Raw genomic sequence first — 283,464 nt, 5'->3', positions numbered from 1 at the left:
GGCAAGGGTTAACAGAGAACTATCGATAAGAAAGTAAGCCATTTAAAAAATACTGGATATTCATCAGCGCTGCCACAAAGAATCTGTGCTGCCAGACCTGATAGACACAGTTCGAAATTCGAACACTCGAAACAAGCCATTATCGAAGTAACAACGGTTTTGTCAAAATGACATATTGACCCATATAGCAACACTTTCTTCGAACACGCACCCTTGGAGACCAAAAAAAACAATAGTTTTGCCAAAACCAAGGCGAATAAACGAATCCAAAAATGTTTCTAGACACTCCAAAAAGGGTAAAATAAGTCAAATCTCCCCTCACACTCTTGTTTCATAACTATATCCTTAAAAGCCACCTCGAACCCGGCGCTATGTGGAAAAAGCATTCGATGAAGTCAAATCAAAGAAAAATGTTCGAGATGTAGTGATTCTCAACGATTCGGGGCATCCGGTTATGAGTACAATGGACCAAGCCGAGGCTGTGCAGTTTTCAGGACAATTCCAGGCCATTCGAGGAAGATTGGAACGTGGGATGAGCAAAATTGATCCCACAGATGAACTGGTCATGCTGAGAGTGCGCACAAAAACTAATGAGGTTCTATTAGTCCCAGACTCCAAAATAACAGTACTCGTAGTGCAGAATGCGCATGATAGCTTTGAAAAATAAAATAACAAAAGTGATTCAATAAAACTTATTAAAATGTAGATATGCACAGTAAAAAACGTCGTAGAAAAATCACTTTACTTGGGAATCTTACATTTAAATATAAGACCACGTGTTATGCAGTCATATACTATAGTATCACCAAAGACATTAGAATATTAAGATGCGTAACGTCATACGAATTTTTTGTGCTAACTCTAGAACTGGCTCCAGGCTCTCTTGAAATTTTGCTCAAAAGCCAGAGAGAGAGCCTTCTTTAAGCCCACTGGAAAGTGGCCAAGTAAAGGATTTTTCGTCAAACAAGTTTTCACAATTTTTAAACCCGCTTAAAGATACCGTCTTGGCTTCTTATGCTGATGATACATTGCCAACTCAGAGTGCGTAAAGTTTTTCCTTTTTTTAAATGTTCTCCAGATGTAACCAAAATTTGTGTGCTCATTAAAATCCCTCAATGGATGCCAATCCGCCGAAGTAAAAAAAACACTCCTTAACTTGCGTTTATCGTAAATAAAATAGTATTTCTGTTCACGAATAAAGTGGACCGTATTATTGTTTTATAGTTTTTTGAGGTTTTATTGAATATTAAGCGGTTTTACAATAGGTTTTAAGCGGGTTGCGATTAGCGAGCGGTTGCGGGTGAAAGTCAACTATGACTGCCGAAAAACGTGCAGCAAAAAATGAATGCAAAAAGAACGCGTGATGTTTCAATACTAATGCATTTTCGGCTACGCTTGTGAGCTTAAAGCTTTAGCGTTCTGTAGCGATCACTATCTGATAGGCACTGTAGCGATCTCTGTGGACTGTGCTGAAAATTTTGGCAGTAAAAGTCACTATCTTAGTTCTTATGATTCAGTCGCAAAACAAGCTCGAACGAATTCGTGTCTACCCTGATCTGTGAGTGGTTTCGCTTTCTATATAAAGTACATAAGTATTAAATTTGAATCAGTCTTATACAAGCTTTTACTCTGGTTACGCCCATTTAATTTGTTTCCAAAAGACTCAACTATAGCGTGGATTGAAGAGAGCATTTGCTTCAGATGCCGGTTGATCTCCTTAAGCATTCCGATTGTTTGTGTATATATACATATTTATGCATGTGTACGTGACCACAATCTTGTTGTACCTGTTACTCGTAGAGTAAAAGGGTATACTAGACTGTTCAGAATGTATGTATCAGGTAGAAGGAAGCGTTTCCGACCCCTTAAAGTGTATATATTCTTGATCAGGATCACTAGCCGAGTCCATCTAGCCATGTCCGTCTGTCTGTCCGTCCGTATGAACGCTGTGATCTCGGTAACTATTAAAGCTAGAAATTTGGGATTTGGCGAGTAGAGTCGTGAAACCGCACAAACCGTCCGAACCCGTAACGCCCACAATTTTCATGATAGAAAAAATAAAAAAAATTTTTTTTTTAATTGAAAAGATTTTCTTATTAGTTTTGTCAATACCTATCGATTAAAACAAAAAAGTTGCCATCTCCCTTTGGCCCCTTCAGCTGAGTAACGGGTATCTGATAGTCGAGGCACTCGACTATAGCGTTCTTCCTTGTTTTTCTCCGTGCGTCTGGTAAAACAAGCTGCTGTATACCCTTTAAGAGTAGATGTTATTCTAGCTAAGATCAACAGGGGCGAGATAGATCGCCGATAAAGATGGCTTCCAGCGGTATACAAATGCAATGCTGCTCTTGCTCGGTATTGTCGGTTACTTTGGCTGTCCTATCTTATCTTGAATATAACTTTTTTGTTTAAGTTCAACTTTTCACCAAAATGTTAAAGATAAAAGACTTAAAAAACAAAAAAGAATGTCAAGAGTATTTTTTTATGATTTTTGATTATTAGTCAGTTTTTTGTTGTTATAAGGTTTTTAAATTTTCATCTTATATATTTATTATGTTTTATTGTTTTTTTTTTTATATATGATAATGTTATAAAAAAAAAAGTTTGGTTTAAAATAATAAACTTAACATTTTTTGCAGTTATAACAATTGTGAAATTGACAAATTAACTCATGACTTTTAGTCTCCCTTTAAGCTAAAAGTAATGCCTTTTTTTTAATTGTATAAGCTAATAAAATGTTTTTATAAAAGGGAATATATAGTATGTACACGATTTTGTTCCCATTTTCGTTAAATAATTTTGGTTTTTTTAACATTCTGATAAGAAAATAAAAATGAATATTTATCAAAAAATGCTGATAAAAATCGTTCTTGCGTGAAACAGATGTCAGTTGACCTTGAAAAGTTGTATACCCTTGGCAATCCTATAAACATGAAGCGGCTTGCCAATTCTTGGAAATTTCATTATGCACAATACCGAGAATTCTAATTTAGACAGTTCTGCGAATTGAAATAAAAACAACTCATTCGTGTTTTGAATCGCACATACACATACAATGAGATCGATATGGATCGATACGTCAGTAGACGGCGAACAGTGACTTTTATACAATCCCATTTTCGCGTTCCATTATCCACTGTCCAAATATGCATGCATATAAAAAGCTGAAAATGTATTGGCCAAACAGACTAAGAAAACAAAAGACAGAAGTATACATTGTATACATATTCATACTCGCCATAAATGTGGGAAAAGATTGTTCCCCAAATGATCTTAATTTCCAGAGAATTTAATAATTAAAAATGTTTCCCCCAATTTAACTTTATATACGCTGAATTTTATATAGACATATGTATGTTTATGCTCGTAAAAAAATCGTAAACGCAGATTAAAAGTTCTGCCCACTCCTCAACAATATAAATGGCCTTATACTCTTTAACTAATTCAACATAACATTTTTTTTATTATACCCGTTACTCGTAGAGTAAAAGGGTATACTAGATTCGTCGGAAAGTATGTAACAGGCAGAAGGAAGCGTTTCCGACCCCATAAAGTATATATATTCTTGATCAGGATCACTAGCCGAGTCGATCTAGCCATGTCCGTCTGTCCGTCTGTCCGTCTGTCCGTCTGTCCGTCTGTCTGTCCGGATGAACGCTGAGATCTCGGAAACTATAAGAGCTAGGCTATTGAGATTAGGCGTGCAGATTCCTGAGCTTCTTACGCAGCGCAAGTTTGTTTCAGCAGAGTGCCACGCCCACTCTAACGCCCAAAACGGTGGCTCCTACAGTTTTCATGCTAGAATAAAAATTTTAACTGAAATGTCTTGTTCTCATCAATACCTATCGATTGACCCAAAAAAAAGTTTGCCACGCCCACTTGAACGCCCACAAACCGCCCACAAACTTCAAAAAATCGTAAATATGAACGCGGATATCTTGGAAAATATCAAAGATTGAGAAATGGGATTTCAGATTTAGATTCCTTAGGCGAATATGCCACGCCCACTAGAACGCCTACAAACCGCCCAAACCTGTGGCGCCCACAATTTTTACGCTAGATCAAAAATTTTAACTGAAATGTATTGGTCTTGTCAATACCTATCGATTAATCCAAAAAAAACTTTGCCACGCCCACTCTAACGCCCACAACGCTTAAATCTGTCTACCGCCGGTAGGTGGCGCATTTCAATCTCGCTTCGCTGCTTGCATATCTCCATTTTCCTTTGGTCCCTTTAGCTGAGTAACGGGTATCTGATAGTCGAGGTACTCGACTATAGCGTTCTTCCTTGTTTTTTTTTTTATTTATCGTTAATCGTTGATCAACCAACTTAATGGCTATAAAACGTTGTATACGACAACAACAATGATGTATTTTCTAATACCTTCTCTGATCAGAATTTGATCATGAATGACCTAACATCTCTAGTTTTTCTTTTACAGAAAATGCGGTTACTCATAGGATTACTTGCCACCGTTCTACTGACGTTGGTTGAAAAATCAACTGCTGATATTCCCGATTGCGATTTCTATGATACTGTAGATATTTCAGATGCTGAAAAGTTTTCTAACGGATCGTACCTGTATGACAGCTTACTGATTCCCGCCAATTTGGTGGGTGAATATGACTTCGAGATTTTGCCTGATGGAACAAAAAAATTCGGTTCGAGGCACATGAGAGGATGTGCCTGCAAACTAAGGCCCTGCATTAGATTTTGCTGCCCTCACAATCACAAAATGAAGAGCAGCAAATGCGTTGGAGAAATGTCATTAGACGAACTGGAGAGCCACAATCGCTACGTGAACGTGACCCTCAACAACGGAACGGTGGCCAAAAGACACTTTAAAGAGGATCTAGTCGTCCAATCGGATCTGCCCTTGCCCTGTGGTGACGAAAGCATGCATTACGCAGATCACACAAGGCCTGGAAACGGCTTCACACTGTTCGAGGTTCATTTTGCTGGTATATCTACCAAATGCCGAGCTTAATCGTTATTAATCTTCCCTAGAATGGAACCTTTTTTCGGGCTTGGGACAGTGCGTACTTGAATAAGGCGCAATACTGCGTTCAGCACATTGAATTTCAGGGTGATAGTATTCGCATTGCTCCCCACTTTTGCCATCTTGATACTGAACCCTCGAAAACCGGGCAGAGCGTCGGTAAGCTATAATTTTTATTTTACTTTAGGCTCTTTTTGACATCCACCGCCTTTCTCTTCCCATAGTGATGATAATATCATTGATATGTATGGTTCTCACGATCAGCGTGTACCTCTACGTGAAGAAGCTACAGAACTTGCACGGAAAGTGCTTTATGTGCTACATGGTCGCCCTGTTCATGGTTTACCTACTCCTGCTCCTCGACTTGTGGCACGTGTTTAAACTACCCTCCACCATATGCACCACATCAGGTTAGCTTATAGCGATTACGGGGCCTTGAAGCAGATAAATAGTAACACCACCTTTTGTTATATCAATTGTAGGATTTCTGGGCTACTTTTTCGTCATGGCCGCGTTCTTTTGGCTTTCTGTCATTAGTCTGCATCTCTGGAACACGTTTAGCGGCACCGCCCATTCGCTGAATCGATTCCTGCCTGAACATCGATTTCTGGCCTACAACAGTTACGCTTGGGGCATGGCACTGGCTATGACCGGTGTCACCTTCCTGGCTGACAAGGTTATAGAGGACAGGGACTGGGCACCTCGTATGGGCACCACTCAGTGTTGGATCTACAGTGGGTTCTGATATCCGTTTGAAATGTGGTGGTAGGACCTTCATGCAACTTCCTTTTTCATCCTCAGCTGGCGACAACGTTGTCTTGCTGTACTTCTATGGGCCGATGTTACTGCTGATTGTTTTCAACATAACCATGTTCATCCTGACTGCTATTCGCATTGTAAAAGTAAGGAAGGAAGCCCAGAACTTTTCCCAACAGCAAAGAAGAACCAACAAGCTGAACTCGGACAAACGAACGTAACGTTAACATGGCACTCATATCTTAGCGTTTCAAGTACCTCTCATGATCCCACAACAGTTACACCTTCTTCCTGCGTCTCTTCATCATCATGGGTTTGTCGTGGAGCTTGGAGATTGTGTCCTTCCTTGTGAGCCGTGACTCTTTCTGGCCTAAGGTTTTGGTGGTGGCCGACTACTTAAACTGGTCCCAGGGCACCATCATATTCGTGCTGTTTATCTTGAAGCCTAGCACTCTAAAACTCTTAAAGGATCGGTAAGTAATCTGTGGTTCTGAAAATAGATCGAGTAACCAGGTACCATCATTATCTTTGAATGAGCAGCATTAAGGGAAAGAAAGAGGAAGATCGTGACAGCGAGGAAGAGATCTCGCTTGATAATACGAAATTTGACCCAAGTATCCTGTAATAGGTAATCCAAAGAGAATTGGTTTTCTGTGTTATGTTGGTGCTGGATACCCTCTTTTTACTACCACTAACTACCCTCGATCTTGAATGTCTTGTCGAAAATCGAATTATGCTAATCCAACGGGCTTTCCCCATATATGTCTTGACTCACGTGTATTTCTTGGCTTTAACATTTCGCTTAGCATGGTGTTTGCCTCAGTCGTTACATAACCTTAATTTTGCATGATGTGTGGGCTTATTAGGTCCTTATTTTATGTCACACTTATAATGCCTTTTTCATCCTAGGGGACAACCAAAATACACCTGGAGTGCCATCAATACGAAATCGAGAGAAAGTTGAAGTGCGCCTTCTGCAAGTGGGGGTCTGTATTTGAGTATTTATTGGTAGGAAGTCTCATTTCTTCCTAGCCTACAACTGGAAGATTTTCGAAGTTTTAAGGATGGAGCAGCACACGTACTCACTCGGAACCTTAACTACCTCAAATTTTACACGGCTTAAGAATAAGAAACATTTTATTACGACCAGCTGTACGCATTTTCTAAAATTTACATAAATTTCTTATAAACTTTTTAAATGTTTTGTGTTTACTTTCCTTGTGCTGAACCAGTAGTTAGGAAGTTTTAAGGTTATAGTACGACTACCAGAAGAGAGGGTGTGATTCGATAAGGAATATACCTTTATTTAGAGCTCCTAGATATAAAGTCTCCATTCTACTTAACATACAACTGAAAGTTTATCAGAGGGCAACCTTTTCGGCTTAGCCCAGTCACTCGCAACTTTAACTACCTCACATTTTACCGAAGAACTAAACGTTTAGTTTAAAATGAAGAAATACATTTGTCTTTGGAAAAGCAACGTATTTTTCTCGTGACTAACAAGAATTTTTCGTATGAATAAATATCAAATAACAATAATCACATAATTATGAAAAATTTATGACTAGTCCTTTTTATACCCTTGCAGAGGGTATTATGATTTCAGTCAGAAGTTTGCAACGCTGTGAAGGAGACGTTTCCGTATATATATTCTTGATCAGCATCACTAGACGAGTCGATCTAGCCATGTCTGTCTGTCCGTCTGTCCGTCCGTTTCTTCGCAAACTAGTCTCTCATTTTTAAAGCCATCGGGCTGAAACTTTTTCAAAGGTCTTATTTATTTTGCATGTAGTATATAAGTCGGAATTAGCCGGATCGGACAACTATATCTTATAGCTCCCATAGGAATAATCGGAAAAAATTTGTTTGTTAAATTTTTTCTTTGGTGTTTTTTAACATATAAACTCCTATGCTTGGAAATATCATATTTTAATTAGTTCTGAATTTTGAATTTAATTTCATCAAAATCGGACGACTATATCATATAGCTGCCATAGGAACGATCGGAAAATTGGTGAGAAAATAATATGAGACAAATTACAGCTTCGGTGTTTTTTAACATATAACCTCATACGCTTGGAAATAACGTTTTTTAGTTAGTTCTAAATTTCGATATTAGTTTTATCAAAATCGGACGACTATATCATATAGCTGCCATAGGAACGATCGAAAAATTGGTGAGAAAGTAATATGAAACATATTATATTATATTATATTATATTATTACGCTTGGAAATAACATTTTTTTATTAGTTCTGAATTGCGAATTTCATTTTATTAAAATCGGACGACTATATCATTTATCTGCCATATGAACTATCGGAAAATTGGTTGGAAAATACTATGAAACAAATTATAGCTTCGGTGTGTTTTGACATATTATCTTATCAGGAGTATCATTTTTTGCATTTTTAAATTTAATAATTATAACTGCAGGGATATACAAACTTCGGCTTGTCGAAGTAAACATCCTTTCTTGCTTAAATATTAAAATAAACTATTTAACCTTTGTTTTATTTGTTCGTATCGTGTTGTTTGTAAAAATTAGTGAAGCGTTTAAAAAAAAAAAATATTTATGACTTATTTTTTTCCATGCCCAACTTTTAATGGGCAATTCGGAATTTTTTTGTGATTAGTATATATATTTTCTTAGAATTCATTGTTTGTTTTGCAGTATTATACATTGTTTCATACCATTTGATTTTGAGTTTATTTAAAATGGTCAAATCACTTTCTTATATTATCTTGTATTATATATATATATATTAAAAGTGTATGAGTGGAATGAAATTTTATACACTCCTGCCCATATTTATACGACACCTCGACAATTTTAGTTTTTTTGGGAAAGCAAAAGAAAGCCAAAATGAGTATGCAGAACGAAAGCTGTATTAATTCTGCTTTAATTCTGATCTTCTTATCTCTGGTTGCATCTTGCGTTTTCAAGTAGCGGTAACAAAAGCTCAAAAACTCCATTTTTGCTATACCTGCAATTGTAACAAAATTATACGACACTTATCAATTTTGTTTGATTTAAGTAATGTTTTAATGTTTAAACTGTTATTTAATAATTAATTTGGCCACCATGAGCCTTTCCTACCTCAAAAAGCCTTTTAGGCATTGAATTTATCAAATTTTTTAATAAATTTATATCTAAAAGACCCCATTGAGCCAAAATTTCTTCCTTAAGGCTTTCAACGCTCTCAAACTGGGTGTTATTGGCGTACACTCGCCTGGCTAAGAGTCCCCTTATGTTTTCAATGGGGTTTAGATCCGGAGAGCACGTTGGCCATTCCAAAAAACTTACATTGTGAACATTTAGGAAGCCCAGCGTCTCTCTGCTCCTGTGAATTGATGCGTTATCCTGCATGAAAACAAGGTTTCTGTCCATATTTGTTTCCAAATATCTCTAATCAAACAAAATTAAAAAGTGTCGTATAACTTTGTTACAATTGCAGGCATAGCAAAAATGGAGTTTTTGAGCTTTTGTTACCGCTACTTGAAAACGCAAGATGCAACCAGAGATAAGAAGATCAGAATTAAAGCAGAATTAATACAGCTTTCGTTCTGCATACTCATTTTGGCTTTCTTTTGCTTTCCCATTCTCCTACGAGGGTCGAAACTAAAATTGTCGAGGTGTCGTATAAATATGGGCAGGAGTGTAGTTCACATAAACACTTCACATAATCATCATGCAACCCCAGCTTAATTTAATTTAATTAATTTAGAGCTTATCAAACAAAAATATGACGAAACAAAATCACTGTGAACGGCAAACCAAGTAGTGACGAATAGCATAGGGAGTGCGCTTTTATTTATATTAAAAGTCATATGTTTTTTTTTTGAGAAAGATACAATATATGTTAAATTGTACCGAACTGATTCTGCGCTGTTTCCTTTCTTGCCGCTGGGCTTCTCCAGGACAACGCCTCTTGAATGCCTCAACGGGTCGTTCGCTCGCCTTTCCTGATTAGTAGCTTAGCGTTCTGGCACTCGGGGTTTTGGGCAGTTGCTGTTCGGGAACTTCGCCGGTAATCGCAGGGCTCTCCAGGCCAACGCCCCTTGAAACCACAAATCGATTCACCGCTCGTCCTTCACTCCAGGTCCTGCTTGGTCGGGCAAGGTACGCTGGGTCTTAGACAACTTTCCTCCCCGAGCTCGCGGTAGATTACTTGGTTGACTGACTGTTCACTTTGGTATTTTGACTGATCTTGATGGTTTGACTCCTCGTGATCGTGCTTCAAGCGCTGGGCCCACTTATACAGGGCTCCTGGTACCGTTAATTCTTGGCATCTGCGCATGGCACCACTTCAAAGTCCAAAGTCCGCGGTTTAACCGTTCGACCTTTCGCCCTCTGCAAAGGACCCCACACTAAGGTGCTAAGCGCGGCGATCTACCGTTAACCCTCCGCTCTTTCTCTCCAAGCTCTCTTTCCTCGTACTCTCCAAACTCTCTGGAGCCGAATTCTCCAAGCTCTCTTGTACTAAATTCTCCAAATTCTCTCTTGATTTGAATTCTCCAAACTCTATTGAACTGAATTCTCCAAATTCTCTTGAACTGAATTCTCCAAACTCTCTAGAACTGAATTCTCGAAACTCTCTTGAACTTAATTCTCCAAACTCTCTCTTCCCGCAGTGCCGTTACTACCCGTATTCGCCGCGTATTCGTAAGCGGCCGGCCATCTGTTGCTGCTGCTGCTGAGATTTGTGGGGAGTTATTCAACTCCTCACAAAGTCGAATTAAATTAAATTTTGCAGATGACGGCAGGGAATGGGAAGAGCTATCCCAGCTACCCAAGAACAATTTTTTCAGATTTAACGATGGTCTATTAAGAACTTATTTGTGTAAGAGTTTTTTGCAGGGACCGAAAATAATCATTTTTTGTGAGTGTTATATTGAAAAGAGTTCTGTGATTCTAACTTATACATGCCACCATTTTTACTCTCGTCCACGAAGGCTGTATAAATTACTCAATTTGAAGAGAAAATAACAGTCTAATTACTCTTGCCGGCAAAGTATCTAAAAATCATCCAAATTAGTAGGTCATTATACCCGTCTGTCCGTATGAACGCTGAGATCTTGGAAACTATAGGTGCTACAATACTGGGATTAGGCATGCAGATTCCTAAGATTCCTGCGCAGCGCAAGTTTGTTTCAGTAGAGTGCCACGCCCACTCTAACGCCCACAAACCGCCCAAAACTGTGGCTCCTACGGTTTTGATGCTAGAATAAAAATTTTAACTGAAATGTATTGTTCTCATCAATACCTATCGATTGACCAAAAAAAATTTCCCACGCCCACCCTAACGCACATAACGCTTAAATCTGTCTACCGCCGGTAGGTGGCGCATTTCAGTTTTGCCTTGCTGCTTGCTTTTTTCCATTTCCCTTTGGTCCCTTTAGCTGAGTAACGGGTATCTGATAGTCGAGGCACTCGACTATAGCGTTCTTCCTTGTTATACCCGTTACTCGTAGAGTAAAAGGGTATACTAGATTCGTCGGAAAGTATGTAACAGGCAGAAGGAAGCGTTTCCGACCCCATAAAGTATATATATTCTTGATCAGGATCACTAGCCGAGTCGATCTAGCCATGTCCGTCTGTCCGTCTGTCTGTCTGTCCGGATGAACGCTGAGATCTTGGAAACTATGAAAGCTAGGCTACTGAGATTTGGCGTGCCGATTCCTGAGCTTCTTACGCAGCGCAAGTTTGTTTCAGTAGAGTGCCACGCCCACTCTAACGCCCACAAACCGCCCAAAACTGTGGCTCCTACAGTTTTCATGCTAGAATAAAAATTTAAGCTGAAATGTATTGTTCTCATCAATACCTATCGATTGACCCAAAAAAAAGTTTGCCACGCCCACTTTTACGCCCACAAACCGCCCACAAACTTCAAAAAATCGTTAATATGAACGTGGATATCTCGGAAACTATCCAAGATAGAGAATTGGGATCTCAGATTTAGATTCCGTAGCCTTGTGCGCAGCGCATGTTTGTCACGCAAATACGCCACGCCCACTCTAACGCCCACAAACCGCCCAAGCCTGTGACGCCCACAATTTTCGTGCTAGATAAAAAATTTTAACTGAAATGTATTGGTCTCGTCAATACCTATCGATTGATTTAAAAAAAACTTTGCCACACCTACTCTAACGCCCTCAACGTTTAAATCTGTCTACCGCCGGTAGGTGGCGCATTTGCTGCTTGCATATCTCCATTTTCCTTTGGTCCCTTTAGCTGAGTAACGGGTATCTGATAGTCGAGGTACTCGACTATAGCGTTCTTCCTTGTTTTAAATTAAAATCACCAATAATGATTATTCATGGTCCCTGGTTTTTTGTGCGTTTCGTTACTTTTTTGATTGCGTAGTGAGTAATATTTTTATCCCGCAGTCTGAAACATTCTGTAGAGTGCATCAGTCAGGACTGAACCTTTGCAAGACCCTCATGGTTAAGGCGCTTGCTTTTGTAGGTTTTCATTTATGTAAGTTTTTTTTTGTACGATCCATTGAAGTTCTGTGTGTGTATTCCAAATAAATCAAATTTTCAAAGGTTTTAAGGCACAGGTGCAAGCGACCCGGAAGCCTTTTGGGAATTAGCGTATCTGTAGGATTCTGTACAATACAATTTTACTTATAAAAGTGTCTGTCGGCAAATTTAAGAAAATTTTTGAAAATGCGGCTAATTTTTGGATCGTTTGCCGCTGTAATTTTGCTGTTAACGATTAAAACAACAAGAGCGGAGATAATTAATTGTGACTTTTACGACACTGTGGATATTTCAAGTGGTGAAAAGTATCCGAACGGTTCGTACTTATATGACGGCTTACTGATTCCCGCCGACTTGGTGGCTGAGTATAACTTTACGCTTTCGCCCAATGGCTCCAAAGAATTTGTGCCGAGCTACATGAGGGGGTGTGCCTGCAAACTAAGGCCCTGCATTAGATTTTGCTGCCCTCACAATCACAAAATGAGGAGCAGCAAATGCGTTGGTGAAATGTCAATAGACGAACTGGAGAGCCACAATCGCTACGTGAACGTGACCCTCAACAACGGAACGGTGGCCAAAAGACACTTTAAAGAGGATCTAGTCGTCCAATCGGATCTGCCCTTGCCCTGTGGTGACGAAAGCATGCATTACGCAGATCACACAAGGCCTGGAAACGGCTTCACACTGTTCGAGGTTCCTTTTGCTGGTATATCTGCCAACTGCCGAGCTTAATCGCTTTTGATCTTCCCTAGAATGGAACCTTTTTTCGGGCCTGGCGCAGTGCGTACTTGAATAAGACGCAATACTGCGTGCAGCACATTGAATTTCAGGGTGATAGTATTCGCATTGCTCCCCACTTTTGCCATCTTGATACTGAACCCTCGAAAACCGGGCAGAGCGTCGGTAAGTTGAAATTTTTTTATACCCGTTACTCGTAGAGTAAAAGGGTATACTAGATTCGTCGGAAAGTATGTAACAGGCAGAAGGAAGCGTTTCCGAACCCATAAAGTACAGATATTCTTGATCAGGATCACTAGCCGAGTCGATCTAGCCATGTCCGTCCTTCCGTCTGTCTGTCCGTCCGGATGATCGCTGAGATCTCGGAAACTATAAGAGCTAGGCTATTGAGATTAGGCGTGCAGATTCCTGAGCTTCTTACGTAGCGCAAGTTTGTTTCAGTAGAGTGCCACGCCCACTCTAACGCCCACAAACCACCCAAAACTGTGGCTCCTACAGTTTTCATGCTAGAATAAAAATTTTAACTGAAATGTATTGTTCTCATTAATACCTATCGATTGACCCAAAAAAAGTTTGCCACGTCCACTTGAACGCCCACAAACCGCCCACAAACTTAAAAAAATCGTTAATATGAACGCAGATATATTGGAAAATATCAAAGATAGAGAAATGGGATTTCAGATTTAGATTCCGTAGGCTTGAGCGCAGCGCAAATTTGTTACGCGAATATGCCACGCCCACTCTAACGCCCACAAACCGCCCAAGCCTGTGGCGCCCACAATTTTAGGTGGCGCATTTCAATCTCGCTTTGCTGCTTGCATATCTCCATTTTCCTTTGGTCCCTTTAGCTGAGTAACGGGTATCTGATAGTCGAGGTACTCGACTATAGTGTTCTTCCTTGTTTTTATTTTATGTTGACTCTTTTTGACATCCACCGCCTTTCTCTTCCCACAGTGATGATAATATCATTGATTTGTATGGTTCTTACGATCAGCGTGTACCTCTACGTGAAGAAGCTAAGGAATTTGCACGGAAAGTGCTTTATGTGCTACATGGTCGCCCTGTTCATGGTTTTCCTACTCCTGCTCCTCGACTTGTGGCACTTGTTTAAACTACCCTCGACCATATGCACCACATCAGGTTAGCTTATAGCGATTATGGGGCCTTGAAGCAGAAAAGTAGTAACACCACCTTTTGTTATATCATCTGTAGGATATCTGGGCTACTTTTTCGTCCTGGCAGCGTTCTGTTGGCTTTCTGTCATTAGTCTGCATCTCTGGAACACGTTTAGCGGCCCTGCCCATTCGCTGAACCGCTTTCTGCCTGAACATCGATTTCTGGCCTACAACAGTTACGCTTGGGGCATGGCACTGGCTATGACCGGTGTCACCTTCCTGGCTGACAAGGTTATAGAGGACAGGGACTGGGCACCTCGTATGGGCACCACTCAGTGTTGGATCTACAGTGGGTTCTGATATCCGTTTGAAATGTGGTAGTAGGACCTTCATGCAACTTCCTATTTCATCCTCAGCTGGCGACAACGTTGTCTTGCTGTACTTCTATGGGCCGATGTTACTGCTGATTGTTTTCAACATAACCATGTTCATCCTGACTGCTATTCGCATAGTAGAAGTAAAGAAGGAAGTCGAGAACTTTTCCCAACAGCAAAGAAGAACCAACAAGCTGAACTCGGACAAACGAACGTAAGGTTAACATGGCACTCATATCTTAGCGTTTCAAGTACCTCTCATGATCCCACAACAGTTACAGCTTCTTCCTGCGTCTCTTCATCATCATGGGTTTGTCGTGGAGCTTGGAGATTGTGTCCTTTCTTGTGAGCCGTGACTCTTTCTGGCCTAAGGTTTTGGTGGTGGCCGACTACTTAAACTGGTCCCAGGGCACCATCATATTCGTGCTGTTTATCTTGAAGCCTAGCACTCTAAAACTCTTAAAGGATCGGTAAGTAATCTGTGGTTCTGAATATAGATCGAATAACCAGGTACCTTCCTTATCTCTGAATGAGCAGCATTAAGGGAAAGAAAGACGAAGAACGTGACAGCGAAGAAGATATCTCGCTTGATAACACGAACTTTGACACAAGAATCCTGTAAGAGAGAATTGTTTTCTGTGTTATGTTGGTGCTGGATACCCTCTTTATACTATCACTACCAACGGGCTTGCCCCATATATGTCTTGACTCAGGTGTATTTCTTGCCTTTAAAGTTTCGCTTAGCATGGTGCTTGCCTCAGTCGTTACGTAACCTTAATTTTGCATTATGTGTGGGTTTATTAGGTCCTCATTTTATGTCACACTTATAATGCCTTTTCCATCCTAGGGGACAACCAAAATACACCTGGAGTGCCATCACTACGAAATTGAGAGAAGGTTGAAGTGCGCCTTCTGCAAGTTGGGGTCTGTATTTGAGTATTTATTGGTTGGTAATTTTACACGGGAGCTTAACGTGTAAATTAAGAATAAGAAACATTTTATTACGACCAGCTGTACGCATTTTCTAAAATTTAAATAAATTTCTTATAAACTTTTCTAATGTTTTGTGTTTACTTTCCTTGTGCTGAACCAGTAGTTAGGAAGTTCCAGGTTATAGTACGACTACCAGAAGAGAGGGTGTGATTCGATAAGGAACATACCTTTATTTAGAGCTCCTAGATATAAAGTCTCCATTCTACTTAACATACAACTGAAAGTTTATATAGTATATCAGAGGGCAACCTTTTCGGCTTAGCCCAGTCACTCGCAACTTTAACTACCTCACATTTTACCGAAGAACTAAACGTTTAGTTTAAAATGAAGAAATACATTTGTCTTTGGAAAAGCAACGTATTTTTCTCGTGACTAACAAGAATTTTTCGTATGAATAAATATCAAATAACAATAATCACATAATTATGAAAAATTTGTGACTAGTCCTTTTTATACCCTTGCAGAGGGTATTATGATTTCAGTCAGAAGCTTGCAACGCAGCGAAGGAGACGTTTCCGTATATATATTCTTGATCAGCATCACTGACGAGTCGATCTAGCCATGTCTGTCTGTCCGTCCGTTTTTACGCAAACTAGTCTCTCACTTTTAAAGCTATCGGGCTGAAACTTTTTCAAAGGTCTTATTTCTGTTGCATGTAGTATATAAGTCGGAATCAGCCGGATCGGACAACTATATCGTATAGCATAGGAATAATCAAAAAAAAATTTTTTTTTAATTTTTTCTTTGGTGTTTTTTAACATATAATCTCCTATGCTTGGAAATAACATTTCTTAACTAGTTCTGAATTTCTAATTTAATTTCATCAAAATCGGACGACTATATTAGCAGGTCGATCTAAGCGAGTCGATCTAGTCATGAGTCCGTCCGGATGAACGCTGAGATCTCAGAAACTATAATTTCGGAAACTATAAGAGCTAGGCTATTGAGATTTCGCATTCAGATTCCTGAGCTTTTTACGAAGCGCAAGTTTGTTTCAGCAGCGTGCCACGCCTACTTTAACGCCCATAACCATAAATTTAATAATTATAACCGCAAGGGTATACAAGCTTCGGTTTGTCGAAATAAACTTCCTTCTTGTTTAAATATTAAACCTTTAAACCTTTAAATATTAACCTTTGTTGTGTTTGTTCTCATCGTGATGTTTGTGAATATTAATGAAGCTTTATCACATGTTTTCGCGAAGCAATTTATAATGTTATGTTTTTTACTAGCCCCCAGGTCCAAATATTCTAGTGCAACATAAAAATATAATGACTATGACGAATTTTTTTTCCTTGCCCAACTTTTAATGGGGAATTTGGAATTTTTTTGTGATTAATATATATATTTTCTTAGAATTCATTGTTTGTTTTGCAGTATTATACATTGTTTCATACCATTTGATTTTGAGTTTATTTAAATTGGTCTTGCATTCTAAAATTAAGACTGTAAGTGATTTCTTATATTATCTTGTATAATATATATATATATTATATATAGATTAAAAGTGTATGAGTGGAATGAAATTTTATAGTTCACATAAACACTTCACATAATCATCATGCAACTCCAGCTTAATTTAATTTAATTAATTTAGAGCTTATCAAACAAAAATATGACGAAACAAAATCACTGTGAACGGCAAACAAAGTAGTGACGAATAGCATAGGGAGTGCGCTTTTATTTATATTAAAGGTCATATGTTTTTTTTTTGAGAAAGATACAATATATGTTAAGTCGTGCGGCTAGCTCAGAAGATTGTGTGTTCGTCCCACCAAATGTATATGACGTGACTGCCCCGTAGATCAGTGAGAAAACACAGGGTTTGAGTAATGACAGTGGGTTTTATTCTCGTGTTATTAATACAGCGGGTGTGTGGCTGGGCTGGCCCCGGTATCTCCTCGCTCTGGTTCCACAGGCTGCTGATGTTCCTCGTCCTGGCCTGTCGACGCGTTGACTTGACGACCGCTGGCTCCTGTGTCTCGGGATGGTGGTAGTGGCCGCCTCTGCTCGCTTGCCGACGCGCTGCCTCGGGGTCGCTTGTCGCGCCTTGGACTCGCAGAGAGATCGGCCTTGTGGGCTTAGGGAAGCGTCAACAAAGGCCAACGCCTTTCGAGGCAATACCTGACCCTTGCTCTGTCCCGGACGGACCCGCTAGGTTCTTGCTCAGATCGCGCTGACAGTCAAGGCTAATGCCAGGATGCTGCCTAGCAGTTCACTTCGCTTTACGCCTAGCGCAGACGAACGCTCCACCCGGCTTCACCCTAATGCTTGACGTCCGCGACGCTCCTTCACTCCAGGTCCTGCTTGGTCGGGCAAGGTACGCTGGGTCTTATCTCGCGGTTCCTCGTCACCGGCCTTTTTCGCTTGACTCTGACAGACCCGCCGGGCGATTCGCCAGTCTTGTGTTTCAATTCGGATTCAATTCAATTCCACTTGTGTCTCAATTCGGAGATTCCTGATGTCCCAATCCCGAACGTCTCGACGTGGCGATCTTGCTCCTTGTATGCTTCCCACGGCGCTGCTTCCAACGACTCGCCTTGTTGTGTCTCCCTCGTAGATTATTTGGTTGACTGACTGTTCACTTTGGTATTTTGACTGATCTTGATGGTTTGACTCCTCGTGATCGTGCTTCAAGCGCTGGGCCCACTTATACAGGGCTCCTGGTACCGTTAATTCTTGGCATCTGCGCATGGCACCACTTCAAAGTCCAAAGTCCGCGGTTTAACCGTTCGACCTTTCGCCCTCTGCAAACGGCCCCACACTAGGGTGCTAAGCGCGGCGATCTACCGTTAACCCTCCGCTCTTTCTCTCCAAGCTCTCTTTCCTCGTACTCTCCAAACTCTCTTGAGCCGAATTCTCCAAGCTCTCTCATCCTAAATTCTCCAAATTCTCTCTTGAACTGAATTCTCCAAACTTTCTTGAACTGAATTCTCCAAACTCTCTTGAACTGAATTCTCCAAACTCTCTAGAACTGAATTGCCCAAACAATCTTGAACTTAATTCTCCAAACTCTCTCTTCCCGCAGAGCCGTTACTACGCGTATTCGCCGCGTATCTGGTAAGCGGCCGGCCATCTGTTGCTGCTACTGCTGAGATTTGTGGGGAGTTATTCAACTCCCCACAAAGTCGAATTAAATTAAATTTTGCAGATGACGGCAGAGAATGGAAGAGCTATCCCAGCTACCCAAGAACAATTTTTTTTACAGGGACCGAAAATAATTATTTTTTGTGAGTTTTATTTTGAAAAGATTTCTTATACATGCCACTATTCTTACTCTCGTCCACGAAGGCTGTATAAATTACTCAATTTGAAGATAGATAACAGTCTAATTACTCTTGCCGGCAAAGTATCTAAAAATCATCAGAATTGGAAAAAGAAATACCAGAATATCTTAGTAGGTCATTTAAAATTAAAATCACCAATATTTATTGTTTATAGTCCCTGGTTTTTTGTGCGTTTCGTTACTTTTTTGATTGCGTAGTGAGTAATATTTTTATCGCGGACTGTGAAACATTCTGTAGAGTGCATCAGTCAAGACTGAACCTTTGCAAGACCCTCATGGTTAAGGCGCTTGCTTTTGTAGGTTTTCATTTCTGTAATTTTTTTTTGCTGCGATCCATTAAGTTCTGTGTGTGTATTCCGAATAAATCAAATTCTCTTAAGTTTTAAGGCGTAGGTGCAAGCGACCCGGAAGCCTTTTGGGAATTAGCGTATCTGTTGGATTCTGTACAATACAATTTTACTTATAAAAGTGTCTGTCAACAAATTTAAGAAAATATTTGAAAATGGGTCTAATTTTTGGATCGTTTGCCGCTGTAATTTTGCTGTTAACGATTAAAACAACAAGAGCGGAGATAATTAATTGTGACTTTTACGACACTGTGGATATTTCAAGTGGTGAAAAGTATCCGAATGGTTCGTACTTATATGACGGCTTACTGATTCCCGCCGACTTGGTGGCTGAGTATAACTTCACGCTTTCGCCCAATGGCTCCAAAGAATTTGTGCCGAGCTACATGAGAGGGTGTGCCTGCAAACTAAGGCCCTGCATTCGATTTTGCTGCCCTCACAATCACAAAATGAAGAGCAGCAAATGCGTTGGAGAAATGTCAATAGACGAACTGGAGAGCCACAATCGCTACGTGAACGTGACCCTCAACAACGGAACGGTGGCCAAAAGACACTTTAAAAAGGATCTAGTCGTCCAATCGGATCTGCCCTTGCCCTGTGGTGACAAAAGCATGCATTTCGCAGATCACACAAGGCCTGGAAACGGCTTCACACTGTTCGAGGTTCATTTTGCTGGTATATCTACCAAATGCCGAGCTTAATCGCATTGATCTTCCCTAGAATGGAACCTTTTTTCGGGACTGGGACAGTGCGTACTTGAATAAGACGCAATACTGCGTGCAGCACATTGAATTTCAGGGTGATAGTATTCGCATTGCTCCCCACTTTTGCCATCTTGATAATGAAACCTCGAAAACCGGGCAGAGCGTCGGTAAGCTATAATTTTTATTTTACTTTAGGCTCTTTTTGACATCCACCGCCTTTCTCTTCCTACAGTGATGATAATATCATTGATATGTATGGTTCTCACGATCAGCGTGTACCTCTACGTGAAGAAGCTACAGAACTTGCACGGAAAGTGCTTTATGTGCTACATGGTCGCCCTGTTCATGGTTTACCTACTCCTGCTCCTCGACTTGTGGCACGTGTTTAAACTACCCTCGACCATATGCACCACATCAGGTTAGCTTATAGCGATTACGGGGCCATGAAGCAGTTAAATAGTAACACCACCTTTTGTTATATCATCTGTAGGATTTCTGGGCTACTTTTTCGTCATGGCCGCGTTCCTTTGGCTTTCTGTCATCAGTCTTCATCTCTGGATAACGCTTACCAGCCCCCCCTGGATAGAGCGTTTCTTGCCAGAGCACCGTTTTCTGGCCTACAACAGATACGCATGGGGCTTGGCTCTAGCTCTGACCGGTGTCACCTTCCTGGCTGATAATGTCATAGAGAACAAGGATTGGGCTCCTCGCATCGCCACCACACAATGTTGGATCTATAGTGGGTTTCAATATCATTTGCAGTTACCTTGACGGGGATTTATGCAGCTTCTTTCTTCACCCACAGCTGCAGACAATGTTTCCTTTCTCTACTTTTACGGACCAATGGTGTTGCTAATTGTGTTCAACACAGCCATGTTCATCCTGACGGCTCTAAGTATAATGGGAGTAAAAAAGAAAGTCAGGAAGAATAAGGTCAACTCGGACAAGCAGATGTGAGTCCGATGATATATAAAAGGATTTTTAAAATATCTTCTGTGATCTATTATCCCATTTCAGTTACACTCTTTATCTGCGGCTTTTCATTCTCATGGGTTTGACGTGGAGCTTCGAGATAATCACCTTTTCTGTGCGAAAGAATATGTTTTGGGCTAGAATGTTTCAGGTGGCTGACTATTTAAACTGGTCCCAGGGTATCATTATATTTGTGCTGTTCGTTTTGAAGCCTGACACTCTAAAACTCTTAAAGAACATGTAAGTATTCTATGGTTTCGTAGAACAACCAGGTCCTCTGCCTGGCCAGCATTGAGGGTGGGAATAAGGAAGGCCGTGACATCGAAGAACAGATCTCGGTTAGAAATTCGAATTTACACCCAAATATCCGAAATGTCTAAAAAGTTTTGCTTCGTTGTTAATTTGGTGTTGGAGACCCTCATTTTACTACTACTAAAACACCGTTCAATGATTCATCGTGTTTGTCTCAGTCCTTACTAAGCTATAAGTTTAGTTTACATTTTAAAAAGTCCTTATTTTCATGTTGTACTTATTATACATATTTCTTTCTAGAATTTATCCAAACAACACGATCAAAGCCCACAATACGAGATCGAATGAATGTCGAAGTACGACTTGCGGAAGTGAGGATAAAAGCGGAGCTTAGATCAATTTGAGGCTGTGAACAAGGAACCTCGCCACTCTTTAACTGGATGAATCTCTTTTGTTTCGAGCGATGAATCAGTATTTCTTTCTGCTTTATCAGTTGTTTGTCAACGTTTTAAAATGGAAAAATCAGAGTAATAACACTTTATTTGTAATCAGAACGGAAAGATGTATGACACATCAGCATAGAAATAAAAAGACCCAAGCCAGTAACATTTTTAATTTAAAAACACCTTCTATTGAGGCACAAATGTAATGAAATAAGTATTTTTGAGATAAGTAAGAAGAAACTATAGAACTATAGTCAAGTGCCTAGACTATCCTTTACTCTAATAAACAATTTGAAAATAAATATGCCTTCAGATAGCACCAGATGACCATGTAAAGCCTCCTCTAACCTTAATATGTATCATCGGTAAATTGGGGTGTCAGAAAAGTCCTTGCTTTTGCTGCCCATCCGTTAGATGCTCGTCACCTTCCGGGATCGGGTTCCCTGGCCCAGCTGCACAATCTGGCTCACCAGCCATTGATGGCCACGAGAGCCGCTTAGATGCAGACCAGAATCACAAACGAGCTTTGGGGAGCTGTACAACTGTCACTACACAAGTCTGCGGAAATGATCCTCTGGGATCCACTGCCTTCCGCCGCTGTTGCGAAGATCTGCTGGAATCCGGAGACAACTTGTATCTGAAGTTCTTGTCCCCGCTTATGGAGCGCGAAGGGTGAGTTAATAGTTATCATTTTTATCATTATACGCATTATACGCATGAGGACTTGCTTTTGCAGCCCGAGGACCCAAGTCTAGCTCTCGAGTAGTGCATCCGCGCACTGCATCCTTGTGTTGGGACCTTCGTTGGAGGTATTCCAGCCCGCCCACGAGTGGATGAGCAAAATGAAGGTGCCGATATAAAGGCTGTGCAGAGGCCATGGACTTGTGGGGCTATCGCGCACTTTTCTCCGGAATCTTTGAAAAAGCAATTTTAATAAATATATAAAACTTTGAAAATGAAAACGTTTTTTAGTTATATTTTTTGATAAAAACAATACAAGAGAATTTACAAAATTTTATTTTTAATTTTAAAATTAAATTTTATTCCATTTTGCATTTAATTTTAATGCACAGTTAATTTATAAAAATAACTATTTGTAATATATTCTTATTTATAATAAATTATTTATAAGCAAAATATATGCAAAAATTATAAAATTAATAAACTTTACAAGTAAGATTTAATAAAATTCAAAAACTCACAGTGGCTCTGAAACGATGTTGTCTTTATATCGGTTTTCCTAAGCTAAGCTTTAGCTTCAACTCAAAAAATGCAATATTTTTGAATCAAGGCGCCAAGTGTTCTTCCTCTTCATGAACATGAGTCATGATTTTCCTGAGCTGGTAACACCAACATCTTCTTTCTCTTTGACCCCTTTCCCATTAAGATGAGACAGCATTTTTTCGGTCTGGCAACGCTTGATTCTTTTAATTTGCCAGTGGCAACGCTTGATTCTTTTAAATTCTGAGAAATTTTAAAATATGGTTTGGGTCCAGGCTTAATGTAATTCGTTTGTTTTTTACGTGTAAAGTAAAGATATATCTTAGTTTGGTATTTAATACTTACCGTTTATAAAGGCAGCCGAGGTCCCAATACAAAGGCCCCCGGAATATTTATTTGGAGTTCTACTGACATCTGCGCGACTTCGCCATACCTACCAGCCCGACTTGGCTGCCCAGCAACCGGTGTCCGTTTGACCCGTACTAACGACCAGCCAGAAAAGCCTTTCACAGTCGACTCCGACGACATCAAGCATTTCCCGGGGAATCCGTATCGCTGCTGGCCTCCGGCGAGAAGTCTTCCGCCCGGGCTATCATTGCCTCCAGGCCCGGCCCAATAGTGGCTGAAATTTAGAAAAATTAAATACACGTGTACCTTGATTATATATATTGAAATTTACTTCCCTGTTTTGTGAATTTATCCGGAGTTAGACCCGAGAGCCTTGTTTGTCCTCGTTGTTTGCCTAAAATTTAGAAGGTCGCGAGCATTAGTTTTAAATGGTATAGCTTACAGTGCAGTTACGTACCTCTTGGCCTGTCCCTTCTTTTCCCTTGGAGCTCCTCAGGATTAGGTGACCATACACATACGCATCGCGTATGTTCCTTTGAGGGCCGCGTTTCCATGCGAGCTCTACCAATACATGACTGGTAGAGCATAGTTTCCGCGGCGCCTCTACCCTTTTCCAGCAAAACCAGTCCTCTGCTTTGACCGCGTAAATATTGAAGACGGCGGCCAGGTTTCGGTCTTAAAAGCTGAGGAAGGATAGATCTGTTAAGAGGAGCATGTATATAAACGATTGTACTTACGATATTTATTAAACCTTTGTAATCCCCACAATGTGTGAGTAAACTTTCCCAGTGGGGGAGATGGAACCGCCGTAGTCGCGAGGAGGGGGCTCCTGCCGACTGAGAATGGGTTGTGCCCTGCAGCACCTCGAGGGCATCCATGGTTGGGTGGGAGCGATTGGCTAGGTCACCGATAGCCACCAAATGTAATCCATTTTTCCGTCATTATTTGTAGTTTTGTTGGTTTGTTTACGTTTTTGTCATTAGTGATGACCGATAGTTTAGTAATGTGAGACCGTGAAGTTATCGATATTTATGTTGCGAGCTGTGGCATTAGGGGTACTCTGCCCTGAGAAAAGACTGAGCTAGCGGCACTGCCACCGAAAAAAACAGTTCGTAACATATACAAGTAAAATACAAATAAATGTAAGCATTACAATAAATAGCTTAAGTTCCAGCTAGCGCTTATCGGAGCTCTGCACCAAGGGTTGGGACTGCAATACCTATCGATAGTCATCAGGAATATCCGATATAACTAGTATTAAAATACAAAAAAACAAAAATATCAAAAATATTTCAGAGACGGGCACGCTGCGTTATATACATGGGTCTTAGGACGTTACGTTTTGCCGACACTTACGTACTACGTAACACACACTTACGTACTACGTAACACGCGCACAGCAGTTCGGAATTAGCAGTCACGCAAAACGCAACGATCACGGAATATTATATTTGTGCCCAGGACCAAAATAATGCTGTGCTAAACTATTATTATTTATTTACTCCGAATAATTCGGAACCGAAATATATTTGTGATCAAAAAATCGGATTATATTATCGCTGTTTGCCGTTTGAGGCTCTCTTCCGTTGCGAATGATACTACAAGGCACACGTTGTTACAAACGGAATTACGGGCGCGACAACAACAACAACAATTGGAATCGAGTGGCGGAGGGACAACAACAAATTGTATTGCGTTTGCGGCCGCGAATTTTTGATGACGTCGCCGTCTTCTAGGGCGTAAAAAGCAAAGCAAAGCAAACAATCGCGAAAAGCAAAGCGAAACGTGTAAACGGCGTAGAAGCGATAAAAGCGACTCAAATACGCAGCAGATAAAATACAATAAGAGAAAAAGTCACGAGAACTGCTGTTCAAATTCGGCATCTTTTTGCGAGTGTAGCAGTGGAGTGAGCGTGTGTGTGTGCGTGTGATTGGGAGAATAAAAAGGAATCGAACGGTAAATGCAGCGCCGCCGAAATGTCCAGCCTGACGCTAAACAACATGGTCAACGTGACGCAGCAGGACCTACACGATCTATTGGAAACTTTCGAAAAAAAGTCCTTCGAGGCGGCGGCCTTTGAGGAAGGAACGGCGGTAAGTTGAGCAATTGCGCTTCCGTGTGGGTGTGACATACATTTAGGCGCACGTGCACGTGCTGTCGCCGCAAAAACATACGAACTCACGCACACACACAGGCTGGCGGAAAGCTTGGCGTGCTAGTGTGCGTGGCGCCTACGTCGAGGCCACGTCATAATGTCCTGTCCTCCCATTGCTCTTATTCTTCTTTCCTTTCCTTTCTCTCCTCCTCTTCCTCTTCGTCTTCTTTTTGCCGCGCCCCAAAATACTCAGCCACTCAAAATGGCCGCCATTAAGCTTCCTGCGGGGAAATCGCATTTTCATGGAAATCAATAGGCGCTCAAACATGTCATTTGCTTAATGGTCTGCACCCGTGCAGGAGCAGGATTAGCTTTTCCATTTGGTGGTCAAGACCATTGGCAGGCCTCTATAAAAGATCACAACCCCTTATCTATCTTAGTTATAGAAGGTTACTTAACTGATCAGTTTCCATTTGGAATACATACATTTAGTAAAAAAAAACGTTTCTGGAATTTCACATCTTTTACGGTTGTTTGTGAGAGATTTGTAAAATTGTTGTCCGTCTAAGTTAAAGACTTTTCAATACTTTTTATATTTTGGAATCCAACTTGGTATCCCTACGTAATTTATGGATCGAAAAAATAAGTTATTCAAAAAGGCGTTTTTAAATAGATTCACTATATTTGCTTTGTCTAATTTCATTAACAAAAAATTAAACAGTCTTCAATACTTTTTATATTTTGTAATCCAACTTGGTATTCCTAACTAATTTATGGATCGAAAAAATAAATTATTCAAAAAGGCGTTTTTAAATAGTTTCACTATATTTGCTTTATCTAATTTCATTAACAAAAAATTAAACAGTCTTCAATACTTTTTATATTTTGTAATCCAACTTTGTATTCCACTAATTTATGGATCGAAAAAACAAATGATTCAAAAATATGTTTTTGAATAGTTTCACTATAAAGGATTGTCTTATTTCATTAAAAAACAATTTATTTGTTTTAAGCTCCAACAGAAATCACATTTAACTATTTAATTCATTGTTTATTAAGTTTCTTGATCTAGTTTATGAACGATACACTCTCTATAGTTAAAATGTAAAGTTCTGGACAGATTCTTGTCAAGTTAGGATTAAAAACCAAGCAAGTCGCATTATTTCTGGTTACTAAATCAGCCTTTAATAAATTAAGAAATCCCAACCAAGCAGGTTTTCCGAAACCGGAAAACTTTCCTTTATGGCTTTTGTTCTCGAATTGTTGCTGAAAGTCAATAGCAATGCGGTAATTAAAAGCGTAATGGCTTTTTTAAGGCCTGCTCCCGATTCACGCATTAATGTGCATTATTTTACCGGCACGCACTAGTGTTTAGCTTTTGTCTCTAGCTTTTCAGCACATCCTATCCAGCCCCTACCCGCCCTACTTTACCCCCTTGAATGTCACGCACGCCTCTTAATAGTCTAGTATGTAATGCCGTGTTATCGCCCGCTTAACCGGCAATAACACAGAATAACAATTGCGACGGCAACTTGGCAACAGCCGACTGGAATCGGAATCGGAATGGCTGTTCCGCTGCTCATTTGCATGCCAGTGAATATGGTGAATATCTAAGCCAAAAACCAGGCACCTGGAAACAGAGCGGGGAAAGCCAAGTGAAAACTTGGCACGTAACTCACGTTTCCGCGGCGATCTTGCATGGTGTTTGTTCAGTTGCAATCGGCACATATAGTTGATACACCTTTATCAAAGGGTTAATACTTTGTTGCAGTAGTTCAACGGTTGCGAAAGTGTGTTTTTATCTCACAATAGCAGCAGTCTTATCGCCCAGTTCGCTCCAAACAACCGGGCGCCAACCTTCGATTTGATTTTCCTTATCTGCCAGCGATTTGAAGGCACAAACAAAAAGCTACTGCCCCTTGATACAAAGCATTGCATTTTCGCTGGGGTACAAAGGGTGAATTATGTGTGCAGTTGTCTGTCTCTCTCAGTTTATTTCCCCGTCTCCCCAGGGTTCAGGGTTAGGTTTAGCCACACCGATTAGATTAGGCGCCCAGCCAACGGCACAGTATTTAAGCCAATGACGTAGGACGGCGATAACTTTTAAAGCTCCCAGGAGTATGAGAGGTCGTATCGGAACGTGTGCAAAAGTTCATTTTTCCAGTTAAAAGTATTCTGTAGAATCCAAAGGCCCTATTGACACTTGCTTGCCTTTGACTATCTGACTAAGTGTAAAGAACCCTGGTAAAAAAGGGTAAACCTTGCATGCCCCTTAAAAAAAATATATTTCGGAAAAAATTAAGCAAGTGTTATAATACAGAAAGAATCAAGAACTCGGAGAATTGTACATACCATTTGATACCCAATACAAACTATGTATATTTAATGTAACTGATTCATACGAATGTAAAAAGTATGCAAAATTACCCTATAAAGTCTTTTGTTAGTCATACGTTTTCATTTAAATGGATTTGATATGTTTTAAGAACTCACGTACTTCAGAAATGACTGAATCTTTCAAATTTTTCATGAAATGTTTGCAGTACTTAAATTGGAATAGGGAAATGTTTTAACCAACTTTTGCATTTCAAATAAGTTTTTATATAAATCTCCACAACCTTTTGTTAACTCTCCCTTAAATGAATTGAAAATATTTCCAAATCCAAAGTTCCATACTTGTTGTGCTCGTTCTCTTATCGGTACAAACAAAAACAAACCATTATAAATAGCTCGACTGGCACGTGACAGAAAAATATGCGCTTTAGATTACCAAGGGAACTGGCCTTATCAAGAACATTTTGAACGGTTTCCCAACCACAACCCAAATAAAAGACGAATGCAAGGTGGCAACTTACATCAAGATATGGAAATATTTAATATTCAACATCCATTCAAAAAAAATGACATTTATATTTGTAGGTTCAAAAAAAATACTTTCGTGTGTGTAGATTTGCTAAAAAAAAAAAATACATTTATATAGTCTCGCAGTAGACGCCGACCGATCGTTGGACAATTATTGTTTGTTTATCGCCTTAGAAGCCCTGGAAGCTCCGGCGAAACTCCTCCTCGAAATCGCCGTGGCCGAGATCGATCTTTTGGAAGTCGGTACAGCCCTCGCGATCCAGCTTGGCCTGGGCCCAAAGGATCAGCTTGATGAGGAACATCATCCTCGGCTCCATGGGCTCGTCCTTGTCCTTACCGTCCTCCATCTCCTGGCAGCGCAACATGGCTACATTTATTTCGCTAGCGACCTTCTGACGATAGGAATAGTACATCAACTCCCCATAGGGACTGTATTCCGGGCGATCGAAGGCCAGGAGTCCCATGGTGCGTTCCACCTCGTGGAAGTGTCTTGGGTCGACCTTCGAGAATCCCGCAGCCTTGCTTTGGGCGAACTTTAGGGCCTTCTCCATCTTCTGGTCCCTGATCATCTCGATCAGACGCAACTGTTGCATGTGGAAAAACACATAGTTGTCGGTCTCGAAGAGGCGCGGATAGATCCGTGTGGCCAGGTCCATGGCGTACTTGACCTGACCCACCCTCACCGCATCCTGGATCCTCAGTCGGTCCCCAATGGTGTTCATGTGAGGTCCCGGCGCCACGGACGCCTCGGTCATGAACCGCTTGGCGGCCTCTTGATAGCCCTCTAAATCAGGAATTAACATTAGTGCAGAAGAGAGCTGATTGGGTGGACCTCACCTGTCACCAGGTAGTTCATCACCAGGCGGTTCAGATCCGCCTGCCGGCACTGGAAGCTCATCATCCGGTGCGGCCACGAAGTCGATGGCTTATACTCGGCCATTCTGAATTGATCTAGTTTGATTAGGTACTGCAAATCGACGATGGTTTTGTTATTATAGTATATTGTTTATAGTACGCTTTCCTAAAACTGCAAGGAAAAGTATTTGACGTGATTTGAAACCATTTTTTAAAGTTTCTTAAAGAAAATACTGTGTTTGTGTTGCATTTTTGGTATCAAAGATCATTTTTACTCTTTATCTTCCTCCTAAATTATCGGTAAAATCATATTTAAAAATAAAAAGCTTTTGAATGTAGTTGTGTCTCATCTCATTTCTTTTGGTTCCCCGCTTGTGAGAGCTCTGCTCATCGCAAATGGGTCTACCGATTCAAATCTATCAACAATGTGCTGATCATTATATCACTTTTGTTTTCAGCTCGGTATATATAAGTTGTGCGCATTTGTTGTATTTATCGCAGGGTGATTTATTTTCATGACATGGCATTGAAAACTGTTGCAGATGCACAATGCATTGGTGTGTGTACTGGGCATTTGCATTTGTATTTAGTATCTGTGTGGGTGGGTGGGCCATCTGTCTGCTCGTGTGGGCGCCAAAAAGTGGATCCCCAGCCAAGCGAAAATGCCAAAAATAGCAGGAAGGCTTTTTCATTATAAATATCTCACTTTCGTAAACATTTTGGCAGAGCATCTTGTGTGTTTGCCGCTTTTGTTTTTATATTTATTTGCACAGTATGTGAAAAAAAACCCACCTGTTGTTATTTTTGTTGCTGCTGTCGTTGTCAATTGAAGATATTTGCAAAAATTTCACCTGCTAAAAAAAGGGAAAAGAAAAAGAGGTGGGTTAATTTGCGTTGCAGCAAAAGGGGCTCTGGAAAACCTACTATTTTTTGAATCGTGTTGGGGTACTGCAAGCTGATTCCTGGTGCTTTTGGCTTTGGCTTTATCCAACCAATTGGACCAAAAATCAGCCGCGAAGCGAGCGCTGCCTTCGGCGCCTGCTGGAACACTATTCTGGGCCCAGGAGCTGCAGGACCTGGACGCCAGCTACTCCTCCGCATTAATGTGTATCCGTATCCCGCTTGGCCCTTTCCAGTCTGCAGCTCGTCTTCCAGTCCCCGAGATTGCACTCGTTTTTGGGGGTTGCAACCCGTTCCAGGAACAGTGGAGCCGCTCTATAACATACCAAGGGGCAATAGGTATATTATGTACAGCACACGACCTTCTCACCTTTCCTGGTCGCCTGTTTTTGTTGGCAGCAGTCTGTGCCGTGGCCACGCCCCCACCAGTGCCCGCTTTCCACCGCCGCCCCCCGGAAAACGGATGCAGCTGCGCTGCAAGCCGAGCGGCGTCATTTGTGTGGGCGCTTTGGAAAACGCGGCACAGGCGCGCAGGAATCCCCGGAAGGGCGGAAGTGCGACGCCTTCCAGCGCAACAATTGCAACCCGAATGCGGCACAGTGGGACAAAACCACGAGGAATTGAATACATTTGAAGGGTAGTATCATTAATTAATAATTTTCGATCAGGAGTTTTGAGAAGATGATCTTTAGCAGTATAATTTCGGTTTTTAAAAACGTGGAACTTTTGGGAACATTTTAAGTAACTACATAATTTACCTTGAGTTTTATTATAATCTGTACAGTTCTAGAAATATATAATGACTTCATATAAATTGACAAGGTTCATGAGTTTGTTTTGATTGATTTTTAGTGTATGTACATATTATGGTATCATGTCAAGCATGCCAAAAACCATTATCCGATGACCTCAGTGTAGAAAGCTTTGAAAATAGAATTGCCATGATAGCAGGGTCAATTTATATTGTTTTTGTGTATATTAAATGAGGCAAAATATAAAAATAAATCGCTCAAATATCAATAAACCATTATATTTTCATATTGTATGAGAATAATATATTTATAAATCAGTTACTATGATTTTATTCAATATTTAAATATTAAACCATGCAGTCCATTTGTTTTTATCAGTTAATTGTAAGAAATAGTAACACTAACCAGAAATTTGAATCTAACTGAAGCCTCTTCGAATCTTTCCCACTGTGCTGTGGCGACTTTGGAAGCCTGCACCCTTTTATGGTGGCCTGTTGCACGTTGAACTTTGCGCCCACGCGTTTAGTGGCGCCTCCCCGCGCCGCCCCCTTTTCCCTGGGGGTGTGTGTGCGATGGCCAGCTGTTGCTGCAAGGTGCGTGGGTCGCACCACAGACACTTGTGCCAGGAACGCAGGACTGGAAGCAGGGCTTCTCTACGGACGTGGCTGTGGACGAAGGGCGGGAGGGTTGGCGGCCCGGAGGGGAAGTGCATCAGCATATCCGAAGTAATAGAAGAGCAGCTGCGCTTCCAGCTCTTATCGGGGATGCAGCAGCTTTCCGGGCGCATGTCCGGAACAGAGAGAGTCGCCGGCGAGTTCGATTTGATTAAGGGCCACTCCGATAAAAAGGGGTTCCAATGCTTCCAGTTCTGTATGGATGTTGCACCACTCGAACTGCAGTGGTGTGAAGCACCCTGCTGCTGGGAAACTTCTTGCGCATTCCGGACTAACTGCCTAGCATCCGGGGCCACCATGCCAGCATGATTAGAAGAAGGGCACGGGCACAGCCACATCGCAACTCACAACTCACAGCTACTTCTCCGATTTTCCACCAATGTGTGGTTTTCGGATGCTGCGGATTTGAGCCACCAACTTGGCATTCATGGGCGCCTGCTCGCTGACAGATAAAATCGATAATGTGCGAACTGGCAATGCCGCCTTAGTCAACTATTTGCAGGGAGTATTCGGGTTCGTCGGAATCGGTATCTCTGGGATGGGGATCGGCATTTGTTTGGTCTCATGCCCCGGGCAAAAAACGAGGGAAATATTAAGTTGTGTGTTTGAATGCAAAGGGACCACCAGGACCGCAGAAAATTTGTTCTGCTCGAAAATATATTTATATTATTGTATGGTATTTATTGATTTTAATTTGTGTACTTGTTGTATTGAGGCACTGGTAAAAAATTATAGGGACTATGTTGTTATTATAATGCGTTTTTTGATGATTACATCATTTTGAGTAACTCTACACTTATAGAGCTGTTGTAATCGGAAATTCTTTCTTAAAAACTCATATCCCTTCTCTGCTATCCCATGCTGATTTGGCCAAACTGAATCGATTATTCGAATGACCTTCTTTTCACATTACACTGAACTGTCTGATGGGAAATCAGAAAGCGAGAAAAGCGATCGGCGCCTCGAGGAAATCAATTCTGGTTGTGGGAACGACGATGTGCGTGTGTGTGGGCGAGGGAAATCTCTTCCTGACTGTCTGGCGAATAAATTAAGCAAATGATGAATAGATTTCTGAAATACCCCCTCATATGTATAATCCATTGTTCGTAACGCCCACTTGGCTGGATGTCACTTATTGCGCTCAATTATTGCCATTGCGATGTGTTTTATGTGCTTTATGTGGGGGTAGTAAGCAAACATCTTTGGGCTCTTCGACACGGCGAAAAACTTCCGGCTCAAACGTGTTTTTTAGACCCCTGGCTCCATCTGCACACGACATATCACCCACAAAGCGGTTTCAATGTCTTTCGAAAGTTGTTCCACACTGTCTCGAGTGTTTTTCACCCATGTGGTATTTATGCACTCTAGAGGAATAAAGCAAATCAACTGCACCGGCGATTTGCATATTAAAATGTCATTAATATCTCCTATTGATGTGGATGATATTGCATAAATTAAGAGAAATGCTGGTGGGTATCGCAAAGATTAGCTGAAATAATGGGTAAGAAAGAAAAGATGAAGAAAGAGGTTTTTATAAAAAAGAAACAAAAGAAAGAGACGAGTTTTATAAATCTTCTTTCCTAACCTATAAATACGGATTATATCTCTGGAACTAAGTATCTGAAAGTATTTCTCAAAGTCTTTAAGACGCGATATGCCCTAACTCAAAGAATCAAAGAAAACTGCTTGGTGATTTAAAACAAAGCTTTATTAGTTAACATATATGACAGGAAGTACAAATTTTTTTAACGGTAAACAAAAAATGGAACTCCTGGAATATTAAAAAAACTTTGCAGAACTGTACTGCCTTCGTATCCACCGCCTTGATTTGGAACCTGATCCCAATCCCGATTCAGAGTTTGAAACGTGGGCGCAACTTGTTTTCATATCTGGGGGTCTTTGAACGCCGACGAAAACAACAGCAAAGCGGCTCTGGAACAACACGCTGCACATTTTAAAGCGCAAGCATAAATCATGTAAACAAGAACAACGAGAATTAAACGCGGAACACCCCGTCATTTGGGTGTGGTCAGTGGCCCCAGTTTCGAGCCTTAGTTCGAGCACTGAATAATTCATTTTCATTCAAGAAAAGCCATTTCCCTGTCGCCGGCGGTTTGATGAATATGCAACGTGTGGGTTGCACAGGGGCCTCCTGCAGTTTTTCAGGTTGTTCATTTGCCGAAAAAAGCCTGGAGTCGAAGCAGCAGCTCGAGCTAATACAGTCGAAATAATGTAAGACGAACAAGTCTAGGCTCTTCAAAGCACTATTAATAGTAGGCAAAACAATGAAGAAATCAAAATTACATAGAGATTGGTGTGATCTCTTAAAGTTCAAGGTATAAAGTTACACTTACTAATTGATTCTTTGGTTCTGTTAGTCTAAAAGGTAAAACAAACTTGGATTAGCCCGTTTTTACGCTCATTTGTTAAATTAAAAGAAGATGTTAAGCGTAGAAAACGTATGGAAATTCGGAGGAAAAAGTATACTTTTAGTTTACAATGAAAGAGAAGTGGACTCTTAAAATATACTTTATATGTACCTATATGCAAATATGTATACCTATTTATAAATCAACCTTCAAAAAAAGAGTTATAAGTAAAGTATATAAATAGTATATTAATAGTATAGTACATATTATATTATAGTTTAATAGTGTAGTTATATAGTAATACAGTAAACTAGGATACAAATTGGTTACTACATTCATAACAAGTTATCCCTGATGAATGGTAATACAGTAAACTGGGATTCAAATTGGTTACACTTATAACAAGTTAACACCGATACCTGGTGAGAATGGAACTCTCTATAAGTCGGCGCTAAAGAAGGCGGACTGTACTCAGTGGGCGACCTCTCCACTCTTTTCTTTTGCTGGTTCCCTGTGCTTGGTCGAGTTGGTTCGGTTCGGTTGGTGGTTTTCTCGGTTCGATTGCACGAGTACGATGCGATTATTTTCAGCTGTGCGGTTGGTTTCTTGTCGCTGTCGCCGTTGTGCTGTGTGTTTTGTGTTTTTGTTCAGCTTTTTCAGCCTTTCTGTTTTATTTTCCGTTTATTTCTTGTTATTATTTTCCTTCTTTTTTGTGAGAGAAGAAAAGTGTGTCGCACTTTGCAGCTTCTGCTGGATTTCTGGTGGCCCAGCATCGGCAGAGTCTTTAAAATCCGGGTTTGTGAGGCAAGCTCGGCTTGCGAGCCAGCCTTCGGTTAAATTTCACTATTTGGGTCAACGATGATGCAAAGCGATAATGATAATGCTGATGATGATGGCCGCTTAATGATCACAACGCTCGCCAACTATTTCCACGCTGTAACTATTTCAGCGCGCGTCTGTTTGTTGTTTTTAAGTTTTACAGCGCCTTTGGAACAGGCGCTCAGTTTTTCAAGCAGCGCGGCTGCAGTTACAGTTGCAGTCGCTTACAAAGAAAACGCGGCAGCAACAACGAAACAACGGCAACAGAAGCAGTGAGCAAGCAGTTCGATGCACACACGGCAACAACAACAGTAACCGCTTTGTGCTCTTTGTGCTTGTGCTTTGTAACGGCAGCGTCTCCAACTTGGAGCTCACTCACACTCGCGCAGCATCGATGGGTTTTTTTTGTGTTTCGGCTCCCCATCTCTGTCGCTCGGCTCCCACTCTCATCTGACAAGCAGTGCTGGCAAAAGTAGCATACAAAAAAGCTATTACTTTTTTAAAACTAGCTAACAATAGTGGTAAAATAATAAACTTTAACAAGCTTTTAATTTATTAAAGGAAATTGTTATGCTTTCGTCTTTAAAATCGCAGTTCTAGTCTTCATTGTAAGCTACCTTCTAAACTAAACGCTTAGAAAGCGTATGGACCTATTGAGTTTGCATGCTACCTTGGTCGCCCAAAAAATATAATCTTATGCTCACCCCAAATTTGGTAAATTTTGCTGTGCAAGAAACGTATCTAAAAACTTAACAATTTTATTTTAAGATTAGGAGACGTGCAAACGATCTTAATTTACAAAAAAAAATTACTCATCCGACACGTACATATGACAGTTGGAACATTTAAAAAAAAACTGTTTCCCATTTGAAACCTTGTTAACTTTTTGATAACGTTGGAATAATTGTTTAAATAAACATATGTTTATTAAAAATGTATGCCACCTGCATATACATATGGTACATATATATTAAAATATCCCCTTTGAATAGTCAACAGTTCGTATGAGTGATACACTTTGAAGCCATGCCTTAGGAGTGTTACCTCTAAAATAGCGAAGTTTAGTTTTAGAAAATAGTCGAGTAGACAACACAGCTGGTCGAACCCTCGATATAACTGAGAGCAATAGTCAAATATACAGTAAATAAAACAAAAAGAGAGATTGGCGACTATTGCGATTTTGTTTTCAAAGAGAGTCTATACTTAACATTTTATATAATTTTAGATGGTTTGCTTATGCAATTTAAAGTGGGCAAAAAATACAAACAAATGCCATAAACAGTGGTTTGTTTTTGCGTCTTCCCGTCGGCATTTTGTTGGTAATTGTAATTGCGTTTTAGTTGTTTTGCTCGTTTGCTTCGCACTGAGCACTTGTGTGTGTTTAGTAGTTTTTCGCACGAACACACATACGCCCCACTAAGTTTTCATCGGGTTTGTTTTGCTCGCTGCTTCGCTTTTGTTGTTGCTGATTTTTGCGCAGCTTTGGTCTTTGTCTTTTTATAGTTTTCTTTTTTTCTATTTTGTTATTTGCACATTTCTCTTCGTGAGCTAAAAACCTGTTTCCTCAAGGTGTTTTTGCTTGTGCGATATGGATGTGGTTGTATTTTGTAGTTGTTATTATTTTTATGCTCTTATCTGGTTGTAGTTGTTTGTCTGGGACAGCTGGCTGGGGGCCACGCCCACCATCCGCCGCCACCGCCCCCTTTGCTGGCCTCTTTTTATTTTTAGCCGTCTAAACAACAACCTTTAGATAATTTGTCGATTATCACACAAAGAGGTTTAAGTTTGTATACGATTTTGACAAAATGTTTGATTAAAGTGAGTAGTAGAAAGGGGAAAGAATAGGCTCAAAGACCTAGTGATCCAATAAATTATAATATGTTTCAACTTCAAAGTAATTCTATAATATATTATACACACATATATCTGTTCCAAAGTTATGAGCTTAACGTTAATAGCCAATGAAATATAATCATTTTTCAAATATGAATCTCTTTAGCAGCCACAAGTTATGAATATTAAACAATTATCTAGATGCCTAATTGGTATTGTAACTTGGTCATTACTTCCCCCTCGCTTATCTCGTTTAACCCTTGAGTGGCAGATAGCCAGTCGAAGCCGTCCGATTCCAGATTCCAGTTCTCCTTCCCGGGAACGTTCAAGTTCCATTGAACTCGGGGTAGGAATGTCTATATACACACATTGAGAATGCATGAAAACCAGTTGCAGTCCGCGTTCTAATCTCGCTGCCCATTAAGACGCCGCGCCGGCATCGCTGATTTATGCAAACAATTGACTTTACACACCGCCCCGTCAAATACCTTAAATGTAGAAGTCTGATCGAAGTCACTGGGAACTGGGTACAGCCAGTTTAGGGTCACTGGTAAGGGGATAAGATCACAGACGACCTGGCAAATAAAACCCCTCGGTCCCCGTAATTAGTTAACCCTGGAATGACAGCCTAGAGTAGTAGGAAAACATCCAAAAGTTCCCATAGGTAATGATCTATAATATAGATAGTTTTTGGTGACTGATTAGGAGGTTTGTACCAAGTCCACCATACATATATGTATGCATCTTTGTATGAGACTAAAATGAATTTGATCCGGGGACTAAAATCTTGAGGTTTCGCTTGCCGTTGGACTCAATTACTCAGTCCAGTCGAGATAAACACTTCATTTAATTCTTTCTAAATATAGAAAATCATGAATTATTAAAAAAAGCTTTTAAGGCTGAAGCATATCTCTGGTTTAACTTGACTAACAACTCAAAAGGCTTGCGTTGCTCATTATACGAAATCCTTACTTTTTATTTTTTATAAATATAACTTAATGTAGCACTAAAAATCCCGATCCAAAATTCAACAGTTCTTTGACTCCTACAAAAATAAATTATTTCATGTTATCCCCATTGAAATACCATAAAATATACGCATCTACCTTGTTTAACTCTATGATAACTACTAAATAAAAGAGTTTTCATTAAGAGGGAGAATCAACCAGTAGCAATATATTATATAACTACAAATGATATACACTTTTTAAAAAAAGTCAGAAACTTAGATATAATTGGAATATTAGTACTATTCCTTAATGGATACAATTTTTCCAGCTCTGTTATTTCCAAAAAATAATAACTCCTTATTAATGTTATCGCGAACTTTGCTCTTCTTCCAGGAGTTTGACATCTCCAAGAAATGCGAATACCTGTTTAAGCTCGACTACAGCCTCATCGAGCTGGATAACACGAACGGACTGCTCAGTCCGCGCTATCCTGGCCGAATACTCATCCCAGAATGCGAGCACGGACACATGGCCAAGACGCTGGTGCCAGGGAACGGTCTGTTTGGGCCAGTTGGCGGCGGCCTACCAGGCGGAGGAGGTGGAGGAGGCTCCTCCGGAACCACCGCTACGGCCACGCCCCTGAACAGCAGTGCAGGAAGCACCGGAAGCGAGGGTGTGGGCATCCAGGCCTTTGTGACCTTTGCCAATCCCCTGCAGACGCAACAGCAGCAGCATCCCCTCCAGCAGCAATATCCCTCTCAGCAGCCACATCCCCTTCACCCGCAGTACCCCTCCCAGCAGCCACATCCTCTCCAGCAGCAGCAACAGCAGCCACCGCAACAGCAACCCCAGAACACGATCTACGAGGACCAGTACGATATCCAACGGATGCGGGAACTGGTGACGATGGCCAAGTACGCGCGATGCCGGCAAAGATTCGCCGTGCCCGTGATAATGTACCGCGGGAAGTACATCTGCCGGTCGGCCACCCTGTCCGTGATGCCGGAGACCTACGGCCGGAAGGTGGTGGACTATGCCTACGACTGTCTGAGTGGCGGCAACTACACGGCGCCAAACGGAGAGGAGAACGACGCCGACTCCACGGACGAGTCTCTGATCACCCACATGCACGACCAGGCGCAGTCACAGTTCAGCTACGACGAGGTCATCAAGAGTGACATCCAGCTACTCCACACGCTCAACGTCTCCACCATCGTGGACCTCATGGTCGAGAACCGCAAGATCAAATACTTTATGGCGTGAGTACATCTTGGGATAGTGAGTTCTAAGTACAAGAGTAATCCCACGATTTCATCTTACAGCGTTTCCTCATCTGAAAAGGCGGATCCGAACAAGCACTACAAGAGCTTTAATCTTCTATCCCTCCCGTATCCCGGCTGTGAGTTCTTCAAAAAGTTCCGGGACAACAATTACATGGCGCGGAACCTGCACTACAACTGGAAGCAGTCGTTCAACGATGCGAATATAAACATTCCCAACATGGGACCCGCTGCGGATATCGATGTGGTGTGGCCGGAGTACCGGGACTGGGATCTGGTGGCCATCACCCAGAACTACCTGAGGGCCACCCTCAAGTACGTGCAGGAGGAGAGCTCCGGCCTGCTGATCCACTGCATCAGCGGTTGGGATCGCACTCCGCTGTTCGTCTCCCTGGTCAGACTGTCGTTGTGGGCAGACGGACTCATCCATCAATCGCTGAACGCCATGCAAATGGCGTACTTCACACTGGCCTACGACTGGTACCTGTTTGGCCATCAACTGCCCGACCGCCTGAAACGGGGCGAGGACATCATGTTCTTCTGCTTCCATGTGCTCAAGTTCATCACGGACGAGGAGTACAGCATTGTGGAGCATCGGAAGCGCACCAAGACATCCAGCAGCAGCGGCAGCAGTGTCATAGTGATCAAATCCGACTGCTGCGACGATGAACCGCTCAAGGAGTGAGTATTGCCGGCTATTGCATTTGAATGGGTGTTTTATGAGTTGATTTGCCTTGCAGAGACTACATCCTGGCCTTCGATCAAGATAGCAACGACAGCTACTCAAACTGTTCCAACTGTGATATGTCCATAACAGATAACTTCTATGCCACCACGCCAGCGCAAGTCAATCCGCTGACCAGCAGGTCGCCCAACCCGAAGAGGTAAAAGGACATTTGCTGAAAGAAGAACCAAGCTAAAGTTCAATCCTCTCTTTCAGATCCAGAACCAGCCCCATTTCAGTGCCCGGATCAAATGCGCGGCAGAGACAGGAGTCCACATCCTCGAATGGCAGCTGGCAGGTGGTCACCGACACGGGCTCCATTGACTCCATGATGAACGGCAGCTACATGATGCGGTTTGTGGCCCAACAGGCGGCCGACGTTGGCGGCTCCTCGAACATTCCTCTGTACAATGGCGGCAATGGCTACCACTGCAGCACCAACACGGCATCGAGCGGCAGCGGGAGCGGAAGTGGGAGCAGCATCAGCAATGGCAGCTCAACGCACGGTTTTGCAAACGGTTCCTCCAAAGACCTGGGCGGCAGCACGATGGCCAGCAAGCAATGCATAAACTTGTGAGTTTAACGAAACCACCTTACTAACCCTAGTCGATCATAACTAATGTGACGAATTCATCCAACTTTTACAGACGAAAGCAACGCCTGAACGCAGTGCGCGCCATCTTCATACAAGCCTACGGCAAGACGATTGGACTGAAATTCAAGGAGGGCTCCTCCATGAACCTGGCCACGTTTATTGGCAACCTGGCGGACCAACTGTTCTGAGGAAGCAGCAGCAGCAGCTTTGACCGATTGTTAGTTTTTGTCGCCCACATTGTTTGTTTCTTGTTAAGTGCTGCGCTTTCCACCAACGACTGTATTTCGTATAGACCTGTTGAATTGCGTTCTTTAGTGACTGTTGACGATTGTGTAATGATAACTGATAACTGATAAGCATCGAACGAACCCGGCGGCTCCCGGACAACGTGCATAGTACAACTCCTGTCGCCCTCCTGTTGTCCTGTCCTGGCTAACCCGCTCTCCAGTTCTCTAGACTCTCCCGCGCCCAGCTCCTTGTTTGTTTAGTTGTTAGTTCTTCGAGGATGCAAAGCAAGCGAATTAATAATGCGATTCGGATTATACAATAGCCTTAAGTTGTAATTTATAGTAATGTATTTTTTAATAAACTTATGTGCATTTGATACGAAACCAAGTCAGATTTTCGGCGTAGAACGATTGGATCGTCGGATGGAAGCCAGTGGCAGGTGGTCGTCAAGGTCCAGTCGCTTCACCCGAACGCGACACTTTTTAATGTAGTATTTAGCGCTTTTAAGTGGCACGAAGCGGGGTTTGCCGGGCGATTTGGCGGCCGCACTAGCAGCGGCATCCGTGGGCTCTGTCTTGATTGCGACGTCCTTTGATCCATTGCTGACACCCTGGCCACCGCGCACATTGCTAATCACCATGTCCGACTTACTGGCATTTACGATCTTGGGAGTCGTGTGCGGCGTAATGCAGAATCCGTCCATCGCCAGGCGCATCAAAGTGTCGGCCGGGAGCTCCTTGACCCGTATTGCCTTAAGGAACTCGTCGTACTCGCTCTGGGCCGCCGCCTGCTCCTTGGGGCCCATGGTGTGGGTTGCCTTCTCCACGCGCTCCTGCTGCAGGATGAGGTCCAGCACCTCCACCTCCAAGCGCCGGCGTTCCAACACCGAAAGAGATTCTAGGAAGGGCAGCTGGCCGAGGAAGAAGTCCTGGCACTTGGTCCGCGGCACAACCGGTTGTTTCTCCGCATGCATCCGACAGTGCACATCGACCACCACCCGCCACAAGGGATCGGGGATCTGACCTTTGGCCTTGGCCAGGGCTTCGGTGAGCGAGATCAGTTTCCTCCACCGACACTGCAGTTCACTCACGGAGAACGGAGCTTTCAGCTCGACGCCCTCGTAGCTCTGATTAAAGGTCTTGGCCACCTGCCCCCATCCCCAGGAGTCGTAGTCCTCGTCCTTTTGGGCTCCTTCCCATCTGAAGAGGAAGGGGTACTTGCAGAGCAGCTCCATGAGCACCAGATCGTTCAGAACGACCTGGCCCTTGGAGTTCGTGTTGGATATGTTGATCTCCATTTGGGGAATGTTGGTGTGGCTCCCCGTCTCCTCAGCGCTGTCAGTGCTCATGTTGAAACTACAGGGTAAGAAGGAATATCATTATTTTTAGATAGCTTTATGTTTTTCAGCGGTTCTCACGCCTTAAGTAATGCTGTTCCTCTGATGTACAGTATAATCTTTTTCTTGTCCCCCAATTCACCACATTGTCCGCAACAGAAGTGGATTTATTAGATATAGTAGGCTTAATTAAATTTATTTACAATTTTTTTTGGGAAATGCAAGCCAAACTAGCAGAGATGGCAGTTGTTTGAAAAACAGCAATCGATATTCGACAGACAGAAGCGATAGACAGCCGCGCTGAAATAATCGATAGCTTATCGGCCATCACCAGCGTGGAAGAAGCGTCGTGAAAAAAGCCGCAAAATATACACAGAACAGACGATTTTCCGGAAAATCTCGAACAAATCGCCAGGAAAAGTATTTGTAACGCGCCAAGATGAGTGGCGGCACCATGCTGTATGGCGGCGACGAGATCGGCGCCCTGGTCTTCGACCCCGGACACCACTCCTTGCGAGTGGGCTACGCACAGGAGGATTCGCCCAAGGCGGAGATTCCCTCGGTTGTGGGGATTGGAGCAGCTCCCGAGTCCAACCTGGATCCAGAGACCAAGACGGACAACAATGCCACGCCAAATAGTGAGTTTACACAGAGTTCGGGCCCTTCAACCCTAAACCACCCCTAACCTTCCTCTAATCCGCCCCAGACGCTGACCAGCGCAAGTTCTATGTGGACACAAACTACGTGAATGTGCCCCGCTCCCAGATGGAAGTGCAGACCTACATGAAGGACGGCATGATCGACAACTGGGACCTGTTCGAGAAGGTGATCGACTACGCCTACGCCAATGTCATCCAATCGGAGCCGGAATACCATCCCGTGCTGTTCTCCGAGGCCTCGTGGAACGTGCGCAACAACCGCGAGAAGCTGACCGAGCTGATGTTTGAGAAGTACAACGTTCCGGCCTTCTTCCTGGTGAAAAACGCTGTCCTGGCCGCCTTCTCCAGCGGACGGGCGACCGCTTTGGTTGTGGACAGCGGAGCCACCCACACTTCGGCCGTTCCCGTCCATGAGGGCTATGTGCTGTCGCAGGCGGTGGTCAAGTCACCGCTGGGTGGCGACTTTCTTTCCCGGCAGTGCCGCCAGCACCTAGAGAAGCACGGCATCGATCTGTCGCCGGTATACAAGATCGCCTCCAAGGATGTCGTTAAGGAGCGCGACAACGGACGTTTTACACTGCGCAAGCTGCCCGAGAACCTAACGCAGTCGTGGCAGAACTACATGCTGCAGCTGATGATGCAGGACTTCCAGATGAACGTGCTGCAGGTCCTGGAGAACCCCTTCGACGAAAGGGTGGCCGCCCAGATCCCGACCGTGCACTATGAGTTTCCCAATGGCTATCACCAGGACTTTGGCTCCGAGCGGTTCAAGATAGCAGAGAGTCTCTTCGACAACGCCATGCTGGGAGCTGGCCAACTGGCGTCCACCAGCGTGGGCATGTGCGATGCGGATGTGCGTCTGTCGCTTTTTGGCTCTGTTGTGGTTACAGGTAGGAAAGGATTCGAGCTCTCTAAAGACCTTTTCCTCAACTATACACCCAATGTCTGTTCTTAGGTGGCAATACCCTTCTCCAAGGCTTTCCGGAACGCCTGAATCGCGATCTGCAGCTGCGTGCTCCTTCCAACACGCGCCTGAAAATGATTTCCGCCAACGGCAGCGTGGAGCGAAGATTTGGAGCCTGGATTGGTGGCTCCATCCTGGCCAGTATAGGCACCTTCCAGCAGATGTGGATATCGTCGCAGGAGTACGAGGAGGCCGGCAAGAGCCAGGTGGAGCGCAAGTGTCCGTAAAGGCAGCGCAATCGAATTCCAATTTTAATTTAAATAAGACGAAATTCTATGTAATTATATAAATGTGAACTTTTAAGTGTCCCAATTTGCACGGTGTGTTTATGAATTAGTTTGCATTTGATTAAGGAAATATCTGTAGTTACATATGTATATCGTTTACTGCGACGCTGAGGCAGACGTCACAGTTTCACATTTGAATGGAGTTTTAACCACCGGCGGCTGTCTGGAATCCTCCGGGTCCAATTCGTACGTTATGGATATGGAGTGGACTTTGGGTCCCCGCTTTTTGTGGAACTGTTGATAGAACGGTGGAACATATATCTTGCGGCGAATCAGCGTTTCTTCGGTTATATCATGGCACAGTTTAATAAAACGTCACATGGCTCCAGACATGGTGTTGTCGCAAACACATTGCTATAAAAAGTTGTAATCATGTACTACATTTTTGAATAAGTATATCAGCTCTCTTACCTTGGCATTCAGTATGTCCTCTGACCAGTCCTCCTTGGCAATCCTACCCACGGCATTCACAAGGATCTTCTTCACCTTGATCACGTTCTCGGCAAAAGTGCGGAGCACATCCTGCACGTTGACCCCCTCACAGCCCATGCGCCAGCAGTCGTAGTCCGTGGCGATGGCCACCGATCCGTAGAGTAGTCCAGCCTCCTTGGCCAGCACCACCTCGGGGCACGTGGTCATGTTTATGAGGTCCCCGCCCCACTGGCGGAACATGTGGCTCTCGGAGCGGGAGGAGAAGCGCGGACCCTCAATTGTCACAATAGTGGCCTTCTGGTGGGTGGGAATCTCCAGCTCCTTGGCCGCCTCGAGCAGAATGTTGCGGGTGCGTTCGCTGAATGCCGGAAACATGGGCAGATGGCAAACACCACGTGGACTTTGTGCCTTGCCGTCGTAGAAGGTCTGCAGGCGTTTGGTGGTCCTGTCGATGAAATCATGTGGCACAACCAGGTTGCCCGGCTTGATTTCCTCGCGCAGGGAGCCACAGGCCGTGGACACAATCAGGTGGGTGCAGCCCACGTCGCGCAGAGCCCAGATGTTGGCGCGGTAGTTGACATTGGAGGGCATAATGTCGTGCTTGCGGCCATGTCTTGCAAGGAGCACGCACTGGACTCCATTGATCTCGCCCTCGATCAGGGCATCAGACGGTTCTCCGTAGGGCGTCTCCACCACACGCTCCTGGCGATGCTCCAGGATATCGGGATCGTCGAGTCCTGATCCGCCAATGATCCCAATCTGTGGAATGATTTTGTAAAATTTGGCATTGAAAAGCGATTGCTCATTTTTGGAAAGCCGTGAACTACACTCACCTTGATCGGAAGGGGATCCAGATTGGTGTCTTTACACTTAATCGTAATCATGGCTAGCGACGGAGCGGATTGTGCTTTTGCAGGCTGCTGTGGCGGCGGTCTGGAGCAGAGTAGAATGTTCCCGCTGATAGCGACTGATAACTGTGTGTCTACACGGTAGGGTGCACAAGCCGCAAAAGCTCGGGCATGTTGGAAATGGCACTTGCTTGGGCACTGTGGGTGTGCAATTAAGCTGATCCAACTCTATCAAGTTATTTGTGAGTATGAAATAGTTTTAATAAATTAGAAACTTTTCTGGGAAGAGTTACCATATTTAAATTTCCGTTATATGTTAATAAAATATATGTTTCCTCAAACATAAGGTTCAATAACATTTATTTTTCATAGGCTCATTTCTTTAGTAAAAAGATATGAAGTACAAACAAAATTGATAATTTTAACGGATTTTTAAAAAATATTAAAATATTCTGTACATTTTTTGTTTTGTTTATCAAAAATTTACATTGAGATGTAACGGCCTATATTTTATTTCAAAGAAGTAGCCAAATACTAAAACGGTAGGGAAACAATACTTAAATATATCTTATTGAATTGCACGTACTAGCATTAATTAAAAAAAAAACAGATTTCGACGCATGCATTAATGAAAGTCTTGTTGACAAGCAATTATAAAATAAATGAGCCAAGCGTTGAGCACCCCTACTGTAGGGTGTCTTGATAGACGCAACCGAACTTGTTATCGATTTCATCTATCAAATAGCCCACCCTCGCGCACTTTGCAACACTATTGAACTAAAGAAGAGGAAGCACGAATGTAAACAGCTGGGGGTGGTGCACATGTTTCTTGGAATCGGCGACTCCAAAGGATTCGACTCAACCATGTACCACCTTGGACAGGATCTGCCGGGCAACGACGTGGACGACATCGAGGATCTGATATCCGCCGACGATGTAAAACCACGGGAGCGCTACGAAAACAAAAAGAGTGTGACAGTGCGCGCCAAGAAACGCATCCAAGTCCGGCCAGAAACCGAGGAGGAGGAGAAGGCCAAGCCCACGATCCACGAGAGTGTGATACCCGGCACGCAGAAGGTCTTTGTGAAGACATGGGGCTGCGCCCACAACAACTCCGACTCGGAGTACATGGCAGGACAGCTGGCTGCCTACGGATACAGGTTGAGCGGCAAGGAGGAGGCGGATCTGTGGCTGCTCAATAGCTGCACGGTGAAGAATCCCTCGGAGGACACGTTTCGCAACGAGATCGAGTCAGGCATGCGGAATGGCAAGCACGTCGTGGTCGCCGGTTGCGTCCCCCAGGGAGCTCCCAAATCTGAATACTTAAACGGTCTTTCCATCATCGGTGTCCAGCAGATCGATCGGGTGGTGGAGGTCGTTGAGGAGACCCTTAAGGGCCACAGCGTCCAGCTGCTGCAAAACAAGAAAAAGGTTCACGGTCGCCGGGTGGCTGGAGCTGCTCTCTCGCTGCCCAAGGTGCGCAAGAATCCGCTGATCGAGATCATATCCATCAACTCTGGATGCCTGAATCAGTGCACCTACTGCAAGACCAAGCATGCCCGCGGCGATCTAGCCAGCTACCCGCCAGAGGAGGTTGTGGAGCGCGCCCGTCAATCCTTCGCCGAGGGATGCTGTGAGATCTGGCTAACGTCCGAGGATACTGGAGCCTATGGTCGGGATATAGGAAGCTCTCTGCCGGAGTTGCTCTGGCAGCTGGTGGAAGTGATTCCCGAGCACTGCATGCTGCGTGTGGGCATGACCAATCCACCCTATATCTTGGAGCACCTCGAGGAGGTGGCTAAGGTGCTGCAGCACCCTCGAGTCTACTCCTTTTTGCATGTTCCCGTGCAGGTTAGGATCCAGTTACACGTCTACAGTTTTAATTGCCTAATCAAAGATTTTTTGTTATAGAGTGGCAGCGACTCCGTGCTGGGAGAGATGAAACGAGAGTACTGTCGGCAAGAGTTCGAGCATGTCGTGGATTTCCTGAGAGAGCGTGTACCCGGCGTCACCATTGCCACTGACATCATCTGTGGATTCCCCACCGAGACCGAGGCGGATTTCGAGGAGACGATGACGCTGTGCGCCAAGTACCGGTTTCCCAGCCTGTTCATCAATCAGTTCTTCCCGCGTCCGGGCACGCCAGCTGCTAAAATGGAGCGCATACCCGCCAACCTGGTAAAGAAGCGAACCAAACGACTCACAGATCTCTTCTACAGCTATGAACCATATGCGGAAAGAGTGGGTGAAATATACACTGTTCTGGTCACAGAAGTTTCCCACGACAAGCTCCACTATGTGGGCCACAACAAGAGCTACGAGCAGGTACTGCTACCTATGCGGGAAAATCTTTTGGGCACTCGTGTCCATGTGCGAATCACCAGCGTCAGCAAGTTCAGCATGGTAGGAGAGATTTTGGACGATGAACGGGACTGGACGAGATGTGCAAAAAAGCAGGAGGTACCAGAGCTCCACGTCCAAACCAGGAGCCGGGAACAGCTGATCCAGCGTTATATGGGCATTGCCCTAGTAGTGGGAGGTCTGGCTTTCCTGATTCAGCTGCTCATACGGTTCCTTTAGCTACTTCAATAAAACAAACTTTCGTTCCGAATTCATAATTTAAGTAACGCTTTGAACTTAACCTAGGATACATTAGAAACATGATGGTTTCATAGTGGTGTGGATGCGGCTTGGTACGGATCTCCTCAGTACTCATCGGAGGGCTCCGTGCCAAAGTAGCGATCGCCAAAGTTTCCAATGCCGGGTATAACATAAAACTTACTATTAATCTCCGGATCAAGAGCGGAAGTAACAATTTTCACCTGCAAAAATTAGGAATATCAGGGTTATGTTATGCCTTGAGAAGGGGATTCCAATCTTACCTTAGGAAAGGCATAGGCAATGGAGTGCACACCGATCTCGGCCATAAGCAGCGAGGCCAGGATGATGTTGTCCTCGGGCACGTCGTGATCCAGCAGCACCCGAATCGCCATCATCGCCGCCGCTCCGGTGGCCACGGTGGCGTCCATTAGTATAACCTTGTAGTCTTTTATGTCTTTGGGCAGCCTCAGGTAGTAAAGCTCCGGCTCGCCGGTCTTCAGATTGGTCTGGATAAGGATTTTTCCTATGCGAATGTCCTTGCACACATCGCACACGGCCTGCTCCATAGTTTCACCAGCGCGGAGAATGGAGACGCCGCAGATTTTGCGCGATTCCATGCGTTTGCCTTCATAAAGAACACCCTGAGGCGTCTCTACGGTGGTTTTCTTAAAAGGAAACAGGCTAAGGGCATACTCGATGACTAGCCGAATGAGGCGCTTCGAGTAGAAGATGAACTCATCGCGGGACGTATTTCGGCAGCGGATGAACGTGTGCAGCCCCTTAATTTGGGGCGTGGGATGCAGCAGGTGCAGAGAATGGGGCATAGGCTGGTCCTTGTAGGAGTTGGCCAGCGTTTCGCGCAGCTTGAATCCACGCTGGAATACGGAGGGAGAGATTAACTAGGTTTACAGCCAGCCACTTATAATCCTCACCAGCTGGAGTTGTGTATGAACGTGCTGGACGATGAGATGGATGGCCACCTTGTTCTCGCCTCCACGAGGCACAATGATGTCCGCATGAGCCATTGTTGGAGCTATGTAGTTGCAATACGAGGGCTTCACCATATTCAGGTATTGCTTCAGCACGCCCTTTAGGTCGCGACCGCGCTGTGAGATGTCCCTGGAATTTAAAGTATATGTTATAGTTAAGTTGGGAAAGTACGGAACCATCACACACCTTTTTAACCGCCTGGCCAGGCGAATATCCGGATCTGTGTCCACAAAGATCTTCATATCCAGCAGCTTAAGTACCTCAGGACTGTGGAAGGTAAGGATGCCCTCGAAGATGATCACATTGGCTCCGTACATGGTTTTCGTTTGGCTCTCCCGACCATGTGTCACAAAATTGTATACAGGAACCTCCACCTTGCGGCCTTCCTTCAGTTTGGTAAGCACATCCAGCAGCAGTTCGATGTCAAAGGCATCCGGGTGATCAAAGTTGTATTCGTTGATCAAGGCCTGTTCATGCTGCTTCTCATTCAGGATCTACAGGACAAAATAGGACCATTACTTAAGGTTCCATTTTAATTAGGTCAAATATTCCCTCACCTTGTAGAAGCAGTCCATGGATAAGAGCGTCACCCAGGGAACGTCCAGGCTCTCGATGATTTTCTCAGCCACTGTGGTCTTGCCAGAGGCACTTCCTCCGCAGATTCCTATGGGATATAAACGATTTTAGGGACTGGAAAGACTTTTGTAGTCGAGATTTTCACCTATGACAAAGGGCTCAACCTGCTGCCCGGCACAATTGTACCACGGCGGACGTCCGGCCGTGTAGATCGTGCGATTGTTGGCGCGTATGATGCATTCGGACGGATTCGCTGTGGTGGTCTGGTTGCCAATAGATGTGGTTCGCTGCCTCCTTCCGGAACGTTTCAGCGGGGACTCCAGCGACGCTTTTGCAGGCACTGTAGTGGGCGAGGCCGGGCAGCAGTTGAGCTCCCCGGGAAGGCCATTGCTCTGGTCGGCATATGGATCCACGTAGAGGGGCTCAGTGGCATCCGAACGTTCATCGCTGCAAGTAGTATGTATACACAGATTAGTTGCCGTTTACCAATTCTACACTCCCACCATACAACGATGACGTTTAAGTACGACTAAAATATGTGGAAATCAGTGATTAGTCACGATAACGTCTTTATCACCACCGATTAAATTCACAATAATTGTAACTATTTTTATAGGTACATACTATAGATTACTGTTCGTTAGTGAAATCGCTAAAGGGTAGGTATGGGAGTGCAAGCTGAAAGCAGAGAGTTCAAGGATGCAGTATACTCACTGACCTACTCTACTTTAAAAGCCCCCCTCTATCTACACTTATTTACTCCCACACACAAGCGCATGGGACCAGACATATCGCCTACGCCAAATTAATCTACTGTTCAATATGTTCTATAAATAGAAGAGTTACTTAAGACCTTAATTGACGGTGATGGAAGATAACATAGCTAATATAAAAAGGTTAATTCTTTTATAACGCGGAATGAGGACAGATAATGTAGTAATTTTATGGTATTTTAATCTGGAGAAAGTATTGCATGAAGATCCAGTGATTTTATATGGCAAATTTATATGAAATACTATACGGGCATTAGGGTGATGTTTATTTTGTATGGTTAAAAAAGTTAACAAAAATGTCAAGTGGTTTTTAGATGAGTTACTTATCCGCTTTTCTCTCAAGGTCAAAAACAGGTATGCAAAATATTAAAATCAGAAATGAATAAAATTTGGTTTCAGATGACTGACACACCCCACTTTCAATAATGTGCCATATCATTTCCATATGCATACAGCAATATTTTGGTTGGGGGTTTCCGCCATGTGCACTGGAAAATGATGACGTGACCCAACGATTCGGGAGAACCGAAAAGACTTTCCGGCCGTTTCTGGTCATTAAAATAATGCAGACTACTCTTTGTGCCAACTACATGCAAAAACACTCAGTATACATTTCTGGGAAGCAGCACAAGTAAAATATGGGTACACAGGGAGGCAGACAAAGCCTTGCTAGACGGTCAGTCCATCTTTTGGATGCTGCGTAGGCGCGTTCGTTGCACTCTCTTTCTCTCTCTACCTTTCTCTGTATCTTCTGCTCTTCGATTACTGTGCCCAAAAAGATAGCACACAGGAAAAAAAAAATGGACGCGACACGTGATTACTGAGGATTTAATAATATATGATTATAAAGGTAGAAAAAATGCAAATTGAATAAAAACTGTTGTATAATCAAATCAAAAATGTGTAAAAGCTTAGGGGTCATCGGCAGGCTTTTAACCTGTTTTAAGACCCTGAATTTATTAAAGATTAAAAAATGCCAACATACCATTTTAAAAATTTAGTGTTATTAACTTGCGCTACTTTAAGGAGTTGGTTCTTGCTGAGACATTTTTTTTGCAATGGAATGTTTTGTTATTGTAAACAACATTTGTATGCAAGCAGGATTTTCTCTCTGTGTAGGGCCAATAATCTGGTGACGCCAGAGGCGAGATTCCTCAGCATATTTATAGTTTCTGCAGCGCAAGGAGAGAGGGGAGAGGAAAGGAGGAGAGCGCAGCAGTTGCCACGTGAGCTGTGCTGCCTTCTTCCCGCTCCGAAAAAGGCAACCAACAGGTTACGGCTCCCCAAGGCGGGTGGGAGAGGGACGACAGCAGGATGCCAGGTGAGAGCGGATGCAGGATGTGTGGGGAAAGGAGCGAAAGGGAGCGGAGAGCTCCCAAACAGGCGAAAACCGATAGACGTGGCTTCTGTGTGTGCGGATCGCAGCCATGTTGGAGAATCGAGAGCGCACTTGCTGACGCTATCGTCTTTTCGTCATTTGTTGTTATTTGCCGCACCGCAGACTCGATAAACAATGTTAAACACAAAAGCGCTGGCGTTAATTAAACACTGGAAACGACAGACAGAGACGGGGCGAAACGAGAGTACTGGACAAACAAGCGCAGCACCAAAACAATTAGAATGGCGGTAAATGAGACAACAAAAACAACAAAGGGCACTCAAATACACACACAAACACACATACACACATACAAGTCATGCACAAATGAATGTATGCACATATTTAATGAGATTTCGATTGGTTTTTTACGTTTAAAATGAGGAAAATGCAATGAATTACATGTGACCATTGGTTTTGGCTGCTATAGCCTTAACCTTTGACTGCTGATGGTGTGGTGGTTGTGGCTGCAGCTGCTGGTGGGTGGCGATGGTTAGTAAACCGGCGGATGCGGCTGCAAAGGCTGAGGTCGCTTTTGGCACATCGCTGCTGCTGCTATTGCTGTTGTTGTTGTTGTTGTGGGCCGACTTGCTGCACAAAAACGTGATGCTGCTCATTTTTGGCCCGGTCTGGCAGTGATTTCGGTGGGATCTCTCGCTGTCGGGCGGCGTGGGCGTGGGAACGGGGAACGAAGAACCAAGAACACAGCGAGAACCGGCGGGCGAGGCGATGGCCAAAATGGGTCAGGTCACTCCCTCACTAACGCTCACGCGAATCGCCGGCGGCGTGGATGGATCACATGTGATTTAGAGCTTTTATTTCCTTCGCAGCGGTTCACCTTTTGCGTTGCGGCCAACACTCATTCGATAACTAATAAAAACAAAATAAGCGGCGGAGGTGGAAAGGTGTAAGTGTGAGGTGAGCGGCGTTTGACGATTGAATGGCAAAAAAAGTGTTAAGGCAGCTAAGGTTAAAAAGCTGCGCTGCCGTAGCCTCTGCCGGCGTCGTCTCCGCTTTGTTGTTGTCGCCTGCCTTCAGTTAGAGGTGGGCGCGTGAGGCGAGTTTGGGCGTGACACGAACGGCTCAGAGATGATTTTTAAAATGCATGCGGAACTTGACTAAATTAATTCATTTTACTTTCGAGGAGTATAAAAAAGACTTTTTTTAAGTCGTCTTTTCACAATAGAAATTTAAGTTTCCGTAGATATTATGAACGAAAATGCCAAATTAAAAAGCACGTTATTCGTATAGTAAATCTTAGGACATTTCATAAAATAAAGTTAGCAAAATGTTACGATTCTGAGAAATGTCTTATGTTATAATTAATGTTCATTGAATAGTGGGCCGTCGACGAAAACTCGCTCACGCGCCCATCTCTAGCTTGTAACTGTTCTCGCAGGGGGTTCAGTTCGCTATCTCGCTCGCTCGCCTGTCTATCTTTCTCGCTCCCTCCCCCGATCCGATGCAACCGGCGACTATATCGAAATTGAATTTATCACATGTTGTGCGTATGTATGAGCGTTGGTATTCGCGAACGCAGGCCCTATGCCATTTTCCCAGCATTTATTTATACTGCGTGTTTAGGCCCCACAACTTACATACATACATACATATGTACGCACATATGATGAATGGCTTGGAGCACATGCCTCTGCACGTACATACGTACATACATACATATGTGTATATCACATTCTAATGACTTTTTTTTTCGGATTTTCACACATTACTTTCGGCCGTGCGTGAATTAATGCGGCATTAAAAACTCGTTCGTTACCTGTCGGAGCTGGCGGAACTCGATGGGTTGTAGAACTTGATTTGCTTCGTCTGCGTCACAGACATTTCGGCCAGCGAATTAGGATTGCAGTAGCAGCAGCCAGTTGCAGCGATTAGAAAAAAACACGCGGTGATTTACTTCGTCGTGCCTCTCCCTCTCCCAGCAAGTGACTGATTCGGTTCTAAAAGCATTGCGTTGAAAAACGTGCGCGTTCGCATACACATATATGTATGTGGGAATACTTTTCTCCGATTGCAAAGCTTAATAAGCGCCTAATTGTCGGCTGGGGGACTAGCATTGGAGCAGAGAAGCGCTAATTGGTTGTTTATCTCCATTTGATGCTGTCATTGAGGCATTTATTCGTTTGTTTTGGGGCCAATTCATTTCGATTCGCAAGGCGCTCAGCTGTTCGATAGGGGCCGGGCCAGTGTTGCGAAACGCAGTTTCCTTGACTTATCGATATCGCGCTGAATGTCAAGTCATTTCAACGTGAATGCCTTAAAATTGGGCGCCTTTTTAAAAAATCGTCTGTTAAAACATTTGAAATAATTGTTCTATCATCTCCGGCAGTGATTTCTTTATTTTATTTTTTTATTTATTATATAATGTTTTAAATAAAAGATGAAGCGGCATTGTTAAACTTCTATAGACTAATTAGATCAATAAAATATTATTTCTGCTGTTCTTATATTTTTTATGCACAAAAAGTTTCAAGAAATCAAACAAAATGCAATAATGCAACAAAAGAATGAGCCAAATTAAAAATATTTATATTCACCGCAAAAGCTTTGAAATGGCTTTTTCTTCAGATAAATAATGTTTTGGTGCAATAGGTCTCAGGTCTTGCTAAGAAGGACATAAGCTGAAGGTAAGTCATTTTCTTAAAAAAGAGCATAGCAATATTTATTTTCAAGAGATTAATTTCTCGGTTCCGAGCCATCCGAATGCTCCTGGTCCTGCACCAATCAAAATAGATTTTCTTTTCAAAAAAACCCCGAAACACCATATACAGAAAATACCGAAACTCGTAACTACCTAAAACCCATTTTCCGCTGAAGAGTGTTGAAACGACTTTTTCCGTCTCCTTCTAGCATGTGCATTTCTTATGGAAGATAAATTCGCTGAAGCGAAATATGGAAACCCCCTCTGTGTGAAGAGGTATCACGTTCGTGATGTGACAAAAACATCGATAGTCACCATGGAAAATCTTAAAAACATCGGTGCGTCGACTTCCATCGAACTTCCTCCACCTCTAGAAATTTAAAGCAACAATATCAACTTTTTCTCAGCTAGGATTGATAATATGCCGTAGGTGCGGTCCAGCGCGGATCATCAGGAGCAGCAGCGCGATGGCCTACATCAACATCGCCGAGTGGACGCCCGACCAGGTCACCGACTGGATCAAAGGTAATGTTCGAGGTCAAGGGAAACGCAGCTGAGAGAAAAAAGTGCATCTCGCAGCCACTGCCCCAAAAGGCAGCAACAACAACGCAGCACCAACTGCAGATAGCGCAACTAGAATTTCCGCTTTGTTCGGGATTTCACCAGGCTTGTGATTACGATACCCCGACTTTTGCAGGTCTGGACGAGTCTATGAAGGGGTATTTGTACGAGTTCTCCAAGCAGGAGATCGGTGGACGGGCCCTGCTCAACATACGTCCCTATGAGCTGGAGAATCTGGGCATGCTGCGCATTGGCCATCAGGAGATCGTACTGGAGGCGGTGGAGAACCTGAGGAACTTTGTGAGTCCCCCATGCCAAATAGTAGCCCCATTACGATCTCATGCCTCACCCTTATATTCCAGCATTATCACCTGAAGAACGACAATCTGCAGTTCATGGCCCTGCATGTGGCCACCGCAGCGGGGAATCTGCATCGCGAGCTGGCCAGGAACCATGCCGAGAGCACCAAGATCGATACCCGGATACTGCACGACATAACGCGGACGATAGCCACCCTGAAACCTCTGGTGGGCAGTCTGGAGCGAACGCCTTTCCGCAAACAGGAGATGTACCGCGAGTACTGCGGCAATGTGCTCAAATGCGGCCTGGAGCTGGCCACCATTGCGCACCGGGACCGCTTTGCCCTGCAGCCGGTGCCGGCGATTCGAGTGTCGGCGGAGCGGCTGGAGAATCTGGCCAATTTCGTCATCCAGGACATATCCGACCCCATGGTGCTGCAGCCCGCCTCCCTCAACCTTGTCACCCTAAAGAAGCGCGAATCCGAGTTGGGCTTCAACATAGAGTCCAGCTACAATGGCATCCACCGCGTCACGGACATCAAGTACAACTCACCGGCCCACAATTCCGGAAAGATCGAGGACGGCGATGAGATTGTGCAGATCAACTACCAGACTGTGGTGGGCTGGCAGCACCGCACGGTGCTGGAGCACCTGAGGGAGGCGCTGCCCGATGTGGTGCTCACGGTGAAGAAGCGACCGAAGCACACCAAGATGTTTGGCCAGATCTACATGCAGCCGTACCGGTTGCCCAGCAAGAAGAGGAACATGGCCACTCGCTGGGCGGAGCAGATGCCGAGTCCCCGGACGGCCTTCTTAACCCTGGACACGGATCCATCGGCAACAGGCGCCATGGGAAGTGTGCCGCCGAATCCAATTAAGTCCCTGAGCAGCGAGAAGAGAGAGGTGCTGCCCAAGGCCAATCCAGTGTCCTCTGCCTCCGACTCTGATTCCAGCTGCAGTGATATTCCCACGCCCACGGATCCCAAGCTAACTGCTCGCGAGATTCGTTTGTACTATCCAAAGCCACGCGCTTTGCTCCAGCGGAGAAACACCATTTGTGGCGACGAGTTTCTGAGTCTGAAGCATTCGGAACTGGTGGTTCCGTCGTGGCACGAAAGGAAGCCAGGCGGGGGCTCGCCTGCCGCCCGCGACTCCAGCTCGCCCAGCATTCGCGACAAGTCGCAATCCTTCGGCTATGGGTTGGAGCTTACGCCGAGGCCCACCACTTGTATCGGCATTGCGGGCGACACCTCCACGGACAAGGCCAAGCGGATGTTTCATGAGGTGAGAAAGCTAAAGCAGCTGACGGAGGACTCGCAGCGCGAATTCCTCGTTGATCGCTACAAGCCGGGAGTCAGCAAAGTAGTTCGATTCGACGCCAAGGAGGACTACGTGATGAAGAACGAGAAGTTCACATGCAACGTTGAGAACACCATACTGGAGACCTTCGAGCCGATTCCGTTTGCGGATGAGGGCGACGAGGACGCCTTGGAAACACTGCGCAACTGCAAAACGGAAAAAGCCGAGGAACTGCTGGAGGCGATCAATTTGGCCACAAGTGGTCAGGACTTGCCCCTGGCGGAGGCCATTAATATGCCTCTCCTGCAGCAGGGTCGAAGGGGCCGATTGGACAAGAGTCACAGTACTCCGGCCTACGACAATTCAGGAGAGGAGTCTGATACGCCGCCAGCGATTGAGCCAAGAAAGGAGTTTCTGCTTGTCACACCGCCGGCTCCGCCACCGCGGCCCCGCAAGCAGAAGGAAATGACGCCACCGGCGGTGCCTCCACCTCCGCCGAAACCCGCCAGCATGCAGCCAGCTTCTAGTGTCACTAGTATTTCCGTTCCCGTGCTGCCGCCAGCCGATACTTCGGAGATTAGTGAGCTGCACACGCCCAGCAAATCGCGCACTCTGACCCTGAAGAAGAAGCACAGCTTGATGGCCAAGCGGCGGAATACGAACCTCAAGCTGCTGCCCACTGGCGACATCCAGGGTCACCTGTACAGGCGCAAGAAGAATCATCGCGGTGTGACCTACTGGGCAAAGATCTATTTTGTTATGCTGGACACCATTCTGTACGGATTTCGCAGTAAGCAGAGCACCAGCGCCAGCTTGGTGATCTTCTTGCCCGGCTTCACGGTTTCGCTGGCCAAGGAGGTGCACTCCAAGCCGCATGCCTTCAAGGTTTACCACACGGCCAAGAGCTTCTACTTTGCGGCCGAGTCGCTGAACGCACTCAACCAGTGGGTGGACTTCTTGCGCCAGGCCTCGCTCAAGGTGCCACCTAGCTCGGGATCCAAAGGCGGAGGCGATGCCAAGGATCTGTACTCCGAGAACGACAGCTCCGGGGAGGAAAACGATGCCCTGGTGACCCAGAACCTGAGTACTCCCTCGCCGCAGGGCAACAAGGAGGCGATGTCCATGTCAATGGTTTTATCTGGCGGAACACCTCCTTCGTCTGCTCCCATTAAGCACGAGCGCGGCTACCTGGACTCGATCCGCAAGTTTACGAACACATTCAAGAGCAGTGCAGCGAAGCCGTCGAGCGACATTCCTGTGCCCACGGAGCAGTATCGCAGTTACCGGAAGGTGCCCGGCGGAAGTTTTGGCATTCAGATTGGCGCCAATACCCCGGGCTACCATGATCCGGCCATGCCGCCCACACAGATTCCGCCCATGGTGGCGCCCAAGCTGTCACGCAGCTCCAGCAGAAGTTCGGTGGTCAGTGGAACAGAGTCGGCCGTATCTTTCTCCGCTTCGATTCTGGGTCCGCCCGCCTCTCCGGCGCCCACGCCCACGCCCACGGCAACGCCGACATCGCTGCAGCACCAGAGCTCCGATGAGAGTCCCAGTCAGAGCCAAAGTCAGAGTCCCAGCAGCAAGTCGAGCTTGAAGAAGGCGCCCTTTAACTTTCTGCACGCCTCAAATCCGAATTTGGTGGAATTCGATTTCCACACCTCGAAAACCCTTCTGCCCAAGATGAGTGTGGGCAATACCCTGGATCATGGCCACAATACCCAGGGCTTTGTGACACTCAAGGATCTGATGCTGCGCAAGCAGGAGGAGGAGGCCCAGGAGATGTACAACAATCGGGTGCACTTGGGTGTGGAGAAACACAAGCATGCACGCACGGAATCCACGGCCAGTCAGCAGAGCACCATAAGCAGCAGCGTGGCCAAGCCGCTGGAGAAGCTGCCCAAGATCCAGAGCGTTAGTCTGCCCAAGACACCTGACTACGAGATTAGCTTCAAGCCGGACGACGAGAGTATCAAGAGGACCAGGACCAAGGAGGGTCAGAAGCTGCGCGACTTTGGCTACGAGTTGATATGCGGGGATGAGCCGAGCACCAGTTCCAGCAGCCGGCAGGAGCACCATCATCATCACCATCAACAGCACATCCCGCAGCATATGCAGCAGCAACATCAGCAGTCGCAGCCGCAACACAGCAAGACCAAGCAATTCCTGCGCTCCCAGCAGCTACAGCTCTCCAGTTTCCTGCACAAGAGTTCCGGATCCTCGACGGATCAGAAAAAGTCCAAGGGCAAGTCGAGCAGCGATCGGCGGTTTCCGTTCTCGAAGCACTCGACCGGCTCCTCGGGCAGTGGCTGTGCCCCGGGTCACGCGATGACCATGACGCTGCCGCTCAACAAGAAATCCAAATCGAATCACGCTTTGGATGGAGCCGGAGGCAACGGGATGGCCATCATCGGCAGCGGCAGCAGCATCAAGAAGAGCCAGACGTACAATCAGGACTTGCGCGACAAGATTGTGGGTACCAAGTACGATGCGCATCGCAAGAACTCGGCGCCGATTCCAATCTTCTCGAAGCTCTCCATTTCGGGAGGGACGCCGGCGAAGCCCTCCAAGGAGAACCGTTTCCTGGGCTCCCCCTTGCTGCATCGCACGCTGTTCGGTCACCATCATCACCAGCAGCAGCAGCAGATAGTTACGCCGCCGAGCAGCGCGGATCCGGACTGCGATCAAGAGATCTTTAGCCAGATCACCTTGCCCACGCACAATCAGGCCGGCTATCGGAGTTACCGGGGTCCCGGCATTATGACCACCTCGACCACTAACTTGTGCTCGTCGGAGGGTCTGCAGCCGCCGCTGCCTCCGGCTCCTCCGCCCCCGGTCATGGCCAGCAGGCAGAGGGAGGAGGAGCCGGCGGAGGCGACGATGTCGGAGGGTGCGGCCACCCCGAAGGTGTCCAGCTCGGGATCTGTGGAGTCCAAGGCGGCCACGCCGGACTACCCCAACATGAAGTGTCCGCCCGTTTTTGAGCCCGAGATCTACTCGCTCAGCGACACCAGCTTGTCCCGTCTCATGATGCGGACGCCCAGCAGCAGTGGTGGCGCCTCCAACACCAATACCAATACCAACACCAACGCCACCACCGGCAACAACAACAACAATAACACCAACAACAACACCAACAGCAGTCCCAGTGGCAGCGAACACCATCAGACCTAGATGATGAGTGATGAAAACTATTGTGAATGCTCGCGGGGATTAGCCCCCGTTTACTTATGTATTTATACACATGCATATAGAGATATATATATTATATATAGCGATATTCTCGTACGATATAGGTATACAACTTGTTCATTTTGATCGTCTTCCCTGTCTGTTCACCAGCAACATAAACGCATGATACACACACGCATTACCTGCAATCCCTTCGATTCGAAACACCCAATCCCACTTAGATGTAAATGTTAATCTGCCTTATTTGCATTGTATTTCGGTTCTAGGCAAAATGTTTTACACATGTACTCACGCAAACAAAACATAGAATTATATGGCAAAACGAGAAGAAAACTTTGAAAGTCTGTGCATCGAACGAAGTGAGTTCTTTATGATTTGCCTTTGTACGCGATTAACCAAGTTAATCCGAGCTGTTTGATTTGCTCAACTGTTTGTGTCTAGATTGCATGTACTATACATATATTGTGCGAAACGAGATATTATTGTAGCGGTTTCCAGCGACGCCAATGGAGCCACAAATGTTGTAGCGAATAATAAAATATATATACATATACACAATTACACGAAATATACATGCATACGAATAAAGTCAACTGTATATAATGAAAAGGATGTCTTTTGGTTGGAACCTATCTCATGTACCACTAAATTTTGTAACTTTTCTAAGCCATTACAGATTTTATTTAAGCCAGCAATTAAACTATAGAAAACAAAGCTCTAACAGAACGATGGAAATGGATGCTTTAAAATCGCGTTGATAATTACAATATAACTTTGAAAAATCTGATTTATAATTTTATATGGTACATAATCAAAATGTAGCTTTCTGTTAATTAATTTTTAACTTAGTTCTATTTAGAAGCAACAAGTTTCGCCAGGGAAAGACCAGTATTACCCTCTATCAGATCGATTTAGAATCCATTTATTCACATTACATTTGAAGTTAAACCAATTAAAATCCGCAGACGCTTACGCAATGTTGGCGATGTGCTGCTCCACCTCCTGCTTGGTGAACATGTAGAACTCCTTCTCCTTGGTCATGGTCATGACCTCCACATTGGTGGAGTTCAGCTTCTCCTCCATGACCTGCTTGAGGGTGTTCAGCGAGAGGTCGATGGCTTCGTTGAGGGTCATCTGGTTGGTGAAGTTGTCCTGCAGGTTCTGCTGGGCGCCCTCGCTGCCCGATCCAATGGCCTTGGCCTCGTGGCGCACAAAGGTGCCGGAGGGATCCATGTGCCAGAGCTGCGGCTTGCCAGCCTCGATGCCGGCGAACAGGATGGCCACACCGAAGGGTCGGCTCATGGCGGAGGCGCCATCGCTGTCGCCACTGTCGCCGAACTGGATGGCCAGGGTGGAGACGGCCTGGGCGCAGGACTCGATGGACATGCGCTCGTTGTAGACGAACCAGTGGTTCTGGCACTCCACGCGGGCCCGCTCGATCAGGGTCCTGGCATCGGCCATCAGGCCGGAGGTGGCGCATCCAATGTGCTTGTCCACCTCCACGATCTTCTCCACCGTGCTGGAGACCATCAGCGGCGATGTGATGCGCTTCTCCACGGCCAGGACGACGCCTGGAAGGGGATTACACACCTTTACAATGTTCACTAGTTGGCCAGTCCCTCAACTCACCCTCTGGCGTGCAGATTCCAATCGCAGTGGAGCCCAATTTGATGGCCTCAATGGCATACTCCACCTGGAAGAGGCGGCCCTCCGGCGAGAAGGTGTTCACGCCTCTGTCGTACTCGGATCGGGTGAGAAACATGCTGGGCTGTAATTTGGTGCGGTACTATACAAGTCTGTTTTGAAATAAAACTCTAGATAGCGCTTACTTTTCCTTAATTTCCTTTAAAAAATCGCAAACAAATGCCGGATGACTTGACGCTGAAATGACTTGCGGATAAAGTGCCATCCCTAGGCTTATCGATAAGTAGGGCTGCCACATTGTTTTCGACAAAAGCTACTAATAACTAACGCCATTCTACTAAGCTTAAGTTGGCAGCGCCTTTTAAGCGCAAGCTAAACCAGCTGATCTGGCAACCCTCTTGCTGTTACTTTTCACTTTATTTAAATTTTAAAATAAATTTGGTATACAAAACATCAATAAAATGAACAAATTTTCAGAAAATATTAATGGAAATACTAATATTAATAAAATTAAATGAAATTAATGATGGCCTTACCCCTTTTTGATCTATTTTTAGGTACTTGGCTTTGTTTTTAGCTTTCAATCAAGTTTCTTGCACTTCCCGCTTTAAAGTCCAAATTGACATGATTGCCATTAAGCCTTTAAATGGTTATATAAGTCAAACAACCAGTCCACCATTTGGACTACTTCAAGGACCCGGTTTATTTACCGATATTCGAGCAATTGGCGGCTTACTTTTAGTACTTGTTTTACGCCACTAACTACATTGTTAAGTGTTTTAACGCGATTTTAATTATATTTAACTTAGACTTAAGTCTCCAATAAAGGGGCCTTTTATGAGCTATTAAATATCATTGCTATATCGCCAGTGTAATTGGGTTAAAGGAAGCGGTTGCATAACAATCGAATTGGGAGATTTACTTTCACATTGGCGGCTTGCGCGACTGTGCAATTATGGCCATTTAAAATCTAATCATACCCCACACGCACAGTCTCCAACGGTCAGGAAATCCCCGACCTAGCCGTCGAGATAACAAGAGAAACAATGATTGAATGGAAATGGAATAGCGATTAGGTCAAGGTTGCCGTTACATGTTACCCTTCTTTTGAAGATAAAGCGAAAGCGCGCTCTGCAAGACGCGAAGATTTCTGAAGATTTGGGAGTGGCGAGAAGAGCGAAGAGGCGAAGACACCGCTTCGAAAGCAAATGAAGGTCGATGACCAAATGCAGTGCGCGGGAAAGAGAGAGGTGGCTGCGAGCAAGAGGGACACTGCGGACACGTTAATCAGACAGAAAGAGCCGTTAATCACTCCGAAGAATTGCAATAGCCAAGTGGGCCAAAAGCTGCGGGGTGGAAAATGGGGGAAAACTGGACAATGGGCAATTAGCGGCCCAAAAAATCGGAGCCTAAATTTGATTATGAAATAGAATGGGCATGTATGTAAATGCTATGGCCTGTCTTCCGCGTATGTCGCTTTTTTCTTTTTTTGGGCTTAAGCTGGGGATTTGCAAAAAATCAAAGAAAATCGTACCTGGCTTTTGTTTTAGTCGCTGTGTTTAGTCGAATTGTTGGTATTGCCACACGATGGATTTTAAAATAGCCGACTCGAAGCTAAGTATGTTTTCAATTTAATGACTGCCACTGATTGCACAAAATTCCAGGCAACCAGGCAGCTAGTCAGTCATACATCACATAATGCGCACTCGCGAATACGGCTCACATGCATCCAAGAGATACATGATGGCATATCCACCATGCATATATGCAGACATATAGCCACATCTATGTATCCAGTCACGCCGTGGGCTCCCGCAGGCGGCAATCACGATCCGCCAGGGAGCCACCAAATTGCCAGTTGTGGCAGCCGTGTGTCAGGGGTTTCGGTTTCGTTTCGGACCAGCCTATCATGTATCTCCTCGCCTCGTCCATAAAGTCCAAAAACCCAATGACCCAATGCTAGTCCAATGATGCCAAAAAAGTGTTGCAGCACTGGAAGAAACGATGCGATATAGTGTTCTATGTAATTGTAAAACATGCCTAAAGATTATCTCCAATCAATACATAAATTAATACTAAGTATAATAATAATTATATGACTATATAGCAAAAGCTCAAAGACTTTTTTTCGTTAGGATACCTCCCTCTCTAATGATCACTAATAATATACTTATAGAGTAATTTTTTTAAAGATTCAACAAATTCTCTGTATCTCAACGTTCTATCAAACGTTCTTGAAATTAAGACGAAAGTGCCCTCAATTTTTTTCAAAACAAAGTGATGTTTAGAAATGAAAGTATTCCTCTTTTTTTTCAAGGTTCATAGTTAGTATTGAGACTGTGGCTTTAAGAAAGCTCTTGTTATTCTGAGTTCATTGTAGGTATATTATTATATTTAATGAGTGTCTAAATGCGCTCAATTAATCTAATCACTAGCTATTACTCGTATTTCTTAAGTTAAATTGAACCTCTGACATACTTCAATATTTTGGTCATCTGAAAAACTATGCTACATTCAAAGACCCTAGAATAAATTCAGCTGGAAGACTCCAAAGATCAGGGGAGTTGCCTTTTTCGGTGTACGTATGCAGATCTTTTGTGGTCCCACTCACTTCAGATGACCCCATTAAGCTCTATAAGCCGATACGAAATACGCATTTGTAAAATATGTATATCGAATATCTAAACGCATTGTGCTTAGTTTAACCTTCTTATTGTCTCCGCCCCTTACCACACTGGGATTATGTTTTGGCTATTGGGTTTCGGCCTGCGGGGTTTGCAACGAGTGTTGAAGTTAATAGCCGCGGGCATTTGCATAATCCCAGCCTCTCGAATCGTGTATCATATGTCCAGGTGTGGGTCCAATAAAATCGGAAGCCTCGGCCTGCAGTTCTATGTAGTCTTAAGCCAATATACCCATATACCGAGCCACAAATCAAAGCTACCGACAGTTTTTGTTTGTGGGTCTGTGTACCAAAGATTTCCACTTCCTAGCTATTGTCTGTAGGATAACGACCCGGTTACCTTGTTGTAATATCTCGAGTGCAGGAGTCGTGCCTCCGGTACCATCCATCCCCCTTCCCTGAGATTTGGTGGAAACCGAAATCGAAACGAGTTTTCATATAACACCGTTCCCCCGACTGACTTTTCATTACTAAGCCAAAATCCCCAACAACAAAAACGGGCAGCAAAAGAGTTGCGAATGCGCCGCGCCGTCGACTTTGCGTTGCGAGATATAGAAAGACAAGACAGTCCAATTTTTCGGTGTATATAAGCTGAGTGCAGGGGCTCAGCAAGTCAGTCCCAGCTTGGATCTCGTTACCCGTGCAGCACAGCGAATTGTGGAGTAATTGTTCCCCGTGAGACGTCGAATCAGCAGCTCAACAATGCGAATGGTAAAGCCATCGATACAGATTGAAAGTGCAGCGGATCCCCAGGATCCAGCCGAAGTGCCTAGACTCAGAGTGATCAGAACCAGAGAGTGAATCGTGCCTGTTGTATCCTATATTGCAGTTCGTACTTCCTTGTCTCGCCGTGTGCGTGGCATTGGCCCACTGTGGCACCGTGGCAGTCGAGGATAAGAAGGCCGAGGGCGACGGCAAGACCGTGGAGAAGAGGGGCCTCCACCTGGGCGACTACCACCACTACCAGCCCCACCACGAGCACCACCACGAGCACATCAAGACGGTGACCATCGAGAAGAAGGTTCCGGTCCACTACACGGTCACCAAGCACGTTCCCTACACCGTCGAAAAGAAGGTGAGTCCTTAGCCTTCCAGTTCCATTCTATCTGCATTCAGAAAGTCTTTAACAAGTTTGTTCCAAATCAAATTGATATAAAAAGTCTGATAGTTCACTTCCTTGCGTGTAAAAATCCTTTAGATTAATATTTTTAGCTTCATCTTAGACTCAAAATTATACTTCCATGAGTAATCTGTTTTGTCGTTTAAAGAATTAGAAAAATAGGTATATAGTAAATATCCTTCAGATAACTATTTTATATCAAAATAAATCTGAAGAATTAAATATCAACGAAGGTCACTCAAATGATCATTCAATTTTAATGATACTAAGAATGCTTAAGAACGTGCCATAGGCCGAACTAATAACAATCCTTTAATAATAATCCAAAACAGATCCCCTATGAGGTGAAAGTGGATGTGCCCCAGCCCTACATCGTGGAGAAGAAGGTGCCTGTCCATGTCAAGGAGTACGTCAAAGTACCCGTCCATGTGCCCAAGCCCTATGAGGTAATCAAGAAGATCCCCTATGAGGTTAAGATCCCCGTTGACAAGCCCTACGAGGTGAAGGTTCATGTGCCCCAGCCCTACGAAGTGATCAAGAAGATCCCCTATGAGGTCAAGGTCCCAGTGCCCCAGCCCTACGAGGTGATCAAGAAGGTTCCCCATGAGGTTAAGGTTGAGGTTCCCGTTCCCAAGCCATACGAGGTGATCAAGAAGGTGCCCTACGAGGTCAAGTACGAGGTGGAGAAGCCATACGATGTGGAAGTGCCCAAACCCTACGATGTCGAGGTCGAGAAGCCATACACCGTCGTTGTGGAGAAGAAGGTGCCCTATGAGGTCAAGGTTCCCGTCGACAAGCCCTACAAGGTTGAGGTGAGTGAAGTTTCCAGAAACAAAGTTTTCCAAAAGCTATTAGTCAAAACGAGTAGGGTCCCATGAGCCAACTTACCAGCCTCCGCAGAGTTTTGAAAGATTTAACTAGAAGTCTAAAAGAGTAAGCCCCGAATTAAACCATTACCTTCCCTCGTTTCCATACCAGGTGGAGAAACCCTACCCAGTCCATGTGAAGGTGCCCGTCCCTCAGCCTTACACCGTGGAGAAGAAGGTTCCCTACACCGTCGAGAAGCCCGTGCCCTATGAGGTCAAGGTGCCCATCGAGAAGCCCATTCCCGTCTACTCGGAGGTGAAGGTGCCCATCCACAAGGAGATCCCCGTGCCGGAGAAGTACCACGTCGAGGTGCCGATCTTCAAGCACCACGAGCACCACCACGAGGACCACCACGACCACCACGACTACCACAGCCACAGCCACGGCCACCATGGACACTACTAGGGATTCCCGGGAAAGCCCAGAGCCAGACGCACAGAAAGCGAGCACAAGAAGGAGAAGGACGAACAGGGAGGAGAACGAGGAAAACGAGGACTAGGAAGAGCAGCAGGCGAGACACTAACAGCGAGTCCATCTGTATCCCCCAGATGCAGATGCATCCGCGCAGCAACGTTGAGCTGGACGTTGAACGGGTGACACGAGCGGGAGGAATTGAAGATGAAGGGCCTGAAGAATTCGCGCAATTCTTTCGGCCAGAAGGAGGAGAAGAAGAAGAGGAGCCAGAGCAGAAGAGGGAGAGCCAGCGGGGAGTAGCAGTCAGAGGACAAACTAACTAGCTACTCCCATCGAGATCTGGCGGAAAGCCACGAAAACGGTTTCCGCATCAGTTTTAAGCCAAATGTGTTAGTACTTTTATCATTGTGTTAGACCCCTACGATTTCTATTTAAATTATAAGCTAAAGAAACACTGACAAGCAGGCGTAAATTAATGGGGTTTTCGGGCGCAATAACAGGGGGAAGTGAAAGTGAAAATTGACCAGCGAGCCATGGCCATTGGAAAAGACACGTAACGCTGGCGGCGGAAAAGGAAAATGAAAATGAAAGAAAACCAGTTACCACTTACTGTCAGTCAGTGCAGTGTGTGTATTCTGGCGGCCAGTTCATTATGCAAGGAGTGATCCGTTGCGTCATCGGACTGCCAAATTAATTGCAGGAAGCTCTGGCCAACACTTGTTAAAACTTGGCAACATTTTCGCAATTATGGCGGGCTGTCATAATGGCAGAAAAGATTAAGAGGGAAAACAAATGCATAGATTGCCAACAAATTGATGGCTACACGGGAAGAAAAGCCTTAAAGACTTAATAAACATTAATTACAATCCAATCCATTTTGTTTCATAAAACACCTTTTGCAATCATGGAAGATGTGACTTCGCTTATAATAACCCTCTGTCTGTTTGATCTGTGAGTATTTTTTCTGTGGAGTTTAATTTGAATTTATTTGAAAGATATTTGAAGTAAAATGTTTATTTCTCTTATTAAAAAGACATACATTTTTCTCCGTGCACATTTATCGGCTCTATTTGCAATTGAATCGCAATAGCCACGAAAGACAGTTAAAAACATAAACAACGGCACTTCAAGTGCGCAATGACCTCATTTTCGGGGGCAGTAAACGTAGCGCGTAGCCAAATTGCTCTGCATTTCGAAATATCAAACAGTGCAATTACCCACTAATTGCACTACAATGGTGTAAGCTTTGGCGCTCGAACTTTCAAATTTGGCGCCGACTCAGACAGCCACTGTTAGCAAGCCTCTGTTAAGTCTGCCAGCGGTCTGGCAGCCCAGTCTCAGATTTATTTTAGTCAACGGTGAAGTGGCCGCTTTCACTCTCGGTGAAAAAATCGCATAAAAGTCGCTTGGATGGCGCTGACAATTGCAAAATTTCGAAATTCGAACGGCGTATTGGTGCCCGCCCCGCCCACTGTGGTTATACGCCCGAAAACTTTGGATCCTCAGCAAACTTCCAAGGTAAATCGGAAGCACTGCAAAAATATACACATAAACAACTGCACCTTTTTGTTGTCATTCGGCGTTGCCATATTGTCCGTGAATGCGCAAACAGCTGTTTAGTAACATGTGTGAAGTGCCGAGCACAACAGAGAAATGTAAATCGCAATAAGTGAAGTAATTTAATTTTATTGCCGCAGAAACCATTTGCGAAATTGGAGCCGGGAAATGCCACAGTGAGGATCACTTCGGGGGGCATAGTTCTGAACAAGATACCAGCTCTTATAAGGCCAAGTATGAAGAGAACAGCACCCCCCACGACAACTGGAGCGGCGACCGCTGGAGCAACAACAACAGCACCAGCTGGCACAGTGGGATGTAAGTAACAAAATGCGAATAAATATTGTATACAAAACAAATTGTTTGAATATAATTTGTATTAATAATAACATTAATTGTCTTAAAAACCATATAAAAATAAATAAAAAATATTACTTTGATTAATATGGTTTCATTATTTTAGATCCCGCCCTCAAGACGCCCAAGTATGTAATTCAGCCCAGTCCAAGTGGACCTACCGGCAGCCAGATGCAGATGCTGGGAAGAAAGGACTCACAAAGCCTGGGCATGGCCATCAGTTCACTGCCGCCCAACACAATCATCAAGGCCACCACCAGGCCAGCACAAAGTACGCCTCTGGCCCCGGTCTCAGCCTTAGGCACCTCGTCACCATCTACATCGAGTAGTAGCAGGAATTCTATCCAATCCACACCAACTGTGGCAGCTGATTCCAGAGTTTCCTCCGCCGTGCGACAAGCAGTATTCATCAAGAGGGAGCTTCCCCAGCCGCAGAGGAGCGTGCGAAGTCTGACACTAAGTCTGGTGGAGCAAGCACCACTCCTTCATTTGGGTGTGGCTCCCGAGCACCTGTTACTGCTGAAACGACACATCTGCCGCAGTGCCAATGCGACCCACCTGGACTGTTGTATAACTCTAAGAAAACTCCGGCAGAACGAACCTTTTGCTCTGCTGGCCGAGCACTTCGAACTGAGTGAATCGGATGCCGAGGACTCATTCAAGCGCACGCTCATTAAGCTGGCCCGCTACCTCCGACCTCTGATCCGCTGGCCAGATGCCCGGCACCACAACGAGAGATTCAAGCACACACCACTGGACTACCGGGCCAATCTGCTGCACGTTCGCTCGCTGATCGAGTGCGTGGAAACGGATGTGGCTATGGACCTAGGACTTGGCAGCGACAGCTATAAGTTCATATTCTGCATCAATACGAATGGTAAGCTTTGGCTCTGATAACGAACTTTAAGTGACTGTCCCCGCTTCACAGGCATTATCAGCTATGTGTCCAGTGCCTTCCCTGGCAATTGTGATGATATTCAGTTGTTCGAGGCCAGCCGATTTCGGGATGTCATACCGAAGTATTTGACACTGTGCGCGGAACCAGGCAAAGCAGTGCCTCGTGCTCGCAGATCGGAAATGGAGGATTCCCGCGACTCAGCGGATGAGGATGATTACCAGGCCGCCGAGGAACCAAAGCGATCGCTTAGCAAATTCGAGGCCCAACGTATGGGCGGGCAGCTGGCCAACCAGCAATCCCTAAATGTCGTAGACGGAGTACTTACTTCAAAGCGAGCTCCTGCCATTCAATTGCCCACGTTCAAGGCCCAAGAACCCGCCTGCAGAGCCCAAATGCGCGATATGATCGATGGCCTTAGGGAGTTCCGGATTCTCGGTCATTCGGCTATTCAACAAAAGTCGCTACTGGGGTATCTTGATGAAATAATCATAGTGGCTGCTGCACTTTGTAACCTTAAGCGACAGGAGCTGCAATCCTAATTATTTATAAATCTCTGCAGAGGCCTGTTTTAAGGCCAACTAGGTGATAATTTCGTTAGAAGTAAAAAACTTTTGATAGGTTTTGCTATAGAAACTCGGTGGTTTCTTTTTGAATCATTTGAACACCTGTTCTACAACATTAAAGAAACCTTGTTAGTACAGTAATTTGTAATAACAATTAAAATTATAACGATGTGAGAAAGAAACTATAATTTTATACTTATCCATTCTAAAGGTTTTCGCTAGTCTCACGACTTCCAAGTCAGACTCCCCTCTTGTTTGATCAGCTGCCCCATTGAAAAACACTTGCAGTAGTAATTCTTTATATTTTTGCTTTATTTACTTTACAAAAATACAAGCAAAACTAAGTACATATTCAACGAAAGATGTTCAATGAACCAGGGCAACATTGCCAATTGGAGTTTGCCATATTTGAATTTAAAGAATACATGTTTGTCGTATGTAAATAGATATTCCAAGGGTAGGTGTACTCCATCTTCTCGGCCTTCCCTACCATCGTTGGTCGCTCTTTCTTAGAGGGTAATAAAATTAAAACTTGCTTAGTTAATAAGTGACTCTGCGTACTAATAGCTAAACATATTGTATATTGTGTGGTGTATGCCTGACAAAACCATCTCTAGCTCCTCATCCTGACATTATAACAAGTATGGTGTTGGGGTAATCCTTTCCTATTGGTTTCATCTCAGAGCTTCTGGATGATGTCGAACTTTTTCTTGAGGTCCACGCTCTCGTTCTTGGGATCGTACTTCTTCTTGGAGGCCAACTTGGCTCGCATTTCGGCGGCTGTCAGTGGCAAGTTCAGACTGCCCGCCCGATTGCCGCCGCTCGCTGGGGGCGGCGTGATGGGCGTGGTCATGCCATTTGTGCCGTTGCCGTTGGAGCTAGTGTTGTAGACACTGCCGTTATTATTGAGGCCGGCCTTGGTGGCCGAGGGCGGTGGGGGCGTGCTCATCAGCGTGTTGTTATTAATCGGCGAAGAGGGTTTACTGCCATTTTGAACGGCACTCGGAGGAGGAGGAGTAGCTACTGCGGCTGGGGCTGCCGGAAGTCCCCTATCGACCACGTCCAAATCGGAGGCATTCATGGTGCTGCCACTCTGAATGCTGCTGGCGTTTGAGGATCGCTTGGTGCTCACCATGCTGATGCTGCTGATATTGGCACTGGCTCCGGGCATCTCCTGCTTGGTGCCCTCGTAACCATTCTGGCTGGCACTTCCGTTTCCGTTTCCATTGCAGGCTGCTGCTGGCGGAGTCGAGGGCTTGACCTCTATGGCCTTGCCATCCACGTCGATGAGGAGCAAACGCACTTCATTGGCAATGGCCTTGATCCTGGCCACCACCTGCTTGTGGGTCTCGCTGCCAATGGACACCCCGTTGACCTCCAGGATGCGATCGCCCTCCTTTAGGCCAGCCGCCTCTGCCGGGGAATCAGCATCCACCTTGCCAATAAACTGGCCTGGCTTCACCTTCTCCGAGTGCAAGTTGAAGCCATAGCCATCGAAATCGGGCCTTTTTACTATGTGACATGTTTTGGTCACGCCCGGCGGCAAAGTGGGCGGTGTGGGCGTCTTCGGGGAAGTGGGCGTGGACATCTTGATTTCTGGAAAGATAATGAGTATGTGTATAAGTATTATATTGAAAAGTTATTTTATTAGTGAAAAGATATTTTTTATAGAGCTTTACATAAAAATGTAGCCATGATTGAGAATACTTTCGTCTTGATTTTAATAACGTTTCTTCTCGAATAAGTGAGAAGTTGAATTCTTCAGTTTTCTGGGTGTAGTGAAGAGTAATACTAACTGGGTGTAGCGAAGAGGAAATACGAACTTTATTTTAAAGCGTAGTATTCAATGTTGTAACGTATACCTTGAAAGCTGAGTAATGAATAAAATGCTTTTTATTCAGATCCCTTTATTCTCTAATTTGAAAGTTTAACTTGAAGCACAAAAGATACTACAAAAATCAATCCAATTCGCTTCTCTAATCAGCCTAAACGAACTCATTTGCCGCAGAAACATTTGCTGATAAAGGCAAGATTTCATAATGAGCTATTGTTCTTTGGCAAGCGGATACATGAGTCTGGAGAATGGAAATGTCCCACTATCGTGCTGAGTTCGTCATTACGTTTGTGTTTTTTATTGTTTGGTGGTGTAGCAATCAACCAAGTCCAGTAGATACACATATAAATGTGTATTTCTGGCGAACAGCGACTACCGAAAGATAACGGTACCTCTCGTTCATTCAGTTTTTGGCCACCTTATCGCGAACTCGTACTCCCTTTACGACCGACATTGACAATATGCTGGCCCACATTAACTGACCCCAAATTTCGACCATGGCCAAGAGGTCCAGACCGCCGATCCGCAGTACGTGGTTTTGGGCTCTAATTTTGGTCAATTGCCCTGGCGATAGTTTCGATGGGCATATCTGGCAAGTACTTGCCATAAGTGTAATTGCTCACAAAATAGCATTTATGGTCGTGCTTAAGTTCGGGTTTTGTTTTCGTCGCTGTTCCACTTTGGCTCTGGAAACTGGCAAACGGGCAAATAGAAATTCCACATGCATGTGCTCATAGGTCAAAATTGATTTAGTACGCCCCGCTTATCGCACCCACACACATTCACCGGAAAGGAACGTGATTTTCCTGAAAACTTGGCAACAGGGCATTAGGAAAAATATTATTCTAAATACAGCCCATATATTGTTAACAATAAGCGTAAATAACTCTAGTTCGGAAATGGTTTAAAGCTCACGGAGAGGATCATTGAAAAAAAATGTACATTGGGGGTCTATACAATAAAACAATTTTCTTTCTCCTTTTTTATGGTAGGTTTCGTTGTGCAATAAATATGTTCGAAAGACAATCAATTATATTTTAAGAACTAGACACTGAGCAATCATCTCAACGTTTCTTTAAAAATACTCATACCACACATATGCAAATTACGTTTTTGTTTACAAAAATCATTCTCCCATTTCTAACCTTATTAATTTAAAAACCTTTTGTGAATAAGATTTAAAATATAAAGAAAAGTAAAAAAAATTTTAGTTGTAGTCTACGCTATTTAAATTGAAATACTTTTTTCATATTACACAATCAGAACATTATTTTAGCCCAAGTTTAAGAGTTTTGTGTGAATAATAGGTTTATTACTTGCTGGGTTGGAAGAGATTTCTATATCACCCTAAATATTTGCATACACTAAAAAAGTCATGTAATTTTTAAAAACAATGCTTCATATCATTAAAATATTGAATATATATTTTACATTTTCAAGACAAGAGTCCTTGTTTTTAGAAAAATACCTAAACAATTAATTATCCCTTTTGTTTTTTGTTAAAAAAAACATTTTTGAAAAATTCCTAACGACTTGTTGCGCTCGATTTGCTAATTTGTTAATTAGTGATGGGACACACATCGTTTTTCGTCATCGCAGTACTAACAATTGAAATCACCGCTCCGGTATTAATTGCCCGTAATTTCAGGCAATGAATGCAGCAGCCCACTCCGAAAAGCCCTGAACTTTGGATAATTAAATAAAAAAAACTCCAGTCGCAGTCTCAGGCATTGCAAATTACAAAAGTATTTGAGTTCCGCCTCGACTTGAATTTCGTTTGCCTCTTGTTTGTATACTTAAATATGTTTTTCGTTTTTTTAAGGTTTGTTTTGGATTTTTTGTTGGTTGAAAGTTGAATCATCGCTGTTGGCCGTAAGATTTATGAGTGTTGGCATTAGCGCTGGACAATCAACCCCCACCCCCCCTTTGGGGCCTAATTTATTGGAACAAGATGAGCTCGTGTTTTGGGCTGTGGGCGGGGGGATGACCTTGACTTTCCCACCGCCAATTGCCAGTTGCCAGCTTCCATTGTAAGCGATTTTTAATTCAATACAAAGGTAAACAATGAGGCGCAAAAAAATTCAATTCAGAACCAACAATAAGACAATTTGTGGGCTTTCGGGGGAGGCAGGGGTGTTCTGGGATGGGGTTGCATGGGATGAGATCGAAATAATAATAAAAATAATAATAATTGTCTGTACTCGCATGAATGTAGGTTTGTGGCTCTCAGCCAGTCGATTAATATTTATATTAGGAAGCGGAACTGACAGCTGAAAAAAACGTCACAAAACATCATAGACAGACAACAAACAAAGAAATCGTTAAATTGATAGACGGAAATTAAACGAAACATATATTAATTGTGTGTGTGGATTATGAGCTACTCAATTATTATTAAAATTGCAATTAAATGTAATTGAAGATGGGTGCTATAAAATAATAGAATCTAATCAGGGGGTTCTTTGCCGTAGCAAATTTGTACTAATCATGAAAACAATTTTTTGTCCATTGATCACGTAGAAAATGTTTTATGGGGAGGCACAAAATAGTGTATTACGAATTCATAGATACCACGAAGCTATAAATCTTTTCTAAATTATTGTCTTTTAGTCTATTATAGTAGCCATGCTCAAATTAAACAACCTTGATTTCAAGAAAGTTTCTCCTCGAATAAGTGAGAAGTCCTATATTATTTTTTTTTGGGTGGCAATATATATTTTAACATGTATATTTTTCAGTACTACACCTGAACCTCAAATTTTTTTACAAATATCAAATCGATCCGTTTTTTATAATTTAATAATGGAAGACCTTGACAGATTGTGTAATTTGTAAACTTTCGTAAGTTCATAAATCGGTTTTTTGCTCTGCTAAGCGATTTCCCGTTGTCAGTCGAAGCCCCCTTCCCCGTCACTTCAGTTTCTCTATCTATTCTCCAGTTCTCTAGCTTAGAGAACTGCGCAAACTTTAATTGAATTTGCAATCAAGCATGAAGTACACACATATACTCGCAGGTTTTATCATTCACAATGCTGGGGGAATAGCCCGTTGGCCAAAGCCCCCCTTTTCCACACCCCTGACAGCCCGCATGGGGACAACAGACAGCCTCCATTGTTGTTGGCTGTTTGTTTACTTAAGCGGTTTCTCATCATTAAAGCAAATTAGCCGTTAGGCACTTACAGGTAGTTGATTTCGATTCGGTTAGGTCCCTCCCCGCCTCCCCAATATCCGTTATAAAGTAATCTCCAAAACTATAGAACATTTCGAAAATTTTCTCAACGGGAACTTTCGGTATGGTCGGCATTCTTCCAAGTGAATTCTAATTAAATTCAGTGTATTGTTTAATTTTCGCACATTCGAATCGAATTTAATTATATCTTGGGTAAATATGCAAACTCAGGATCCGATAAGCTAGGAAGTAGAAGGGAAAACAACCGACTATATATGAGATAAAATAAATTTACCATCATTCAGGGGGTTTATTTTGGGATTATCACAATAAAAATGAAATGCAAATTCATCTGTACTTGGGTGAGAAATTCATATAGCGAGTGATAAGTGAATGAGTCATACGAGATGGTTGGAATTGCGGGGAGTGGGTATTTTAAGATATCAATTCATGGGAACGGATTTGTAATCAGATATTATAGGGTTGGTCGAGTCACTCGTCGGCGATTTCCTTCCGATGTCTTGAAATTATCTTCAAAGACTTCAGGAAACGACAGATACTAATAGATTACTGTTCTACAATTTTGTTTTAAGGCGTAATTCCAATGTACACCCTCTGGGGGTAATACGCTATAAAACATTTAAATGAAGCTGTTATGAACGCCCAAAATCCCCTTAAATCTCAATTAGCCAAGCCGTAAATAGCTAAGCAAGTAGAAAAGGTTGGCGTTTCAGTTATACCTATTACATAAGGCCTTCACATTGCTCAAGTGATGCATCACAAGCCATTTAAAGCTGGCTAAAATAACTTATAACAATAATAAATTCCCTGGCAGACAATAAGCAAACACAGCAACGTTGATAATTCCGCTGTTTATTATAAAAGTGACTAAAAGTTAAAGGCTACGTAATAAATTAAACAAAGGCTGACGACATTCGCCGGTTCACTTGGAGTGCTCAAACTGAGATTGCACGCAAGTAATAAAACATTTGGAAAAGTGAAACCCAAGAGCAGGAAGAACTTTCACTATCTGGGGATCGGGATCGTGATCGACGATTTATGAAAAATAACGAATCCATTTCAATGTTGAGCCATTCGGACTTCAACGAGGGACACCTATAATTGATTTTCATTCGGTTCTTTTTGCCGCACTGCCATTATCTCAACAACTTAAGACACATTTTAATTTTCATGTTTGACTTTATCAAATATTGCTCTTCTTCTACGGATTCGAGACGGCTATCTTATCGCAACTTGATTTTAATTAAAGAATTTCTGGCCCATTGCCCTTGTCCACTTTTGCTGATATGAATGGCTAATTATGGGACTCTTTTTTCGGAAGATGACGACAAAGCGATTAGAGCCCAGCCGTTTTAGGGTGCGTTTAGCACCTAGTGGTTATGTGACAGATGTGGTGACAGTTTCACAGCCACCCATGAATCACTTGCACACATCTCCATAAAAAATCATTAGCAGTCTCTCACAAAAGACTGGAGATTTCAGCTTACAGATGCGAGAGATGCGTCTTCTGAGTGACTGGCGGTTGTTGTCGCCGCGGGCGTCTGAGAATGGTTAGCAAATACCTTGAGTACAGCTGGGAAACTCTGCAAAACTGGTTATGATTATTTATTCTTAGCATACCGCTGGCTAATGCTCAAGGTACCCAGGGAGTATTAGGCGAAATTGGAGGGTTGTCACAGTTCAAGAGATAAGGGAAAACTGGTTACAAAAAGCCCCTTAAATCATACTTCTTTAGTTCTTTTTATAAAGGTTGTCATATAGTACATTTTTATAATGGTATTTCTCACATAAAAAGCACATTTAAAAACAAATTTCGAAAAATGACACCGAACAAATTATGAAAATCAGAGATCTCGAATTTTAACGCACTTCTGGCGTCGGCTATCGTACCATTTCAATCTTAGTACAAAATATTGAATTATTTTTTTTCGAATTTCAGTTTTTCTATTGTTTTTGTTTCCGGTTGATCTTGCCGTTCAAAAATATCTTAAATTTTTTTGTAGTACATAGATAATTTCATAATTAATAATATACAAGGTACCCTATGTTCGAGTTGTCTTCACCCCAACATTCTTACTGCAGTTTTTCTGTTATTCAATGACAATGGCGAATGCTGTAATGTGAATGTAAATCTGGCTCTGAATGTGACCTGCCTGGCCCCTGAGCTTAGGAACTCAAACTTGAGACGAGGCTTAGTATCCAACTCTGAGATTGAGACACCTGCAGACTGCGACAGGTGAGAAGGAGGTGGGAGAAGAAGACACTTGACTATAAACACTTGTCTTGCTAATCAAACCGCGCCCATAACAAGTAAAGTCCATTAAAATATTTGATTGTGCTGAGCCCATCATCGTTTGTACAATATTTTTAGATTTTCACGACCTATTTACACTAGTCACATGGAAATGGGGTCAGGAACAATCCTCTTAGTAAACAGGTTTGTTTGTTTAGAAATTAGAAATGCAGTTTGAAGAACCGCTCACTCTGAAGGTATACCACCTAACTATTAATTGCCTTCATAAGACAGTTATAAAGTATTTCTTTGTTACTATAAAAATGCCTTGTGTCTCCCGATCTCTCGTACTCTTTACCATATAATAACCCTACTCGGTAATAAATTAAAACTGTTTTGCAAAAAGTGAATCTTGCAACTACACTTCGCACATTTCATTAGCGAGAAAAAAGCGATGAGAAAAGAGAAACCCCAAGAGGAGACGAACCCAGGGCGTACATATATCATGTCTTGGCGTTTCAGGTTTTGTACAACGGATCTCAGGGCGTACTCAGCAATCAATCAAAACTTTAATAAGCAATTTGCAGAGTCGCCAAAAACAAGAAAACAGCCAAAAGAGACAGCTGGGGAAATTACGTGTAAAATTATAGAATTCGCCCTGACAAGAGGAAATGTCAATAAAAAAGAATTAAAACGCTGCCCAAGCAGTCTCGTTGCAGATGCAACGCAAATTGTTTTTGGATGTAAGCCGTGTAGCCGACTTGTTTCTTTCGCCTGGCCCCACGAAAAAAGCTCATAAAACTTCGCTGAAAAATTCTAGGCGCAATGTATCTGACAGAACGTGTGCATGTGGTATCGCACACCAGCGAACTCACGAGATACCCGCACACGGATATACAGATACAAAATTCAACGCTGACGACACTGCGGGCCGAGTACAGAAACTTTTGAGCAACCAGAAAAATAATACAAAAATCAGAAAAAGGTACAAAGATCGCCCTGGGTGAGGAACAGGGGGGGAAAGAGGGAGAGCCACTTAGAAGCTGTATCTCTGTATCTGTAGAAACCTGGTCCTAACCAAATTCATTTTGATGCTGCGGCTGCCTCAAATATTTTTCGTGCGTTCAGCCGGCGAATATTTTCGAGATACCCTCTTAAAGAGTTATATAAACATATACGGGATGATAGGAAGCTGGGACGTCTTGACCTTAGTAGGCAATGAAGTTTTTTGTTGGGAATATTATATAATATACAAGATATCATATAAAACCCTAGCACTGACAATAATATATCTGTAATTGGAGTGGTATTATTTGTAACTCTAGTATATTTATTTAAACTCTAAGCAGTAAAATTGGTTTAACAATTCTTAAAACGAAGAGGTTTCTTTAAAAACCTATAGTTTTACCTCCTTAGTTGGAACCCTTTCCCTTAAGAGCATTTAGTTTTCGGTCTAACGAAATCCCAACTCCTTTCCTGTCGCGTCTTGGATTTCGTTTTATTCTGTTTCTGTAGTTATTTTTTGGTTGAGCTTGAGAAAATAAAAATTGATTCTAGAACCTGTTTTTGGCTTCGCTCGGTCTGGTCTCCTCTCTTGGTGGCTGCTTTGTGCTGGCCTTTTGAAATATCTTTGGCTTTGTACTTGTTTCGTTGCTGCTGCTGTTTTTAGGCGTTTCTTCGGCTCTTGAATCTCGTTTGGGTCTTTTGTCCGAGCAGTCAAACAAAAAAAGGGAGTAGAGTGGGTAGAGTAAAACCCTTCTGTGAGAGATCCCAGACCCAGACCGAAACTACGACCGGGATTGGGGCTTTCATTTTCGTTTGTTAGCCCCATCCATTTAATAAGGCGCATATTTTGTATAATTTATACCATTTCATCTCGTCTTCTTTTTTTCGAAAGTTTATCAAAGGCGAAAAGTAAAATTTCTTAGCTTCGATTTGATATATTAACTTGTAGCTTTCGGGAGGGTCTAGCTTTTGCTTTTTATATAATAATCTTGAATCGACTGCGTCGAATGTTTTCTCAATAAGGCAAAGACCTTGAGAATATTATAAATTAACGTTTAGAAAAAATGATGATCGCCAGCTTAAGTATAAATAATAATAATGCAAAAACAATAAGCGAGCCAAGTGTGCAAATTTTTTGCCTTGCCAACACAGTCTCATTAAAGTTGTAAGAGCCTGAAATTTATACTGTATATTCAGGTAGCATCCATTGTGCATAGACACTGCAACAGCGAAGATTTTCGCATGCCTCTTGAAATGCAAATGAATGGATGTGGGAACCTCATGAGTCACGACTTGATTTTCGCCAAAATATGATAAATAGGTTTGGGCTAGGGCTTGCGAATTCTATAGAAGCTCAACGTTGTTTGTTTTTGCTTAAAATTTCATTCAGAACTCAAGGCTACGAGTTCGAAAATACGATCAAAGCGATCACGATCACTTTTGGCCTTCACAATCAGCTGTTTGCTGGGAGAAACACAAATGATGTATTGAAACTCAGCCCCTTGGGAATCTACGCTGATATTTTTTGCTAATCACCTAATTAATCAAAACGCCTTCTTGGGGGAATTCTGGATAAAAAGGTGTTTAGTTTTTATCGACTACGATCATGCTTTTCTGTTCGCACCTAATTTGCGATTTAATAAGTTCTAGGAAGGTCTTTTGTATAAATAACCAATCCTTTAATGGGGAAACTTTTTTTAGAAGTAGGAACCGATTTATTTTTGACTGTCATTCCCATCCCACGTATCCCATCTCCGCTTGAAGAATTCCACAAATTCTAGGCCAATCCCCTATTCAAGAACAGGTTGTGATTAAGACGTTTTCAATGATCTTGCCCAGATCTTTCCGACCAATCCCGTGAAATGTGTCAAAAACAGTCGATCCGTGGCCGCAGTAAATGCAAAACCCGATCGCTAAATACCGGAGCCGCAGACATTAATCGAATTAGCATAGGTAGTGACAAGCGCGGAACGCAGAAGATTGGATCTAAGTCGTGGCAAGTGCCACAGAAAAACCCACAAAAACACTCTGAAAAAACCAGAAATACACGCGACAAAAATGCACAACCAGCAAGTCAGGTGAAGTAAACCGGTGAATTAAGAGCAACAACAACCAGCGACTCGAAACTAAAAACTAAAATAAAAGCAAAGTCTAAACAAAAACAGAGAAAAAGACTAAAAACGATCAGAGAAACCTGCTCTGGGACATAGCTGGAATACCAGAGTTGTCACTTGGCCGAAACCCCCGAGGGGAATGGGGATTTCGGGGGTTTTAGAGGGTGTTTTGCTGTGGGGAGTGCCTGGGCAGAAGAAGAAGACGAAGAAGTAGGAGTAAAACCCGCCGAACTGAAAGCGAATTATGAATAAAGCTAAAAAGAGAGGCCCCACCGATAAGCAACAAGAAAGAGACAACGCCAAAATCGCATGCATGTCGCATTTGAAAACGGCCTTATGCAATGCGATCCAAAGAGGGGGGTTAAGAGGGGGCAATAAATCAAAACAATTATTATGTAAGACGGTGTTGGCTGTTAGTGCACCAAAAACAGTTAACAGGGCAACACATTTAGCGGTACGCAATAAAAGCGTATTTTAATTTGGTTTATTCAGTTTATTGATTCAGCTTGGCGGCACAGGGAGAAATATTTTCAAACATTTCATATGCAAAGAGATTCTTATCAGTGTTTTTTTACTGTGGTATCTTAAAAATGCTTATATTTGTACACTTGTTCCTACGTTCCGAAACATTTTGCTAGAATTTGATATAATATTCAAAATGTGCAGATAACGGCTTTCTAAATGTACTAACTGAAAAACTTGTTAAATAAAAGCTTTTGTGGGTTCTTTAAAATCATAAGTAGAGTAGTTCTTTCTAAATAATTGCTGACCTAAGAAAGTTTTGCGGTTTTTGAAAAAGCCAAGAGTGTTCTTCATAATACTATACTAAGAATACTATATAATACTATAATAATAGTATAGTAAGAAGATTTTTTGCATTGTAATGCAAATGGTGATTACAATTTGAATAGCAGTAATGGGCAGATGATACTTGCTAAGATTTATTTTAATTGGTTTAAAATAATAATTTAACAGGGTATTGAAATATCCAAAATTTGTTATTTTTGTTTTTAATAAATAAATAGATAACATTATGTTAGTTTTTTTAATTAATTCAGTCAGTTAATCGATGCTTATATAAGTTAGTTTCATATGACCATTAGTGACATACAATTTTTTCCCCGTGTAAGCGCTAAGGCTGATTGCAGCCCCCCCTCCCCCCGCTTCCGACAACTAATCGCCCCCTCTTTCCCACCCCAAACCGCTTTGCGTGTGTAAATTGTTTATTTAATTTCAGTTATTGAAAATGCTATTTTTATGGCTTTCAATTGGGATGGCTAGCAAATGAAATGGACTTTTATTAACTTGGTTAAATCATGGCAAAATGATTCAATGCTACGTATTTTTTGCACATTTATGTTTAGCACGTTGTTTGGCAGGTTTTGTATTCCAGTGGAGCCAATTGATATTCCGCTTGCATTTCGCTCAAGTTCAGTGGCTCTAAAACTGTCTCAAGGCTGCAAAATTCCATTTCTCGACTTACCGCTAACACAAATAGAAAAAATTCCCTTTCAAATGTTGATTGTTTGTTTTGTTGCTGTTGCTAAAGTTGTGGCTGCAGTTTTTGTTATTGTTGCACTTGTTTTTTAGTATGCAAACGCTGTCACTAACACACACGCGCTGTTGTTTTTAAGGCCTTAATTTTTTAATGAAGGAGCTCCCAAACAACGAAACGAAAGCGAAATACACGAAAAAGTCACACAAAAATCTCTCGGCTAAAATAACTGTTGACAGGCGAATGGAATGGGGGGAGCGAAAGAGAGGGCTGCACGAGGTGTTGTTGCTGCCTTCCTGATATTATTTCCATACAATATTATCGCACGCTGGGATCCGCTGGAACGTTGTTAACGCTTTCGCGGGTAAATCGTAACTGATTTCGGGAGCTGAAGCGTCCACAGGTAAGCGCCGACAGGTAAGCCCGATCGTTGTCTACTCAGTTCTATTGCATACTTTTGGGATGGCGTGAGGAATAAGTATCTGAAAGTGGTGCGATCACTGTGGTGAGTTTCTTCCACTGGAAAGGAGTTCGTAGGCGACACTTTCGTCGGCTGCACAATCTAAAATTTTAGTATTGTCAGCTACTTTCTAAAGTAGCTTAAGTCATTTTCAAAATTGCGTCAGGAAAAGTAAAATCGAAAATAGTAAGGTTCATAAATTAAATATAAGAGTGTTTCTTTGTGAAACGTATCGAGATTTTCTTTATGGTCTCAAAACGTTTTCATATTTTTATCACGATATTATATCATTTATACAGGATTTTGACATTTGACAGAATCAAAGATATGGCGGTGCCTTTGTTTTGTTAAGATTGTGTATAACTTTAAATTACGTGGTGTAAAAGTAGCGCGTTAAACGGTCGAAAACAGTTCGTTACAACATAATTTAATAGTAATAACAAGAAAAGACTGCTTTGATTTTGATTTAATATAAACTGTTTTAATTAATTCTGGGGAAACCCATGGGGGTCCCACGTCAAAATTTGTAGGGCTCAACAAGGATTATGTTTAGAACATTATACAAATTTTTTATAAAAATTAAAAGTGCCGATTTGCAGAAAAGCGCGATTGAATTTTTTTTTTTTAAGTTTGGACTATAATTTGCTTGGAAACTGTTATGGGAGTTATTTTTATCTGAAAGGTTGGCAAAAATAATAATTAAGGAGAATTTTTTTTCTTTTTTACACCATGTAATTTAAAGTTATACACAATCTTAACAAAAAAAGGCATCGCCATATCTTTGCCTCTGACAAATGGATAAATTTTTTTAACTTTTTTAAAATCCTGCATAAATGGTATAATATCGTGATAAAAATATGAAACCGTTTTGAGACCATAATGAAAATCTCGATACGTTTCACAAAGAATCACTCATAAATGTTTACAAGTTCTTTTCAAAATATGATTATTAACAATTCTTTCTTTTCCAAAATATAAAATACATACATATATTAAAATATTTAGTGCTCTTTTATGGTGGTGTCAAAAAATTATTAACAATATTTTGAAAGATCTCTATAATTGATGTAGGTCTCAAGTTAAAGTTTATGAATCAATCTATATTATTAGTGGTAGTTTTTTGGTAAAACTTTTTAAAAGTAGAAAACGGCTCTATGTAGTGACTTTAATTAGTAACGATTTCCAAAAATTAAGGTCATTTTGATGTTAGCAAAAAGCATTTGTTTTTTAATTTACCCCCCGAACATTTATTTTACCCCGTCTTGTACTCGATTCGCTTTTAAGCACTTTATTTCCGTGAAACCCTTTATGCCATTGTCTTCACTTTCGTGCCGCTTTAATACCCATTGTCCGTCCCCTTATCAGCAGTGTCCAACAAAGTTTCCAAGCCAGTGCCTTACCTGTATGGAAATCAATCACGAGCATGAGTCCCATCTCGGATTCTTGGGCACTGCATTCCCTTCTTTTTTAGCCCCCAGTGCAAGTGAAACCCGCTGTCAGTTCTTAACGAACTCCCTGACACCGTAATGAAACCCTGCTAAATACCAAGCTAGGCGAATCTCAGCTATTGATCTAATAATCGGAATGTGTGGGTGGCGGTGGGTGATAGTACTGCAACAGCTGTGGCTTATGGACATGTGGTCAACTGTACTTTTGTCCCTGATTTGACAGCTGACAACTGTCATTTTCGGCCTGGCTCACCTGACGTGTGCTCATGGAATTTATTTAATTTCCGCCTGGCCATTCAAGTAAATTGACTTTCGCCGCCCCTCGGCCCTCTCTTTCGCTCCATGTGTGGGAGACAAACAAAAGCCGTGTGCTAATGCAAATTTGGCCCGATCTTTAGATAAACATCGCCATGGAATAGTCAAAGTTGCAGTGGTAACTTCTACAGGTGAAAAAATGGTGTCAAAAATCAATGTTCCATAAAATGAGTTTTCAATTCGGACATATATTATTGTTTTAAAGAATAAACTCTGCTCTTGATATATGCAGAAAATATTATAGGTACTTTATTCTTTACTTCTTCTTTTATACCATTGTTATAAGTTAGTAGATAATATGAAGAGTTATTGACTTCCAATAAATAGTATGAAATAATATATCGAAAAACCAGATTAAATTATTTTTTATAGGTAACGGCTAAACTTTAGTTGTCATAATTTCCCCCAGTGTTATGTTCCGTTTTTGGGGACTCCGTGGCGACATTTCGCTGCGCTACTCGGTCGCCCTTATCGTTTTAATTAGTTTTTGAAAAAGTTGGACCAACAAACCTTGGGAATGGTAGGGGGACGGCAGACAGAACTACGAGTAGTACTGGCAATTATGAAATTGCTAATAAGTTCCCACTCAGAGCAGGGCAATTGCACTTAAAGCGCAACTCCTTTACATTTAATTAAGGCCGAGCGAAGGGCGCCACCTGCTAGTTTTTCGATTTCCCTGTTTATCTCCAAGGGGCGGTCGCCTCCTTCGCCTCCCCGTCGATTTGCATGAATATTTATAGCAAATGGTGCGGCATTAAATGCAACTCCCGAGAAAACGTCGTCGGATTAGGCAACAAATTTATATGCACGAAAAGCGAAATCAACAAAAACAAGGAAAGAAGGTGCAAATGCAGGCTGGGCCGCCGTGAGATTTTGCCAAAAGTTTTCGGGCACCTGCAATAAAAAGTTTTCTTTAATCCTACAGGGGGTTTTCGTAATAAATGATTTAAATTGCATTCGCAATGAGGGGTGAACTAGTGAAAGAGAGCTGCTCAGATATGTAAGAGTAAATCTATTGAAACCCCTCTGAAGATATCCAAGGCTTTTTAAGAACCCTTCTGATAATCCAGTGAAAAATTCCCCGCTTATCTTTCGTTGAAATCGACCGAACAGAAAACTCGAATGAACTTTTGAAAACCCCAAACCGTGCAAAAATCGTTCAATCTTCTTAAGCAACCGACCAGGCGCCAAGAAAAACTCAGAAGGCCAACGGAACCGATTCAATTCAACTCTCTCGAACGAAACACGCATGGCGATATACAAATATATGTACAGTGCACAATATACACATGCGGGCTCTCTCGGTAAATCGTAATATATATATATGTATGTACCCACCCCACTGTGCCGTGATCATGCGGGCGTGTAGAAAACGAGCAAGCGGTACGCCGCTTTCTGCTCACTTCTGATCGCCTGGTAGACACATGGATCACTTTATCGATTTTACGAAGAAGCGAATCGATTTTTTTTTGGTTTTCTGATCTCAGAATCGGAATCATTCCGCCAGATGATCGTGATCGTGTGTGATCGCGTGGCGTATGGCGTTTTTCAGAGCGACGCGAAAAAAACGGGCGAGTCTACGGAGGCAAATTACCGCAAAAGAGCGCGATCGCTATATAGTGGTGGTTGAATAATGTCAGGTGAGTACTCAACTGATCGCTCAGAAAAAAAAAGAAAAAAAATGTACTTGGAGATGCCGGGGATTGAACCCGGGGCCTCTCACATGCAAAGCGAGCGCTCTACCACTGAGCTACATCCCCCATGTGAAACTCGCGGGCCAAATGCTTATTTGAAACAAACGGCTGGTGGATGAAAGGCAACTGAAATGAAATGGCGACTCAGCGTTAGTAAAATGTATGTTTGCTTTTGTTAAAGACGAAAAGGTTAAAAAGTAGCTGTAGTTGTTTTTGCATTACAAATAAATAATATATATATATATATATAAGTAAATGCGGGAATAAGAGAAAGCAAAGTTTGTAAGCAGACCTGCAGCTAATGGTGAACTGAAAAACATTGACATAAATGTAATAGTTAGTTTATGGTATTAGTAAAGTACAATTAAAAACTTAAATTAAACTCTTAAAAATATTTATTAACCTGCTAAAAAACATAAAATATGTGCCAAGAGAGTTCAATAACTAATATTACACAGGAAACATGTTCATATTCTTTAGCTATGCCTCAAACATTTCCTAATTCCACCTGGTGTACAATTTCCAAGGATTGAAACCACCCCATTATCCTTTTCGTCCTGTTACCTGGTCTATTAATCCTTCTCCCCTTTCGCCAGTGCAAAATGCATTTTGGTCAGGCATTTTCACATCGGGGATGTAGCTCAGTGGTAGAGCGCTCGCTTTGCATGTGAGAGGCCCCGGGTTCAATCCCCGGCATCTCCAAGTACATTTTTTTTTCTTTTTTTTTTCCATGTGTTTTATATTTTTCGGCTCTCCAAATGCGTTTAGAGCTGCTATTGCAAAGCTGATGCCTGTTTGTGTGTGGGCCTTGGCCAGAGTCTTGATTTATGCGCAACGAGGCGGCAATAATGAATTATTTATGCCGATTTACGGCTGCCAGGCAGGTCTGCATGTCAATTGGCAGAAACTCACTACATGGTAGTGCGATATTTTGGAAGACTAGTGGAAGAAAACCGAGGAGGAGGCCCAAAACTTGGCCAGTGTTTGACTTTTGGCAGCATTTAAGCCCGATTCGTAGCCGCAGTGCAGCCAAGTGGTTAAAATGTGTATACCCAGAATGCTGTGAAGGGAAATTGGCTTGTTCTCACTTTTGCAACATTTGCTCACTGGAAATTAAAATTAAATTTTGCATGAGCCCGAACGCAGCAGCTCAAATATTGGCCAGGTCCCCGGACAGGCAATTGATTTTGTTGCGGTCGAGCAAGGGAAAAGATTCTCAAGATTTGGACAGGTTCCTTGGACCCACACATCCAGCCTGGCCCATCAATTAGCCAGCAGCGTAGGGGGAAAATTAAAAGTATTGAATCCGAAGTGGCAAATGCTAAATGCTAAATCAGAAATGCCAAGTCCCAGTGCCCAGGCACAAGTCGCATAAATAAGATTATGCCAGGTCTCGTGTTGGATTGAAATTAATTACCATAACGACGTCTGCTCGTGTCAGTGTGTGGGATTTATTTGCCGGCAATAAATATTTTATAACCGAGCTCAAGTGTGCTGGGCCCTGATGGACTTGAAGGCATAATTTGAATTTGAATAAAAGAAAATTCAAATCGAAATTGTCACACAGAATTTATGTAATTGCATAAACACCGCAAGGACACTCGCACACACGTGTTTTCCTATGGAGTGTCCTGTCTCGAAGGCCTCGATTCGGTTGCTTTCGGACCTGCCTTCCTGCTAAATAATTGAGGCAACAAACTAAACAAATGACATAGCCTCAATTTCGTGACGGGTTCGAAGGGCAGGGAAGGGGTGTGGTGTGCAATCTATTTAGGTTTTCCTCCGGAAAAGCAGTGTCTGGTTGTACTTGTGCGGTGTGTTCAACTTATCGATTTCAAGGATTTCGAATACGGACGTCTCACCCTTAGTACGAGTGAATTTTAAAGAATCGAATGGTCTAACTATTTAAAGGGCGATTTTCCCGTCCGCTTGTTAAACTAAATATGAGGCTTAAACTCCAAATCAACTTTTAGTTTAACCTGCGGATGCGAAAGGCCCTTAATCTTTAAACAAATCTTTTATTTTGAAAACTATTTTATTTAAACTAAACCATATCTGATGTTTTCTAGCAGTTATGCAGAATATATCCCCTAACACTTTATCTTGTTGCCTAATATTATTTTAGAGCATACTTTTAGGCATGTAAACAATTTTTTTTTAAAAATGTGGTCATAATTTGAGTTCCATTAAAGTTATTTCTGAACTTCTTCGAAATGGTCTTCTTCTTTATGTACTGTGCATACTGTAACGAAACATTCAATCTGCCACATTAAAGCCCAACCACACCTGAGGTAAATACGTTAATGCGCCCAATTCTATTATGGTTTCTTCCCGCACTTCTCTGCTACTTAAGATAATCGCATGACCCGAACCCTTTCCCAGGCAGATTCGTAATTAGGGAACCACAAATGCCAGGCGCCGATATGAAATTGAAAATGCAGTAGCAGGCCTTGGACGCCAGAGACCTAAGGCCCTAAGACCCCGGCTTAATCACATTAAATGCTCATTTGAAATTCTCTTTCTGGCATATATCGCCGGTATCCTGAATGCCAGTATCATCATCATCATCATTATCAGCAGGGCGAGTATCAATGTCCTGGCTTTTTGCGAAAGTGAAAAACCAATGAATATTTCCGGTGTAAGGGGTGGGGGGTGTGGGGGTTTCGGCCAAGGATGGCGACTAAAGGACATCTGCTTTTGTCTCCGTCCGTCTGCTGTGTGCGTGTGTGTATGCGGTAAATTAATAATGCATTCGGTATCGAAGCCACTTTGCATTCAGATTCAATTGTGCATGCGTGCAAATTCAATTCCCCAAAGCCCAAAAGCATAAACTAAATTATATTGCTGCAAATTTAAATGCGAAACTATTTTCGTTGTCGGGGACTGGGGCACATGACAATTGCAATTGCAAGTGTCAAAAAAGGAAGCGGCAGGCCTAAGCCAAAAGCCCCTTTCCCACTTTCCCCCTTTCCCCGACCCGCCCATAAATACGGCCGACACAACCCAAACCCACGACACAATCACGTTTCAATTAACAGCCATGGCCCGCACTGTACCCGGTACCGTACTGTACTGGCCATTCGGTGCTGGCCATATTCGTATGTAAAACACGCACGCAACGGCTGCTCATCGGGCAGGGCTTAATGGCCAGAGTCCTGGACATCATAATTCCGGCCACAATTCCCAAACACCGCAAACACATAAGGGAAAAGGGAGGGGGTCGGTGCAGGGGTGGCTCAGGGTGGAGAGTGGTCTGCAAGGCGGCTCGGAGGGGGGTGGCTGGTGGTTTGGGGCCTGGACAGCCAGGGTCAGCAGTTGCAGTCGACCGGGCCAAAGTTCTATGGGGCGCATGAACTAATTACGTTAATATGCGACAACGTTTTCATAGGCGAAAAACGTCGGCTGCGCTGCGGGCGCTCTACACTCAACGAATGTTACTACCTAAATTGGCAATTAGTCTTTATGCAATTTTACAAATCGGGAATTAAGAGCCAAAGTTTATAAAGGCAACGTTGATTAACATACAGTTAAGTGGGAAAAAGTTAAAAGTTACTTGGTGGGTAAATTAAAAAAGGTTATTTTAGGAAAAGAATATAATGAATACTTAAAATTAAATTATACACTCGAAGCTTTTTGGTAGCTGTTTGGTTAAATTTTAGTTTTTAGTAGTACCTACATTTACTTTAGGTTTTATCAGGTTTAAAAATAACTAAATATTGAACTTTTTGGTTAAAATGATTTAAATCTGAAAAAGGAATGCCTTTACTATATGTTCTACCTGTCTAAGAAATAGATCATACCTCGCAGATCATACATATAATAGCTTTTCTTTTCAAAAATTAAATACATTTTGCATTAGTTTCCTAACAAATTGGCCAAGTGCATAATTAGGGGGCAGAGGTTAGGTGGTGGTGCGTGTGCGATTGGATAACCGAGGGTGGTGCAAATGAGCGAGGAACAAACTGGAGGCACTCGAGGTATGCTCGATTGGTTTTCGAAGGCAGCATTTGCCAGAACATGCCGAGTTATCCAAGGCGAGCGAAAGTCTAGGACTGGTATTCCCCGACAACAGAACCATTACGAGGCTAACAAGTGACTGCTGTGCATCAACTGTCAGAGGGGAACCCGACCGCCACAGAGCCCCCATCCGCTGGAGAAACTGCAACTGTTTGGATGCCGGGCTATTAAGAATGCCAACACAACGGACCCGGATGAGCGGACGTGGACCAGTTGCGTACGTGTTGAACGTCGGTTATCATACCTGCTGTAGAACACACTAAGCCCGGCAGCATTACCCAGCTCCGATCCCAGCCCCACGGCTATAAGGCTGTATAGCCATATAGCCAAACCCGTCCCAACAGCCACCACCCCCCGCGTGTGTGCATTCATAAATAAGACATCCAACGAGGCAGCCTCAGCAGGGAGCACAACTCCAGCCTGACCTGTCCATCCAGGTTAACAGGGGGGCTTATATATGTAGCATCCCCTCAGACACTGTGAAAAATGTGATTATAATTATCTACGGGCTATATAGGATTACTTATTATAGGATTTTTAGGAACTTTACTGAACGAAGTTTACTATAGCAGACCACTAAAATATGGTCTACTAAATCTGTTTTAATTGTTTTTGTGTATGTTAGTTGATCAGTGACCGATCTTAAAGTACCATATTGCCTTCTACTCAAAATCTCAATCCTAATCAATGCTAATTTGGTAATAAGCAAATATAAATACCCTTCTGCAGTACCAGAACTTCTTTCAGTGGAACTTCTCCCTTGGCGCACACACATTCGATCACTCGCTCACGTACGCTCCGAAAGTCCTGCGGCCCCCTCTCATGTGCAAAAAGGACGACTGGCAGGACGGGAAGTGGACAGATGGATGCTGCTCCTGCTGTTGACAGTGCCTGCTGTCATTCATTCATTAATGCATTTTCCTGATTTTCACTCATTTAACTCTATAGATTTTTCATTTTGCCTATTACGAGCCAGGACATCAGGACACCAGGGTCAGGTCCTGGGCGGGAAATAGAAAAGGGGATGTGACGGGGACGGGGCTCTCGCATGTCCTGACCTCTTTGGCCTGCCCTGTTGGTTTTGTCCTGGCCCCGGGAGCCATGCTTCATTTACTTTGTTGTCGGTGGCCATTAGTTTTGACGCACTTTGGACCAGGTCTCCACCTGATGGCCACTGGGATGGCTATGGTGATGTGGAAATGGGTAATAGGGGAATGGCAATGGGAATGGGAGTGGAGGAACGGGCATGGCTCCCCGCCCGGAGGCACAATCCCGGCCGGCATTGTGGGGTTAAGTGGGCTGTGCAGGGGATGAGCATAATGGATTGACAGGCTTCGTTAGCAGGACCCAAGCTGAGGTCAATCAAATCGCAGGCAAACTTTCGAATATATCAATGTAAATCAGCAAGCGATTGCGGATGCACATCGTAATCGATAGAAAGTAAACGTATTTCCTGGAAAAGTTTGTATAATATTTCCAAAGCGGAAAAGGGTCAGAAATTAATTCGAGGCTTAGAGTTCCTAGTTTTATTTTCTATTTTATCTAAAGATGTAAAGGGTGGTATTTTGTAGATACATTGTAAGTGTCTTTTGTTTAATAAGGGTTACTGGACTTAATTCTAAACATATATTTCAAGATCTGTAGACAGAATATCTTCCTTATGTTAAGATGTAAAATCTATGACTTAAGATTTGTTTGTGGGACTTTGAAGATACATTTTTAGATACTTTTCTATCTGTTACTTTTGTTGGTAAAAGAAGCGGATGGTTTTAACATCCTGTACTTAAATATAGTAGTTTTTTGGATTTCTGGTTATTGTATCTTTTACGAAATATTTACCAAATACAAATTAAATCTATCAATCCAAAGGTAAGCAAATCCAAGCTGAAGTTCCAGCACCGCAGTATTTTCGCTCTCCGTTCTTCAACACCCATTTTATCCCTGGCCCACTCCCGAGGTCCTTTGCCTGATGTCCACCTGGCTCAAGTGTCGCTTTTTTTGTAGCTTTCCTTGGGCAAACACAGACGATACTTCTTCAGCTTCAGCTGCGTTTTATCTGCTTCCCGATTTTCCGAGCGTTTAGGCAACAATAACAGCAATGGCAGCAAGAGCAGGTCGAGCAAACTGAAGTCCGCTTTGGGGACCAGGGTTCCAGAGAGATGACAGACAGTAATTAAAATACAATCCAAATGAGGTATTAAAAAAATGTTAAATAGTTAACATAAATAATATTCAATAATAAATGTGGTATAACCGTTTTTTTTAATTTAGATATTTGAAAATGTTTTAGAACTTGTTATTGTAGGATCTGAAAATATTGATAATACTAACTACAAGGTTGGAAGTATCTCCTACTTTACTATAATTATAATTATAATATTTATTATAGCTTAGTTTTATTATATCTCTCATAAATAATAAGTTTAAAAAAAATATTACAGTACTGATTTTGCTTATAATCAAATTTGTTGACTTCTAAAATAAAACTCTAAGTAATAACGGCTCCTGCTTAATCCTACTTAAATGGAGAACTATCCAATTCGAATGATTTAAATATCTCTGCATGTTGTGTTAAACTATATTATGGTTAGCTAAATATCTCGGAAATGATTCAGATTTGTCTGGAAAATAGCTCCGTTGTCCAGCTCTGCCCCCCACCTCCCACTTTCACCTTTCTCCAGCCGCTGTCCGCACTAAATGACGCTCGAGGGCAACGACAAGGACTCGGCGTTGGCGACTCTGCCGGCGTCGAAAAGTCAAAAGGCCACGACTTGGTCTAAACTGACTTTGGCTTTTCAGGTATAATTAATCTTGTTTAGCTCTTGTTGTTGCCCGACTGCTCGACTGTCTGTCCGACTCGCTGTCTCTCTGCCCTTCAGTCTGTCACCCAGGGCTCCTGTTTGTTTGTCTTTTCATTCGGCCAGCTCCTTGAACAGGACGTCCCCCCGGCCCCCGAAAAACAGACCCGCCGTAACCCTCGTAATGTATTTAGAACGAGTTTAATTTGCTCGCCAGCACATTTTTCTCCTTCACAAGAGAGTCCTGGGCCAGGTTAACTATTAATTTTCGGCCCCTGAGCAAGATTAACGAGTGCATGATTGCCTCAAATTGTCTAGGAAAAGGGGCGGATTGGAATCGGGGTGGTGAAAGTGGGTGGGAAAGTGCCGGTGGGTGGTGGCTTAATGCCCAAATTCATGGCATACTTCAAGGAGCTGCCGGCGACCCTAGACCAAAATTTATTTTCGTCCACTGCAATTTTGTCGCCATTTTCGAGTTGATTTTTATTTTGTTTTTCGCTCTGCCCTCGACTTGGGTTCAGGGTGCGGGTTAAAGGTCCTTTCGCCTCCTTATTTCGCCACTGCAACTTCTTCAGCTTCTTGTTTTTCATTTTCATTTTCAGTTTCTTTTCTTCGACCCGCTGGGCGGCGGTAATTAATTTTGTTGCATGTCACAGCTGCTCGGTGAATTTATTTTGTTTACAGTTTAGCCAGATAATTGCAATCAGTTTGCCTTGCGCAGTTTGGAAATCGCTTTATCAAATAATTATAATAGCTTAAATTCGGTGCGATTTAATTTATAACATTCTATAATTAATTTAGATGAGAAGTTTATAAATAAATCAAAAAACATACATAAATGTATATGTTTTTCGCAAATTGGAATAGTTTGAATATTGTTATTTTTAATTTTATTTAGATTACTTTGCAACTAGCAAGAATTTGACATAATATTTAGTTCCCATATGAAATTAGCCTTAAATAAATCTAATAACCTAACAAAATAATAGTTACACACATAAGAATTTTAATATACTGGTATCTTGCTTTTTTTCCATAAGTAAAAAAATTGACTCATTCAGTAAAATTAGTGTTAACTTTAGATTTAATAATGATTTGTCTAACGGATTAAATGTTAGTACAGTTCGAAATGATTTGTTCCTATCATTCGAGAATACTTCATCTGTTTCTGGCTTTCATTTCCATCATGGCCTTGCGCCCAAGGAAGATGTATTCAGCAGAATTTCGAATCAAAATGGAAAATTGTAAAACTGTAGAAACATCTCGCATTGATTTTGCAAATCCGTAAACCCATCCAGAAGACCTCTCTCAACCTCTCGAAAGGGAAGCCCGACAAAAATTGCTTTCCTCTCGTTGGCTTTGTTTTCTGTCCAGAAATTTTGCTCGTTTTCGCATTTCTTGTTGGCTGTTAAGTAAAATGTTTTCATTGTATTTGAAATGCTGCCAGGAGCAAAGGAGCCGGGGAGCCGGGGAGCCGAGGAGCAGGGGCAGTGGAAGGATTGGCTACACTATGTTGTTTGTTATTGCAACAAAGCTGAATGTGTTTTTGCAGTTGACACCTGAAATGCAAACACATTTGCCACAGCCGCTGAACAGGATCAGCATCGGAATAATTCTGGGGACCCAGGATGGAAAGGGATTGGATGGGGTGGCATGGGGTGCCATAGGGACGGGTGGAGGGATGCAGATTACTGAAATGCAGATGCACCAGCTGCTGCTTATGGATGCCACTCGATGCGAGTGTGTGTGTGCGGCTGACAAGCTGCAGTTGTTGCACATGGAAGAGTTCGAAAGGCAAAAGTCTTGTTTTCATTTTCCAGCTACACGAGAAAGTCGAGCCAGCGGTTGACTCTCTCGAACTTCCCGCCGGAGGTCACCGGCAGTTGACCCAGTCTGGCCCGAAATTATTTCCAATATTTGGCAGCCCAACTCCGCCCTCTTGGTGGTCTTCTTTGGCCAGACAAGCAGCAAATTAAAAGTTAAATTAGTTTATTCATTATAGATTGTTTAATGTTTTACCCCCTTCAGAAACGATTGCTAAATGCCATGTTAACATTTGTCTTAGAGTTAAATTAATCTATCTAAACCATTAAATAACGTTTTAATAACATATTTTTATTTTAACAATTTATTTTTTAAGCAATTTAACTTCTTGTTAATTTTTTATGATAGTTAACAAACTAGAACCTGAACATGACAATGAGAAATCGACTCTTCAATATGGAATTTCGATTTCCAAGCCCGAACTTTTTTTTCCCATGAAATGTTTTACCATGTCCTTCGGTTGGACAGAGGCAAATGCCATTCTTGATCCCGTGTTGCCATTATTGACCTATGCCCCCGCTGACAACCTTCGACCGCATTTGCATTAAGTGCCGCTTAACACGGAATCTCAATATTTTATGCAAAGTACTGTCCTCCGCCTCCATTGCAACTTCAGGTCCTTTGGCGTTGCCGAAATGTTGGTCCTGCAGGGCTTCAATAACTCCGGGCGATGTCGTCTGCGCGAAGCCCATGAATCACTTTGAGTCCTTCTGCGGCTCGGATTGACTGTCAACGGGATTTGGTTGCATTGCATCCGCCTGTGGCTGTGGGCATATGGATCCTCCCGCGCCCTTCTCTTTTGCAATACACCATGTGGGGTCCTTGTGCGTTCTTGATCCACGATTTCCTCTACTTGAAGATATTATAATAAGTCTTGACAGGAGAATATTAATAATGAATTAGTAGCAATGGTGTATAAAATACTAATTGATAAAAAAATTCTATACATATCATCTTTCCAAATATTAAAGGATACAAGAGGCGATAACAATAAATACCGAAAAAATACCTCATCTTTAGCCAAGCGAAGCTAATATTTCAGTATATTCCTCCGAATACCATTTTCCATTTTCCCTTTCTCTGCGTGACCTTTCAACTTCGCTCCATTGTGGCTGAAAACGCATTTGTGCATTTCGGCGATTGCCTAATGCAGCGTTGCATAATTTCAGCAAAAATCAAATATTTGAGCGCGAATCTTTTGTGCACCATCTAACCTTTCGGGCATCCATCCTCCCCTGATCCCCATACCATCCCCATACCAACCTCGAATCCCTGGCTCTTTTTCCCCGTTTTCTGGTCGAAACCAAAGCAGCGGAGCAAACGTCTGAAGGGCAAACAAACTTTTTGCCAGCGCCGGTTAATTTAGTCAATTCAGCTCCGACTGGCAAAAAGTAAGGAAAATGAGGAACTTGCATACCGAAAGCATTACGTTTCATTTGATTCAGCTGGTGAAATTTTTATGCGACGCGATGGCAGTGCGAAAAATTCACAAAATCAACAGAAAATTTCCTCAACCTGCCAGGGGTTTTCCGATTAAATTTCCATGGCTGCATTTTGAAAATAGCAACTTGGCCCCCAATTAGTTGAATGTTATGTATTTATATAGTGGGATGGTTCGGTTTAAGTTTGGGCAATTAGAGGGTGGATATCCCAGTGTCTGGCACTGTATCTTCAAGTCCGCTGGGACAGTTGGCTGCAAGCAAATGGCCCGGCAAATTTCGGGCACTAAATCAGTGCAATTTTCGTATCACACCACATTACTCACAGGTAGCTTGTTTATTCGCAATGCATTTTGGTTTACATAGGTGCATATACTTGTATATCGGGCCCCAACCCTATATGTGCACTTTTATGTACCTACATCCGGCCTCTGCAATTTTGCTAAGCAAACTTTATGTCCACCTTCTGTTCCTCCCCCCTCTGCCCACACCAATGGCCATATTTCTAGTTCCCCTGGCAAAAAGGTAAGAAGCGAGAAAGAGGAGCCAAGGAGCAGGAATGCAAATTTATGGTCAGACAAAGTTGTGTAGACGTTGCAAGCGGTGGCAGCAATTATATATTGCAGAGGGGTCTTCGCAAGGGGGTCCTGCAAAAGGGGCGGGGCGGGGGCGAAAGGTTAGGTGCCGTACCAAAAGTAAAAGTGCCCCAAGGTGCAGTATAAAAATGATTAAATTTCCCCGGTGGAAAAATGTTTTTACCATTCTTCTAGCGATTATAATGGTATTTTTTAAAGCAATTTTCTAATTTATTGTATAGCAGATAAAAAGGTAATATTTTCCTTTGTTTTCCATAGATATTTACCAAAAAGCTGGCGATTATAAAGTCGAAATTCCTTTAAGTAGAATTTTTTAAAATATTATTTATTATATTTGGTTTTATTTAAATATTTTATATAATTTTTTCATAAACTGTGGATTGTGAATAATAATTTGTTAATGTATAATATCCTTTATAAAACAGTTACAAATAATATTTATTTTCTGTGCATTGTGCAAACCGGAACCCACCGGCTATGCTTTCGCCTAATGAGCCCGGCAATAAACCTATAGCCTAAGCCCAGCCGCCCAAGCATTAACTTATTTATGTGTATAACTTTAGTGCAACTTATTAAGTAAAGTGGTTTGGCTCAATCCAAACTGTAAGCTCTATCAAAAAGTTGTAAAAGCCGCTCTAATATCAAGCACCTTGAGGGATTTTCGCAGGGGGGAGCAAAGATTTACTTTGGCAACATTTCAATTAGGAGCACATTTTTGTGCTGATCAATAGGGAAAAGTTTTGTCGGCCGCAAAACAATGGAGCCGCAAAGCCGCAAAAACTGCAGGCGTTTCGAGCAAAAAACTAAACTCAATTTATGCTGTAGTAGTCCCTTCTTTGAAATTTGTCCTTGTTATGCAAGAGTCAACCATTTTGAGAACCCATACCTGGCGAGCAAGTTACGCACCTCGTTCGTCCCACCTCCACTTCCGTTTCCGCTTAAGCCCTGTTCCACATCCAGATCCACTTCCGCCCCTCTTGGGCACAAGTTAATGCGTCCTTATAGGCAATAAAATTTAAGTTTCTCGACTCCTGGTTAAATTTTTCATGAGCAATACCTTCCCTCCCCTGTTCCTGGCAATAAGTTTGTGCTACCAAAAAAGTTTCCCCTAAAACTTAACGAAATTTAGTGGTGCCTGGCAAGTCGGACCCAGAAGTAGTGGAAGTCGTGGTGGTGGTCGTGATCCTGGCCATTGCCCCAAACTTGTTGTTCCTGTTAATTGAAGCGTTTGGTTAGTGCAGAAATTAAGTTTGCGGTGGTCCCGGCCACTTGGGCACTTTTACTTCCCATTTTGCTGGGTGTTGCGCCGGTTGAAACATAATTACCAGTTCATTTTTATTAAGCAGCCATGAAAAGCGTCTGCAGTGGCAGATAAGGATGGATTATGCGGTGCAAGTTTGAGGGGTTTATCTCAAGATGACTGCGAAGTTTTGGAGCCTTAGATTGTTATTGGTTGCCTGGTGATGTGTGTTCCTTTTTAGGACGAAACGTAACAGATATTAATATTTACCCCAAGTAGTGTATATTCCATTGGATACACTTTAATCTAAAATTTTCCTAAATATTATGATGTATAATAACTACTTTATTAAGTCATAAAGTTTATTTTCTTTTATTTTTAACTTTCGTTGTTCGTTCAAATTAAATCCAACAATCTGTTAACCTAACATCTGTTGTTTCCCATTATCCATCGCCTTAATATTCTTAGCCTGTGGGGAACGAACCCTTTAAATTATTACTGATTCCCCCAAGGACGTTTATTGACACGTAAATTGCTCAACAACAAGTGTGGATGCCGAGGGATATGATTGAGGAAAGGAAAAAGAGGGGGATTGCTGTCCTGTGTTCTGTATCCCGGATCCATTGGCCCGCAGGTGTACGTGCTGTGTAAATATTTTGCTTGACACTATTAATTTTTACTAAAAACAAACAAACGGTTCTCACACGCGCACTCACGCTGGCTGGAGCAATTTTTAATTAACGTGATTAAGTTAATTTAATGAGCTTTCTCCCGCTCCCTTTAAACTCACTTTAAGCGTCAATTAAATTTTCATGTCCTGGCGGTGTGTGTGTTTGTGGCAAGGACAACGTCAGCGACAACGAGACGTAAACATAAACGCCACGTTACGTGTTATGTACGACGGGAAATGATTTTTACGATGCCCAGCAGCAGCAGCAGCGCACCACATGTCTCATCAACGTCAGCTAGCCAACCTCGAACCCCCCGTATTCCACCTTCCACCTCCAAGGATCCAGATCCCCACCCACTTTCCGGGAAAGGAAGGGTTCGCAACTCACTGACAGGCAGGACACTTTGGAGCGGCATTATCATTAACAACATCATGCGAAAGTGCCCTGCGCCCATATATCCAAGCACTCTCGAGCGCTCCCATATCGCACACACATTGTCAATGGCCGTCTGATAAGGGGCGTGGGGAGGGGGCTGGGTTCCTGATAATAAAGCAATTTCTGTGTTAATTTGTATGCCATGACCGTGTAACCCCACTTGCCCTAATGGATGTTCTCCGGGCCGATAGTGCGGCCAATTGGAGCCAGCGATATGGGGGATAATCCCCAGGGAATGTCAGATAGCGGCAGGCAAAATGGGTGGCAGGTGCTAGCTCCAAAAATATGCACATCTTGCGAGAATTTAAATAATTGCATACTTTGTGGCGACCAGCTGTGGGGAATATTAAAGAAAAGAGCTCTGGTGAGTATTATATATTCGATTCCTGCACTGATAAAAAAATAGATTAGAAATGTTGCTCATTTTGGTAAAAAGCCAGTATTATATTAAACATGATGATCCCCGTATCGCTTCAATACGAGTTTTTTAGGAGACAACCATGCATAATTTGCAATTTTCAGTATCAATTTAAAATTTGTCTATGGTATCCTGGAAATGGGATCAATGATTCATCTTAAAATGATTTATTTCATGATCATAGGTGTATATATAAATGAAAAACCTTATTTGTAACTAACATGTTTTTCTTTAAAAAGCTCCACTCATTTTTCTTTGGAACTTACCTCACCCAATCTTCAAAACCAAGAAGAATTTCCATTTCAGCACCTTTGCCTTGACTAATAATCTCTGGCCATTTTTCAACGTTGTGGCACTATCAACCCGACCATTTTCACCTTTTTCGATATCAATAATCCGCAGCCATTAATTACACTTTGGTTGTTAGGAATAAAGGATGGGTGGGGAGTAAGTTGGCCAAGTGAGTGGTGGCTGGGGGGCCATATTTTGTGTCCGCTGCCAACTAATTGCAACAGTTACGACGCCATATGGCCACCAAGTCATCGGAGGGGTCGGAAAAGGAGTCGGGATCCCCGAAGGACCCTCGCAGATGCCATTTTCTCCGTTTTTCTCCTTGCCAAGCGATGCGATGCGCGTTGGTGTGTGAAATAGACAACTTACGTGCCATTCCATACGCACGTGTGTGTGTGTGTGGGTGGGCAAAGCCAAGTTGCAAGGAAAAATGCAGAGGAAAATTGCAGGCAGCGGCAAAGTTTCTTTGCCCCCATGCTACCACACTATTTTCACTTTTTTGCACATTTTTCACTGCCATGTGCCAGGTTCATGTCGCTCGCTTTCGCCCCTTTGCCCAGTTTTTCCTCTGTTTTTCTTACATTTCTTTTTTTGGTTTTCCTGCACTGGCACTTGGGGAATTTACGTGTGCATGCATACGCTTAGTTTTCCACTGCCCCCGCGGAAAGGGAAAGCAAATTCGAGCCAAGTTCCCTTTGTCGACTTGGCCTCCTTTTGTTTTCTGGCTCTGCGGTTGAGCAGAAATAATGCATCTGGGATGTGAGCATATTTGTATCTATGTATCTATGAATTCCTCTCCATTCGCATAGCCCCCTAATGAGAGATACCTCCAAATTTCCCCAAAGAAAAAGTCCCTTTCTTTTTTTTTGTAATTTATTTCTTGTGTTTTATTGTATTTCATTGTTTTGTTGTTGTTCATTGATGTTGGTTTGTTGTTTTCATGTTTGTTGTTAATTTTTTCCCATTTACTGCTAAATAACTTTAAATGTTGTATTTCTTTATCAATATAATTTCATTCTTCATCATCTTTCTCACTTGCCAGCTTCTTATTCATTTTCATCATTATTCTCTTTTCACTTTCTTCTGCTCGTTGTTGTTGTTGCATTGTCGCAAGATTTGTTTTCGCTTTGCTTTGCCTTCGTGGTTCGTTCTTTACATGAATAATAACTAAATTTGTTTCATTATAATAATAAATATCATAATAATAATAATAATAATAGGTAATAATGATTTGTTTATTAAATATTTTTAAAAAATTTTCATTTTTTTGGGTTGTTTTGTTTTATTTTAGGAGTATATGTAATCGCTATCAATTATCATTCTTCAGAGTCGTTGCCCGAAACTTGTTCTCTTTCGCTCAGTTTTACTTTGTGAATTTCTCCTGCCAAAAACTCCGTACCTTAAGATCTATTATTCCAATTCATCTTTATTTGTATATGTGTATAGTTAAGTTGTATATTCTAGTTCATTAATGTATATTTAATATATGTTTAATACAATGTATATTTATAAAAAATAAAACAAACTACAAAAATATATATGAACACAAAAAATAAACAACGAACAACAATTATTCCGTCAACTTCTTCTCTTTTCGCGAATATCACAAAACAAAAAACGATAAAAGACGAAGAAATAATATGGGAAACTTAACGCAATTACAAACAATATAGAGATATAGATAGGGATAGTAGGGGTGGGCAGAGGTGGGCTCTGCTTGAAGAACATATCGAAAAATTCGTTGATATCACCTGACAAAAATGAATAACTACTTACAGTACATACAAACATATGCCGTGTATCATAGTGTAATTTAACATTACTCTTATTTACGATCTGAATTAGGGTAAAATTGATTTTCCTCACATTCTCGATAAGGTTTCTTGTAGTTCCCCTTCCTCACTCTCCTCCGAGGGATACAATACATTTAGTTTTCTTTACGTTGCAACATTCAGTAATTGTATTTTTGTTTTAGTTTCGTTTTTGTTTTTACTTTCAATAAACACATCACATCATATTCACAATTAATAATCATAATGATCTAATATATATGTGTAAATATAAATTAAAATTAACAATAATAACTATGACTTACAATGAAGGAGACTCTACACATAACTACATTAATCCATTTTCCCCTTGCTTCAGAAATATTTTCTGGCGTTATTTAGTTTCTGTTTCTGTTTTGTTTTTAGAGCGCCATGTACATGCGTCAAGTGAAATTGGTTTTCGAAACTATTCAAAAGGTTGAAAGGATCGCATCGAAATCAATGTATATATTGGTGTATATATTGGTTTGATGTTAAGGCAAATAAAAGTTTCGTTTCTAGTTTACAAACTCGTGCTATTCTACATGCGCGGCCAAGTCAACTTACATGCCAGTCTACACATACTAGAGGAGATGTCAAGTAGAACAAAATTCCGCTGAAATCCCTTATATGGTACAATGATTCTTCTATAGTGTCTATACGTTTGTAGTTAGTTTGCTTAGTAACTAGGATTTCTCATTTCCACTTATTGGTTTTGTATTTTTTTTTCACTTTTTAAATCTTTTTCTTTTAAGAACGTTTATTTTTTACACAAAACTTCATTGTTTTTGGTTTTTTGCCATTTCGCAGCTTATTGTATTACTCATTTGTCGTTATTATAATAAATGTTAGTAACTGTTAAAATGTCGACGAGTTTTTAGTTTGAGAATCTACGAGTATGTGTGTTTATAATTTATCTTTTATCTTTACTTTACTTAGTTAATTTTACTTTCTTCGTTTACAACTGTTCCACTTCCTTTCGCTGTCGTTGCACATAGATTTAAGGTCTGATTATAATGGACGGAAACTTATTAGGCATTCTTATTTGGAGTACGGGAAAGAGTACGTACGGGAGTACGACTTCCATTGTGGTCGAGTAAGATTTGCGGAGGCTTCGAAGAGAGCGAAGAGCTGAAGTTGAGTACTACTACGAGTGGTTAAGGTTAAGGTTAAGGTGCTGGAGTCAGTATCCGAGTGTTAGAGAGAAAGAGGAACTCAGGTGTATGGATAGTAGGTGATAGTAGATGAGAAAACAAATTTCCGTATATTATAGCCAGCCCTTAAATGTATATGTAGATAAATCTGTTATTGTTGAACAATTATTAGCTAGATGTCGAGTATTATTGGTGTTATCGTTATTGAATGGAGATATTCTTACGCTTGCCTCGAGATGGAACCAATTTAATATTACGTTTAACTATCCTGCTGCAATGGCTCTAGTAATCGCTTCACTTTAATTCCATTTTACCTTTATCCAATTCTGCCCTCGTTAAATTATTATTTTTCTTCTTTTACTTTTACTTTTTGTTTCTTTAAAAGATCACATTTCATGTTTAGTTGCCATTAGTAAATATATATATATATATAATCAATATATTTGTGTTAATGTATATATTTATACGTGTACAGACATAAATATATGTAGTATATATACATATAGTGTATATACGTATGCTTCTTGTATATAATAAGTAGTTTCCATTCTGCAATTTATTGTAATTGTTATTCTGTGTTGTGTTCCAAATACGTTCTTGAGTGTATAAAAAACCAAGTCACAAATCTTAATTACAACAGCGCCAACTGTAAACGAACAGTGAATCGGAAATAAGTTTGGATTCGCAAAGTCGCATATAGTGGGTATGTCTCTATATACATATATAGTGCTTACAAATCGTTTGCATAGGAAGATATAGTACGGTTCAATTTCGATTTCTGTGTGAGCTGTGTGTAGGTTCTCGTGTTACTTTTCATTTACTAGAGAATTCAGCTAAATGAGTAGTTAATTATACACTTTAAAAAAGTCTCCTCTTTGTTTGTTGTTGCAAAAATGCTTATTCCTTTAGATTTGATTAAATTTCTTGTTGTTTACCTCATCTCGATTTTGTTTATCAGTGATGTTTTTGATGCTTCCTTTTTGTATATAAAAAATATGATTTCTCTTGCTGTAGTTTTGCTGATTTATCTTGATCGTTATTATAAAATGTAAAAAAGGATTATGGTTTCTGTACTCTGTTTTCTGTTTTCTGTATCTGTATCTGATCTCTGCGTTCTGCTTAATAAAATCTCCGTATCGTTTGCCTCTCGCTTGTAGTAAATCGTTGTTGCAAAAATAGGACGTGACTGTACTTTTTCATCTTCATCCCCATCTTTATCGTTATTATTATTGTTATTGTTAAGTGTTTATTATTAGTTGTTCTTGCTGCTTAACTATGGCCTATGTAGATTCTGTTTTTGATTAATTTTGACTATTTGCCATGGAGAACGGTTTGTCAGGCTTAACCTTAGCTAATATTAACACTCCTCACTAAATGTTTATCCACTTTTATGTACCTTTATTCACTTTAATTTGTATTTTATTTGCATTGAAATATGGAACACTAGAGTTTAAAATAGTTTGTAACTAATTTTAATGCAACTGCGCTTTCCATCAATTTCCTCCTCTTGTAATATTAAGTTCAATTTTTAATTGCTAATTTTCTTTTGTTTCTTTTTGCATTTAACAACACTCTTTTTTGCTTCTTTCATTTTGGTTTCGTAATATTGTAGAGTCGTCACTCAATATTTTCCCTCTAATGCGTGTCACTTGATGTGTAAATGGGATGCTTACACGTTAAAGTCTTGCTATACGTACGAAAAAGTTCTGTAGAGTTTTCCTTTCTCCTCCCCCAAATAGTACTTTCGGTTCTTATTTTTGTAAATAGTTCATATCAACCTTTAATTTTCGTCAAAAACTTCCATTACTGCTTTGTGTCTCAATGTTTGTGTTTCGTAGAATGTGATTGTTTGAAGTTTTCTTTACTAGCTTAGACCTTTTTCAGACAAGTTCTGCTTGCTTTTGATTTCCTCCAATTTATCTTGGAGCATCGCTTCGGGAGTATTCATGATTGGTATACGTATTGTGTTGCTTAGGTTGTGAGGAGTATGCAATATAAGTATCTAGGTGAAGTGGAGTTGACAAAAACGAGTATTCCAATGGATAAAGTGGGTGACAAACTTTTAATAATAAAAACCTTATAAGGCGGGTTTCTCAAATCTCTGGAGAATTGAAAACGTCAATTAAAATGAAGGTCACAGATATTGAAAAATCGAAATTGGATGTTGCATACTTTTAGGGCCATAAATAATGTTTTCGGATCTCTGGAGACTTAAAAACGTGATTAAAAATGCCCATCAATAGGAAATACAATTTCTTAAGACATTTGTCTGTTCAGATATTGAATTATGAAATTCGGATATTACGTACTTTTGAGACCCATAACTATTGTTTTCAAACCTCTGGAGATTTCGGAAGAAACCCACCCCTATGACTTAACATACGTTTCTGGGAAAACGAACAGAGCTGCCCCCCCTGGCAGAAGCCCCTGGCAAAACCCCTTCTTCTAGATGCAGGTCGAAGGGGACGCCACTGTGGCCGGCGCCACTGTGATCGTGGTGGCCGGAATGGCGGCCACAGTGGTGGCCACCACCTGGCCCATCTGCGTCTGGTAGTGGTGGTGCCCCATGAAGGCGTGCTGCTGCCCCTGCGGCGGCGCCGCCTGGGTGGTGTACTTCAGCAGATGTTGCTGCGGGGCGGCCTGCAGCGAGATGAACGGCGTGCCCTGGATGGGGATGCAGTTGGAGTTGTAGTCGCTGCTCAGCACCAGGGTGGGCGTGGCATCGGTGTAGTAGGCGGGGGCCTTCAGGAAGGTCGCCGTGGCCGCCGGACCCTGCTGGTACTGCTGCTGCGGAGTGGGCATCGTGGCCGTCGAGGTGGTGGACAGCGTGGTGGCCGAGGAGAGGGTGGGCGAGGTGGCTATCGAGCAGGAGGACGACGAGGAGGCCGACGAGGGGGAGTAGGGCGAGCTGCAGTGGTAGGTGATGTGGGTTGGCTGTTGCTGTTGCTGTTGCTGCTGCAGATGTTGCTGCTGCTGCGCGTGTTGCTGCTGCGCATGCTGCTGCTGCTGTTGGTATATGTTGCTGGCCTGCTTGCTGGCGTTGCTGTGGTAGTAGTTGTTATTGCTGCTGTTGCTGTGGTAGCTGAACTGTTGCTGCTGCGGCTGTTGCTGTTGCTGCTGCTGGTGTTGCTGCTGCGGCTCGATGATGATCAAGTTGCTGGCGCCGTTGTAGACTGGTGTGGCGGCTGCTGCCTGGCTGGCTGTTGTTGTGGCCACCGGAACAGCGGGCTGCGGATCACTGGGACTGGTGATCATGGCCGCCATGATGTTGGCCGGCGGCAGGACAATCGGTATGTGGTAGTATTTACACTGCTTGCGGCGGCACTGGCTGTTGGCATGATCGCGGCAGACAGCAACACGTTGATCAATCACCTCGACCTTGTCATCTGGAGGTCGTGTCGGTTCGTTTTGGGAAAGCAGGAATAGAAGAAGAGAGTGGAGCGTTAGTATGGCATAGTTGGCGGCGGGCGGTAAGTTGGTTTGGCAGTAGAAAACAGTGAAAGCTCTTCCAAAAATTTATCTGTTCGGTAATTTTTGTTTCGGTAATAATTAAGTGATCTTTGCTGCGGCAGCTGACTTTCACACAATTTTACATGAGTTCTTATGAAAGTGAGTGGTGAAGACTTGGCTTCAGATTTAGCTGCCCGAAAAACAGAACCTCTCGAATATGTTTGTTCTGTACAATATTTCATACTTTTGTGTACTTTTGTGTGTGTAATTATCTTGACGGAAAGCCAAAACTAAAAGTATATAGAAAATCATCACGAAAATAGTCAACCATTTTATGTTAAATCAAATCGGCAGCCAATTTATCAAAACTAAATAGAACAACCTTTTGGTGTCTTCCTAACTACAACTCAGGATAAAATCGGAAATCATCTCAACAGTGTCTAGGAGAAGGTAGCACTAAAAGCGTTTAGATATAGTTTAGAAACGTAAGGAAAGGAAGGGAACGCATATAGAGAAAGAAAGGGTGAACTGAGGAAAAGGAAGAAACTTAGGCACATGCACTTACCTTCAGTTAAATGAACGAATCTACAATTTAACCGACTGCACATAGATCTATTAAAATCTTGGCACACCGGGAGGGTGTCCAGTAACTATATTGGGCATGAGAGTTTTTGTTGTGTGTTCAGACATAGTTTTTGTTTTATTTTTTGGGTATGGCAGGATGCAAACGGAAACCAATTCAGGAAATCAAAAAGAGTTCGTGTGTTTTGTGTTTTTTTTTGGTTTGGGAATTTTTTTATATTTATCATCGGTTTTCAGTTTCGAAAAAAAGAGAAGAGCAGAAAAAAGAAAAGAAAAAGAGCACAAATTAGTTATATCTTATAATATTGAAATGGTTCTCTAGAATGGTTAATGGTTGGTTAGAATAAATACGGTTTCGGTTTTACAATTGCTTGATGTTGGTGGAGTTCCAGATGTTAGTCGTAGTTAATAGAGCTAACTAGATATGTAGGTATAGGTATGTCTCGAACGTTCGTTCTTATCGGTTTCACATGATACATTTAATATAGATACTCGTATGTTAAGCTAGTTTTCTCATCGACTTAAATAATCTAAAAAAAGGCGGAAGATTCGAAATCATAAAATGGCATTGCAAATGAATCGAAAGGGGTTCGGCATTTCTGTAATCACAGTGTGTTCCCCGCAACTGTTTTTCTGTGGGTTCGTTGTTTCCGTCTTTTGGTGGGGATATGTACATAAATATATCTCGTGTGTGGAACTTAAATGCATAGCTGAGAAATAAAGTTTGCCACGAAATAAAACACTCTGTGGAAGCAGCAAGTATTCGATCAACAGAAACTGGGCCAAGAAAAGCTAAAAAAGCTTCGGAAGCGAAGCGCCTCAAAGAGCTATCTATGGATGGACTCACTCGTATATGTCTGTTAGGGAACTCAAAAATGCTCTGATCTCTGAACTGATCAATCTGATTGCTTTTGCTTAGGTTCTATTGGGGCTGTACTAGGCGGTAACAATTACATATCCTAATAGGCGGCACTAGAAATATAAGAAAAGAGAAGAGAGAAGAGAAAGAGAGATCGTAAAAGGTGGGGTTAATGTCTTTACCATCAAGTCGAGGCCTCGATTATATTTTGTGGGCCCTACGAGTGCGACACAGAAACAACCAAAGAGGGGGCGGGAAAAATCAAAAGCTGCCAAGCTGAACTCAAAGTTAGGGCCTCGAAGATTCTTCGATCCGCTAAGATGCTAACTGAAGCACACGAAAAGCTGAAGCTGAAGGCAAAAGCTAAGCACACAGAAATCGGCCAAGAAAGAAGCTCGACGGGAAATTAACGAGGATAAAAAGGGGTTTTCAAATCGATTCGACCGCTGCATACCTAATTATGTAAAAGGTGCCGTTCACTAGCATCGGACACTGAGTGTACAAGAGGCCCCTCTCCGGCTGGGCTACGATTTCGAAATATATAGAGAGAATACATGTTATATGGGGTAACATCTCTGTGGGGTGTGGGTGGGTGGTGGTATGGCGTGAGTGTTGTGTGTGGGTGGGTATTTGGTAAACAAACAACTGCTAACAGCTATGACACCCCGAGGTGTGTCCAGCTCATGTCTCGCGATGGATATTACATAGTATGGCCCATGGCTCCTCCTGACATCACCAACGTCAACGTCATCGTCTCGAGGCCGCGCCTTTGGCCCTGTTTGCTTGCTTATTTGTTTGCTTGTTGGTTCTCGTCTGAGGAGCGGCAGCGCGTTTAATTTGATTAACTCAACGGCCCACCTTATAAGACTGTCGCCCCGAAACCCAGGGTGTACGAATTTACACGGGAAAAATACTTGCTGCTCTCTAGTCGTGTTTTATTTCCTTTTCGGGGGATGGCCAAAGGGGTCAGGGGTCGAAAATAAAACTTAGCATCGGGTATGGGCAAGCGCTCATGCAGGAAGCCTACGGAAGTCGCCGTTAGTCAGGGCACACTGTACCTGGCCACTGGCATCCGTGTAGATGACACAGGAAGCGTTCAGGGGTATTTTCGGATTCGCTATGAGACCATATTTATTTGGCCAGAAAGCCGAAAAACATGCCTCAAATCCAATATGCGTTATGAGAGAAATGTTTATATTAAAATATATTTTTGTATGGGTGGATTTTGTGATTTGGTGACAAAAAATAGATAGAGGGAAAGAAAATGTGTCAACATAAAAGTATACATAATAGTTTTAATATCGGTTTTTGTTGGTTTTCCATGCAGCGTTTGTTTTCGATCCAAATCCGTGCGTGATTGTTGTTATTCATAAATTAAATAGATATAAACATTGGGTTTCGTTTGGTTTGAGTTGCATGCAAATGGTGAGAACATTGTTTTCATGTTTTTTATATATCATTGTTGATTTTTTGCGCATGTGTGTTAGCATGTAAAAGGGGTAGAAAAATTAGAGGAAATAATTATATTGTTCGTAAATCCATCGGAGAAATGAAAATAAATTAGTTTGCATTGAAAGACTTAAAATTAAGCTTAAGCTGCATATGCGAAAAACAAGCCTCAGACTTGTAATAACACCGAGTTACCCGTATGCCGGTCGGATTTTCCATCCTATCTTCCACCTCGTTAGCGGCCCTTGATTTCGAATTATGCAAATAAAGGGAAAAAGCCTCGAAAAAAAGTTTTCGGGAAAGAGGTGAAAATAAAGTTTTGCGGGCCACACGGGACACGAGTTAATAAATGTAAATGTGTGACACCACGCCCTCCGTGGCCGCCCACCATTAAAATAACAATGTTTTCGTGTTGTAATTACGGCTTTCGCCCCTGCAAACCGCACCCACCCACTCTCCCCCCGATTCTCCTAGTGTAATTAACTTGTTGCTGGCGGAAAAGTTTTTTCGGATCCCTGGCTTTGTTGTTCGCATATGCAAAAAGGCAAAACGCACTTAAACCTATCGTAGATTAGTTCGGGTTCGGTTCAGTTTGTTTCGGTTTTGGTAGGGTTTGGTTTTTAAGCTGGGTGGCGCAGCAGCAGCAGTCAAATTAGCAAATTATAAAAGAGTAGCATACTTTTTTGGTTGGTTAGTCGACGCTGCAAGTAAAGGGATTTGAATTATACTAAAATAAAAACGGCAATGAAGCGCAGGCTAAGCGGCAACTGAAAAAAGCAGAAAAAACAAGGATGAGTAGTGAAATAAAAATATTAAATAGTAAACAAATTAAAACTCATTTGGCAGCAGCAGCAGCTATTCACAATTTTTGAAGCGCATTTCAAACTTGTTACTGCGTCAGCCGTAAATGCTGTAAACGAGATAAAAATAAGAGGGTAAGGTAAGCTCGGTTCGGTTATCAAAAGCAGGGACAAATCGCTCCTCACAGGACATCACACAGAAACAAGGCAAATACTTACTACATACATACAAACAAGCCTGCAAAAGTCAATCAAAAATGGTAGATAGATACATGTACGGATATATATATAGAGAGGGGGAATATGCATAGGAGTATCAGATTTCAAAGAGAAACGCAAGAAAACTTTTACTAAATTCTTTCGGTTTACCAGTTTGCCTTGTAGTTGTAGTGTTTGTTTTATTTTTGGGGTGTGTGTGGGTGTTTTTTTGGGTGTATGTGGGCTATAGACTCTGGTTCTTCCAGCGCAGGAAAAGTTGAAGCAGTATTCTATTTGGTTTTAGATGTTCTCGTTCTCAAGCGATTCGCAGTGCCTTCAAAAGCAACTTCACCTAGAAAGCATCTCGCACTACAAACTTGCTAACTAAGTGTATGTTTATGTATGTGTGTGTTGGGGTGTGTGTGTACTGTGTGTGTGTGCGTGTTCGTTAAGTATCATATGGAGTATAGCCTCCTCTATGTTCAGCAAACAGTCAAACATTTTACATTGCGGATCTTTTATGATATCCTGCTGTTACGAAAAGAAAGAAAAAATTCGTTTGAAAAGAAACAAAAAAGAAGTCATGTTAATAACATTTTTTCTGGGCCACAAGTGTATTGTATATGTGTATGTGTGTCTCGGCGGGCTAAGGAGATCGGATGTCCGATCGAGCGAGAACTACATATATTATGGTGTGATCTCCGATCTTCCTTAGCTCCGCCGATCCAAGCGTTAAAACGACAAACGATTCTACCAAAACTAAAAAAATAGTGAGCATTAGACATACTTAGCATCTATATAGCAGGTATCAGTCTTCAGATATAATCATAGGTATACCGTTATGGGAGTAAACAAAAGCTCGGATTTTGGGGGCGGTGCACCAGCTTACCTTAGAAGTGCTTTCATATAGCTTTACCATCATACCACATGCCTCAGAAGCCATACACGAGTTATATATGTATGTGAACAAACGCAATGTACGAGTAGTAATATCGATCTCGAGAGCGAGCGAGAGAGATACATATATAGAGGGTAGAAAGAGACAGCCACTTGCAACGTCACTGCTTGATATTCATACTCATAGTCATATCGGAATACTTGCTACAAAAAAGTTCTGTTTCATTGAGCACATGCTGAAAAATTACAAATTACGCTCCAATCGAAAAGTCTCAAAAATGATGTGGAACACAATATTAAATCAAATTAAACACAAGAAAGGCCAACTAAATGAAAGAAATATCGGAGGTAATATCAGCGTACTTTCCCCCGCTTATTTCTCCGAGAAAGAGAGAGACGAGCGCTTTCGATGGGCGAACGAAAGAGTGAGGTATAGTGTATGTTCGAAAGAGACGACATTACTGTTTCTTTGGCGATGCTCATACTTCTTGTAATGACCTCAAAGAAAAGCTTCAAGTTGGGATAGATAATATTACATCGGAGGACTGACTGATTCAGGGATCATGCTAGTGAAGGATCATTATAGTTAGACTGAAAATCTTGAGGTTGTGAGAGTTACATCTAGAAGATAGAGATATAAAGTTGCTTGCTTGAAAGAGAGAGTCGTAGATTAAAATAGAGCAAAATGTTGGCAAAAACTTAAAATGGTTCGAAGCATTTTCTTTGAAAACATTACAAAAAGCGCTTAACTCTAGTGGGTATACTTGATATTGACATAGATATAGTTTATATTCCATACACAAGAACAGCTTTAGCCAAACAATACAGTAATATTTCTCTGGATAATCCAGCAAGCCAAGTGTACTGAGAGTTCTACCAAAGGAAATCGGGTGTGTCTGTGTGAGGTGTGTGTGAGAAAATCAAAAGGATTTTAGTCGAGCAGAGAGCACATTGAGTTTTACGTACGCCTAAACAGTTACCACCGAGGTTCATAAAGAAAGAAGCGTAAGGGGAACATAAATATCGATGAAGCTTGATTAACTTAGGTACTAAGCAAAATGAGTAGACCAACTTAGGTGTAAAATCATAAATATATCAAATCAAGTATGGTTCATAAAGATAATTAATTCAAGTTGAAACAGCCAACAAATAGAGAGAGAGAAAGAGACAACGCACAGCAAACTGTTGTATATGGATTAGTAGTGGGTGAGAAAGAGAGAATGTTAGTTTTGCTTTGATCACTTTCCAAGGTTCGAGTAAAAGAAGCCAACAAGTTGTTTTACGGTTTTTACAATAAAACGTATATAATATAATTTCAATATAATTTGTTTTGTCTTTATAATAATACGACTAATGTTAGCACAGATATAACATATTCATTAGTGTTCTTGCTTGTGTATAGATGTGTGTATAGATATATATATATTTCGACATATATATTTAAATGTAATGAATAATTTTTACTTCGACATTCTTGCTCTGTTACCAACTCTCTTATTTGATTTGACATGCAATCGGTTTGCCATACTTTTCGCTCACTTATCGTCGATGGTAGTGAAAGCGAGATGAGATTCAAATTAAACTTAGTTTCTTTTTCTCAAGTGTAATGTGTGTGAGATTTTGGGTTCGGCTACAAATTAAAAGGAGGCAACTAGGTGGTTCCACTAAACTATATCTTCTATTGGACGGTACTGTACTTCTATCTATTGAAGAAGGCTTGAAATCCCACTTTACTATGTTGGAATGGACTGTGGTTTTCTAAGTGGTACGTTTTCTTTTCATTTTCGTATTTTCTTTTGTATATTAAAAATCAGCCTAACTCATGGTTATCCTAGTGTCAACTGACAATTCATTGCTATATTATTGCATGATAATGTTAACATACTGCTTTTGTTGTCTGTCTGTTTGTTTCTGTGATTTTTGGTGCATTGCAAGGTTTGAAAAAGCGGAATAAATAATGAGCTCTCAGATCTGAAATGCAAGTTAGTTATATCTTGGCGCCATGCAGTGGTAAGTGGTGTTTTGGTTCGTTTTTAGTTTTCGTTTTTTGCTTTAGTTCTTAGTTATAGAGCGTTTTCTAAACATTTTTGCATAGTTCCTTTTTTGTTGAAAACATTGTTAACGAAAAAATTAACCATACGACACATATAGATAATGTTATCATACTTTTAGAGGCAAGACATTGAGATATATGATGAATATAGGTATACTTTAGTCTGGTTTAGCTGGCTATACGTATATATATATGTTGATTCAATATTGTTTTCGGCTGCCATGTTTAGTAAGCATCTTTCTTATCAAGTATATAGAGTAAGCCAAGCATTAGCTGGCCATAGGCATATAAGGTAATGTTTAGATAAATGGTATATTCAGATTTTACAACTAATTCTCTACCAATAGCGTACTCATTTTGCTTGCCATTATTCTAAGAGCTAAAACATATAGAATGAGATGGATTTACGGAGGGAGTAAGATCAGATTTATATCTTTGGGAAGAAGCAATTGTGAGGGAAAGCAGGTCAAAGGGGTAAAGTCAGGCAGTCCTAAGAATATGTGGGTGTTTCTGTGTCTGTGTAAGGGAAATAGCGGGAATTGCTCGAATCGCTGAAATAATATTCAACTAAAATATTAAATCAAAAATTCGACAAGCTCTGGGGAGAGAGAGAGATTTAAAGAAAGAGTGCTGCTCTGCCCAAAAGCGCTCGGCAAAGCTTGTGTTTTGTGGATCGGGATCTGATATATTTTATGTATATCAAGAGAGTACGTATAAATCAGAGGTGAGATGTAAAAGCGGCACAACAGAAAACGATTATCAAGTGATTACCGAAGTAAGTAAATCAAATAAAGTAAAATACCAACACACAATAATATATATATTTGTTTTTCGTAAACTATATATTTAGATAAACACACGGTATTTCAAATAAAACATTAATAAAAACTATCGAAACTAAACTAGAATTAGGATTAGAATTAGGATAAGAATTAGTGGCAAACATCAAATCGTTGTAAAACATTAGAAGTACTTTAATTAAAAACAATTTTACAGAGATTATCGTATATATCGAATAGTAATGTGTGTAGGATGTTCTCGGATGTGGAGTTTTTTTAGCAGGTGCGGGGTGTAGGCGGGGAATCTAAAACTTAGGGTGCGCAAGTCAGTGGCAAATTTATCTTGTTTGCTTTTGTAGGTTCTTCTCAAATAGTTTCTCAATCGGGAACACACTTTAAAAATTATATAATAGCTACACTAAAAACTGGTTTATAAGTACATAAAATACATAAATATCAACGTAAAAATTACATAGAAAAGAACGTAAAGAAAAAACTGATAATCACACGAGATCTAACATTAAAAACTTAGTTCTGTTTGTCAATGATTTTATTCTTTGCTTAACAGTTCAATTACAGAAAGGAAAACATTTATAATACATCGAAAAAGTGGGCGATAGGGGTTAAAAAGACAGATGAAGAGTGGGATCGGGGTTGTTATAGAGATAGTCGTTATAAAATCAAAAGGATTTACATAGTTCTGGTCAACACATCAAATATAAATCTCGATAACATAACATTAACATAAATCAATTTTGCTGGCTTAACAGTCTGAAAGGTGTACGGGTGTGTAAGGTGTATGGTGTGTTAGAGTGAAACGGATAGAGAGACGTGATCGTGAGTGGTTGTGACTGTACTGTAATATCTGATTAGTAAGCTAGACATACGATATACAGATCGATCCTGGTCATGTTTATGCCATTTTGTTTTGTTTTTCTTCTTTTTTTGGTGTACTGGTGAGGGATGAGCGTGTGTTAGAGTACATAGTGTGTGTGTATATATCGTATAGTATATGGGTAGCAGCATACAGCACGTACAGCTAGGTTTATATGTATATGTATATCGTATAAGTATTCTATATAAACTAGACAATATTCGTTACGCATTTATCGTTGCTCAACAATTTTAAACAATTACAACAGCATTCACGCTAGCTATCTAGCTAGTTAGGAAACATTCAGAGACAGCGATAGGGTGTTAGAGAGAGAGCGCGGAAAATGAATGATGGCGGGAGCGAGAGAGAGAGACAGCTATTCGAGCTACCGCATGTGGGAGACAGGGACGGCGATATGGCATCAAGCACCCGCAGCTAGCAACAAGCATACACAACTGTACCCCGCATCGGCAGCAGCATTTGAGGTTTATCCTTATCCCCCAATGGCTTTATCTTTTTGATCCCTCAAAGCTTTTTCGCTATCACAGTTCTTCGTTCCTCTCTCTTTTAAATCCCGCCCTGGGTTTTGAATTTTCTCTATCCGTTTTTGTGCGACCGCATTCTATAAACTAGAGTTGACTAAGTGCTATCCGAAAAAAGGAACTTAAGTATTACTATCAGCTAACATCTGTTTCTCTCCCGTTCGCTTGTGCTTTAAAAGCCTGGTTTTTCGATTCTTGTGCGAAGATGGCAACACTTTTGAGTCACAGTGAGGTTATGTTTCGTTTGTCAAATAACTTAATGGCAAATTATCGATTCGTTTCTTTTGTTAGCAAGTTTGGGCATTCGTGTTAGTAGGCTACGATCTTCGATCGTTCTCGCTGTCTGTCTGGATTTTGTTAACGTGTCATGGTTCGTTTTTCTAACGCTATGAGGCCTATGGTACAACTAAGGTCTTCTCTCTACTTGTCCTTCTTCAAGAAAACTGAGGCACATAATCTTACGTCTTCGATGTGTTTAAATCTATGAATCTAAGTGTGACTTTCCATCCGTTTGATGGCTGGGTGTCTTAAGTACAGTTGTGTTTGGGCTTTTTTAGTATCTGCTTTTTAGGAGGTCTTCATCTTTTTGTAGGGGTTCAGGACCATGGCACTGCCGGGGGTTCCTGCCTGTGCGGCTGCTGCCGCTGCTGCAGCAGCTGCTGCATATTGCTGCGCCGCAGCAGCCTGGGTTTGGGGCATGGCATAGGCCGCAGCGTTGGGCATCATGGTGCCGGGATAGAAGTAGCTCTGGGCCTGGGCATATGGCATGGGTGAGGGTGCTCTCAGCAGGGCAGCGGATTGATATTGACCAGCACTCACGGAACCAGCTGGTACCGAACGCACTGGAGTTCCGGCAACAGGTGTGCCCGAAGTGGGGAGTGATCCCAGCTGACGTAGTTGGGCCTGGGCTTGCGCTTGGGCCTGAGCCTGAGCTTGAGCTTGGGCTTGAGCCTGGGCCTGCATTTGAAGTAGAGCTGCCATGGAAACGGCCTGGGGCTGAGCCCCCTGAACAGCCTGTGGACCTGCCGCATAGCTCTTGTTCAGGGTCAATCCTGTGTAGGCAGCAGCTGCCGCCGCGGAGGAGGCTCCTGGCTTGGCCGCACTGGCCACCTTCATGGCGTAGTTCTTTTGGGCCACCTCCTTGGCCAGGGCAGCGGGATCGGTGTAGTAACCCCCAGCCGCAGTGGCCTGAGGAGCCAAGCCAGCGGCAGCCGCATAGGCGGCATAGGCCTGCTGGGCATAGGCAGCCTGGGCTTGAGCCTGGGCCTGAACTTGGGCATGGACTTGGGCTTGTTGCTGCTGCTGTTGCTGCTGCTGCTGCTGATGTTGCATCTGAGCCTGGGCGTAGGAGGGCGTGGCACTGGTCAGGCTCACCATGGTGGAGGTGGCTCCTCCATAGGGGGAGTAGAGATTGCCATAGCTGTAGGCGGGCATGGCATAGTTGATGCGCTGCAATCCCTGAGCCTGAGCCTGAGCCTGAGCTTGAGCCTGAGCCTGAGCCTGCACCTGAGCTTGCGCCTGCACCTGGGAGTGATAGGAGACCGGAGGAGCCGATGTGGTAGAAGTGGGTGTGGGCAGAATGCCAGTGCTGTGACCATTAAGCGTATACCTCGAATAACCCTCGCCATTCTGCTTGGCATAGTTGCGGGATGCTAATGTTGCTGCTGGGTTGGAAACACTCCCACTTTCTAGGTCCCCATTTGGGGACTCTTCGGCATTAGCCGACTTCAGCTGACCATTGTTAAGATTATTATTGATGTAGGACAAGTAGTTGTTATTGTCACCCAAACCGTTGGGCAGGGGCAGAAGACTATCGCCCGAAGGGGGGGAGCTCGGGGGCGGGGTCTGGCCATTAGGAGGCGTGGCAGATAATGCTGCTGCTGCAGGGGCTAGTGTGTCTAATGTATCTGTTGTTGTTGCTACTGCTGTGTCTGGTTTTGGTGAGATTGTTCGTGTTGTATTACAATCGTTAGAGGGACTTGGGTTTTGGTTCGGATTCAGATTCAGATTCGTTTGGTCACTATTGTCTTGATTGCTGGCTTGATCCGCATTGTCAGTTTCACCATCAGCAGCACTATCGTGTTCTTTGTCTTGATCTGCATTGCGATCGGAATCTTGATCTTGATCGCGGTCGGGATCTTGATCACTATCGTTAGGATTAGTAATGGCTGTTACTGTTGTTGCTGTTGTTGTTGCTGATGCTAATGACGTTGATGATGATGATGCTGTTGTTGTTGTTGCTGCTGATGATGATGGTATTATATTGGTAGTAGCGATTACAGCGTTCATGATACTTTTATTATTAATATTATTAATCATATTAATATTACTGGCTGTTGCTGTTGTACTTGTTGTTGTTATGGCGCTACTTAATTGTAGTTGTTGTTGTAGTAGTACATTTTGTTGTTGTTGTTGTTGATGTAGTTGTTGTTGTTGTGGTGGTGGTTGTTGTTGTTGGGGATACTCACATGAGACTGGCACATAGGGCTGCATTAACTGCTGATAGGCGGTCGCACCGGGCTGATAAACTGGAATGCCAGACTTTTCGGCAGCTGGACGTTTGAACGGAACCATGCCAGAGAATTGCTAAGAAAGAGACGGGTAGAGATGGGGGTGGGGAGAAGAAAGAGATGGTAAATATTGATTAGTCCATTAAGTAACTATGCTTTCATCTTAAGCTACTGATAACCATATACACTATAACAATTGCTTACAAACGAGCTTGCTTTTGGGTTAATTTTGAGTTTCTTATTTTTTCGCTTTACTTTGCTTTTTTTCTTTGCCAATTTCTATTCTTCTGAGGTGAGAGTTACCAAATCATACGAAATATATTCGAAACGAAATATATCTTCAAACTGAGGTAAGAAACGAAAAGGATATCCAAACTTAGGCTGGAGTATACATAGTTTGCAACTGAATAAATCGAAAGTGCGTGCAGTCGAGTGGTAAATTGGGAAAAGCGTTCGCAGTTTACATCTATAGTAAGTGAAATGAAAAAGCTTTCGGTGTTATTGATTTATTGAATTTAACTCTTTTTATGATTTCAATCCGATCGGTTTTGATATTTTGTGTGTGGTGCATTTAAGCTTTGATGTCTTTGTTGGCCCTTAAGATCAACTTAGAATGTCTCCATTTTTGTATATTTTGTTAATTAAAATGATATAGTTATTTTTAAGAAGCAAACCAATGGCCACGATTTATCGATAAATTGCTCGAGATCGATTGATTTTGAATGCATGCGGCGTTCATCGAAAGTTCGGCTGGTTAGTAGCATGTCTGGATATATTCAGGCAGTAGTCTTTATAGTGTATAGATAGTTGATCATTTTCTAGGCGGGCTACTACTGTACGTGGCGATTTTGTCATTCAGTTTGGAGTACTTACGAAGTTTTCATAGTAAAATGAACCAACCGTTTTAACATCCATCTTTTTTGGCATTTATCGATTGTTGTTGATTATGCGGTTAGTGTATGATTTTTGTAGTTGATTGTAGTTGGGTTATCATTGTTTTTGGTTGATGATCAGATCGGATCGGGGTTAGCACACACATTTCGCAGTTATTATATTCGATTTCGATTGCGAGTTCGAGAGACAGTGAGATATAGGTGGTGGAGTTTTGAAACGAACGCAAGAGATTTATGGAATCGAAGAAGAGCAAATGAAGAGGAGAGAAGAACACAAATGAAATTAGTGGATATATCCTGGGCACAGTACGGTGGCGGTATTATGGCATTAATCAGATACATATATACATATAAACGGGTACACAGATACTTAGTCCTAGTAGGTGGCAATGTGATGTGATGTGTGGGCGTGGTGGGCGTGGGGGGCGTGATGTAAACGGAAAAGGGGGCGGGATAAACAAAGTCTGCAGGCTGCAGGTGGTGCATGTTCAGCTAATTAACCAGGAAAAGCACTTAAACAATTAAGCTCGCGAATGCAGTCACACGGCAGAGGCGAAAGCGAAAGAAAGAAACTTACGGTTACCGCTAAAGGTATATCTACAGCTACAGCCTTGGCAATTATCGGTTAAATCATTTTAATTAACACTTGGCAGGGCAAATGTGCTCGTGTTGTGATTGTGATTTATCATATGCCACGTGTAATTGGTTAAACTCGCTCTTGCCATTGCAAAAAGTCCGTTTCTGTGTCTGTGTGTATTGATTAGTGTGCCTGTGTGCGAGTGTGTTTCTTGGTGAGTGTTTGCGCTTTTGATATATCGGATAATGACTTCATTTTGTAAATTAAACGAAGGGGGATTCAGCTGCATCCCCAGCCGACCTGGCCATGCTGATAATAAACGTTAATTGATGGCACTTTGATGTGCATGTGACTGACTAACTGAGTGGGTGGGCAAGTGAGTGATTGAGTGAATGAGCGAGTGAATAACTAAGGGGAGGTGAAAGTTAAGAGCATTTCGTTTCAGGGACCACAAAGTGCGGGGGAGTTGTACGGGGAGGCGGGCTGTATAATCTAAGTGGTTAGTCCTGATCAGTTTGAAGTCGGTGGCGCTTTGGTTGGGAACAAAATATTCAGTTTATAAATAGAAATGTATTACTATTATATCAAAATTTATTTTGATTTTAAGAAGTTTGCAACTTTATGTAGAAGTTTTGAGAAAATTCTGATAAATGGAATAGTTTTACCCCTCCAAAGCAGCACTTAAAAACTTCAATTTCTACTTAAAACTATATATTCTTATAGCGAAGATCCTAAGATCTCTTTACCCGCCTAAAAGCATGCAACGAAAAAGGCAAACTAATTTGATCAACCAACTTAAGCATTAAAACCAAAATAAAGTAGAACTATAACAAGTTAGGAAAATTACAAAAAAATCGAAAGTGAAAAAAAGAAATGTTGGAAAACGGAAAATCGAATAACGCAAAAACACAAACAAGGTGAAGGAAAAGAAAAATACCAGTGGAAACATATCGGTCGTGTCCGCCGCCCGCTTCTTGCCCACTTCCAGTGTATGATGGCCCATTACGGCGGCGGCGGCAGCGGCGGCGGCAGCAGCGGCGGCGGCGGCAGCGGCGTTGTTTGTGGTTGTTGTTGCTGTTGTCGAGGTGGCTGCTGCGCCAGCGGTGCTGTGGTTGTTGTTGTTGATGTTGTTCAGCTGGTGTTGCAATTGTTGTTGTTGCTGGTGATGGTGTGCCGTCAGGGGTGAGGTCTGTGTGTGTGTGTTCGTGCGTTTTTTGGATATGGTTTTTTTCGGTATTTTGTTTTTCAAAAATTGAAATCAAACGTAAATTTCCCACAGGCAGGCAAAATATTCAAAATATACAAGCATTTAAATGTTGTGTCCATTAAATAGTTGAGAGATTCCAATTTGAATTATTCAAGCGGCAGTGGTGTTGGCATTTTTAATTGATTTTTATATTTTTGCGAATTCCATGAATTATTAATTAGTTTGTCCATTTTTTTTTCATTTTTTTAGCAAATTATTTGTTTGAGTTCATTTTTGATGTTTTTTTTCATATTCCAATTTAGTGCACATATGTTTTTTATTGTATTCGTATTTGTACCATCCATCGTAGAAGCAGTTACAGTGTGCGTGTGTGGGTGGTGTTTGAGTGTGTGTGTTGGCACAGGCGAACAGATGAAAAATACATAATAGTAGAAGAGTACGGAAGTGTTGTGATATCGATAAGTAAATAAATAGAAAAAATCAAATTTTACGTATATATAGTTTATATTCGTACAGAGAGTAAATATGAATATAAATCAAGTAGAAATCAACGGTAATCCAAATAAACACGATTTCCATTTGATATTGAAAGAGCCTTAAATAAACGTTACGCATACCAACTAAATGTTAATAATCTCGATTAATATTCATTGGTTTATTCGGAAAGAAGAAGCGTAAATCAAGTTAGTTGTGTGTGAGTGAAAGCCTTGTTTGGTTAGAGAATCGTATCAGAAAAAAGCTTGCGAAAGCCAGCAACGTGTAAAAGCCTTGTTCTTCTTACAGTCTAAATTTGTGGTTTCGGATTTTCTTACGATCTAACTTAGGGGATGGCAAGTTGAAGGGATTGCCAACAAAATCACTTGGTTCACCAATTGATTCGCCACCTTTTTGACTACACACATTCGCATTTGTGGTGGAATTATTATATCATATGTCATTATACCTACCGATGCATCGTTGCTGCTGCTCATTCATAAAATAGGTGACTAACTCAGGGAAAATGCAAATTAAGCAACTCTGTTTGTGGATTTTCGGGGTATTCAGTTTGATTTTCGAGGTTGGTGTTTGGGATTTTGGAATTTCTTGTCGTGGCCCAGTTTCGGTTTTAAGCCATATCGTATATACCCTTCCGTGTACAGTTTTAATTCCCCGGCAAAGTTGCGACCCCGATTTCCGTACCCATAAATTTCCTCAGCAGAGCTCAATGCTAATGCGTTTAACACCGCAATTGGGTTCAGCTCTGGCCCGATTTTCGCCCCTTTGCCACGAAAGTGGACCCATGTGTGCCTAATAACCAAGAACCACAAAATAAAAATAAACCTTACACAGCACAGGCGAACACTGGGAAAAAAAACTTGGCATACATTTTTGGGCGTAGGTCGCATGAAAGAGTGCACAAATTTGCATTTAAATGGGGGAAAGCGAAAGAGACAGTCAGTCAGAGGGGCGAAAGAGATGGCCAGTTGCCTACTCCTTTGCTTTTTTCACCGCTTTTTCTCGGCTTGTGTCACTGGCAATGAATGCTACAAATGGATTAATTCGCTTGGGCGCGACAACATCGTGGGGTGTTCGCCATATGTGTGTACATAAGGGTGGTCCCCACTTTTAAGCAAATTTTTTGGTTCCTACATTCAACCGCCTTTACAATTTGTTTGCATGTACGAAAAACTTCTTTGAGAAAATTTGATTTTGGCGCGAATTAGGAGATTATCACTCATACGCAATGTTGCTGTGGTCAAAAACTCTTTTTTAAACTAAGTGGCGTAGATTTCAAGAACAAAGTTTTTCTACGGACTTTCAAAAGGGATTAATAAATCCATAAAACCTAAAATAAGAAAGAGAGATTTGTGGCACAAAATTATAGTTGGCATACATGTCGTATGAGTGATTTTTAAGACAAGCTCGTCTGAATAATTGTTTTTATATATCCAGTGGAAACTTTCTACATTTTTTTAGATTTTAAGACCAGAGTTTTTTATACGGACTTTCAAATGGGGCTAATAAATCCATAAATCCTAAAATGAGAGAAAGATTTTTGGTACAAAATTATAATTGGCTACGTGACGTATGAGTGATTTTTAAGAAAAGTTCGTCCGAAAAATTGATTTTATATATCCAGTGGAAATTTTGCACATTGTTGTAAACGAGATCAATAATTTTAACACGTTTTAAAATGAGAGAATTTTTCTTGAACAAAATTCTAATTGACGCACGTGTCGTATGAGTGATTTTTAAAGGATCCTTACGACTTTTTACCTTTTCAACGCATTCATTGCTCTCCAAATCTACCATGTAAAAGGGTGAAAATCCTTTTTTATTTCTTGGCCCACCCTCATGTACATACGTATACATATATGGAAATTCAACCATTGCTAGAGGTGTGTGTATCGGGGTCGAGTCCATAAAAAACCAGCAGGCCTGGGCCAACAGACTCCGCTGGACAATTCATTGGCATGGAAATCTCTGCTTTTAGTTAATTTTCCGGTTCAAACGTTATCCGGCCCGGACTAATCCATGTCGCACCGTGTCCCTGTCCGTATGCCTGTCCGTATCCCTGTCCGTATACGTATCCGTGTCCCGTACAGGTTGACATTTACATTTCTGGTCAGTTCGGTGGGAAAAGGAGGGATCTCCCTTCAGTTTCAGTTTCACTTTTCCTCCGGCCTTTTCCTTGGCCGAGATGCTCTTGTCACGCTTACATGCCGGGATTATAGTTCTGTGGGGTCGTTCGATGCGGCAGGTGGCATATTTTTGTGGGGCGATGGAGATCCCCCATCGATATGGGGCTTTTTTCTCCTCTTCGCTTGCTGACATATGGGGGACGTTTCGGTGACCCAGAATGCCAAGCAGCAATCATAATAAACAAAACTTAAACGCTTATCAACGGACAGCAACAATAACACAGGGAAATTATAGAGGGAAATCATATATGCAAAGGCAAAGTTTTGTGTTTGGTCTGTTTCTGTGGTGTGGTTTTGTAGAGTCTGTCGATTGGTTTTGGATATAAGTATATATAAAGGTAAATACGTTTATAACTCGTTAATCAGCTAACTGTATATGGGGTTTGAAGGGAACATTTAGGGAGATTATTATATAAATATTGGGGTTTCTTAAAGTCTGACTACAGTCAAAGTAAAAAGATTTAATGGGAAAACAGTGATATCTTTTTACTTTGCAAGCATGACTTGTTTTTTATATGTACATATAAATGGTTTAAATATTATAAGGAGTATAATATTAACTGGAAACAAGTCTACTTAAGGGTATTTAACAATGAGATGTACAAAGGAGTGAAAAATTGCTATGAAATGAAACAGCAGCGCTGCATCGGTTTTGTATATTTGACTATATAGCTGTGACTATATCTTATGCTATAGATGGATAAACAACTTTTCCTCTTTAAAATTCGGTTTTATTACAGGAAGACAATCAAGCGGGATGTCAAAATAATGCACGATAAAAAAAAACCGGCAGACAGGTGCAATAAGGTAAGCGTTTAATTCCCATTTTTACCAGGGCTGTAATCACATTAAACGAGCACCCATAAATACAATTATCGGTTGAGGGGCGGGGCGGGGGAATGTCAACATATGTGCTGGGTGTGTGTGCTGTCGGGAAGGTATCAAAGGACATTTTCATACAATAATCACGTTTGTCCTGCCCTTCCAGCTCGACGAGGAGAGCCTCGATTGAATTACGCCTAAAATGCTGCAACAATTTTTCACTTTATGCGATATTATGCTGCAATTATGTGTGTCATTTTCACCGCCCTGCCCTCCCCTCTCTCCCCTTGGCCATTTTCCCATTTTCCCGCTTTCCAGCCTGGCCAACAAGGACACCGTTGTTGTTTGTTGCGTCAAATAAATTTCCAGCAGAAAGCAATTAAGTCGCGAATTAAGTACGGCGCATAGGACACGCAGCCGGAAAACACGGATACAGCCACGTACGTGCCCATGTGTGTGCGAGTGTGTTGGCCCGGCTGCCTCGCTTTTCCGCTTTTCCTCGCTTTTCCCCCGCCTCTCCCCGCCTTTTCCCTGCTCGACCTCCTGCGTGCTCAAAGTTTTAACGCGTTGTAATAAATGTTAATTTTGGCCCAACGAAAATCAACATTTATGGCGTGTTTTATGTGAGCTTCAGCATATTTCCCGTGTTTCCCGGATATTTTCGGCCCAACTCTCCTGGCAGGATTATGCTCTTCCCACATTACCCAAACTGTTTGTTTGCTTTGTGTCTGGTTGGCAGGGGCGGCTCTACTTAAAAAATATATAATTATTTATTGATCTACAAACAAAATTAACATCTAAATGACGCTGAGAAGGACCCATGTTTGAATGGTGTCCCACCGAATGATTGTTGAGCATTTCATTTGCCCAGGACAAACATAATTACGTTCGGCCAAATGAATTTTCAATTAGCCATAAAATTTTATTTATGCCTCTCCACTGACTTATTTTCAATGAGACCAGCAGAATAATATTTTGTATTCATAATGGGAAATATACTGTGCATTAAACTTTTAAATCTTCAGTCAAGCCTAAAAAATCAGTACAGCATTTACTGTTTTTACTATAAACAACTCTAAACTTTAATTTTTAATAAAATAAATAATTCGAAAATTTTTGAGTGCATAATCCAAATGTGTCACGTTATATCAGGCATAATTATTCGGTTCATTGATTTGAATTTTTCTATATTTTCCGGGACGAGCGAAACTCGCTTAAGCGTTTATTGCCATAGCCAGTGGCAATGTCATTGAATATGCAGCATAAATAAATAGCATAATTTGTGTTTTACAAATTTGTACGATTACACACTTTTCTTTTTTTTCAGCTCTTGGGGGGAATAACAGTTATTTGTAGAGAGATTTTGTGTGGGTGGGCGTGTGTTTGCATAAAGTTAATTAAATTGTTTGCATGCGGCATTAACTTCTAATTAAATTTGCTTTAAATCCATGTCCATATCAATGGGTAGAGATTTGCCAATAAAATCGAGCGGTGAATTTTGTACGAATTTAAGGCAAATTTAATCAACTATTTGGAACTAAGCAGGATGGCCTAAGGTCATCGTTGGCTAGATATATACAGGAGATATAGGTATATAAATATATTTATATATTCGTGTGGCGTGTTAGTGCAGGAGTAAAATTCTGTGTTGTATTTCTCTGTTGAGGTTATTTGGAGAACATAAACAGAAAACGCTAGTTGGCGACTTTTTCACAAAATGACTGATTTATTCTATGGTGTCTAAAAGTATGCAGCACTTTTTAATTATGTTTTAGTACTGTTTTATTTTTGATTGTCATGTCTAACGCTATATAAAAAATGTTTTTCGTTTGTGAATCTAAAACGTTTTATTCAAAACATTTGAAAATAATTGATTTTGTATATAATTGAAAAATAATCCTTTGTATTTTGTTATTTTTTACGCCAAATTTATTTTTAAAGACCTATTTATTTTCTTTATAATCATTTTGCGAAAACGTCGCCCGGCAAACATGTTCAACCAAAAAGTCACTTCGCAGTTAAATAAAAATAAGAAAACCATAAGATATTTAGGCAGCACAAACACAGGAATAAAAATCAAAATCAAAGTAACGAAAACGATAACGAAACGAGAACAGGGCGGTAATCGATCGAACGCAAACGCAAGAGAAGGTTCGAAAAGTATAGAAAAATATATAGTATATAGCCATACCGCAGCTGCAGCAGCGACAGCGGTGGCGCGTGTTTGGGCCGCTTTTAATTGTGCCTGTAGGTGCAGGGGGGGATGGAAGTAGCGGCAGGGGTCGCGTGCGCACCTGCCCTTCACGGCGTCCATGCAAACCGTTATCGAGCCGTCGTCGTGCCTGGCGACGGTCTCCTGCGGGTGGGCGAACCGGCACTCGGACTCCGCCCGTTTGCAGGCGCCGCGCAGGAATTCGCGGCACACCTGTTATCGGTTATCGGTATCAGTTATCGGGTATTCGCATTCGCAATCGCAATCATCGCATCATCGATCGCAAAACACACACACAACACGAGGCCCGCACATTTCCGTGATCATCATTGGGTTTTTTGTTATAACATTTTGTGGTTGGGGTGATCGTTTATCGTTTTTCGATTCATTGGATCGTTTCGATTTCGTAGTCGCAGCGCACATCGGTATCGGTAATCGGTATCGGGTATCGGTATCGGTATCAGTTGATTGCGGGCGTTGGCAGCGGATAGCAAAAGTGGCAGCAGTTGTGGTTCAGAGTGGTTCAGTGGTGTTTTCGGTTTGGTTGGTTGGTTGGTTTGGTGTGTGTGTGTGTTTTATAGGCGGAGAAGGTGTATGTGTGTGTGTGTAGAGTGTGTGTGGAGTGTGTTTTTTGGAAATAATGGAAGGATATTCAGTAACAAGTTCATTTCTTTTGTTTTTCATTTTGTACTTTAGTTATTATTGTGGTTTACGTTTTAGTTTTCATCAAAAGAAAAGTTAAGTATTTGCGCAAAAATATATATATATTTTCGATTCGTTCCAAGTCAAATATGGTAGGCAAGATTTAGTGGTTAGAGCCGATACAGATGCATTTCAAATTTGCATTTTATTTGTGTTAGGTTTTTGTTTCGATTATGTGGTACTTGCCTCTTGGAATTGGTTTTGCTTTTATTTTTTGGGGTGTTGTTTTTATTTTTGCTTCATGCCGATTAGTTTTCAATTTGCATTTTTTGGGGTGGTGCACTTTTGAGTACGAGAAAACACAAGAGGAACACGTAGCACAAACATAACAAAAAGGAACAACGAGAATGCAAGGATTATTCGAACTCAGGAGTAGTAAAAATAACACAAAGACGTTACGGGGAGCTCGGGTTGGACTGTTTGTAGAGAGTATATATCGGTGTCTGCTGATTCAAGAACTCAGGGAACTAGGATATTTAAGAAAGAAAAATCATTGAAATCAATGGCTGAACAACTACCAACTCTATGGTACAAAAGATCCTCTAGGGAATACGAAATAGTCCGCTACTCCTTAACTTCACATCTACGATGATATATTTTCTAAGACTCTATAGAGGAGAATGGGATGAAAAAAGGAGCTTCCCTTCCGCTTCATCAGAAAATCAAAATAACTATACGAAAACGGAAAATCAAAATCAGTAATCAGAAATATCAGTGCAAAGAATTCTGCAATTTTTGATAGTTTTCTTGGGCTATATTTACAGGGCTCGTAAGCTTCCTAAAAAAGCTTCTGAAAAGCAGCTGCTAGGCCAAGCTGCAGTATTGTGCGATCGACTTGATCGATCCTTACTAATTCGCTGATATGATGTAGATAAAAAAGATACTAAGAAATTAAATTAAGAAGAGAACATCGAGATTGGGTGTCTTAATATTTGGTTTCAATTTGGCGGTGTTAGACAAATACGAATGTGTGTCAAAACGTCGAATCAATTTCTGGTTATGTGGCGAATTATACAGTTGATTTTGGTCGCAATTTCAGCTTGATCTTTTGGCAAACTCAAGAGAACTCAAAACTCTGTACAATGTCTTTTTTCGTTTTTAGTTCGCAATACTTGTATACGTAGTTTAAGATTAATTCTAATTAGAAATATAAATACATAATCACATGCCACGAAAAGGAAACATAAAAACGGAAACAATTTTCGTTGCGTGTAAGTCTCGCCCTCGGCGAACAAACAAATTAAATTAATAAACACAAAGTAAGCGTAAATTAATCGCAGCAAATTGACTTCCTTGGATACGTATGTTTTTAGAACAGATATAAAAATGCGGCATCGGGCCGAAACTCACCTCTAATCTGTCGGAACGTGGTATTTTCTGCTGGGCCACCTGCACTGTCTGGGGCACCACGGGTCCCAGCTGGGAGGCCACGGCCGAGGGGTCCGGGCCCAGCAAGGTGGGCACCAGGTGTCCCGTTGTGTAGTACGGGCTGTACGAGTTGGCCGGAATGCCGGTCAGATAGGGGTTTGTGGCCTGCAAGAGGGGGGATGGTCGGTAATCAGTCATTAGGGCCTTTATCAGGGCAATTCATCAAACAGTTGTCCATCAGGACGTAATTACAGTGGCACATCGCTGGATTAGTTGGAATTGCCCACGCACAAGGGATAATGCTGTCATAATATCTCAAACGGGTAATATGGAAATTATATACCATTCTATTTCTTATTTTCTACTTAAGGTTGTATTTGTATTATTCCCTTAAAGCAAATACTTCAATTGGTGATACTTAGCTTAATACGATATTGTTGTAATTCCCTATTAAGAGTTCCTAACAGCTTAACTTTAGTCCACATCTAAGTCTATAGATCTGCATTATTTTCTCACTATAGAAAGTAAATATTTTTGTTATACCTATGGGCAGTTTTTAGAATCATACTTCAGTATATGTTTTAAGGACATTATTTTCCCATTAAAGCAATACTAATACTACAGATATTATTTCCCTAACATAAAAAAAAAATTAAAAATGCTACCATTTGGTTCAAGCATTATTCGTAAGCCCCTAAAAGAATTCCTGACTGCTCAATTTGGTCCCATTTTAAATCTGTTTTATTTATGGCCTATCCCCATCCTAATCTAATGATTCGACACCCTATTGAAGGCTCACACTGCCCATTAACTGACCCTTCCGTTGGGCTTAAGTTATGCCTGGCACGCACTCGCAAACCTTTTTGGCCCCTGACACGAACTCTAATGAAAATTCATGCATTTTTCAGCAATCAACATGGGCACTCGGTTCCCCTCCCCTCGAAACACCAAAAAAGCTTCTCCCTAATGATGGCTGTCGTTTAGCTGCAAATCCACAAAAACCATGTCGCAAATTATTTGAGAATTAATTTTCGATTTGTTATAAAGCGGGGAATTTCCAACCCCCCCACCCCCAACCCCTGCATGAATAAAACATTCCTCTTTCTCACTCTTTGACTCATTTTCGCGCACTTTGAATTCCCCTTTTTTGCCGGTTGGTATTTCGGATATTCATGGTGGCGCCGGAGGAGAAGTTCTCTTATAAATATTCATATTTTCGAACTGGAAGCCAGTGGGCAAGCAGGAAAAGCTCGGAAAACGGGGGAAATTCAATTAAAGTATTAGAGGGCCGCACTTACCACGGTTGGCACTTGGCCCGATATGACCGGCTGGCCGGGCGCGATGCCCATCTGTTGCATCAGTGCATTCTTGAGTGCCAAATGATTGCGTCCGTTTATCAATAACTGATCCTTCAGATGCTGTGGTGGATGAAAGTATTTGCACGGCGGTTTATCACGATTACAGCGGCCCTGGAAGAGAAAATGCAAAAGAAATGTTTAGCAAATTTTTCCACTTCATATATACTACGCATATAGAAAGAAAGCTTCATAAATCGCCCCCAACTGACAGCTGGGCCATAATTCACCTTCGATTACTGGGCAGTGGCAATTTAGTGAGCGTGCTGGCCAGGAAGTGCTTTTGTCGCACTAAATAAATTACTTGAAACAAATTTATGTTAATGCCTTCTACTCCTGACTGCGGGTGCAGGTTGATTAACAGAAATTGTTGTGCTTAACCTTAATGCCTGGCTTGTTTCAGGTTCGATTTGCAAGGGTAAACACAGTTTCATTTGGTTATGTTGAACAAACAAAATGGGGTGTTCTGGATTTGGTTTTCCACAATGTAAAATAAGTGTTTTTGATATTAATAAAAATATATATTATATATATTAGGTAAATAATATTATACAGTTTCCAATTTCTATATCAAATGTAAAAGGTCTGGCGTAATGTGCAATAGTTTTATTGATCAAACAAAAAGGGGTGTTCCAGATTTGGTTTTCTTTAAAGTGAAAAACACTCTTTGGTTTTAATAATTTATTGGGTAAGTACTTGTTAAAGTTGTAACATTTCTGTATAGGAACTGACGTAATATGCACTCAAATAGTATCGTGGAATTGGGTAATTCAATCTTCTTCCCCATTGAAGTTGTTATAATTGGGCGCCATTTAAAGCAAATTACACCTGGCTGCAATAAAGCCAGTCCTATGTAATTTCTGTTATCCTTGGCATGACTCAGAGCTCTGAATAACTTTATGTTCGTGCTGTCAACACATTTCACCCGAGCCCAAAGAAGCCAAACCAATTAACTGCATGCAAAAGCCGTTGCAATTTTCCTTCGGGGCAAATCTGGATTCCGGAATGCTCGTGAAACATGGCATCGCATTTTCCAAGCATATTTTCGGGCTATATGCGCGATCGAAATTCGTTTTTAATTGCGAAAAAGTAAAATTTCACTTCATTAGCACGTGTAATTGTGGCGTCGGATTAACGCGGCCCACTCCCTTGTTTAATATTTCTTTTTTTAAGCCGAAATGTCAACAATAATTATAATGACCATGGGATGGAAGGGCAAAGGGGGGCGAGCGGGGGCTAATGCCCCCAGATGCATGCAACGTGGCATGTGGCAAAGGATTCCAGGCGAAACGAGGGCAGGCCAACTGGCAAACAAATATGCATGTAAATTATATTTAATTCAGAGCAAATGAAGTTAACAAATATTTGCATACAGCAAGGCGCTGAGTAAAATGAGTGAAAAAATGGTATAAAAAACCAAATTTATATGTAAAGGGGAGAAAATTGTGTGTGCATAAATTGATTGTTTGTCCTGGCCAGAGCAGGACAGCAAACACCGGGGAGACAGAGACGGCAACTGTGGCACAGAGACATGCCAACTCGTTTTCGGTTTCTGTTTCCTTTTGTGTTTTTCCCCTTTTTCCCCCTTTTCCCGTGCTGCTGCTGATGGCATTTACAATTTATGACGCCCTGAAAGCTGTACAAGATTTATGGCGCCCAACAACTGGCGCTAACTCACAAATAATTGTTGCTGAACAACATTTCAGCCTCTGTTTACTCGCATTTTTATTCACATTGTTATGATTCCCGAAAATATCTGTTAGCATATTGACAAATGTGGGGCAAACAACCAAATTTGCGGGGGTACAAACTTTTTAATAAACTATTTGCCAACTATCATTTGTAGCCACTCGGTGTAAAGCCATAAATTAGCCTAATTAATTGTCAAATGCTTTGCATTCCCCAACGCCCAGTGGATGGATAAATATTTGGCGAGCCAACAGAATACTTGGCATTGTTGGCTCGCAATTTTGATCAACAAACACAGCACAAAATATTTATTGATGACAAGCAAATATTTTTCTCCATCCTTCAGTGCAAAACTTTCAATCAGCAACTGCCAGGACTTTCAGGACACACAGGAACACAAATATACACACGAATTGGAGCCACTTTGGCATATTTGTTTGTGCTTATTGGCGCCATTGGCAGTAATTTAATGCTTCGATTGAGTTTATTTAACAACAGCCACCGTTTTGAATGGCAGCACTTGTATCTCTATCTGTGCACTGGTGAAAACTGGATGGGCAATCCAATAATCCACTTACAGAACTTTTAGTCATTTTTCACTTGCACTCTTTTTTTCCCATTTCTAATTTATGTTATAGTGTTCTTTCAGTTTAAAGTATTTTCAACACCTATTTTACAGAATTTAATTTTGAAACTGACAGATCTATGTAAATATAGAAATAATCCTGATATGTTTTTGTTGTGTATTTGACTCTTTGTCCATACATACACTCGATCCCTCTGTTTTGCTGCTCCATTTCCATGTGATGAAAGGCTAATGCAATTTTTCAAATCGCTCACTTGATTCCCCTGGTAACTGGGTTAATTGCCTCCTGATGGGCAGTGTGTAGCGATGTTAGGTAATTGCTATCCGAATTATCGGTGTGCATAAATGGGTTGTTACGCTATTGATGAATCTGTAAATCGATTTGGCATTCGTTTCACCCATTGCCGCCATTGAGCGCCTTTCAAGGGCTGGGGCAACAAATTTAAATTGCATTTGCTGGCCACAATCAAATAAGACATTATTCTTGCAGTCCGGGAGCAGATCCTCGGCGGCGGGACGGACATTATCTGTGAGTGCCAAGCGCTTGCCACTTGCCACTTTCCACCTACCGTTTTCCCGGGGCAATTTCTTTCTTGTGGCTGGCGCCCGTAGATATGCAACACTTTCTTGCTGCCGCCGCTTGACATTGCCACCGCGATTTTCTTCCTTTTTTGCCACTTTCCCCATTTTTTTTTTGCCACACGCCACACTAAACATTTTCATGTCATTTCGATTGTAATCTGCATGACTGCCTCGCTCCTTGGGCGTGCGAAAAAAAAACCTCTAGAGAGAGTGGAAAAGCGAGTGCGAAAATTGCAAATGGTGTCCACTCACGCACGCAGGGAGGGGGGGGGGGGGGGATTTCAGGGGGAGTAGCATATTTGCATTCGCGTTGTGCAACTGAAACTGGAACCCTTTTTAGAGCACTCGCCCATTCGCAACGCTTCTTGTTTCACAGCTCTGGTCTGATGCAGATTATCCGCTTTAAATTGCAATGATTACTTTTTCGCTTTCCTCTTCCCGATTCCCATTCCCATTTCTATTTTCCTTTTTTTATCCCTTATTTTTTGGGTGGAATGATGGCAGTGATGGCATTTCAGAGCCATTTTTCTTCTTTTGCCAGGCCATTCGAAACAATGTCGCTGTCGTCTAGCGTTCTGCAGAAATGCCATTGTGGAGAGCGAAGGGAGACGGGATTGGGCTGGGATGGTGGCCATTGGCTAAGGAATTTCTCATGTTTTCATGCCAAGTGCAAGTCAGGTCCAGTCATGTATATCGTCGCGTATCGCATTGCCATTTGGTCGACATGCGTCTTGGGGATCCCCATGCCCCAGTAAGACCCCCTTTCAAGAACGCAGCTGCTGCCCATCAACTTCGGGGCGAGTTAGGAGCTAGGAGCTGGGAACTGGGAGCTGGAAGCTGGGAGCACTCAAGTCCACGTCCTCGTCTTCGTCCTCGTCCAAGTCGTTGGGTATTAAATGTCATTTTGCATTTCGTGACAAGTTGGCTAATCTGACTCGAAAGTTATTTATTTCTTCTTTGTTGAGTGCAAAGGAATTTTTCTTACACTTTTTTCCTATTTCTATTTCTGCCCTGAGAGCATTTACATGGCATTTTCCTCGGGGTCTCTGTTTGCTTGGAACTGCTATCTCCCCGTTTTTCCCCCATTTTCCCCAGCAACTCAAGCTACTTTTCTTCAATTTAGCGGCGATAGGAATCGCCTTTGAATGTTAATAAAACGGATTTTTATGCAAATTTAAAACTGTTTAGTGGTTCGACTTTGCTATGCATTAAAAGAGGAAAAAATGCGATCCGCGGGTAGGGTTCCTGCGAAAATAGACAAAGAGTTGGAATAATGCGAATGAAATATGTTCGCAGGGCTTTGTTTGATGTGGGGGAAAATGAATGGGTTTGGCTTTAAAGTTTGCACTGGGTTTGCTATTCATGTTCCTTAAATTTAATGCTCTAGCTCGGTGGTTCTATTATGTAAAATCATATATTTAGGAAAATATAATCTCTAAGCTGTTAGCAAATGTTATAATATTTCCCAAAATTGGCTTTCCCTTATTGTCATAACTGCAAGAGGGCGTTTTTGCCCGGCGAGTGAGTGGAACTTATGATAAGCCACTTTGCAACACACAAATTGCATGTCCCCCGAACTTTCCAGCACTGCAAACTCCATTTAAGGCTTTACATAAAACATAAGCAGAAAATGTTGCTGAATAAAAATGCGGAGAAGGGGAAACAACAAAGCTGGCAAGCATAATTCCTGACACTCTCCGTTCTTAAAAAAGAGAAAGGGCGGGCTAGAACCGGTTGCCAAAAAATTTAATGCAAACTAACGGCACTACAAGCTTTAGCACTTTGGATACAGCCCACACACACACACACACACACACACGGGGAGATAGTTGAAAACTATTTTCGACGCTTAACGGAGAACTCAATTTGTTTTCACTTGGCCATGCAAGCACACACACTCACAGCTCAATAACACAAACAGCAAATAGAGATAATCAAAAAGCAATTGCAAACAACAACCGGGGCTTAAAAATGGCCAAGAGAAAGGAGAAAGAAGGGAATTGGTAAGAGAGAGCGACTGCTGTGTGGACACAGTGAGATATTTATTGTATAAATGCCGGCAACAAAATAAATTAAAAATGACAATTCACCGTAGGCATGGCCAGGGAAATCAAGGCAATTTTCCATGTGCCACAGTCGCACAAGCGTACAAATATGCGGACATACAGACTGCGACTAGTTTGCAGTTTAATTTTCAATATGGCTAACCGGCAGAGTCGAGCGAGCATTGAAAATGAAAATATTTTCCTGAAATGCAAACAAATTGGCAAAAGGCAAATGGTCAATATTTGCCGGCCATAGGAGCTCTAGCCGTTGGCCAGGCAGAAAGTGTTTGCAGGATTCCGGGACAAAACAATGGCTAAAACCACACTGACACAAAAATCTGCATACTGAATAAAATATAGTGTATAAAATATTAATTTAAATAAATATTATATTTAAATGAAGTAGGGATATGTTAAATAAGGTGTAAGTCATATTTAGAATTATAAGTTTCTTGAACTTTTTCAGTTAATATTAAAGGCAAAGCTTAACGTCCTTTTACGAGCAATTGATGAAGTTAATGGATGAAAATCAAAGCCTTAACCTTTATATTTGCTATTTATTTAAATAATGTACTTCCTTTTTTAGCTGTGCATCCAATGGTTGTAGTTTTGGAAGGTAGACAGCGCATGCTAAGCGATTCGCCTCAGACAAAAGGCTCTGTATCTGCAGTCACTGAACTCGGGTCCTCCTAAAAGTATGCAGCGCCAAATAGCCAGTGTTTCCCCTTTCCTTTTTCCCTGTATCTCTTTGTGCGCTAGTGTGCGTGTGTGCGAGTGTGTGTGTGTGTGTGGGGAAAACAATGAACGGGCCTCGACTTTCTGTGGCCATGTTTTTTTTCAATCATGCGTTCGTTTCCTCACTCATTCATTCGCTCAATGGGGGCACGCCGCCACTGCAGTTGCATACTTTTGGGATTTGCAACAGATTCCCCACATTCGCCTTTCTCTCCACTAAAAAAGCTGGCCCAGTGCGACAATCTGACTTAGTTGCTTTAACTTTAAACCGGCCAACCCAGGACCATTATCCTGGGAATAACTGCGTTCAAGGGATTTGTGTTAATTGAAAAATGTGGCCTAGAAAATGGCGAGCACAACTGTACCCGAGGCTCGGCCAAAGTGGATTACCTTACGGACAAAAGTGCACTCAGTTAATGGAATCGTGCTAAACGCCGCCTGTAACTGTCGTGTTTTGATTTTCCCTTTTGGTGGAATCTAAACTTGAGCAGGGCCAAATGGCAATTTCTGATTTCGGCAGTGGCTCTATCTCGCTGCCGTATTTTCGTTTCATTTGCTCATTTAACCTGCTCTCCAGCTGGGAAAGGTGCTCCTCCCCATTTTCCGCGCTTATCAGCCTCGAAATTCACTTAATTTAATTAAAGTGCACAACGGAGTGAGAGCAGAGAAAAAAATAATAATAAAACGGTGAGAGCGGCACTCGCGAGGCGAAATGGTCAGAGAAAGGCGGTGGCGGTGGAAGGGGGACTTTCACATTATTTTTGCACACAAACACCAGTGCCAGTGGTCATTCCGCTCCCATCATCATCATCACCGGCATCGCCATCATCGGTGTGTGGACGTCATTGCTTCATTTTCGCCTGCCGGTTACGGGGCTTCGGCTCCGTTGCGCCCCCGAATTAATTTCCGTTTTGCAAACCAATTGAAAATCCAATTTTCAATACACAAACCATATAACGCCGTGCCATGGTCCACCATCTCTCCTTCTCCCCCTGCTGCATGGTCCACCCCCTCCTCCTGGCACACGTTTAACTAACGTCCCCGCTTGACGGGAGTCCAGTTCGGTCCCATCCGATCCGGCACACGTGGAAAAGTTTGCTCACATTTAAAGGGCTTTAAAAAAGTGGCCAGCGAACGAGGGCCGAGAGCCACGGAAAGGGGCGAGAACTGGAGGCCATTGGCCACTGCGCCCGAAAGTAGGCAACAATATATATGGGCATTAAACGTAAACCGACTGCAGCCTGCAGGGCAACAGCCCGGGCCCCCTTAAGCCCCCTCCCGGCTTGCATTGCCGTGTTTATTTGTACACACGCCGACACACGTACACTACACCCATCTGGCCACATAATGCACGCCATGGCGCCATGGAGCAGGACTCCTGCGACAGGCTGCGTGTGTTTGTGCATGTGGCACATTGATTTTTTCCCTGGGCCTTCTTCTTCCTATGATTTGACCACATGGCCAGGACGCTTTACAAATTGCAAGGGATACCCCGTTCACTGCTAGTGGGATTTGCCATGGCGATTCGATTAATCTGGGCAAAGGAGACTTGATCGGCGGCAGTATCTAACCGAAGGATTTTAAGTTTGAGCCCAAGGGAATGCCAGCGAGCACTCTTATTGTGCACTGGGGAAGCCTTGTTTTTAAGTAGAAAAACATTTGCATTTGCATTTGCATTTGAATTGAATTTATTTATTTTTCCCTCTCTGAGTGAATATCGATGAAAAGGTTTGACTCGCTTTTTCATTTGTTTCGGATTTTTGGAAGTCCTTTTAAAAAGCATTTTTTAAGCCTAAAAGCTTGCTGCGGTATTTCAGGCTTTGTTCGTTTTCGTTTCGTTCACCCCCATTTGCGTTTTTCTACTTTTTTATGATAGAAATAAATTTTCAGCATTCACATTTTTCAACTTTTTGACAAACACACCCAGCCATATAATTGAAGAGTGTGGGGAGGAACTTGACTTGACTCAACTTGACTTGGGTCTTCTTATCCTTGCTGTGAAATCGACACTCACATATTTACACATGGAAAAAAGTGTCAGGCTTAACTTGAAGTTCATTGAATAATGTTAGAGTGATATTGCAAAATGTAATGGTTCATAAGCCAACTGCTTTATTTTAAAAAGGATACTCCTTAAATAAATTTGTTTACATTTTTGAGGTTGTAGTGATTTAGAATTTCCCCATTTTTTCCTTCAGTGCACCCACACACTCCCATTGGCGGAGATTGGCATAAACTGCGGCAACATTTAATGGCGAGCTTCGTTTTTGGCAGACATTGATGACTTTTTAACTGCAGTCATTTGCAGGGCGGCGTCGTTTGCACAGACACATAGATACGGCAAATGTTTGCCTAGGCACCGCACTCTCACACTCACACTCACACTTGCCCCCACACACACGTTTCGGCGGCGTTTCCGTTTCCTCTGCGCATTGTAAGCCATTTGAGCAGAAGGCGGCGACATCAGGAAAATATCGCGTGACGCGGCGATAAAAATAATCATCATAATGTAATGTGGAAAGGAGGCCAGCGAAAGGGGGTGGTGGGGGCTTTTCCGACTGCTTAATCGATTTTCCCTTTTCGCCGCGACAGGCGTGGCCCCATTTAATGCGATTATTTGCGATTTCTTTTCTGTGGACGTCCGCAGTGTCCGCAAATTAACGAGCCCCCATAATAATTTAGTCGCATGCCGTAATAACAGGCCGCAAAAGTGGCCCCTGGTGGGGTCGTGGGTGGGTGGTCGTATCCCCAAGGTCGTGGCACAGGCAAATTGATTTCGTTTCATGTGGCCCGACATATGTTGCCGACTTTTTGGCGCCAAAGCCGCCGCTCCAAGACATTTGCATGGTCGTAAAATGAGAAATAAAAACGGGTTGTGTTCGCCCCAGCCCTGCGGTCAAAATTTGCTTGTTGTTGGGAAATAAAATTTTTTATTGCCCATATGTGTTTTGTCCCTAGGCTGCGTGTGTGTGTGTGTGAGGGCATCGTTTGCAATTATTATGGCATACTTATGGGGGGGAATTTTTTGAAGTCCTCTACTCCGTAAACTTCGCCACAATGGATCACTTGACATTCAATACCGGCATGCTAAGGCATTTCAATGCGGCAGGGCAAACTAATTGAAAAGGGAAGCTGCCAGACAGCAGACAAGGAGAAAGTTTATGGCAAACACAGGGAGAGAGGAGAAGGGGGATAGGGAAAGGAGACACGAGGACACGCTTTTAATAAATCCATCACATAACCCGCATTATTAAAAAGATCCAAGTCCTCACACGAACAAGCAAAGTTTCGCTGGCAAACAAACACACACATAGATGACAAGCACGGGAGGCAGAGATGAAAGCGAGGAGAAAGGGGAGAAAGTACACAAACACACAAGCACACACAGAAAAAGCGCTTATCAAATTTCCACAAACGATGACAATCAAAGCGAAGGCAGGAGGACGCAGGACGTGGTATGGGCACCAAAGGACGAAATGATTGGACCTGCTGCTCCGCTCCGCTCTTGAGTGAATGTAATCGCCAATAAACTGCATAAAGCGCATATGAGGAGGACTGGCTGACAATGGGCGAGCGTCCAGGACATCGAAAGGATTCAATCAATGCGCAAACAAAAGGCCAGCGGACTGCAGCCCGAAGTCTCTTCTAGACGGAGCAGCACCCAAAGGCACATAAATAATTCAATTGTCAACACGCTCGGCACAGTGCAACATGCGATAATATTACCCCGCCCAACGGAAGGAAAACTTTTCAGCTTGCTGCCAACAAAAATAAACTTTCTTTTTTTTTGCCGCCACTGATGTTGCCATGTAACAACTTTATCGATTTACACAAAATGAGGCTCGTTATTAGTTGCGGGGGACCTCGTGTGACCAATGTGAGGAGAAAGGGAAAGGGCACAAGGAAAATATACATAGATCTTAGAAAAAACAAGGAAGGACGTTATAAAAACTTGGACTTTAAGAATGTTCTATATTTATAACACCATTCACATTTAAGAGGCAGTTTTTGATGTGAGTTGGTTCTTAGTTTTGAGTGGATAGCTTTGTTTATATAGATTTTATTTATTATAATTGATAAATTGATTTATCTTTAAGAAAATCAATATTTTGTTTAAAACTTTCCTTTAAACTGCTATTTTTCTGCATGTCCCATATCACTTGACAGTACAGACGGAAGAGAAAAGCTGAGGCATTTTCCCTGGGACTTTTCACCTCAATTAGAGTCTCCACTTTTGGCCAACCGACTAATCCACGGTCCTTAGACCAGGATCTGTATCTAAGGCCTCGCCTCATCCTTCATTTTTTCTGCCCCACCCCCCGGTTTTCTATTGCCTCTTCCCCGTTTTTTATGACTTGACACAGCGCCCTTCATCATTCCGTGTTCCCCCTTCGATTTTTATGATTTGCCACTCACCCGGCCATGTTTCCTGGCTCCTTTCGATTTTAAAGGACCCCCCGAGAACACATAAGTGAGTGTGTGTGAGGGTCCTTCGATCGCATGGGCAATTTTTTATTGTTAGAAAATTGTTTTCTCTGCAAAAGCGTTACGCAAGGAAAAAAATTGATTTCTTGTCTTTATGGCATTGTCCCTTTGGCAGTCAGTCCTGCTGGCTGCTGCTGTTGGCAAATTTAATATGTTATCCTTCGATGTGCGTAGTCCCCCTCGTTGTTGTTGTTTGTTTGAAAAATATTGAATTTTTCGCAAAATAAAATGGATAAAGGATAACATCTTTTGCCGTGTTTGCGGAAACCGAAGCAAACCCAAGGAGCCCAGCAAGTGGAAAATTGTCCCTTCTTTTCTGTGAACCCACCCCGTCCTTAAAGTCCTTGCTTGTCCATTTTGTGGTTAACTTGTTTCGGTTTCCTTTCTTTTCGATTGTCAAACATGTGTTTCTTGTCTACTATGTACTGTACATCCAGATATAAATATATGCACCATATACATATCTCGAAGATATTTGATTTTGGAAATTGAATTCCATTTAATTTGCTTTTGTTGTTGTTGGTCCCTCTGACAGCTTATTGGCTTGCCATATTTTTTCCCATATATTTCTTTCAGGTGTCGAGTAAATTATGAAACAACTTTAAGCTCGAATGAATTGTTCAAAAATTGGTTTTCTGCCCACATTTATTAAGAGCTCGGTATTTTTGTTTACCAGCCTTTGGTTTACTGTCCACAAGATAAACTCACCTGTAAGTAAAGGAGGAATTTTTGTGATTTTTAGTCAAATGATTTCATTTGAGTTAAATTTATTGTGCGGCAAAAGTTTATAATTGGCCTTTAATTGAAGACAGAAATTGATGGCATCTAAGCCTTGAATTACAGAGCCATTTAGGAACCGGTTGAGTTATTCGGGGCAAAACAAGAGAGCGTGCAGCTTTAACTTTTTTTTTTATTTAAACTGCCTTCTTAGCTGCACTCTTCTCTGCGGGGCTAACAAATCCAACTGTTGAGTCTAACTGAAAAATATTATGAATATTTTGAGCTCCCCCCAGTGGGACTTTATTTTTATATTCCACCTTTTTATTTCTATTTTGCCGAGTTTTTGTTCATCAACAAAGCATTAGCGCTTGCCCGCTTAGGGACTTTCACAATGCACTTTTTTATTTGGTTGTGTCTGGCTTTTTGTGGGGGCTTTTCGTAGGCGTGTCAGGCGCCCAGAGGCCTGCCAACAAACAAACAAACAAACGGGGCAAATGATGAGCAGCGGTGGGCAGGCAAACAAATGAGAAAAAATTTCAGTTCTAACAGAGAGAAAAAATACGTAAAAAATGCGGAATATAAAAATAAAGAGCGGTAAGTGCGGGGTGGAAAATACATAAAAAATAATATCATGAATGCAATGACTTTTAATGTACAGTTATTGCGCAGCTGTCTGATGTCCCAGGCCCCACAGAAATACGTATATATATGTATTTATTTTAATATTGCATACTTTCTGGCGTTGCTTACATGCTGCAAGGAGCATGTGCGCCTGTGTGTGTGCTCGCCATGTGCAGTGCACCGTGTATCCTTTTTGGCAAGCTTCATTGCCACTTTGGCCAAAAAGGGTGGACCGACTCCGACCGTCAGACATTCGGGCGCCCGTTGCCCGCTGCACATACTAATAAGGCTAAGTGGCAATGACAAACACAAATGCACAGGCACACACACACGCGCAGGGAGAAAATAGGGGGAGAAAGTGTGCGACAGGGAGGGCGACATTGGGCGACAAATGTCTGTTTGGGACTCTGCGGAACCACAAAGCGAGCATTTTATGACTGTTGAATGACCTCATAAGCATGCGTGTTTATTCCCTCGCCCCCGGTCACACTTGATTCCGCGCTTTGAACTCGCTTTAAGAGATAACAAATTTAATCACCAGTACAGGGTAGTAGAGCTGCAAAACTATCGATAACAATGTAGGTGCAACTATGGAATGAAGGTAATAATAAAGATATACGGTGGAAATTGTATAGCACAAACTATTATCCGTTGAATACAAGTCCAAACTTGCAGATCAATAACATTTGACTATAAAGATTTTCAAACAATCGATATTATCGAGGTTACTATCGATTGTTTAGCATATTAAATATTACTGAAGCTATTAGTCTTAGAATTATAAAGACTAAGTAAAATAGCCAATATGACAACATGTGACAGTGAAAAGATCAACTTAACTATTTTCCAAGCCTTCGATATTATCGATTTAATATAATCGATAATAATGTAGGTGAAACTAATAAGGTAATAATAAAGTTATACGGTCGAAATTCTATAGCACTAACTATTATCCGTTGAATACATGTTAAAAATTGCAGATCAAAAACCTTGGATTAAAAAGCTTTTCAAACCATCGATATTATCGAAATTACTATCGATATAAAATATTATTGAAATATTATTTAGAATTAAAAAGACGAAGTAAAAAAGCCAATGTGACAGTTTTAGAATTATAAAGACGACGTTAAAAAGCCAATGTGACAGTTTTGGAATTATAAAGACGCAGTAAAAAAGCCAATGTGACAGTGAAAAGATCAAAAAAACTTGGATTATCTATTTTCCAAGCCTTCGATATTATCGATTTAATGTTTTTAAATAATAACCAAGCCGCTCTTTAATAACCCAATTTCTGTGTAAAAAAAAGGTTTCCCATAATCTAAAAGTAATTTCGAGTAAAATTCCAACTGTGTGCAGCTATTTTGTGCTACAAAATTCTAGTGACAACGTACAAATATTTTACTTTCGGTTAGCAAACTTCCATCAATGTCGGATGGAAAATGCAAAAGTTGGCATTGTCATTTTGGCTATTTATAGGCAGCTGTCATATTGCAAATTGATGCCCTGCACTGGAACCATTAGCCTTGCCTTTGCCCCACCCCCTTTTCCCACTGCCTTGCAGCCATTTCTTTTATAATTCTTTCGTTAAAAGAAAATTGCAAGACTCTCAGAGTTTTTTTTTTTTGTCGAGATGCTGCTGCCTTGTCAAGCCATAAAATGTTATCACAAAAAGTATTTTCCAAGTCAGCGCACACACAAAAAGTGGGTGGTGGGCGGAAGCTCCTGGCTGTCGAGTGAGCGAGCGAGACAGATAAACTTCAAAGCAAAAGTTGCTGGCAACCCACACACTCGCACACACATGTGCAGCCAGTGAAAGTTACAAATAGAGTTGCCATAAAATTTCATATGCTTATCACGTGCGTTGGCCTTGTAACCCCCACCCACCGCCTACCACCCACCAATCCAGCGCCCACTTCAGTTCACTATCCTCACCGACAGATGGCGCCAAATTGCGCTTGCATCGCTGTCAGCCCTTTCACACGTCACATGTCGCATCTATATGCTCCGTAGCACACACACAGTGTTTTGGAGGCAACTGTACCGCAATATTTTCGCTATTTTAAGCTGACAACGTTGCGTTGCAGCGGCCCTTGCTCTATGACTATTTTATTGTCATATTTATCTACAATCAAGCCGCACACACCCGTACACTCCACTGCACTCCACATCCTGTGGACGAAAACAAAGCTTTCTCTTCGCTTTTTTTGTGGAGCCCAGGCTAAGAATGCGTTTCCAACAGCCCGAGCGATATGTCAGGAAATTGGCTTTTCTTTTTTTGTTTTAGCTTTCCCATTTTTGGGCCCCTTTGACATTTCACGCTTCGAGTGGAGACCCATTGTTTAGGGCTGACATATTGAAGAGAGATAGAGAGCCGTTGCGATAAGAGTGGCATATGCGATTTCTGTGCCAGGCCCTCTGCTGTTCGGGTGCTCCTGGCCAAAAACTGTAAAAACCAGTCAAAACTCAATTAAAATTACGGCCCAGCGATAAGGCGATAGCGATACAAAAGTAAAACAAATTAATGCCCACATTTGCTGGCAATGAAAGTAAGCCGGCTACCGAGGGCTAAAAAAAACTCAAACACCCACCGGCTGCCAATGCTCGTGGCCCACTTTTGGGCGCCAAATAAAAAAGTTAACCAGTCGTGCCCAACACATGTGACCCAGATAATCTTGTTATGAACTCATTTCGAGCGCCTTTTTGGCACGGAAAGCACCATCAAATTAGATTCAATGAGGGCGCTTTTCCAATAAATTGTGGCAAATTATGCGGCCAGAGATTAAATTCGATTCTTATGTAAATATCCCCGGCAACAGGAGGCTGCAGTTTAAGGTATTTCTACCTTTATCCACAACATTATATCGGACCAATCCAGGTGCCAGAAAAGCCCGAACCGACAGCTGTGAACTGACCCTCTAATCTGCATAATTTGCACAGAGGTAGGGGAAGGTGAGAAGGTCCCAGCGGCATTATAAATAGTCAAAGATATTTATTTGTAATGAGGACCAGGGGTTGCCAAGACTTCGGGCTGGTCCGGTCCAGCAGCCAGTCTCCACGGGGTAGTTTGCTCAACTCGAACTCGGACCTCGACTTTTTGTTCGATTAGAGAGCCCAACATCTGCTCTATGGGCAAAGTTCTTGCTCTAACGATGACCGAGGACCGACCACTGAGTTATGCCAACGATAGACCTATTCCCTCGCAAAAGTTGATTAAAAACTGCAGGCGGTGAGCAGTTGATTGCCCGATGGACGGTTTATGGTCAATTATGCCCAGCTTTAAGCCCTGTTTTGCGGCCGGAGAATGAGAATCTCCGACCGCAAATGATAGTTCAATCAATGTCTGGTCAAAGAGGACGTAAGTTAGCACCGATCCAGCCAATTGAATTTACTACGGAGAGCAAGACAATTTATTATTTAATAAGCATGATAAATGAATGGAGGTTTGGCTTAGAACAGTGGGCAAAAGTGAGCGATTTCGAGGTAGATTCTAGATTCCTCTACTAATCTCAAGAGGTTTATTTAAATTCCCGGGAAAGCCCTAACATTTTCTTGGCCTTCCACTTATATTTTCCTGGTAATCGATCCATTCATCGTTGAGGGCTCAAATATTTATCGATTCTGAAGAAAAACACATCATAAGTTTTCCCTAATCCTCTTATCCAGCCTGTTTATCCCAGCTCAACATATATCACAGTATTTTCCGCAATTTCCCCCGTTGGGTCACCTACCCCAATCCAAGGTCAAACTTTCCAGCCTTCCCTCCACTTTCACCTCTCCACCGCCCCCACAGCCCTTTGTTGTTGGCTAGCCACAGGAGCTCAGTCATGTGTAAGTCAAATGAATTTGTCATGAGGTTTCCCCACTGCTGTTATTGCTGCTGCTGCTTAGGAAACCGAAAAAGTGACAGCCCATCTAGGCGCACACACAAACGAGTACACAGGGAGAAAATGCTGGAAACTATGTATAATATTTTATGATCCCTATCGTAGATTGAAGATACACATAATAGAATAGACCCAAAACTCCTGTCATCTTGCCTAATATCATCTTGATAGAGAAACCATACTATCCCTATCGGAAACCATTTGCAAATTCAGTTGTAATTTGTGTTAACTAATGATATAATACTAGGATAATGGACTTAGTATATGTATAACTAGAAAATAATATACCTAAATTCTTAAATCTTCCTATGGTATATTAAAATCGTAATAAAAATAATGTGATCTACCTATTAGAAAGCATGTACCTTTAAATTCAATTCAAAGTTCCGTTTATTATGTTATATTGTTTAGGCTAGCACTTTTTCCAACAATATTTTCCCTACGTGCACATACCTCTAGGATATACAGAAAGCCACTTGGCAGTTGGGCTTGGCATTGCGGCATTTATAAATATAATGCCAATAAATACGCAGGGAATGGTGAAAATCTATCGATTGCCCACCTTGTCGATTCAAAAGAGTTTTCCAGCTTGTGTCACCGGCAGACCGCCCAAAGTTTGATTGGCAAAAGCCACTGCGGGGTGCTCGAGCCCCTCGTAACCCCCGTAAGCCCTGGTAAACCCCCTTTCGGTTTTGCTTGGCAGCCAGACGACCGACGCCAGAGGGCGCTAGCAAAACCTGACAGGTGTTTGCCTCGGGCCTTTCGCCTTTCGCCTTCAACCCACCGACTTCCGTCTGACATTTTTAAGTGCCCTAAAATACAATCCAAAAGCGCTTAATTATGCACGCTCCGATGTCCGAAAATCTGCAGGAAGCAATTACGTGGGCGGACTGAAATCGGATAGTGGTGCACTGGACTTTCCAGGGGGTGAGATGACTCATTCGCATTCCCAAAGCCCGCCGATGGTGTTGATGACGTCAGCTTAGCAGAACACAACCCCCGGGGAAAATGGGGGAAAGTCTGGGGGGAAAACGGAAACCGAATCCGATTTCCAAGTCCGAAGTCAAGCGCACAAATCAAAGCCAAGAATTTTTGCATTGTAGAAGGCTTCCTCTACAGAGGGCAACTCCAAAAACAGGAAGTGCTTTCTTATAAGCCTGTGGAGAAAAAGAAAGAGAAAGGCCACGGAGGGTTGATGCTCTCTTTGAGTGATGGCTGTGAGTAAAAGAGCTCTTGAGTGGGAATTAAAAGAGCAATGGGGGTTGAAGGAGCGATGGGGTGGCGGGACTTTGTTGATTTGATCCAATTAGCAAGTGAAATAGAAGAGAGAAACTTCAGTTGAGGGAAACAAATAAGGAAGCAATTAAGGGATAGGATATAATTATTTATAATATTTATTTTATATATTTCTAGGCAAAATAAATGCAAAGATAATACTTATGCAGATAATATACAACTTAGGTTAGTAAAAAACAAAGTACCACATAGTTTAATTTGTTAAGCAAAGGAAAATAGAAAAGAACTAACTCTGGAATTAAAACTACAACTTGAGATTTCAAAAACAAAAGTCTTTCCATTACCATCTAGAATGTTTGTTAAAGTATCGCACACTTTGAAAGACAGAACATGACTCCTTTTACAACGCACTTAAGTTCCCTAACAACCAATCTCCAATTGTTGCCAGTTCTGTACTTAAGCCCTAACTAATTTTAAGACAAACTTCCTTCTATTAAAGAACTTAAATGACACCCGACGATTGTGTGTGGGTGAAACTCCATTAGATCGAGCCCGCAATCTCATTAGAAGTCGCTACTTCTTGGCGCTTTTTCCGGTTCTATTACCCGTGGAAACCGCCGACACACGCACACATTCAAGTTTAATTAACAAGAACGAAAAAGTTTTGTGCAACAAATCCCAAGTTTATCTGCCTCACGATTGACAACATTTTCGGGAATAGGGCCGAGGAGGTGGGGGAAAACTTTTACATTATTAAACTGGAACTGTTTGGAAATGTTGACAGCAATTTGACAGGGCCAAAAGCCGGGCCATCGACAAACAGAGGCATTTACACGGGGGGAACCCCGCAATGAAACAATAATAACAATAATAGTAAAAAGACACAGGCGAAAGGAGAGCACACCATGATTGCCAGGACGACAAGGACGACTCCTTCTCGAGGGTTGTGTGTCCTGCAGCAAAATAAATAAATAAAATAAAAAGGGTCGGGGCGGGGGAAACTGGGGAATGTAAAACAAATTTGTTTATTGTTGACACTCGAATCGGGAAACGGGATAAGGATAAAGGACGATGACACCTTAACCTTTCACCGCCACGAGCTAGTCCCCTTTCCATTGTTCTTTTGGGATGGGTAGGAAAAAAGGGTTCCCGAACCTGCCGAGATATCCTGTCTTGGGATACGGATAGGACACCTTCTAGCGGTGTCCGCTTCTCTTGATTTATGGGCGTGTGCCGCCTTTAGCTCATCATATCCTCTTAGCATGCTAATTGCGCGGCATTCTTCGCTTACGGGACATGTCTTCATAAGGAGTGGGTCTTCATATGGCAACCCAAAAAGAAGAAACCCCGAGATCCCGAAACCCGAAGCCCAGTTACGTGTGGAACGTGCCGCATAATTCAGGTTTGCCTTTCACTCCGCCTTATTGAATTGCCGCTTCCCATTTGGGACACTTTTGTCGAGTGCCTCCCAGTCTCCTTGGCATTCATGCGGGTAATTTATGTAAATTTATTGTTCCTTTATCTGTTCTTTTTCAGGCATTTCTTTTTTATGCAAGCATTTTTTGGTTCTCCTTCGGCGCGTGTTTGCTGTCAAAATATTGGACAGGCTGCGGGGAAAGCGAGCTTAATCAATTAATAATGAGAATGCAGATGTTTGGTTCGGCTCCAATGGATCGCAATGAATAAGAAATCGTTTTAACGCTGTTGAATGCTCCCCGAGCTTAAGTAAAGACGCGAGTTGATGTTTGAGGTTTCAATGAGATATCGACGGGAATTATAAAAGGGAATCGATGTTTTTATGTTTACACCTTGAACACTCTTTGATATTTCACTTCCACAGCTCCCCCGACACATTTAACCCTCTGCAATTGCGATTCCCTCAACATTTATTGATCCCTTTTCCCAAAAACTTAACCCTCTAACGCCTGCTTACCCCAAATGCGAATTTGTATTTATTAATAATGCTTGGGTCCCGTCTCGGCGATTTCGACATTTGGTTTTATTGTTTCATGCAAAGACATTTGCAGAAGCATCGGCACAACCCTCGCAGAACTAACCGAACAAACTCAATTACGTAATAAAAATTTATGAACGCCCCCGACCAGAAGGACATTAAAATTGTTGTTGGCCGCCCTTCCTTCTTAACCCCCCAGTGCGACTGCTATTGATTTTGCCGTCCTGTCTGGGGTTAAGACCGAGTATTGATGGACGGGAATGGACATGAATCGAGAGTAGATCAGGCCAAATCCCATATCATTAATACTTGTAAGAGGAAGGACCAGCATTGACCCTCATTTCGGGGGCGAGTGTGTTTTCGTGTAATTCGTCTCAATAAAAGGCGAGAAATCCACAGAGCCGGGAAAAAACTATAAAATGTCCCCAGGAAGTGCATAAACAACTAAGCGAAATGGAATGGAAAAACGGACGGTTCGTGGCGAACGCGTGTCCCATTTCGGAATTTATTAAGGATTCATCCTGGGGTGGTGGAGGTCCTGGGACTTTTGCACAGACACGGAGGACAGAGAGCAAATGGTCACTCAACGCCAGCTGCTAATTGTGATCTGTATTTTGTGTGCTTGCCGAACGTGTGAACGACTTTCGTTTGACCTTCGGGCCCTGAACTTGTTATCAACGCCAAAAATCAAACAAGCCCACTACGAGAATTCCCGAAAAATCCAAACAAGTTCCCCGGCTTCCTGGGAAAATAATAATGACGGAAAGACAACCCTTGAGATACATCGAATGCGAACTGGACAATATATTTATAAGCACATTATAGTGCATTGTTGTCGAGTCTCTGAAAAGCCAGGGTCCTTTGTCACATGCCCAGCTCAGCATCAGCATATTAATGATTTCTATTCCTGCATCCCTCTTTTCTCAAGGAGTTTAGTTTTCCCTCAAAAATAATAGTTCTGGAGTGGGAAAGCAGGGGGAAGAAGTTCGGTTCACAACCCTTTCGGCACATAAATAAATTTTCTTGTTCGTTGAATCTCGGCTTTTCTTGCGGAAAGGTCCGTTAATGATGATCAGCATAAATAGTTGGTCAGAGGCTCTGCACGATTTGGGGAATTTTTATTATGTATGCAAATGATTATGCGAAATTCCGGTTAACCGACAAACAAAACATTTTACGACCATGTGTGCTGCTGACACAAAGGCCCCTGAATGTTTTCCCCATAATTGAAAATTACGAAATGTTTGCTCGACTTGGCCCCACACACACTTTTCGGGCTTCGAGTGTCTCAAATAAATTTATTAAATTACTCACAAAGGCCGAGAGTTTTGGGATTTTCTGGCGATAGAGTTCGCTGTGTAACGTGTAATTTACCTGGAAATAGAAGAAGGGATAAATTGTTGGGGTTAGCTTGGGGTTTCGTTTAAAATACCAATTAATATATGCCTTCAAAGTCTAGAATTTAATTGCAAATGGTCAGGGGTTTGGTGGGATTATTCGGAGTTCAATACTAAATGCGGTTAGGTATAAATTGTTTAGTTTTCCAGTTTGTTTAGCCCAGCATTTCCCTGTCATCTCACAGCCAATTGCACTTAGTCGCACCAGCACTTTAAATTAAGTCAAATGCCAAACAATGACGAGCGCCTAAAAGTCTGCAAACAAAGAGTGAATACGCACACACTCGAGTCTTCACGGTCCATTAAATTTAGCTGTGGCCACTAGAGGCGAATAGAATGGAACTCGAGTCTCGGGCAGAGGACATCCGCCAGATACAAGATACATTTCGACTCACGCGTCTGCTTCAAGGTCATTAAACAAAATGCTCGGGGGAGGGCGTGGGTGGTGGTATTGCCACGGATTGGGCAATTTTTAGCACTTTTCGCTGGCTAAATCCAAGCAAACCGCAAAAAGTCACGTAGCCCGAGATTCTTTCTGGGGTTCGAGGATGCGACGAGCTGCCTAACAAGTCAACACAGAAACGCTCAAGTGCGAAAAAATGAAAATGAAGCGATGTAGTCCGGTGTCTATGGGGAAAAACAGCAGAGGGAAGAAGATGGCAGGATCAGAGATGCACAGGGGAAAAAACAATATTGGAGGGATATTGTCATTTTATCCCTTGCTGAGGGATTGTCCCACCATCAATGTCCTTTAGGTAGTTACAATTTCTTTACAATGTAGTGTACAACAGATAAAATCTACTTTGCTATTGATAAATTGCGAATAATAATAAAGATGTCAGATTTATCGAATTTATCGGTTAAATCGAAATGCGACTTTGTGTATCAAGCCAAGCACATGTTTCTGGATATATGATAACTTAGAATGATGATATTGGTGTAATGAAATTTCAGATAATTAAGTTTAGAAATAAACATCCTAATGAATGAACTTTGATTTTAACTTATTGTCTGTATATTGTCTGTATTTTTAAAAGAAAAGATGAGACATACCCCCTAATTAGGGACTTTTTTCTCTGTGCAGCAAAGCGACTTAAGTGAAACCCTTAAAGTGCGACGGCGACGCTTTAAGTGCCGCACATGTATGCCACTGGGGTTCGAGAAGGGGCCTGTAGGTTTCTCTGTTTCTCAGATTCTCGGTTTCTCTGCCACGGGGGTAACTAACGGTGTCCCATATGGTAGGGGTACCCTATCCTACAAAATGCCCAAGAATGGGAAGTGCGAGCGAGAGGGGAGGAGCAATGAAATCTTAATGCCTTAATGGGCCACACAATCTAATTTACTTTTGTTTGCTCTCTCGCTCTGCGAGGATAGCCCCCTCTCTTTCGCCCTATGTAAGCCCGTCTCTTTCTGTTACTTCTGTTTTGGCTTCCCTTTCTTTTTTTTTGTATTTTACTATAAATGATTTTTTTCGCTTTTGGGGGTTTCTGCCATTGCTAATGCCGTTAGCTTTGCTTTAGCTTTGTTATTTCCCTACTTCTCCTGCTCCTCCTCCCTATTCTTCTCCTCCTTCCACTTATTGTTGTTGTCCTAGTTGTGCTTCGTAATCCTATTAACAATGGCGATGTTGTCGTCATCACTGCGTAAATATACATACATCCAAAAACATACGTAGACAATGTACTTATTCATAGGTATAACCATATATCGTTATGCGACGCCATTTTTCATATGTTTTCCTGTTGCGGTATTGTTACCGCTCTTTAATTCGATATTGATTTTCAGGGGGCTGGTTTTCTTGGTTCTTAGGCTCACAATGGGCTAATTAGATTTAAAGTCCATTGAACCACCGGGAAAATGGCTTCGGCTTAGAAATTCTCGGGAATGGTTTGTTTTCGAATCGATGATTACATTATTTGGATGGGTGGTGGGGGTATACCAGAAGCCATATTCGAAAAATAATGCTAAGATGGAGTTTGGGCTTAGTATGAGTTTCTTTCAGCTTGATGTTAAAGAGCATTTAAGATAATTTTTAAAAACATTACTTTTCAAATGTTTATAAAATTAATTAGTAAATTAGAAAATTCTGAAGATCTTATCTGAGTTGAAGATGTTCTTAAAAATAGAGCGACATTTTTAAGTTGCAAATGTTTTTATTTTGCTAGAATCAAGTTGAATTGGCGGTATTTAAGTACGTTGTATGTACAAATAAACTATAAGTTCAGTCCTTTGTGTATACTTATCAAAAATTTGTTAAGTAAACTCAATTTAACTTTTCTCTTCTCACCATTTCGTTCTTATATTGATACCAAAACGTACTTACACGGTTTTTAAGAAGGAATGTTCTCAATTCAAGAACAATGTTCTCAATTCAAGAACAATGTTCTCAATTCAAGAACCATGTTTTTGGATATTTCTCTCTGTGTATACAAATATTTTAATGTAAAAACCCATCTGATTTAAAGCACTTGCTTTGAATAGCTCTGAATTTCCGAAAATACCAGTTTCATCAATCTATCCGGCAGAGGTAAGCCCCACCCGATATCTGTAGCTCCTGTCCGATATCCCCATTGACTCACGCCTGGGAAAACCCGGGAACACAGGACTCTCTTAGGCCAAATGCGACGCCGTCTGCTCCTGTGCATTATACTAAAAATTTCCTACAACATTCTTGTAGAGCACAAAGACAGCTTAATCCCAGCTCACTATAAATCAAACGCACACACTCGCAGGAAGACGCAGTAAGCTCCCAGGCGCATATCAAGTTGAGTTTTAAATATTGTAACATTTTTTGTTTTTTTCTCGAATTTTTTTGTGGCTCTGTGGACTGCTGCTGGCTGCTGCTGTGCGAAGCTAAAAATTCCCTGAAGCTTAACAAGTTTAAGTTGGTTGCAGAGCTGCTGAAAAAAGAGCAAGGAACCGGGCCAGAAAGCGAGGCAGGAGCAGAGAGTTAGACGCACTTTAGTTTCTATGCAAAATAGTTTTAAATTACACACCAAGAGAAATTCTAATTTAATTTAAATTCTCACCAGATGCCATATCAAATGGCTGCAGATGGTGAGATGGCGGTAGAGGGATCGCTTAGACGGCACATCCTGTTTATAGGGCCCGAGGAGGTGGTGTCTCAAGTTGCTTTGGCATTTATTTATATTTCATGCAAATTAACTGCAGCAATAAATTGACAGTGCACACTTTTAGCCAACTCCCGACAGATGCAATACAGGTGGTGTGGAGGAAACCCTTTTCAGCTGAGTTTTGACAGGCGCGCGACATTTTCTGCTTGCTTACCGCTTCAACTTTTGCCCGAGTAACCAGACGACAGAGCGCGGAGATAACTTTCCACCGCCTGAACTGCAGCCTTGAGTTCCATAAGCCCACCCACCCACTGGATTTCCCCCACAGCATTGCTGCAGCCATAGCTGCAACATGTCAAAATCTGCGACAGCCGCGAGTTAGCCGAAAACCCAGGCACAGACTTTTCCCATTTTTCGCATCATCTTATTTTTGGCCATGATATGTGTGCTGGAATTTTGGCAAAACTTTCTTTGATGGGGCGGGAGGTTTCAAATTAAATTAAAACTGCGGGGATACTTGAGAGGGTTGAGTAGGACTAGGCAAGAGTTGAATGCAATTAGGCGGGAAAGATTGATGATGTTAGTTTTTGAGATGGTATACCCTGTTTCATGTGCAACAATTAATAATAATTAGGGATCTTATACAGTTCCTTTAAGCCTTTTTCCCAGGTATACATAGGTATGTATAGAGTGGCATTACAAACATAGGAAATCAATACCTTATACTTCTTTTTACCTCTCTGGTGCTTTCAATTCCCTGCCAAATTGACTTGCCCATTGAGCGGACCCATTTAATTGGCCGCCGGTGTGCATTTTTTATTTCCTCACATCATTCAGATATGTACCGTCTATATGTTGCACATGTGTAAGCTGCTTGCGTATTTTCGCCATACAGCATAATGATGCGACTTTTGCACTCAAGTTGCCGCACTTTGCATGCCGAAGACATCGCAAATTTGTCGCGACTGTGAATCGCATCCTCGAGATACTTTACCTTACTTCGCCCCACTCTCCCCTCCTGCAGCCGTCTCTTTCCCCCGCCCTGTTGCCGTCTCTCTCGCCGGTAGTGATGCTGCATTCCTTCTGCCTTGACACGCTTGACAAATTCGCATGCAATTATTTATAGAGAAGTGCCAGCGGAGACGAAGACAACTTGAGTTGACTCGACTTGACTCGCCTGTCCCCATGAATGAATGAATGAGTGCGAATGGGTGTACGGGTGTGAATGAGTGGGTATCGGGGGCGGGGGCGGTGGTGACGTCAGTCGCTCCACTTTTTGGGCAATTTAATTATGCAATTTCGAGCAAAAAAAGAAAAAGGCAAAATGCGGTGGCCGCTCATAATTTCTGTTTCGATTTATGTGCCAAGTGTCAGGCGCTGTCAGTGCAAATAGCAAAAATGCCAAAACTGCAGGGCCATCGCTGTCTCGCCCTCTCTCTCTGTCCCTCTATTGCCGTCTCTCTCGCCTTTACCCATAATAAATATTTATGCTAAATTTATTTGCGTTTGCTTTTAGCTTTTGACATTTTTGGCAAACATTTCGGGCGCTTGCTCGCAATTAGTGTCAGCCGAACGGCGAAAAGAGACAGCGACAGTTGAGCGAGCGAGATGGCCGGACTCACTAACCGCCGGTTAATTAAAAAACTTTCAGGCATTTGTTTAATTTTCATAATTTACAATGCGGCTCCTGCGTAAAAGGAGGACAAGCAGGAGAGATTAAAAATGGAAAAGAGATCCTGTATCCAGTTGGGCGAGAAGTTCCCTGTTTTATCTCTCCATCTTCCTGGCTCTTGGCTAATTAAACGACGCAACAAGTTAATTAGCAGGGACAAAGGCGTGGCTTTGGTCAGTGCATAAAAAGCGAGTCAAAGCCCAGAGCTCATCATTTCAATAATACAAGTTTTTTCCTCTTTTTTAATAATAGTACTCCAGTAGCCCGAGTTATAAAAGTTATTAAAACTGCTTTTGTGCGGAAAGAATGGGGAGTGTGGAAAATGAAGTTGCATGCTGGCCAGGGGGAGAGTTAGCAATATGCCAATGATTAGTTGGGGCGAAGCCTAAACGGGTTCTTCATGGATTGTTCTTTTTTGTTGTACCTTTCAGCCAGACAGACGGCAATCGTTCGGCTGAACTCATTCCCTTTGCCCTGTTTAGCGCAGCTTAGCCATCTTCATTAGCCGAAGAGGCACAATCAACCAAATGCACAGAGTCTCTTTTTTCCGCTTTAGACCAACTAACCATGAAGACTCATATGGCGGTGGAGCCACCAAACCAAACCAAACCCCACCCCACCCCCTGCATTTCCATTTCCCTTATCCTGCGACTGCATTCGCTGACAATTTTCACTCAAAAAGGACCGAAAAGACAGGGACAGCACAAAGGAAAAAATATAGGAAGCTAAACCCCTTTTGGACGGTTTCGTAATTAACTAAAATGCCAAGTGTAGGTCAACCCAGTGTTGCCAACTACAGTAGTCAGATATAACCGGGGGTTAAGGGGGCTGCATAAATAGCTAACTGCCAGACGGACGGACAGTCGGAGGATTTCGTTTTAAGCGCTCTTTAGTTTGCCTTTGTTTCCAACGCTTTTCGGGGAGATTTTATTTTAATTTAATTTCGCCTATAACGAATTCAAGCAGCAGTTGCACGACTATAACCCTGTTGGTCAGTGTAATGCATTTACTTGCACTCTACAACATCGCATTGCACTAGACGTGAGTGCGGAGAATGGAAAAAAATGCAGAGTGGAGGGAAACTTTCGACGTGTGTCCACCATCGCTTAACCCCCGGGCTTATTACGTTTTTCAATTAGCAAAATTAAACTCGAAGGGAGTCTTCCACCGACCGAGAACTGAGAACTGGCCAAAAGCTTTCACCGGGATAGGACTGCCAAATTGTGGGCGGCAGCGGGCCATAAAAAAGAATCTATATGTGGCTGTTTGTGAATGTGGCGGCAAGACTGAGGCAAATCAACAGCAGAATCAACAAAACAAATTGCGAAGAGGGCAGTACGTACAAGTGGTATGTGCAGCAATGGGGCAACATATGTTGTGGAGGGCCTTCATTCGAGAACCAATCGATATCGGTATTCGTAGGGCCAGACAAGGGAATTTTATAGTCATTTACAGTCCTGAATATTCCAATTTGAATTTAAAACTATGTAGAAAAGTCTTAAAAAAGAAAACTGAATGAATTAAAAATTATATCCATAGGATTCATGACTAAACTTCAACTAACTGATTGCATTGATTTATAAAAGTCAAGGCAATGTGTAGGATATCTGTACGTATAGGATATTTGATTTAATATATAAGCTCACATCTTTAAACCCAATCCTTAAATAGAATTAAAGGTTGTAAACCATTTTAAATTGCCTTTGAAACTCTTTAACTTCCATTCCTATTTTTTCCGTACACAACCCCTATTCCATTCATAATTTCACGTTACGTTAACCCTTTGATTTTGTTTTTTTTCAGCCACCATTTACCAAATGAAATTCATCCAACTACTCCAGGCCCCCACGAATTTGATCCAGAATTATGAGAATACCCCGAGGGCAGTGACTACGATATTTGCACTTGCTTTTTTATTAATTTGCTCAACACTGCCGAAGGAGTTATCCTCCAAACTTGGCCGAAACGCCCAGGAGCAGCGACAAATGCTTTTTCTGTCTGGACTGCTAGACAAGAACCCAAACAAAACGGGGGGGAAACGAAAAGAGAAACCACCAAAACCTCAACGAAACCGAAAACCAAACTCGGCTTTCGTATCCCAACTCAACTCGAATCCTAAACGACTGCAAAATATAATTTTTTCGGGTTTTTTCCTCACTTCTCCATGGGTTTTTTCATTTTTTGTATACATTTTCACCCTTTTTTGGGAGTCCTAGTGGGTGGGCAAACTCTCAGTTTTCAAGTTTTGTGGCAGTTTTGCGTGTTTGCTTATAATTTTGTTTGAGTTGCAGTGCCACGCCTGCCGCCCCCTTGGTTTTTCCAAAAATGGGAAAGACCAAAATAAGTTCGAGGGCACAAAGCAAATTCGTAATTACTTTTTCATGCTGCAATTAAAAATGGCGTAAATAGCTCGAAGCGCCAAAAAGAAGAGGACTGAGATAGAGCGATTGTGTGGGAGAGGGACAGCAGGAGTGCTGCACGATGCAGTTTCTATTTTGTGTTGTGGCCAAAAGCTTTAATTCAGTTACAGCTGCATTTGGGATTTTTAGACCGATTTATAAATGAATTATGCGACTCCTTCGCAACCGAAACTATTGATTTTCGTATTAATCTATGGCAACCACGAGCTATAAAATTCACTGATGGGGCGAGCGAGGAAAAAGGAACTCGTTGTTGCCGTCGTCATTAGTGCAAATTACAAGCAATTAAACATGGCCAACACAAGCGCTATCACATGCCAAATGGGGGCAAATCCAAAGGAAAAAGCAGAGGACCGGTGAAATGGGTGGAGGATGCATTAAATTAATTGAAAGCATTACACGTAAACAATTTATAAAGCGCGTAATTTGCCATTCACATTCCGAGTTTCCCTTTTTTTTCAATCAATTTGCAATTACTTAAAGTTCAACGCCAACGCTCTAAACACGAAATTCTCATAAAAATTTACAAGAAGTGGGAGTGAAACAGCAGGAACGTGCATGTTGCAATAAATAATTTAGCAGGGGTGGACGGGCGGAAAACAGGATACAGGATACGAGGGATAGGATGGGACGGGATATATATGAAGGAGGTCAGTGGCCATGTTCTCTATGCTCTATGCACATGTCTTCGATTCCCCGAGGAAATCAGCATAATACGAAATAGAGCAAAAGAAACGAGCCAACAAAGAAGAAGGCTAAATCACCCTGATAGTTCGAGGTTGTCAGGACTTGGCCATAACTTCCAATTCAAGCTTAATATATGTCCTAGAATGAACTAGAACTTCATTTTCATCGAGAAAAGTAATTGAAAATGGGACTTATAAGTATTTAGTTTATTCCCCTTAAGATTTGTATAGATATAGATTGGATATAGATTTAGAGCAAACTATAAATACCCAAAATCGTGGCTTGAAACAATATTCAGATAATTCTGCTAATGATATATGCCTCATAAAACATTTTTAATGACCAATAACATTATTATTTAATACCACTTATCTAATTAGGACATTCTACAGCTTTAATTACCCCAAAGATGCATCTGCACACTTTGAAGCATACTTTGAAGCGTTAATTGAGGCTTGAATTGAAGAGATATCTCTGGGCATTCTTCGCCAACGCCTGACCAAAGTTTCGGTTAATTCTTCTAGCACTAATTCCACAAAAAAAAGAAACACAAAGAACGAATTAACCGAGGGGGAAAAATACAAGAATTTCACTTTGTTGCGGCGCCTTTTGAGCTTCGGTGCGGCCTAAAACAAGGATAAACATCTGGAAAGGCGCTTTGCTTTGCTTTTTGCCAGCATGTAAATGCCGGGGAAATAGGGCCCAGAAGCCCACCCCCCAAAAACCACCCACCCTTTTATGTCTGTGTGTATCTGTGTTCTTTGCCTTTTACCTTTTTGCGCATTTTAGTTGGTTGCCCTTGTTTTGCTCGGCATTCAGCGTGTGCTTTTTGTTTTGGCCACTCTTTGCCATGGCAACACGCGTTAAGTAACACACACAAAACCGTTAAGTGGATTTGTGTGTGTGTGTTGGCCAGGGGAGGTATCTAAGCCACCAGCCACCCCCTTCAGTCCTCAAAGAATGCAGGGTAATTATATAATTTTATTTATAGCAGATAAGTGCGGTGAAAATGCAATTAACAGGAGCGGCGTGAATAAATCAGCGACAGGGGAGGAAAGTCTTGGCAGGTTACGAAATCAGCAAAGGGTGAAAAAATACTAGCTTAAAATGATATAGTTAAAATATTATAATTGAAACATAAATTTAAATTATATAATTGGAATATACTTTAAAAAAATATAAAAGCTAGATCAATTGCGAATTTATAATAATTAAAAATTCAAGATATATTTTCTTGTGAATTTTTAGTATGCTTCTTAAACAAAATAAATGGAAACCTAAGAAAAAAGATGGCAACCCCGTAAAGTTGCAAGACCTGAGATTTATTTGAAAACTTTAAAAGTAGTTGATGGTAACCCAAACTTTAAGGCAACATATGTTAAATAAACTCTCTCAGTCGCCCTTTCATTCATTTGTTTGCTGTTTCCTCTTTTTCGGCAGCATTCTGGCAAAAAGAAATGTATAAATTTATTAAACTATAATTCAGTTTGGCGGAGCGGAGCGAAAGCACTTTGACTCACACCTCTGGCTCGCTGGCTCGTGAAAGGCAACAAAGAAATGGCCAAGGGAACCACAACAAAAGCAGAAATACAGGAGCCGGAATACAGGACCAACAAACAAATGGGGGCGAAAAAGCAACAGAAAGGACAATGCAGACATTGGGCGACAGAAGGACGACGACGCCACACGTATATAAACAAGTTTGCATTACGCCGCGGCGAAGTACGAGTAATAATAAAAACAGAGCAAACAGAAGGCAGGGGTGGGGTTTCCAGGGGGGGCACCTCCCGGGGGTGGGCGGTGGTTCGGGGGGCGGGGCAGGCAAATACTCCTTTAGTTCGCGTGCCAGGCGAAGCAACTACACTGGGTAAAAAGTTTTGTTTGCATGTCTGCGGTACATTTCCGCGACAGGCACCGGCAGGTAGCCCCCCTCTACGCCCCTGCCATGCCATATAACCCCCGATTATATAGTGTGGCATGTGCCCTGACAGCCAAACAACTATGGCGAAACAGCCATAAAAAATAGAAACACAGAAAAGGGCTGAAAATGCAGCAAATTATAGGTTAGCTTGCTAAAATGAAATTGTGCAAATGGATACATTTCACATAACTAACCCCGTGGGTGACGAACAGCTGATGTGCTCAAGGGGAAATCTTTTCACTTCATTCCGAGTGCAACATTATTATCGGGCTCTATCTGTACAGATTTTATTATAATTTATAGTTAGTTCTAAAGGTTATAACCCTTAACCATAAAAAAACCATTAAATTACCCAGAAATTTACAGAACTTTAACGAAACCACCTTGTCTGAACTTCAAACCTAGCACTCATTTATTATTCCACACAATAAAACAAGTTTAAATAAACAACGACCCCAAGGCCCTTTGTTCCGAATCAAAATCGAATGGCTCGCGCTGTCCCGCTCTTTCTCACCTATCGATTACTAGTAATCGTTAAGCCAATCAATGTGCCCATTGAGAATCATTCACTAATCTAATCAAGCAGCAGACCCCAAAACAGCAACAAAAGGCAACTTTGTTTGCGTCGACTTCAACACTTTTGACCCGCCCCCCTTTGGCGCCTTTCACCCGCTTTCACCCCGACTTTCACCCCCACTTCGGTGTACTTTCACCAATTCTAGGAAGCATTTGACCCGAGAGCAAGGACCACAGCAGAACAAAGCGAAAATTTCGTATGCGAACGACTTTGGCCCGGACTCTCGAGAGTGGGTGGGAAGGGCAGGGGGTCAACCACCCAACACCCCACCACCCACTCCACCTACTCCACCCCTTCACTTCCACCCCAAAAATAAAAAAAACGGCGACAGCGACAAAGTGACTGACTGGCGCCATAATGTCGCCGCCTGTTTTTTCTCCCTGTGTATGTGTGCGAGAGTATCCTTTTCCAACTCCTGGCACTCACACACTTACACCACTTGTATACACACACACACACACCTAAGCCAACGCGCTTTTTGTTGTGTATTCGCAGTTAGTTTTGTATGCGCCAAAGCAATTGTATCTCATGGATGCGCATATATTTGTATCTAAATGTTTCTCCCCTTTTGGTAAGTAATAGTGTTGAGTGTTGTTTTTGCCTTATTTTACGAGCTGTTAATGGGGAAAAGTAAGAAACTTAAATTGTATTTTGCCTATTTTGTAGCTCTGCCACGAGGCATAATTTCCAGCACGAAATAAAACAAATTCTTTGTTTTCGACAAGATTTACAGCCTATATCTCGGGGAAAAATCAGAAGGCTTTCGCTTGCCAAAATAATCAGGCAGAAAACATTTGAGATTTCAATGAAGGCGACCCAGAAAACGGAAAAAAAGAAAATGATTTATTTGGCATGTCGATAAGCGGTCCAAAAAGAAACTTGAAACGCACAATCTCCACTTTTCCTGCTCATTTTTTGAGGGGGCGAGTGGCGCATAAAATTGTGTACAATAGATTGAACATATCCGGGCCCCCGAAAAACATGTGTAGAAGTTTAATTTAATAAGTTTCCAGGACATGGGGGTTGTATGTTAAACATGAAGGGATATTCTGGGCCGCAAAAAACTGAAAAAATAACAAAAGAATGGCAGAAGAAAAAGGAGAAAAAATCCGCAAGTTTTTGGGCCTGACTTTTACTCAAGCTGATGGTTTCACATGTTTTGCTAATTTTGTTTGTTGTAAAGTTCTTTGGGGATTGGGGGTTTTTGGGCTTCCGGGGAGGAAAGGTCACATAAATCATGCGTAAAGTTAACACAAAACTTTGGCTCGACTGCGCATATGTTGCATAAATCTAGGGCAAAAAAAAAAACATTTCTCGTTCACCCAAAAGAAATTTAAAACCCTCTCTGGGCAGTGAAGTTTTAGATTTTAATTGGCTTAGTTAACCAGAAGAAGCCACGGCGACCACATCATTAATAAACCTACTTTAAAGTTTGCTGGCCAAATAGAGAAAGGACCAACATTTCCTGGACAGAACTTCCTGCGATTTCTTGGGTTTCGATTTATCCGCTCGCTAATTGCCAGGACCTTCTATTGTCTGGGCCCAAACAAAGGGACTCTCGAGCAATTTATTTCTTTGAAAGTTGCTCTGCTATCCTTTTTTGTATTTTTATTCTTTTCAGCTGTCTCGCAAAAAGCGAAAGTGTTGATTTGTGCGTAACTCGAGGCGAAGCAGGTGCATCCTGTCAGCGGGGAAACAGAGAAACTGAGAAATCCCTCGTCAGGACCTTCAGAACATTGCGTGAGCTGGGCGAAATCAAAGCAATGCAAAGAAGTTCCGCCAAGGATTCGTCCTTGGTTCTGGAGGCCTTTGTTCACGGAGACTTTATTGCGTGGGAAAAGTTTTGCTGATCCCCGTTGAGCAGGTAGGAAAAGGTATAAATAGAAGACAATTCATAATGGAATTGAACTTGAGGTAGGAACAAAGGGGTATTTATCATTTCTAAGAGTATTTCCTGCTGAGAGAAGTGAAAGTGTGTCTTTGAGAGTTTCCTTGCTTAAAAGTTATTTGATTAAAGGCAAAGTTCAATGACAACGTAACAAATACTTCTAAGTATTTCATTGTATTAAAGAATTTAAGGACATATTTTAATTCAAAATAAATTGTATCATAACAACTAAAAGTGAATCGATGGTAGTTTCCAAATCCTCTCCCAATAAAGCGAACTGTATGTGATATTTGCTGATTTTCGCCGGTCCCTCAGCCACATTTATATATTTGCAATGGCTTTTACCCGCACCCCACCCATTTATATATATTTATATACAGGCGATATCCATTCCTAACCCAATCATCCAGCTCCATATTGAAACCAACGCTCGGTGTTCGAGTAGAGCCGCACGGAAGGCACTTGTGCCCGCAGGCGGCGCAGATGTTGCGTCAATTTCATGGCATTTCACCTCCTGTGTGCCCCTGTGTTCCCCTGCTCTCCCCGCAGCATCCCACTTAGGGCACTTCCCGTCCCGCCACCGCCCACAGAACAGCCCGCCCACCCACTTTCTGCCACCCAGAGGCGCATGAAGCGAGCGCGCGGATCCGGCAATGAAATTACAACTTGTCAACTCAATCAAGCGCGCTTTATGCAGCAATTTCCGTCACTTGTGTGAGTTCCCACACACACAAACCTGAAAAGGGGGTCCTGAGCCCCTTAATAACCCCCTGCCCCGCCCCTGCCACATCAGACGCACATAATCAGCCAATATTAAATCCGCCAAGCCTGACAAAGCTTTGAGCTAATAATCCTTTTTTGATTTCCAACCGAAAAGAATTAGCAAAGAGTTTTTCAGCCTCTTACTTGCGAATTAAGCCGTAGATTACCTCAGCGCCTGAAATGTTATGCAGCTGAGTTTCCTTATTCCTTGGTCCTGCTTTTTTCTGCGCCCTCGAAGGATTTTAATTTCGAGCTGCGGCATATTTCCTGGTCGGCAGCAGCGGCAGCCATTCGGTTTAGCAAGGACATCCGCCGGCGTTTCCGGCAACAGTTGCCACCGCCAGCTGCCAATGTCCTGGCCGAGGATTCAAGCCCTAAGATGCCGCAAATTTGTACGAGTTTAAGCAAGACTATAGGGAAGACTTTGGGGCAGGCTTTTCGGGGATTCGGAGCCCAACTCCGGTAGCCGTTGCCAAGGGGCCAAAAATTAAATTTAAGTTAGCATTTTCGTTGCGGGTGTTTTGATATTCAAATCAGGCAAACTTTGATTTATTCCAAAACATTCAAAATTTATTTTGTGTTGATTTTAAATAACTAGGAACAAATAAATTATAATTTCCATGGGGAATATGTTTAATTTACCATTTTTCTGTAATTTCATTGACCTCTAAAACAATAAAGTAAAAAATTCGTATACCCTTAAAATAAACTTCTTAGTTTAAGATAAGATTTTAAAAAAGGCTTGAAGGTTTTGGCGCATTAGTAACTATTTTATCTCCCTTAGAAAACTATTTATTTACTTATTTGCAGGATTGAAACAGAGTTGCGTTTAAAGCTCGACTGCCCCTAATTTTTTTCCAATTTAAGTTACTTATTAGCGGTTCGGCTAGTTTTCCGCATGATATCTCCCCTAATTGGAGCAGTTATCAATTAGCAATTAGCCGGCGAATCTTCGGTGCTGGCATGGCAGGATGTTTGCTTTGGCCAGCATTTAATTGCACGCATCGGTTGCAACTCAGTGGCAACTCTCTCTGGTTGCGCCCCCTTTTCCTTTTTTCCGCTCCGCCCATTTTCCCAAGCCAAGCCGGCTAAGCCATTTAATGAACTCGCCACTGCTTTCCCTTTCCCCGTCGATTTGATCCTTCTCTAATTGCAAAAATCAACGGGGAAAGTGAACCCATTCCAGGGTTTTTTGTTGCGCACCAAACGCTTTGATTTATTCCGCACATGTGCGTGTCCCAGCCACCCACGAACCACCCACAAATCACCCGACACCCACCACCCACCACCCACTATTCCCCACGGATGGCATTACAAAGCTGTATTTAGTTAATTACTCTAGAAGCACAACAAAAAGGAAGCGAATTGAAAGGCGATTGAGATGCGGGCGACTTTTGAATTTTATGTCTCCAAGCGAAAGGAAAAACCAACAGCTCCCCGGCGTGACATTTGGGTGGGAAATTGCGAGTGGAAACCCAGGGAAAACTGAAGATTTGGGGTGGTCCTCTCCCTATCCGTCTCTGTCTCCCGGTCTATTTACGACTAAATTAAATGTGCATTAAATAACGGTTAACAACTGACAAAGCCAAAAGCAAAAATAATGGCGAATGGCAAAAGTTGCTACAAAGAGCCAAAATGGGAAACCAAGGAAAAGGGGAGAAAATCGGAGGAGGGGAAACTGGTCAAGCACTGTAATTTGCGATTTTATGTGGCACTTTTCCGGGAGGGGAAACGGAAATGGAAATACCAAAGGGGAGAAAATAGCCCAAAGAACAATGGAACAAATAAGTGGCTAGGAATCCCTAAAATAAAGTTAGGATAGTATAGATATCGATATATTAAATAATATTATATTATAAAGCAAGGTTCTGCAAAGTGTACAAAATATGTAAATAATTATTATACAGAATATAATCCAATTTAAAACACATTTTGAGTCTACCTAAAAAAAAAATATTTGTATACTTCTTAACCAAATCGGAAATGGAAAAACCAAAGGGGAGAAAGTAACCCAAGGAACAATTAAACAAATAAGTGGCTAGGAATCACTAAAATAAAATTAAGATAATACAGATATCGAGATGTTAAAGAACATTATATTTTAAAACAAGGATCTACAAAGTGTAAAAAATTATAAAGGAATATTATAGAGAATATTAAATAATCCAATTTAAAAAACATTTTGAGTCTCGCCCAAAAACAAAATATTTGTATACTCCTTATACCAAATCCCATTTCCTGTCCCACTGTTCCAATTGATTTTTAATTTAAATTTGGTGCGTTTTATTGTCCGCCCAACTCCCCCACCGAGATGTAAACTGAAATGTCGTCACGTTGATTTGATTTTATTGCGCCCTGTTGGGCAGAACTTAATAGTATCGGACCTTCGAGGACGGGGATGGATGGATGGATCGCCCACTTTTACGACCCCGGAATCAGGGACTTGTGCATAATTTATGCGCCTCTCACTGCGAAAGGAAATAAAAAAGAAACAGGAAGCGGCGCATAAGTCAAATTTAGAGCCCACTTAGTAGACCAATAAATACCTGAAATACCTAGCGAAGAGCTAACCTTAGACCCCGAAACCAGGACCCAGGACCCAGGACCCAGGGTGTAATTTTACGACCTGGCCGCAAAATTCCCGCTCCCCATCTCCATCTCACTTCCATTAAACTTCCAGATGGAGTGGGGAGCAAGAAATATAAAATAGGGAAGGAATTTCTGAATATGTTGCAGCTTTCTCTGACTCTTCATAAAAATTTGCTTTATATGCTACACATTCAAGAGGTGAGGACGGTTTGGGGGGCTGCAGCAGTCCAGGGGGCAGGGGGCGTGGACAAGCCGCAACAAGAGGAGCAGAAAACAACAATAACCCAAAATGCCAACAAGTATGATAACCGCAACAACAACAGCAACAAGAGCGACACAAGTGGGTGGTGCAGATACAAGATACAATCTGCAGACAGGCGACCAGGCGACAACAAAAGCTGGAGAGGAAAAAATGTATAACTATATGTACGAAACGGAAGACAGGAAGATGTTGTGGCACATTTTTCCACTAAGAGTATTATGAAATTTTTATATATTTTACAACTTGTCTGTCTCTCGGCGTTTAGGGCCCGAAAAGTGGGTGGAAAGGCGGACTGCTCCTGACAGTTTCTGCTGGGAATGCAGCTTTGTTAGTTTAACCAAACACAGTGAGCTATTTTTAAAGTCGCCACATCAAGTGGAAAATACCAAAAATAATAGGGGATAATAAATTGCAGGGGAAGCTAATCAGATTTAATAAAAGCAGTTAAGCTGTCTTCAGGTGAAGATGTTTTATTTATGCCTTCTACTTATGCCTTCAGATAGGTGCCAAAAACACTTTATTAAATTTATAAATGTTCTTTTACTTATGCATTTTAAGAAATCTGAGGTATTCCACAAATTTAAAACTTCCCTTAATTCGATCAAGAGCCAATGGTACTTTATTAAATGTCCAACCCCCTTTAGATTAGAGTAGTAATTTCCTTGGATGTTATAGCCAAGTTCAAGTGCCATTACACTCCCATTTAGCCCCAGTTTTTCGCATTTCCTTGGGGGCAGGCAACAAAAACAAACACTTCATATGTTAATTTTGCAATTAGACTGCGAGAAATGGCACTAATTACATGCGCACGTAGCGCAGAAACAACAAGAACAACACAGCCAGGATAAAAGCCAAGAAAAATAAGAGTAGCCACTTGAAGGTCGAGACTGGGCAACCCAAAAGTGGCTCCAGGCTGAAAACAAGCACCCCTAACCAGTGGTTAAAAAAACAAGAAAAACACCGAGAAAACCCTGCAAAAAGGAAGAAAAAAGTAAATAAAATTAATTTTATACACCAACAGGGCGGCGGCCTCGTCTTGATTATTGTAAAACAAGCCCAAAGAAATGCTGCAAATGTCTGGCCTCAAGTGGGTGTGTGGGTGGTGTGGGGTGGCTGGGTGGTGGCTGGTGGGTGGCGGACTGGCAGGTGGGTGGGTTGGCATTAAAACGAGCGTTTGACACGCGACGCGTTTGCATTTTACACGCAGCAGGCGAGAGGGAAATGGTTAGGGGAAATTAAGGATCTCGGAGCCGCATTGTGGGCATTGTTTTATACCCACACACACTCGCACTCGCACACACACTCACACTCAAGGGGGCGGAAATATTAACCGCACTGTACAATTCTAATTACATTTTGCCAGTCGCTCACCTCAGCAGCGAAAATACACACACAGCACACCACCTTTAATTTTATTTATTGCGCAAAATTCAGGTGCCGCAGCATCGCGTGTCGCATTGCCATAAAATGCAGCGGAAAAGGGGAAACCTCAGGCAACCGCCTTGACTTCCCCGATTGTTCTCTTCTTTTGTCAGAAAGGGTTTTCAGTCCCCTATGTGTCCCCCTTGGTTCCTGCGATTCTAGAACATATTCTCGTAACTTACTCTCGACTGGATTTGAGTGGGAAAATGGCAAAAATAGGGAGATTTGCTGAAGTAAACTCACCTGAAAAGAGAAGAAAAGAAAGATTTAGGTGTTAGTTTGGCTTTGCTTAACAAGCAATAATTTACAAAAGAACTTAGAAGGAATACTTATTTTTAAACTCAGTCTCTGGACTTATTTTAAAATATAAATTCATAAAGTATAACAGCAGTCTATGGACCCTTTTTATGCGTTACCACTAGAATTTTAAATAAATCAAGTCAGTTAGAAAAAACCAAGCAAGTGTCAAAAGGCCTTAACTAATTTGATTAACTTAAAAATCATTCTATTGCCAACTTCCGCTTGATTTATTTCATATTTCGGTCAGATTTCTGTTCCATCTGTTGCTAATTATGCAACAAGAAAATAACATCAAAAATTCAGAGAAATAGCAAAAAAGGAGTATAAAATATTGTAAGCGAGATGACAAATAAGGGGGCATTTTACGCTTAATTAAACAGGTTCAATAAACCGAAGGCAACTTGGGACCAGAATTCCGGCCCCAAAAGGAAGTGGCCCAACCCTTTTTGCCAGCTCCTTTTTTCTTTGTCTCGTCCTTCCTGTGTGTGTATGTGTTAGTTATTGTTGCCTTTGCCTGCATAATTGCCAGCATAATTCATAAAAAATGAAAAAAGACATGAAAAGAGAAAGAAGGGGAAATCATTGACTCTATTTTGAAAGCATTTTAGGCCCGTCCGCAAAAAACACAAAGGCAGCAGTGTCCTTTTTTGCTGTCTGTTATCCACACAGAAAGAAATTAGGTGGCTTAAACAATATTCTGATTTTTAATTAGTAATTGGGGGATGTTATTTTTAAAACAGGAAACTACAAGCACGCCATCGTTTCTTAGAACTAAAGATCACAAAAATTCGAATTTTGTGATAAACAAGAATATCTATATGGACTTTTAAGACGATTTCAAAACTCAGGAGACACTGACTTCTCTATATAAAGAGTAAAATTACCAGTATTTTAGCATTTTTTTCCATGCACTTTTCGAGGCAGAGACTGCGAGAAACAGGGAAAAAGGACACCCAGCCGGGAACCCATCATCATCGTCTTTGGCCAACATCAAGCTCATCAAATGCACTGCACAGGCCACTTGCTTTTTAATTAAAATCCAAAGTCATTTGCATGCGCTTTGAAAGAAATTGCCATCTATTCATTGAATGGGTGGTGTGGATGTGGGCGGTGGGTGTCTAATGGGTGGATGCATTGTAATGTAAGTAGTTCCAGGGGGGGTACTTGGGGCGCGGGGGGCAGAAGAAGCAGCAGCGACCATTATAATCATTATCAATTGCCGAGCGCTGACAACGAGCTCAACAATGGAGCAGATAAATGGAGGCGACCAGAGAGACGGCCGCAAAACCGCCTGCGATGCATACAAAGTAGGGAAGTCCGGCGATCGGAGGGGGTGTGGCAGGATGGAGGGGCGCCACTTCAAGTGCACAAGTGTGTGTGGGCGGAAGGAAGGAAACGGCGGCCAGAAACGGAAAGCCTTATTAAGCGGAAACATTTCGCCTTTTGGCTTCGTGCGTCGAGAGCCAAGGCGGCTTCATAATTTATGCCAATATTTTCACAAGTGGCATTCTACAAATACACTGGGAGAAAAGCTATAGTCTGGGGTACGCTGTTCATAGGTATTTTCGTTTAATGAAGTAATGTTCATAAACTTCCTCTGAAGAAACAATTAGCCTTTGGGGCTTCTGACTGTGAAGTTTGCAGTTTTAAATACACATGTTCTTAGTTTTGATTTTTTATGTATTTTCCAAAGTACTTCCCTAACATTTTCTGTGTATTATTTTCCCCCAAGTTGCCAAATCAAGTGCGGCGCTGCTGATTTTATTGCCAGAGCAGAGAGTAAGAAATAAAAAACGAGAAGACAACGGGGACCCGAGAATTTCTCGGGCTATCAGCTTCGTCCCCTGGCATATAAATTGAAAAATTGCAATTGACGAACGAAAAGGACCCGAAGAAAGCGAAATCGAAATCGAAGCGGGGTGAAAGGCGCGAGGGTGTAAGAAATGCTCTCAAAGGATTCGCGGCGGCTTTTGAAGTGTAAATCACAGTGCCAAAGTAATGACAATTCGACTCGAGCGTAATTGGAGTACACAGCAGTGAAATGGAGGGAAGGGCTCAAAGGATATTTACCTCGGCTCAATGCTCACCGCAAGCAACAAGAAACCAATTAGGCAGTTATTTTTTTCTAGGTATTTTAATCAAGTTATTCGGTCAATTTCAGTTTTATGCGTATTATTTCTGACGAACAGCATTCTAAATTAATATTGAGGATACTAAGCCTGTTAAACACTCAAAGAGCTCTTGTTCGGCAGCAAAATTCCATTTGGTAATTTAGTTTTTAGAGTAAACAAATTAAGGAGATTTACGGATTTATGAAAGGTAGTTTATTACCATGAAACCCCCCCACAAACCTGGCATAACCAATAGGCCCACATAAATCAGAGGGGAATACATATTCCTCTCCTTCGTTCCTGACCATAAAACATTAAAGTCGGAAATTTGCCTGAATCGGCAGAAAAGTGCAAAAACCAAAATGCGGCAAACTTTGCTCATCATTAACAAACAAAATATTGAACAGGACCCTTTGGGCAGGGGGAAAGGACCTGGCCAGAGCAGCTATCCTGCCGACCAGTCAAGTTTTTCCAACAGAAGTTGCACTCAAGTGCCTATTTATCTTATTAAGACGAGGCCGAGCAGCTTGTTTTTGGGCCCCGAATGTTGGCCAACGTTCCCGGCCATTGTTGGCCAACTCGGCAAGGACACTCCCTCTTTTCTGGCCGGCATTCGGCATTCAGTTTGCTTATTAGTTTATTTTGCTGCTTCAAGTAGTTTCTAAGTTTCTGCCGGGGATCTTTCTTCTCCGTTGCTGCCGGTCCGTTTGTTTTGTTAATTTGATATAGGAACCCAGGGCCAGGAATGGTCGGGAATGCCAAGTGGAGGAGCAAATAGTTCCGTTGACTTGTCCACTCCCCCACACACTCGCACATACACTTGGCCATGATGCGCCATGGATCCTGTGAGATGTGGGATGTGGGATATGAGTAGATGTGAGTGGGCAAACAAAATGGAAAATTCTCCTGTTGACATGCCATCATCATCATGGATGCTGAATGCTCCTTGGACTGGTGGATGCCATGAATACGTTTAAAGTGCTGTGAAAATTTTTCGGTTGCTTGTTTGATTTTGTCAACTGGCATTCCACTGGCCCCGCCTGCCAAAACCCGCCCCTTCCAACTTTTTGGCCATCTTTTCTGTGTGCGTTAACGTGCACGTTCATGGAAATGTATGCTAATTGGCTTTTGATATTGTCCTCTGTGGGGCGGGGGGCGTAATTTGCTGCAAAGCGGTCCGGGGGGCGTGGCTCAACATCGTTCTGTGGTCACTAGAATTTTGAGTGGTTCAATAGGGATGGGGGGTCCATAGTTTTGGCAAGAGAGTTGTAAATGGAAGTTAAAAAAATATCTTAAACTTAACCCATCTTTCTAAATTTCTTTACAGAGGAAAAATGATCCTAAGCCTAACAAATAATTTGTATTTTGTCAAATTAGATAGCAATAGATTTTTAACATTTTTTTCCAGGTGCAAATTGCTAATTGTCTGCGCGAGTTTCCCCTGTGAAGTATAAATTGTTGTGGCTCGCAAACAAAAAAGTTCGACTTTATTGCTAACCGAATTTATAGTTATTTCCTCCGCTATGACACTCTATTGATTTGTAGGTTTTATTCGCACCCCGGAAAAGCAGCGGAAAAAACAAATGCGAGAACAGGCGAGCTAAACTTTTTAATAAAACCAAAACAAGTTCTCGCTTACTTAATTTATTAAGCTCCAGAGATTCAAGACGCCAATCCTACGGATTCCCTCCATTTCGACACTCTCACGCACAGACAAAGGCTCATAAATATCGATTTCATCGGGTGGCGCATACATTTCACGGTTTATCCGGATGATGAGCAGTGGGAACTGGGTATTGGGTAGTGGGAAAGGCACTTCCAACGTATCGCCGGCGAATCATCCACACGCCATGACTAAAAGTTACTAAATTTTCCGGCCGTTTGCGTCATTAATTTCCAAAAAAAAAGAAAGCTGGGGACTGTGAAAGCCGAAAACCAAAGTGGAAATGCCAAAAAGAAAAAAGCCAAGTCGGATACACGCAGCCAAATGGAGGGGGAAAACTGCGTGGAGTGGGGAATGAAAACGAAACGAAACGCAAGTAGAAATAATGGGACAGCAAAAGTTTCGCGACCGAACGCCGATGGCCGTGCTCCGATAAGGATAATGGATTTGGACTACCCAACTACCGAATACCGAATACCGTCTACGGACTGCCGACTACCAACTACCCCGACCAAAACCGAAACGAATCCAGAACCAAAACCAAAGCGAACCGAGCGTTGTGTTGGCTTGGCGAAAAAGAAATTTATTCATTGACAATTGAGTTGCGGGCTGCTGAAAATTGAGTTTGGGTCATCACCATCGCCATCGCCATCCCCGTTATTTAGATGTCCTGTTTCAGGACTTTTTCCTCCCCTCCTCCAACAACTCATCGTCAGTTCATCGCAAGTAATTTCGAGTGCTGCATATTTATTTGCACAAACGCTTTGCTTTATTATTATGTATTTCTCTATTCCTGTTATTAGAGACCGAGTTCGCCGAGAAGTTCTTCAAAAGTTCCACCCGCTGAAGTACTTTCTGCGGTCAGGGGCTTCGGCATTTGAAATACTTTCTCGCTTTGAGGGCGGCAGGAATAAAAATGTCAAGTGTACTTTTTGGCTTACGAAAGTATGCAACAGACTGGAGTTCCATTTGAATGAAAGAAGTGATTTGGAAAGAGGATGCAGCCTGAAAGGAACTCATCACATAACTTGAAAAATGTTTACTAGGAAATTAAAACGCTTTCAGTAGTTTAGGGATTGCTTTTAAACAATTTTTTTGGAGTTTTAAAAATCTACTTGATCACATCTTAGTAGCCGTTTAAGTTCTTCATCCAACCGCAATATTTTTTCCGGCTGGATAAAGCTAGCCCAACTTTAACAGTAACAATCCCCATTTGCATAAACTTGACTAAACTGCAAATACATCCCACTTAATTTACATGACTCTCTTTTCCCCCAGTCACTCGAATTTTCCTATTTTTTCCCTCATTTCCCCGCAAGCCACCGTACTTCACATGGCCTGTTTTATTTGGCTAAGGCCTCATTTTATTCTCTAATTTTTCTTTTTTCCTGCAACGTTCGAATCGAAATTTGCTCGTCTTGCCGCATGAAATGCTTCTTTTTGGTCGATGTGTTTTTGTTGTCGAGTAAATCTAGTTCCTGGCAAATGCCACAAAAGATTGATTTTTTTCCCTCCGTACTTTTTATTTGTTGTTATTGCAGCTGTTGTGTCTCGTTTTTTGGCTGTCGGCCAGGAAAGAATTTGTTTTGAGTGCTGCGGCGACGACAAGTCCAGCAAAGTCCAAAAATATCTCTTTAAGAGCTCTTTCGGTTCTTTTTGTTTAATAAACAATATAAAGCTGCCATGCTCGTTTTATAAACAAGTCAAGGGAAGCGGGAAGCGGGTAGCGGGGAGCAGGGAGAGTTATTTATTTTGTGCGACGCCTGAAACGTTTCGCATTTATTCTTAATTATCAACAGAAAGTTGTCTGCGCTTTTTTCGCCACTTCGCACCGTCCCGAACCCCCTATAAATCTAGTTGGCCACACTGTAGCCGTTGCAGCTTTCATTACCACGGCCACACTCAACCCACACGCCAAACGGTCGCTCTTCCTCTTGCTTCCGCTTCCGCTTCCACACTCGACATACTTTATCATGACACGCGGCGTATTTCAACATATCTTCGCACACTGACAGATGAGCCAACAGTCAGTGGAAGGCAGACGTACAGTGGACGCTGGACAGAAGAACACGGGACACTGGCCGGAGGACCACAGACACTCGTCCAGTGCTGTTGTCTGCTCCTGAACATATGACAGTTTAATTTACTTTTATTTCTCTGTGTGTGGATCGCATTCCACACACACGAAAGCACAGCCAACTGTTCGGTTTTTGCGGCTTCTTTCCGTCTCCGTTTAAAGTTTATGTTTATGTCATTTAATTTCAATTATTTGCTCAGCCAGAGTGTTCCCACTTTTGGCCATTTTAATTATGCGCTCTGGTAATTTATGTTAAACTCTGAGTTATTAGAATTTATGGCAAGCTGCTGGCAAAAACTGTGCGCAAACGGCGCGTGAAATGCTAATGGTCGAAATAAATACGCAAATACTATACGTTCTTATATACGCGCTTTGCACCCGCAAATGGCCGGCTTTAAGCTGCCACCCAACCACCCACTCTGGCACTTGAAAAGGCCCTGTGGAAGCACGATATTGTATATGCCAAATAAATACACGAAAAAGCAATCAACTCAGCTTGGCCAGGTTTTTTCGCCGGCGTAATAGAAACTTCCGAGCGTTTTACAAATATTGAAAGCCGAACAAGACAAATGAAATGTAGAATTACTCAAACAGAGATGCGCAACGTCAAGTGAAACTCCTTTTTTAAGGTATTGAAGGTATAATATAATATAGTGATATTTTTAGCAATTAATCATTCCTTTTTTGTGGATTATTATAGTAATATCTACTTGGATCACTAGAATCTTTAAAGTTTTTGTTTAAAGCATCATCTAGAAACCACTTATTTAGCTCCAATTTTTGGACATTATTAAAAATCTAAAAGAGTAAAGTGAACAGCACTTGCATGCCGAACAATGACAGCGAGAAATCAACGCGCCAAAAACTGACAGACGACAAATGAGCACAAAAAATCAGTCAAGTGGAGGTACGGGGACAGCCACATCCACATCCACATCCATTTCGAATGGCACATCCACAGGCACGGAGTCCAGACAATGACAGCAAACGACTGACTATCTGACAGACAGTCAGACAGTCCTGGAAAACAAACCCGATGGTTGAATTGCTATTTTGGCTGCTCTTGCTTTCCGATATTTTCCGATAAGCAGCAACAACGGAACCGAAACCGCACCGCAAATTCAGCCAGAGTTTTTCCTCCTCGGCTCCTGTGGAAAATCCCATTCACTCGCCCATAAATTCCTTGCTCAGCTCGCTTTCCCTTCCTTTTTTCCTGGGCTCTCAAGAGATTTGTTTTGTTTTCGTGCACTTGTTTACTGCGTCTTTGCTGCGAGCTAGGAAAAAAAGTGGCAAGGAAAGTGGCAGCAACAATGCACGAATCCCGCCAGCGGCTTCCACTTTTTGTGGAACTGAACCCCGGGAACACCCCACCACTCCACACATGCGAGCTTACTTACTTTGCAGCTCTGGGGGATTTCCCTCTTTCCTTTGCCGGGCAAGGGAAAATGTGAATTTACATTAGACGCAAGTAAATTTAAATAATGCGCGTAAAATTTACTACTTTTCTGCGCATTTCTTCTGCTTTCTTCCCTTTCTTTGCTTTGTGCCCCGAACTGTCCCCAGTTGTCTTCCGAAAGCAAAAAGCTTTAGATAACAGTTATGGTATCGTCCTTTGTTACTTTCCTGCTCGGGCGCCATTTCGTTGGCGCAGCTTAGAAAATATGTTGACAAGCATAAAGCTGCAGCAAGGTCCTTGGTTTCCGATTTCCTTCGGAAAAGAGTGGAGAATGTGACAAGTTATGCGAGACTCTGGGTCGTGAACAGGAAAACACACAAGTGGGATAAGCAAAATTTAACAATTTGCTGAAAGATATGCCAAGGTGGCACAGAAATCTCCGCCCCATAAATTGCCAAAGAATATCCAATTTTGGCATCCCACAAATCTTGTATACTGCGTGGGTGTCGAGTGATAATTCTCGTTTATAGGAAAAACAAAAAAACAACTTGCATTATTCTTTTAAAAATTTTCAGAAAACATTATAAAGAGGAAGGAAATTTTTGGGTATTAAGTGTTGTTCCAAAAAATATATATGCAAAATGTATCTCCGCGAAAGTATAGATTATGAATTACCTATGACAAACAAAGGATTTCTGTGCTACCCAGCTGAAACCTGTGGCCCTTCGCCCGCTTTTTCCAGCCCATGTATGATTTCCCAACCCAAAGATTGGGGCGACAGGAAAAGCCGGCGAATAAACCACATCCCCTATTGAGCCTCAGCCGCTGATCACAAAATCCACATGCATTTTTCATGCTTTGTCAAATAAACAGCATCTACATATAGAGCACATGGCGGCCCCACACACTCCGTACTCCGGAGACATTTTTTCAACGGCTAGACGATGGAAATTCGTGCCTGGGTTACCATTTTTTATTCTGTTCGCCCCAGGACAAAGTTTCGCCCAAACGCTTTGCTTTGCTGTTTCTTGCCAATTTCGGCAAAGACACTGGGCAAAAAGAATCAACGGAGATGCTTCTGCAGCCCGAGTCTAATAAAAGTCTAGTCGACATTATTTTCAACCCTCCACGAATTATACACAACTTTGATCCATTCCGTTCCGTTCGGCTAGGCGACAACCCCGGAAAATGCAATTTTCGTGCATGGGGCAAAACGTGGCTTGAATAGCCAAGTGAGTCCCACATTATAAATAAATAAGCAGCCCAAGCACCCAAAACCGAAAAAAAGAAAAGGAAGCGATGGAAAAATACGGGAAAAGCTGCAAGGAACTGCCCTCTCGATGGGGAAAATAGAAATGATATTAGGGCGAGAGCGAGGCAAACATTTTAACAAGTCAATAACATGTCAAGTGAAACTTTTTTAATATTTTCAAATTGTTGTCTCCATCCCACAGTTCTGCACTCCCAAAAAGTCAACTCACTTGGCCACCTCTCTAAAATAAAAAAAAACTTACGGTCGTGTCTGACAGAGCAATTAATCAAAAATTTACCATAATATTTTACGCTACTCAAGGAATGAATCTCTTGTGTGACAGTTTTTGTTTGTCATGCGGTTCAGATTTTTTTAGCAGCTTGTAAGCTTTATTGGCTTACAAGTTGGTCCTCAAAGTGACAACTTTACAAGGGCCAAATAAGTCGTTGTGGAATGTGAGTTATCCTCTTAGCCAAAACTAAAGATGCCAAAAACGAATTAGGCCTTAACTGCAGTTAGTCTCATATTTGTCCGTGTGGATCCTAAGTGGATTAGCTTCGATACCCCGAGTCAGCTCGGCTTTTCAAAAACAACCCTTGCCGAACACGCTTTTAACTCCAATTACATTTGGCTCTGATATACGACTTTCAGGCCGACATCTTCGCCTCGTTTTGGCCTCCCTTAACACTTAACTTGATTAGTTTCCGGCCGGAGTTCCATTGCCCACCTGCAGTTACCGTGTGGCAGACACACACACCCAGTCTGGCAATATTAATTTCAATAAATCAACAAGTGCATTTTTAAAATGAACAAAGTTTTGCACACTTTCGAAAGGCAGAGAGAAGAAACTTCGTTTTTGGGGCTGCATACGAAATTGCGGCTGTGGAAAGCCGGAAAAATCAAGCAGAAAACATTTGCCAAACTTTTCGCATCGAGCTGTGTTTACCTAATGTATTAAAATGTTCCTCCATTGATGAGTTATATGGCTGCTGTAAGCCATTATACAAATGTGGCCGGGCTTTGATTTCATTAAAAAATAAATTTGAGGTCCAAAGAGCGAAAAAAGGAGCAGAGTGTGCAGTTAGTCGAAGAAAAGTTCAACTGTCATTTTTTTCGGAATAGCGCTGCGGAACTTTTTGCTTATGAACTTTTTCACAACGGCTGTGTGTTGAACTCCCCATCTTCATCATCATCATCGTCGTCTTGAGGCGCCGTTTAAAGTTTTTCCCATTTTTCTACTTCGTTTTTTGTTTTTGGGAGGGTTTCCTCCTCTGGTACAAAAATGTATACTTATATAAGTTATACTGCTCGAAAAATCAGAGTAAAGTTTTAGCTGCAAGTAGTACATAAACGAAACCAATATGCGTGCGTCCCCGTCTGTGTCTGCAGTCAAAGTTTTCCCCGGGGTGCAAAACCTATTTTTTGTGTTTTTTATTCTTAACCCTCGCTCTGTGGTCTCCAATTCCTGGCAAATATCATTATTCTTGTCGTTTTGCTGCTTTAAGCGATTTTCGTGAAGTCGTTTAAACTTGACGTCTATGAAAAATGTTGGCAGCCCCTCGGTCGAGATGGAAAAAACTTCTGGGCGGAGTTGGCAAGAAAAATGCATTAAATAGTTTTTGACAATATTAAAAAGGGCAAAAATCTTGTCGCCACTTACGAAGGGTCAAGTTAAACCGCTTGAGTTGTGGAGTGTCATGGGAACTTACCTGAAAATAGAAAGAAAAGTATTTATAAGTACTGTGCATTTTTTAATGACTTAAATATTAAAATATTACTATATTGTCATCACTACAACATAGTAATTCTAGTATAACTTTAAAATACTATACACTTATAATATAATCAATAAGCTGCCTAATGTGATGTAAACTTTTAACCTTGCGTTAAGTATCTGTTTCCAAGAAATTGTATTTTTCCAACATATTGTTAGGGGTTATGTTCTGGTTGAATTTACCGAATAATTTAACTTTAAGTTACCTTTCTCTGACAGGTATCAAACTAGAACCTTAACTTGGCATTGAGAAATCGGTTTTCCTCTACCCGCAGTAGCCATCTTTATTAACCGGTTTATTAAAGGTCCAGCCCAAAGAACTGTGTCGCACTAAATAATTGCCAATTTACGTGCATGCGGATGCGGATTATGTGAGTTGAGGTTATGGCCGGAAAGCAGCTGCCTTCGCAAAAGTTTGCTCTGCAACTTATTGACCTTTTGGTCATTTGGCCACACACACTCACTGGGTGGGTCAACATTTGCCGAGCGAAATCAAGTCGGGGAGCCGTTCTGCAGCTGGTTGTTCAGGTCTGCTGCCTAATTAGTTGGTTTTTGAGGTAGCCAAGAAGTGTTTGCCCATTGTGCGAGTTTTGGCCAGGTCCTCAGCCCCGAGTGGATCGCATTTAACCCTAATCAACTGGCCAAACTCTTGTGTCCCAGTGCAGCGGCCTTCGCTTAAATTGCATAACTCAACTGGAATCGATCGTGGATCCCCCGCCAATCCTCACACATTGTGTGTGGTATTTGCTTAGCTAACAAACCTACTCCTTTTTTTCCACCCAAATATGTTGTGTGTGTTTTTACTGGTCGTCTGGCTGGCGTTTGCCAAAAATCAAATGCAATCAGCGAAAACAAATAATGGCATAACGTGCCGTATTCCCGTGCGGCAATAAGTGTAGAACGTGTTCGGGCCTGCTGGAATGCAAATACAATGCAGTCGAGCTTATAAATATTGAAAGTGGTTTAAAACAAATCGGCAAATAACGTGCAATATGCTTTTAATGTTTACAAATAAAGGGAAAAACGGTCTGTAAAACTGCATCAACAATCGGTTGTCAAAAAAACGTATTAAACTCCATGGCTTTATTAAAAAAGCATTGATGTAAAAATAATAAAATCGATATGGTATATCGAAGTAATGCCGACTGAACTGCATGAAAATTAAATTGTAGCATGGCAATGAAATCCACACGAGTTCCACATGAGGGAACGCGAATACAAGTTTAAAGAGGGCTTACAAACATATATTTTTTATGCGAATACAATGTGGGCATATTGAAGCTTTAAATGCAAGTGTAATTCAGTTAATAAAGGAGATGGAAGTCTTCTATATTTTAAAGCGCTCTTTGGCATATCTAAAATATTAGTTAAGCCAATACTTATGGATGTTGGTTTTCAGTTTCTACGGTTCCTATTGATCCCTTTTTCATTGCACAATTAATGCAACAGATTAAAAAATATGTGAACCCGGTTGGCAAGCCCGAACAGAATGCAACCAAATGATTGTTGTGCTGAACAATTATTTATTAATTTATTATTTTTATTTATAAATAATTATTTCTCAGCGTATTACTATTAACGACTTTGATAAAGGTTAATTTTTAATTCTTCCTCTGCTTACAATTCAATTTTTTTACTTTTTGTAGTAAAAAGTATTTTTTGTTAAATATTTGATTAGTAATTTAAGTCAAAACAACAGCTCTAAAATATTTTTAAGCCACTAATTTTATTGTGTATATAAAGGCATATAAAACATTTCTTTGTGACCTTAAAATATAATTTTGTAGGCTGTTGAAATGCGCAAAGACGAGATTTCAGAGGACCAATTAAATTAACAGGTAACTATAACCATTTTAAAAATGTTCCAATCATCTCATGGAACGTAGGGACACTTCAGGACATAAAAGAGTGAGTTGGGGAATCCTTGCGGCTTACTGCATTTTACATGCACGTCGGAGGATATATGTACGAAAGTGCTGGTCAAGCTCTGTGAATATGTGTTCGAGAGACTGTGTTTGTTGTTTTCATTTGGCTACTGCAACTGGGATTTACTTTTTGTGCCCCGGGCGTCCTTCTGGTGGACTTGTGCAGCCGTGGACCCATGGATTCGTGGACTCATGGAGATGGAACGATGCGCGTAAATTTAAATTAGCAGCAACACCACTCATGGCCTCGCTGCGCGTGTGTGTGTGCGGCGTGGGTATATGAAATTACGCATACGCCACGTTGCACCACATTTTAACTACTTCATTACCATGTTTAATCAGATCATTGCGTGTCTGCCATAGCGCTGTCTCTTTCAGCCGTCTCTCCCCGTCTCTCTCTGCTTTCTGCTGCAGAGGCCAGTTCATCAGTCAACCGCACTTTGACTCCCGCCCCTCTCACAGCCCCCTTTACCGCCGCCACTGCAATCATTTAAATGCTGTGCATTAATATTTCACACACACGCACGCCAGTTTGCCTCCTCCTGAAAACTACCATCGTTGTTTTAGTGTTTTAAATAACAATTTGGTTTAGCATAAATTTACGCATGTTTTTGCATCGCTTCGGGGAAAATTGAAACGGCGGGGAGCTGAAAAGTTAGTTTCCACATAATTTTTGGTAGCTTTCCTATAGCTTTGCCATTGTTGTTGTTGTCGCTGCCATTATTCTAATTGTTATAGTGGCCCGCCAAGGGAAGGATGGTGCGGATGGATAATTTTCGAGGGTAATGGCAACTGTTTGGGTTTGACTTGGCAATGTAAATGTCGAAATTGCTGACAGACAGATTGGGGAGTTTGGAGAAAAGCGGGCCAGAATGCGTAATTTTCGAAAGCGATTTGCCTGAATTACAGGATATTTGCTTTATAAGGCAGTGAAATATTATTTTTAAAATTTATTTAACATAATATTTCCTCTAAGATTCGAAAACTGTAATGGGTTGCATACTATATTTTGTACGACACTATTTATTTAACTAGTTCCTTTAATTTTTCGAAAAGCCATATGTGTATGGTGGACCTGCTGGTTATCTTCCCCTTAGAAATACCTTACAACTTACAGCATTTACACTCGATTAGTGGCCAGAAGCTGTAAGCCATTGTCATTATTGACTCGGGCTCATTTCGGCTGAATGGCATCCTGACATATGCCAAGTGTCGTGTCCTTTTCACAGGAAGCCCCACCCTCCCCATATAAAATCCAGCATTTCGCTTTCGCCTGATTTATGCACATCAATAACACGAGGCAAAACAACAGGCATAAATCAGTTCCCAGGCGAGACACGCACAGACAATGGCCAAAACAAATATTTGACTAATTTCGAAGATAGCCGAGTACAAAGCAGCTGACAAAGGGACACAATGGAGGCCGGAATGGCCAGGGACACAGCCTTAAAACAAACTTGGCCAGAACAAAGTACGGCCTCTGCGGCTGACACACGAAAGTGGTGGTAGTTCATAGATACACGAACATAATTAGGAACGAGTCGTTTTAATTGATGGTTTAAACAAGCTCGCAGGCGAAAACTTTGCACTTGGCTTGTTTATTAATGCCTCGTTGTGCTGCAGCCATGTCGGCCTGCTTATTTAGCTCATTTATTTTGAATGGCAGCTCGGCTAGCTGGCTGATGCACTTGTGGTCAGGAGCAATGGAGGATGGGCCAAATGTCTGCCAGTCTGCATTAATTTCCAGCTTAAATTGCGCTTCAAACACGCACAGCTTTGCATACTTTCGGGCTCTCACTCGCACTCACTCACACACTCACTTTGCGGCTGCTGGGAAATTTATTAGCTGCAGTTGCTGCTCGGAAAACTCAACCACCACCCCGTCTCCCCCTTTCACCTTCGCCTGCGGTTGCACCTGCATCTAAGCTGATTGCCAGTTATCTGTGCATCTTTGTAGCTGTGCGGATTAATTATAGCCTTGTTTAGTTTATAGAGTTGTCTGACGGCATTTGCATTTCCATTTGATGACACCCCTGCGCCCCTGCCCCCTGTCAACCCCATATTTCCCGTAAAAGTGGCCAAATAAATTCGGGGCTTAAACACAACGAGTAGCGACTGCACACTCACACAGAAATTTATATTTGCACGCAACTAATTAGCTGTCAAAATAGCATAAAATCAACTGCCACGGAATGTGGAAAAGCGGCTGAATTTCCCGGGTTAACTCGAACAGTGAGAGAAAAAATGGGCAATAGGTAGACAATCGCTTTTTACTTAGAAATCATTGTTATTATTGGATTTAATTGACAAAAAGGAAACAAAAACGTTTATGATATTATGACACTTGATCAAGCTTTGAATTTTTATAACAAGTCATTCCAACTTGGAGACTTTATATATTCACTAGAAAAATACTTAGTTATAATAATGCCATGACTTATTTTTCAAAGTCCATTCAGATAAACGAAATCTAAGCCATTGTCATATGACTTTAAATCCCAGATTCATTTCATTTCATCTGTTTTTATGTTTATAGTTATGTTAAAATAAAAATGTATAGCTTTTTTTAGCAATAAATACATGTTTCCATATCCTAAAACCTGTAGATACAAATGTATTTCCTCACTAACAACCATTTTTGGCCGTGTGTTTGTGCTGAAGTCAAAAAGTTTGTCCATCGGCTAAGAAAGGGAGTGGGAGTGATGTTTTTCCGACTCTGTTCTGTGTGCATAATCGAGCGGATACAATCATTTTAATAGACACGCCGGTGTTATAATTTATATGCAAGCATATCCGTTTGCTGCCCCCGTGCCAGCTCTCTTGGCCCCAAAAATGTGGCAAATACTAGGCTGTGGATGTGGATGTGGGCATCTGTGGACCAGGTCCTGGTCCTCGACCACATTTCTATGCCATTTGCATATCTCCACCTAGGCAGCCCGCTGCCCCCTGGTCCTTTGTCTCCCGTATGACTTTGTCTGGCCATTATTGTGTTAATTTTCAGTTTGATATTCCGAGCGGGGAGTGGGGGCTAAGGACGTGTGTGAGCAGGGACAATATGGTAAATGGCAAAAAAGTTTCCACTGTGGCGAAAAACAATGTGAAATATTTGTCGCTTGTTGGTCGCTCTTTGCGATGATTGCGCATGATAAAAGCAATCATGATGAGGGGGGAAAACATTTTGGAAAATGAGTAAAATGTAAAGGTATTTCCACTCTCTCAGACTCCCTGCATCATTGGAATTTTGCATATTTTTAAACGAAATTCTGATATTTTAATTACCTTAATGTAGTTGCCTTGCCAAGTGCCTGCCACTAGAAAACTTTAAATTTATTTTTAAAACCCTGTGCTGCCGAATCAGATTAATTGCGAACATAAACTATTCCTGCTGAAACTCGGCCACAATTATTTAAGCCACTTAAAATTCCCGTTCAAAACTTGACGAGACAAACACAATTATGAGCAAACAAAAAAAATGCAACGCAAATTCATGAAAGCTGCAATATAATTTAATTAACAGTATACAGAAGCGATCGGGGAAAACAATGAAAAATGTGCAAAAAAATAAACGCATATATGCGAAATGAACTGCCAACAATAAAAGCGAAATGAAGTCATGGCACAACAGAGCGACAGCAATTAAAGGGAGCCAAATATTAAATTATACAAAAAATTAACGCAGTGGGGGGGGGGGGGGGGGAGGGGGTTAATTATGCTGTCTCCATCTCGCTCCCTCCTCCGCAGGACAATGGCCGGGCAATGAGAGATAAATATCAGCGATTAATTTGAAATTTATTGCATGCATTTAATAATTTATTAGTGCGTGAGCGCGAGTCGGGCTTTGTTCCTCGTTGCTATTGCGATTTATGTGCGGTGCAGCAGGGGCAGCAGCAGCAAGTGCAGCAAATGCAGCAACAACACCTTGCAGCACACATTGCGCATACGCCGCATTGTTCGCAGCAAGGCAACAAACGTTAATCGGGCCCATCCCTCGGAAAATGGGAAAATTTAGTGGGGAAAGTGGGAGGGTGGGTTAAACAATTGCATTTAAATTTTATGCCTCGCTGTTTGACTCTTGGCACCGCACTCTACATATATGCAGCGCATTTCGGGGCCATAAATAAAAGGCAAACAACTCAATTTGCATTGCGGGTGGGTGGGTCATAATGCCGCCCCAAAGTTCACCCCGTTCCCCCTAATTATCGCCCCTCACATCCCTTACAAGTCCCGCAATCTCTGGCCATCAATTGCTAATCTTGGCTAATTATTCGAGGCCAGCTGCAAGAATTCATTGCTTATCCCCCAGCCAAAACAAAAAGCACAGCTCTACCCATCAACTGAACTCGGACGTTTTCCATAGATTTAAACAAAAACTTTTTAATTAAAAACTTTTTTTGTGCTTCGCCCTGCTCGGCATTGCGTTTTCCAGATCTCCCCTTTCCTTTTTTTGCCCCTGCAGTTTTATTTTACTTTATTTATTTTTTATGCGTCTTTTGGCCGGCATTTGTCTGAAAGCCTTTGGGGCTTCAACCGCAACGCAAAAAAAAAGCACAAAAATAATCAGAGAAACAAACTCGATTTGTTGTTGCCACTGTGGCGGTGGCAACAATTAAAATTGCGCCACTGAGCGCCACTTTTGGCCATTGGCAAGGGGGCGGGTGCGAAGCTGGGCGTGGCAGCTACAGCATCGCCACTTAATGTCACATTTCATTAGGCAGCTGGAAAAGAGCTGGGAAAAGAAGCGCGGAAACACAGAAATGGCACGGCAAAGGCGGGGAAAAACCAAAGCTTAACCACTGGGAATTCTGAGGAAATCCCCGAGTCGGCTGTGCGGGTTTTCCAGCCATGAATGCTTGCAAGTGTTTGCGGCTAATAAAGAAAATGTGTTGCATACCTTGTGGCCAACTAAAAACGATTGCTAACGGTGGCAAGTGGAGGCGAATTAAACTGCAGCAGGGCAAAAACCAAAGTATCCTTTGGTGCAATGAATCCAAGAGATTGCCAGACAACATAAAGAAACGGCTTATAAGCTGGCAAATGGTTGATGGTTAAATTTGGACATACTGCTTTTAATTTAAGTACACCTTTAAACAGTTTTTAAGTAACTCTGTAAATAAATATTGCTGCATTTTCAATCATACTGTAAACTACAAATAATTTATTATGCTCAACTATAACAACTTTATCAAAATTATTAGCAGATTATCTTGCTAATAATAAATGTTTATATAATTTCCCCTTGCTCAAAACATTGATTGATAAGCAAAACACTTCCCCAATCTCCAAGAAATCTAAATAATTCCCCCTTCTACTGCCTGTAAATTCGGCAAATTTAATTACTCACCAATTATGCGCAAATCCATCAGAATTAACCACAATTAAGTAAAACTTTGTTGCTCACTTTATCGCATTTCTTTTTCGGCTTTCCCCGAGCCTTGTCCTCGCTTCATTTCAATTATTCAATTTTACACCTTGTGGCATTTCCCAGAACAAGACAAAAACCAGGGGCGGAGAATAGAGGGGGCTCGGGGGGCTGGCGAGAAATTCTAGAGAATTTGGCAGCAGAAGACTTTCATTCTGCTGCGCATTAATCGCCGTCGAAAAGGACCAACTTTTGCGAGGCTCTTCTCCACTTTGGAATTCTGCTGCGAGAAAACGCGCAGTGCCAGAGGCGGAGAAAGGGGGTGTGCGACAGTTGGAATTTACAAGAAAGCTCTAAATGAAAAATCGCAAAATTCTTCAAGAAATACTCTACAAACAAAATGGCAGCAGCGTGGCCAACAAAAAAAGGGGAGCTTAAAGGAAAGACAGGACAACTATGTCCCGAGTATTTTTGTGGGATAGTAATGATAATTGGAATTCGCCTAAGTAGTTATTTTGGCTGCACTTTTCTAGAGAGTTTTGTTCTCCAATAAGTTTTTCACTTCGAAAACGTGGATGAAAATAAATACACACTTTCCCGATTTAGATTTATTTGCCTCATATCTTAAATTGCCCAAGAAGCGAGTAAAAAATTGCACACAAAGTGCATTTAGTTATAACATGATTACAGTCTTAATTCCGTTTGTCACACAATAAATTTTATTTTTAAATATACCTCTGTCCTTACCTTTCTCTCTCACCTGGCTGCTCGCCAACAGAATTTGACTCGAAATAACACTGTCGAGAACTATAATTTGACACGAATTTATATTTGAGTGGTTTTCTGTGTATTTTTTGCCTTTGCCAGCCCATTTGCAACACAACATTTGCAACTAAATTGACAGATGCAAATGTAAGCAAATTTATAATTGAATTCACCGTGCGACTTCAATTTCAAATGAAATGCAAAAATGTTGACCGAAAAGCCGAATGGAAATCGTTAAATTCCCGTTTGGCCAGCGTAAAATTAACTCATTATAAAATTAATTAAACAATCGTCGGGTGGCTTTGTGCGCTCAAATGGAGAAAAGTGGGCTGGCAGGTGGGGGTGTTGGATAATCATGTGTTTGCAATCAGTTTTCAAATCGCCAGCAGCCGGAAAAACCAGCGGCAAACAAAGCACAGGGCCTACAGGTCAAAGCGGGGTGGGGGGCGGATCATCCAGTGGAGGAGTGAAAACAATAATAAAATCAATTTGTAATAAACCACATGGGACGCATGGAAAACGCAATAAAAACGCACAGTAGTCAGTAGTCGGAAAATCGTGTTGTTGTTGCCGGCCAAAGCAGCGACCGCAAAAGAGCTTTAAAGTGTTGCATACTTTCCGGGGTAAACATGCGGGTGCTGCATTTTCCAGGGGCGGGGGCCAGGAGGGGCGTGGCAGGAAGCAGGGGAAAATGCAGGAGGCAGCTAAAGGATATTGCGTATTCGCTTTAAGCATTGACAGCACGGCAAAGCGGAGATTGTATTTAAATAATTTAAATATTCATATGTGCAGCTTGCAATTTAATTGAGAGCAGACATCAACTGTTGGTTAAGCGTGTTATGCGTTATGCAATCCATCAATAAGGGTCTCATGGCCTTAAAAAAACATGCCATTTAATGGACGACTGTATAAAAACCAGGACGAATATTAAATACGTTTAATCAAGGGATTTGTAGTTGTGCAAGTCACAAAACACGTACAAACAAATGTTTTCAATATTAAATTTAAATAATAACATTACAAAACTTAAATTATATTCTATTAAATTTCCTTTCCTTCGAGTTGAAATCACAAAAAAATGTAAAAACAATTAATATCGATTGCCTAATAGTTACAATAAATAACTTTCCATTAAATAAATTCATTATAATCACTTTTTCTAATTAAATTTTACTAATAATAGTTGGGATATCAAATTCTCAATAAATAGATCTTTTAAAAATATGCAGTTTCAATAAATAAGAAGATGATGTTCCTAGTTTTATTAATTTAGTTTAGCTTCTATTAAATTCCGTATGAAGTGTACCATTCTCCTTGCCATTTCTCCTGGAATTTCTCCCTATAATTTGTGCCCCAACCAAAATAACCTTCAACACACGACATGCGAGCTACAAAAACATGCAACAGCAAATGTCGCTCAATTGTTGCAACTTTATGTCACGATGGAAAAACATTTACTCGGTGTCCACACAGAAAAGGGGTAACAAAAATCCACTCTGCCACCCGCGACATTATTTTTCCGCTGCCTTGTCATTATTATATTTAAAACTCCATAAAAAAAGAAGAAAATGGCGGGCACAAAGTCGTTGGCATAGACACACACGTATGTGAGTGTGCAGGTGTGCGGGCTTTTTGTGTGACACCTAACCACACACACAGACTCACTTTGTACACAAACGTGACGGTAAAAAAGTATATATATACACGAGATATATGCATATAAAAATTGCTTCAAGGCTGAGTGGGAGGTAGGTGGAAGTGGGGGGCTTGTCTTGCCACCTGCCACACACGTGCAAAAAAAGAGAGGCTGTGGAAATTGCCGGGAAAAGAGTTGTTGTTGTTCCTGCCCCTGTCGTTTCAAGCCCACTTAAGTCGCACACTTACGCATGTACCAGGAACTCACGCACACACACAAGCCTTCACATTTTTGTCTATAATTTTCATTTCGCCAGAGCATTTTGTAACTTAATTAGCATTTTCATATACATAAATAACTTTTCCTCGCTTGTGCCCTTGTCAAAAAAAAATAAGTGTCAACTTTTTTGTTGTTCCCGCCTTAAATTAAGTGTAAATTAATAGGAATTGTGGCCGTACAGCATTTACAAAGAACGGGTTCTATTAATATTGAACTTGGGGAATGCGATGAACAATACTATATAAGAATTTTTGTTAAAGCCCTGAACGTTATTTATTTTAATTCACTTTTCTCTTGCATTTCTTCACAATTTAAGACAGAATTTTACAGCGATTGATAGACAATTAAAACACAAAGCAAATCTTATTCTCCCCTTTTCCTAGTTCATATGACTGCAGTTAATTACCAAGATCTTATTTTCAATTTTTTGACAGTCAGTTATTTAAAACGCACATCTGGGTCTTAGATACGTCACTCCGTCCTCTCGAGTCCTGTAAACATGACTTAACAAGACACATACATGGGCAAACTCGCCTGCATTGGCATTTTTGCAACTTGTCATGCAATTTTGTTGCCAGGGACTGACACTTGTCAGTTTCTCCTTGATGTCCTGCTCTTTTCAGCTTGTTTGCCGTCGCCTGGCAGTGCATAAATGCCTTTTAAGTCGCTTTAATCTCCTTACATTTCAAGTTGTTTGCTGTTACTGCATAATTAATTAGTGAAAAATAGCAGACAACATGGAGAATAAAAGTGAAAGACGAGGACGGCAAAGTTGGAGAAGCCGGCAGACGGACGGAAGCATTTGATGAGTGTCGGAATGGAACAAGAAAGGGAAAAGTGTGGAAAGTCTTGCAGTGGCAGCCTGTTTACATTCGAGGCAGAGGCATAAAAAGGACCCACACACATTCACCGCATCCTTCACTTTCCCCCCGGGCGCTTTTCCTCGCTTTCCCTCATTGGTTTCTCCCGCATGCTTTTCCTGCTTAGTTTGCGTCACTTTTTCTGTGCCTGCGCAGCTGATTATTTTAATGAAGCATCTTTGAAAGTATTTGACACGTCTACTTCTACTACTACTTTTAATACCGTCAGCATGTAAAGTCTTGTATATGATATTATAATGTTTAGCAGATTGTGTCTTTACTTACTAAGTTTAATGTGGTGTTACATGAAAATCAGTCGAAGTTTACATACCTGTAAATAGAAGAAAATAGTGGTATTTAGTAGGGCCAATATAGACTTGATTTTGGGGCTTGGGATGGGTTGTGAAGAGAACTAAACAAAATTTTAAAGATTTGTACCTTTTCCTAACGAAAATACTATTTTTAAATAACAATGAAATATATGTTTGAGCTTGTGCTTTTTTCATATTTGGGATAGTTAATAATATATATAATGTTAATCATATTTTATAAACTAAATCAAGATTTTCAAGATTAGGTGGCCAGGCATTTTCCTCCCTCCTACTTGAAAAGCCAGCTTGAACATTTAATGGCCAACCAGGGCGTCCTCAAACGACAACAAAGATTATGCACTTCATTGTCATCACCTTCTTCTGGCACTTCACCCCTTCCTACCACCTTCTTCACCCCTTCCTACCACCTTCTTCACCCCTTCCTCACCCCTTCCTCATAGCTTCCTCACCCCTTCCTCACGCCTTCTCCACCCCTTCTGCTGTCATCAGCTTAAGCTGCATGCCTCAAGTGCACTTAATGTGCAACACACACAAACTAGCGCAAAACTGGGCCACCAGCCCGCAGTCTCAGTCGCGTACTTTAAAGTGTAACAGGAAAATTGGTAATTGCTGCAGGTCACCCCCAGATTCCACCCCCAAAACACCTACAAAGGCACCGCAACAGCCATTACCAGCAGAAGGAGCTGCTCCGGCGAAGGCGGCAATTACAACAAGAAGGTGGCCAGAAGCTGACTTGGCAGACGCCCTCTAACCTCCCAGTTTTACCACTCATTAATGTCACTGCAGGTCAGATCCGCTCCAGGAATAACGCTCAATCTGGCTTCAATCGAAAGGGGTTTGCCTGGCCCTTTGGCAGATTGATTTCAGATTTGCCAAAGCTTGTCCGCTTTATCGGGCGTTATAAAAGAAAATGTCCAACAGTTGCCAGCAAAAACGGAAGGAAAAACTTTGACACACACTTTAAAAAGCCACAAAATTGCTATGCTCCCTTGGTCGAGTATTGTTTTAATGGTACTGGGGAAAATAAAAAAAGAGAGAAGATGCTGCCGAGAGGAACTTGAAATTCATGCGAAACTTTCGACTTGGGAGTCACTTAGAGGGAAAACGAGGAGATTTTCATGGCAGGAAAAGTCCATCGACATTTGTTTGTACGTCTCTCTCTGCCTTTTTTTGAGTCTTCTACGAGTGTTTTGCCCAAATGTAATTTAGTTTGATGGGCGTGCCGCAGACTAGGACAATTCTGTTTTACATCCCCATCCGCGCTTCTTGTCACATGTTGCATCATCATGCCATCGTGCCACCCCCAAATGAAAACCCCACGGATTGTTCTATCTCCGCAGCGGCATCCTTGGCCACCCATTGGGTTTTATGTGCTTGTAATTAGTTTTTCCAACGGGTAAACTCGAAGGGCGGTTGGCTAATGCGGGGCGTAACTGTCGTAGCGGAAACGGAAATGAAATTGCTTGCAATCATTTTTCAAAAATAGTAAATGGAATATTTCGTAATTTGAAATTAGCGCGAAGCGAGAAAATCCTCGCAACGGGGGAAAAAGATAATAATAAACAACAGCAGGCGAAACTTTGGGGCGGTTCGGAAGGTTTGGGTATTTGGCCATTTACAAAATGTGCGTTAAGCATTTCTCGAGCTGCCGGACTTTTAATGAATTTGCGTCTTAAAGCTGCAAGTAATGGCCAAAAACTGTTGCCTACTTATCGCTCGATGGGCGATGTTTGTTTTTCCCTCGGCCCCTCAAAAGGAAATTGAGTGCCGGCTAATGCCGCAAAAAGGGCCACGAGTTTGGTTAAGCTGGCCAGATGAAAATTTCACAAGCAGAAATATCATAAATTTAAATGGTTCTTCGGTCGGCTTTTTGGGGTTATGGGCAAGTGGGGTTTTGAAGTAGAGGTTAATGGGAAATTACTCAAGAATTACCTTAAGAGTAAGAGTAAAGCCAAGTTTATCCATATATATAAACTATAGGTTACTGTAAGATTTTAAAAATCCTTAAAAGACATGTGGTAATGATCAAAGGTAACATTACCTTAAAAAGTAAAGAAACATTTTTTGACTCGTATAACTCCAATCAGCTTCCATCAGAACGATAAACCATCAATGCCAAACTTTCATTGATTCCCTAACAAAACGAATTCCCTTCGCCCCCCACAGGACATGCCCCAGACATTATCATCATCATTAAATGTCATTATGTAAATAAAACCAAATAATGGGAAAACGGTTTCGATTTGGGCAACTTTTCAGTGGCAGCACGAGGGGCAAACAAAGTTGGCCGGGCAACGTGAAGAGCCTAATAAAGTTTTGGGGCCAGGACCCATAAATATGCGTCGACAATTCCCGCAAGGCTCGAAAGCAAGGACGAAAAGGATGGGGATGAAGCGTGTGAGCCGCTTGCGTGAAGTTGGCTCGAAGCAAACAGGCGACAAAGGCGATGCGGCAAGATTACGCATACGCCGTGTGTGCCGAGCAAACACGAAATTAGACGCACACGCCGGCATCGCTGACACTCGCTCGCCTTTCCTTTCCCTTATTTGTCTTCTTTTTTCCTTTCTGGGCCTCTTAAATGCCTGGCTGCGCGCAATGAATTTGTTATGAATTTATATTCACAGGCGGCTGGCTGCTGGCGGAGGCCAAATGAAAGTAATAAGTTCCATGTGGATGCATCTTTCCACTCCTCCACGGCAGCGAAAACGTGCGACAAACGACCATGATTACGCTTTGAGTAAGACAACAGGGCGATCCCCCCCCCCCTTCTCCTCCTCCTCCGCCACTTCCTGGCCAGGTTAACTCCAATTTGAAGGCACATAATGCCGACAATGCTGACAATGTCGTTCGCCTCGCTCCGCCCCACCGGGGGCGCCAAAAACATTTCTATTTGGCATTGCTTTCGTTTTCAATTTGCCTGCTGCCGCCGTCGTCGTCTTCAGCGGATTCGAGAAGGGCGGATTGCCTCCAGCAGCTGTCCAAAATGAAACGGGGAAGGACTCGTGGTGGCTGTGCTTTTGTCGGCCTTTGCCGTGAAAAACAATAAATATTAAAATAAAATTCGTTTGGTCTCAGTCTGAGTTCGAGAGGAAACCAGGATCCGTTTGGTAAATGCTTAAAGCACCCTGACAGTAATTTGAACATGTAATTTGAATGTTTCCAGCGACATTTCGCCAACTAAGCGATTGATTCTGTATGCTTTGCCAGGGGGGAATATTCATTTTCCAGCGTTGGTTCATTAGTATTCGTAACGTTTGGCAAAAGTCATTAATTACTGTGTTTATACGAGGCCAGGAGGGCTTTTTACGAAATGCTGTCAGAAATTGCTTCACAGACACCATCTAATTTATTTTATTTACAGGGAATGCAGAGAGAGTACTTAAGGATAGCTACATGAAAAGGAACGAAACACCTTTTAGAATATGGAGACTGACAAATGTGAAACCGATTAACTTGTGTTATTTGTATACCACAATAAACTACATAATAGTTATCGAGGCTCCATGTTTCGCTCCATTGAAATTTAAGGCTCAATTTCATGGCGTAGGTTTACAAATTGCATAAGCCAAATGCCGTCTATTCAATTCAAAAGGTAGAGATTTCACGCAGCCAGACGCAGAGGATAGCACTCAAGTTGTCCTTGCAACGGCGACCGGAGACGAGAGATGCTGTTTATAATTTTATCAACTTGTATAAATATGACAAATCGCTTTATGACTTCTCACGCAGCAGGAGAGCCAAGTCGCAAGGAAAGGCAATGCGAAGGGATATGGCCAAGGAAAGGGAGTAAGGGAGCTTCAGTGGGTGAAATGGCATCCGACTGGTGCCTTTCAGATACCAAAAAAGGAGGAAAAACACCGACTCAGCAGCTCCAGGCATTCGAGGCAGACAGGACCCAAAAACAAAAAGTAGCAAGGAAAATTCTATACGTATGCTTATGCTGAAATAATCAAGAAAAATGCTTTGCACTAAATCAGCAGAGGGCGAGCTGGGAAAAGCAGCCAAAGGTTGCCCAGGAAATGAAACCACAGGCAGCTGACGAGGATGACAATGTCCGCCCCCTGATTTCCCACAGTGTATGGGCAGGGCTGTGTGTGTTTGTGTTTGTGCAAAGTTATGTTCTGCGGTCGGACACGGGGCGTATGCGCAATCTTCAGCGTGCAGCTTATGCGCTTTTCCGCCTCACGCGCCTTTCCGACAGCTGCACCACTCCCGATGCTATCGAAGTGCCAGTGTTTTCCTTTTCCCCGGCTTTTCTTCTCGTTTCTCCTCCGGCCCTGCTGTCTTTGTCCTTCCCTCTCCTCATTTGCATAATTATGTTTCTTTTTCGGTCTTGTGTTCGAGTGTGGGTTTCTTTTTTCCATCGCGACTCGTTAAATTGAGCGTTAAATTCGCTGCCTCAATATTTGTGGCCAACTTAATTAGTGTGGCCAGGGAACAATAACGGTTAAATTGTTTACAGAGGTTCAGGCCAGAAATGCTGAAATGGATATCTCAAAAGAAAGCTGAAGAGAAGTAAATGAATAATCAGGGACGAATATCTTGGTTAAGAAGCAATCCTAATTGGATTACCGATTAAGGTCATCCAATGTTTGAAGACAATGGTATCATTTCATTCTTATAGAGATGGGAACCCTACCTTATCTGCTATACTCTTCTGAACTATTTAGGAATTCGGTTTTTTTTTTGATATATTTATCAAACCATTTTCTACTGTTTAATCTTCATATAGTCCCCCTTTATAACTCTACATAATTTAAGTAGAAACGTCTTTCTTATCATCCCTCTTTTATTTAAAACCTTTAAATTTATTTATTGTACTCTGTTGCCAAAAGTTTAAAACTTAAGGTACAGGGAGGAATCGGCCATAGTTGCTAAGACTTTCGGCCGGACTAAATTGTATTTACAGGTTTACTTAATAACTAGAATTTTACATATGGGTGGGAAGAGAAGGAGATTAACAATTTAAATGAGTTGAAGTAGGTTAGCTGATTTGAGAAAGTTAAGAATTTGCTGGATATTTTCATATGAAGGGTTAATTAAGAGATCAGATAGTTTTATATTTGAGTTACTAGGTCTATGTGTTTGAAGTGCGGTGCAGTCGTTGAGGATATGTGAGATCGATATGGCGTCTGTGGTGCAGAATCGGCATTGGCTGTTTATTGGCTTTAAATTTTCCGTATTATCCCCAGGCAATCCCCAATTTCCAGGACTTCTTTGCCACGCTCTGCTCACTCAATTATCGGCGAACATAATGTGGACATCCCCACTGTGACATCCTACCTGATGGGATGCTTACCTTGCCAAATGGCATCGCCCTTAGCCCCCAGCTTTTGTGTCTCTAAAACTCCGGAGTCGAAGGACCCCGACGTGGTATGCGACATAATTTTGTCACTAATCCGGGCAATAAGATTGTTTAATTTTGCGCTAAACTTAACGCTTTCTTTGCCCGCCTTTCTTTCTTAGCCTGCCAGGCGGCTGCCAGCTTTTCCTGTTCTCCCCGAGTTTTCCGCACACACCAGCACCCCCGTGTATTCCTCTGTCGTGGTTTGTTTTTGTTTGGCATTCCCCAGGACGTAGAGCCCCAGGACCCCGGTCCGTACTCCCGCCTCCGATTCACAAAGCTATGCAAATTGAGGCACGGCACACCTGCGGAGGTGGATGGCGTCGGCTGGCGGAGAAATGAAACGAACGAAATGGAGTCGAGGTCCCTTTCTCCTCCTCTTCGTCCCGTTGTGGGTCTCATGTGCATTGGCATACATTACCTCTAGTAAATGTTACAATCTAGAGCCACTCCCCCACTTCCTGGCCATTGTGAATGCTTTATTCACGCGTCAGGATCCATGTCCTCCGTGTGTGCGGTGTGTGCCTGCCTCATTTCGTTTGATTTCGTGCCTGTCCCGGGCTTTGCAGTATTTCCTCCTCATTTCTTTCCTCCGTTCTTATATAGATTGTATTCTCTGCTTCCGCCCGCCTTGTGTGTGTGTGTGATAATAAATTTGCCCTGGTCTAAGGCTCAAAGGGGAAAAGGCTGGGAGTCTGGGGCTCCTTTCTCCGTTTGCCTTTTCGCCGCTGTGGCTCCTTCTTCGTCCTTCCGCTTTTTAAGGTATTTTTATGCAGACAAAACTCGAGTGTATGCAAATATTTGAGTTTTAAGTGTGTTTGCCATCCCCACACACACCGGGCACACACACATGCACATATGGCAATGAAGTGAGGGCAGCAAAATTAAAAACCGACTCAAATGATGCATAAAATCAATTGGGAAAGGACACTCCTGAATACCCTTTTAGGTTAGAATCATTTATGGTCATATGACACTTGCTTAAGTTTGGAGCAACTTACTGGATTTATTCTACAAGTATCATGGCAACCCCTAGAATATCAGTACATAAATTCGGAAATTTTACTGAGTAGACCCTTTTCTACTAGGTTGCAATAATTTAAAAAGACTACGTATGTATTATACGGCTATAAATTTGAGTACTTAGTATAAAAACTATGTACATCGTTACAAACCAAATTATTAGAAAATGTATATTTTTATTCTCTTAGCTTACAAGATATTCTGATTCTAAACTATAATAGCCCCTTTAAGAGCATAGAGCATTCAAGGATCCCTTTACGGGTACAGCCTTGGCCATATGTTTAATTCCCCAACCAACGCCCGCACTCAACTAGCTAACCCCCTTTTCTCCAGCCCCATCTCACATTCCCAAAGTCGCCTCTTCGCATTTGTTCATTTTGCTTCAATAAATGTGAAAATTATTAAATTAAGTGAGTGCCTTCCTCAGGACGGGCTTTCAACATATGCCATGCCCATTGTGGGCCCTGCTCCTCCTCGCCTTCTGGGAAACGAAAGTGGTTTTATGTTTATAAGCAAATAAATTACTGTGTAAATAGGTTAAGTTCCCACTCCCTCCCCTCGTTCCTTGGAAAATGCCTGCCCGGGGCCCACGAAACAACAATTTCCTCCCAGCTGGGAATGTGTGTGTGCATACATCCTTGTGTCTTTCGGGATTTGTTCCTGCGCCCTGCTCCATCTAATTCCTTTTTGTCGGGCATTCCCCCGAACGTCGTGGCATTTAATGTGACAATTAAATTTCATTTTAAATAAAATATCTGAATATTATTTAGGTCTGTGCTGGCATCCTTGAGGTCCTTGGGGCGAATGTGAGTGTGAATAGGGGAAATCTCGGTTCCAAGATCAAAATTATTTGATTGGGTGAAGAAGGTTAAGTAAATTTATATTTCAATGTGAGAGCTGAGGAAAAGGAATGTTCTTTGGGGAAATGAGGGAAAATCACTAGAGAGGGGATAGAAATACGTTGCTTAAAAGTTCGTTTCTGTAAGGTTAATAGATTCCCCAGTAATAAATACCTCACTCTCGATTTAATTAATTTTCCATCACCATTAATCCCCAATCTAGGTGGCATTTCTTTGAACTTAAACCGACACCGTCGAGTTCACGGCTCACGACAAGAGTTCCCTTAAGTTTCCCCCTCAATAAACACATTTCTAATCATGCCCCATCGAGGCAGGGCCACATAAATTGTCGCTATATCTCCTTGCCACCAGAGCTCGGATCTCCTGACACTTTCGGTGGCAGAAACCGTCGTGCCACCGGCAAAATGATAAATTCGCCTGGCGTGTGTGAGCGCAATGAGAAATTATCAAATAAAACTGCTGAAATAATTACAAAGAGCGAAGGCAAGAAGAGAAATTGTGGCCAGAGTTGTCCGAAATGAAAGGAAAGTAATTAAAAAGTGCGAATGAACGAAATAAAAAGCGGGAAAAGCGGGAAAGCGGGAAAGGCGGCGGGGAAGCGAAAATTAAAACGAAACGAGGCGAGGCAGCAGCTGAAATTCGTTGACGCTTTCCATTAAGCTTAAGGGAGCTGCTCACTGTCAGCGAAAGGATTAAAGTCGAAAATAATGATGATAATAATAATAATAATAATTATGAGTGAGAGACAGATTGTCCCGAGTTGTCGGGGAGGAGAAGGGGCGTCAATTCATCAGAGGCACTTGAAGACACTTTAAGTTCGTCGCCGAGGCAGCTTCATAAACATAACTCATACGCAGGGTAGGCCGCAAACGCTTTCATCGTCCTGGAAAACCACCCCCCCCCCCCTCTCCCGAAAACACTCGAGGCTGTCTAAGGATGTGTGTGTGTGCTTCTCGAGTGGCAGGTAAACAAACACAAGACGGAGACAGGAAAACCCAGAAAGGAAAGGCGAAGGAAGGCAAAAGAGGTCGAGCCTGAGAGGTAAGGACGCATTTCCCCACATAAGACTCTTGAAACTATTATAAATGTTGACAATAATGGCTTTTTAAGCCTATTTTCCAGCACTCCGGAAGTCACCCGCTCACCCATTCCCACACACCTGTGACAATAACTGTCATTTAAATGAATTCATTATAATAAGTCAAGTTGATAGATGGCACACGTTACCCAACCTGAGAGCAGGAAATCGTTTTGTTAGCACACACCCCTGTGGATATATCAAACATTATGATTAGTGGAAAATGGGAAAAGTGTAAAAATGGATTGGAAACTCACATTGCCGGCAGCTTGTTTTTAATTGGGCGCACAAAGCTTACAAGCGTATTAACATGGACAGTCGCAAATCGCAAGTCGCCAATTGCAAATCTGCAATCGATTTGCGGAGCGATCGAGGAAGAGGAATCACCAAGAGTTAATCCACCAGCAGAAACCCCAAGCATATGCAAATCATGTTTGACAGCATCGAATGGCACACACTCACACTCGCAGAAAGGAAGAAAAAACCCAATGAAAATGCCAGGCAAAAGAAAAACACACAGACAAGCAAAGATGAAAACCCGAGTGGGGCAATCTATGATACATGACTTTGTGCAGAGATTATAATGCCCGCTGATTGTTTAATCGCTTGGAAAGTGATGGAAAAGTTGGCCATAAGTCCCCAGCCCCGGAAAATGGGGAACAGGGAGTGGGGAGAAGGGGCAGAAGGCATTCGAGTGTGCCAATGATGGCAGCAAGTTAATATTTCCATATGCCACCGAGCGATAATGTGATTAAGGTTGCCTGCAGGCCCAAAGCGATAACCATAACCCGTGAGTGCGAGCCGAGTTATCGGCAGAAGTGGCAACAAAGTTGGTTTTATTCGAAGGACTATATTGATTCAATGAGGTAATGAGAGAGTCAGCTGCGGATTACCAACAAGAAGTTGAGTAATATATGCAAATATGGAGTATGATACTTGAGAACAGACAATAAGGGATATAATATTTATTTTATCGATATTCTCGATAGTATTTTCAATGTTTCTTCTAATGATTGGATTTCGACTACCATTGAAACTTTTTAGGGTAATTATGACTCATTATATCATCTGCCAAAACTCTATTTCAAATGGCTTATAAATAAAGATCGATATTATTTCGATATTTACGATAGCAAGATTTTGTTTATGTAATCGATTTTCAATAGAATTTTGTTAGACTTTTTTTTTTTGATTATGACTGATTATATCATGAACTTTTATTTAAATGGTAAGTTAAGTAAGCTTCAATGGTTACCCATCACCCATTATAATGTCACAATTGAATTTCTAAGAGATTTAATCAGTGATTTAATTTTCCTGACATTAAAGTTACCTTAAAAGCCTTCCCAGCCAGTCCAAGAACAATCGCATGCCACAACTTTGAATAGTCGCTAATCCGACCGAATCCAATAATGTTTATCCAGTCTCATGGCAGCCAGCTAATAGTGGGGCTCTCAAAGGCCAACCGCCATGAATGGCTTGTTGATGCAACACTCGAGCAATCAATAAGCCAGCTCTTCGAGTAGCAACTCCTCTCGAGAACAACACAATGCCCGGGCTAATGCCTTTTTTCCCGGCCCGGAAAACCCTGAGTGATATAAATATGCGACCATTTTCAAATCGAGGACAACGTGGCGCCAGATAGATGGGGTTTTTCGGGGGCGGATGCGACGGATAGTTATAAACAGTAAAAACGTCTAAAACGTTTGCCAATCCAAGGGATAAAAATCTCTCTGGCCCGGCGTATTTCTTTTCAGTCAGCGCAGAGACAACAAACAAACGACAGTAAATCATTCTCAGCTGCGAATGGCGAATGGGATTGTATTGTGGGTGGTGGCGACTAGTTCCATTTAGATTTTTATTGTTGTCGCCATTTTTGCGACGGAACGGGTGGGCGGGGGCTTTCGCCTACTTTGTGCTGTGCGGCAGTAAACATACCGAAATGCTTTTTGAATTGTAATTTTTTTCTATCTGCAATCCTCGGGGCTCTCGGACTTTGCTCCTGATTCCGATTCTGGTGCTGATTCTGATTCTGATTCAGATTCTGCCGATGACGTTTGTCGATGAGCTCTCGCTCTTCTTCAGTCTCTGATAAGCGTGATTGAATTGATTTTCTATTTTCCCCTCAGAGGACGAGGGCGGCCTTTGTTGCTGCCACTGCTGTTGCGCCACTTTGCTGATGGATATCAATTGAAATGCTTAAACAGGCGCTTTGCGCATTTTCAATTTCTACTCGCACACCAAAAGATATATGTACAAAAATGTATGTGGCTGTAGAAAGATATTTGTTGATTTTGGCCAGGCAACTTAAATTGTGCTGTCACTTTCGAGGGTCGGAGGAGAGGAGGGGTTGCCAAGCCACGGCTTTCGATATTGATTTCGCGTGCGAACGCATGTGTTTGAAAGCCCAGGCAAAATGACGGAAGTAATCCATTGATTGCCGGACTATTTTCAGGGGAAAATAAGGAAATTTGCTTCCGGGGCTTGGGGATTTTTTATAATGATATCTATTACGGTTCAATAAGGCAAACAAAAATATTTTTGAATAGCAATCATTGTCATTTGGTTTAAAAAAGGTATTAAATTGCATTTGCTTACTTTTAAAATACTTTTAAAATCAAGTAATTTTATACCTGATATTTTAAACAAATAAGTTCTTAACTCCCGTTTAAGTGTTTTATTTCGCAGTAAACAAAAACTACTAAATAATATTTTAAAATCCCAGGTAAGCCACAATATGCCGAAAACCTAATGCATTCAAATGAAGTAATTCCCAAAAGCAATCTCACATACACCAAAGGTATTTAAAATATGAGAGGTGCTGGTGTTCATGCTTAAAGTAATTTAATTTAATCTCTCGCACCAGTATTTCGATCAACTCCCTGGGCAACCTTTAGTTTTATTCATTGAAAATATTTCATTTCCTTTGCCAAACACAAATTCCGATGAACTCCCAACTCCACCTCCGTTCTTTATCTATCTCATAATATGCAAATTCGATGTGTAAGCGACAGTACGAGAATTCCTGGCCGTCATTGTTCAGTTTTTAGAGACTGATAGGAGATATCGGGGGTGTTTGGGGGCAGAGGCCGAACACAATTCAAACATTTATCGATTCCATTGTTGATTAGCATTTTCCACTCCGCATCGAAAGGCGCTTCTCCCTCGCTTCATTTGATTTTCATCGGGAGTGGAGAGCAAACAAAGCAAGAAATGCCAAAGGCACGGGTTCCCGAATCGTTTGTCAACCTCTAGAACCCAGAGCTCAGAGCCCGGAACCCGAACCCAGAACCTAGAATATGATAAGCACCTGCCCTTGGCCAGTCCCAATTGGTTTGGGTTTTGGTCTAGTCTCTGACTGCCCTGGCACCTCCGTAATTTGATGACCCTGTGCGCCATCCCAAAACTATTAAGTAAATTGAATATCTTTCTATTTTTGGCATTCCTTTTTCTATTTTCTATGCTTTTTTTCGCCCTCTCTGCTCAACCAAAAATAGAATTCGAAGTCTCGGTCTCGACTTGAGTTCTAAATTACACTAATGGACACCGAAATGTAACCGAGCAAACTTTTCAGATGAACTGCAAAATCTGCACTGGTGAGTGAGCCGAAATGCAGATGGAAAACGGAGAGACGGATCCCATGTAGTCATCATCATCATCATCAAATGACCAAGGGAACGGGCTTCTGGGGTTTCCTAAATAGCTGCGCTTCAAGTGTTTGCCGCAAAATGTGTGCACAGGCAAACTTTTGACCATAAATTATGGCATTTATTCAAAAGGCAAACGCTCCGGAAGTCCAAAGGGAGTATTATCCTTTCGCCAAACCCTCTGCACTACTGTGGATTTTCATTTATTAGCCCCGCGCCCGAAAGCCCAGAAAACTTGCAGTCCCAATTGACAGTCAGTCTCGAAATCTGACCAGCCGTAGAGAGAAATTGGATTTCTCGTTAGGCACTGACCCTACACTGAGGGGAAAGTCTGCATACTTAGAAATGAATAAAGAAATAAATTTGAAAAGAAATAAATATTGTGCTCTGCTAGATTATATTTCATTCCTTTAATAACCTGTAATATACAACCTGTAATATATAACCTGTATTACTTTTAACCTTAATTCAATTATGGGTTAACACAACAAATTTGTAACCAGTCAAGGATCGCGTAAAAATAAATGTTCAATAGAGGTATGTATGACCATGTTGGCTTAATGATTGATATCCTCATTATTTTTTCTTTGTATGTAGGAAATGGAGTAGCAGTTCTCGACCCAAAGCGCCAGCTGTCATGTAAAGCTCATTTAACAATGGCAGCCGAGGCGGTTCCACCATCAGAACCTGCCATCCCGTCCCCATCCCCATCCCCATTTCATCCCGGAGCATAAAAAGCGCAAGTTGCTCCATGGCGCGTGCAACTCGAAGGCGCTGCTTGCCGCATGCCGCAGCTTCATTAAAATTGCAGCAGCCACCAGTCAGTGGAGAAAGAAGAAGAAAGCCGAGGGGTGGCCAAAGGGGGCGTGGCACTGGGAGGCGCAGGCGAAGTGCCACCTAGATGGCCTAACGACGTCAGCACACAATGGAGCGCACAATGCGGATGTGTGCGACAAAAACATCGGCAACAACAAAAAATGAAAAGTAAAAATAAAAAAACCGAAACGGCAATAGAACATTCCACAATACACCCAAACGCCAGAAGGCGCAACGAGAGGGGGCGTGGCAGGTCGGGGGCGGCAGAAGGCAGCACGGCTTGGGTCTAAGACGAAGACGATGGCACACAGTGGGGTTAAAAGCAGATTGCTTAGAAACTTAAGAAAGTATAGAAAGCATTTTGAATATGTACTAAATATGAAATCTAACAGCAACTCTGAAAATTGTAAGCACAAGGGGTAAGTAATATTTAATTTTTGAAAAACTTTCAAAATACTCGTATGTAACTACTAAATAATAAATTTTAAAATGTATAAGATATAGTTTCAGTACTTAATGAAATACCATGTCATTTATGTGGTTGCGTGCTGCTGTTGTACGCTGCGCATGTGGCGGTAAAGCTCCTGAATAGAAAACCCACAGAATAGGCTGTTCTGAATCGCCGATTAAAATCAACGATAACTTTACATTACATTCTTTACATTCTTATGGTTTTCTATTATGTGCGTAAGTATATTGATAAGCAATGATTTTAAAAATAAGTTTTTTGCTCCCATAATGTAAACTAAGTTTATTTTCTTGGCCCAATCAAATCCATTTAATTCCAAGAAATATCAAGAACTACAAGACCTTCCACTGAGAATGCATTCCACTGTTTGAAGCTAGCCCAAGATGCCGAGGACCAAAAGCGGCAAGGACAGCGACGACATCTCGCGTGACCTGAATTATTGGTGGCATATTGCCACTCATTGACTTTGCCGCAACGCCCGAGGCAAAAGAAAATGCGCCACTCGGCTGAAAGGAGCTGGGGGAAAGCGGAGAGAGAGGAAGTGAAATTTCCCCCACCCACGGAAAGGATGGGGAAAGGAAAGGATGCGGAATGCAAGGAGTAGCGGTGGGTCCATTGAAGGAACTTTAAGTTTACTGGGCAAACAGTTTGCAGCGACCGGCTTTAATCAATTTCTCTTGAAAAATGCAGCAGCCAAGACAAAAGAACGAGGCTTCCAGGACCAAGGATCCTGCCGCCACCCTGGCAGTGTGGTATTCTGGCATCCTGGCAAGCCTGTCGACAAGGCTGACAATTGTTTGTCGAGTTTGTCAAGCGTGGGACGCGAGATGCAACAGGAGCAGCTCGTGCTGCACTGCACTCCTCCGTCGTTCTTTTGCAATCCTTACAAATGCGACGCTGCTTTGTTTGTTTGTCTCGCTTTATTTCACCACTCGTCGACGACATTGCGGTTTAATAATGTGTAAAGTCAAAGTTATTTGATATACCCAAACAGACGCACAAGCGCCCACTTTCAAGGATGTACAACCGCACGGCATATGGAGGACTCCCGGTCCCCAGTCCTCCGAACCCTCCGCAGTTAGTCATTGCTCGAGTCCCAGGCGATGGCTTTTCTTCTTTAAATTTATTGGGTTTTCTGTCTGCCATTATTTGTTAGGCACTCCCTGCCACCGCCCCTCTCCACACACGTCTCATTCGCTCGCGATTCCGCAAAAATTGAAAATAAATTGAATGACGTTTTTATTGATCTCGATTTTCGTTGGAAACGGTCCCGATTTCTTCTTTTTTCCTGTCCTTAGTTTGACGCTTAGCTGTCGCCTGAGAAAAACAGAGAAAAAATCAGGCAGCCAAGGAGGGGCAGAGAACTTGTGGCTTAAAGCGGGGAAGTCTTCAACGTCAAGTGGGAATTCATTCCCAGCTGAAGAGCAATTATTTACATTTCATTTTAATTGATTTTCTGCCTAACAAGAAGTCCAGCGCTGTCGTTTAAAATTTAATTCACATCAGCAAAATTATATTAACATTTTCCCTTGCCAAGTGACTATATTCTAATTATCACTCAAAGTGACAGCAAATTTGCCATTCCCTTTTCCGCGACTTTCCTGTTAATCCAATTTCAATCGACAACATCAGGGCCTCCCTCATATTTTTCCCACTTTTTCGCCTTAGTCGATAATCCAAGACTCGAGTCACTCAAGAGTTGACGGGCCAACGAGTCACCTGTCTCCGGACTTTGTCCGCCTGATTGACACTCGTATGAATATGTAATCCCCCAATATGTCAGCGAAATGAAATTGCGAGTCCAAAGCGAAAAATATTTATTTGTAAAAGTCACCGATAGGGGGCGCTGTTTGCATGTGCTCGTTCGCTGACTGCATTTAATGGGGAATTTCCCCGGGAAACTTGCGACATTTTTCATCCAATGGATAAGGTGGAAGGGAAAGGAACTCTCCCTACTCGCATTTATATTCATCCCGGCCGGCATTAGTTTTTGTTTGCCTTTTGTCTTAGCCATATGAAAAGAAATTGGCGCCCGAGCAGGGACCTGTTTGTTGGTCAGAACGGGAAAGTTGTTCTTTCGGGGGGTCGGGGCGAGTCTGGCGCCCAAGTGCAATTTGTCAGGCTCGTGACTGGCTCATGGAAATAGTGAGCGAGGAAAATGCTGCGAATTGCTGACTCCGGAATTGGGAATCCGGCAGTGGGAAGGCACCTCGCTCCATCTTGGCTCGCTTCATTTGTTGGCTTAAGTAACTTAACAACTTTACGCTTGCAACTCGCGTACGCGACTCCTTCGGCGACGTCCTCTTGTTTATATTGATAATGTGCCATTTATTTTATTTAAGGCATGAGCTGGCTGCCTCCCTGGCTCCCGGGCTCCCTGGCTCTCTAGCTCGATCTGCAGTCACGTTCTGGGCTTCCCAAGGAGCAGGCAACGGCGACAGGACGAATGAATTGTGTAGGTTTCAGCAACTGCGAAATGGCACACTCGCACACTCGCACACATGTGAGTGTGTGGCTATGTGCAAGGACATGCCACAACTTGCTGTTGCATAATGCATTAAGTGCTGGTGGGCGAAATATCCTGGGTGGCAGCGGGAGTTGCTCTGCTGAGTTATTGACTTGAAGTTTGTTGCGGAATTTCCAAGTGCAACGTGTGTAAGGCATAACAAATTAGGCGCGCCTGGCAGCAGAATGTTGCAGCATCCCAAAAGGGGGGTGTGGGTAGGGGGCATAATGGCAGGTGAGGGGACAACAGACTGCACTCGAAACTGATTTCGGCGATGCCTTAAGGCAATGGGGGACTTATGCAGTCTTATGGGGTTTAAAGTGGCACAAAATGTTGACAATGTGATGGAGATACCTAAGAAACGTTTAAAGATCTCCGTTAGTAAGAAGATTTTTGAGCAGCGTCTTCAAAATAGAGTCCCTGCTCGAATCCAATCGAATATAAATCGAAATAAAATATTCTGAAAACAAAAGACGTTGGCGGAATGACAAAGATATCTTTCAAATCTTTAAAGATTGTCATTCGTAAATAAACATTGGAGCAGCGACTTAAAATCGATAATAGGCTCAAATCAAAGTCTCTGTTTGGGCGCCACTTTCAAAAAGCCATTGATGCCCATTCAAAAGTTTTTTTCCATGTATCGAAATCTGAGTAGCAAAACAGGTTTGACACTATTGATAATCGCTATAAATACACACTGACAAATTCTCTGGCATTCATTCAAACTTCTCACCAATTACCAGAAAAAATCCCATTTTTGGTCATTCGCAATTTCAATTGATTCAATGACAACCGCAAAGTTTTCGCTCTTTTCCTCTACATTTCCATTTCTTTCTTTCCTACTTCACCATTAATTTTGAGCAACTATTGATGATTCTTCTCCTCTTTCGCTTCCTCTCATAGCTGTGCGCTCTATTTCCCAATTTCTGGGAACTTTTATTTAAATTGGATTTGCTTTTTTGGTTTATTTTGTACATTAAGTTGCTCTTGCCATTCATTTCTTCTGCCCGGCTGCTTATTATTATTATCGATTTCAATGCTGCCCGGCAATTTCTCGTGGCAAATTGGAGGAGCGCAGGCGGTGGCAAAAAACATAGATAATGGAATTAAAAATAATTGGATGACATTGAATATGTGGGTGAGCGAGCAGAATCAGAGTTATTTTTTGTTTAACGTCTGCCAGTTCCTGTTGTCTTTAAAATTTAATTACCAAAGTATTTCCGAGGCGGCCCGAGGCAAACCGGAAATTCAAGCGTCAACTACAAAATTGGAATAAACAACAGAAAAGCCCCTGAGGAAGGACGAGGAGCGAAGATGTCAAAGTGGCCGGCATTGTTCTCCAGCCATCTATCTCTCTCCTTTCTGGGCGGAAGAGTTGCCATTTTCATTTTCATTTTCCTTTGCGGGGCGCCATTTTCTTTCATTCTTTTCGACCATAATTTGCATGGCATGGGAGCTTGACTTTTGTCGGCCCGCCCCTCGAAAGGAAGGGGCAAGCTGGCGCGAAAAATATGTTGTTGCAGCGGCGGTGGCCGTGTTGGCTGGGAAATATAATAGAAAAATAAGGTGCCACACAATATGGCCGAGAGCTTTACAGTTGGTTAAGTAGCAAAAGCGCGCGAAGCGGCGAAAGGACGCGGTGGCGAAAGGCGCCGGATAAAGTGGCACCACCAGCCCAGAAAAACGCTCGATGAGGAGGAGTCCTCCAGTCCTCCAGACCTGCAGACCTCCATCCTTCCACTTTCCAGCGAGGCCATCGCATGGCGCCCGAGCATGGCGTGAAAATTGTGTTGACAAGAAAATTATAAACCGGAAAATGTTTTATGTTGTGGCGGGCTTTGCGATTTTTCTCATTCTTATTACCTCCTCTCACTTTCACACTGATCACCCATCCCTTTCTTCTGCTCTGGGTCGCTTTCCGAGTGGCTTTTAAAGTTTCATCTGGCCCATTGTGGTCAAATTAAATTGGGGGAAATTACCAATGAAATGATGCCAATTTGCTGAAAGGGTCAGAGGTCACTAAGCGAGAATGAAACGCTTGGCTGAGCTAAAAGGCATTCAAGTTTGCGTAGAATGTTTTGTAAATATCTAATGGTGAGTGGGAAAACGAAAGACTTGGAGAAACTAAGGGGAATATTATTCTAGTCTTTGCTATGTTATATAAAGAATGTTTAAAAAAATACTTTTTCTAAAATAAATTTCTATTTAAATTTGAGGTAACTAAATTTAAAAATCCAGAAATACATTTCTTACTTACATTTATAAATTTAAATTTAAAAAAATATTTTCTTTTAGAAAATCATAAAATCTAAGACTGGATAAGCCCTCTAAGCCCGACATTGACCCAGTTTTCATTTATTATTCCGCCTAAACTATTTCTTTCTATGGAACTGGCATTTAAAAGTCTACAGCGCAATAAATTAGTGTCGCGGCAATGGGAAAAAGTTTAAACACTGCCGTGGAACACGTGTATACATGGACACACAATCAGGGGAGTCGTACATAGGCCTTTCGTCCTCGAACTGGCGGCCTTATATATGTAGATATATATTATGTGCTGGTTACTTGCCACGTTTAAGTTCGTTAAACATTTAAGCCCAGCTCGTTTTGTGTGTCAAGCATACGAGTGTGTACGTGTATGAAAGCCCGGTGGGGACAAAAAGAGGTGAAAATGAGTGCAAACACACTCGCCTACAATTACAGCACTCAAAAGGGGCGAAGAACAACTGGGCAAGGAAAATGGGAAAGTGGAAAAGTGGAAAAATGCGGCGGAGGAGGCTGTGGGAAAAACGCTCGGCGAACGAAATTGCTCGGCAACTTTACTGCATAGTTAATTAATAGGATAACACAATTAATTTGTGGGCAATGAATGTCTGAGCTTTATTTGCCCGCCCAGCTGGGCAAAAACTACAAGTGCCCAAGGGTCACTGGGCGTGTGTGTCCTTTCCGTTTCCATTTCCACATCCCTTCCCGCCCCCAACTTGCAGCTGCTACTTGCCACTTGTACTTGCCACACAGATGATGGTGTGGATTCTGCAGTCAGAACTCGCTTATCACGCAGCTGTGGTTTCGGATAATTGCCAAAAGGCTTATGAGATTTCCAAGGCACGGCCAGAAACTAACCGAGAGGCACCCGACTGACCCGGCTCCTAATGATCCATCAAAGATAATTGGAAATGTTTTGGGGTTAGCTCAGATTAATGATGCAAGTCAGACGTTGCTCGGGAACCGGCCCGAGCTATGAATATTTAATAAACATTCAAATTTGACACGGTTGAGATTGAGTCATAAGTGGATTTTAGCTATTGTTGTGGTGCAATCGTATGTGTATGCTTTCTAAACTGAATATCAATTACTTAAACTTTCCATAAGGAACTGGTAGTACTTAGATAGTTATAGCCATATGACACTGGATAAGTTTTAACTAACTGAACGGATTTAACATTTAACGAAGATAAAAAATGTTACCCCAGTAAAAGAAACTAGCAGTAATAGAAAAATTGTATTTTTCTGTTTTAAGCAGTTATTTTCTTCTTTATAAAGTATTCAGATAAATTAAAAACCTATTAAACACATTAAAGTTGTTAAGCAAGAAAATAAAACCAAAAGAGATTTCGAATTTCTCAGGAACAAAGGAAATGTAAGAGTATCCGTAATATGTTCATTAAGGCCCAGAACCTAAAGATAAGTATAGGGAAAAATGGGGGGACCATCCAGTGGCTCAATTAACAACGCCTCTGTAGTAAAAAAAATAAAAGTAGACCCAAGCCAAGGAGCTACTTACAAACATCAGTTTTAACTATTGTTTGCACACTCGACTCAAGAGCGACAAAGTAGAATGGCATGGGGGGTTTCGCTGGGGAAAAGGACGAACTATGCCCAACTTTAAGGACTCGCTTCGGGTTTTGTTGGAATAACAAAGGGACGTTGGCCAAACAGCCTGCCAGCGACGCCTAAAAAGCGGCAACGAAAATTTTCAAAACGTAATTTTTTATGCTGTCACAAATTTTGATGGTGAGTGGCGATGCTAGCCACTATGCCACCGCTCCTGCTGATGATGATGACATTTTGTCAGCATTATATACTATACATAAAATACCCCACTTTATGTTGCCATTCTTTGGCAGTTGTTTGTTTTGTTGCGGGGCAGAAACAAAGAGCTTAATAAAGAAAACACCAAAACGGGCAACTTAATTTTTTCCCGGCCCTCTTGTTCGGCATTGTCCTGAGTTTAAAAAGAAATGCTTTCACCCTTTTTTTGCTCGCCCACCCTGCTAATTTGCCGCGTTGCCTTTTTGCCGAGCAGTAAAAAATCAGGGAAACGGGAAACCTCTTTGCCTTTGATTCTATCTACCCTTGGGCAGGTTGTGTGTGTCAGGTTCAGGTTACGAAATGCAAGACATTAAGGCAGAGATCAATAGAATCGGAGGGGTGTTCTTAAAGCTAAGGTCTTAACTTAATAATTGAATTTTAGAGCTTTACCTTGAAGTTGTCCATGTCTAAGAGTTGCGTGGCCTAAAAATCACTCGAATGGTGACAAACGGTTTTAGTTATTCAGTTGATTTTAGAGAACATTTTATTTGGTTTTTATAGATGACACAGAGAAAAGGCCTCGAAATTTTCACTTAACTTAGTCCAATTATTTGCCTGAGTTTTTCTCTATGTCCTACGGTTTTAAATGGGGTTTGGGGTTTCGATGGGTGGTGGAACTCTCTTATTTGTAAGCCAAGCCAAAGCCTCTACTCGGGACCCAAGACCTAAGCCTCAAGCACACTCACGCACACAATGCTCAAGCTCAGCTCGGCGCTTCAGCTGCGTTTATTTAATATGTTTTATTGGTAGGCACTTAGAGAGACAGCCACTAAATATAGTGTGTATAAGATATATATAGAAGCACAGAGATACCAAAACGAAAATGGAGTTTATAAAGCACAAAAGCACAAACAACAAAAGCGAGACAAGATCAGTTTTCGTTGAGGCCCTAGACGGGGGTTCGGTATTGGATCATATCATATAGTATTTTGGTGGGATGAGAAATCATAAGTCTTAAAGCTTACGGTCTACGAGTCACACGAAGCAATAGAGGGGGTTTGGGAGCTGAGTGGTGGGGGCTCTAGTTTGACGTGGGAGTACTGACCTTGATGCTGTCGTAGCAGGCGGTGACCTTGCCGTTCTGGACCTCCACGTTGGCCGGGGGATGGGCGAACTTGCACTCGGTGTCCTGGCGCGAGCATTTGTTGCGCTGGAACTCGCGACAGACCTCCAGTTGCAGCCAGCGAGAGTCCTTGCCGTTGAGCAGGCTGTTCATATTGACAACGTTGGCCATCGTGTTTGGGGTATAGATATATAGCTAGTTGCTGATTACGGATCTGGGTTAGCTGGAGTTTATATATGGTTTAGCCTAGCGACTAGAGAAAGTGTTCTTTTGTTTTTTTCTTTTTGCTCCTCTCGCGACACGCACACAAAAAACACTAAATTCAAGAGCACAGATCAGCACCTATATATGTATATAGCATAGATCTATGGCAGATGTGGTATGATTTCAGTTGGTTTCTGGTTTTTATCGATTTTGTTCGTTAGCGTTTTGTGGAGTACAAAGCTTTTGGGGGATATAGCTGATAGCTTGGGCTATAATTTTGATTCAAATCGAACGCTTATTCAAATATATAGATGTGTGTGTGTTTATATCTATAGATAGACGCAGCTGTTAATTTGTATTTTATTTTACTGCTTTTGCTTGGGTGTAAGCTGATTTTACATTATCTGAAATGAGAGTAAAAGAGAGAAATAGAACTTTAGGATCGTACCAACTTGGTTGACATTCCAAGAAAGAAAATAGAAAATGGCGAAAGACAGAGACAGATAGTCGTAGAGAGAGACAGAGCGATTCTAGGTATGAGTGGGTGATGTGGAAACTGATCATGTTTGGTATTTCTTAGGTCTTAGGGGTTAGTAATGCGCAGATCGTTGGTGTTATGGTTTATGCAGAATGCAATGCTCAAATGATAAGTAAACAAAGGACAGTCGACAGACATAACCATTTCACTATGGAGTACTTAGTATAGATTGTTGCGATAGTTTCCTAGGCTAAATGAGCGAATGGTGTGCAAAATAAAAGTTCTCGTTCCATACAACTTATGAAATAGTCACTAAAAATAGTTCACCAGACATACACAAATAGATATCTGGTGGATATAAAGTGGTTCGTATATATGTAGAGCGTGAGCAGCGGTTGGCGTCCAGTTGCAGCTTTCTGGAGGGGATTCTGTGGCGGGGTTCCAAACAGCCAAACAGCCAAACAGCCAAGAGCCACAGCTAATAGCCAAATTAAGCCTAGCCCCTAAGGCAGTTCAGCGCAATGCACATAGACCAAATAAAAATTAACACTACGAATAAATATTATCAACTAAAGTGCACTATGGTCGCAGAGATATATGTATGTCCACGTATCTCCGGGCCGGCCCAGCGGTGTATTTAGCAATTTTAGACGTATATATCTTGGATCATTAGCTAAGCAACATTTAAGAGAGAGACACACCGCCGGAGAGAAACTCACTTATATGTATTCACTTTTTAGCAATTTCTTTTTATAGCATTGAAATAAATTGTTAAACGCACTTACCGCTCGATAGAAATATCTTATTTATCTTTATTTCGATTAATCAAATACTGTAAAAAATTGTATATTTATATATGTGGTATTAAAGAGAAATGCATGGGAAAACTGTTACTTAAGATAGAGAGGAGTGTAGGCAAATTTCGAAAATCCAAATGTGATTCAATCATCGATGACGGCACACAATATGATATTTATATTTTGTTGTTATTAGCATTTGAGTTTGTGTTTGTTTGCCTTCCCCCTTGCATTGTATTTTGTTTGGTTTGTTTTTATCTCTATTTCTGTTTGCCTGCCTGTTGCAAATGTTGTTGTAATCGTGTTTGCTTTGGTGTGTGTCTTTAATCTTATCTTATCGAAGGTGGCGGTATATGAATCAAAGTTTTTCGAAAAGGAAATCTATTAAGGCGGTCTTGCGCTTCTTGTTTTTGTTTAGTTTTAGTGGGGTTGGGCCTGTGAAAAAGTGACGAACTAATTTTGCAATCGGAATTCAATTGAATTGACAACAGGTTGCGATACTAACGGTTTTAGGTAGGCCTATGACCTTATTCATACCTTCCCATTGCAGACTGGCTAACATTTAAATATTTTTAAAATAAATACCAACATATTCCCATCAAATACTTGCTGAAATGCACTTGTCTTCCCAATTTCAATTAGCATTCTTCCAAATACCTCCAATTTGCTATCTGGCATTTTGGCATTTCGAAAGATATCGCACCGACACACCGACAGTAAATTATCTCAGCCAAGTCAATTTGGAAAGATACCAGCGAAGACAATTAATAAACTTTATAGAGTACGCACACACTGACTGTGTTCTATCTGGTTTTTGTTAGTATATGGATTTGTGGATACGTCCGCATGATGTCAGCTGCAAATTGCTTTTCCGTATTTTAACTTGATTTCCAAAGATATAAATTGTGACTTAATATATGAGCTGAGAAATTGAAGCCCCCATGTGCGTGTGTGTGTGTGGGCTAATGTTTACGGCATGTATTAAAATAATTCTTGAAAAGTTTTTCGGCTAAAACAAAAAAAGCAGAATACCGACCACGGGAAAAAGAACACGCAAGTGAAACAGACAGTCGCCCACACAAGCGGACGTGGCTGGGGATCAGGCTATGTGGAATATACAGAAGACATTATAGCCAACAGATACAGATACAGATACATTTACAGATACAGATACAAGTACAGAAATCGAAACAGCTCGAGAAATTAGCAGCCGTGTCATTGACGCAGTACGAAAATTTATGGCCAGAAGCGGGTGTGGAAAATGCTGCACGAAAATAAACTTCCCAATAGTGTTTAGACGTGAAATTGGGCCAAGAATAATCGAAGGTTCTCCTGCCTGCGTGGATGTGCACATATATATCGTACATATGATGTGTATAATGCGCAGATCGGTGCATCCGCCGACCTACAATCAACCTTCAGACGCCGATCTCTCAGATCTAAGGACACTCGCATCTCGCATCGGATTTCGGATTTCGGTTATTAAAAAATCATTAAGAGAGAAAAAGATATAAAAACCGGCGGACAAAAAACGATGCAAATTGATGTATACCCAGACCCCAAAGACAAACAAGTTCAACAAGTTTTGTCCGTAGGTTTTGTTTTCTTTTATTTTCTGGTTTTTGGTCTCGTATCAAAAAGTGTTTTGAAGGTTAAACTTGCCGAAAAATAAAAGATGGAGAAACACTCTGAGAATCGGAGAAACCAGCAGCCGGGGAGAGAGTGAAGATTGAAAACTGTTAATTTTCGAGGCGGTTAACGCAGGTCCACTAAATATTTGTTCGCATTCGCATTTCGTGTACAACTTGGACCTTATGTTTATGTAAGCTGAGTCAACTCAAAGGCAGCTGTTCTGCCAGCAGAATTTTTGGGGCAATCCTAATTGCATCTGGAATTGTGGACTACATTCTCTTGTTTATGGGTTTTTTCCATTACATTTTCTCCTGGAGAATTTTGTTTTTGGGGAAATAGAAAGCCCAGGGGAACTTTGAAATAAATGAAAATATTTTATCGGCAATTTAAAATACTTTGGGGAGAACGTCGATTTTTAGTGAATAAATTTCAAAAATAAAATGTATTCTGATTCACTACTTTTATGATGAAATTTTATTTATCAGAAAAGCTAGCCTGTTGATAAGAAAAAAATATTTAATATTTAAATTCCTTTTTAATATTTATTTATTGCCCTAGAAAAAATAGAGATAGTAGTTATTTGATAATTAAAACGATAAGATTATCGCACGTGAATCTGGTCATTAACAGTGGTTTAAAAGAACTATAATTAATGGTAAGTTTTGAGTTGAATTTGAAACTGGTCGCCATTCGATTACCTCTTTTATCTAACCAAGCCACCCAATCAATTATCCGTTCTTAATAACTTATCCGACCATCCATACCGCAACACACATGCCCCATATATTACGTAGGCCCCATACACACAGACCAAACGAGAGCGTTCTGCTGATAAGGCGGCCAACCCAACAAATAGAACGCTGCAGTTCACAGTTGGCTGTGAAAGTGCATTGTATATTTTGTATATGCCATATACTTTTTGTGCTTTTTAGATATGAGACTTGTGCGGAACGAATATATCAACTCGAGCGCCGGCCGACTTGCAAAGTTATGACTAAAGCCATACACAAGTCGCTGCAAATACCTCAGAGGGCCAGAAACAACGGCAAAAAGCAGACATTTGGCCCCATCCCCCCGGGCGACAAGTTAATGCATTTAAAGAAACATTTACGCAAGCGAAGCCGTAGCAAAACATCGGTCAGTAACCGCTCTGCAACATTATACAACGCGCCTCCAAATGCCGCAGAAGACCCAGGGCCCACCCCAAAGGTATGACACATATACTTAACGATGCGCTCGTAAAAAAAGTGAAAGAAATGCTTGAAAGCCAGGGGAATTGGCGGGTAAACCTCATTCGACGGCTGCTATCAATAAACGAGATTAGATAAAAGAGGGTGAACCCTGTGCAGTCATACTAAATATACATATGCCTTATTTTCACAAAAAAAGAGGTGGAATATGATACTAAAAGCAAAGCTTATTTCATATTTGGCGAGTAGCCTGGTCACAAAGACAACAGCTGATTAAAGAAACAATATAAATAAATTATACATTCTAAATGTTATTTAACACAGTGCACTAGCATTTGGGAGCAGGAAACATTCGGATCTACAAAACAAACCATCGTTAAGCCCCATCAGAAGATGGTACGACTTAAATGTCAGCCATAAATGGCAAGTGGTTAAACGATCGGTTCGCTTCGGCTTATGTCATTCAGGTGGGTCGAAAGCCCACCAAGACGGCTCTATTTTGTTCTTTCAGCCAAAACTGCTCCAAAAATGGAGTTTTGACTTGCCTAATTAATTCCCATTGTCATCCATCTGACTCGGATAATTAATTTGGCAGTACATGATGCGTGGGCAGCAAATGTTTATTATTTCTTTGCTTTTATAAGTTTCCTAGACTTTTGCGACACATCGTTGACTGATTTCATTGACGCTATTAGCGTCTTTTTTTTGTTAAATCTCTTTCGAAAGTTGGTGGCCAGATAAAAGAAATGCATTTATAAGCATTAGATATTGGAGGTTGTTCCTTATTTGGTGTGGGTATATCATTTAGCAGAGCTTTCGAATAGGTGCTGAAAAGATCTGCGGATCGATCTATATATGGTCCTATGGATATGACTAATGGGAAAGCATAGAAAACAGACCGTGCCGAAAGCGAAAACAAATGGATTTGATAGGGTACAGCGATCTGATATCATAGCGGAAATATGGGGTTTTGAAAAACGCAATATACATTTATTAGGGATTTTAGAAATACAAAACAGTTTAAAGATTGCATTACTTAATTTTCTTTAAGGAAAAATACCTAAGCCACTGTTTTGATGAAAAACTGCCAATTTGATCATAAAAACTTTCGATTTTTTTTTTGAAAACCTTGCCCCAGTCCCCAGATCTTTCAGCATCTATTAAATTCCACCTGATCTCGTCTTATTCAAAATCAAATTCAAAGCTTATTGTCACGTTTCTCTATTTCGCCGAATTCATATTTAAATTTTCGTTCACACAGGCAAATCAATTTCTTAGACGTAAAACGCGATCATCAGTAATTACGTCAGAGGTCGGAAAGCTATAGCATATATATAGCTTTATACACACAAAATCGAGGCGAAAGAAGAGGCCGAAAAATAAAAGCGAATGGGGGAAATCAAAAACAAAATTCATAAATGAGAGCGACGGATCGCGGCGCTCTATCGCGCTCATATACTATTTTTTGGCATATTCATAACATTTGGCTTATCTTAGGAATACGAGAGAGCTGACCGTGGTGGAAGAGGAAGAAAAGTCCGAGCACTACACTAAATGCCCAACCAATTTTCATAGATTTTTCTGTGCCTAATTAATTTCGCTGGCAACTCGTATTTATGTTTATATTTTCGACTCGTGTTGATGATGAACCCCGAAATAGACGAACCAAAGTGAGAGAACAATATTTATAAATGCAGAAATTCCTCAAAAATTCAGAAATGAGAACCGAGTTAATCTTTGAACTAATTTGTGTGTAATCACATTGCAGACGCGCCTCGCCAAACTCTCTCTTTCCCCCATGCGAAAGGTCAAACAATCAATTCTGCCTTCAATTGATCTCAATTGTGCGTTGGCCCAAGGGCCAGTCAAGGGTTAAAGATGTGCCGATGCCGATGCCGTTGACGTTATATTTCAGCATTATGCAAAGCGTCGAAACTTTGTCTCTCGGCCACAATAAAATGAACTTATTTTTGGACTGCAACCGAGCGCCGTTCCAAAAATGCTGCCAAAAAAATGGGGCGAGTGGGTTTTTCGGGGGGCCTGTGGATGCACAGCTGCAGATACATCCAAAAGATACATCCAAAATGTGCGGCAGCTGTCGCTTGTTATGGGAGATGCTGAGATACTCGGATACTCGGAGGTACAACAAACAGCACCAACAACCGACGAAACACGTTCAAAATTTCTTTTTCGACTCTCCGTGTGGTTGTTGTGTTTTGGCATGTGCTAAGAGAATTATGTTAGGGTGTGCCAACTATATAATTGAGGAAGCTGCATAAAGCCGCCAATGGGGTGTGAAATCAATAATGGTTATCTGGTTTTTGATATTGCAATTTGCTCGAGAAAGCTTATAGGTAATTTGGAATAGCATATAGTTCTAGGAAAGTTCAGAGGTATAACGTTAAGGAACTATTAGCACAATGCGCATATTTTTCTTTAAGGAAGAACCACAAAAGTATCTAAGTTACTCTAAAATCTGTTACAGGATTACCCAATTATTTTTTAAATAGGTTTAGTTAAAAAGCTAAATAAGTGCTTTTCTCGAATGCCTTTGCTAACATTAAGATACATTTGTATCTTGGATTTCTAACTCCAGCTAGACCGAGTCACCCTGTTCCTACGATTCTCCCAACCAGATACAACAACCACATATAGATATTTGTTTTGTGTTTTCTTCTTTCTTTCGACTTGTTTGCTGCCGCAGTCGACGTCGCAGCTGCTGTGCGCTTATTGAAAAAGCCAAAAACGATATTTTTAGAAGGAGAAAAAAGACATGAGCACATGTTTCAAAATATCAAAAAAGATGAAAAACTAGAAAAACTGAGAGGAAATGGCCAAACCAAACTAAGATCTGAAAATCTTCGAAAGGAAACGAAATGTTTATTTGAATGCAAAAAAACATAACGGGGAGAGATATAAAACAGAACCCTATCAAAAAAGATATTTCGGAAATGGAAATTTCAATAGATTTTTGTGTACTACTGGAAAAGTTCTGGCTTTTTTGCCATTTTTAAGTAAGCCCACTGGAAAATTGTTAAAACCTATTCTTTGTCTTGAAATTGTGACATTATTTGTGTGAAAATAGCTACAAAATCAGTTATTTAGCAAGGGTAAAGACAGAAAACTGTTTTAAATATATTTCCTACCACAAACAAGCAGGTTTTGCTCATAAGCAACTCGCATTGTTTTGAGTTTCTAGCACTTTTAATGCCAGACCTTTTCGTACCTTTCGCCTGAACTCTGACACCTTTTGAGCGCTGTCATCTCGCATCAAAACTGAAATCGCGAGTCGGGCAAACAAACAACTACAGCGTTTTTTGCACACTTTCGACAGCCGAAAGAGGGTGTTCCTATCGATATTTACGACCTATTGAGAAGGGCTTAAAGCACAAAACACTCGTACTACAAGTCAAACACATAAATATTTCTCCCAGCGACGATTTTTTCTTATTGTACTGCGGCATGACTTTTGGCGAAAAATCGAATCGATTAGTCATGCCGAAGTCCTCAAGTTTCCATCCCAATCCCCTTCACCCAGCCGAATATCAAAACCGTCTTCTGCCTCTCGTGGCGTTTTAGTTTTGGATCGGGTTTGATTTTCGAGTGGAGTGGAGGAGAAAAAGTGAATGACTTGTCAGAGTGTATTGAACAAATGGACAGAAATAACAATTCATTTTGGCATTTTCCAAGCGATTTCTTTGACTCATATTTTTGACACTTTTGTCGATGATGATGGGCCAAAACAACCCAAACACCAAAAAAGCGAAATGTGTCAAACTCTTGCTTTTCGATTTCCAGTCGCCAGCGGGCAGAGCTAATTCAATTTGCATATCTCAACCGGAGGAAAACGAAACAAATCGGAAAAATTATAATAACAATCTTTTCGCAACTGAAACCGAAGCTCGGACCGAAATAAACATAAATTTAATGGTTACGACTTGGGCGGAGAACCACATAAAAAACGTGACTTTTCGTTAAAAATAAAATCTATGTATTTGCATGTGCGAGTACAGTGCGTTCCGAGGCTCGTGTTTCGCTTCGGTTTGTTTGTGAAACCTCGAAAAAATCGATTTCGAGCAATTAAGGCAGCGAAAGAATAAATCCAGTAACGCAATCAGTTTCGTTTGGCAAAATAATCACATTAAATTCAAGAATCATGTCTGTTTTCCGTTCGGGTGTCTAAAGCCATTAAAGTTAACTTAGGCTTTCAAAACAACTTTGTTTGCCATTTATTTTGTTATTGGTCATTTGCAGCTTTTTTATTTATTGTCACGTGTGGTTTTTACAACTGAACTACAGTGCCGAAACGCACTGTTAAAGATCGCCTGGCTTAGATGTGTTTATTTTTTACGGCCTAGGCCTTGCCCGGCTTTAGAATAAATATTGCTAAATTTGCATTACATTTGAGCACGATTTGGCGTTGTATTTAGTGTACTTTGAAGTTAATTAACTGCACACAAGTAACAAATTCATGTAGAGTTGCTAAGGCGAGGGCTTAACAGTGCGGATATATTTGTAGTGTTTTATGCCCAATAGTGTGGAATAAGCATATCCATTTTCACCCTGACAAATTTGGTTTCCAATTTGTTGAATTTTAATTATTATTTCACGGTTCATTAGCCTCAATTTCAATTTGATTTTCGGTCATTAGGCTTTTCAGCGATCCAAATGAGCGAGATGTGTTTTATTTTAACGGATTAAGTGGGTATTTTTTATTGAAATTAAGGCTTTTGCGGGCTTAATAATACTTTTGTGGCGGTGTAGATACGAAAGATTTTTGTTATGTATTTGAGTGTTATGTATAGATTGTTTTCGTAATAAATTTCTAACATGTGAAAAAAACTAACATTCTTTATATATGATTGGAACTTTTAGAATTTGGACTGTTGTTTTAATAAGTCATTAAGATTTTATTGTCACTTTGATTAGTTATAGTACTGTTTCACTAAAGATGTAGTTAATTTCAGGCAAATCATATAAATAAGACTTCTTATTCGTTTTTGGGGTATTTACTTTTAACCATCTCTGTAGAATCTATGTAATAATGAAGTTTGTGGACCTTTTAGGGGAGATACAGTCTTGCATTTGGTTGTATGCCTTTTTTAGGGGAAACCCCAAGACTATTTAAATTACCAGATATTGGAAGTTGGCAATCTGAAGTTTTCTACGCTGTCTTGATGGAATTTTCTGCCCATCCGTTCCCACAGATTCCTCGTGAATAACTTTCCCTACAACAGATAGTTTTCCCTGGCATTAAATTTCCGCCTTTTCACTTAGCACCACCGAAAATTCGACAACAAAAACAAACAAGACCTCAAAATGTGGCAGAGGAAGAGGGAGGAACCGATAATAAAAAAGAACTTAAAGACGGAGGCGAAAAAGAGAGAAAACAAAATAACCAAAACAGAGAAAAAACACAGCGATCTTTTTGTTTTTTAAGTATAAACACCTTCGGTAGTCCAGCTGACTTGTTGTTGTTGTAGTTGTTGCTGGCGGAGTTGAAGTTATTTTTGTTGTTGGGGGAGAAAAGCGGCTGCTGTTTTTTCTTGTATTTGTTTACTGTTTTACTTTTGCGCCGAGATGGTGAATTGGAAATGTATTTTTAACCTTTTTTGTTTGCTTGCTGCACTGGTGTGTGTGACTAAGCACGCGAGTTGTTGTTGCTGCTGGCGGCACGACGTGACGTCATTAAGTTGCCGGCAAAAAACAATGGATTTTGCGATTTTTCCGGACAATTTCCCTGCAGCGCTTGCACTATTTTCTTCGATTTTCTTGCACGACTTTCGACAACTTCTTTTTTCTCCTTTATTTTTTTTATCTGTCACACACAGACAGGCGGCACACACACACTGTTATTCGGCACCGAACTCACACACACGTGCACTCGCGTTGTTGTTTTTGTTAACTTTTTTTCCTTTTGACAATCTGACGAATATTTCCGCGTTTCTAGAGTTGTCGCCAAAAATATTTCTGATGCGAGGTGATTTTTGCGGTGACTGGGCAGAATTACAGTGAACTTTTTTAGCTGAGAGCTGCGGTTTCTTCGAGGGGTTTTCTTCAGTTTTTCGGGCAGGCTCTGCAACTCTATTTTCACTTTTCCGCTGACAGAACCGAAAGAAATGACGCTGCGCTCTACAACATGTCCATTAACGTTCAAGTTTTTTGTTGAACTAACTCGAAGTGCGGCTGTGTTGCCTGTTTTACCGAACGAATTTCGGAGGCGAGCGTCGGAGAGAGTAATTTCCTCGCAACCATACTCTTAGCTCGCTCTTAGATGGCATAAAGACCAGGTTTTGTGGTGGTGGGTTCGGGTGTCACAGGAATCTCTTTGAGCCAAAATCTCTTCTTCAAGAACTCAACATACTCGAGTCCAACCAGAAGGTAAATGCAATCAGAAGTTGGTAAAATATTTCACAAATATTTCTGGCAATTCCAATTCGACAAGAGGCTAAAAGAGAGAGCTCTCTCCACTCTCTCGGCTTACTCACTCCTAGCGCCTCTCGCTCGCACGCCCTGCTTAGAGTAGTATTTCTATCATGCCCTCTCGCTCTGCAGCACTCTCTTGCTCGCTTATTGGATTATTTCAACTGGAGTTTTTGTGGCGCCTCTTGAGTCTTTTTCGGTCTTATAAGAGAGCGCGGAGAAGAGAATTCGAGTGATTCTCAGGGGCTTTCCTCCCCATGGGCGGGGGGTGGTTTGGGGTGACGGGGGTCGCCGAGTTCAATGAAGGCGAGTCGAGTTGACAATCAACTAAAAGGTTAACTGGCCCAAAGCAGACAGACTAAGCTTTTTGGCGTAGGTTGCGGACTATAAAACAGCCCGGCAACTAAACTGTAGTTTATTTTCGCATTTCGGTGACTAAGTTTATGCAAAAAGCCAGATAATTGAGTTTTTGGCATTTTAAATTCTTAAATAAATCAAATTTTAGGTGTATTTGTCTTTGATTATAATATCAAAAATTGTAAAGCTCATTAATTGGGAAGGGTATCAAAGGAATATTAGGTTTCATATAGAACATATCTTAAAATATTTAATTCAAGTCACTCAGTGAGCTTTCTTTAGTCTGATAAGGAGCTCCCCTTATACATATGATAAAGATTTTAATTTTTTAACACGTGCTCAGGCTTTATATTAATGGCATCAATTTGTGTTTTTAATTGGCGCCATATGTTTGTTTTATTGTTTGGTTGTTAAGATTTTGAAAGTGTTGGATTTTAATTACCATTAAATTAGTAATACATTACCTCAACAAATTTGGCCTTATCTTACTGAATGAATTTCTGTAGTTTACGAATTCATGAAAGAGCAAATTATTTTAAATTATTTAAAATGTTATTAGGTTTTCTTCAAACCTTTTTAGTAATTAAATTCGTAATACATGATTTAACCAAATTTTGACCTTATCTTATTGAATGCAATTCTGTAATTTACGATTACCTAAAAGAAAAAATAATCTAAATTATTTATAATGTTATTAAGTTTTCTTCAAACCTTTTTTGTAATGGCTTATTTTAAGACCCAAAACCATTACTTAACCGTAACGAAAAACACTCCCGTCACTTTTACTCAATGCCAATTTGTAGGAAAACGATTTTCCGCCATTAACCATAGATACGCTCTATATTTCTGTGTATGTCTGCACCATGCATTAGTTTTTCATATCGCCATAAAAATTAATGTTCTGGTTGCAGCTTGCCTTTGGGCCCGAGGACAGAAATAAGTGAACTTAGTGAATTGGAACTTTGCTCGCTCTGACAAAGTCACCTTCAAAGTGGGTTCGATATGTTCTAAATCATTTACGTAAATGCATCCCATCCATATATCCGAATGCAGCCCAGCGGTCTAGAAATAGAAAAATGTAACGCACACACTGGCAGAACTCTTGACATTTCTATGTCATAAATTTGTTTCGTTCTTTGGATTTTTGGCAGCGGGCACCGAGCGAGAGATGTGGTTCCAACACCCCCCACATGGCAATTAAAATATGGGAAAAATCACTATGTATGTAGCTCTGTGTAGGCTAATCGTAATAAAAAGTGAATGTAAGCGACTGCAGAACGAGAAATGGAGTCGAAGGAGAACCGGCATGTGAAAGCCATGTAGAAGGGGAAAGAGAGAGCGACCCGACCAGATCGAGAAACGCCCCCGCAATGAATCTAGATCCACTATATAGTGGAGGCCCCCGACCCCATCCATCTGGCTTATTATTAGAAGTCCCTTGGTATTTGTGTGAGTTCACTATTTTTAAACGATTCCAAATTTGAGTTTTCGTGAGTGACCCCAAAGAGAAACAGAGATCGGCGATGGTAATGGAGCTCCGGGGCAAGTGAAAGGTTTTTCGGTCTGCAAATTGTGCATAATGAATTACAGTGTTACTACAATGGCGAGCTGAAGGAGTGGTAAACATGGATACACCAAATAATGAGATATGTTTGCTAATAACAGAGATAAACAAGATTTGCGGTCACGGAAATTGGAATGTGCCAATAATTACCAAAATGTCTGATATCTTGATTGAGATATTAATTTTGAACTAGACCTAAAAGTTTGCATTCATTTGGAATCATTACTGAAATACTTTTGAATAAGTCTAACAAATTGTATTTAATAAATATGAAAAATATTTATGTATGTAGTATCCCTAGATATACATAGTATCTACTTTGTAGAGCTCGAAATCATTTGTTTGACTAATCAATAATTACTCCTCCATTACGCCAATGCACCGCCAACTAACAGTCGTTAAAAATGATATTTACCATTCCATCACCATAGATCTTCTTATTTATAGAAGATGCTATCGGCAAGTGACATCTATTTCTCGGTACCCAAAACGCCCACCGCAGCATCTTGAAAACATCATTAACAACACATTTATCGGCGCTGCTCTCTCCGCTGCAGCGCCTTTTCAATGTGGGCAGCTTGCGTCTGCTACGGATTCGGATTCGGGTTCGGATTCAGATACAGATACAGATACAAGCACAGATTCGGATACAGGCGTTCGTACTGTAAGAGCGAAACCGGTTCCGGGCAAAATCAAAAGTTGCGCAGACGTCGCCGACTCAGCTGCTGCTGCTCCGCTGACCAAGCTGAAGTTTTGGGTCTGGGAGTCGGGAGGCGGGGACTGGAAGCTGCGAGGGGCGGGCGGACTGGCGACCAAGAGTGCTAAAGTACACAAAAGCAAAGTATTCGAGATCGGTGCACGGAGAGAAACCTTTAGATGCTTTTTTAAGAACAAAAAACTTGTCAAATTTTATAGTTTTACCATTATAATCTTCCTACTTCCCAAGTAGCGGATATAAATGTGGGCGTATCTACAAGATATTTTATCAATATTTGATCTTATTATTTTAAAACAATATTAATGAATATTAATTAGATCTAAGTGTGAGGGGTGGCATCTATTATAATATTAGAATTTAGAAATACAATTAAGTTTGTAAAAAAGAGCGTAGGTTTTTATATCTGCTTATTAACAACCATAAATAGAACCATTATCAGCGGAAAAATAAATATAAGATACTTTGGCAATGACAATTTTCTCGAACTTTTTGGTATGCAACTTCCCATAGGTTCTATGGAAACTTTTCATTCTCCCCTCAAGATTTTCTCGCAGTGTGGATGCTGGGCCTCCGCTTGGAACGTGCTGCCCGTTTCTCTGAGTGCTCGGCTCAGTGCGTGGAGTGGTGTAGGTAAATCAGTTTGGGGAGCCGGCCTCGAAACGGGTTTACTTCTCGTTTGTGCTACACCTTTTGCGCCTGTTCCTTGTTCCGATCCCCATTCGAGAACGTGTTTCAAGGCTTTTTCGAACGGGGTGTGTAACCAGTAGCGAGAAAACCAAAAAAAAGTACAATAAGAGCAGGCGAGGAAAGGAGGTCGCCAAATGAAAAGATCGCGACCAAACAAAAGACACTGCTCGAGGAACTAGGGACTGTATGGGATTGGCCCGATATGCCGGGGCCGAAGAAAGGGATGGAACGTGTAATTGCCGGCAGAAAGAGTGCGAGCGTGTGCAATAGGTCCCACCCTAGTCTAATTAGAAATAACGGCAAGAACAAGACGTTATTTCTGCGCACGCGATCGCAAGAGACCGGCTAATGCATATAAATTGGCATAAATAAAGCAAAAGTCACGTCGATCCGTGTCCGAAAACCTAAGGCCAAACCAGTTTCGAATTCCAGATCAGATCATCGCAGTGACGTAGTCTCCCCAGTGCCCCCCGACTTCTTACTTCTCCGATTATTGCAACCTGAGTCAGCTCCCCGCCGCTCTTAAGAAACTCCCGAAGGGCGGGATCGAGGAGATATATGTGCGTGGGTGCCGCAGAAGTTGACTCACTCGCCATCGGAATTCCCCCTTCGAAAGTTCCCCACGGATCGCCAAACACTCAATGGATCCGAGTGTGTTCCATGTATCTCCAGTCATCTCGGGGGTTGCTCTTGAGCGACTCCAGTTTGAGTGGGTTTATCTGGAGATATTTTACGGAGCGCCAGATTGTCTCGAGCAAAGTGTTCCCACTTTTATCGGGGGTTGCAATGGTAATTCCGTGTGTTCTCGGCTATTAAGCAGCTCATTATGTTTCGGAATGCTAAGTATTAACATTTATGAACTGTGAAAATTTATAAAATATATTAAAGCCCAAAAAACTCCAAGTAATGTTGTTTTAAGAGATGTTAGGGTATATTAACTATGTTGAAAATCTATTAAAAAACGAAATAGTATTAATTAAAATAATAATATTAAAACTTAATGTTTGTACATTAGAGAAACATAAATATTTTATAACTAAATTCAAAAGTACTACAAAATGAATGGAATGAATGAACTACAAAAGGTTACTATTCTTCTGCTAAGCCAAATATTTAAAATTGTCAAGATTTCAGAGAAATAATAAATAAAATAAATTCCTATAATCTCAAAGATGTATTAAAATGTATTTACTTAAGAATAAAATGGATAACCCTAAACATTTGAACCCTTACTCCGAAAATACAATTGTACCCTTTACAGTTTATGGTACCCAGTACTTTTCACTACATTTATTTAGGAAATGCCATTTATCTATCTGTGTTTGGTATTTCTTTTAAATTTATTTGCCCATTGACTCCTTTTTATGTCCTTTCTTGTCCCTCTGCTTTCCCTTCAACTTTGTTCCAATCGCTGCTTGCATTCGAATTCAAATTAAGCAAATTACCGAAAATTTCGTTTGTTTGGCCCTCCATTTTCCCACTCCCCCTGCCACGCCCCCTGCCACGCCCCCTGCCCCTGCCCCCGCTGCCACAACCTTGTTCTTCTTCTTCGCTTAATTACTTACAACTAACTGCAGGGTGAAAAGTTTGCACAGCCCTCCCCCTTTTCCGCCCACCGCGGCTACTTGCACTGCAATTGAAACCAAAGTTACAATCGCATATCAAGCCCTAAGACAAAAGGCAAACATGCTTGGGTGGATTTCCCGAAAAGTGGGCGGTGGGTGGCGCTTCGAGGGGCAAGGGGCGTGGCAGCCAGACTGCATAGTCGAAGAAATTACGCTGATTGAACACTAATTTATTTGTTTGTTTGTTTTAACATTTTCGCCGCATTAAAGGGGGCAGTTTGGGTGCTTTCGAAAGACGCGAGTGGAAAAGTGGATAAAAAGTTTTCCCTTCGCAAGGTGCAAAACGCTTGCATGTGTGAGTGTAAGGGGGTGGGGGTGGGAAAATGGGTGGCGGTGGGTGGTCCTTTTGGGGGCAACCTTAGCTCCGTGTGTCTGCCGCTGTTAGCATCTTTGGCTTTTTGTTGCAATTTGTAAGTGAGCTTCTTTGTCTGCCACTGCCGCTTTTTCGCTTAATTGGCTGTAATTGAAATCGCTCGAGAGGGGGAGATCATGGGGGTGGTGTGGGAGAAGTACAAGAACAGTTTGTTTCACTAGGTTTAATGCCGAAATCGATTTTCTATCTATAAGAAAGACTTCACATTTAAAAAGTGTTTAGTTTTAAGCAAAATGAAATGGAGTTTTCCCTTTTTTTTAGGAACCCCAAAAAGAGCACCAAAAGATTTTATACAAAACTATTGTCATTTCTCTTGAAATGGGATAAAGAATAAATATTTCCGAAAACAATTAGCTTAACAATAAACATTCTGGCACACCTTAAACATTAGATATAAATATATCTAAAAACCAATTTATTTCTTCGAACAATAGATACTTTTATACTTTTTGGATTGTATTTTGTCAAAAAATTAAGACTTTTCCCATTAAGAAATGTATTATTTCTTATCCTTCTTGAAATAAGCAATTCCATATGCAGAGTTTTGATTGTCTTATCATAAAAAATATTAAAAATAACCTTACAATTTTCAAAACACAAGTCCCAAACCAAAGCAGGAGATAGTATCTCCAAGATACATATTTGTAGCTTATGGTATTTCTTTTTGGTATTTTATCAAATTTAAGGAGGCGTATTGAAACTTTGTTTGATCCATCAACACAAGGCCACAGACTGTATTGAAGTCTAGTTCGCTTTTCCGGCTCACAAACACTCATATTTAGAGAATTTTTTCGTTTGCGGTCGAGCCTCGTTTGCCCGGAAAATTCTGATATATTCACGTTTTGGCTTTTTGGCCACAGTTTTGACCGTGTGTGCACTGGCTTTTGGTTTTCTTTCTGGACTTCTTTTTCGCTTTTCCCTGTTGCCGGTCTGATGTGGCGACCTTTTAGCGAACGTTTTCGCCATTTGCAGTTTTTTGCCTGTGGCAACGGGAATGTCGCTTTCCCCTTTCCCGCCGGTTTTCCCGGTTTTTTTTTGGGGAAAATGTATGTCCGTGTGTGGCCCCCTGCGATCTCTGTTTGTGTTTTCCGAGTACTTGGTTATGGTAATCGAATTTCAAATTATTGCCATGAGCTATATCCGAAAGGGGGAAACCCCGGGAATATGTCGCTCCTTTTTTTTTTGATTTTTCCTCCTCGATTTTCCTATGCCAAAAGTTTTTTTTTCGCCAGCTTTTGTTGTTCTTGTTGCGGAAGATGAATCTGTTTTTTTTTCGGTTTTCCTTCAATTCTTTTTTTGTGTTTATGTTTTGGCTAGTTGCTGTTGATGTTTTCCCTCCGTCTGCCTGCCTGTGTGGGTGTATCGGTGTGTGTTCTCTGAGGTTTTTCCTGTTTTTCCATCCTTGTTCGGCTGTTATTGTTGTTTACATCCTGTTTTTGGCGCGCTTTGAATATTTTGCGGTGCATGTTTTGTCATGCAATAATTTAATTGTCGGATTTGGCAGCTTAAAAGCATCCCAGCCGCCCCCCATATTTGTGAGGGGCGTGGCAGGTGGGGGGGGGGGGGGGAGGATTGTTTGTTTGTTTGTTTGCCTGTCCGTCGTCCGTCCGCCTGACACTTTGTGCTTTATTTATGTTTGGATTTGGCTTGCTGATGTTGTTTGGGCTTTTGTGTTTTGTTTTCTTTTGACAAATTGCTTAAATTTGTTTGCTCAAGAGTGTTTTTTGTGCTGCGCTGAATTTACATAAATCATTTTTAGTAACTTTAATTGCAAGGTGAGTTCACTACGGTTATAGCTGTGTAAAATGTAGGAAGATTTTAATGGGATTAATGGTTTCGGGCTTTCTTTTTAATTATTATTTAGATGCTGTAAAGGGGTGTTAAAATAATTTAAAATATATCAATATTTGAAACAATGGTTGTTCATAGTTTGGCTAATTTTAAAAGTGTTCAACCTAAAATGTATTTCTAAATTACATTTCCTCTACCAATGCTATGATAGTTTGAATCTATCCTATATTTTAAGTCTACTACTTTTTCTCGCGTTCTCTCGTCTGAATCCCAAAATATAAAGCTGCTCAAGGACTATTCTTTTAGGTCATTTATAATACCCTCCTCCTTATCATTATCTGCGTCAGTTGGCTGCCCTGACACAGTGGCATTATAATTAATAATCAACACCAGCTTAAAGATTTTAATTAAAATCAACGACAGACTGCAGCAGTTCAAGTTGCAGTTCTCCCGTTGCCGCTCTATTTTCTGTTCTTTATCTCCGCTTATATTGTCAACGGTGGGGTGTGGCCCCCTTTCTGGGAAATCCGCCCTGGGAAATATTACCCCCCTTGGTAACCAACCCCCCGACCCAATCGACCTGCGTTGATTTCTTTTAATTTAGCCGCAATGACCTGCATCGAAATGCTTTTGTGTGCGTGTGTTGTTGGCTGAATGTCCTGGATCTTCTGAGTCCTCCGCAGGATGTATAGCAACCCTCCCCTTCGCCTTCAGCTCCAATTTGAGCTGCAATTCGTTTCCTTGGCAACTTAGCCAAGTTTCAGTTTCAGTTGCAATTACTTGGCGCACCTGAAGTGGACAACAACAAGAACGTTGGGCGGGGGTCAAAGGTTAGTTTGTTTGTTTGTATTTGCTGCTGTTGTTGCGGTGACGTTGCTGATTCTATCCCTCGCTTCTTTTTTTCCTGCCAAGACCCACCATTCTGCAGTATTTTTTGCTATCGCTTTTCTGTTGACTTTGCGCTTTCTATTTACGCTCCGCTGTTGTTTGTTGAATTCCAACTGCAATTATGTGAATTTTCACCGTGCACAGCATAAAACATTTCCCCAGAACTCCGGTTCAAGCAGTTGGCCTGCAGCTTCTGTTCGGCAGCTCCGGGGGCAGCGGGTTTTGGCCAAGCTCAAAGTCAAACAGCGTCGGGAAAGTAAACTGAGCTTGAAAGTCAATAAGCGGGGAGTGGGGGGCCGAGTTGGAGTCCGGGGCTGAGTTCCACCTGAGTTTCCAAGGATCTCAGCCGGAAAGTGTTGAAAAGCGTTTAAAGCTTACCATTTCTGCTTAGACATTTCCCCATTGATTCGGTCAACTGCTTTCTAAAGTTGAGAAGCTGCTCGAATATCCACAGTGCCTACTGCAGTCAGGTAACTTCTAAATAACAAAGGTCAAAATTTACGACTTGAAAAACTACCTAAAAATTCACAAATTAGTATTATTTTTCTTAAAGAACTGGTCAACTAGGGAATCGTTGAAGCTTAATATAAAAGGATTACCTTGGAATAATTTCTAGACTCAAGATAAAGTTCCTTTTTAAATGTGTTCTTTTTAGAAAATATGATCTGGCTTAAAGACATAATTGGAATCATAAAGATCTTAAATAAATATTTTTGTTCTTGCATTTTGATCTATTATTTTCTTTAGTCTAATATTCTTTCTTACTAAAAGCAAGTAGCCTTTGAAATTGATGTTATCCTGCTTTAAAAATTTTACTTCATATCATTTTTTGTTTTCGATAAGACCATTCGGAACTAAAAAAATTGTGTTGTCTTTTATAAAATTCTCAGTTTTAGTAAGGTATAAAAAGGAAATAGCATGGGTCGTCGTAAAACCAAATCAGAGGTATAACAGGTATACGTCAAAGAGTTACTTGCATGTTCTAATTATTTTGCACAGATGGTGGCAGATATTTTTGGGACTCCGCCGAAGGCTCGGGAAGGTCCGAAAAAGCAGGGGGTGAAGCGGAAAACGTTGAAAGTGTCGGCCGGGCACAAGAGACGTAGTCTTCCTTGCCGCCTGAATCCAAGTGTTATCCGCCAGATTTGTGAGCCCGCGGAGAAGTGCAAGAACTCGAAAGCCCGGATTATGTACGTCAATTCGAACTACGGAAGTAAGAACAACGCCGATCTCAGTAAAACCGATTGCCATGAGCCTAATTGCCCTTGCAAAGGGCCGAAATCATCGACATCTGACCCTGGACCCAAGCCAAAGATGGGTCAGAGCCCTGCAGCGAGGCAGAGATCTCAAAGAACCAAACCAAAGTAGTCACATGAGATGATACGACTGTAACTCCATGATGTTGAAAACTACAAAAAAAAATACTTATCTACAATCTATTCCTAATCTTAAAATATCTTTGGACAATATCATAACATCCTATATGAAGAGCTTAGGATTCAATGTCCCAGGATTAACCTACGATATACGAAGTAATGATCCTTTGAAGGCCCGTGAATTTTGTAATTATTTGTATATGAATGTGGCAGCCCTTCGAATATATATTTGGATGTGTAAACTGTTTTCGAAAACTATTTTTTCCAAGGTATAGGGGTTTTTGAGCTGTGGTAAAAGGTGCCTTCGCAGAACCTTGAGAAAGCCCATCGAAGTAGAAACCCTCGGCAGTTATTTGTCCTGCATGTGTTGTCCCTACCCCTTATTTCCTTGCCCCTCCTTCAAAGGAGCTTTTCCTGGCATTCCGTTGGTGTCACGTAGATTTTTCGTTTGCTTTGAGTTTTCAGTTACACGGTTTTTGGAAGGGACGAGGACGAGGAACAGCAGCTAAGCAATCACCAAATAAAAAGCCATCGGACAGTTGCTGAGCTCAGTTTCAATTTTCACTTAAAACAAAGTTGGCAAACGAAGGGAAAGCGGAGGTGCAGAAGGACAAAAACCGGCTGAACTGCATCTCACATCCACATCCACATCCAGATCCACATCCTCATCCACATCCACGTCCAAAAGAATCCGAGGGTCGCTCGGGCGTTAACAAAGCGCGCGAGCCCGTCTGCCAAATTGTTTTTGCCCTTGCACAGGAAGAAAATATTAAACAATTTACTAAACAATAAAAAAAATTAAAAAAGATTTAAAATAACATTTTACTTAAAGCCTATGAAACCAATGTTCTTTTCTGGCGTCACTCTCTGCTTTTAACTTTTCATTCCTTTTAATTCCCTTGTAATTATTTCTTTACATTATGTAAGTATTGTGTAATATGTTTAATGTATCTTAACTATGTTTAAAATATTGAGTGAGTTCAAATGATTCTATAGAAGTGGTGCTAAAAAGATGGTAAATAAAATATGTTCTTAAATTTGTTGTTCGAATTCAATCAATAATTCAAATGAATGATTTCTATACATGGATGATTAAAAATAAAATCGCATTAATAATAAATGTGCTGTTTCTCCCAGTGCATCTGTTGTTGGGTTTTGTAATCAGAGCAAAGTAGACGCAGACACATGACGGAACTACCTTCCCGTTCCCGTAACCCTCCGCTTGGCTTACGTGATTTCAGGCTGCCAAATCACGGATCGGGTTGAGAGAAATCGTAGAGCGCAGAAAAAAATCACGGGGAAATAAGGAAAAGCGAACCAAAAAAATTATGCTGTCGGGTAGCCAAATATTTCTATGTGCTGCCATGATGAACCAGAAGCGGCAAAGGAAAAACAAAACTATAGCCAGATTTTCAGGGCGAGGGGGCAAGGAAAAGTTTGTGTGGCTCACGTGACATTTGTTTTGGCAAGTGTCCTTTCCCCTCATTGTCGTCAAATCAGCGAACGTACCTGCAATGGAAAATTAAAGAAAGGGTTTTCAGTTGGTTGGATTTCAGTTTCGTTGGTTTAAGGAAAGCTCTTGAATATTTTAGGAATATACGAATAATGGTTAGTTTATACCTACAGTTTGTGACACAACAGATTAAAATATATAATGATATAATAGTTAAGTGACCAATGAAATAGTTACGTAACTATCCGTATTGGTCATAAAAATGAGATAAATGCAGCTGATAGTTTGTTGTATATAACCCCTTTCTTTTACAATAAAATAACTGATTGATCGGAACAAATTAAATCGGATTATTTATTAACCGCATCCAATTCATTAGTGATGCTGACTAAGGTTTTTGTTTTTCCAATAGATGATGTTTCTGTTCCCCTAATAAAATAAATAGACCCCTTGATTCTTTTTATTATATATTTTTTATTCAAAAAAACATGTAATATATTTCGAGGTCCAACTATTTTTTCCTAGGGTTAGGATATGGCTGGTCCTTTCCGTATCCAGCATTGTAGCCCCACCAACCGCCAGTGTAGGGACTTGCGTTGTGTAATCCATATTTTCTCGTTGTTCGCATGGGTTTCGGGGTTTGAGTCATCCATCTCCTTATGACTCCGGGCTGCTGCCCCTTATCATATCTACGCCGCATGCATTTTTGGAATCTCTCGTGGTAGTAGTACCCGTACTGAGGAACACAGTTCTTGAAACATATTCACTTGCTGTCAAAAGCCTTACCGCGCATTTTTTCCGTCTTGTGCGTGCCAAGTCCGGCAGGCAGGTGTTCATCAAAATGACCCAGGTGAATCCTGCGGCGCAGGAGGGTAATTCTGAGGAAAGCGGACTCACATCCGTAGTAGACATTCCTCTAACGATGTGGCAGTCCGACTAAAGACAATCGATTCTGGTTAGTGGGTCAAAATTATTTCGTCTCACCTTTAAGTGGAAAAGTGCAATTTTCACACTGTAGTTTCAGGCCTATAACAAGGCCTAGATAACTTTATAACAACGTTCCTAAGCGACCTTTTCTTTTCAAGAGCTTCTTTAGTTGCTTATGTACCTTGTGATTTAATAATTTTTTAATTTAGATTAGATATTTTCTAATGGTCTTTAGGATTTTCCAAAAATGTTTAAAATTCCTTTCATAAAAGGTGGAGCAATACAATTAAACCTCTCTTTTTCAAACTAAGTACCTGTATAACTCAAATACTGATGGCAATTCTCAGATACTTCCACAGATGCAGATACAAACTGCCATTAGGGCTTTTCTCTGGCCTGCGCTTAAAATGTTTTCACCTTTCCCACACCTTTTATCACTGAACACACGTTAATGGATCTGGGCCAGGATGCGTATGGGAGGGGTCACAAGGGCGGGGGGAATTCCCTGGTTAAGTTTGGTTAGCTGATTGTGCTGCCATTCCATCATGCCCTTGCCACTTCCCGGGTGCCGCTTTTAATGAGTGAAATGAAGTAGGATACTTGAATGAGCCAGTTGGCTGCACGGCGAGGGGTGGCGCAGGAGTTCTGGTTGTGTGTAGGCTGAGAGATGCTAAAAATATATATGTAACATTAATGTTGGTTAAACATTACTATCCTTAAATTTAAAACATATAACATTTTATATATAATATTTATTTTATATTTTTTAAAGATTATAGTGTTTACTAACTTGAATTCACTTTACTTTTATCAATAAATTAAGTTATAAAAAAGTCTTTATAATTTACTTATGATTAGGCTATACACTTATACTGTTTAAGTTTGTTAATTATTTTAAGCAGATCCCTAACTAATCATCAAACCCTTGTGCGTTTGCTATTTGTCTTTGCTACGCAATTTCCGGTCGTACCTCATGGCGTATGCGCAATTTCAGCCAGGCAGCCGAGGAAATCAACACCAAAGATCATGAAAAGCATTAAGCTTGAATGTGATTATCTTCGTTCGAAACTTAGAGAGAAGTTAGACTGGTGATTCCGATGACTTAATTTTGTTTACTTAAATAAATAATATAAGTAATTATAAATCATAATTACTAAGTGAGTTGGTACTTAGATACTCTTATTCTTTTCAACTTGTTTAATTTTCACTATATTAAGCCCCATTTCAATAGGTAATTTCCATCAAGAAGCCATCAACTTTTCCGTTTGGGCAAATTAGTTGGAAATCTATTGAGTAGCGGCTAAGCCAACGCAATATTCAATGCCAAAGTGGGCGATAAGTAGGTAAAACTTTGCCTGGCAAAAAAGAGAGCGCCAAAGAAGCGTTCCAGGTGGCAAATGTCAAAGCAGTGGAGCCTGGCAGCTGAAGGACAGCAGTCCTCGTTTGTTTGCTAGCTTGCCTCTTTGTTTGTTTGTCCCATTGTCGCTTTGCGAACTATGAACTGTCACACGGAGGAGAGTGCACTAAAAGTGTCGCCTTACGGCAACTGACTTGGAAAGATAATCGCAGGGGTGTGATGAGTGGGCGGTGCAACTTTTGATAAAGGTTTATCTGTCTGCCGTTGCAGCTTACCTTTTTGGCCGGCAACAGTTTCAGCTGACTGGCTAAGTTGGCTTCAAGTTGCCACCGACTTGACTGTCTTGACTTTCATCATCGTCATCATCTGGTTCCCAGTTCCCAGTTCCCAACTTGAGCTTCCGAAAGGGAGGCGAAAAAGTATCTGGGTATCTTGATGTCGCGACAACTTTCCTTTTTTCTCCCCTTTTTTCCCTCTGGCAGCAGCTCTTCATGTTTAGCATTTAATTATTTGAAAAATACGCAATGGCGTTTCGTATTACCGAGGAAGAGAAAAGCAGGAAGGAAATCGGGTTGGATCGGATGTGGGCAGAGGAGAAAGTAAGGCAGCAAAAATGGCGGTGGGTTCAAGGAAGTGGAGAAAGTTCAGGGAAATAATTAGAGATTAAGTATTTAAAAATATAGAAACAATTAAAGGTAAAATCCAGAAAATAATGATTATATAACTTTTCATTTTTCAAGTTTATTACCATTTTAAGTTATTTTCGCTTATATGAACAAATGAATCCGTAAAAGAATGATCGTTTTTATAATCTATAAAAATATGTTTAAAATATTGCTGTAATCTTTACTTTATTTATTGTTACCAAACCACTTTCAATAATTCAATAAATTATCGGTAAGTTTGCAAGCTTTACTTATCGGCGCTTTTCAAGAGCCCTGCAGCTGAAATATGTATGTTGCCACATGTTGCAGATACAGTTGCACTTTAAGTGGAGGAGTGGGAAAATATATTGAAACACAGACCGGCCGAAGGAGACGGACGGGCAGACAACATCATCTGACAGTTTGGCTAACATTAAAAGCGGCAAAATGTTGCGGCGCTGCCTGCCAAATGACATGATTTCTCAGTTCTGATTCGGTTGCCACTCTGCACTCTCTTCAGTCCGCATTTCCACATCTCCGCATTTCCACATTTCCACATCCCCACATCAACTTCAACTCAAGAACTGAGCGAAACTTTTGCTTATCTGCGTCACAGCCACAAAACCGAATCCCGACTCCAGCCATCCACGTCGCCACCCCTTTTCCAGCTCCATACACTGGGCGAAACTACTGTGGTCTTGGCTGAGAAGTCCTTTAAGATAATATTAGATGATTCTTAATTTATTCAATTCAATGTTTAAAAAATATATTTCACCTCAAAACGTTTTAATTAAAGGCTTACCAGTTGTTTCACATTTTGATATTAATTTTGAATGTTCTATTATATATATTAAAAAAAAATTTTAAGTACTGGTTTTATTAAACCTGAACCGCAATTAAAATATTTTGTATAATGAAATACGTTATTTGTCTTTTGGTTTTTTCTAGCAGGGAACTTAAGTAAATGTTTAAGATACATCTGCTCTGAATAGATTTTTCTTTAGGTTGATTTCCAATTTGTATGATTTTTTTGAATTTTTAAAATAATAGTTTGTGGGCATAAGTAAATATAGTTATATTATTGACTACTAGAATTAAATTTTAGGAAATTCTTTAAAACTTTAAGTTAAAAGTCATATTTTTTGGCGATCCCTGCTTTCTGGCAGTGTGCTCACATCACTCCCTTTGCCAACTACTGCAACGTCTTGAGGCAGATTTTTGCTCTGGCTGCTGCTTCTGTGTTTTTTGCTGCGCTTTCCTTGGTGCATCAGTTTGTCTGGTCCTTGGATGGCTGGTTTTCCTCCTTGGTCCTGTTATTTCTACACATGCTCGCCCAGGACTCGCTCTTTGTTGCTTTTTCGCTGCTGCGCCGCTGCTGTTTGTGCGTGTTTCATTTTATTTGTTGGCACAAAATTGGGTTTTAGTGGATTTTGTGGCAAATGATTTTTGCTGGCTGCCGTTACGCTTGCATAAACTTTAATTTAATTTTTGCCCAACACAAAAAGCACAGAAGTTCCCTGAGCAACTGAACAAAAAGCAGACCAAAAAGTAAATATAAAAGTATGTAAGAAAAGAAGCAGAAAAAGCAGGTTTAATATACGGAGATCATATGAGGGCAATGCTCAGGTTTTTCCTTGCCAAACTTTAATTAGAACATGTTTTATAAAGCTTTCTAACTTGGAAAGAAACTATAAATTTAAATGATTTCTAACGATCTAGCCAATTCTACCAAGAAAGTTATGAAAAATGTCTTATTATTTTAATCATATTTTTAAAAAACAATATAAGCTATCTGAAAAATTTAAGTATCCTTTTAACAAAAACAAATTTGTTGACTATATATATAATTTCAAGTAATTAACCCTCCACAGACAATTAATTAATCACTTTGATTTCTGAATCTCCGAATTGCAGAGCTCGCAGTTAACAAGCCTTAAATTCCACGAGCGATTAATGCCAAGCTGTGCAAATAAAAACTTTGGGTATCTCAGCACTTGACTTTATCCGTAAAGTTTGCCTTCGAGTTTCGCCACTTCTCCGTTGATTTCGTTTCCCAATCGCTTTCAATCAACATGCGTATATTGAATTGAATATTTTGCGAGAAAGCCACAGGACACACTTCCATCAATTCAAATGCGTCTGCCAACATCTGTCTATACATTCACGTATACATTGCCACACACAAAATGGAGGACAGGACACCTCCGTATGGGTGGAAGTTTTTTAAGAAATGCACAAAAGTGCAATTGAGTTGAAAGACGTGCCAAAGGGCGTGCACAAGCTAGAAAAGCCATAAAAATGGCAGCTAAACGTCGGTGGATGGGTGTATGGGTGGATGGTAGGGGATCGGGATCTCCCTGCTCAGGTGAAAAATTATAGCGTAAAATTCATATTTGATGACTTTTTGATTGCCAAACCGAAAACTGTTGCCCCGCCTTCGCCTCCAACTCGACTCAATCCAAACCGCAATCGCAACCTCAGATGCTGCCTTCTTCTACGGATTCACACAGCCACATAATGCTGGCAAAAGTGCTTTCAATGGCGTCATTGTCAAGCGTTCTTGCCGCCATCGCAATCATCATCATCATCGTTATCATCCCACATACATCCACCTGCACCTGAACTGCACTCTATACGTAGTACCTACTATGTAGTGGCTGATCCAAAGCAATGCCAAAGCTTTGGGATTAAGCTGCAGCTGGCTTTGAACTGGATGGATGGGTACTGGATGAATGGATGGATGGATGGTTGGATGGTTGGATGGCTGGCTGGTTGGCAGCCGGGTGCTCCGGATTTTTCCTTTTCATTTTTCCATATTTCGTGTCGTTTGTCGTCCTCGAGCCCAAATGATGATGACGATGTGCTCGAGTTTCGATTGTAGGCAGGGGAAAATCTTTCAATGGTAAACGGGACTGCGGTTCCAACTCTCAAGATGGATTTCGGTGGTACAAGGACTCGATTAATGAACCTCAGCTTGATGGTCATTTAAAATGCATTTCTAGCCGAAGTGTCTTCTGGGCTTTAGTTTCTAGTTGAATTTGATTTAGCTTTATGGGAAGTACTGTTTTTGGTCACCAAATGCTTACATTTAAATCCCAAAATGTATGCTTCTAGGCAAAGTGTCATTAGAAAAAACAATACTGTTATTTATTTTGTACTTTGTTAATCTTGATCTAAATCTCCACTTATTGTACAATTTGTAGTTTCCAGATTTTTTAAAGAATTAAATTCCCATTCCACAGAATTCAATTCCAGCCCCCAATGAATCCTCAAGGCAACGAGTAATCAATATTAATTAGGCAACCTCGTGGGATTGAAAGTACTCCCGACTCTTTAAATCCCTAAAACCCATTAATCGCTTGACTTTTTTCCGTGTCAGTCGGCTAATTTCAATTAATGTAAAGGCACGGGGATGAGCCCGAAATGAGGTCCTTTCAGCACCCTCGTTCGTCGTCCTCGCAGAATGGTGTTGATGTGACGGGCCACGAATGCTGATGACACTAATGCCCGTCCACACGCACACTCGCACTGCGAACTGTGAACTGTGACCCATGCACAGGATTTGGGATTCAGTTTTCAGGATTGAGGATCCAGGACGCAGGACACAGGACGCAGGACGTCAATGTGTTAATGACTCGATGGCATTGCATAAAACGGCTACGCTAATTTGCATTGTTGTGCGGGTGTGGGGTGTGTGAATTGGCCGCTGTCAACGTTGTCCTGGCACTCGTGTGTAATGATTTGTGCCAGTTTTTCCAGCTTTCCACGCTTTCCCCCAGCCCCAATGACCAACATCCTCGGCAGCCCATCGGGCTTATGTCATACAATTAATAAAAGTTTTCATGCCCGCGAAAAAAGTAAAAAAGGAAATAATGAGCAAGCTACAAGCATTTTATATCACACGTTGACCTTAATTACTTGGGGCTTTTTTACAGGGCCATTAGGTTCCGAATTTAAAGACTTCTAATGGTGGATATTAAAGTCCCGCTAAATTAAGATTGATTGAATTAGGTGGGATTATGATTAAATTTCCATTCCAGGAGGCACTCTTGATTTTTACATGATTGTTTATTTGGGTAATCTATATAGTGAGGCCTACTAAAATATAAACTGACTTAATTCCAGGACATTTTATAAATTTCCGAGTATTAACTCTTTACTGCCCATAAAAGTTTTATGATTTCGAACCAATTTGACCATAAACTCATTTATGCAGGACTTAAATTTTCGATTTTATAATCCTCTTAATAACGCATCGCTGACCCAGAACCGATTTATTAATCAAGCGAATTTGTTTGCCTCGCCATAACCTTTCACCTCGCCCAACTGCCGTGCACTTTGAGGAAGTGGAACTAGTCTGGCTGGCGCTAATAGTCCAAGCCCAGATCCAAATCCGAGCCCACATCCACATCCACATCCAAATGCGAGTCCGAATCCTACTCTGAACTGTGACGACAACAATTCCAGCGATTTTTATATGCCATTTGCCGATTTTACAACTTTGCTGGCGCCTGGCTTATGCCGAACCCAAACCAACTGTGGCGCTCTTCTTATGGCCACGTTTGTAGCGGGTTGTTGCTGTTGTTTTTGCCATTGGCGCCACGGTGGGCCGGCCAGAAGCGGATTCCCACCGCCTTTCCCAGGCTTTTCGTCCTAGAACCATTTTTTCCCGTCAGCCGGGGACGTCGCGTGTTTGGGCCATTTTCCGTTTTCATGGTGTTCGTCGCCAAAATGGCGTTGCGTGCTGCCGCGAAATGTTTGTCGAAAATTGCTCAAATGGGGCTACTTCGTAGAGGATCGAAGTAAGGGCTACCCTATGGGTGGGGTCTTACCTATTGTTCATTCCAAAATTAATTTTGTTTTTATTAAAAATAAGTGCGTTACAATGAAGTGTCACTGTTCAAATAGATTTATAAGTTTTCAAAAATAGTCCTCATAAGTTATGAGCTATTATAAAAAGGGAATCGGAATAAAAGACGTATTTTAAGGAATAGGTATCTTAAATATCCATTTCACGTTTTTAAAAAAATGTATAATATTTTATCCAAGACTTAAGATTGGTTTAGACACAAAGAGGGTGTATCTGTTACCTAACTGAATAAATATATATTATTGACTTATTCATTACTTAATATTAGCTTTATTGTTCCTACAAAAAAATAATTCCCTTTCTAGGACCTTAAATTAAAATAACCCCGCTTGAACCTGGCCAAAAAGGGTATATCTGTTAGTAAAATTGCATGGTGGTTGGAGTCACGGGGTCGGCAAGTATTAGTGACTAACACATCGAAATTTGTATGCGTCACAATCGTCGGAGTCGCAGTCGCAATAACAATCACTGCGAAAAAGGCGAATCAAGTCGTTGCCGAAGGAGAAGCTAGAATCATAAAAAGATTTATGGCGCTTTCAAGGCGAAAGACCCAGAAGTATTCACAATGACAAAGGGACTGGGAAATGCTGATGGAAAGTGGGGTAAAACAGAGCTGGAAAGCTGCGTGCGAAAAGTGTTCTGTTCGGTAGGAAATACGAGCCATCGAGGCCAATAAAATATATGAACAAACTCGCATTAAGGGCTAAAGTTCATAGAGAAAATCACCGAAAAGTTGTCTATGCGGAATGTCGACATGATGATACATAAATCAAGATGTCAATGTTACTTTATGGACTTGGCAAAGGTACCAGATGACAAGAGTTAATATTTGCCCCAGCTATACGGCAGCCATTTCCCCTAAAATCAACGGCCCCTATCTCCCTTTCAGTTGTGGTCCCCAACCCAATTTCGGGGCCTCTGATTTTTGGCATTGTTTTAATGCATTTGCAGCCCAGAAAACTTTAGGGGCGTGGGCCGAAAGTTTGGGGGTGTTCCCTTGCCCTCCTCCATTTTCATTGTGCAATTGGAAACTTTATGCAACAATAAAATTGCTGCCAAAAAAATATGAAAAAAAGTTGCAGAGCAGGCTAACAATGCAGGCAGTGTAAAAAAGGAAAATGGGAAAATAAAACACAGTGCAAGTCGGCTGGTGTAGCCTACTTATGGGTAGGAAAATTGTGTAGGGGACGGCGGTGGGTGGGAAAACAGACGCCGCATTTAAACTCTCGACATCCGCGGCGACTTCCGGAGCGGTAAATTATGCAGGGCTCGTGAAATATCACTCATTGTTCTCGCCATATGATTTTAATCGCCCGCCGGCACAAAAAGAAAATAGTCCGTCACTATGTGCGATAAATATTTGATTTTGCATGTGATTAAATATATGTCAACGGTGAAGTTAAAGAGAGATTTCAAACTAATTTTGATTTTTTAAGGATTATGATGGTCTTTTTGACTATGAAAATATCCGATTGATTTATGAGCTTTTCCTATTCAGCGAATAAGCCGAATCTGACGGATCAACAGAGAACGCAATCGAAATGCCTTCTCAGTGGCTTCTCAATTTCGGCTTCACGTTGGACATCGATCAAAATTTACATCTGTGGCAGGTCGAGATGGATTTCGTGTGTTGCTCATACGCCACGTTGCACATTGAATGTTTATGACTTCTCCGCACATAACAATCCAAATCCAATCGCAATCGCAATGGAGCCGAAATTGATAGTCGTGACATATTGAAGGCAGGAGAAGATGGAATTGGTGCGAACCAAGGAGATTTGAGGGATTGGATGCTGTGTGAGTGGAACGGATTTACAATACGTTCAGGTGTTCTGGAGTTTAATTAATTTATGGATGGAAAACCATACTGAGACTAGCTGGCACATTTCGTTTAATTGGACCTTTTCTTTTCGATTAAGAAATCTTATTGTCACTAGGAGAATTCAAAAAATTACTTCTATATTAATAACCGTTAAAAAATATATTGTCTTAAAAGAAAAGGAGTATCTTTTCACTCCTTGACACACAAAAAGATGACATTTAATAAAGCAACATAACTAAAGACATAACTAAAAGATATTTCTTTCGCTTGAAGATATATGAATATGACTATATTAAAAAACCCACTAAATAAATTAAGTACTATAAGATACTTTCAGCCAAATAAATTTGAATGAAAGGCGTTGTGCGGCTGAAGTAAAAACTGGCAACGAAATTGAAATGTTTGCGTACGAAATTAACACCACCCGGTACGGCTACACACACATGTGCAGACTGACTCACACAAGCCCACTCGTACGTACACGTTGAAATGCAAATGCAAATTGCATTTGTTTGCGTTGTGTCATTTGTCGCTTGGCTGAGACCCAAATGATAACGTGGGGGGAGGGGGTCTGCAACTCACAGCTGGCAAATGTGACAACTTGTTACAAAATTCATCAACTTATGAAATATAAATCGCACACCAGAGGAGCCAGCAGGGATAAAACGAGGAAGAGAAAGTGCCAGTTCATGTAGAATATTCCACAGACATCATTAGACTTGCAGCTACAAATGGCTTTGCAGGCTTAAAATAATTTGAAACCAATTTCAAGACTTGTGTACTTCAGTAGGCCATTGAAAATGTTTGAAACAGTGGGCCAATTTGGTATTATTTGACAAAATTAATCTTTATAATAGGTTAATAAATGTAAAACTGTTTGATATTGTAGCCAGCAGTCACAGATCCATAATGGTTATAGACATTTACCAATTTTTTTCGATTTACTAACTTAAAAAATATTTAATTTTTTTCCAGCATAAACTCGTTTCATCCCATCGTACTTACTGCTGGAAACGATTTTATTTCAACCTCAGCAGGCCGATTTTTCGAAGTGCCAAGGCCTGAATCATCTGGCTGGCAGTACACCCCATTCCAACGCCATCACCCCAACAGTTAACAACTACTATAAGAGAAAAATTTGTTTTGACCTAGCCGTTTTTTCAGCTTCAGAAGGCAAGTAAAATAGAAAAGTGAAATAAATAAAATTGAAAAAGTTTAGGAAAAAATTTGAAAGTATTTTAAGAAACAAGTGAAAAAAAATCTTTAGAAAAATCTAAATAAAATCAAATAATAATTTAAGTTGTAACTTATTTTACTCTTCTTAAATTTTTCTTAGTCGAAAATGAGTGATGAAGAAGCACCTGGTGAGGGAGGTGAGGAGTCGCCGGGAGCAGCGGAGCCAGCAGAGGTAGCGGCACCACCTCCAGATACAACCACCGCTGAGCCCGTGGATACCACCACTTCAGGAGCCCGAATGATGATGCACCACCCCTGGTTGGCGGCCGCTGCGGTGGCCGTCTATGCCACCAAGGTCATGTGGGTCAAGTTCCGCGAACTCGGCTTGGCGAAACAGAAAAAGCGGCCCAAAAGTCCAGAGAAAAAGTCGAAGCCCGTTCAGGACAACGAGGAAAATGGTTCTGAATCTGAGTCTGAATCGGAGGAGACGGAGACTGATGCAGAGGACGAGGAGGAAGGGCTGCAATCTGCGATCCTACCAGATCGGTTGAGAATCGACGCTCCTGATGAGAACTATCGAGCAATCGAGCAATCGAAGTGCCACCCGCCGACTTCTGATGCTCAAATTCGGGGATGAAGGACCTTGCGAAGACACTGCACTATCACACCGAACAAAGACACTAATTGTTGTAATGCTTGCGATTTACGAAGGGGAGGATCGTTGAGCGACGTTGGAAATTAACCACATTGGGGGACACAAATTGTTTGTTTTATAACATTTACCAAAATTCTTGTATAACATTTCGACATTGGTTTTTATCGGTTCTCTATTCTGCGATGACAGTAAGGTGTAATAAAAAATATAAAATGAAGAAATGGTCTTTTACTCGGCGGTTGTACACTGTACATGTGACGCCAGATTAGTGGCTCTGAGGACCGGTCCATTCATTTATAAAGAAATAAAAAATTATATTCATGTGTAAAACAAATTCGATTTTTAATTGGTTTTAAAAGAACAAGACTGCATTGTGAATTAGGCCCAGTAAATCGAAGCCTGCTTTGCTTTGTATATTTAGTATTATCAGTGCTTTCAAAGGCAGCAAGTATGTCCTGGCTTCTTTCGTCAAGAAATAAGCTCTCTTTGTCCAACAAAGTTCGAATTTACAAATCGATCCTCAGTCCAATCTGGAAATATGCGTTACAAGTCTACGGCATAGCGTCTAAGTCGAATCTAAACAAAATACAAGTAGCGCAAAGCAAGATTATAAGATCGATTTGTAATGCCCCCTGGTACATGCGAACCAGAGATATTGAAAGAGATCTCAAAATCCCAAAGATAGGCGATGTTTGTCGTACGCATGCTGAAAATTACTTCAGACGCCTTGGCTCTCATCCTAACTCCCTGGCGAAGAGGCTAATTTGGAGACCAACAAGAAGAAGACTGAAAAGAAACCACCCACATGACCTTCCATTAAGATATATTTAATACCTAATCTAACTAAATATCAAATGAAAAGAACTAATGTATAATTTTGTATACCAACACTTTGTTATCCCCTATATTTACAACCTGCTCAAGCTGCCACATAGGTAGCAGTATACCTGTTAATCTTGAATAAATATACACTTTAAAAAAAAAAAAAAAAAAAAAAAAAAAAAAAAAATATTTAGTATTGAACCATCAGTGGCGGATCCATAATTTGGTTGTAAGTAATATAAAAAAAATAGTTATTGATTAGAAATCAAATTTGGAAAAAATACATATTACATAAGAAGAAGTATACCCCATAGTCCCTCTCCCCATCACCCGTTGATCCGCGCATGCGTACCATAGTCCACAAATTAATATATTTTGTCCTGAAGAATTCGCGGTTGCTGGAATCCAATAAAAGCCTGAAGAAATGTAGCAAATGATGGTCGCTTACTCGATGCTTTTTCTTACTCGATCAACCTACCATAAACTATTTCCCATTCCATGAAACGTCAATGCCTTTACTTTCTGTTTGGCAGTTTACTTCATTCCAACGCCTTCACCCCTAACAGTAACAACACACACAAATAAAAATTGTTTTGAACTAACTAATTTTCTAACTTCACCAGGCAAGTACAAAAATTATAAAAATACAAGTTGTAAAACTGAGAAATTTTGTGAAGTTACATAATATGAAAAACGCACTAATTTTTCTAGATTTTTCTATATTAATTTTTGTTTTCTCGCGATTTTCAGTACAAAATGAGTGATGAAGAAGCACCTGGTGAGGGAGGTGAGGAGTCGCCGGGAGCAGCAGAGCCAGCAGAGGTAGCGGCACCACCTCCAGATACAACCACCGCTGCGCCCGTGGACACCACCACTTCAGGAGCCCGGATGATGATGCACCACCCCTGGTTGGCGGCCGCTGCTGTGGCCGTCTATGCCACCAAGGTCATGTGGGTCAAGTTCCGCGATCTCGGCTTGGCCAAACAGAAAAAGCAGCTCAAGAATCAAAACAAAAAATCGGAGCCCCTGCAGGATGTCGAAGAAAATAGTTCTGAATCCGAGTCTGAGGCAGAGACTGATGCAGAAGACGAAGACGACACCCAAAACGTTCAGGAAGTGGATCTTCAGTCAGGAATTCCACCGAATCTGGTTGATGTAGACGATCCGGATGGGAATCATCGATCAATTGAAGTTCTGCCCGCTGACTTTTGACACTCGAACACGGGGATGAAGGACCATCGAAGGACACTACACAATTACACACTACAAGGACACTAATTGCTGTAATGCTTGCGATTTACGTAGGGGAGGATCAAGACACCCCATTGGGGGACACAAATTGTTAGTTCTAAAACATTACCAAAAATTCTTGTAAAACAATTCAATATTGTGTTTGTAAATGCTGCGATGAGAAAAACGAATGTTGTAAAATAAACCCATTAATTCAAATTGCGTAATAACAAATAATGGCATGGATACTACTGAAATAATAATAAGTCCAGTAGATTGTTTATATGGCGTCTTATAAAAGTATTCATAGTTTGAATGCCAATTAAAAAAGGTATACTGTTTCGCAGCTCCGTATTTTTTGATTTTGATTGGAGTGGTTTTATCTTTTATAATTGTATTCACACCTATATCTTTGTAAGCTTTTTGCCTTAGTACTGTTTGTTGCCCTAGGAATTTGGTATTGATTCAGGTAACTGTGAAAGTATACAAAATCTTTGGAAACAGGAAACACTGAAAAGACTGTCAAGACTGTCAAGACAAATTAGAAAGCATTCAATCCAAATCGTAGAGAAGTAAAGAAACCATACAGAAAATAAGTAATTTTTTCCTAGATCCGAAATTAGTTGTGAATTCATTTTCTCGTGATCCCAGTACAAGATGAGTGAGGAAGAAGTACCTGGAGAGGGAGGTGAGGAGTCGCCCGGAGCCGGATCGGTTGAAGAGGTGGCTGCCCCAGTGCCCGATACCACCACCGCTGAACCCGTGGATACCACCACTTCGGGAGCCCGGATGATAATGATGATGAACCACCCATGGCTGGCGGCCGCCGCAGTGGCCGTTTATGCCACCAAGGTAATGTGGCTTAAGTTTCGCGAACTCGGACTGGCCAAACAGAAAAAGTCGACTAAATATCAGGACAAGACGCTGAAACCCCAGAAGGATACCAAAGAATGTGGGTTGGAATCTGAATCTGAGGAAGAGTCTGATGCGGAGCCAGATGAAGGTGATCCTGCCTCAAAACCACCTCTAAAGTGGGTCGATAATGCTTGCGATTTGGGTACTGAAGGATCGTCAATCAACGTTTTTCATTAAGTACGTAATGATCTAAATTCTTGTAATACATTTAAGTATTTTTATTATTTTATTGCAGCGATTTGAGAGACTTGTAATATGATCGAAATTCTTGCAAATCAACAAAATTATTTAAAAGGATAGTGCTTGGATATATCCTATAAATTAACTTGGTATTTTAATAAGGTTCTTGGCTTACGTTGAATGCTGTGAAGAGATGTTCAGCTGTTCACTGTACGAACAATAAATGTGAATCCAAATATAAATTTTTAATTTCATTGAATGGTTGTCGAATCAGACATAAGATTAAACAGCTTGAAACTTGTTCGCTTACCGTCATGTTAAAAACTGAACATTAAAGTGTAAAGCAATTCGAAAAGAGGCCTTTAATGTAAGCAATCGAATTTGTGAGTTACATTTACAATTTGCATTTTTATTGATTTGTAACAACTTCGACACCTTGCTGTTGGTTCAGCCCGCCGGCTCTCCCGGTTTTCAGTTTTTGTTCCCGTTTCCGACTCGATCGATCAATCAAAACCCGAGCGGCGCGTCATTATGTCATGGTGGCGATGGTGAATGCGAAAAAATAGAAAATCGGCAGCGGCCGGCGGGAAAGCGGGAAAGCGGAAAACGGGAAATTCATGGCAGGCAGCAGCGGTCACGGAAACTGGGGCACATGCAACCGAGCGGTGTTTGTGTGCTCGGCGTGTTTGCACCCGCCATCATCATCCTGTCGCCAAAAGCCCCGCCTCGGAGACCCCTTGCCACACCCCCTTTTCCCACCGCCCCTCCATTTTCCCCCACCACCCCCCTGTCAGTTGTCGATCGGGTGTTTGGGGACAGGAAGAGGCTAATGAATGCCGCTGTCAATTAGCAATGGGCGTTGGTAAATCAATTCAATGACGCTGTGGCTCTGTTTAAGCACCATTCTGCAATACAAGGTGTGTGTGTGAAAAGGGTTAAATGCGATTAAATTTAAACTAAAGAAATAAATGAAACCTCCGGACCTTCAACCATATATGGTAAAAGGTTTTTCTGAAGTTCCTTATGTTAAATTATTATAATTACATTTTAAAACATATTATTTGTGAATCTTTTTTAAGCATAAACTGGCATTTTAAGCATTTCTTTAATTGAATATTTTATACAGCTTCAAAAGAATATAATAAATTTAATTTAAAGGAATAGGAAGTCACATAACACAGCAAAATAGTATTACTGTTTTATATATAGTATGTATAATTAACTTTTACTATCAGATACTATTATACTAAAATACAAATCTTTTAAAAATATTGAATTACTTTTTCCGGTGCAAATATTAAGCAACTAATTACACGCTTATTAAACACAACATAAAACCACTTGAATAATTTTTTACTAGTCCATAAAAACAACACTCTTTGAGATCAACAGAAATTAATAATTGAAAGCCAATGAGCCAGCGGAAACAATTACCCATTTTAATCCCAATTTCATTGCATGATGATGGCTCAGTGCTCAGTTGAATAATTTCTTCGAATTTCACATTATTTAATTACCAATAAAATGTGCCAACTGTGCTCTGCCTCTGTGAGCCTTTTAATTGTTTGTTGCCGAAGTCTGAATGCAATTGCGGATTGATTTCGTAACAGGCCGCAGAAACGTGCTCTAAATAAAGCAAAATGCACCGCCGACAGGCAACTTTAAGCACCAACAACTTTCGTTATATGTTGCGTCTTTTTTAGCTTCTCTAGCTGGTTTTTATTTGGTTTCTTTAACTCGACCACTCAATTTCCTTGACGGCTTTTCCTCAAATGATTTAAGCTACGCTTTACTTTTTCTGACTTGAATTCAATATTTTATCTTTGGTTTCTTTTCACATAATAAACGCGCTTTTGGCATAATTGCCGCCGCGGTTCGGGGCAGGGGAAATCGAGTGGAGCGGGTCGATAATTATGATGTTGCATTGTTGCTGTGGTTATCGTCATCGCCTGCCACGATAATACGCCGTTTGCCCCGCCAATCTGGGGCCCCTCGAACCCCCCCCTCTGGTTTTTCCGCGCTTTCGTGTAATATTTGCTCACAATTATTGCGAGACGACGCAGCCACATAGTGGTTAATGTGCCATTGCTGTTGTTGCTCGGCAGTTGCGGTTGCATGTTGCAATAACAATTTAGCTTTCGCTTTCTAGTAAGGTAAGTCTTTTAATACCCCTTGGTTGTTGGCAAAAGGTGGGGTTTTGGTTGGGGGAAATATAAATTTATATAAGAAACATTTATATTTAAAAATATTTATAGCAAAAGTCAACCGTGTTTTTTTTTTGAGAATAAATTAGCAATGTATATTATATTATACATTTATATAATACTATAGAAAATTTATAATTATAAAAAGATACAAAATTAGATTGACTTTTCAGAAAACCATATGATTTTGATGGCTTAAATTGCTTTTTAATAGGTTATACTATAGTTATGTATATCTTTAAATGCTCTAATTTCAATAATGCTTTTAGAATGTCAATTCTTGAATACTATAAATATAGTATTAGATAGAGTGTAATTTTTGGTACCTAAACTATTTAATGGGTATCAGCTTCTTCGGTAGTCCTGTTGCGATTCTCGCGCAGATCGGTTTTAATTGTGACTCATTTGGCGAGGGGCGCGACATGAAAGTCAATGCGCCAGCGGATGCAACATGCAACACGAGTGGGCTGCAAACAGCGGAATACAGTTGCGGTGGGGTTGGGATGGTGTGGGGCGTATGGGGTATCGCTGGACTGGGAGCGATTAGAGCTGGATCTGGTTGGAAGAGTTGTGTGCGACACTCGTACTCGTATGGCCCATTGCCGTTTTCCGCAAGTGCCACACTGCCATTCTATGGCTTCATTTCGCAGCGCTTGCATTTTACGACCATCGATAACTGAGCCCGGTGAAATTTCAACTACTGTTAAAGTTATTGGGAGTGTGTGGAACCAGTCGAGTAAATTGGCTAGAAGTGCGAACATTTTAACTTGGCCTAGCAAATAAATATTTGTTTTAGTTTTATTAAGACAAACCAACGTATTTATGGCTGCTTCCAAATTTAATTTAATAAATAAGTACTTATTCCCAAATATTATTTTAATGTTTTTTAAACCCTAGTGCAAACAAACTTATTTAAGCTGCTAAGTCGTTTATATCTGTACATATATTTTATATCTCTGCCAAAGTTCTTAATTATTCGCCCATTACAACATGCTCTTATCATTATTTTTCACATTTTGATAATTAAATAAGCAGTTTTATTGAAGTGCAGTCAGTGCAGCATATTTCGTTTAATTCAAATCCATTACGCAGTAAAGTTTTTCATTCAAAGTTTTAATAACACGGAAATGCCGGGAGAACCCGAAACCAAACGTAGTCCCCAAAACCCACTTCACGCACCCGAAAAAAAATGAGAGACCCAAAGAAAAACAAATTAGCAAAGGATTAAAAAAGTTTCCTGCCTTCTGCTTTTCCTGCTTTTATTAATTTTTTCCCAGACTCGCTGGGTGAATTCAATTTAAATTTAATTACTTCAAATGCAAACTTTTGACACATATTCGCGGGGCGGGGCAAGTCAAGTAAGTCGACTTATTTGTCTGGCAGTCATTTAGCCGTTTCCCTGATTTAATTGTAAAGTCTACTCAGCAATTGCCCCGCGGTCCTTGGCTAATCAGATCAACATTATTAGCTGGGGCAACAAAGCAATTGCAATCCTTTTTCCGACCCGCTTTCCCTCCCCGCATGAATTTTCCCATTCGGAACCCGTTTTCATAACAATTTGTCGTCTCATTGATGTTTGCCCTGCGCTCAGAGCTGTTCTTGTCTGATATTAATCCGATTGTCTCTGACATAATCTTCCCGGCCGTCTGTAGTTGTGGGTGTTTGCATGCGAGCATGTTTATGAATTGTTTATAATGCCATCGGAGGATAATGTCTCAGCATATTGAAACTTTTGTCATGTTGACTTTGACAAGTCGCCTGTCTATAGTTCTGCCTTGTTAATTTAAAGAAGGATAAGCCGGATTGCTTTAACAACTAAAAACATATCGTAAGTTGTTTAGTTTCAAAATTCTAACAAAATAAATGGATTTTCTAGATAATTTATAAGGATTAACTGCTTTACTTCAATAGCAATATTGTTAATTTGTATTATATATACAAAAAATGTTTACTTAAATTCAATTAAATTAAATACATATATATATTTTTAGGCCTGTCTCTGCCTTGCAAATTTAAAGAAAGATTATTATTAAAGATCATTTCAAATATTGTTTTAAAACATAATATTAAATTCTCACTATGTAGACTAAATAATTTAATTTTGGAAACTTAAAGCTAGTGAATTAAAGGCTGAACCCACGACTTTCCAGACATTTTCGGGATGTGTGAGCATGCCAGAGAGTGACTTTCTGCCGCCGGAAAGGCGGAAAACCCGGGATCGGGGGCAGAAACTTACAGGAAGGACGAAGGACTCGCCGGGGCGGGCCAAAGTAACATGTTGGCATCGTCTAGAAACTTACAAACATGACATTAAATGTTGCCCCTTCGCAGACGCAGGAGCAGGTGAAAGGAGCTAAGGGCCAAGGATGCAGGCTGGAAAAGTTTTGGTGGCGCAGCTGAGGAGATTTCCCGGCGTTGCGTATACGCCACCGTTGCCATTTAAATGCCTGCAGACGCGGCAAACTTCTGCCACCTATGGGAATTTCATTTGTTGTTCATTTTTAAGCAGTTCGCGATTTGAATTTGCCGTGTTTTTTTGTTTTCCCGGCCGCTCCTTTGTTTTATTCGCCGGCAGAAAGGACAAAGAATGCCGCAGTAAATTTACACAATGAAATCTTAAGAGGTCCCCCGGGAAAACGAAGGAAGCAAGAAACTTCAGGGGCAAAACTTTCCCACATGGAGAGGGTAGGCAAACACACCTGAAATACATAAGAACTACTTGGATCTGCACTTGAACAATACCTGGGCATATGTTATGAGGCAGAAGCTCTCGCCATTTGACCGGAAGTTCGACAAAGTTCAAATTGGGGGGAAACCAATGGATGGCCGCTGCTCCTATTCATTCGTTTTTGCAAATAAATGAACCGTATACTAAAACAAACAAATTCAATTGAATCGCTCTCCTGGGCATTACAATTGAATGTGCCAGGGCTTTTCTTTCCCACACACCACACCCAGCCACACACCCACCCGTTGCGAAAGGAAAATCTAATGAAAATGTTCAATTTGCTGCAAACAAACAATGCCACGCAGGAAAATCCAAACAACAACAGACAGCAAGAAAATATAGGGAGGCTGAAAATCTTTTCCACAGAACAACACTCGTTGTTATTTGTTGCACTTGGCTGATTGAAAAATACATGCTCTTTTATTTTCCCCATTTTCCAGTTAGTCGTTCAAGGACAAACGGCAGGAAACAATTTTGTAACAAATGCGATTTTTCAGTAAAATTAGAACTAAGCTTGATCCAAGCTTTAGAACAGCCTTTGTTAAGTGGCATACTTTCCGTTTCAATGGGTTTAAATATGTGCAAATTGTGGTTACCCATAATTTAAATACTAAATTAGACACATTTTTATTAGCTATGACTTTGAAGTATTTCTAAAAATGTTTCGCAATACTTTCAATTTTGTATTTAAATTTGAATTTGTGAATTAAGAGATTATCTTATAATTTGTGTTTTTAGTAAAAGTCAAAGTCAAGTATCAATGGTGATTATTTTCAATTTTGCATATAAATCATCATCATCAAGGGATTATCTTCTGCTTAAGAAAATAACACTGATTAACAATATTTAATTAGCTGATAATTTGATTTATTTGTTTATACCGTGTTTCACACATCCTTACAGGCCCAATAAAATTTACAAATGAGATAACAAATTAGTAAATCAGCTTAAATTTAAGCCAATGGCTTACACAAGTTTTTGCTTGATTTATTAAGTCACTTGTTTTTAATAAAAAAGTTAATTTAAGACAGGTTATTAAATTAGTGGCCATTTCCTTTAGGATTGAGCACTTGTTAAGCCAACTAACCACTTATCTTTCACTTTTCTTCAGTTCCAAATTACAAGTTTATTCGCCATCTATCAGTTTAATGGGCGTGGCTAGCGCCTCTTAACCCCTGACCCCAAACAATCGCCCCACCTGATTTTCCGTGCCAAGATTTAGGTGCCCTATGTTAACGCGTTTCTTTTGACTTCGCGTCGTTAAAAGTTTTATGTCTTTCGGTCATTTCGGCCATTAGGTGTGTCTGCATTTCCCCCTTCTGCGGGGCATCATTGAATTAATTTTAAAATGTGGCATGTTGTGTGTGCGCTGGCTGTTGCAACTCCAAGGCGTTCATTCGTTCAGCTTAATTGATGGGCGCCATAAAAAAATTCACGACAAACGACTGGCGAAAAACTCACTCACTCACTCCGAGTTTTGGCCATATATCAACCGACCCACGACTGCAAATGAACTGCAATTATCAAGGAGCAGCCACGAGGAAGCCGCACAGAAAAACAACAAGCGAGTGGAAAACAGTTTTTCCAGCTTTTCGGCTCCGTTGTTTACGTTTTGTCCGCAATGCAAATCATCATTAAATAAATTACTCATAATTATCGCCAGAAAGCGCCGCTGAAAAGTCTGTCTTTTCCTCTATTTTTTGGTGGAATTTCGCGCTGGCCATTTGTCTAACCCGAGTCAAATTTTGACTAATTTCGATTGGGGCCCGCAGCTACGTCGCTTTTCCTTCTGTGGGTTTTCCCCGCTTTTCCGCCAGCCAAGTGGGCGGCATTAAGTCGTGTAATTTTCTGTCAAATTTCATATGATTTTTGGCATGATAAAATGACTGAGCTGGTCTGGTCTTTCTTTTGGCTGTGGCATTTGCTTCCTGGTCCTGGCCACTCAACTCCAACTCCAGCTGGACAGCTGTCCATCGTTGGCACTGCGTTTTCTTGGCCAGAAAATGTGAAAAAAGTGGAAAAAGATTGCCTTCAAAATTGGCAGGCACTCACTGAAGTTTCATTGTTTCGTGGGCTGTAAATATTTGTGGGCGTCTTTTCTAATCAAGGCAATGAATGAAGAAAACCTTGCACAATAGCCAGGAAAATGGGTTTTCTTTTTTCGCAAAAGGCCCAACGAACTTTGATTGCAGATGAAGCTGCAGGTGCATAAATAAAAAGTTAGGTAATAACTTATGGATGTGGAATTGCATTCAATGTTTTTAAAAAAGGATTTATATTCTCCAGAGATGATTAATATATCCTCATTGGCATTTCAATGGACACCGGATCAAAGTGCAGAAATTGGCAACCTAGTTTTTTCACTTGACTGACTTGGATCCCCATTTCCCCCCTTAAGACCACCCATTTTCCCATTTTCCATTGCAATTTTCGCACTCAAGTGGAGAGTAATTTGCGGTCGTCTTTGGTAACAGGGATTGGCTTCGCTTTTCGCATTTTGTTTTCGCTTTTGCCGGCCAATCGGATAGTTGGACAAGTCCATTTCAGAGACCAAAAACTGAATGATTGTGAGTCTGAGTGATAGTTCATCGTTGGTTTTGTGGCCAGTTGGGTGGCTCCAGGGGGGCTTTAGAGGGGGATTATAGAGATAGCCGCAACGCACATGAGTGTGATATAATGATTGTCGAACATGCGGTGAGCATTTGTTATAAAATCTGCAAGTTGCAACATCTTGTTTACACTGAGCAGCAGTTATTAAAAGCGAAATATTTATTTGAGCATCTTATTCAGGTATACAATTAATATTTGTAGCAGATAATAGTGTGTGTATAAATATAATTGATTGTAATTTGCAAATATATCTTAGACCCTTTTTTGTGGTTTTGGCTTTTTAGCATTTTACCAAGCTCCGAAATATAGCATTTTCATTTCCCATTAAACAACGACAAACGTTTCTTAAACAAACAATATTATGGTGTGGTAATTTATGAAGTTGGTGCAACTAAAAATTATTCAAGTGATAGAAACTGTATTTATTGAATTCACACCTAAGGATCAAAGGTAGCTTCTGAAAGATACATTTATTTTTCAAAAAATCACTCTTTAAATCTAGTTATTAAATTAAGGGAAATTTGTGTTTAATCACAGTTAGCTTTAATTTAAGTGGTTACAGCTTTCTCAATCCTAAATTTTATCTTACGAATTTTTTCTAATAATTTTCGCATTTTTCCAACCGCAAACTTGGGCGCTGAGTGTCGCTTAGCTCCCCACGCTCTCGGTTATTCGAAAACCTTTCATTAACAAGACCAAATTATGAATGTCGCTCTGTCACAGTGCGATGACGATGACGATGACTATGGCGATGGCGACAACTGTCAAAACAGGCTGAGTGTTGATGGCCGGGCTTCGCTGGGGGGATTTGCCTTATATAATGCACTGGCAGTGAGCGCAAATGATTTACACAAATTATTTTGCAATGTGCGTTGGCCATTCGCTGGTTAAAGCCACGGCTGTCCGGGCCATCAGAAGCCCCTTCCCCGGGAAAGAGACCTCCCCTCCCCCTCCACCGATGCCGCCTGTCGCCGTGAGCCGTAAGTCAAACAAATCAGTCGTGCCAGAAGATTAATGGCGGCATTATTGTGTCGCCTGCACAGTCATCCTCATCGGCATTCGCATTCCCGTTCGCCTGGGCTTCGGCCTTCGGTCTCCAGTTTTCAGTTTTCAGTTTTCCGCTCCCAGATCCCTGCTCCCAACGAGCGGCGACCAACGACCAACGACCAGCTACCATCATCATTGGCAACTTCATCATGCGGCTGGTCATCGCATTTTCCGGGGGCGGATGGGGCGGAGGCGGTGCAGGGGCCACCACCAGTGGGTGGTGGTGCACACATCCCACTCTACACGCGTCGTCACTCACGTTGTGCCCTTAGGGTCCTGCCACCCATAGAGGTCGCAGCGTGACACGAGAAGGGACTTTCTTATCGGGATACTCAATTTTAACAGTTCCAATGAAATGTTTTTTAAGAACTTAAACGGCAATCGTTTTTATTTGAATCCTTTATTTCTCAATATCATGTTAGGATTTAATAAACGACATTATCTAGTTAAAACTTCGGCTTGTTAAACATTCATCTCATTGAAAAAACGGATGAAATGTGAACTTTATCTGAGGGATAACAAAGAATAACCTCAAAATAAATTTAGAAATAGTCCTTAAGAGTTGAATGTAAGAATTTACAAATAGTTTAATTACATATTAAAGATTCTAGAGATCAGTTTGAGGGAGTTAAGAGTTGTTACTTTTTCAGTCTGGTAAAATATGGAACCACTTACTAAGATGTTATGGTTTCAAAAATATAAAATAACTAAAGAAATATCTTCCTTATTTAAAAGTGCTACCAATTCCTAAGTCTTATGTGAAATACTCAAAAGGTTTCATGTGATTCAAAAAATATTCCGGTTTTCTAAAGCAAACACGTGACTTCTCTATGCCGGTAAAATCCCCTCCCCTACTCAAATTCCCCACTCTAGTTGGGTGCAAAAATGTTGCATGCGATTTTTCTTGCAGTAAATAATTTTTCATGCCAGCTGTCCATGTTATGTCTGTCTGGCTTTTTCTGCCGGCCAGGCTCTTTCCCTTTCGCCGGCTGAAAGGCTGTCCTTCTGGCCGTCCGTCCGCCTGTCGTATTATAGCCCATTGATCAGTTTGTTTTACTAGCTCCTGGCTGCTGGGCATCGGCATCGGCATCGGCATCAGGTCCCATCTTCTGGCTCTGTGTACTCTTTGGATTATGAACTCTTTAAACTCCATTGAATGGGATGCAAATGCAGACGCAGAGGCAGATGTCGGTGTCTGTGGGCCAGTGGAGGGCGGGGCAAGACGAGAGGTGGCAGGCTTTGTGGTCAAAACCGGTCTGTTACTCGGTTGATTATGACGGATGTGGTTTGGCAGCAATCCGTTTTCAAGTTCTGCCCAAAACGAATTCCAATCGATGGCCAAAGAATGTGTTAAAGGCTCAAGGATCCATTTAGCAACGATTTAAGAAGAGGTTTTCCACAACGGGCTGGATGATGGGATACTTCAAGCTTTGAGAACAAAAAATTTGATAAATATTTTAAAATATTCCTGGGTACCTCATAAATATGTAAACTTTCGGCCAGTAGTTGTGACTTGACAGCCTTTTAAATGGGTTCTTAAAATAATATTTTATTATTTATTGTTTTGTTAATAAATACAATTGATTTATTACAATATTTTGTATTACAATATTTATTTTAGAAAGCCCTTATCAGTCAAAACTAAGCATCAACGCACATCGAACTCCACTTGAGACTAGTACACACATAAATCTTTGGGTTTTTAAACTAATACAAAAGAGCCTGAGTAATTGAATGTATTAAATAAAATATTTTAAAGATGAAATCCGATGCTTCTGTTGAGGAAAAAGGTAAAATCAGAAAGGCAATGCCGAACTTTGAAGCCGAAGCTCCTTTCCCCCTCCATTCCAATTGATTTCAAGCCGGGCTTTGTCCCCATTTGGTTGTTCTTTATGCAAGAGTCGAGGCCCTAGGCTCCTGCAAATTTGTTTAGTTTATTGAGCCTGGCCCAAAAAGCGGAATGGGAAAAGGGCTGAGACTGAGCCTGAGACCACCGACTACCGACCACCGAAATGGCTGCCTGACAACTAGATGGCATTGTCCTGGGAGTCCCAGGACAGCCAGGTCCTGGCTGCAGTGCTGCAAAAGTTTTCGCAACGGGAAGAACATTTAATTAAATTCCTTTGCACCTTTAGTGCTGCGCTAAAAATTCCACAGCTCCTCCGTCCTCCCTCCAGGGCGGCAATAACAAATTAATCTCTGCGGGTTCGGGTTGAGGTTGGGGTTCTCCGGGTGTTTGCGACCCCCTCGTAAGCCCTACAAATGAGGCATTTGATTTTAAAACTAGCCAAAGTTTCCGCGACAAAACGGTGCCTCGTTTTATGTCGTCTACTGTCGCTTTTATGGCCTGCGGCTCCGTTCAATCAAGGGCTGAATTATGTTGACATGGCACGCACAGTCGGGCAAACGTATATACGGGAATACAGTCCCTATATAGCACACTTTTGGGCCAACGAGGCGACCGAACCGACCGACAAAGTTTTCAATTTACGTTTTTAGGGCTTGCCCGCAATTCTGCTGGCGCTGGCACTTCGTCTTCAATTTCGCAAATGCGCCTCAACGTCTGGCCACGTAACCGGAAGGAAATGCACAACAGAGCTTTTCTTATTAGCATGTGTGGGCGGCGAAAGGCGGAGAAAGGGGGAAGAAGGGGGAAATTAAAGGTTTCCAGGAAAGAAGCTTTCGTTGGCCCGGCTGTTTAATCGATAACTTTCTGCACGGCTCTTCTGCTGCAAATTGGTTGGCATTTTATGGCCCAGCTGTAAAGCGATTTCTGTCACGGGATTTTCCTATGCAAATGCGGCAGGTGCTACGGCTAGTCTATTCTCGGAACAAACTTAGGTTACATTTTGACAGCCGTTAAAAAATTTTAATGTAGAACATTAGAGAATTCAATCCAAATTCATGGAGGTATCCACTTCTTAATCGGGTTCCTATACCTTAATACTTAAATCCAGAAGTTCAGTTTTGGGATCCCATACTGAATGCCATTGAAAATACGGACAAATCAAGCATGAAAATGGGTTAAGATTTCGATATCCATAAAAAAGAAAGATTTAAATGTAGAATGTAAGAGAATTTAACTACAAATTCATAAAGGTATCATACATTCAAATCGGGCTTATATAACTCAAGATATGAAATCCAAAAGTGCAGTTTTGGGCTCCCATTCTGAATGCCATTGAAAATACGGAAAAATCGAACATGAAAATGGGTTAAAATTTCGACACCCACAAATTAGAAAGATTTAAATGTAGAATGTAAGAGAATTTAACCACAAATTCATAAAGGTATCCCACATTCAAATCGGGCTTATACAACTCAAGATATGAACTCCAGAAGTGCAGTTTCGGGCTCCCATTCTGAATGCCATTGAAAATACGGAAAAATCGAACATGAAAATGGGTTAAAATTGCGACCCCCATAAAAATGAAAGATTTAAATGTAGAATGTAAGAGTACTTAAGCACAAATTCCTAAAGGTATCCCACTTCCAAATCGGGCTTATATAACTCAAGATATGAAATCCAGAAGTGCAGTTTTGGGCTCCCATTCTGAATGCCATTGAAAATACGGAAAAATCGAACATGAAAATGGGTTAAAATTGCGACCCCCATAAATAAGAAAGATTTAAATGTAGAATGTAAGAGAATTTAACCACAAATCCATAAAGGTATCCCACTTCCAAATCGGGCTTATATAACTCAAGATATGAAATCCAGAAGGGCAGTTTTGGGCTCCCATTCTGAATGCCATTGAAAATTCGGAAAAATCGAACATGAAAATGGGTTAAAATTTCGACCTCCACAAATTAGAAAGATTTCAATGTAGAATGTAAGAGAATTTATCCACAAATTCATAAAGGTATCCCACTTCCAAATCGGGCTTATATAACTCAAGATATGAAATCCAGAAGGGCAGTTTTGGGCTCCCATTCTGAAACGGAAAAATCGAACAAGAAAATGGGTTAAAGTTTCGACCCCCATAAATAAGAAAGATTTAAATTTAGATTGATAGAGAATTTAAACACAATTTCATAAAGGTATCCCACTTCCAAATCGGGCCTATATAACTCAAGATATGAAATCAAGAAGTGCAGTTTTTCGAAAATGTGTTAAAATTTGAACTCTTGTCTTAAATTTTTAATTCCTAGTGAGTTAGTTATTTCCAAAAAAATATTTCTTAGGTTTTAAAGTATTTATTTTCATCGTCAAATTATTTTTAGTACGGTATATATCTTCAACTTTACTTAAAATATTTTTTTGTTCTAATATTTTAACTTTGGGCTTTGGAATAGGCTATAAAAACTTTATAATGAAAAACGATCTATACTGTGCACTACTCTAGAGTTATTAACTTCAGATTTGTTTCCATGTTCCTCGGGATATTTTCGCTTCCCTCCTAAATGGGATTACGGGGATTAATCTCTATAGACAGCAGAGTGGTAAACCGTAAACCGATCTGCTGCGACAGCCAAGAGCCAGTGGAAAAAACGTGGAGGAATCAAACTCGAATCAATTGGCGAAAGCCAAAGGGCAAAAAATTGGGAGCAAGTGCGTGAGAGAGACGTCGACAGGCAGCCACTTTTCAATTTCTTTGCACGCACACCATCCATCGGGCCCAGTCGAATTTTCCGCCCCCAACTGCTGGAATTACCCCCTACTACCACCCAAAAACACCCACCCACCCACGGGCGATGTCCTTGCCCAGAGCAACGCTTGACGCTTGTCCTTTAAGCCACTTGCCGTCTTTTGTCCTTTGGGGCAATCAATCCGTGTTAATGGCTCTGCAGCTAAATCAAAAAGATTGCCACAGCATAAAAAGGGCAGAAGACGGGAAAACAGCGAAGAAACCCCCAAGCCGAATGAAAAAAGAAAACCAAACTGAAAACTTAGCACAAATATTTTCCCACTCGAGTTTGGCCAAATCTTTGCCAAAGATGGCGCAACTTAAAATGTTGTAATCCCATTTGTTGTTGCGCTGCATGTGGCCTGCTCCAGCTATTTAATTATGTAGTATCCTTCGGGCCAAACTTTGCAGAATCGAAGGAACGAAACGAACAAGTTAACACACACTCACGCACCCAAAGTTTACAAAGCCAAGAAGGCCCAGACCAGATGATGCTGGTTTTTGGATGGAGGGACGGGGCCAGGGGCAATTGCAATTTGTATGCCCGTCAAATGCGGATCGTTATTGCGAAATTTAGAACTGCTCGAAATAATTCCAGCAAATTTTCGTGCAAACGAGCCAGACGCCGTTACTCCACCAACAACCAGCCAAGACACAAAACTGCAGCCCAAGTGCGCACCCCACAAATGCGTCTAATTGGATTTAAGCCAGGGAGCTGGGTAAAATGTATTTGCAGTATAACAATTATATATATGGGCATTTTCAGGCTAACAGACGCGACATTTTATCAAGAAATCAACAGTTTGTAATATTTTGTAGCAGAGTTTAGACGCTGTTTAAAAACTGTGAACAAATAAGGATCATTATTTGATATAATATCTATAGAGTGTACTTTAAAAAACATTCTCTTCACCTGAAAAAGTACTAATACATAGATGTAATATTTTATGGTACATCTTTTTTAATAACTTAAACATTAATTATAGTTATTAGATTTACATTTTTATTAACTGTATGTTTTAGAAACGTCATTTCATTAATTTTTTTTTTAAATATAGGTATAATTTGAGATGAATTTGAAGATGAATTTATAACTAAACTAAACCTAATACCAAAATGTAACATTATAACTATTATAAGGTTAAACTTTGTAGCACTAAGAATATGATAATAAAAAAACAAGAACACTAACTTAAAGATCCTCAAACTAGGTTAATCGAACTACACTTTGGTCGCCTGATCGATAAGGTTAAACTTTGATGCACTAGGAATATTAAATAAATATAATGACTTGTGGAATCTTTAGATCCTTAAAGTGGGTCTATCGACCTACACTTTGGTCGCCTGATCGATTCCGAACTCTACCTGCCTGTGAGAACACCTGCCTACCTGCCCTTTTTTGCGCCCACCCATTAACACCCCGCACGTTCTTCGACCGGGCACGTGCATTAAAAACTTTTAGCGCCAAAGTTGTCCGGCAAAATTTGGAGTAAGGTCCTGGGTCCGAGGGCGAACATATAGGATCCGAGGAGAGCTGAACTGAACTGAACTGAATTGAACCGAACCGACGGCCAACTAAACCAAGGCAAACTGTGTTTTTGAACCGGTGCGAGCCGGAAGTGGTAATAAAGAGTGGGGGAGGGGTAGGGGAGGTGGTGGAGAAAGTGCGGGAGAAAGGGGCAAAGAGAGGGGAAGAGAGTCGATAGGCAGCCGCTTGCCATGGACAAGCTGACGTAGTTTAATTATGTAGAAATCGAGATACGCACTTTTGCAGCCGACACCGGCGAACGAAGCTAGGATCTGGCATGTCCCCCTCTCTCTCACACCGCCCTCCTCCATCTCTTTCGCTCTGTTTGCGTGTGCGGCGTGATGCTATCGACACGCCCACTTTGCGACACCCACACTCATAACCGACGTACGCAAATTTGTGAGCTCCATACCCTATACGAGGAGTTTTTGAAATTGTAAGATGCTTTCGTCCAAAGGTGAGATATCTTATACTTTATGACCATAAGTTAAGATATATATAGGAACCCTATAACTAAGAATTTCTAAAATTTTAACGTGATTGGAGGAGATTAAGTTTTTTTTCTACCCTTAAAGATGAGAAAACTTAACTTAATGTTCACTGCTTTTTTGTTTTAAAAATATTTTAAAGGAATAGAGTTTATTATTTCGATTAATACCATGAATTAGTAAATACAAATGTGGCTACCATTTTTATAAGGTAAAGGTTCCCGAATTGGTTCGGTTCTAAACATCTTAGCTTTATAATATCCCTGGTTAATTAGCTTATAGATAAAAAAAGGTTTAGAAAGATTTGTTAGAAAGTTTTTCAAAACATCTTCAGATCATCGAAATAGGGTATGTGCAACTTCGTAGTTCATCCCACCATTCCTAATGATATAAAGTGTGGGGGAAGAAGCGGAGTCCGTTGCAGGAGCGACTGGGATACTGTTACCTCGTATACGATTATAAATTCTGTTGCATGTCAGTGGTTTTCAAAGTTGGAGCGATTCATGGCTTCGGTTCGCTCCGAGTCTGGCTCGGTCTGCTCTGCCAAAGGCTGGCAGGTGAAAATAATGGTGTGGAATTGCATTAGGCTGCAGCTACTTTCGCATTTGCAGGATGGATGTGGATGCGAGAAATTTCCCTAGACCAAACACTTAAAGGTGGAAGGTCTGGAAGGTAAAAAAATGCAACGCTCATCCGGGGGGCCGAGCATAAATTTTAATAAAAAGAACAGAAGCCAAGTCAGTGAAAGCTGTGCCGGGTTCTTTTTGTTACCTTTCTCCGTAAGCGTTTCCATTACTTTTTTGCCCCATTTCGCTTGTATTTTGTATTACGGAACCGTAGGAGACAGTCGTTTATATCAATTAGCCAACGCGTCTGGCATTTCTGCCACAGGACAACACTTGGTTCAGGTCGAGTTTAAATGGAGTCGGGAGTGGGTCTCCGGGGTTTTAAATGGGTGCAAGCAGTCCTAATTGATTTATTTGTGGATTTACTTGCGTTAAAGTTGGCAAATGATTTAACCAATTAAATTGCCTCGCTTAAGGAACCTTCATAGAAATATCCATTGAAATGGCACAACAAAAAAGTACCAATTCGCTTTGCCAACGCAATTTCACACTTTACCAGCTACAAATTGCAGCATCATAGCCGGGAAAATGCCCCGGATACCTTTCAGTGGCCACGGGCCTTGGCCAAGATTATATAGATGACGACGACGGGCTTGGAATTTCATGATTTATGAGTGGGGCCCCATCTCCCTTGCCCTCGTCCCTAGATCATCGGTTTCGCCTTGGCTTTTCTTCGCCTTCAACCAAAATTGTTGCAGTTTTTTCAGTCATATTTTTTTACTGCAAGTCCAAGTCACTGCCCAAGCCGTTGGGTCAGAAAGGCTCTGGCCGTATGATTAATGGGCTTTTCACTTTTCCAACTCGGAATTATGAGCAATGCCATTGTCCCAGGCCCATATCACACACACTTTGTCCCTCAATCCGTCAGGCTGAAAGCAAATTGATCCGACATCAGAAGGGGTATGGGGATTTCAAAGTTTAATGGGTTAGATTATTATAATGCACCAGTAATCAACACTGTAACTACCTTTTATTTTAAAGAGACATTATTTAATCGTTGATTAAAAAGGGCAAAACCAAATTAAATTTATTTATGACAGGACGCAATTCGTAATTAGGATACAGTTCATGCCATTTCTTTCATCAGGCATTGGCATAAATCGTCCGAGATATTATAATATTTTCTGAAAAACGACGGCAAATTGTTAAAATTATTTCACAAAATATCACAAAATTTATTTACGACCCAGACATGGTGCAATCCTCTTTCCAAAACTCGAGGGAGTTTGAGTTTAGAACGTTTTCAACTGTTGCGCGAGACGATTTTTTTCCAGCTCGGTTATAAAGTGTGGGGAAAACGCATAAATTTTATGACTGAATGGGCTGGAGTTTGGGGTGGACCTTATGGGGTGGACCTTATGGGGTGGATGGAGAGTTTGCTGCACTCGGCTTCACATACACACAGAAGACTCCAAACATGACAAAAAGTGCGCTGAAAATTTCGACTAAATTATTCATTGAGCGCGCAATTGAGCTGGAAATGTGCACAGTGAGCCCCCCATATAGCGAATGAATGCGAAACAGAGCTCCGGTGTGAGTGTGCGGTTTGAATGTCTGGCACGTAGAAATGTCGGCTGTTTGGCTTCCTGGCACTTTTTTCAGGCTCCATTTTGGTTGGGAGTAAGGAGTAGGGGAGCGAATATGCCACTCAAACACTTGACACTTTGTGTGAGCTAACAAAAAAAAGATACAGGGTTAGGGAGAGAGATCGGCCATAAACGGAAGTGTTTGGCTGATGGTGTTGCCAGAGAATTCAAAATGGCAGAGCCACCGGAGTTTATGGCCTTTTAATGGTACGAGCTATTAAAAAATCATATTCCTGATTTTATGGAGCTAGATTATTTACTCTACTGCCATTACATTATTCAGATTTTTAAAGCTATATACTTTTTTTATGCAATCTATGATCTATTCTGTAACATGTTGACATAATGGCTAACTTTAGTCAACCATTTCTAGGCTCGTTAAAAACTAGAACTTTTTTTTCTTTTGGACTAATAAATTGTAAGAAATCATTTGAATCGGCAGTTTAAGAATGATTACACAATCCTGTTCTCTTATTTTTATTGTTTAGCAAAATAATCATTTTATACTTACAGCTGTAATAATATTCCAAACATCTTTGTATTCCTTTAAATCAAGAATCAAAAAATTTGTCTAACTAATGTTTACGTGTTGACTTCTACAATTGGCTCTGATTAAATACTTAGCCTCCCATATCAATTTAAATCCCTTCTCTTATTCAGTTAACTAATCATTCGCAAACAGAGCCCCAGAATCCAGTTTATAACCGGGTCTCTATCGGAGCCAACCGAGTCATTTGAATACCAAATTAAGTGCTTCTCAGCCGGCTGAGAATCCACAAGACGATGGGGGAGGACTTGCATTATTAAGAACACAGCCGAAACTAAGTTACGTATATTGGCACAAGTCCTGCCCAAATAGTTCACTTCAAAAATCCACACAGTGCCCGGAGTTTGTCTTCTTAATTAGTGGACAAGTTGGCAGACTTTGTGTGTGTTTGCTTTGTGGGGATTATGATTATTATACGGCAATTATGCGTCTGTGTCTTTTGTCAATTGTGTAATAAGTGGGGATGGCCTTAAGTAAATTCCGGCGGAGCGATGCTGAACTTGTCTCAATTTGAAAATGACGCCAGGGTAAATTTAACATGGCCGGCCAAGTTATGCGATCTTGGGTCTGGCTTTGAATCGATAATTATTCGAGTTGCATCAGTCAACGGCAGGCATTGTTTGCCCCCTTGGCCACTAACAATATGCCACAATTTGGAGGCATCCTCGGTTCGGTTGGGTCCGGGCCATGGCCTGATAAATGTCCCTGGCAAGAGTCCTGTCCTGTAACCAGCAGCCACCAGCCAGCAGCCAGGACTCACCTTCAATGGACAAATTAACATTTCGACAAAGGCAACCTAATCAAATGTCACAATCACGCATGCGGCTGTCCCTGGCAGCCAAAAACGAACCGAACCGAAGCCACTGCAGGTCCAGGAAAATCGCCCACTCCCCCCGAACTTTCCCACCCATTTTCCGCCCCATCCCCCTGGATCCTGACACTTTTTGTGCTGCCCTTCGCATAACTTTCACTCTTGTCAGTTGCAAATTACATCGCACGTCTGCAGCAGCAGGATCAGCAGCTCAAGGGGGTTGCAACTGGGGAGGGGGAGGGGGTTCGGCTGAAGGGTGTCGTAATTTAAAGCTTATTTTGACACTTCACCCCCTCTGCCCGGCAACAACAACACCCAATTTGCATCTTTCAAAATCGTGTTTTGTTACATTTTGTGCATGCGCAAAAATTTGCATACGACAATTAACACTCCAAAAGGAGACTCACATGTGTCCTGGCTGCCAGTGTGTGTGTGCTCGGCTTATCCCCTGCACTTTGCCGAATGCAACAGTCCTGCTGCCACCCACCTCCCCCGCACCACGTTGCGTATGCGTAATTTTGTGTCTTCTGTTCAACGGCAAGAAACAGTGGGTAGAATGGGAAGTGGAATGAGGGCTGCAGGACGAAGGATGCAGGATGCAGGACCAAGGACGAGGTGAAATGAGAGGAGCGCATCGCATCCCCGCCAGTGGGATATGTTAATGGAGTTGCTGTTTGGAGAGCAAACCAACCTAATGAGAATTTGTAAATATTTGCTCAGCACAACAATCTTTGTACGAAGAGCCAAGGATCAACGAAAGATTTAATGGGAATCTTAGGTAGAAAAGAGGTAGAGGCAAAGATCAAGTGGTTGTGCTATTGAAAAACAATGATAGAAAGAAAATATTTAAATTTACATTGGTAGATAATAAGTTTAACAACTTAAAGGCTCTAAAAGTAACTAATAAGTTAATAGGGATAACTTTTACACCATTATGCAATATGGTAAGTACAGGTTTACTTAATCCTCGATTGGGTAAATATTTGGAAAAGTTTAGAAGGGTTTCCTTTTATTCTAGGACCCCTCAAAAATTGTTTCTTTTTATATAGAAGAAGTAACAGTATATTTTTTTAAGAACCCCACGACCAAAGATCAAATAAACTTGGAAATTCCTGAAAGAAACCGCTAAAAACGGATCCCATTACTCAGAGACCCTTTTACTCCCCCATTTTTCTGGCCTCCCTTTATCTGGTATATCTTTAAGCAAATTAAGAACCGCAATCAGCCGCAAACAATTCACACAGAAATCGAAGCGACAGAAATCAAGGCGAAATCCTGTGCAAAAGGGTTGCAAGTTGAACTGCACAAGGGGTTGGGAAATCGGAAAATCATGGGGTGGGGGGTCCACATACAACGTTTGTTGTTTGATGGCGATACCAAGAAATGTCATGATAAGCGCGATACACGGAGATTGGGAGTGGAGAAAGGGGCACGGAGAAAGGAGGGAAAGGGGTCTGGGAACCCACACATGGGCTTGTACATTCACACACACACACTTAATACGCTTAATTGACTTTCATGTATGCACGAGTGAATGCAGCGACATGACAGCCGAAAGAGGAGGACAAGGGGGCGGCAGGACTCCGGCCAGGGGGCGTGGCAGCGGTCTGGCCTGTTGGCCAAGCTGCCACTGCCACCGAACTGCTGTTGCCAACTGACGCGAACTCACGCGACTGGTGGCAGCATTAGCGATGCGAATGGTCTCCAAATTAGGCGCAGTCGACACCAAAAAGAGAGTAATCCCAAAGCCAAACACCGAGCTCCAAATAAGACAAAAGATTTGCCAAACAATTCCAGAGGGAGTAATCGACGAGGAGGTACCCCAAGGAATGGATTAATGTTAAAGAAATTCAGTAAAATTTGTGGTTACCTGAAGGTAGGTCAATGAATGGTTAACCATTCCATAAAACCATTAAAGATATTTAAAAACATACAAATATTTATAATAACAAATTATAATTTTATAATGATAGTAAAATGAATTTGTGAAGGTTAGTTGACCCTAACCATACAATTTGGAATATCACAATATATTCTATAACTTAAAATTACATTTAATTTAAAATCAAATGGCCAGCCCTAACTTACTATAAACTAAATTGCATATACTCCTGTTTCAATATCAGTTTGAGTGGTATATCTGATTTGATAGATGCTTAAGATAGAGCTGAAAAAAATCACAGAAATTGTGAAGCTACACTCAAACATTTCACTGGGCACAGCACAGCAAACCTGCTTTTTATCCCTTGAGTATTTCCTGGCAAAAGGAAAGCCCAAAAGAGTGCTAAATACAGGCCTTCCACAGAAGGCATGAGAGCCCCATAATCGCAGGCAAATCGTTTACAAAAGGTTTCGGAAAAGTCCCCAATCTCTAACCCGTTTCGCCCCATTCAATCACCGATTCACTTCATTGAATCACTTATTCAGTATTTTGCCATTGCAAATGCCGATGTTTCATCATTTTCACCCTCCCCAGACCCAGATTTTCCCCCTGCTACCACAGTCGCATTGGTGTTTGGTATTGTGTGGATTTTGTGGCTCTTTTCTAGCACCTCTCCCCGATTTTCGATATGTGTATATGATGGCGTATGTCTGTATGTTGTGGGTTTGTCAATCGCATTTGACTGCTGTTGGCTGCACAAAACTCGACAATTATGCCGGCGTTTCTTTTCATGGTTTTAATCCCGTCATATTTGCGGCCGATACTAAATATTCATTTCGATGCTGGTAAGGAATTATGTCAATGATGGTAGAGATTTTAGAGAGTGCATAGAGGAAGTATGTCGCCAAAAATGCTACTCAGTGCGGTCTATATTTCAAAACACAATAGATTGTAGTTATGCTGTCGTGATTCATATATAAAAATGCTGCACTTAATTTTTTAGAATTTAACAGTCATTTGAATTCATTATAGCACCAATTTTAAACTTAAAAAAATTTTATACACTAGTTAACATATCCGGAAGATATTAAATGAAATTTATTTTGACAGTAACCATATTTATTATTCTAGATTTGGTTTATGGTGTGTATTGTCTTCCCCTAACTCTCAGACCTTACTAACCCCAAAATATGACTGTCTTTCTACCAACTGATTGTGTAAAACCAATTTTCCTAATCTCAGTGCTAGCTTTGGGCCACAAAACAAGTTGCGAACAACAATCCGCATAATTCCCTGGCCTTTCTCTGTCACGGCTCACATAATTCTTAAGTGCATTAAGCCCCTTTGACTTCTGCTTGCACTTTGGCAAATAAGATCTGAATCGGGCACATCTCCTTTATGTGATTTCCCCGATTCCCTTTCTTTTAAGTCCCGGAGTCGTTGTGTCTCCCAGTTGTTTGTCTTGCCAACAGGCGTTGCTCTGAATAAAGTCAATGTCAGACGGTCGTCTGTTCGCCAAGTGAAACTCAATTACACACATACCCCACTCGTACTCGTACTCGTCCCGTACTCCCATCCAGACTCATAATCCTCCTGGTACTCACACCCCCACCTGCGAATAAAACACACTCAAAGAATGCAACGAGTAGGGCACATATAGTACATCACTTTTATTTATTTACATACTCACACAAATACAAAGCACAGAATAGACATTTTTACTCGAGATGGTCCCCTAATGCATACCCTTTATAAGGAATAATTTTGAGATATCTTTTGATATCTTTACACCTTTTAATATATTTAAATACATCCTGAAAATTTTAAACCAACTGTTAAAATATCTCATTTTTTATAGTTTTTATTGAAAATTAATAAATTTAGCTATAATCTGAGCTCTCATCAAAACCCCAGGCTAGCTCATAAATGCAACATTTTTCAAATCAAACCGAATTGACTTCGTTTAAAAAAATATCCCGTTTAATGACTTTTTTATTAGCGCACCTCAATCGATTAGTAGCCTGTTTTTATTGCCATTTCATAACCGATACAAGACTGGTTCGAAGATAATGAACCAATAAAACAACATTGTAAGTTTGTAACTGCTACAGTTTTTAATTGAAGTGACCACTTTTTGATTACGTTGTTTATAGGCTCACGACTACTGGATTCGAAAATAAAATTAGAAATGGCTAATGCCTTTTAGGAGTAAGTAAGATCTGTTTTCGAAACATTTACAAAGAGTATCAAATGTGGCCTTTGCCATTCAGCTTCTTTGGCTCAATGTTTATGTGAGGTATCAACAAAAGGATACAGAGACACAAGCTGAGGCAAAAATTTTCTGCATCTGCAGCTGGCGCATAATGAGCGCAAAAACATCCTGTGCTGTCCTTGTACACAGAGAAAAAATGTGGTTATTTATTATAAAAATAAATAATATAATATTCAGAATAATATTATATAAAATTAAAACTTAAAACAAGTTTTATATTTCCTATTATTAGAAAAATCCTTATAGAAGAATCTGTAAACAACCTTAAATTCCTTAAAAATACCAATTATTCCCTGTAGTGTGGCCTTAGCATTATAAAGATTGTAGGTTATTCCTGTTAAACGAACAAATACATATTATTTTTACCAGCTTAATACTAGTATGTCCTATTAAAGGTAATTTTCTAGTAAAGCAACCGTTTAACGAATTCTTTTCTATACTTTTTCTGAGCGAGTTATATTCAAAGTTCCTATGAAATTCCCTTACAAATACTTCGTGTTTTTCCTAAAAAACCAAAATATTTCCTGTTATTAGTATATTTAGTACCCAAAAAACCCCAATTCTTCTCTGTGCTCTGCCTTGGTTCATATTTTGCAAGGCTTGCCAAGGAAAGATTTGTGCGCTTTTAGCGACGCAGCAAAGTTTCCTTGCCCGCTTTATGTGATTTTATTTTATTCCATTCTGTGTTTGCTGACTTTTGAACGCGGCCAGGACATGAATGCGGATGCGAGTGTGTCCTCTCGTGAGTTCAGTCGGCGTGTCGCCAGTTTTGTTGGCTCCCCGTCGAGTTTTAGCGACATGTGTCGCATTCCTCGCATCCTGCCAAAGTTAAATGGATCTCGTAATTGTTGTCCCGCTCCGTTCACCCCTCCCAGGACTGTATTCTTTTGGATTTTATAGAAATTGCGGTTTAATTGCTGCATTTTAAAGCCATTGAAAGACAGAGTCGTGTCCCTTGCACAGAGGATAACACGATGCTTGCTGTGACGGCTTTGTCACCCGTTTTCTCCCAGGGGTGGGTGTTTGCCACCTTTGAACCCCTTTTGTGTGGACGTGTGTCCTTGTAGGTATGTCCTGCACAACTCGAAAGAAGTAGGGGGTAGAAAAACACTTGCCACGACCCCGGAGAACTTTTGATTCCTTAACCCTCGCTTCGAGTGGAGGCTGCCTGGAATTTGATGGCAGTCAGGAGAATCCAGTCAACACCTCTCAGGTGGTCAACAAGTCAATCGATTTCACACGCGCTGCCTGATGGATTGATTCGGGTCCCAAAGTTTGGTGCCCATTGTTCAAACTTGTTTGATTGGTTGTTTTGAACTCAGAGTGGTTTTAATTTATTTGTTTTAGGTCTGTTGAAAATTATAGAAATTCAATTTAAACTTTTTTATTAACATAAGTTTGAGGTGTGTTTTATTTTTATAATTATTTTTAACCAAAACAAAATCATTTGAATTCTATAAATTTCAAGTTAATAGAAATAATATCAGCATTTTGAAGATTTGTTTTAAAAGGATATGCCATTTTTATAAAGCAGTTTTTCAATTTCCAAAGGTATTTCATTTAATAAGTCAATTTTGTTGTTATTTTGTGTTTTCGAATCAATTTTAATTTGTGCTGAATAAAAGGTGTAGTTTTTCCGCATGCTTTTACAGACCCCTGAATCTTTTCACTCTTTTCTCAATTGAATTTCCGTGATTTTAATACAATTTGAAAGGCCTTCTGCCGCGTTTGCATACTGCAAAGTTGCAAGATCAATCTCATCAATGGCGATTGAATGGCAACTTTGTGCGCAGTGCCTCCGTGATGCATTAAAAGCCAAATCACTGGATGCTAAAAATCCACGCAAATGCCCGCCCTTCAGCCGGAAAATCCGCCCCCTTTCATGGCAATTTTCCATGCAGTTTGATTTGATTCTGCGTTGCAGTCGGAATCATTTTTTTACGATGCGCCAACGGGAATTGTTGGCGGGGAACTGGTAATGAAACGTCTATAAAACTCGAGCGAGTGCACACAAATCGCAAATCATTTATCATAGAAGCACATAGTGCACTGCAATTCCCCCTCGAGCCCATTTCCCACTTCAATTTTCTCTTTCGCTTTTTAGCTTTCCCATTGAATGGTCTACTAATCAGAGACTTTTGTTCGACTTACCTGGGCAATTGAAGGGACAGACGAGAGTCGGCGGAACGCAAAAGGAAGCTGCAAGTAAGAAGTGAGATGCACCAGATGAGTTCGGAAAGTAGGCCATTTGGAGAAACCGAAAAGAATAAGGAAATGGGAATGGAAATGGAAGTGGAAGTGGAGCAGTGATGCAGGCACAAAGGCAAACCCGCTTTTCCAGCCCAAAAGCCGACGAGCGACTGCCGAATTAATTGCCAGCCCGGCTCAAAATGCATAACACACATCAAAGTGGGAAATTAATTATTTCCCTATTAGCTGCTTCACCGCAGCAGTTTCGGTTGCAGTTTCGAGTCGGTAAACACGTTGACAGATTGGCAGTTATACATTCGGCCCAAATGTCTCGGTTACCGCCCGTCGATTAGCGGGAATCGAGAGTCGAAAGTCGCGGTCTCGACGGGCAGGAACTGCCGAGAGCGACTCGATGACGGGGCTAAAAGTCCCGGAATAATCCTTCAATACCATGCATATCATATACCCAAAGCAATCAATTTAATAATTTCAGTTTAGTGAAAAGAAAACGTATGCAAATTGCTGGCAGCTATCGAGTCGCTCAATTTATTCAGGCTTCCCAAATCTTTAATGGAAAAGAGTCATTTACACTAATACCAGTGACGGTGAGGTGTAATCTTATAATTACAGCATGGGTAAATCTAAACAATTTTTCTTAAATTAAATAGTTTGCCTTTTTTAAAGTCCCTTAAGCCCATGAACTATTTTTTACAGCTCTAAAAAAATTAAAAATAGTTAAGGAGTCATTACATCTAAAATCATTTTTTAAACCTATATATTCTTCAAATCCCTGACTAGTTATAACTTTTTGGTATAAAACCATAATTGCTTTAACTAAAAATATATATTATACTTTTAAGAAAAACTTTTTTATAATGTTTTACGTTATATGAGACTTAAATACTTTTTTCTTGTGGAAAAACTTTCAAATTTGGCATATATATTTATACAATAAACCTTTTAAAAAACTCTTTTACCTACATCATGCCCCTTAAAATTTTTGTATTATATAAAAAAAACTATAAACATTAAAAGATCCGTAGTTATTGAAGGCTTGGACACCTTTACTGTCATAAAATTGAATTAAATTTTCCATCTATGCGAATTTAACTATTCAAAGGATCATACAAATAAATCAATTTATAAGAAATTATATTTTACTTAAATTTTTGTTTGAAAACACCAACTTTATGGGCTATAATTTTTTACTGTGGAAAGTTGTATGTTAGAGTTTCTATGTTTTGCGAGTAATCCGAAACTTTATTGCCAATGGCCCACCATTTCCCGAACCCGACTTTAGGTTGCACTTTGGCATTCTGGGACTCAGCTGAGGAAAAAAGTGTTACCACTTTCTAGGCACCAGACGGGGAATCATATTTCACCTTTCGCATAAGGAAACCGCACACTGGGGCTCACATTGCACGTCCTACCAACTCATACTGGAAAAGGGGGCGTTGTGGGTTTATGATACAATAACGAGTCGCGTGATAAACTCTGAAATCACTTGATATTCGACACTAAAGCCTCGCCAAAGGCCAAACACAAAATTTGCGAGCAACATGTGAGACACTTGCCGTAAACATTTTAGTGTCCGCAATTAATGAATGGTCGAAAGACGGCGGACGGGTCTCCTATCAACTGGCCGTGGACCATCTGTCAGTTTGTCAGCCGGCTTAATTTACGACTTAATGCACACGACTTAAGGCCATAAAAAAACAAATGGGCTAACAAGGATAGATTTTATATAAGATAAACTATCAAACAAGGCAAAAAAGAGTGAGTTGCGAAACTGAGGAGCCTGCCGACAATTTAAATGCAAAGTGCCGTATAGGTGTGGATTCGCAATTAATATGTGAAGATTTATGGACACAAAATCGGCACTAAACTGAACAATTTGAAAGGCAATAGAAAGGGATTGCTAGTCGTGGAACTAGATTGTAGGCGAAAGTTTAGTAAACGATTTAATCATCAGCAGAGGGCGTAAATCCAATCCATTAGTTTTATAACATTTCTTAAAACAAGATTAATTAGTCAATTAACTGGTAACGTTCAGAAGGCTGTTAAAATGTGAAATCTACGGTAGGTGTAAATTGGCTGTGGTACGTGTGGAAAATTGGCAGGACGCTTTGTGGTATTATGCAGGTGATCAGTCATTTTTGCTTTTAAAAACCATGAAACTTTTTAATAAAACATGGAATAAGCAGAGGAAATTCCGAATATGCATCGTGTTGATTGTTTAAGTTAAATCTTCTACAAGACGTTCGCATTCCGTATCTATTTCGTCAGGGTAAAGAAGCCAGCAATTCGAAACTGGAACTGGCAACTTACAACTGGCAACTTTATGGGCCAATCTACTCTTGCCAATGAACGGAAACAGCTCGGCACAGCTGGAAGCTGCCGGGATGAGAACCCTAGTGGTGGGAAAACCGGGGGAAAGTGCTTCTGGGGGACGGGGGTTGGAGGAGGGGGTCCGGAAAATTGTGGGCTGCACCAACAGCTGGCCGAAGGCGATGCGAATGTTGTGCGACAACAACTGCATCGCAGGAACAACAACTTCGGAGGCAACTTGGAGATTGGAGACTCCCTGGGACAGCTATTGAAATCTGCTTTGCTGATTGACGTCGAATGTTGTGGTTTCGGTTACGATATTTGGTACCAAAATACAACCAACAATCCCTCGCCACGACCATGAAGATGATGAAGATGATGATGGAAATGATGGAGTTGATGATGAAGACAATGATAATGATGATGAGGTTGTGGGTGGGAGCGGTGTCCTGCAACTTTGTTTGAAATTTGTTTTGAGAGGGCAACGAATCGGCAACAACTTCCTTTGTTCCCGAGTTTCCAATAAATTAAAGGCCAGCCCAATGCAAATTTAGCTGGCTCAAAGCAACGCAACTAATCAGCTGAACTTTCCAAAAAGCCAAACAAGGAATTCCAATGCTTTAAAATCAAACAAAATGAGGTTAAAGTTTCAAGTTTTTTTATTGCTTTATTGAGTAAAATAAAAATGTAATCAAGTTCTAGTAAATCACACAATAAAATATGCTTAAATTATAAGGAGGTAAAAAATTACATAAAATATTTATAAGAATGCATATATTAAATTAAACAAAATTATGTTAAGAGCGTTGAAGTTAATCATAATGCAAAATGTGCCTTTCTAAAAACTTAAAAAGGAGTACAGCACGTTTTTTATTTTTTTAAGGCAAGTAGATATATTTTTGACATAACACAAAAAAGAAAATCCAATGCTTTAAAATTGTTTTACTGAAATAAAAATGTAGTTAAGCTCTAATTAATCATTGAACAAGATGTTCTTAAGTTATAAGAAAATAAAAAATACTTAACAAATAATAGAAGTGCTAGCAAGGGTCTTAAATCAGATCTTTCAACGTATTGATAAGTTTTTATAGAATTTATTAATTCTTGATTTTATAAAATTTATAGGCAGCCATTAGCGATAATCCGGATTAAATCCTTTTCTTGGGTTGAAAATAAACGAGAGGGGAAATAAGTTACCCGTATCATTTATCTAAACCAATTTCATAAAACATTGTTTATGATTTGTAGCTATCATTGATAACTAATTATAAACTGCTTTAAATTAAATCTTATTCGAGCTGATCTAAAATATATTTGAACTACTCTAGCTTATATTGAACATTGAGTTCAACCCAAAATGATCGAAGTTTCGTGAAAATTGCTATACCTTTTATTGAGTCTTATAGTAAAACTGTTGATTAACTGCTTAAAGTTGTAACTTTTGTGAGCTATCACCACTTCTGCTTCTGTTTTTATTTTATTTGTGTCACTGAAAGTCCACCAAACTGAAAGGAGCTTCTTTTCCTTAACGGTTTTCCCGTTCACAGAGTTAAAGTTCCGATCGGCCAAAGGATCGCGAGCTGGAAAACGCGCGCGCAACTGAAAGGCGAAAGGACCTGCTCTACAGAGACGGTGGCGAAGGATAACTCCCGGAAGCTGGGAGAAGCTGAGCGAACTGCAACTGCGAACTGCGAACTAAATTCTACGAGTTCTGGCGATTGGCGACTGGCGAGTATCGACTGACGACTGAGAACCGCACGTAGAGGAAGTCGGCTGGAGACTGAAGGCAAAATCGGAATCTATATCGCAGAAGCGGCGGCACAAGCGGGCGGCACTTGCAATCAAAGTGCGCTTCTTGGGCGGATTGCGAACTGCGAGCTTCGAGTTGCGAGTTGCGAGCTGCAGGCAGCTGGTTCCGAGTTGCAGGCTACGAGATACGATTTTCGAGTTGCCAAGAATCGCGGATACGAAGATACTTGGCCGCCTGGTCAAAGCCAATAGTTGCACTCGACGCCGGCGTCGCAGCTGCTGCGAACTGCACTTTGCACTCAACGAACTTGGCCACGAATGCGGCCCTTGGTTCTAGCTCAATGGCCCGAAGCTCGGCTTTTTCAGTAATGAGCCAAAAAGGAGGCCACTGTTGGGCCAACATTTCCTCAAATGTTGCCAACAGCTGTTAGCCAGGAAACAAAAGCGAGGAAGTGAAAAGCGAGAAAATCAACTCAAGAGTGGGAAAATCTGTAAGAGAGCACTGAAAATGCCCAAGTGAAAGTGAAATAGCTCTTAGCTCTCAGCCTTGTTTATAAAAGCCATATTTATGCAATAACTGCTCGAATATTTTCTCAAAAATGCTGAAAATTTATATGCTCTGGCTGTATTTGCCCACATTTAACACAGTTGACAAACTCGTAGTTTCCTTTTCTTGTGGCCATGCAAATATCAATATTTGAGCAATTTGGGTTCAGCCGCCTGTTTCCATATTTTGCCATATGTTGTTTACCCCAAAGTGAGCAACAACAAACACTCGAACCGATGTTATGACACTCGATGGAGAGCAAAGCTCTCGGAAATCTCTTTTCGACCATACCTCTCGGCAGAAAGCTCATGATGAGTGGAAAGCGGCTGAGTGGGTTTTCAGCCAGCTCTTCCCAGTATTTCCACGCTTTTCAGAGAGGGGAAATTTTGGACTGGTTTCGTAAGAATAATATTGATGTTGAAATATTAATGTTAATGTTTTGAAAACGAAGTAGGAAAATATATACATTTCTAATTTTAATTTATAACTAGCTTTACCAATCAATAAATATTTTATAACTTAACATATAAAAATATAAATTTTAAGTTTAAAAAAATATTATATATGAGTTTTTTCCCCACTATTATTTAACGTTAGGGAATAATAAATTATTACTGAAACTGCATCTCTAATTGTTATAAAAACTTTTCTATAATTTTTTTCCCCATGCCATTCACTTTCCTTTCGCTTTTATTCCCCGCATTCATTTAAATTTTGACTGGTTGGCTTATCAAAAACAAAAAACTAATAAATAGAGGGGAAAAGAAAACGGAAAAGACGCGAAAATGCTGCTGCTCAGTGAAGTTGAAAATAGTTTCCTTCCTTGGCGACCGCAGCAATTTCCACAGGCACTTGCTCATTTTCAGCTGCCAGTGAATTTGCATAGCCATTTAAATATTAATTTCAAATTGTCTAAGGATACCAGCCAACCCCCCTCCCCCTCCCACATTTCGTGACCTGTTGGGGGGTTAAAACAGGCAACAAACAAATTAATGGTTCTGCAGCTCAACCGCATTTTGCGGTTTTTCTCTCTCTCTGTCTTGATTTCCATCTGGTTTTCCACCTTCTGTGTGTGAGAGTGTTTACTTAAGTGGCTAACTAAAACAAAATGCTTTGTTCTATCCTAGAACAATTAATAATTAAAACCCTCGCGGCTAAGGTGCTATCCCCTGATAAAGCTAAAATTAAACATTGCTTAAGTAATCTCTATAGGGATAGAAAATATTGGAGTTAACTTGGATCAGTGGGAGTTTTTCTCATATTTAATTGACTTATTTGTAAAAATAATTTCAAATTATATTTCTAAATTCTATTTGCAGTTAACTATTACAATTTAAATAGGTGAAGTTACCCAGGAATTGAGTGTGAGCTAATAAATAAAATATGTAATATATTTAAATATGGGAAAAAAATATTTTAAAAATTTATTTCAACCCAATGGAGTTATTCACCAGCACCTGAGAACCCAATTTGAGTTCTGAACTTATTTGGTTTCCTATAGCATACTTCTCTTTCAGTCTCGCCTTTTTCCATTGCTGTTGGTTTTCGCTGAAGTTCCTTCATCCCCATCTCCTTGATCTTTGGACATTATAAATTTCAGTCATGTTTCTAATAACTTTGAATTAATCATCTTTTCCGGTTTTGCTTTGGCCGGAGTTTGTGGGCGGCAAAGGGGCGGAAAAAGCGGGGAAATGCGGAAAAGAGAGGAAACTCGCACACGTCGGTGGAAACTTCTTGGCATTCTAATGCGCTCGCTAGCCGCCGCTAGGTGGCGCCTTGGTCGCACTTTAAAGTTGGCCTTTAGCCACAAGGAATGAATTGTAATCCAGATGGAAATTGGCCGGGCTTATGCAAAACCTGCAAAAATGTGACAAAAGCTGGGCCAAAGTATTTTGAGCTGCCTTCCGGTTGTCTGGTTTTGCCATTCCCCCTCCCCCTCCCCCGACTTTCTTTCTATCTTTATGCCGTACATCCGGTGGCCATTTGATCAACTTGTCGTAACCCACACAAACAGACATGGTGACATTGGCTGACACTGTTGGTGTGTATACGTACGTACATATTTTTTAAATGCAAGACATGCTCTCTTTTAGCCATGTGCCATATCAGCCGTTTCCCCTCCTTGGCCAGCGACTTGAGCTGGTGTAAATTACAGCAAATATTGCGTATACGCCACGTTTGCCTTTCTTGCTGCATTGAGGAAAATTATGATTAAATAAATGACCGATTTTGTAGGGACAATATTAATAACAAAGTATTTCGTTTAAAGAGGAATCAGTAAAAATGTTGAAATAATCATCAGATATTTTACAAAATGTAACCTTTGTATTTAAGACTTTTTTTAAAGTAATATATTTTTTAAGATGAGTATATTTTTAAAGAGAAATAATTGCATGTACCGTAGAACAATTAATAGTTATAGATATAAAAATATATTTTATTGAATCTCCCCTAGAGGTATCTTTTATAAGTCCTGTGTCCTCTTTTCTCTCAGTGTTTTCCCCTACTAGTAACACCCGAAATGAGATGCTTTTGGTGCTGGCTTGTTTGTTCGTTTGCAGTTGTTGCTGTTTGGCAAATTATTATTAAGTAAGCAGTCTAGACACAGCTCTCTGCCACCCTAACCCCCGGCTTAGTAAATTTTTGTGGGTTTCGTATTTTGATAACTTGAAACTTTGTCTCGTTCGGCCAGGTGAGAGGGTGTGGAAAGTCGGAGGGGTCGGAAAAGCGAGGGGCGCTGGCACACTTTATCATCATTAGCGCAGCGCTAACTTAGTCAGCTGGCAGCAACTTTGGCGGGAAATAATAAATAATTTTTGCTTCATGCTGCTCGGTGTTTTAATTTCAATTAATTACCATATTTGTCAAATAATCTTTCAGTTTTTAATTCAGCTGATTCTGCTTATTTATGGTAATTTTAAAGTTATTTATGGGTGAGATCTTTATTGGCTGTTGAAATTCTGTTGATTAGGGCTAAAGTTGGGCAAGGTGGGCGCGTAATGTATTTTTGCGAGACCATTGTACTTGAAAAGTTTTCCCCCGAATTTTCCCACCCACTGAACTACGTGCCTTGACAGTTGTAACCAAAGGCCATTAACAAGTTCTTTCGCTATTACCACTCGTTGTTTCTGGGCTGGAAAAATACGCCGCAGGAATTTTCAAGATGGGCGGGTGACTTTCATTTTAAAGCACTTGCTTATGCCAGGCACAAATGTTATTTTTGGCCATTCGGGTTAAATAAGTTATGAGATGGGACAGCGGAGGGGCGACAGCCAAAGGTGTCATGGGGTGAAAATTAAACACGCGCCTATCAAATAAACTTCACTTACCCTCAACCCCATAAAAAAATACTTAGAGGTCTTTTCCCCAAGGAGACAGAGTCCTGCTTTTACGGCTGCCTTCATTTGTCACTTATTTGTTTCACTTTAAAGAGTACACAACAGAGGAAAACAAAGAACATTTATCAGCGGATAATCTATGAATAATAGAAACCGATTCTGCCAAATCAGCACAAACATTTAATGGCATTAAATTCTGGCGAAAAACGTCAAACCCAATTCCACGAAGTGAAGCCAAACGAGCGAAGTGAAGCGAACAACTGGAAAATTGCATTGCGGATTTTCAGATTGTTAAGAGGAACAATCCGCAAACCTGCAAAGTAATGAACCCAAACAAGACCTCAGTTGCTTGTCAGACTATTTCGGCTGCAACTGAAATTACGTAGATTATCCGCAAAGATTTCATTAATAGAGGACTCAGCCCTCGCACTGTGAAATATATTAAAATGGAAAGGAAAGAGAAGGATATGCGTCTATTTGGTCTCCATACTTTAGTGGAGGGAGATTCCTATTAGCATTTTTGCAGAAATTTGTAAAGTCTTAACCCTTCATGAAACATAAGGCTTTTCATAAATATCAGTGTTATAATTTAACTTTATTATCATCTTGTATTACACATCTATCACTTGTATAATTTAGTCTTTTTGAACTAAAACATAAAATTCTTTGCTTAAAATTTAATTAATTAAGCATATTGAAATGGTTACATATGTATATCATTTTGCTATGATTTGATTGCCCCAAAAAGAAAGAAAAAAGCCAATATCAAAAGTTCCCAACTTAGTCTTCAATCTTATCATTTTTACCAAATGTATTGAAACTTGAAACATTTTTGGGTACTTTTTTTTGTCACTTTTTATAGAGCTTGAGAACTGTATACCTAAAATACCCCCTGGCGGCACAGACCAATGGGTAAGTCGCTTAAAAATGCTTCTTAATTGACTGCTGACAGCAGCAGGAGGGGAACCATATAAAGATAGCAGTGAGCAGGGGGAACAGGACCCACAGGACTTCCCCTGGAGAGTAAATATGGAATGTTCTATGACCGCAATGAAGCGTCAGCTTGTGCCATGCCAGCGCCGTCTCTTTCGCTCCCGCCACGGCAAAGCTGTCTTCTTTCTCTTTCGGCGCCTGCTGGTCGACTAATATGCAAATTACACATGCAGAACGCGTATAATTTCTAATTAATTATGCCATAAATGCGCCTTGCGTGTGTGTCTGTGTGTTTATGAGCGGTCATTTCCACAGGCAAACATTTCATTCACATCAGCCAAGCACACACACAAACATGCGCATATATCTGTGTGTTTTTCCGCCGACCACGCCCCCTGCGGCCACCTTAAAGTCCTTTTTCATGCGAATGGCGCCAGGTGTATTTTATTTTTATTGCAACTTTTGGCACAACTCTTTGCCGCTCGTCTTGCTGGAATTTTTGCAAGGAATTCGCATCAGTTGCAGCTGCCTGTACAGTGGAACATCTTGGAGTTTTGGGGATTTATGACCTCCAGAAATTCAGTGTTTTGTGTAGGTTTTATTGATTTAATCTCGTTTTTATAATATATTTTTATAAGTACCAAAATATTGTAGGCCCCTTCTAATTGGTCTTTTTAGGATTTACTCCACTGTTTTTACTGCAAGACATTTGCAATGTAAAGCGGAAAATTTCCTTGCGCTTTCAATTTCTGTTTTATGCTTTTGTCTCAGCGTTTATTCTTTTTCCAGCAATATTTCCAACTAATGAGCTGCAATTTGTTGCAAGTGGCAGCCAAAGTAAAAAGTGCGGCATGTGTCGCCATCCTTGCTGACTCAAGGGTTCTTTAAAATAAATCGAAGAGATTTGTTCAATTCATTTTTTTGTTAAAAAAGTATATTGTCAATAACAATGGTAATTAATTATTATAAAAATCAGAGTATGAATGTTTATAGCTTCTTGTAATTATGATATTTTCCTTGAATACTTTTTTTCAAATATATCTTATTTAAGAAAGTAATCTCTTACAAAAGTATTGAATAACCATAATTCTTAAACAAATATTTTTGTTTTTATCAATAATATTTTATATAGGATTCAGATCTTATTAAATGGAGTGTGAGAGCCTTGAATCCTGCAAGCTTTCTGAAAAAGATGGATAAACAAAAAACCCGTGACTCACAAGGCGACCGAGCGCAAGAAAGTCATCAGGATGGCTGCTGCTCTCGGGGCAAGGACTCAAACTGGATGCACCGGCAAAGTTGAAGGACATGCGGCGGCAGTGACTAACGCTGATTGAAGTATGATGCGAAAAGTTGGGCGGAAAAATCGCAGCGGGGGAAAAGGGGCTGAGTTTCCCCGCCAAATGAAGCGGTCGTCGAGTCGGAGTCCGAGTTTTTGGCCTGATCGATGCGAGTGTCGTTTTTTGGGCCGTTGCCATTATTAGCCAACGGTTTTTACATCTACCATGTTTTTCGGCTTCTTTTTTTTGGCAACGAAACTTGGTCCTGGCCAGAGAGAACCCGTTAACAGTTAAGTGGATAAGCCAATTTATGAGTTTCGAATTTAACTTTGTCACTTTGGCCGGTGCCCCAGCTCTTAGCCTTTTTTCGCTGTGGCCGTCGTCACTTGGCACATTTAAGTGGATTTGTTTTGCTTTATTGGTTTCGGTCTCGTTCTCGTTTTGGACTGGTTCTGGTTCTGGTTCCCATTCCCATTTCATTTGGGTTGCTGCCGAGTTTTGCTGTGGCCTCTGGTTTCGCTGTCTGGAAATGGTGCCGACGTTTTTGGGCTACAACTTTTTAATTTTTATATATTTTTACAACTTTTGCAGCGGCCTGTGCTTTTCTCCAGCCAGCGGGTTTGACTTCCTTTTCCCAAGAGTGCTGAGCTTGTTTTAGGATATTCTTACACTGGTTTAGGATTTGGTATATACCAATTTATATTAAATTTGTAACCATAGAAATATTATTTTATTAACTTTATCCACTATTGTTCGATTAAGGAAGGGAAAAATAGATACATTTTGTTTTTCAGATATTTTTATTTATTGTTTAAACCACATATGTAACATATTTTCTACAAACCAAATCCATAAGATTTCCCATCCAACTTTGCTGATCAGTGTCAACCAGCTATATTTTATTTCAAGTGTTTTTGGTCCTCGAGCTCAACCCAAAATTTATTACATCTTTAGAGGCGGATTTGCGAATCATTAAAAAAAATGCCAACGCTAACTTTTAGCACTCCAGCCTTTCGTCGCCGACTTTGGCCAATTAGGATTACGTTTGAAATGCCAGCGATTAGCGAGAGGGAAAAGCTTTTGGCCAACTTTTGGCCTTCAAGTGGCTGTCAGTTTTTATTTTTTTATAGCCGTTGGCTGGCCAAGAACTCCGCTTCCAGGTCACGCGCCCCACCACCACCACAACTGGCCACAAATCTAAACCGAAATCGGGAGACTGGGCACCAGGAAGTCCCAAAGCTAGCTGCTCCCGATGATGACGATGAGGTGGTACTGGAGGACCTCCTGTCTCCTGTTGATCGTCTGGGTCTGATTTGCATATTTGCCAATTTACAACAAAGAACTGCAACGTGGCCTGCTTACATATGCGACACGGGACTCGAAAGGGGCCGACGACCCCCGGATCTTAACAGACTGCAGCCTGCGGTCAGTTCCCCACCGTATTCATAATCATCGGATAGTTAAGGGGGAGAGCAAACCAGTCCGGATAGACGGGCAGCCATTTTTGTCTTTTACCCGCTTGCGGTTTCCGTTTCCGCTTCGCTTTTTGTGAGGCTGCAGCCCCCGTTTTGGGGCATGCCTTCAATTTCCATTACTTTTGCTGACGAATTTCGCTTTGAGTCCGCTTTGTTGGCCACGCTTTATTACTTTTCCGACAGCCACAGAGAGAGACGGCGAAGATTCGGTCATTAGCTATGCATGTCGCGTCTCAATGCGAAACCTACCCTTACCAAAATGGGTAGCTACGACACTTGGAGTGCTTAGGCCAACTTTAAAATAATATAAAAGTCTCTTGAAACCTAAACACTGAACAAAATATTTATACGAACTGTGAAAGAAAAACTGCATTTTTCAATGTCTATTTAACATTGTTCAATATTACGTTGATCCTGACAGTTTTTTCCATTCTGTAGACAATTTTAAAGAACATTTCCAAGATAAGCAAATCATTTAAATAAAGTTAGGCAAATAAATTAAAATGTTTTCCAGGTTCTTGTATTTATTTGGTAAGCCTCTTAAATTTTAAATGACTTTTTGGTTATAAGTAATTACATGCCAACAAAATTCGTTAGGGTAAAATTTGAAAACTCTGCCTAGCTCACTCTTCACCCAATTTCCACTGCATTTTCTAACCATTGCGGCATCCAGGGTTTCCTTTTTGTGTCCTTTTGGGAGGACCTTTTGGCTTTAATAAGAAATGCCGTCTCGAGGAAATGGGCAGACACCTGCCCCCTGTGCTCAATGCATTTTTCGGAGTGGAATGCAGTCAGAAACAGAAACAGAGTGCCAAGGAGCCAGGATCAAGGAGATGTGATAAAAATTAACGACTCCCCGAGGCGTGGCCAGGTGGCAAGGTGAGATGATGGCTGGCAAGAGGGTGCCAGTCAGCGAAAGTCAGTTTTTAAATTTTTAAACATTTAATTCCGAGCTGAGGAATTTTATTTGATTTAAATATGCATTTTCTGCTTCTCGAAAGAGAAGGGCCAAACAAGCCACCACCTTTGGTCCTGGCAAATTGAATCCGCATTCGAGAAACTATTTGTGGAAGGAACCCAGCGAAGGGCAAAAGACAAAAATAACTACATAAATTATTTATGCAATATCTGAGAATGTGAACCCAGTGCCAAGGAGGGCCAAGGAAAGGAGAACTTGTTTTCCTCGCTGCCATTTTTATTTGCGCTCTAAATGCTGCAACATTTTGTTTACGGCCACCAAGGAGCAGCATTCTCGTTGTTGGCTGAACAAATGCTAATTTGCTGCAGATACGAGTGTGGCAACATCAGCATTGGGGGCAGAAAGGTCATCAAATAATCATATTTGATATATGGATTCAATACGAGAATGTTCTAGAACATTTTGGCATATATTGTACGGCACTTTCAAATGCAATCACTTTTCAATAAAGTAGGTTCAATACTGTGGTTTTCCACATCCAAGAATTGCATAAAAAGCATGCTTATAATAATAGCAAATTTAGTTTTAATGCAACTTGAGGTCTAATCCCCTCCGAATAGAGTTCAAGCACGTTTGGGGTGAAAGAGTTTTTCATAATTTCTTTCAAGAGAATTTTCCAACACAATAATGAGGTTTTTCCTGACTTACCTTAAGCCACTGATAACTTCAGCTTATCACATTTTTCCACATTATTGTCTCGAATTATAGAATTCAAATATCTCATAGTTTGCGCTCTAAAACTGCATTACAAAAGCTTTTCCATGAGAGCTTTTCCTTATAAAACACAAGCTTTCGACAGCTGCCTTTCTGGTTGATGCAGCTGCAGCTTTGCGCCTTTTTTAATTTTAATATGTAAATTTAATACAATATTATATTAAAAAAAAATTTAAAAAAAAAAACTGTTCATGTAATTCTTTAAATTGGCTTCGTTACAAACTTTTTGGAAATAAATTGTTGACCACTTGACTTCACTGCACCTTGCACAGCCCACAAAAGTAGGCAACAAATTGGGGCCTTGTATGGTAAACGGATTACAACTCAGAGGTAACTCTTGTGGTTAAAAAAATGTGGGGGATAAACCAAAATTTAGCAGCTGCCACAACAATAATAAAGGACAACAAAAGCGGAATTATGCCACAGGACAAGCAGCTGTTTTGCAACTGAGAGCAGGAACGCGAAAGAGAATGCGAGTCCTGCGAAGGGAGAGCGAGCTTTTGGGAACTTCGGTTTCGCTGCAATTTCAAGAGGTTTTGCCCTTTTCGGGTATACGAAGCTATATAATACATATCATTAAGATGATTAAATAAATTATATATAAAGTATTAAGAAATGTTAAACTGTTTCTGATTGATTCTAACTCTGTTATACATTTTTAAGAGCATGTTAGAAACAGTATTTAGGTTATAACATAGCTTATTATTTTATAATATTTGTTCCTGAAACCTAGTAATATAAGTTCTTATTTTAGTCTTAGTTTGCAAGCAA

The 283,464-nt window shown here is 41.4% G+C and overlaps 24 protein-coding genes and 2 non-coding genes across 73 annotated transcripts in view; 15 read left to right on the top strand and 11 right to left on the bottom strand.

The window, feature by feature from the left end:
* The window catches only part of LOC119550358 (dynein light chain roadblock-type 2), a 660-nt gene extending 653 nt beyond the window's left edge, over positions 1–7 (bottom strand). The window contains exon 1 of the mRNA XM_037858982.1: positions 1–7. This exon is cut by the window's left edge and continues 135 nt beyond it. The gene's annotated coding sequence lies outside the window, so the exon portion shown is untranslated.
* A 54-nt stretch (positions 8–61) lies between these two features.
* On the top strand, positions 62–667 carry LOC119550357 (dynein light chain roadblock-type 1). Its single transcript, XM_037858981.1, has 2 exons — positions 62–296; positions 353–667. The coding sequence occupies exons 1-2, from the start codon at positions 273–275 to the stop codon at positions 665–667; spliced, it is 339 nt and encodes a 112-aa protein (XP_037714909.1). The 5' UTR covers positions 62–272.
* A 791-nt stretch (positions 668–1,458) lies between these two features.
* On the top strand, positions 1,459–6,955 carry LOC119550282 (probable G-protein coupled receptor Mth-like 3). The gene is made up of 9 exons (XM_037858872.1): positions 1,459–1,558; positions 4,443–4,949; positions 5,009–5,159; positions 5,225–5,410; positions 5,483–5,734; positions 5,802–5,973; positions 6,035–6,229; positions 6,297–6,384; positions 6,666–6,955. Exons 2-8 carry the CDS (start codon positions 4,446–4,448, stop codon positions 6,379–6,381), a joined length of 1,545 nt encoding a protein of 514 aa, XP_037714800.1. The 5' UTR covers positions 1,459–1,558; positions 4,443–4,445; the 3' UTR covers positions 6,382–6,384; positions 6,666–6,955.
* Positions 6,956–12,327: 5,372 nt separating this feature from the next.
* On the top strand, positions 12,328–15,371 carry LOC119551445 (probable G-protein coupled receptor Mth-like 3). Its single transcript, XM_037860787.1, has 7 exons — positions 12,328–12,935; positions 12,995–13,145; positions 13,935–14,120; positions 14,193–14,444; positions 14,512–14,683; positions 14,745–14,939; positions 15,317–15,371. The coding sequence occupies exons 1-7, from the start codon at positions 12,429–12,431 to the stop codon at positions 15,369–15,371; spliced, it is 1,518 nt and encodes a 505-aa protein (XP_037716715.1). The 5' UTR covers positions 12,328–12,428.
* A 3,746-nt stretch (positions 15,372–19,117) lies between these two features.
* On the top strand, positions 19,118–21,464 carry LOC119550283 (probable G-protein coupled receptor Mth-like 3). The gene is made up of 7 exons (XM_037858873.1): positions 19,118–19,757; positions 19,816–19,966; positions 20,032–20,217; positions 20,290–20,538; positions 20,605–20,752; positions 20,817–21,011; positions 21,324–21,464. Exons 1-7 carry the CDS (start codon positions 19,251–19,253, stop codon positions 21,415–21,417), a joined length of 1,530 nt encoding a protein of 509 aa, XP_037714801.1. The 5' UTR covers positions 19,118–19,250; the 3' UTR covers positions 21,418–21,464.
* Positions 21,005–23,993, bottom strand: LOC119550284. 3 transcript variants are annotated; one of them, XR_005219446.1, is made up of 5 exons: positions 23,773–23,993; positions 23,493–23,718; positions 23,033–23,429; positions 22,669–22,930; positions 21,174–22,380 (listed from the first exon to the last, which is right to left on the bottom strand). XR_005219446.1 is itself a non-coding variant. In XM_037858874.1 (3 exons), the coding sequence occupies exons 1-3, from the start codon at positions 23,911–23,913 to the stop codon at positions 23,347–23,349; spliced, it is 450 nt and encodes a 149-aa protein (XP_037714802.1). In that variant the 5' UTR covers positions 23,914–23,993; the 3' UTR covers positions 23,033–23,346. The 3 variants fall into 3 exon arrangements, 1 of the variants encoding a protein (XP_037714802.1); XR_005219447.1 differs by lacking the exon at positions 22,669–22,930 and having other exon boundaries at positions 21,005–22,380; XM_037858874.1 differs by lacking the exons at positions 21,174–22,380; positions 22,669–22,930.
* Positions 23,994–24,444: 451 nt separating this feature from the next.
* On the top strand, positions 24,445–40,354 carry LOC119552044 (myotubularin-related protein 14). Its single transcript, XM_037861787.1, has 6 exons — positions 24,445–25,128; positions 37,538–38,403; positions 38,467–39,105; positions 39,165–39,308; positions 39,365–39,721; positions 39,796–40,354. Exons 1-6 carry the CDS (start codon positions 25,012–25,014, stop codon positions 39,929–39,931), a joined length of 2,259 nt encoding a protein of 752 aa, XP_037717715.1. The 5' UTR covers positions 24,445–25,011; the 3' UTR covers positions 39,932–40,354.
* Positions 27,987–29,957, bottom strand: LOC119552048 (glucose-induced degradation protein 8 homolog). 2 transcript variants are annotated; one of them, XM_037861792.1, is made up of 4 exons: positions 29,772–29,957; positions 29,640–29,701; positions 28,830–29,019; positions 27,987–28,776 (listed from the first exon to the last, which is right to left on the bottom strand). In XM_037861792.1, the coding sequence occupies exons 3-4, from the start codon at positions 28,930–28,932 to the stop codon at positions 28,163–28,165; spliced, it is 717 nt and encodes a 238-aa protein (XP_037717720.1). In that variant the 5' UTR covers positions 28,933–29,019; positions 29,640–29,701; positions 29,772–29,957; the 3' UTR covers positions 27,987–28,162. The 2 variants fall into 2 exon arrangements, with proteins under 2 accessions (XP_037717720.1, XP_037717719.1); XM_037861791.1 differs by having other exon boundaries at positions 28,830–28,959.
* On the bottom strand, positions 40,283–41,546 carry LOC119552046. Its single transcript, XM_037861789.1, has 2 exons — positions 41,391–41,546; positions 40,283–41,326 (listed from the first exon to the last, which is right to left on the bottom strand). The coding sequence occupies exon 2, from the start codon at positions 41,317–41,319 to the stop codon at positions 40,360–40,362; it is 960 nt and encodes a 319-aa protein (XP_037717717.1). The 5' UTR covers positions 41,320–41,326; positions 41,391–41,546; the 3' UTR covers positions 40,283–40,359.
* Positions 41,547–41,598: 52 nt separating this feature from the next.
* LOC119552045 (actin-like protein 6B) lies at positions 41,599–43,242 on the top strand. Its single transcript, XM_037861788.1, has 3 exons — positions 41,599–41,945; positions 42,014–42,856; positions 42,922–43,242. The coding sequence occupies exons 1-3, from the start codon at positions 41,747–41,749 to the stop codon at positions 43,155–43,157; spliced, it is 1,278 nt and encodes a 425-aa protein (XP_037717716.1). The 5' UTR covers positions 41,599–41,746; the 3' UTR covers positions 43,158–43,242.
* Positions 43,243–43,253: 11 nt separating this feature from the next.
* On the bottom strand, positions 43,254–44,642 carry LOC119552047 (S-methyl-5'-thioadenosine phosphorylase). Its single transcript, XM_037861790.1, has 3 exons — positions 44,483–44,642; positions 43,629–44,408; positions 43,254–43,571 (listed from the first exon to the last, which is right to left on the bottom strand). The coding sequence occupies exons 1-3, from the start codon at positions 44,531–44,533 to the stop codon at positions 43,533–43,535; spliced, it is 870 nt and encodes a 289-aa protein (XP_037717718.1). The 5' UTR covers positions 44,534–44,642; the 3' UTR covers positions 43,254–43,532.
* A 637-nt stretch (positions 44,643–45,279) lies between these two features.
* On the top strand, positions 45,280–47,115 carry LOC119549918 (threonylcarbamoyladenosine tRNA methylthiotransferase). The gene is made up of 2 exons (XM_037858242.1): positions 45,280–46,348; positions 46,409–47,115. The coding sequence occupies exons 1-2, from the start codon at positions 45,320–45,322 to the stop codon at positions 47,075–47,077; spliced, it is 1,698 nt and encodes a 565-aa protein (XP_037714170.1). The 5' UTR covers positions 45,280–45,319; the 3' UTR covers positions 47,078–47,115.
* On the bottom strand, positions 47,102–52,881 carry LOC119549917 (uridine-cytidine kinase-like 1). 2 transcript variants are annotated; one of them, XM_037858239.1, is made up of 8 exons: positions 52,593–52,741; positions 51,218–51,685; positions 48,810–49,111; positions 48,646–48,752; positions 48,275–48,582; positions 48,031–48,217; positions 47,380–47,973; positions 47,102–47,319 (listed from the first exon to the last, which is right to left on the bottom strand). In XM_037858239.1, the coding sequence occupies exons 2-8, from the start codon at positions 51,430–51,432 to the stop codon at positions 47,203–47,205; spliced, it is 1,830 nt and encodes a 609-aa protein (XP_037714167.1). In that variant the 5' UTR covers positions 51,433–51,685; positions 52,593–52,741; the 3' UTR covers positions 47,102–47,202. The 2 variants fall into 2 exon arrangements, with proteins under 2 accessions (XP_037714167.1, XP_037714168.1); XM_037858240.1 differs by lacking the exon at positions 51,218–51,685 and having other exon boundaries at positions 47,178–47,319; positions 52,593–52,881.
* Positions 52,882–53,840: 959 nt separating this feature from the next.
* On the top strand, positions 53,841–58,929 carry LOC119549365. Its single transcript, XM_037857391.1, has 3 exons — positions 53,841–53,999; positions 54,172–54,335; positions 54,398–58,929. Exons 1-3 carry the CDS (start codon positions 53,942–53,944, stop codon positions 58,802–58,804), a joined length of 4,629 nt encoding a protein of 1,542 aa, XP_037713319.1. The 5' UTR covers positions 53,841–53,941; the 3' UTR covers positions 58,805–58,929.
* A 784-nt stretch (positions 58,930–59,713) lies between these two features.
* LOC119549366 (proteasome subunit alpha type-5) lies at positions 59,714–60,754 on the bottom strand. Its single transcript, XM_037857393.1, has 3 exons — positions 60,652–60,754; positions 60,452–60,590; positions 59,714–60,393 (listed from the first exon to the last, which is right to left on the bottom strand). Exons 2-3 carry the CDS (start codon positions 60,582–60,584, stop codon positions 59,792–59,794), a joined length of 735 nt encoding a protein of 244 aa, XP_037713321.1. The 5' UTR covers positions 60,585–60,590; positions 60,652–60,754; the 3' UTR covers positions 59,714–59,791.
* A 3,018-nt stretch (positions 60,755–63,772) lies between these two features.
* Positions 63,773–66,008, top strand: LOC119550348 (skin secretory protein xP2). Its single transcript, XM_037858967.1, has 4 exons — positions 63,773–63,860; positions 63,979–64,224; positions 64,602–65,081; positions 65,248–66,008. The coding sequence occupies exons 1-4, from the start codon at positions 63,852–63,854 to the stop codon at positions 65,539–65,541; spliced, it is 1,029 nt and encodes a 342-aa protein (XP_037714895.1). The 5' UTR covers positions 63,773–63,851; the 3' UTR covers positions 65,542–66,008.
* Positions 66,009–66,888: 880 nt separating this feature from the next.
* On the top strand, positions 66,889–69,107 carry LOC119549823. The gene is made up of 4 exons (XM_037858101.1): positions 66,889–67,068; positions 67,248–67,425; positions 67,571–68,341; positions 68,393–69,107. The coding sequence occupies exons 1-4, from the start codon at positions 66,961–66,963 to the stop codon at positions 68,899–68,901; spliced, it is 1,566 nt and encodes a 521-aa protein (XP_037714029.1). The 5' UTR covers positions 66,889–66,960; the 3' UTR covers positions 68,902–69,107.
* A 106-nt stretch (positions 69,108–69,213) lies between these two features.
* LOC119549824 (Na(+)/H(+) exchange regulatory cofactor NHE-RF1) lies at positions 69,214–81,177 on the bottom strand. Its single transcript, XM_037858102.1, has 2 exons — positions 80,785–81,177; positions 69,214–70,521 (listed from the first exon to the last, which is right to left on the bottom strand). The coding sequence occupies exon 2, from the start codon at positions 70,511–70,513 to the stop codon at positions 69,605–69,607; it is 909 nt and encodes a 302-aa protein (XP_037714030.1). The 5' UTR covers positions 70,514–70,521; positions 80,785–81,177; the 3' UTR covers positions 69,214–69,604.
* Positions 81,178–84,707: 3,530 nt separating this feature from the next.
* Trnaa-ugc lies at positions 84,708–84,779 on the bottom strand. Its single transcript has one exon. It is a non-coding gene; the product is annotated as a tRNA-Ala (tRNA).
* A 564-nt stretch (positions 84,780–85,343) lies between these two features.
* On the top strand, positions 85,344–85,415 carry Trnaa-ugc. The gene has a single exon. It is a non-coding gene; the product is annotated as a tRNA-Ala (tRNA).
* Positions 85,416–99,850: 14,435 nt separating this feature from the next.
* On the bottom strand, positions 99,851–283,044 carry LOC119549356 (protein muscleblind). 43 transcript variants are annotated; one of them, XM_037857364.1, is made up of 13 exons: positions 217,800–218,508; positions 208,032–208,657; positions 207,377–207,409; positions 148,066–148,125; positions 128,158–128,328; positions 126,842–127,024; positions 124,769–125,002; positions 118,805–119,056; positions 117,271–117,312; positions 116,356–116,473; positions 107,354–107,412; positions 105,420–105,504; positions 99,851–104,790 (listed from the first exon to the last, which is right to left on the bottom strand). In XM_037857364.1, exons 2-13 carry the CDS (start codon positions 208,218–208,220, stop codon positions 103,850–103,852), a joined length of 2,367 nt encoding a protein of 788 aa, XP_037713292.1. In that variant the 5' UTR covers positions 208,221–208,657; positions 217,800–218,508; the 3' UTR covers positions 99,851–103,849. The 43 variants fall into 43 exon arrangements, 36 of the variants coding, with proteins under 36 accessions (XP_037713292.1, XP_037713293.1, XP_037713295.1 ...); XM_037857365.1 differs by having other exon boundaries at positions 117,298–117,312; XR_005219405.1 differs by lacking the exons at positions 99,851–104,790; positions 107,354–107,412 and adding exons at positions 106,284–106,408; positions 106,750–106,819 and having other exon boundaries at positions 105,429–105,504.
* LOC119549363 lies at positions 227,601–228,394 on the top strand. Its single transcript, XM_037857389.1, has 2 exons — positions 227,601–227,721; positions 227,776–228,394. The coding sequence occupies exons 1-2, from the start codon at positions 227,695–227,697 to the stop codon at positions 228,142–228,144; spliced, it is 396 nt and encodes a 131-aa protein (XP_037713317.1). The 5' UTR covers positions 227,601–227,694; the 3' UTR covers positions 228,145–228,394.
* Positions 230,063–230,555, bottom strand: LOC119549364. The gene is made up of 2 exons (XM_037857390.1): positions 230,392–230,555; positions 230,063–230,341 (listed from the first exon to the last, which is right to left on the bottom strand). The coding sequence occupies exons 1-2, from the start codon at positions 230,515–230,517 to the stop codon at positions 230,117–230,119; spliced, it is 351 nt and encodes a 116-aa protein (XP_037713318.1). The 5' UTR covers positions 230,518–230,555; the 3' UTR covers positions 230,063–230,116.
* Positions 240,261–241,269, top strand: LOC119549360. The gene is made up of 2 exons (XM_037857384.1): positions 240,261–240,398; positions 240,562–241,269. Exon 2 carries the CDS (start codon positions 240,568–240,570, stop codon positions 241,036–241,038), a length of 471 nt encoding a protein of 156 aa, XP_037713312.1. The 5' UTR covers positions 240,261–240,398; positions 240,562–240,567; the 3' UTR covers positions 241,039–241,269.
* On the top strand, positions 242,376–243,327 carry LOC119549361. Its single transcript, XM_037857385.1, has 2 exons — positions 242,376–242,501; positions 242,629–243,327. The coding sequence occupies exon 2, from the start codon at positions 242,635–242,637 to the stop codon at positions 243,088–243,090; it is 456 nt and encodes a 151-aa protein (XP_037713313.1). The 5' UTR covers positions 242,376–242,501; positions 242,629–242,634; the 3' UTR covers positions 243,091–243,327.
* LOC119549362 lies at positions 243,636–244,445 on the top strand. Of its 2 annotated transcripts, XM_037857387.1 has the most exons (3): positions 243,636–243,704; positions 243,760–244,200; positions 244,259–244,445. In XM_037857387.1, exon 2 carries the CDS (start codon positions 243,766–243,768, stop codon positions 244,198–244,200), a length of 435 nt encoding a protein of 144 aa, XP_037713315.1. In that variant the 5' UTR covers positions 243,636–243,704; positions 243,760–243,765; the 3' UTR covers positions 244,259–244,445. The 2 variants fall into 2 exon arrangements, with proteins under 2 accessions (XP_037713315.1, XP_037713314.1); XM_037857386.1 differs by having other exon boundaries at positions 243,640–244,200.
* Positions 283,045–283,464: the final 420 nt, after the last annotated feature.

This window comes from Drosophila subpulchrella, chromosome 2R (assembly GCF_014743375.2).
Source record: "Drosophila subpulchrella strain 33 F10 #4 breed RU33 chromosome 2R, RU_Dsub_v1.1 Primary Assembly, whole genome shotgun sequence".
Lineage (NCBI taxonomy): Eukaryota > Metazoa > Arthropoda > Insecta > Diptera > Drosophilidae > Drosophila > Drosophila subpulchrella.
This window is presented reverse-complemented; position numbering and strand designations above follow the sequence as displayed.

Coding starts and splice junctions, on each gene's coding strand:
- LOC119550357 (XM_037858981.1), top strand. CDS start 273: ATGTTTCTAGACACTCCAAAAAGG. Junction 297..352: donor TTCTAGACACTCCAAAAAGG/GTAAAATAAGTC, acceptor TATCCTTAAAAG/CCACCTCGAACCCGGCGCTA.
- LOC119550282 (XM_037858872.1), top strand. CDS start 4,446: ATGCGGTTACTCATAGGATTACTTGCCACCGTTCTACTGACGTTGGTT. Junction 5,735..5,801: donor CACTCAGTGTTGGATCTACA/GTGGGTTCTGAT, acceptor TTTCATCCTCAG/CTGGCGACAACGTTGTCTTG. Junction 5,974..6,034: donor CTGAACTCGGACAAACGAAC/GTAACGTTAACA, acceptor ATCCCACAACAG/TTACACCTTCTTCCTGCGTC.
- LOC119551445 (XM_037860787.1), top strand. CDS start 12,429: ATGCGGCTAATTTTTGGATCGTTTGCCGCTGTAATTTTGCTGTTAACG. Junction 14,121..14,192: donor GACCATATGCACCACATCAG/GTTAGCTTATAG, acceptor TATCATCTGTAG/GATATCTGGGCTACTTTTTC. Junction 14,684..14,744: donor CTGAACTCGGACAAACGAAC/GTAAGGTTAACA, acceptor ATCCCACAACAG/TTACAGCTTCTTCCTGCGTC.
- LOC119550283 (XM_037858873.1), top strand. CDS start 19,251: ATGGGTCTAATTTTTGGATCGTTTGCCGCTGTAATTTTGCTGTTAACG. Junction 20,539..20,604: donor CACACAATGTTGGATCTATA/GTGGGTTTCAAT, acceptor CTTCACCCACAG/CTGCAGACAATGTTTCCTTT. Junction 20,753..20,816: donor GTCAACTCGGACAAGCAGAT/GTGAGTCCGATG, acceptor ATCCCATTTCAG/TTACACTCTTTATCTGCGGC.
- LOC119550284 (XM_037858874.1), bottom strand. CDS start 23,913: ATGGATGCCCTCGAGGTGCTGCAGGGCACAACCCATTCTCAGTCGGCA. Junction 23,719..23,772: donor ACAAAGGTTTAATAAATATC/GTAAGTACAATC, acceptor ATCCTTCCTCAG/CTTTTAAGACCGAAACCTGG. Junction 23,430..23,492: donor AAGAAGGGACAGGCCAAGAG/GTACGTAACTGC, acceptor TCTAAATTTTAG/GCAAACAACGAGGACAAACA.
- LOC119552044 (XM_037861787.1), top strand. CDS start 25,012: ATGTCCAGCCTGACGCTAAACAACATGGTCAACGTGACGCAGCAGGAC. Junction 39,106..39,164: donor GACGATGAACCGCTCAAGGA/GTGAGTATTGCC, acceptor TTTGCCTTGCAG/AGACTACATCCTGGCCTTCG. Junction 39,309..39,364: donor AGGTCGCCCAACCCGAAGAG/GTAAAAGGACAT, acceptor CCTCTCTTTCAG/ATCCAGAACCAGCCCCATTT.
- LOC119552048 (XM_037861792.1), bottom strand. CDS start 28,932: ATGGCCGAGTATAAGCCATCGACTTCGTGGCCGCACCGGATGATGAGC. Junction 28,777..28,829: donor GATGAACTACCTGGTGACAG/GTGAGGTCCACC, acceptor TTCCTGATTTAG/AGGGCTATCAAGAGGCCGCC.
- LOC119552046 (XM_037861789.1), bottom strand. CDS start 41,319: ATGAGCACTGACAGCGCTGAGGAGACGGGGAGCCACACCAACATTCCC.
- LOC119552045 (XM_037861788.1), top strand. CDS start 41,747: ATGAGTGGCGGCACCATGCTGTATGGCGGCGACGAGATCGGCGCCCTG. Junction 41,946..42,013: donor CAACAATGCCACGCCAAATA/GTGAGTTTACAC, acceptor AATCCGCCCCAG/ACGCTGACCAGCGCAAGTTC. Junction 42,857..42,921: donor TGGCTCTGTTGTGGTTACAG/GTAGGAAAGGAT, acceptor GTCTGTTCTTAG/GTGGCAATACCCTTCTCCAA.
- LOC119552047 (XM_037861790.1), bottom strand. CDS start 44,533: ATGATTACGATTAAGTGTAAAGACACCAATCTGGATCCCCTTCCGATC. Junction 44,409..44,482: donor TGGATCCCCTTCCGATCAAG/GTGAGTGTAGTT, acceptor ATCATTCCACAG/ATTGGGATCATTGGCGGATC. Junction 43,572..43,628: donor AGGACATACTGAATGCCAAG/GTAAGAGAGCTG, acceptor AACTTTTTATAG/CAATGTGTTTGCGACAACAC.
- LOC119549918 (XM_037858242.1), top strand. CDS start 45,320: ATGTTTCTTGGAATCGGCGACTCCAAAGGATTCGACTCAACCATGTAC. Junction 46,349..46,408: donor TTTTGCATGTTCCCGTGCAG/GTTAGGATCCAG, acceptor TTTTTGTTATAG/AGTGGCAGCGACTCCGTGCT.
- LOC119549917 (XM_037858239.1), bottom strand. CDS start 51,432: ATGAGCAGCATCACGTTTTTGTGCAGCAAGTCGGCCCACAACAACAAC. Junction 48,753..48,809: donor GGTTGAGCCCTTTGTCATAG/GTGAAAATCTCG, acceptor TATATCCCATAG/GAATCTGCGGAGGAAGTGCC. Junction 48,583..48,645: donor CCATGGACTGCTTCTACAAG/GTGAGGGAATAT, acceptor TTTGTCCTGTAG/ATCCTGAATGAGAAGCAGCA.
- LOC119549365 (XM_037857391.1), top strand. CDS start 53,942: ATGGCCTACATCAACATCGCCGAGTGGACGCCCGACCAGGTCACCGAC. Junction 54,000..54,171: donor GGTCACCGACTGGATCAAAG/GTAATGTTCGAG, acceptor CGACTTTTGCAG/GTCTGGACGAGTCTATGAAG. Junction 54,336..54,397: donor TGGAGAACCTGAGGAACTTT/GTGAGTCCCCCA, acceptor CTTATATTCCAG/CATTATCACCTGAAGAACGA.
- LOC119549366 (XM_037857393.1), bottom strand. CDS start 60,584: ATGTTTCTCACCCGATCCGAGTACGACAGAGGCGTGAACACCTTCTCG. Junction 60,394..60,451: donor TGGAATCTGCACGCCAGAGG/GTGAGTTGAGGG, acceptor ATCCCCTTCCAG/GCGTCGTCCTGGCCGTGGAG.
- LOC119550348 (XM_037858967.1), top strand. Junction 64,225..64,601: donor CCTACACCGTCGAAAAGAAG/GTGAGTCCTTAG, acceptor AATCCAAAACAG/ATCCCCTATGAGGTGAAAGT. Junction 65,082..65,247: donor ACAAGCCCTACAAGGTTGAG/GTGAGTGAAGTT, acceptor TTTCCATACCAG/GTGGAGAAACCCTACCCAGT.
- LOC119549823 (XM_037858101.1), top strand. CDS start 66,961: ATGGCGCTGACAATTGCAAAATTTCGAAATTCGAACGGCGTATTGGTG. Junction 67,069..67,247: donor ATCCTCAGCAAACTTCCAAG/GTAAATCGGAAG, acceptor TTATTGCCGCAG/AAACCATTTGCGAAATTGGA. Junction 68,342..68,392: donor ATTCTGCATCAATACGAATG/GTAAGCTTTGGC, acceptor CCCGCTTCACAG/GCATTATCAGCTATGTGTCC.
- LOC119549824 (XM_037858102.1), bottom strand. CDS start 70,513: ATGTCCACGCCCACTTCCCCGAAGACGCCCACACCGCCCACTTTGCCG.
- LOC119549356 (XM_037857347.1), bottom strand. CDS start 208,220: ATGGCCAACGTTGTCAATATGAACAGCCTGCTCAACGGCAAGGACTCT. Junction 128,329..148,065: donor TCCCAAAACTCTCGGCCTTT/GTGAGTAATTTA, acceptor TTTCTCTTCCAG/GGCCGCTGTAATCGTGATAA. Junction 117,313..118,804: donor CGACCGATATGTTTCCACTG/GTATTTTTCTTT, acceptor ATGCCAAAAAAG/ATGGATGTTAAAACGGTTGG.
- LOC119549363 (XM_037857389.1), top strand. CDS start 227,695: ATGGGTCGTCGTAAAACCAAATCAGAG. Junction 227,722..227,775: donor GTCGTAAAACCAAATCAGAG/GTATAACAGGTA, acceptor TATTTTGCACAG/ATGGTGGCAGATATTTTTGG.
- LOC119549364 (XM_037857390.1), bottom strand. CDS start 230,517: ATGTCTACTACGGATGTGAGTCCGCTTTCCTCAGAATTACCCTCCTGC. Junction 230,342..230,391: donor CAAGACGGAAAAAATGCGCG/GTAAGGCTTTTG, acceptor TGTGTTCCTCAG/TACGGGTACTACTACCACGA.
- LOC119549360 (XM_037857384.1), top strand. CDS start 240,568: ATGAGTGATGAAGAAGCACCTGGTGAGGGAGGTGAGGAGTCGCCGGGA.
- LOC119549361 (XM_037857385.1), top strand. CDS start 242,635: ATGAGTGATGAAGAAGCACCTGGTGAGGGAGGTGAGGAGTCGCCGGGA.
- LOC119549362 (XM_037857387.1), top strand. CDS start 243,766: ATGAGTGAGGAAGAAGTACCTGGAGAGGGAGGTGAGGAGTCGCCCGGA.